We start from the raw sequence: 245,883 nt of genomic DNA on the forward strand, positions 1-245,883 counted from the left end.
TCCAGAGAAGCCCTTACCCACTCCTGCAAATGCCCTCTTGGGAAGCAGAGGGAGGCGTGCTTGGGTTTCATCCATATATGCATCATCTGGCTTAGCCACGGGAGGGCACTTACCAACTATGAATACATTACAATGTGGCAGCGTGGATCAAAACCAGACTTCCCTTTCAGAACCTTAAAAATGATCATAGGAAAACTAGCCCAGGAACTGCTGGTGGAAAATGGCATTTTAAAAACTCTACTACCAAGAATTTCAAACAAATGCCAACATAGAGAATCATATAATAACCCTCCACAAACTCACCTGGCTCAACTAGAACCACCATGCACATGTGGCCAGAATAAGCTGCCCCCAGATAATTCTGAAACAATTTCTAGATATCGCATCATTCATGTGGAAATTTTTTACTACGCATCGTTAAAAGATACAAGAGAAAATGGGGATTTGGATGCACCATTTAAAAGTACAAGAGAAAATGGGGATTTGGATGCACCATTTTGCAGTAAACAGACAATAAAACTAAGGCTACAGTGACCAGCAGCGAGTTATTTGGTTCAAAAGGAACACGGGATTTCTTCTCAGCTCCCTGGCTGATAATCCATTTAGCCTGGGAGCATGATAATTTACTGCAATGGTAACTTTTTGCCCAGCAAGCGCACTTCAGTTGTCATGCCTTCTGATACATAATTAATTCATGTGAATCTTTGCTGGAATAATAAAATGCTTACTAACATTTCAGACCCGGCTAATGCTTATGTGACCAACCTGCAAAGCTGTACAGCCAATGCTGAAATATGTTACTTAAAAACCTTGGCTGGCTGGGCACAGTGGCTCAGGCCTATAATCCCAGCACTTGGGGAGGCTGAGGTGGGTAGATCACCTGAGGTCAGGAGTTCAAGACCAGCCTGACCAACATGGAGAAACCCCATCTCAACTAAAAATACAAAATTAGCCGGGCATGGTTGCAGACGCCTGTAATCCCAGCTACTCGGGAGGCTGAGGCAGAAGAATCGCTTGAACCGGGTTGGTGGAGGTTGTGGTGAGCCAAGATTGCGCCGTTGCACTCCAGCCTGGGCAACAAGAGCAAAATTCCATCTCAAAAAAAAAAAAAAAACAGCCAGGCAAGGTGGTAGGTGCCTGTAATCCCAACTACTCAGGAGGCTGAGGCAGGAGAATGGCTTGAACCCAGGAGGCGGAGGTTGCAGTGAGCCGAGATTGCACCACTGCACTCCAACCTGGGCAACAAAGTGAGGCTGTCTCAAATAAATAAATAAATAAATAAACCAACCACTAAAAACCAGGTCTTTCCGGCCAGGCACAGTGGCTCACGTCTAATTCCAGCACTTTGAGAGGCCGAGGCGGGAGGATTATGAGGTCAGGAGACCGAGACCATCCTGGCTAACAAGGAAAAAACCCGTCTCTACTAAAAATACAAAAAAATTAGCTGAGCATGGTGGTGGGCACCTGTAGTCCCAGCTACTTGGGAGGCTGAGACAGAAGAAAGGCGTGAACGCAGGAGGCAGAGCTTGCAGTCAGCCGAGATCGCACCACTGCACTCTAGCCTGGGCAACAGATCGAGACTCCGTCCCAAAAAAAAAAAAACAGCTTTTTCCTGGAAGAAGTTCCAAAAGTTAAGAGAAAAAAAAACTGGCAGGCACAGTAGCTCACACCTGTAATCCCAGCAATTTGGGAGGCCAAGGAGGGCAGATCACGAGGTCAGGAGTTTGAGACCATTCTGGTCAAGGAGTTTGAGACCAGTCTGGACAACATGGTGAAACCCCGTCTCTACTAAAAATAAAAAAATTAGGCATGGTGACATGTGCCTGCAGTCCCAGCTACTCAGGAGGTTGAGGCAGGAGAATGGCGTGAACCCGGGAGGCAGAGGTTGCAGTGAGCCAAGGTCACATAATCGCACTCCAGACTGCACAACAAAGCAAGAGTCTGTCTCAAAAAAAAAAAAAAAAAAAGAAGAAAGAAAAAAAAAAAACTTGGCCTGGCGCAGTGGCTCACGACTGTAATCCCAATACTTTAGGAGGCCAAAGTGGGAGGATCACTTGAGCTCAGGAGTTGAAGAGCAGACTGGGCAACATATCAAGACCTCATTTCTACTAAAATTCAAAAATATCAGCCAGGCATGGTGGTGCACGCCTGTAGTCCCAGCTACTAGGGGGGCTGAGACAGGAGGATGGCTTGAGCCTTGGAACTTGAGGCGGCAGTGAGCCTTGATCATGCCACTGTACTCCAGTGTGGGTAACAGAGTGAGACCCTGTCTCAAAAAAAAAACAAAAACAAAAAACCAGGTTTCTGTGAAATATGTACAGTAGTTATTCCCAACAGCATTTTTCCATAATATTTATTAAAATATCTATAACATTTTTCCTCTTACTCAAATTTTCCTCAAGGATCTTTCTGCTTTATTTCTTCCTCAGTTGATGGGTTATATAGGGGAGTGATTACTTACAGGTGCACTGTGAGTTTTTTTTTCCTCAGTAAAAAAGCCAAACACCTACAGAATAAAATCCAAAATCAATGGCACTGCACTCAAGACCTCTGACCCTAGACCAGGCACGGTGGCTCACACCTATAATCCCAGCACTTTAGAAGGCTAAGATGGGAGGATCACTTGAGGTCAGGAGTTCAAGACCAGCCTGGCCAACATGGTGAAACCCCTATCTACTAAAAATACAAAAAATTAGCTGGCATGGTGGTGCACACCTGTAGTCCCAGCTACTTGAGAGGCTGAGGTAGGAGAATCACTTGAACCCAGGAGGCGAAGGTTGCAGTGAGCCGAGATCATGCCACTGCACTCCAGCCTGGGCAACAGAGTGAGACTCCCGTCTCAGAAGAAAAAAAAAATCTCTGACCCTCACTTAGCCTCTCACCATGTCCCATCATAAAACGTATTCTACGTTTTTCCTGATCCCTTCAACAGGAACAAAGCCTGTTTGTAAACTACCCAGGCTTGCTCCTCCTTCCTTGAATGTGCCCTGATTCCCCAGCCCCATGCCTTTCCCAGTACATTTTTTCTTTTTTTTTTTGGCCTAAACCGTTAGTGCAAACATCTCAGGATGATTTCCTCTCCTGGGAATATCCTCTCCCTGCCTCTCTCTTCCATATCCACTTGCAGGAATTCTCCTGGGCCTGTCAAGTCCAGCTTCAGCTCCCTCCATCATGAAGCAATTGTGTCTCTCCCACAGCTCACTGAACCTTCTAAAGTCCTGATCATGCTTTGCCCAACACACAGTAAACACTCTTCAGGCTGGTGGCTCCAGATCCTAGGATGCTTTCTGATAAATGCTGGGGAACTGAACCAACTCCAATCAAAAATCATAGAACTGGCCCAGCACAGTGGCTCACGCCTGTAATCCCAGCACTTTAGGAGGCCGAGGTGGGTGGATCACCAGACGTCAGGAGTTCGAGACCAGCCTGGTCAACATGGTGAAACTCCATCTCTACAAAAAATACAAAAATTAGCTGGGCAGTAGTGGCATGCACCTGTTATCCCAGCTACTCTGGAGGCTGAGGCATGAGGACTGCTTGAACCCGGGAGACGGAGGTTGTGGTGAACAGGGATGGTGCCACTGCACTCCAGCCTGGCAACAAAGCAAGACTCTCTCTAAAAAAAAAAAAAAAAATCATAGAACTGGCCCAGCGCGGTGGCTCTTGCCCGTAATCCCAGCACCTTGGGAGGCCAAGGCGGGCAGGATCACGAGGTCAGGAGCTCAAGACCAGCCTCAGCAACATAGCGAAACCCCATCTCTACTAAAACTACAAAAATTAGCTGGGTGTGGCGGCGGGTGCCTGTAATCCCAGCTACTTGGGAGGCTGAGGCAGGAGAATCACCTGAAACCCGGAGTCAGAGGTTGCAGCGAGCTGAGATTATGCCACTACACTCCAGCCTGGGCAACACAGCAATACTCCGTCTCAAAAAAAAAATCATAGAACTTTTTTTAGTCCAAATCAGGCAAACCTGATCTTTGAGAAATGAGAAGCAGGATAATGACACTGTTTACTGACCACATGGTAAAAGGAGGGCAATATGTCTGTCATCATCAAGAAGCAACTGTGCAGAGGCTGCCTCTCTGCTGTCAGTAAAAGAATGAAAAACAGATGGAGTGACAGAAGGAGCACAGGATGAGAGGGAGACAATTTCAGTCCTGGTCTGGGCTCTGGCTCTAACTCAATTTGTGTCTTCTCTCATGGCTGGAATTTCTCCATGTGAAAAAAAGAAGAGGCTGGGCGTGGTGGCTCATGCCTGTAGTCCCATCACTTTGGGAGGCCAAAACAGGAGGATCCCTTGAGCCCAGGAGTTCAAGACTAACCTGGGCAACATGGGAAACATGGTGAGACCCTGTCTCTATTTAAAAAAAAAAGGCCGGGTGCGGCAGCTCACACCTGTAATCCCAGCACTTGGGGAAGCAGAGGTGGTCAGACTGTCTGAGGTCGGGACTTCGAGACCCGCCTGACCAACATGGAGTAACCCCGTCTCTACTAAAAATACAAAATTAGCCAGGCATGGTGGTGCATGCCTGTAATCCCAGCTATTCGGGAGGGTGAGACAGGAGAATCGCTTGAATTTTTTTTTGAGACAGGGTCTTGCTGTTGCCCAGACTGGAGTACAGTGGCACAGTCATGGCTCACTGCAGCCTCAACCTCCTGGGCTCAAGCAATCTTCCCACCCCAGCCTCGTGAGTACCTGGAATTACTCACTATGCGCCACCATACCCAGCTAACTTTTTTTTTTTTTTAAGAGATGGGGTCTCACTATATTGCATAAGCTGGTCTTGAACTCCTGGGCTCAAGCTATCCTCCTGCCTCAGCCTCCCAAAGTGCTGGGATTACAGGTGTGAGCCGCCGAACCCAGCCTGTACTAACCTCTTAACTCCTCTCACTTCTCAACAATACCAGGACTAAGGTACTATATTATTATTGCCTTTTCAGATGTGAAAGGTCAGACACAAAAAGGCAATCTTTGCCCACAATCCTAAAGCTAAGAAGTAGCCCAGTGGAGGAGTTAGAACCATGGGCAGTGTGGACTCCAGAGCTAAAGCTCTCAATCAATTTCCTCTGATGCTTTTCATAAAATATAAGGTTTTGGAGATAAAAATGAGAAAAAGAAAACACACAAACCAGTATTCTGGGTGTCTGAGGCTGAGACCCATCCCTCCTCTCCTGAAGGAAAAGAACCCCTCCCCATTCAACCTTAAAAAGTCACAAGGGGGCTGGGCGCGGTGGCTCACGCCTGTAATCCCAGCACTTTGGGAGGCCGAGGTGGGTGGATCACGAGGGCAGGAGATCCAGACCATCCTGGCAAACACAGTGAAACCCCGTCTCTACTAAAAATACAAAAAAAAATTAGCCGGGTGTGGTGGCCGTTGCCCGTAGTCCCAGCTACTCAGGAGGCTGAGGCAGGAGAATGGCATGAATCCGGGAGGCGGAGCTTGCAGTGAGCTGAGATCGCACTACTGCACTCCAGCCTGGGTGACAGAGCCAGACTCCGTCTCAAAAAAAAAAAAAAAAAAAAAAAAAAAGTCACAAGGGGCCTGGTGTGATGGCTCACGCCAGTAATCCTAGCACTTTGGGAGGCCAAGATGGGTGGATCATTTGAAGTCAGGAGTCACAAAGATCTACCAAATAAAACTGATACTATTGTGCACAAAGCTCCTGTTCAAAGTTTTAAGACCTCTTCAAATTAACATGGAAGAGAATTACAAAGGGATAAGCATGGATTTTGTTCTCTCTCTCATCTGCATGCTTCTATAGATACTAATAGACGGCTTCACTGTTTCTCATTAATCTTTCTTGGTGCACTTCCTCCCGGGCAACATTAGGTTGAGATTTCCTACAACAGTCTCTTTCGATTTTTACATTCTCTTTTTTACTTTATTTATTTATTTATTTATTTAGAGACCAAGTCTCGCTCTGTCACCCAGGCTGGAGTGCAATGGCCAGTCTCGGCTCACTGCAACTTCTGCCTCCTGGGTTCAAGTGATTTTCCTGCCTCAGCCTCCCAAGTAGCTGGGATGACAGGTGCCCGCCACCACGCCCAGCTAATTTTTGTATTTTTAGTAGAGATAGGATTTCACCACGTTGGCCAGGCTGGTCTCCAACTCCTGACCTCAGATGACCGGCCTGCCTCAGCCTCCCAAAGTGCTGGGATTACAGGTGTGAAGCACCAAGCCCGACCTCACTCTCTCATTTTATTCATACAGGGGATGAGACCAGAAATGAATGGTGGGGGCCAGGTGCGGTGGCTCACGCCTGTAATCCCAACACTTTGGAAGGCTGAGATTGGTGGATCATTTGAGGTCAGTAAATTTTAAGTTTCAGGTTTCTTATTGTGAAATGTAGCTAAATGTCATTTCACTAGGTTTTTGTGAAGATTAGATCATATGGTGTCCACAAAAATGCTTTACAATTATAAATTATTATACAAATTTAGAAAAATTTTGGCCAGGCACGCCGTGGCTCAAGCCTGTAATACCAGCACTTTGAGAGGCCGAGGCTGGAGGATCGCTTGAGCCCAGAAATTCGAGACCAGTCTGGGCAACAAAGTGAGACTCCGTTTCCATCAGTCAATCAATCAATCAATTCTCCGGGCGTGGGGTCGTGCCTATCGTCCCAGATACTTGGAAGGCTGAGGCGGGAGGACCACTTGACCTGAGATGTTGCCGCTGCAGTGAGCCAAGATCGCGCCACCACTCTCCAGCCTGGACGACTCCCTGTCTCTGGGGAAAAACAAAAAAATAAATTAAGCCTCTTCCTGGGTCTTCGGGGTAAGACCCTGCCCCTCCTGGCCAGGCGCGGTGGTTCACGCCTATAATCCCAGCACTTAGGGAGGCCGAGGCGGGCGGATCACGAGGTCAGGAGATCGAGACCATCCTCCCCAACGTGGTAAAACCCCATCTCTACTAAAATACAAAAAAAATAGCCGGGCGTGGTGGTGCACGCTTGTAGTCCCAGCTACTCGGGAGGCTGAGGCAGTGGAATCGCTTGAACCCAGGAAGCGGAGGTTGCAGTGAGCCGAGATCGCGCCACTGCACTCCAGCCTGGGCGGCAGAGCACGACTCTGTCTCAAAAAAAAAAAAAAAAAACTTTGCCCCTCCTCTCCTTTTTGTGGAAAGCAAAACTGAAGGCGGGTCCCACAGAGCCCTCCAGGGCATGCGCAGTGGGCCTCGGAGGCAAACACGTGTTTCTGTGGAAAAGCCTATCCTTCCCATGCAGCCTCCAGCTTGGCCGCCGGCCCTGAGGCCGCTTCCCCACCCCTCTCCTTCTGTGGGGGTCGCAGGGAGTAAGGGGCCATCCTTCCAGCCCAGCTCTCGTGCCCACTCCCCGCAACGCAACCCAGAATGTCGTCCCCTTTGCCAGGTTCCAACATGGCGCCCCACACAAGCGCGGGCACAGCGTCTGGGCTACACTCCCTCTTCCTTCTCTCCAGCTTGGGGCCCGCTCCCTCCGAGCCGCTTCCACTCACCTCAGCAAAGCTCGGGCTCCCTTCCCGCGGAGACAGACGAGCGGCTGCAGGTGACGCCAGATTCCCCGCGCCGGCCTGGGCCCGACCTTTACATTGGTAACAGCAGATTCGCCGCCGACGCCCATTTCCTGTTTGTTTTGCCTTTAGAGTTTTACTCGCGTGCGTCGAGGGTGTTATCTCCGAAGACAATAAGCTTTATTTAAAATAAAAAAAAATTTAAGAGAAAAATTGTTAATTCAACAACTAAGTTGAAAGAAAGACTATCGAATATGCAGTTACCTGGGGCATTTTACTTTATTATTTATTTATTTTTATTTATTATTTTTTCTTGAGACGGAGACCCCCTTCTGTCGCCCAGGCTGGAGTGCAGTGGTGCGAACTCGGCTCCCTGCAACTTCCGCCTCCCGGGTTCAAGCGATTTTCCTGCCTCAGCCTCCCGAGTAGCTGGGATTACAGGCGCCCGCCACCATTCCCGGCTATTTTTTGTATTTTTAGTAGAGACGGGGGTTTCGCCATGTTGGCCAAACTGGTCTCGAACTCCTGACCTCAAGTGATCCACCTGCCTCAGCCTCCCAAAGTGCTGGAATTACAAGTGTGAGTCATCGCGCCCGGCCCCTATTTCTTTAAAAAAAAAAAAAGCCAGGCGCGGTGGCTCACGCCTATAATTCCAGCACTTTGGGAGGCCAAGACGGGCAGATCATGAGGTCAGGAGACCGAGACCATCCTGGCTAAAACGGTGAAACCCCGGCGTGGTGGCTGGCGCCTGTAGTCCCAGTTACTTGGGAGGCTGAGGCAGGAGAATGGCGTGAATCCGGGAGGCGGAGCTTGCAGTGAGCCCAGATCATGCCACTGCACTGCGCCCTGGGTGGCGGAGCGAGACTCCATCTCAAAAAAAAAAAGCAACATCTATACCTTAAAATTTCATGTTTGAAAATGTATGCTAGCCATTGTTGGTGGAGGCCATCTGCAGTTTCAGCCACTAGGGAGGCTGAGCCATGAGGCTTGAGTCCAGGAGTTCAAGTTCAGCCTGTCAGCCTGGGCAGCAGAGCAAGACCCCTATGTTTGTTTTTTTTTTGTTTGTTTGTGTTTTGTTTTGTTTTGTTTTAGTTTCACTCTTGTTGCCCAGACTGGAGTGCAATGGTGTGATCTTGGCTGACTGCAACCTCCACCTCCCAGGTTCAAGCGATTCTCCTGACTCAGCCTCACGAGTCGCTGGGATGACAGGCATGCGCCACCATGCCCGGCTAATTTTGTATTTTTAGTAGAGACGGGGTTTTTCCATGTTGGTCAGGCTGGTCTTGAACTTCCGACCTCAGGTGATCCACCTGCCTCGGCCTCCCAAAGTGCTGGGATTACCGGTGTGAGCCACCACGCCCTGCCAACTCCTATGCTTTTAAACACACAGACACACACACACACACACACACACGAGTTGTATGTACAGTACATGCAATGAAATACTATTTCTCCTTAAAAAGGAATGAAATTCTAATTGCTACAACATCATGGATGAACCTAGTTCATGGATGAGCCATGCTAAGTGAAAGAAACTTAAGGGCGAATACTGTATGGTTCCATTTATATGAGGGACCTAGGATAGTCAAATTCATGGTTGGAAAGTACAATGGTGGTTATCGGGGCTGCTGTGGGTGTTAGAATGGTGAGTTATTGTTTAACAGATACAGAGGTTCAATTTGAGATGCAGAAGAAGTTCTGGAAATAGATAGTACAGATGGTTTCATAACAATGTGAATCTACCTAATGTTATTTAATAGTTAAACCGGCCGGGCGAGGTGGCTAAGTCCTGTAATTGGGAGACCAAGTTGGGAGGATCACGAGGTCAGGAGATCAAGACCAGCCTGGCCAACATAGTGAAACCCCATCTCTACTAAAAATACAAAAATTAGCTGGGTGTGGTGGCAGGCGCCTGTAGTCCCAGCTACTTGGGAGGCTGAAGCAGGAGAATAGCTTGAACCTGCGAGTCAGAGGTTGCAGTGAGCCAAGACTGTGTCACTGCACTCCAGCCTAGGTGACACAGCAAAAATCTATCTCAAAAAAAAAAAAAAAAAGTGCCAGGCACAGTGTCTTACGCCTATAATCTCAGCACTTTGGGAGGCCAAGGAAGGCAGAGGCCTGAGGCCAGGAGTTCAAGACCAGCCATGCCAACATGGTGAAGCCCCGTCTCTACTAAAAATACAAAAATTAGCCAGGGGTTGTGGCGCACACCCTTAATCCTAGCTACTCGGGAGGCTGAGGCACAAGAATCCCTTGAACCTGGGAGGCAGAGGTTGCAGTCAGCCAAGATCAGGCCACCGCACTCCAGCCTGGGCAACAGAGTGAGAATATGACTCAAAAAAAAAAAAAATAGTGAAAACGAAGCCGAGTGCCATGGCTCACGCCTGTAATCCTAACACTTTGGGAGGCTCAGGTGGGTGGATCACTTGAGCCCGGGAGTTCGAGGCTGCAATGAGCTAAAAGCATACCACTTTACTCCAGCCCGACAGAGGGAGACCCGGTATTGGAGAAAAAAAAAAAAGGCTGGGCGTGGTGGCCCAAGCCTGTAATCCCAGCACTTTAGGAGGCCGAGGTGGCCAAAGTCAGGAGTTCAAGACTAGCCTCACCAACTTGGTGAAACCCTGTCTCTACTAAAAATACAAAAATTAGCCAGGTGTGGTGGTGTGTGCCTGTAATCCCAGCTCCTCAGGAGGCTGAGGCAGGAGAATCACTTGAACCCAGGAGGCGTTGCAGTGAGCCGAGATCGCACCACTGCCCTCCAGCCTGGGCGACAGAGCAAACTCCGTCTCAAAAAATAAATAAATAAATGAAAATGAAGTCAAAAAGGTAAATTTCATGTTACATATACATTAAAATGTCTGTGTACCCTGGTAGCAATGAGCATAACCTAGCTCCAAGATCTTGGTTTCTGGTATCATTCTCCAATGAAAGTAACCAGTGCTCCTTGGAGAAATAGCTGACTCTAGAACTGGGATAAAAAATACACAAGAAGGCCAGGTGCAGTGGCTCACGCCTATAATCCCAGCACTTTGGGAGGCTGAGGCGGGTGGATCACTGGAGCTCAGGAGTTCAAGACCAGCCTGGGCAACATGATGAAACCCCGTCTCTACAAAAAGTACAAAATTAGCCAGGCCTGTTGGTGCACGCCTGTACTCCCAGCATCTCAGGAGGCTAAGGTGGGAGGATCGCTTGAGCCGAGGAGCTTGAGGCTGCAGTGAGCAAAGAGAGTACCATTGCACTCCACCTGGAGTGAGACCCTGTCTCAAAAAAATAAAAAATAAAAAATTCGCCCAATCATGGTAGCTCACACCTGTAATCCCAGCACTTTGGGAGGCCGACGTGGGTGGATCACGAGGTCAGGAGATTGAGACCATCCTGGCTAACATGGTGGAACCCCATCTCTACTAAAAATACAAAAAATTAGCCGGGCATGGTGGCGGGCGCCTGTAGTCCCAGCTACTTGGGAGGCTGAGGCAGGAGAATGGCGTGAACCTGGGAGGCGCAGCTTGCAGTGAGCTGAGATTGTGCCACTGCACTCCAGCCTGGGAGACAGAGCGAGACTCCGTCTCAAAAAAAAACAAAAAAACAAAACTTAACTGGGCATGGTGGCAGTCACCTGTAATCCCAGCTACTCACGAGGCTGAGGCAGGAGAATCACTTGAACCTGGGAGGTAGAGGTTGCAGTGAGCAGAGTTTGCTCCACTGCACTCCAGCCTGGGCAACAGAGTGAGACTGTTTCTCAAAATATAATAATAATAAAATAAATATCAGACCAGGCACAGTGGCTCACACCTGTAATCCCTGCACTTTGGGAGGCCAAGGCGTGTGGATCACGTGAGGTCAGGAGTTCAAGACCAGCCTGGCCAACATGATGAAACCCTGTCTCTAATAAAAATACAAAAACTTAGCTGGGCGTGGTGGAGGCGCCTGTAATCCCAGCTACTCAGGAGGCTGAAGCAGGAGAATCGCTTGAACCCAGAAGGTGGAGGTTGCAGTGAGCTAAGATCACGCCATTGCACTCCAGCCTGGGTAACAAGCGTGAAACTCCGTCTCTAAATAAATAAATAAATGTCCACCAGTCCCTACTGATATAAATAAGTGATTGAATAAATAAAGTGGGGAGAAGAGGCAAATCTCCCACACAGAACTGCAAATAACTTATGGATATAACTCCACTCCCCAGAAAGTAGAGCATGCCTAGGCAACATAGTAAGAACCCATTTCTACAAAAAAAAAAAAAAAAATTAGACCAGGCACGGTGGCTCACGCCAAAGCAGGAGGATCACTTGAGTGCGGGCATTCGAGACCAGCCTGGGAAACTTAGCAAGATCCCGTGTCTACAAAAAAACTTAAAATTTTAAATAAATAAATACAAGCTTAGTTTCTCAGTTGTACCAGCCTCATTTCCAGCACTTAATAGCCTCATGTGGCTAGTGGCTACTATATATATATTTTGGAGACAGTCTCACTCACCCAGGCTGGAGTACAGTGACACGATCTTGGCTCACTACAACCTCTGCCTCCCATGTTCAAGCAATTCTCCTGCCTCAGCCTCTCACACTCAGCTAATTTTTGTATTTTTAGCAGAGACTGGGTTTCACCATGTTGGCCACACTGGTCTCAAACTCCTGACCTCAGGTGATCCACCCACCTCAGCCTCCCAAAGTGCTGGTATTACAGGCATGAGCCACCGTGCCCAGCTATCCTTTTTTTTGAGACAAGCTCTTTCTCTGTTATCCAGGCTGGAGTTCAGTGGCACAATCATGGCTCACTGCAGCCTCAACCTCCCAGACTCAAGTGACCCTCTTGCCTCAGTCTCCCAAGTAGCTGGGACTATAGGCTCATGCCACCACACCCAGTTAATTTTTTTTAGTAGAGGGAAGGTCTCACTATGTTGCCCAGCTGGTCCTCCAACTTCTGAGCTTAAGCCATTGTCCTACCTAGGTTCCCAAAGTGCTGGATTACAGGCATAAACCGCCTTTTTTTTTTTGAGACACGGTCTTGCTCAGTCACCCAAGCTGGAGTACAGCAGCATAGTGGCCAGATCTTAGCTCACTGTGACCTCTCACTCAACTATAGGCATGTGCCACCATACCTAGCTAATATTTGTCTTTTTTTTTTTTTTGAGACGGAGTCTCCTTCTGTCACCCAGGCTGGAGTACAGTGGCGCAATCTGGGCTCACTACAAGCTCCGCCTCCTGGGTTCATGCCATTCTCCTGCCTCAGCCTTCCGAGTAGCTGGGACTACAGACGCCCGCCACCACACCCAGCTAATTTTTCGCATTTTTAGTAGAGACGGGGTTTCACCATGTTAGCCAGGATGGTCTCGATCTCCTGACCTCGTGATCCGCCTGCCTCGGCCTCCCAAAGTCCTGGGATTACAGGCGTGAGCCACTGCGCCCGGCCTAATATTTGTCATTTTTGTAGAGATTGCATCTCACTATGTTGCCGAAGCTGGTCTTGAACTCCTGGCCTCAAGCAATTCTCTCGTCACAACATTGCCAAATGATGTATTGTAATAATCACAGGCCTGAACCACTGCAGGCCCTTGTAGTGGACAGTGCAGGTACAGAACATTTCATCATTGTAGTAAGTCCTGTCAGATGGCATGGTGTAGGACGGTGCTGTTCCATAGAAATCAAGTGTGAGCTTGGTCAGGCGTGGTGGCTCACGCCTGTAATCCCAGCACTTTGGGAGGCTAAGGCGGGCGGACCACATGAGGTCCGGAGTTTGAGACCAGCCTAGCCAACATGGAGAAACCCCGTCCCTACTAAAAATACAAAATTAGCCGGGCGTGGTGGCAAATGCCTGTAATCCCAGCTACTCAGGAGGCCGAGGCAGGAGAATCACTTGAACCCAGGAGGCAGATGTTGTGGTGAGTGGAGACTGTAACATTGCACTCCAGCCTAGGCAACAAGAGCGAAACTCCGTCTCAAAAAAAAAAAAAGAAAAGAAAAAGAAAAGAAATCAAGTGTGAGCCACATTTGGCATTGTATTTTCTAGTAGCCACATTGAAAAGGTAAAAAGAAACAAAGAAGCTAATTTCAACAAGTATTTTATTTATCCCAAAATATCCAAAGCATTGTTTCAACACGGCAGTCAGTAGAGCCATTATTAGTGAGATCTTTTTTTTTCTCTTTCTGGTGCTGTCTTAGAAATCCAGTACACGCACTTTGGGAGGCTGAGGTGGGATGATCACTTGAGTCCAGGAGTTCAAGACCAGCCTGGGCAACATGGTGAAACTCCCATTTCTATAAAAAATACAAAAAGGCCGGGCGCGGTGGCTCAAGCCTGTAATCCCAGCACTTTGGGAGGCCGAGACGGGCGGATCACGAGGTCAGGAGATCGAGACCATCCTGGCTAACACGGTGAAACCCCGTCTCTACTAAAAATACAAAAAAACTAGCCGGGCGAGGCGGCGGGCGCCTGTAGTCCCAGCTACTCCGGAGGCTGAGGCAGGAGAATGGCATAAACCCGGGAGGCGGAGCTTGCAGTGAGCTGAGATCCGGCCACTGCACTCCAGCCCGGGCGAGAGAGCAAGACTCCATCTCAAAAAAAAAAAAAAAATACAAAAAAATGGCCCGGCGCGGTGGCTCACGCCTGTAATCCCAGCACTTTGAGAGGCCAAGGTGGGCGGATCACGAGGTCAGGAGATCGAGACCATCCTGGCTAACACCGTGAAACCCCGTCTCTACTAAAAATACAAAAAATTAGCCGGGCGTGGTGGCGGGTGCCTGTAGTCCCAGCTACTTGGGAGGCTGAGGCAGGAGAATGATGTGAACTCATGAGACGGAGCTTGCAGTGAGCTGAGATCCGGCCACTGCACTCCAGCCTGGGCGGCAGAGCGAGACTCCGTCTCAAAAAAAAAAAAAAAAACACTTGGGTTACTTCCACCCCTTGGCTATTGTGAGTAGTGCTGTTATGAACATGGGTGCCCAAATATCTCTTTAAGATCCTGTTTTCAATTCTTCTGGGTACACACCCAGAAGGGGAATTTCTGGATCACATGGAATTCTACATTTATTTATTTGTTTGTTTGTTTATTTAGAGATGGAGTCTTGCTCTGTCATCTAAGCTGGAGTGCAGTGGTGCCATCTCAGCTCACTGCAACCTCTGCCTGCTGGGTTCAAGCAATTCTCCTCCCTCAGTCTCCCAAGTAGCTGGTGTGGGCACACACCACCACACCCGGCTAATTTTTGTATTTTTAGGAGAGATGGGGTTTCACCATTTTGGCCAGGCTGTTGTCGAACTCCCGACCTCAGGTGACCCACCTGCCTCAGCCTCCCACAGTGCTGGGATTACAGACGTGAGCCACCACGCCCGGCCCCTGTTAGTCTCTTGAAAGGCAATCAGATAGGTGCATCTCCAGGACTGCTAAGTCTATATAGCTAAACATTTATTATAAAACATTTTACAAACCAAGCAGGAGATCTGGAGGGCACTAGGGAAGGCAGATATTTCTACAGAAGTTTCACACTAATAGAATCTCAAAGGAACATTTAGCGTTCAGTGCCTGGCCCTGGGCCAAGCTAATTTCATTCCCTTAACTGCTCTGTAAGGAGGGGATTGTTGCATTCCAGTGGTACAGCAAGGGCCGACTTGGAGGGGAGAGCCGAGAACTTCAGTTATAATGCCCTCCCACCCACCACGCTGAATAAACAAATCACAATTGTTTTTTTTTTTTTTTTTTACTGTTGCCTTATGCAAACACAGACTCAAAACAGTGCCCTGGGCACCACCCTTCCTGCAGCTAGATTCCTTCCCCTAAACTGCTCCAGATAAAATCATTGACTGAGCATCCCAGGCATTTAAACTAGGCTGGGAAATCTCCAAAATCCTTGTTGTTTCCACGTATGATTTAAGAATAACAAGACCTGAAAATAACAGAGCGAACAGGAAGGAAGCCATCCTGAGTGTACCACTTGGGAAATAAATAAATGGCACTACTATATGCAAAAGACCTTAAGACTGATTCTGCTTGGTGCCGGGCGCGGTGGCTCACATCTGTAATCCCAGCACTTTGGGAGGCCGAGGCGGGCAGATCACCTGAGGTCGGGAGTTCGAGACCAGCCTGATCAACATGGAGAAACCCCATCTCTACTAAAAGTACAAAATTAGCCGGGCTTGGTGACGCATGCCTGTAATCCCACCTACTCAGGAGGCTGAGGCAGGAGAATCGCTTGAACCTGGCAGGCTGAAGTTGGAGTGAGCAGCAATCGTACCATTGCACTCCAGCCTGGGCGACAGAGCAAGACTCCGTCTCAAAAAGAAATAAATAAAAATAAAAAATCAAGAAAGGACAGTGTCCGGCACATAGTAAGTTGTCAATAAATGTTAGCTATTATTATTGCAAACTACATCTATTGCCAAAATAAAGCTCTTTAAAAATTCCAAATGATACATCATTACATAAAGTTTTAAAAAGAATTTCCAGAACACACTTCCCCTGAGATTTAAGACAGGTATGCCGCAGTATGTGACGGAACTCCCCTCGTCCCTTCCCTGCCCCACCTTTGAGCGGAAAACCAAAGAGGGACTAAAAAGGCAACAAGACAGAAGTTCATGCCGTATTTTTGGTTAAACAAAGGAAAAAGTGAAATGGAAAAAAAAAAAAAGCAGATGGGTGGGTCATGCAATACAAATGGAACAGTAAATGTTTTCGGGGCAAATGTCCACAAATAGGACGTTTCCAATGGCAAGTAGCTGGTGGTTGTGTTTGGTACACCAAGCAGAATAAGTCTTTTCTTTTTTTTCTTTTCTTTTCTTTTTTTTTTTTTTTTGAGACAGAGTTTTGCTGTTGTTGCCAGGCTGCAGTGCAGTGGTACGATCTCGGCTCACTGCAACCTCCGCCTCCTGGGTTCAAGCGATTCTCCTGCCTCAGCCTCCTGAGTAGCTGGGACTTCAGGCACCTGCCACCATGACCAGCCAATTTTTTTGTATTTTTAGTAGAGACGGGGTTCACCGTGTTAGCCAAGATGGTCTTGATCTCCTGGCCTCGTGATCTGCCCACCTCAACCTCCCGAAGTGCTGGGATTATGGATGTGAGCCACCGTACCTGACCAAATTTTTGTATTTTTAGTAGAGATGGGGTTTTGCCATGTTGGCCAGGCTGGTCTGGAACTTTTGACCTCAAGTGATCCATCTGCCTCAGCCTCCCAAAGTGCTGGGATTACAGATGTGAGCCACAACGCCCAGCCCCTTCTTTTTTTATATATATAAAATATATATATTTATTAAAATAGAAACAGGGACTCACTATGTTGCCCAGGCTGGTCTTGAACTCCTGGGTTCAAGCAGTCCTCCTGCCTTGGCCTCTGAAAGTTCTGGGATTATAAGATGTGAGCCACTGCACCTGCACCTGGCCCAGACACTGTTCTAAATGCTTACTTCGGCCGGGCGCGGTGGCTCAAGCCTGTAATCCCAGCACTTTGGGAGGCCGAGACGGGCGGATCACGAGGTCAGGAGATCGAGACCATCCTGGCTAACACGGTGAAACCTCGTCTCTACTAAAAAATACAAAAAACTAGCCGGGCGAGGTGGCGGGCGCCTGTAGCCCCAGCTACTCGGGAGGCTGAGGCAGGAGAATGGCTTAAACCTGGGAGGCGGAGCTTGCAGTGAGCTGAGATCCGGCCACTGCACTCCAGCCTGGGCAACAGAGCAAGACTCTGTCTCTAAATAAATAAATAAATAAATAAATAAATAAATAAATAAATGCTTACTTCACAACAATCTCAGGAAGTACAGACTGGGGGCAGTGGCCCATGCCTGTAATCACAGCACTTTGGGAGGCCAAGGCAAGCGAATCTCCTGAAGTCAGGAGTTCGAGACCAGCCTGGCCAACACTGTGAAACCCTCGTCTCTACTAAAAATACCAAAATTTGCCGGGCGTGGTGGCATGCACATGTAATCCCAGCTACTCAGGAGGCTGAGGCAGGAGAATCGCTTGAATTTCGGAGGTGGAGGTTGCAGTGAGCCGAGATTGTGCCACTGCTCTCCAGCCAGGGTGACAGAGGGAGACCCTGTCTCAAAAAACAAACAAACAAACAAAAAAACAAACAAAAAAACACTAAGAAGTATGTTCTATTCTTATCCTAATCTTATAGTTGGGAGACTTGAGCTCTGGAGCAGGGGATTAATTTGCTTGCAAGAAGGAGAGTTAAGATTTATGCTCTGGCTCTAGAAGCCAGACTCTTTTCTTTCTTTTTTTAAAATTTGAGACAGGGATTTTGGCTTTTGTTGCCATTGCTTTTGGTGTTTTAGCCATGAAGTCCTTGCCCATGCCTATGTCCTCAATGGTATTACCTAGAAACAACAGGTGCTGGAGAGGATGTGGAGACACAGGAACACTTTTACACTGTTGGTGGGACTACAAACCAGTTCAGCCATTGTGGAAAACAGTGTGGCGACTCCTCAAGGATCTAGAACTAGAAATACCATTTGACCCAGTCATCCCATTACTGGTATATATCCAAAGGATTATAAATCATGCTGCTATAAAGACATGCCCACGTATGTTTATTGTGGCACTATTCACAATAGCAAAGACTTGGAATCAACCCAATGTCCATCAATGACAGACTAGATTAAGAAAATGTGGCACATATACACCATGGAATACTAGGCAGCCATAAAAAAGGATGAGTTCGTGTCCTTTGTAGGGACATGGATGCAGCTGGAAACCATCATTCTCAGCAAACTATCGCAAGAACAGAAAACCAAACACCGCATGTTCTCACTCATAGGTGGGAATTGAACAATGAGAACACTTGGACACAGGGTGGGGAACATCACACACCGGGTCCTGTTGTGGGGTGCGGGGAGGGGGAGGGATAGCATTAGGAGATATAATTAATGTAAATGACGAGTTAATGGGTGCAGCACACCAACATGGCACAGGTATACATATGTAACAAACCTGCACGTTGTGCACATGTACCCTAGAACTTAAAGTATAATTTTAAAAATTTAAAAATAATAATAAAAAAATTTGAGGCAGGGTCTCGCTCTGTCACCCAGGCTGGAGTGCAGTGGCTCGATCTTGGCTCACTGAAGCCTTGACCTCCTGGGCTCCAGTGATCCAAGTGATCCTCCCACCTCAGCCTCCCAAGTAGCTGGGACCACAGCCACATGCCACCATGCCTGGCTAATTTTTTGTATTTTTTGTAGAGACGGTTTTTTGCCATGTTGCCAAGGCTGGTCTCGAACTACTATGCTCAAGTGATCTGCCTGCCTCGGTCTCCCAAAGTGCTTGGATTGCAGGCGTGAGCCATTGTACCCAGCCAAAGTCAGCCTCCTGAACACTCTGCTATCACTCACTGGTTTTCAAACTTGAGCACGCACTAGAATCATCTACAGGGCTTTAAAACACAGATGCTGGAGCCCTCCCTCAATGTTTCTGAATCAGTGGGTCGAGAATTTGCATTTCTAAAAAGTTTCCAAGTGATGCTCATGGGGCTGACCCTGGGACCACACTTTAAAACTTCTGCTATCGGCCAGACATAGCGGCTCACATCTGTAACCCTAGCACATTGGGAGGCTGAGGCAGGAGGATTACTTGGGGCCAGGAGTGGGAGACCAGCCTGGGCAACATAGGGAGACGCTGCCTCTACAAAAAAAATTTTTTTTTTTTTTTTGAGATGGAGTTTCAAAGGCTCTTGTTGCCCAGGATGGAGTGCAATGGCATGATCTTGGCTCACTGCAACCTCTGCCTCCCAGGTTCACGTGATTCTCCTGCCTCAGCCTCCCGAGTAGCTGGGGATACAGGCATGCACCACCACACCCAGCTGCTTTTGTATTTTTAGTAGAGACAGGATTTCACCATGTTGACCAGGCTGGTTTCGAACTCCCGACCTCAGGTGATCCACCTGCCTCGGCCTCCGAAAGTGCTGGGATTACAGGTGTGAGCCACCGTGCCCAGCTTACAAAAAATTTTTGAAAAATTAGCCAGGCGTGGTGGCAGGCACTCGTAGTCCCAGCTCCTCGGCAGTCTGAGGCAGGAGGAGCTCTTGAACCCTAGAGCTCAAGGCTGCAGTGAGCTATGTTCATGTCACTGCACTCCAACCTGAGTGACCGAGCAAGATCCTGTCTCTGGGGGAAATAAAAAAAGAACCTCCGCTATAACTTGTAATTGTTTCTATAATTTCCCAGTGGAGAGAGAAGGGTCATCATTACCTATCAACAGATTGTCCACTTCTATGAGGGATCTAAGAGTTAGGTTTCTTAACACTTTGTAATAGTAGCCAACATCCATTGATGCTTATAGTATCCTAGACACTGTTACGCATTGTATTATACAATCCTTACATCAGTCTTGGGAAACAGATATTTTTATTTTTCCCAGTGTACAGTGAGGAAACTGGGTTTGGAGAGATTAGGAAATTCGATCAAGTTTGTGAATCAGCAAGTATGTAGCAATTGGGAGGTTCAAAGCAAAGACTGCTTAACTCTACAGCCTTGTAGGACATTTCAGCCTTTGAACAATAATCTCAATAATCTCAATACAATAATCATTAATGAATAAACAGATTCTTTGTTTTTTGTTTGTTTGTTTTGTTTTGTTTTGAGACAGAGTCTTAATCTGTTGCCCAGGCTGGAGTGCAGTGGTGCAGTCAAGGCTCACTGCAGACTCGACCTCTTTGCCTCAAGAGATCCTCTGGCTTCAGCCTCCCAAGTAGCCAGGACTACAGGTGTGTGTCACCATGCCCGACTAATTTTCGTGGTTTTTTTGTTTTTGTTTTTGTTTTTGTAGAGATGGGGTTTCCCCATGTTGCCTAAGCTGGTCTCGAACTCCTGGACTCAAATGATCCTCCTGCCTTGGCTTCCTGCAGCACTGGGATTATAGATGTGAGCTACTGTGCCTGGCCCAGAAGGAACTTTTTTATTTTTGAGACAGAGTCCCGCTCTGTCACCCAGGCTGGAGTGCAATGGCACGATCTCGGCTCACTACAAACTCCACCTCCCAGGTTCAAGTGATTCTCCTGCCTCAGCCTCCTGAGTACCTGGGATTATAGGCGCATGCCACCACGCCTGGCTAATTTTTGTATTTTTAGTAGAGATGAGGGCTTCACCATGTTGGTCAGGCTGGTCTCAAACTCCTGAGCTTGTGATCCGCCTGCCTCAGCCTCCCAAAATGCTGGAATTACAGGCATGAGCCACCACACTGGGCCCAGAAGAAACTTTTGACGTGGACAATTCCAGCAGTGAAGAGTAGGAGCAGTGAAAGTTAAAGGAAACTTTTTTTTTTTGAGACAGATTCTAGCCCTGTCGCCCAGGCTGGAGTACAATGGTGCAATCTCAGCTCACTGTAACCTCTGCCTCCTAAATTCAAACGATTCTCCGGCCCCAACCTCCAGAGTAGCTGGGATTATAAGCACGCACCACCACCCCAGCTAATTTTTTGTATCTTTAGTAGAGACGGAGTTTCACCATGTTGGCCCAGCTGGTCTCAAACTCCTGACCTCGTGATCTGCCCAGCTCGGCCTCCCACAGTGCTGGGATTACAGGCATGTGCCCAGCTGAAACTCACTTTTAATTCTTCCTGATGGCATTGTTCTAGGAAGGCTAATTCCACTCAACAGAATTGAGCATTATTTACATATAAAATCAACCTGTTTAAAATACACAGTTCGGTGTTTTTAGTGTATTCAGAGTTGTGCAACCATCACCACAATCTAATTTTAGTACATTGTCATCACCCCCCAAAAGAAACCCCATATAGGCCGGGCGCGGTGGCTCAAGCCTGTAATCCCAGCACTCTGGGAGGCCGAGACGGGTGGATCATGAGGTCAGGAGATCAAGACCATCCTGGCTAACACGGTGAAACCCCGTCTCTACTAAAAATACAAAAAACTAGCCGGGCGAGGTGGCGGGCGCCTGTAGTCCTAGCTACTCAGGAGGCTGAGGCAGGAGAATGGCGTGAACCTGGGAAGCAGAGCTTGCAGTGAGCTGAGATCCGGCCACTGCACTCCAGCCTGGGCGACAGAGTGAGACTATGTCTCAAAAAAAAAAAAAAAAGAAACCCCATACACAGAAATAGTCACTTCCCATTTTTCCCAGCCCTAGAATGAGGCTAGACTGGGTACTAATCTACTCTGTGTCTATGGATTTAACCTATTCTGGATATTACATGTAAATAGAATCATACACTACGCAGACTTTTGTGTCTGGTTTCTTTCACTCAGCATGGTGTTTTCGAGGTTCATCCTTGGTGTAGCGTATGTCAGTGCTTCATTCCTTTCTCCCCAGCACTTTATCGAGACAGAATTTACCTGAAGGAAATGCACAGATAAGTGAATAGTTCCACAGTTTTTTGTTATTTATTTGTTTATTTATTTATTTATTTTAGAGACGGAGTCTCGCTCTGTCACCCAGGCTGGAGTGCAGTGGCGCCATCTCGGCTCACTGCAAGCTCCGCCTCCCAGGTTCACGCCATTCTGTCGCCTCAGCGCCCCCCCGTAGCTGGGACTACAGGCTCATACTGCTACGCCCGGCTAACTTTTTTTTTTTCTTTTTGTATTTTTAGTAGAGACGGGGTTTCACTGTGTTAGCCAGGATGGAGTCGATCTCCTGACCTCGTGATCCGCCCACCTGGGCCTCCCAAAGTGCTGGGATTACAGGCATGAGCCACTGTGCCCGGCTATTTGTTTAGAGATAGTCTCGCTCTGTCACCCAGGCTGGAGTGCGGTGGTTCCATCATGGCTCACTGCACCCTCGGCCTCCCAGGCTCAAGCAATTCTCCTACCTTGGCCTCCCAAATGGATGGAACCACCAGTGCACACCACCACGCCTGCCTAATTGTTTAATTATTTATACAGACAAGATCTCACTATGTTGCCCAAGCTGGTCTTGAACTCCTGGGTTGAAACGATTCTCCCACCTCAACTCCCCAAAATGCTGGGACAACAGGCGTAAGCCACCCTGCCCAACCTCAACTTTTTACCTTCGTGTATACTCATGTGACCTCCACCAAGAGCAAGATATAGTACATTCTTTGAGCTTCCGTACAGCTGAACATGGGGAGGTTCTTGGAGGGCGGTGCCCTGGGGAGGGCGTGGGAGCTCTGCCCCCTCCCCGCATTCCTCACTTTCATCTGTATCCTCTGAAACATCCTTTATCATAAACGGGCGAGCATATGATGCCTTGGAAGTCTTCATATTTCAAATCTTCTTTGAATTGCAAATTGCTTGAGTGTTTGTGGACTAAATCCTGGGCAAATACGCCGAGTTCCTCTAGCGGGCTTACCACTGCAGACTGTAGCACTGGTTGGGTCTTTGATTTGTCTGAAAAGTTAGGGCAGTGAGAAGCCCAGCTGCGGTGAGGGAGTTTCATGTTGAGTTTAGAAGCACATGACTGAAAGTCAGAAAACAAACTCACCAAAGCTGTGAGAGACAGCTATGAAACCATAGAAGCCATCTGTGGACTCATGTCTAGGTTATTGAAGATAAACTGTTTAATCAAATTCATACGTCTTTATGTTTTTTTTTTTTTTTTTTTTTTTTTTTGAGACGGAGTCTTACTCTGTCGCCGGGGCTGGAGTGCAGTGGCGGGATCTCAGCTCACTGCAAGCTCCGCCTCCCGGGTTCACGCCATTCTCCTGCCTCAGCCTCCCCAGTAGCTGGGACTACAGGCGCCCGCCACCTCGCCGGGCTAGTTTTTTGTATTTTTAGTAGAGACGGGGTTTCACCGGGTTAGCCAGGATGGTCTCAATCTCCTGACCTCGTGATCCGCCCGTCTCGGCCTCCCAAAGTGCTGGGATTACAGGCTTGAGCCACCGCGCCCGGCCTTTTGTTTTCGAGACTGAGTCTTGCTCTGTCAGCCAGGCTAGAGTGCAGTGGCATGATCTCGGCTCACTGCAACTTCCCCTTCCAGGTTCAAGTGATTCTTGCACCTCAGCTTCCCAAGTAACTGAGATTGCAGGTGCTTAGCACAAGCCCTGCTAATTCTTGTATTTTTGGTAAAGACAGAATTTCACCATGTTGGCCAGGCTGGTCTCAAACTCCTGGCCTCAAGCAATCCACCCACCTCGGCCTCCCAAAGTGCTGGGATTACACGTATTAACCACTACACCCAGCTTTATTTTACTTATTTATTTATTTATTTATTTATTTTAATTTTTTTTTTCTTGAGACTAAGTCTTGCTCTGCTGCTCATGCTAGAGTGCAGTGGCATGATCACGGCTCACTGCAGCCTAGAACTCAGGCTCAAGTGATTCTCCCACCCCAGCTTCCCAAGTAGCTGGGACCACAAGTATGCACTATCACACCCAGCTAATTTTTTTGTTTTTTTTTGGTAGAGATGGGATCTCACTTTGTTGCCTAGGCTGGTCTGGAACTCCTGGCCTCAAATAATCCTCCCAAAGTGCTATGGGATTACAGGCATGAGCCACCAGGCCGCTCAAAATTAACACCTCTTGGCCGGGCACAGTGGCTCACATGCAACCAATCTCCAGAACTTTCTGATTGCAAAACTGAAACTCTATTCCCATTAAACAACAACTCTCCATTCTCCGTCACCATGTTGGCCAGGCTGGTCTCGAACTCCTGACCTCAAATGATCTGCACACTTACATCTCCCAAAGTGTTGGGATTATAGGTATGAGCCACGGCGCCTGGCTCCTTTTTTATTTTTTGTAGAGAGGGTTCTCACTGTGTTGCCCAGACTGGTCTCCAACTCCTGGCCACTGTGATGGCCCTTTAGATGCACTTTGAGTTAATTTTTTGTATATGGTGAACTACATTGGTTGAAAAGACTGTCCTTGCCCCATTGAATGATCTTAGCTCCCTTATTGAAAATCATTTGCCAATATATGCAAGCATTTATTTATCAGCTCTCTATTTTATTTTCCATTCTTTGTTACGGTTGAATACTATTCTATTGGATAGACATACCCTCTTTTACGTATGGCAGGCCTAATGTTTCATCTCAGTATTTAACCACTGGATGTTGTCACTCTGTGATTTGTGGGCTTCTAGTCCCTTGCCCAGGAGCTTTGTTTTGATTATTACAACACTGGTGGCGGGGCACAGTGGCTCATTCCTGTAATCCTAGCACTTTGGGAGGCCGAAGTGGGAGGATTGCTTGAGGCCAGGATTTTGAGACCAGCCAGGGCAACAGAACGAGGCCTTGTCTCTTTAAAAAAAAAAAAAAAAAAAAAAAAAAAAAGCCAGGTATGGTGGCAAGCACCTGTAGTCCCAGCTATTCAGGAGGCTGAGGTGGGAGGATCACCTAAGCCCAGGAGTTCAAGGCTGCAGTGAACTGTGATCATGCCACTGCACTCCAGCTGGGGTGACAGAGCAAGGCCTCATCTCTTAAGAAAAAATGGGCTGGGCACGGTGGCTCACACCTGTAATCCCAGCACTTTGGGAGGGTGAGGGGGGCAGATCACCTGAGGTCAGGAGTTCAAGACCAGCCTGGCCAACATGGTGAAACCCTATCTCTACTAAAAATATAAAACTTAGTTGGGTGTGGTGGCTCATGTCTGTAATCCTAGCTACTTGCAAGGCTGAGGCAGGAGAATTGCTTGAACCCAGGAGGCAGAGGTTGCAATGAGCCAAGATCGTGCCACTGCACTCCAGCCTGGGCTACAAGAGCAAAACTCCGTCTCAAAAAAAGAAAAAAAAGAAGAAGAAGAAAGGCCAAGCACGGTGGCTTACACCTGTAATCCCAGCACTTTGGGGGGCCGAGGCTGGTGGATCACCCTGAGGTCCGGAGTTCAAGACCAGCCTGGGCAACATGATAAAATTCCATCTCTACTAAAAATACAAAAAATTAGCCATGCATGGTGGCGCACACCAGTAATCCCAGCACTTTGGGAGACCCAGGTGGGAGGATTGCCTGAGCTCAAGAGTTCACAACCAGTCTGGGCAACACGGTGAAACCCCATCTCTACTAAAATAGAAAATATTAGCTGGGCGTGGTGGCATGCGCCTGTAGTCCCAGCTACTCGGGAGGCTGAGGTAGGAGAATTGCTTGAACCTGGGAGGTGGAGGTTGCAGTGAGCCGAGATTGTGCCACTGCACTCCAGCCTGGGCAACAGAGCAAGACTCCGTCTCAAAAAAAATAAATAAATAAAACTAAAAATATATAAATAAGTAAATAAAATAAAAACGGGCCTCTGAAAATAGTATGTTTTGTTAATTTGCTTTGCTTTAGTTGGTTGGTTTAATCCGTGTACATTCTCCATTGAGATTCTAGTACCTCAGTGTGGAGAAAATGGACACACCTATCGCAAGGAAAGCTGCCAATACATTCCTAGGAAAGATAAGCTGAACTTTCTGCCTGAGACTGCCTGTTGCTGAGCTTTCTGCCTGAGACTATCACAGACCTCCAATGGAACCTAAAATAACTTGAGATTTGTTGTGCTTTTGTTTTGAAACATGGTCTCACTCTGTCACCATGGTCTCATTCCGTCACAGGCACCACTCTATGGTGCGATCTTGGCTCGCTGGAGCCTCAACATCCTGAGATCAAGCGATCCTCCCACCTCAGCCTCCCGAGTACCTGCCACTACAGGCATGAACCACCGTGTCCACCTAATTTTGTTTACTTTTTGTAGAGATAGGGTCTCACTATGATGCCCAGGCTAGTCTCGAATTTCTGGGCTCAAGCAATCCTCCTGCCACAGCCTCCTAAAGTGTAGAGATTAAGGCATGAGCCACAGCGAATAACTCAAGTTTCTAAGCCACACTGCTAATATTCTCAGTAATATGGATTCTGCATATGTGTCGAATGCTTCGTGATTTTCAGACAGGGGTTTCTCTCTTGTTAATTACGCCTCCTTCTCTCACGCAAGTAGCAAGGTGTCTCCAACACCAGCAATTCCTCCCTAGCGCTGTGGAAGAAAGAATGATCACAATCACATATGTAAGTGCTTCCTAAGTACGTGAGGTGTCACACACATGATCTCATAAGTTCATGTTCCTCGCAGCAACCCTGCCACCTGGGTCCCGCTATTGCCCCCATTTTACAGAAGAGGAGACTGAGGCTTGGAGACGTTAAGTAACTTGCCAAGGTGTCAGCGCTGGTTACGTGGAGGAGCCGAGGACCCAGCGAAGTGAGCAGGGTAGGAATTCTCCATTTTATTGAGAGTCACAGAAGTCAGATGCCCCAGACCCTAATGACAATTTGCTGGGAGTTTTCCAGATCCTCAAGCCTTGGGGACTCTGTCGCGCTGCCCACAACAGCTGCTTTCTGTTTGGCCGCAGGTTCCAGAAAACTCCCTCAAAGAGAGACCCGGATCTTCCATCACGTACGATGCAAATTCTACGGCTGGAAAGCACGAAGGTAGAAAGGAAAAAGTTGCGTTCTTTTTGCCCTGCTCTCGATTGCGCGGTGGAAAGTCCGTCTCCACGGGAACGCGCCTCCCGGCAGCGGTCGCCAGGGGCGGGGCTCAGGGCGGCTCTCCCCCCGGGCTGCAACTGTTCCCAGGCTGGGGCGATTGCCCTCACCCCTGAACTTTCCTCTTCTCGGCCGCCCTCCTTTTCCGTTGTCCCTTCGCGCCCCAAACCACATCCTGGAGCGCACTTGCCCGCGCGGCCTGCAGCGGAGACGGTGCGCCCGAGGCGTGGGCCTTACAGTCGCGTGCGCGGCCCCTTTTTCCATCCCCCGCCCGGGCCCACCCTCGGGCCGCGCTGATTGGGCAGGTAGGGACTCTGCCCAGCGGAAAGTTTTGGGTGCCGGGAGGAAGTTCAACCTTTGGGAGACTCCAAGACAGCAGCTCCGGGGTCGGCGGGGGTCTGGGTGGCCATGGAGGAGCCCCCTGTGCGAGAAGAGGAAGAAGAGGAGGGAGAGGAGGACGAGGAGAGGGACGAGGCTGAGGACGAGGAGAGGGACGAGGCTGGGCCCGAAGGGGCGCTGGGCAAGAGCCCCTTCCAGCTGACCGCCGAGGACGTGTATGACATCTCCTACCTGTTGGGCCGCGAACTTATGGCCCTGGGCAGCGACCCCCGGGTGACGCAGCTGCAGTTCAAAGTCGTCCGCGTCCTGGAGATGCTGGAGGCGCTGGTGAATGAGGGCAGCCTGGCGCTGGAGGAGCTGAAGATGGAGAGGGACAACCTCAGGAAGGAGGTGGAGGGGCTGCGGAGACAGGACCCTCCGACCAGCGGGGAGGTGAGTGTTGGGCCCATAGCGCAAGGGTGTTGGGCCCACAGCGCCTGCGGGGCGTAGGAGGGCGCCTACTAGCAGGAAGACACCTTCTTTTCTTTTCTTTTCTTTTTTTCTTTTCTTTTCCTTTCCTTTCCTTTCCTTTCTTTTCTTTTCTTTTTCTTTTTTTTTTTTTTTTTTAAAGAAATGGGATCTCTCTGTGTTGCCCAGGCTGGTCTCAAACTCCTGGCTTCAAGTGATCCTCCAGCCTCAGCCTCCTAAAGTACTGGGTTTACAGGTGTGAGCCACCCTGCCTGGCCAGAATCTGTATTTCTAACGAGTTCCCAGTTAATGCTGATGCTGTTGGCCCAGGGTCCACAGTTTGAGAACCTTTGACCTAGAGCAACAAACACAATTTTTTTTTTTTGACACAGGGTCTTGCTCTGTCGCCCAGGCTAGAGTACAGTGGTGCAAACACGGCTCACCTACAGCCTTGGCCTCTTAGGCTCAAGCAATTCTCCTGCCTCAGCCTTCCAAGTAGCTGGGAGTACAGGCATGTGCCACCATGCCTGGCTAACTGTTTTGATGTTTTGTAGAGATGGGGGGTCTCACCTTTACCCAGGCTGGTCTCAAACTCCTGAGCTCAAGGAATCCTCCTGCCTTGGCCTCCCAAAGTGCTGGGATTGTGGATGTGAGCCACCACACTTGGGCAAGAAACTCATTTTACCTAAAGAGAAATTAGTGCATATGACCACAAAAAGACATAGACAAGAAGATTCCGAGCAGCTTTAGTCTCAACTGCCAAACTGGAAACAATCTAAATGCAACCCAGTTTGAGTTTTGAAATTGTGATATATGGAATACTGTGCAACAGAAAAAGAACAGGGTGCTGATACACATAGCAGTGTGAATGAATCTCACAGATGTTACATTGAGAGAAAGAAGCCAGGCACAAAAGAGAAACTACTGTAGATTTTTTTTTTTTCGAGTCAGAGTCTTGCTCTGTTGCCCATGTGTAGTAGTTCAGTCGCGTGACCTCGACTCACTGCAACCTCCACCTCCTGGGTTCAAGCGATTCTCCTGCCTCAGCCTCCTGAGCAGCTGGGATTACAGGCGCTTGCCACCATGCCTGGCAAATTTTTTTTTTCGTTTTTAGTAGAGACGGGGTTTCGCCATGTTGGCCAGGCTGATCTCAAACTCCTGGCCTCAAGTTACCCACCCACCTCAGCCTTCCAAAGTGCTGGGATTACAGGCGTGAGCCACCTCACCTGGCCCTACTGTACATTTAAATAAAATTCAGGGACAGGCAAAATAATTTATAGTTGTAGAAGGCAAATTGGCGGTGGGGGGAATGGAAGGGAAATTGATAGAGAGCTAGAAGTGTCCTATATCCTAATCAGGGTATGGTTATAGGGATCTACACATATGTTAAAGATCATCTGGCTGGGCGCTGTGACTCATGCCTGTAATCTCAGGACTTTGGGAGGTTGAGGCGGGCAGATCGCGAGGTCAGGAGTTCGAGACCAGCCTGGCCAACATGGTGAAACCCAGTCTCTACTAAAACTACAAAAAAAATTAGTCGGCCATGGTGGCGGGTACCTGTAATCCCAGCTACTTGGGAGGCTGGGGCAGGAGAATCACTTGAAACCAGAAGACAGAGGTTGCACTGAGCCGAGATCGTACCACTGCACTCCAGCTTGGGTGACAGAGCGAGATTTCGTCTCAAAAAAAAATTCTTTTTTTAGGGTATAGGGTCTTTCTCTGTCATCCAGGCTGGAGTACAGTGGTGTGATCACAGCTCACTGAGGCCTCAAACTCCTGAGCTCAAGCAGTCCTCCCACCTCAGCCTCTCAAGTAGCTAGGACTATAGGCACACACCAACCGCCTGGCTAACTTTTGTATTTTTTGTAGAGACGGGGTATCACCATGTTGCCTAGGCTGGTCTCAAACTCTTAGGCTTAAGTGATATGCCTACCTCAGCCTTCCAAAGTGCTGGGATTACAGGTATGAGCCACCGTACTCGTCCTAGTTTTTTAAAATACTTGTCGAAACTCATTAATGTTATGACCTACTAGCATGTCTCCAGCCACAGTTAAAAAAAAAAAAAAAGCTGCTGGAAGTGGACGATGTCTTTTTTAATCTTCACACTATTATTGTTTTACAAAACTGAGGCACAGAACAATTAAGTAATTTGCCTAAGGACTTAACGGCAAGTAAGAGGTGAAGTCAGGATCTTCATTCAGAGATGCTAGTCCTAAATACTCCATCCTAAAATACAGACTTTTTTTTTTTTTTTTTTTTTTGAGACGGAGTCTCGCTCTGTCGCCCAGGCTGGAGTGCAGTGGCCGGATCTTAGCTCACTGCAAGCTCCGCCTCCCAGGTTCACACCATTCTCCTGCCTCAGCCTCCCGAGTAGCTGGGACTACAGGCACCCACCACCTCACCCGGCTAGTTTTTTGTATTTTTTAGGAGAGATGGGGTTTCACCATGTTAGCCAGGATGGTCTCGATCTCCTGACCTCGTGATCCACCCGTCTCAGCCTCCCAAAGTGCTAGGATTACAGGCTTGAGCCACCGCCCCCGGCAAATACAGACATTTGACCTTACTTGTTGTACTAACATTTGATGAGTGAGTGCAGTGACTGATGCTAGGCTCTGGGGCTATGGAGATAAAGTAGACAAGGTCCCTGCCCTCAAGAAGCTCACATCTAGTGGGAGAGGCCAGACACACAGTCCTAGAACCAGGACACAAGTATACAAACCGGGCCAGGCGCAGTGGCTCACACCTGTAATCCCAACACTTTGCGGGGCCGAGGTAGGCAGATCACTTGAGGCCAGGAGTTCAGGACCAGCCTGAGCAACATGGTGAAACCCTGCCTCTACTAAAAATACAAAATTAGCTGGACCTGGTGGCACACGCCTGTAATCCCAGCTACTCAGAGGCTGAGGCACAAGAATCACTTGAACCCGGGAGGCAGAGGTTGCAGTGAGCCGAGATTATGCCACTGGACTCCATCCGGGGCGACAGAGCAAGACTGTCTCAAAAACAAACAAACAAACAAAAACCAAGTATACAAACCAAGGCTGGGCGCGGTGGCTGACGCCTGTAATCCCAACACTTTGGGAGGCCGAGGCAGGCAGATCAGGAGGTCAAGAGATCGAGACCATCCTGGCCAACATACTCCACGTCTACTAAAAATACAAAAATTAGCTGGGCATGGTGGCACGCGCCCATATTCCCAGCTACTCGGGAGGCTGAGGCAAGAGAATCGCTTGAACCTGGGAGGGGGAGGTTGCATTGAGCTGAGATCATGCCACTGCATTCCAGCCTGGCAACCGAGCGAGACGATTTTGTCTTAAAAAAAAAAAAAAAAGTATACAAACCAAGAAGTAAGCCTAGAAAGAACAGGAACAGAGTCACTGAGATTCACAGGGAAGTGTGAAGTTTCCCAGTAGCTTCTCTGGTAACTTTTTTTTTTCCTTCTTCTTCTTCTTTTTAATTGTTATTATTATTTACCTCATACTTTCTCTGACCCCTGGTAGTTTATTTCACCTATTCCTAAGTGATGGTGACAATTGTATTTCTAGATAATATTCTACTTTAGTATCTGTCAAGTGACATGGTTAAGTGTGATGACTTGTATCCTGGCTTTTGAGAGTCAAGGAAAGTTGAATGACTTGCACAGGATTGCTCAGCCACATTCTGTGTTATTTTTGCCTCCATCTCCGGGCACAAGGATATGGAGGAAGTCCCATTATGAGCTGAGAACAGTGTGGTGTGCACAGGGGCTGGGTAGTTTCCCGTATGGGGCAAGGTGGACAAGTTTCATCAGGCGGCAGATGAGATGGCATATTTTCTTCCCAAACCGCAGCCTTAAGAACTGGGATAGGGAAAAATGCATGAATTAAGAAAATGAATGTTTAGTGCCACTAGACAGTTCACAAAAATATGCCTTGTTTTTTTCCTTTGTATGTTTTGAGACAGGGTCTCACTTTGTCACCCAGGCTGGCATGCAGTGGTTTGAACACTGCTCACTGCAGCTTCAACCTCCCTGGGCTCACGTCTCCCACCTCAGCCTCCCTAGTAGCTGAGACTATAAGCGTACGCCACTATGGCCACCTAATTTTTGTATTTTTTCTAGAGATGAGGTTTTCCCATGTTGTCCAGGCTGGTCTCAAACTCCTGTGCTCAAACGATCCACCCTCCCTAGCCTCCCAAAGTTCTGGGATTACAGGTATGAGCCACTATTCCTGACCTCTTTTTGGTTTTTTAAATTGTAGTAAAGCTGGGTGCGGTGGCTCATGCCTGTAATCCCAGCACTTTGGGAGGCCAAGATGGGCGCAGGTCACTTGAGGTCAGAGTTCAAGACCAACCTGGCCAACATGGTGAAATCCCATTTCTACTAAAAATACAAAAAATTTGCTGGGCGTGGTGGCAGGCATCTGTAATCCCAGCTACTAGGGAGGCTGAGGCAGAAGAATTGCTTAAATCTGGGAGACAGAGGTTGCAGTGAGCTAATGCCACTGCACTCCAACCTGGGCAACAGAGCAAGACTGTCTCAAAATAAAAAAATAAAATAAAATAAATTGTAGTAAAATACAAGTAACATAAAATTTACCATCTTAACTTTTTTTATTTTTGAGATGGAGTTTTGCTCTGTTGCCCAGGCTGCAGTGCGGTGGTGCGATCTCAGCTCACTGCAAGCTCCGCCTCCCAGGTTCACACCATTCTCCTGCCTCAGCCTCCTGAGTAGCTGGGACTACAGGCGCCCGCCACCACGCCCAGCTAACTTTTTGTATTTTTTTAGTAGAGACGGGGTTTCACCGTGTTAGCCAGGATGGTCTCGATCTCCTGACCTCGTCATCCGCCCGCCTCGGCCTCCCAAAGTGCTGGGATTACACAGGCGTGAGCCACTGCGCCCGGCGTATCTTAACTATTTTTAAGTGTACAGTTCAGCTGCATGAAGTCCATTCACACTGTTGTGCAGCCATCACTACCATCTGTCTCCAGAACTCTCTTCAGTTTGCAAAACTGAAACTCTAATGTGTTAAGTAACAACTTCTCCTTCCCCTCCCCCAGCCCCCAGTAACTACTTTTCTACTTTCTGTCCCTCTGAATCTACCTATTGTAGGTTGTTCATATCAGTGAAATCATGTATTTGTCTTAAGTGCCTGGCTTATTTCACTCAGCATAATGTCCTCAAGATTGATTCATGTTGTGGCACATGTTAGAACTTCCTTGCCTTTGAAGGCCAAATAATACTCTGTTGGAGGCATATACTATACTTTGTTTATTCATTTGTTGATGGACACTTGGGTTGCTACTACTACCCCTTGGCTGCTGTAAATAGTGCTGCTGTGGTGAGAGGCCAAGGCGGGCAGATCACATGAGGCCAGGAGTTTGAGACCAGCCTGGACAACATGGTGAAACCGTATCTCTACTAAAAATACAAAATTAGCCAGGCGTGGTGGCACACACTTGTAATCCCAGCTACTCGGGAGACTGAGGCAGGAGAATCGTTTGAACCCAGGAGGCGGAGGTTGCAGTGAGACAAGATCATGCCACTGCACTTCAGCCTGAGTGACAGAGCAAGACTCCATCTCAAAAATAAATAAATAAATAGTGCTGCTATGAACATGGGTGTGCAAATATCTCTTCAGGTCCTGCCTTCAGTGCTCCAGAAACATACACAGAAATGGAATTGCTGGATCAAATCGTAATTCTATTTTTAATTTTTAAAAGAATGGCCATGCTGCAGGCACGGTGGCTCACGCCTGTAATCCCAGCACTTTGGGAGGCCAAGGCGGGCAGATCACCTGAGGTCAGAAGTTTGAAACCAACCTCGCCAACAAGGAAAAACCATGTCTCTAATAAAAATACAAAAATTAGCCAGGCATGATGGTGGGCGCCTATAATCCCAGCGACTCAGGCAGGAGAATCGCTTGAACCTGGGAGGCAGAAGTTGCAGGGAGCCAAGATTGTGCCATTGCACTCCAGCCTGGGCAACAGAGACTCCGTCTAAAACATATATATATATATTAATAATAATAATTTAATTATATAGAGTTGCTTGCAAAGGTTGCATCTTTTCTTCCAGGTGAACCTGAGCCCAAACAAAATGGTGGTTGACTTGACAGATCCCAACCGACCCCGCTTCACTCTGCAGGAGCTAAGGGATGTGCTGCAGGAACGCAACAAACTCAAGTCGCAGCTGCTGGTGGTGCAGGAAGAGCTGCAGTGCTACAAGAGGTGGGCTCTACTGCCTGGAGGGTCCTGCACCCAGACCTGGCCCAGAATTCCTTGCTAGGTTACATATTTGTTTTTTGGGTTTTGTTCTTTGTGTTTTTTTGAGATGGAGTCTCACTCTGTCCCCCAGGCTGGAGTGCAGTGGTGCGATCTCGGCTCACTGCAACTTCTGCCTCCCAGGTTCAAGTGATTCTCCTGCCTCAGCCTCCCGAGTAGCTGTGACTACAGGCGCCCACCACCGTACCCGGCTAATTTTTTGTATTTTTAGTAGAGACGGGGTTTCACCATGGTCTCGATTTCCTGACCTCATGATCTGCCCGCCTCGGCCTCCCAAAGTGCTGGGATTACAGGCGGAGAGCCACCGCGCCCAGCCCGTGTTTGTTGTTATATGTTCATTCAACCAATTCATTGAAGATCTAATATGTGTCAGACACTGTGCCAGGCCCAGGGGCACTGCAGTGAACAAAACGAAGAGAGTGGAAATCCTTGCTAGTCCAGTGCCAGAGACAAGCAATCAACAAGGAAACCCAAAATAAACACGTGGGGATGGTGGCAGGTACTCTGAAGGAGGCACAAGACTATGTGGCCAGCAGTGACGTGGGAGGGGCAGGGCCTGTCTTAGAGGGGTGGTCAGGACAGACCTCTCTCAGGAAAGATGAAAAGGAGGCAACCCTGTAAAGATTTGATGGCGCAAAAATGGAGCGGGAAGTGCAAAGACCCTGCGGTGGGAACCAGCTTGGCTAATTTAAACTAAACGGGCCCAAGAAGGCGAAACCAGGAAAGCCAGGGGGAAGATGGTTGGAAAGAAACTAGGAGCGTACGCCTTTTTGGCTGCAGGAAGGAGCTTTCACTTTATTAATTAATTTATTTTATTATTATTATTATCTTTTTTTTTTGAGACAGAGTCTTGCTCTGTCGCCCAGGCTGGAGTGCAGTGGTACGATGTCGGCTCACTGCAACCTCCATCTCCCAGGTTCAAGCAATTCTCCTGCCTCAGCCTCCGGAGTAGCTGAGACTACAGACGCCCACCACCACACACGGCTAATTTTTTGTATTTTTAGTAGAGATGGGGTTTCACCATGTTGGCCAGACCGGTCTTGAACTCCTGGCCTCAAGTGATTCACCTGTCTTAGTCTCCCAAAGTGCTGGGATTACAGGCATGAGCCATCCCTCCTGGCCGAGCTTTCACTTTATTGTGAGTGTAATGAGAAGTCATTGGAAGGTTTTGGTTTGTTTTGTTTTGTTGAGACAGAATCTTGCTCTGTTGCCCAGGCTGGAATGCAGGGGTGCAATAACAGCTCACTGCAACCTCGACCTGCTGTGTTCAACCAATCCTCTCACCTTGGCATCCCGAGTAGCTGGGAACACAGGCATGTGCCACAATGCCCAGCTAATTAACCTTTTTTTTTTTTTTTCAGAGACGAGGTCTTGCTATGTTGCTCAGGCTGGTCTCAATCTCTTGAGCTCAAGTGATCCTCCCACCGTGGCCTCCCAAAGTGATGGGATTTCAGGTGTGATCCACTACACCTGGCCACTGGAAAGTGTTTATTTGTTTTGAGACAGTCTCACTCTGTCACTGAGGGTGGAGCACAGTAGCACAGTGACATGATCACGGCTCACCGTAGCCTTGACCTCCCCAAACTCAGGTGATCCTCCCACCTCAGCCACCCAAGTAGCTGGGACCACAGGTGCATGCCACCATGCCCAGCTAATTTTTGTATTTTTTGTAGAGACAGGGTCTCACCATGTTGCCCAGGCTAGTGTCAAACTCTTGGGCTCAAGTGATCTACCTGCCTCAGCCTCCCCAAAGTGCTGGGATTACAGGTGTGAACCACCGCACCTCGCCATTAGAAAGTTTTGATCAAGAGAATGACAAGAGGCCAGTTTCCATTAAAAATACAAAAATCAGCTGGGCGTGGTGGCACATGCCTGTAGTCCCAGCTACTCGGTAGGCTGAGGCAGGAGAATCACTTGAACCTGGGAGGCAGAAGTTGCAATGAGCCAAGATCGTGCCTCTGCACTCCAACCTAGGCGACAGAGCAAGACTCTGTCTCAAAAAAAAAAAAAAAAAAAAAAACACAGTTGGGTGCAGTGGCTCACCCTTGTAATCCCAGCACTTTGGGAGGCCGAGGCAGGCAGATCACAAGGTCAGGAGTTCGAGACCAGCCTGGCCAACATGGTGAAACCCCATCTCTACTAAAAAATACAAAACTTAGCCAGGCATGGTGGCGGACACCTGTAATCCCAGCTACTCGGGAAGCTGAGGCAGGAGAATCACTTGAAACCAGAAGGTGGAGGTTGCAGTGAGCCGAGATCGTGCCACTGCACTGCAGCCTGGGTGACAGAGCAAAAACTCTGTCTCAAAAACAAAATGAACAAAAACAAAAACAAAAAGCCTAGTGCAGTGTTACATCCCAGCTCTTAGGGAGCTTGAAGCGGGAGAATCACTTGAGCCCAGGGGTTGGAGGCCAGCCTGGGCAACACAGCAAGACCCTGTCTCTAAAGAGAAATTTAAAAAATAATAATAAGGAAAGTTAAAAAAGACTGCAGTAGGCCGGGCGCGGTGGCTCAAGCCTGTAATCCCAGCACTTTGGGAGGCCGAGACGGGCGGATCACGAGGTCAGGAGATCGAGACCATCCTGGCTAACACAGTGAAACCCCGTCTCTACTAAAAATACAAAAACTAGCCAGGCAAGGTGGCGGGCGCCTGTAGTCCCAGCTACTCGGGAGGCTGAGGCAGGAGAATGGCGTAAACCCAGGAGGCGGAGCTTGCAGTGAGCTGAGATCCGGCCACTGCACTCCAGTCTGGGCAACAGAGCGAGACTCCGCCTCAAAAAAAAAAAAAAAAAAAGACTGCAGTGGTACCGCATACAGATTAGATTGTAGGACAAGCAAGAGAGGCTGTAAAAAAGCTGTTGCCATAATCACATTGGGACTCGTAGCTGTTTCCATTTGTGTTATTTCCCAAAATGGTTTCCTTTACATAGGTATTTTTTGAAAAGGGGGCTCTATTGTCAAATAATTCTGGGAAACACCGAGTTAAACAAAGCATGTTTTCTTATAGGTAGAGGAAGGAAAAACCAGAGAAATACAAATGTCACGTTAGCTAGGGTTTATTGATACTCACCATGTGCCAGGCACTCTGCTAAATGTATCCCAAACATCATTTCAATTAGTTCTCACAGCAAGACTGTGAGTAGAGGTGATGTTATCACTATGGTGAGCTGAGGACCAGAGAGGTGGGCACCTGCTTAAACGGTGGTGGCAACAGCGGTGATGTGACCTCAGACAGTGTGACATCAGAGCCTGTGCTTTTAATTAGCATGCCGCATTTAGATCATGACAGCTTGGAATTAAGGATGTACCCTGATCAAAAATGAAACAAAGCCCAAGTGATATGATTCTTTAAATTCTTTAAATGTAGCACCTTTAAGAGAGCAGAGATACAGCAGAAGCATTGTAAGAAGCCAAATTTATTGTCTCTCTTTTGCTAAGGCTGGGACCGTGTTCATGGAAAGACCTTCGTCTCATTTAATAAGTAGTTCAGGCACAGGTAGTTTTTGTTTGTTTGTTTGTTTGTTTGTTTTTTTGAGACGGAGTCTTGCTCTGTCGCCCAGGCTGGAGTGCAGTGGCCGGATCTCAGCTCACTGCAAGCTCCGCCCCCCGGGTTCATGCCATTCTCCTGCCTCAGCCTCCTGAGTAGCTGGGACTACAGGCGCCCGCCACCTCGCCCGGCTAGTTTTTTTGTTTTTTTGTTTTTTTTTTTTTTTTTTGAGACGGAGTCTTGCTCTGTCGCCCGGGCTGGAGTGCAGTGGCCGGATCTCAGCTCACTGCAAGCTCCGCCTCCCGGGTTTATGCCATTCTCCTGCCTCAGCCTCCGGAGTAGCTGGGACTACAGGCGCCCGCCACCTCGCCCGGCTAGTTTTTTGTATTTTTAGTAGAGACGAGGTTTCACTGTGTTAGCCAGGATGGTCTCGATCTCCTGACCTCGTGATCCGCCCGTCTCGGCCTCCCAAAGTGCTGGGATTACAGGCTTGAGCCACCGCGCCCGGCCAGGCACAGGTAGTTAGAAAGAGAAACTGCCAAGCTGCTGGTGCCACGAGCAGCTTGTTAGTAGGCAAAACCACACACTTTCTAGTTTTGAATTCTCAGAGAACAAGAGACGTACACTTTCCATCTGGCACAGGCCAAGAGAGGCAGGATTCGGCTTTGTCTCTAGTGTTAGATATTCTAGAGAAGCCAGCATGCCAACTGAGATGTTCTCATGGCAACTGCATCCATTCGAAGGTACAAACTCATACAGATAATATACTGGTAATAAATCGTGATTACAGCTGGGCAAAGGTGGCTCACACCTGTAATCCCAGCACTTTGGGAGGCCGAGGTGGGCAGATTGCCTGAGGTCAGGAGTTCGTCATCAGCCTGGGCAACATGGTGAAACTCCGTCTTTACTAAAAATACAAAAATTATTAGCCAGGCATGGTGGCACACGCCTGTAGTCCCAGCTACAGAGGCAGGAGAACTGCTTGTACCCAGGAGGCTTAGGTTGCCTTGAGCCAAGATGTGTCACTGCACTCCAGCCTGGGCGACAGAGCGAGACTCTATCACAAAAAAAAAAATTGTAATTCCAGGGAAATATGGTAAGTTGCTTCCAAAGAGAGCCACAGCAGTATTTCCCACCCTGCGTACTTTGCAGTGAGACTTTGCCACTCCTTTCATCAAGAGGTGGATTCTGTGTTCCCTCTCTTTGCATGTAGGCTGGCTCTGTGACTTGCTTTGACTGCGAGAAGTGGAAGTGGAAGTGGCGCTGTTAGGCTTCTGGGGTTAAGGTGGTAAGAGGCCTTGCTTCTGTTTCTGTGCTCTTACAATGCTGCCTTGGGACCACCATTCTGTGAGGAAGCTCAAGGTGGAGTCCCATGGAGAGGTTATGGGAAGGAAAACCAGGGCGCAGCTGCCGACAGCCCCAGCTGTGCACAGCCCTCTGCCGATGCCCCACTGAACACAGCCAAGTGAGAAGTTCAGGCTAGCAGGAGCACAGAGCCAACCATAAGAAGCCAGGCACAGCAGTGTGCACCTATAGTCTCAGTGCATATAGTCTCAGCTACTTGGGAGGCTGAGGCAGGAGGATCCCATGAGACCAGGAAGTTGAGCCTTCAGTGGGCAATGATTGCACCTGTGAATAGCAGCTGTACTCCAGCCTGGGCAACACAGTAAGACCTGATCTAAAAAAAAAAAAAAAGCCAATTATAAGAAAGAGTCATCACGGCCGGGCGCGGTGGCTCAAGCCTGTAATCCCAGCACTTTGGGAGGCCGAGACGGGCAGATCACGAGGTCAGGAGATCGAGACCATCCTGGCTAACACTGTGAAACCCCGTCTCTACTAAAAAATACAAAAAAAACTAGCCGGGCGACGTGGCGGGCGCCTGTAGTCCCAGCTACTCGGGAGGCTGAGGCAGGAGAATGGCGTGAACCCGGGAGGCGGAGCTTGCAGTGAGCTGAGATCTGGCCACTGCACTCCAGCCTGGGTGACAGAGGGAGACTCCGTCTCAAAAAAAAAAAAAAAAAGAAAGAGTCATCACTGGAGATTATGTCACCGTTGTTTTTAGTCACCAAGTTTAATTTATGTAATAATAGATCATGGAAAAATGGAAATTTTAGATGATGCTTCTTGTTAAACCATTATTATAATAAGTATCTATAATAAAATATCAGCTGGGTGGGCGGCTCACACTTGTAATCCCAACACTTTGGGAGGCCAAAGAGGGTGGATCACCTAAGGTCAGGAGTTCAATCAACACCAGCCTGGCCAACATGGCAAAACTTTGTCAATACTAAAAATACAAAAATTAGCTGGGTGTGGTGGCGCACACCTGTAACCCCAGCTACTCAAAAGGCTGAGGCACAAGAATCACTTGAACCCAGGAGGTGGGGGTTGCAGTGAGCAGAGATTTTTGCCACTGCACTCCAGCTTGGGCGATAGAGTGAGACTCTGTCTCAAAAATAAAATAAAATTAGAATATAAATAATATAATATTTTATAATTACAAAAATTTAGGCTGGGTGCGGTGGCTCATGCCTGTAATCCCAACACTTTGGGAGTCTGAGGTAGGAGGAACACTTGAGCCCAGGAGTTTAAGACGAACCTGGGTGATGGATCAAGACCCTGTCTCAAAAAAATTTTTTTAAATTATTGATAATATTAAGTAATGAGTGGGCGCAGTGGCTCATACCTGTAATCCCAGCACTTTGGGAGGCCAAGGCAGGCAGATTGCCTGAGGTCAGGAGTTCAAGACCTGTCTGGCCAACATGGTGAAACCTCGTCGCTACTAAATATACAAAAAAATTAGCCAGGCATGGTGGTGTGTGCCTGTAATCCCAGCTACTCAGGAGGCTGAGGCAGGGAAATTGCTCGAACCAGGAAGGTGGAGGTTGCAGTGAGCTAAGGTCGCACCACTGCACTCCAGCCTGGATGACAGAGCAAGACGCCTTCTCAAAAACAAACAAACAAAAAAAGTAAATCATAAGAGCCCACTCTTTGCAAAACTCTTTTATGAAGAAGGAGGGTGAAGTATGAATCCTGCCCTTTCACACTCACACTGAAAGAGGTATCTTCGTCAGCTCAAGTTGCCACGAAATACACAGTGAGCCACTGAGCCCCGCCAGGAATTTTTATTGAAGACACATAATTCAGCCAGGCACGATGGCTCACACCTGTAATCCCAGCACTTTGGGAGGCCCAGGCGGGCAGATCACTCGAGGTCAGGAGTTCAAGACCAGCCTGGCCAACATGGTGAAACCCTGTCTCTACTAAAAATACAAAACATTAGCTGGGCGTGGTTGCCGATGCCTGTAGTCCCAGCTACTCGGGAGGCTGAGGCAGGAGAATGGCGTGAACCCGGGAGGCGGAGCTGCAGTGAGCAGAGATCGCGCCACTGCACTCCAGCCTGGGCAACAGAGCAAGACTCTGTCTCAAAAAAATAAATAAATAAAAATTAAAAAATAAAAATATACAATTCGGTCCACAGCAAGGGGACAACACCATGGGGATAAATTTACCAGTGGGCACTGCAACCAAACGCCTAAGTGGATGTGACGAGTTGTACTGTGCCATAATTGAAATGTTTCATTTTGGTCAGGCTTCTTATGGTTGCAAGTGACAGAAGTCCAATTTAAACTAGCTTAAACACAAAAGGAAATTTTTTGGTAACATAATTGGGAAGGGGTTGGGTGCAGTGACTGGCTCATGCCTGTAATCCCAGCACTTTGGGAGGCTGAGACAGATGGATCACTTGAGGTCAAGAGTTTGAGACCAGCCTGGGCAACATGGTGAAGCCCATCTCTACTAAAAATACAAAAATTAGCCAGGCATGGTGGTGGGCGCCTGTAGTCCTAGCTACTCAGGAGGCTGAAGCCAAAAGTTCGAGACCAACATAGGCAACACAGCGGGACTCCGTCTCTACAAAAAATTAAAAAATTAGCTGGGCATGGTGGCGCATGACTGTGATACCAGCTACTTGGGAGACTGAGGTGGGAGGATTACCGGAACTCAGGAATTCAAGGTTACAGTGGGCTGTGATCATGCCACTGCACTATAGCCTGAGTTACAGTGAGACTCTTATCTCAAAACAAAAGAAAAAAAAAAAAAAAAGGAAAGCCAGGCACAGTGCCTTATGCCTGAATCCCAGCACTTCGGGAGGCTGAGTCGAGCAGATCGCTTGAGGTGAGGAGTTCGAGACCAGCCCAACCAACATGGTGAAATCCCATCTCTACTAAAAATACAAAAATTAGCCAGACATGGTGGCATATGCCTGTAATCTCAGCTGCTCAGGAAGCTGAGGCACGAGAACGGCTTGAGCCTGGGAGGCAGAGGTTGCAGTGAGCCAAGATTGTACCACTGCACTCCAGCATGGGTGATGGAGCAAGATTCCATCTCAAAAAAACAAGAAAAGAAAAAAAAAAAAAGACACATTGCAGTGGTTGGAATCAGGGACTTGGTGCCTCTTTCTCTCCTCTTTGCCTTTCTTTGCTCGTAGCCTCATTATTTTGCGTTACAGACAAGCCTCCTCTGAATCTTAGGAAACAGACTTCTGGCAATCCCAGTGGAGTAAGAGAAAACGTCCTTCTTCTAAATTCTGTACATCGAGTCCAGGGAAATACTCTGGCCCTCTTCAGGCCAGATCTCAATATTCCCTGACTGCAGTATCAATCAATATAAATCTAGCTCTTGCCAGGCACGGTGGCTCACGCCTGTAATCCCAGCACTTTGGGAGGCCAAGGTGGGTGGATCACCTGAGGCTGGGAGTTTGAGACCAGCCTGACCAACATGAAGAAACCCCATCTCTACTAAAAATAAAAAATTAGGCAGGCATGGTGATGCACACCTGTAATCCCAGCTACTTGGGAGGCTGAGGCAGGAGAATCGTTTGAACCCAGGAGGAGGAGGTTATGGTGAGTCGAGATCACGCCACTGCACTCCAGCCTGGGCAACAAGAGTGAAACTGTCTCAAAAAAAAAAAAAAAAAAAAAAAAAATCTAACTCTTAACACCATCTGACTTACAATTTGTACTTTTATTTTACTTATTTCTTTATTGACTGTTTCCTTCTCCCACTGGAATATAGATTACTTGAGAGAAGATATTTTGTCTATTTTGTTCAGAGAAAAAACAGTTCAGAGACAAAATATGTATTAACCACAGTAGGTAGCTTAATAAATATTTGTTGAATGTTAATCACTATGTATTATCTTACATAGTCTCTCAATCCTTTGAGGTAGGTACTATTTTTTTTTTTTTTTTTTTTATTGAGACGGAGTCTCGCTCTGTCACCCAGGCTGGAGTGCAGTGGCCGGATCTCAGCTCACTGCAAGCTCCGCCTCCCGGGTTCACGCCATTCTCCTGCCTCAGCCTCCCGAGTAGCTGGGACTACAGGCGCCCGCCACCTCGCCCGGCTAGTTTTTTGTATTTTTAGTAGAGACGGGGTTTCACCATATTAGCCAGGATGGTCTCAATCTCCTGACCTTGTGATCCGCCCATCTTGGCCTCCCAAAGTTCTGGGATTACAGGCTTGAGCCACCGTGCCCAGCCTGAGGTAGGTACTATTATTAGACTCATTTTATAGGTTAGGAAACCAAGGCTTAAGTTAGAGAATTTATACACAATCATGTTCCTAGAAAACCAAGAAGCTTGAAGCAGTAGCCAATGCAATTAGGTAAGAGAAAGAAATAAGAGGCATCACATTGGAAAGGTAGAGGGAAGATTCTAATTTTAAACAGAATTTTGGCCAGGTGCGGTGGCTCAAGCCTGTAATCCCAGCACTTTGGGAGGCCAAGGCGGGTGGATCACGAGGTCAGGAGATCAAGACCATCCTGGCTAACATGGTAAAACCTCGTCTCTACTAAAAATACAAAAAAATTAGCCGGACATGGTGGCGGGCGCCTGTAGTCCCAGCTACTCGGAGGCTGAGGCAGGAGAATGGCGTGAACCCGGGAGGCGGGGCTTGCAGTGAGCTGAGATCCAGCCACTGCACTCCAGCCTGGGCGACACAGCGAGACTCCGTCTCAAAAAAATAAAATAAAATAAAATAAAATAAACAGGATTTCTCTGACTCTAGTTCTTTCAACCATAATATTACTATAATCATCATCATCATTAAGACCCTTTATTTTCAGAGCTGCACAGATAAGAGGTCTGTAATAAAAGCCAGGCTCAATGGTTCATGCCTATAATCCCAGCACTTTGGGTGGTTGAGACAGATGGATCACTTGAGGTCAAGAGTTTGAGACCAGCCTGGACAACATGGTGAAGCCCATCTCTACTAAAAATACAAAACTTAGCCAGGCATGGTGGTGGGCCCCTGTAGTCCTAGCTACTCAGGAGGCTGAAGCAGGAGAATTGCTTGAACGCGGGAGGTGGAGGTTGCAGTGAGCTGAGATGGTGCCACTGCCTTCCAGCCTGGGCAACAGAGCAAGACTCCAACTCAAAAAAAAAAGGTCTGTAATAAAAAATAATCCATTAATTTTTTGCCCCATTTTCCAGTGGCCTGATTCCACCAAGAGAAGGCCCAGGAGGAAGAAGAGAAAAAGATGCTGTGGTTACTAGGGCCAACAATGCTGGCAGGAACAAGGAGGAGAAGACAATCATAAAAAAGCTGTAAGTGTCACCTTGCTGCCCCCCAGTCCCGCTAAATAATAACTCAAGGAAGTAGTTGGGGGCAAGAAGAGGCTGGCCAGTTGCCCAGGGCAGGTGGGGAGCTGCCTCCACTCGCCCGGCTGTGGTGCTGCAGCTCATGGGATAACTCAGTGCCAGTGTATTATAATGATATCTGCCAGGCAGTAGCCTAGGCACTTGGCATATATTCATTGAATCATCACAGTGACCCTACAAGGTAGATACTATTTTACAGGTAGAGAAATAGCTACTGAGAGGTAAGGTAATTTGCCCAAGGTCGCACAGATGGTAAATAGTGAAGTCAGGAACCCAAGGAAATCTGGCTTCTACACTCTACTGCCTCCCTGTGATGTTTTTTTTCTTTTTTTTCTTTTTTTTTTGAGACGGAGTCTCGCTCTATCGCCCAGGCTGGAGTGCAGTGGCTGGATCTCAGCTCACTGCAAGCTCCGCCTCCCGGGTTTACGCCATTCTCCTGCCTCAGCCTCCAGAGTAGCTGGGACTACAGGCGCCCGCCACCTCGCCCGGCTAGTTTTTTGTATTTTTTAGTAGAGACGGGGTTTCACAGTGTTAGCCAGGATGGTCTCGATCTCCTGACCTTGTGATCCACCCGTCTCGGCCTCCCAAAGTGCTGGGATTACAGGCTTGAGCCACCGCGCCCGGCCTCCCTGCGATGTTTGACCAGGCTGGGTACATGGCTCACACCTGTAATCTCAACAGAGATTACAGGAGGCTGAGGCAAGAGGATCACTTGAAGCCAGGAGTTTGAGACTAGCCTGGACAACAAAGTGAGACCCCATGTCAACCAAAAAAAATTGTTTTTTTTTTTTTTTGAGATGGAGTCTTGCCCTGTCGCCCAGGCTGGAGTGCAGCGGCACAATCTCAGCTCACTGCAACCTCCACCTCCCGGGTTCAAGCAATTCTCCTGCCTCAGCCTACTGAGTAGCTAGGATTACAGGCATGCACCACCATGCCTGGCTAATTTTTGTATTTTTAGTAGAGATGGGGTTTCACCATGTTAGTCCAGCTGGTCTCGAACTCCTCATGACCAACCTGCCGCAGCCTCCCAAAGTGCTGGGATTACAGGCTTGAGCCACTGAGCCTAGCCAAATTTTTTTTTTTTTTTTTTTTTTTTTTTTTTTAATTAGCTGGTATCATTTGTCAGTCTTTTGGCTGAGATCAAGTGAAGTTAGCTGGGTGTAGTGTTGTGTCCTACACCTGTGGTCCCAGCTACTCAGGAGGATGAGACTGGAGGATTACTTAAGCCCAGGAGTTCGAGGCTACAGTAAGGTATTATCACTATTATCACACCACTGCACTCCAGCCTGGGTAGCAGAGCGTGCCCCTATCTCAAAGAAAAAAAAAAAAGAAAAAGAAAAAAAAAAGGAAGGAAGGAAAGAAAGAGAGAGAGAGACAGAAAAAGAAAGAAAGAAAGAAAAAGAAAGAGAAAGAGAGAGAGAGAAAAGAAAGAAAGGAAAGAAAGAAAAGAAACAAAAAAGAAAAGAAAGAAAACAAAAATGAGAATAGTGATGGCCGGGCGCTCTGGCTCACTCCTGTAATCAAAGCACTTTGGGAGGCTGAGGCGGGCAGATCACCTGAGGTCAGGAGTTTGAGACCAGCCTGGCCAACATGGCAAAACCTCATCTCTACTAAAAGTCCAAAAATTAGCCGGGCATGGTGGCAGATGCCTGTAATACCAGCTAATCAGGAGGCTGAGGCAGGAGAATCGCTCGAGCCCGGGAGGTAAAGGTTGCAGTGAGCCGAGATCGTGCCACTGCACTCCAGCCTGGGTGACAGAGCGAGACTCGAAAAAAAAAAAAAGGAATATCCCGGGCCTTCTTTCTCAGGGACAGGACCTTGAGGATCTTGGGAGGGAGCAGGGGGCAGAGGGCAAAGGGCAGGAGCACAGAGGAGAACACCTCTGGCCCAGCAGCAGCAGCAGCAGCAGCAGCAGCAGCAGCTCCGGAAAGAACCAAAGGAAGAGGCAGCCAGGCATGTAGCTTCCGGAGAGCAGAGTCATGGTTCTTCCTCTGGGGGCAGTGGTTCATGTGAGCTCAGTATGGTGGGCAAGGAAATAGCAGTTTTCTTCCCAGTATTACTCAGAGGCTGTTGGTTTAATTTGAGGAGATAAAGCAGGACTGAGGAAAGGAAAAGATAATTCCCTATACCTTAAGATTCACCATAGCTGAGCCAGGTGCAGTGGCTTACACCTGTAATCCCAGCACTTGAGAAGGCCGAGGTGGCTGGATCATTTAAGGTCAGGAGTTCGAGACCAGCCTGGCCACCATGGTGAAACCCTGACTCTACTTAAAAATATAGAAATTAGCGGGGTGGTAGTGGCATGCGCCTGTAATCCCAGCTACTCAGGAGGCTGAAGCAGGAGAATCACTTGAGCTTGGGAGGTGGAGGTTGAGGTGAGCAGAGATGGTGCCACTGCACTCCAGTCTGAGTGACAGAGTGACAGTGAGACCCTGTCTCAAAAAAAAGAAAAATGATTCACCATAGCTCCCACTTAGTGAGCATTTGCTATGTGCCAGACACTGAGCTGAGTCAACATCTAGTCAGGAGGTCCATTTTACAGATGGGCAAACTGAGAGTCAGAGAAGATCAGTGACTTGCAAAGGTTACACAGCGGGTTGGTGGTGGTGAAACTCAGACCTGAAGCCGCATCTATTTACCTCCTAAGTTCATTCGCCCTTAATCTTGGGCTACATAGAATCTACGGCAGGAAAAACCCCTTTCCAGAATGTTTCCTGCTGCACACGGTGATGCCCGGGAAATGGAATCAAGAGTCAAACTTGGCCGGGCACGGTAGCTCATGCCTGTAAACCCAGCACTTCGGGAGGCTGAGGTGGGAGGATCACCTGAGGTCAGGAGTTCGAGACCAGCCTGGCCAACGTGGTGAAGCCCCGTCTCTACTAAAAATACAAAAATTAGCTGGGTGTGGTGGCACATGCCTGTAGTCCCAGCTACACAGGAGGCTGAGGCAGGAGAATTGCTTGAACCTGGGAGGCAGAGGTTGCAGTGGGCCGAGATTGCACCACTGCACTCCAGCCTGGGCGACAGAGCAAGACTCTGTCTCAAAAAAATAAATAAATAGATAAAAATAAAATAAATAAATAAATAAAAATACAAAATTAGCCAGGTGTGGCGGTGGCCTCTGTAGTAATTTCTGTAGTAATTCCAGCTACTCAGAAGGCTGAAGTAGAATAATCACTTGAACCTGGGAGGAGGAGGTTGCAGTGAGCTGAGATCTCACCCCCGCACTCCAGCCTGGGGCAAGACTCCATTTCACAAAAAAAAGGGGGTGGGGAGTCAATGTCGTCTTGCTAACCAGAATAGAACAGGAGCAACAGGCAGTTTCAGCCTGGCTGTGGGGAATGCCCGAGGATCTCTCCCTGTCCCACTTGGGACCACTCCTTTTGAATGAGCCCATGTCCCAGCATTGGAGCATGCTATGCACTTTCCTCTGAACACTTCCCTCATGTCTGTGCACCGGGGTTGAGCCCATAGTTCTTCAGATGCTGCCTCTTATACCAAGAGTGAGGTGCTTGTGTGGAATTCAGATTCTCAGAAATCAAGTAATCCCAGCACTTTGGGAGGCCAAGGCGGGTGGATCACCTGAGGTCAAGAGTTCGAGACCAGCCTGGCCAACATGGAGAAACCCCGTCTCAACTAAAAATACAAAATTAACCAGGCGTGGTGGCAGGCGCCTGTAATCCCAGCTACTCAGGAGGCTGAGGCAGAAGAATTGCTTGAACCCCGGTAGGCGGAGGTTGCGGTGAGCCGAGATCTTGCTATTACACTTGAGCCTGGCAACCAGAGTGAAACTCTGTCTTAAAAAAAAAAAAGAAATTTTCAGAACAGAAGACCATGGTGACTGGAACAGGGAAGAGAATGAAGGCAAGATTGGAGAGGTGGGAGGGGCTGGGTCACCCAGGGCCACCTGGATTCTGGTGCTGACTGTGGATTTTATTCTAGGTGCATTGGGAAGAGACATTGGATGGTTTTAAGCTGGAGAGTAACATGACAGTATTTACATAGAAAAAGCTCACTCTGATTGCCTTGTGGAGAAGGGTTGGGAGACAGGGTCAAAGCAAAGCAAGGCCAAGGTGGGTGTTTCTCTTTCCTTTTTTTTTTTTTTTTTTTTTTTTTGAGATGGGGTCTCACTCTGTCACCCAGGCTGGCGTGTGGTGGCTCAATCTCAGCTCACTGCAACCTCCGCCTCCCGGGTTCAAGTGATCCTCCCACCTCAGCTTCCCAAGTAGCTGGGACCACAGATGTTCACCACCATGCCCAGCTAATTTTTGTATTTTTGGTAAAGATGGGGTTTCTCCATGTTTCTCAGGCTGGTCTGGAACTCCTGAGCTCAAGCGATCTGCCCGCCTCAGCCTCCCAAAGCGCTAGGATTATGGGCATAAGTCACTGCACCCAGCCTAATGGAAGTGTTTCTTCCACAAGGAAGGGTCTTCTGAGGTAAGATAATCAAAGAGCACCTCCACCCAGGTGTCAGACCTGAAGGTATTCATTTAGGACTTTCATTGGCTATCTTGTTGCAAATCAGGCTTCCAGAAGGCATAAACGACTGGTTTCTTTCAGCGTCCTTCTACGGGAGCTTAGGACACCTAAGTGGAGTTTGAGCCTGATAGGGCAAAAGTGAAGTGTGTGTTCTGTGCATGAGCTAGCCTGAGGACGTGTGGCCAGTGGCTAATGAACGTGAGGCCACCCTTTCAGGTTCAGATAAACTTAATGAGCTACTAGAATGAATGAGTGAATGAATGAATGAATGAATGAATGAGTGGTTTTTTTGTTTTGTTTTATTTTTTTGAGACAAAGTCTCACTCTGTCGCCCAGGCTGGAGTGCAGTGGTGCAATCTCAGCTCACTGCAAGCTCCGCCTCCCGGGTTTACGCCATTCTCCCGCCTCAGCCTCCTGAGGCAGCTAGGACTACAGGTGCCCGCCACCATGCCCGGCTAATTTTTTGTATTTTTAGTAGAGACGGGGTTTCACCGTGTGAGCCAGGATGGTCTCGATCTCCTGACCTTGTGATCCACCCGCCTCCACCTCCCAAAGTGCTGGGATTATAGGCGTGAGCCACCGCACCCGGTTTTTTTTTTTTTTTTTTTGAGATAGGGTCTTGCTCTGTTGCCCAGGCTGGAGTGCTGTGGTGCAATCTCAGCTCACTGCAACCTCTGCCTCCCAGGTTCAAGCAGTTCTCCTGCCTTAGCCTCCTGAGTAGCTGGGATTACAGGTGCGCACCACCGTGCCCGGCTAGTTTTTTTTTTTTTTTTTTTTAGAGATGGGGGTTTCACTATGCTGCCCAGGCATGTCTCAGACTCCTGGGATCAAGTGATTCTCATCCTCTTGCCTCAGCCTCCCAAAGTGATAGGATTACAGGCGTGAACCACAACACCTGGCCTAGACATATTTTTGAGTCAACAGTTGCAAGAGCTACTTAGAAATTTTACAGGGGTTCTGCACCCCTTGCTTTGTACCTTCTGCTTACCCTGACCTCTCTCTCTCTCCACACCAGGTTCTTTTTTCGATCAGGGAAACAGACCTAGATCCGAGGCCACAACTAAGGCTATGGCTCTGATTCTAGATGACAGCCTTCCAAGATGCCTGGCAAAGCCACCTCTCTGTGCCACACAGACACACTGGGCCTGTGTGTTCATTTCCCCTTCAAAGCAGACTGAGGAGGGAGGAGACAAAGTTCTCTTGGCATCACTTTCTCCCTGACTGCGGAACTAGACACCCTTGAAGACTTGGCCTGGGCCAGTGAAGCACAAATCAAGAAAAACAGAAGGGATGTGTGGGGGTTGGGGCCCACTTCCTGCTCCCCCGTCAACCCCCAGGGCCTCCAGCGTGCAGATGCATGTCCTATTCATCTGCTCCCAGGGATGACCCTGGTCTTCAATGTTTAGCAGAAAGGAGAAAAGAAAGCAGGAAAATGTGCTATTGATATTCCAGTGGTGACTTCACTGATATTTAGTGAATATTTGATTTAGCCAACATGCCTTTCTTTATGTGATTTTGTATTAAAGTAAAATGACTTTTATACTTTCTATAGCTTATCTAGAGTGGTCTCTTAGTTATGATGGTATACACGGTGATGTATATGTGTATATGTCACATATATACATTTCATTGTATAATGAATCAATTGCATTCATTGAATCTAAGCAATAAACCATTATTTGGTGTCACTATGAAGGGAAAGATTGCTGCAAACTAAAATGTTAAGAAGCTATTGATTTTAGGACTCATCCTGATTTCAGAGGTGTTAAGATGTGAACAAAATGCATTTAGGAATCAATGAAACAGAGTGGGTGTCTGCACTTTGCAAAGGAACTAATGAGGCTACCGCACCCATTCTGTGAGCCTGTCCTCTTAGTAAATAACAGGCTTACTCAGTGTGTTTCACCTGCTCTGTGGCTTATCTCATTTGTTCCTTATAACCTGGGTAGATGGGAACTGGTACTGGTGCACCAGTTTATATATATATATATATATATTTTTTTTTTTTGAGATGGAGTCTCTCTCTGTTGCCCAGGCTGGAGTGCAGTGGCGCGATCTCAGCTCACTGCAAGCTCCACCTCCCAGGTTCACGCCATTCTCCTGCCTCAGCCTCCCGAGTAGCTGGGACTACAGGCGCCCGACACCACACCCGGCTAATTTTTTCGTATTTTTAGTAGAGACGGGGTTTCACCGTGTTAGCCAGGATTGTCTCGATCTCCTGACCTCGTGATCCGCCCACCTCGGCCTCCCAAAGTGCTGGGATTACAGGCGTGAGCCACCGTTCCTGGCTTTTTTTTGAGGCAGGGGACAGAGTCTTGCCCAGACTGGAGTGCAGTGGCACCATCTGGGTTCACTTCAACCTCTGCCTCCCAGATTCAAGCGATTCTCCTGCCTCAGCCTCCCAAGTAGCTGGGACTACAGGCATGTGCCACCACACTGGGTTGATTTTTGTATTTTTAGTAGAGATGGGGTTTCACCATATTGGTCAGGCTGGTCTCAAACTCCTGACCTCATGATCTGCCCACCTCGGCCTCCTAAAATGCTGGGATTACAGGCGTGAGCCACCGTGCCCGGCCAGTTTATAGGTTTAGAAACTGAAACTCTGGCTGTGGAGCTAGGAAGCAGCTTGCCCAGGAGGCAAATGCAGGCCTGATTCCAAGGCCCAGGCTGGGAGCTGCCAAGCTCTATGGGTCCAGAGTCACTGGCAAGTCTAATATTAATAATTTAATATTAATAAGTTACTATATACCTTGCCTGCATCATTCTAAGTACCTTTCTGACGCTGTCTCACATGCCTTTGTGGGATGGGGATCACTATTGTCCTTGGGGTCCTCCCAAGGAGGTTAAGGCATAATGGGTGAAAAGACTTGTCCAAGGTCCTCAGCTAGAAAGTGGTAGAAGCAGGACTTCAGCCCAGATACAAAGTCTAGACCCAGGCTTCAGCCACTCTGCCTTCCAGGAAGAGTTGGCAGTGTTTAAGAGTCTAGTCCATAACACTGTTTCAACAGCATCGTTAGATCAGGGCTCCTGATCCCTAGAACCCTGTGTAACACTGCAACCCTGGCCAGGCATAGTGGTTCAAGCCCGTTATTCCAACACTTTGGGAGGCCAAGGTGAGAGAATTGCTTGAGCTCAGGAGTTCGAGACCAGCCTGGGCAACATAGTAAGACCCTGTCTTTACAAAAAAATAAAAAATTAGCCAGGCATGGTGGTGAGCACCTGTAGTCCCAGGTACTGGGGAGGCTGAGGCGGGAAGATGAATTGAGCCCGGGAGTTTAAGGCTGCAGTGAGTTATGATCACACCACTGCACTCCAGCCTGAGTGACAGAGTGAGACCCTGTCTCCAAATATATAAAAGCTCCCCTGCCTCCCTGTGGGGATAGATAGGGTGGGAGAACCCACTCCGAAAGAAATGCCAGGTTAAGATGGCACGGGTGGCTCTGGTACTAAAAAAAGACTAAAAAAAGTTATGGTGAGAAATGCCTGGAGTGCAACTCTTGGTAAAATCCGATGCTGGCAGGTGGGCATTCTGGAAAATAAGTCCTGGGGGGTGATTCTCCCAGAGACGGGCCTAGCTTGACCACAGATAACAGAGTTGTGACGTCAGTTGAGCTCTGGCGGTTCTCACACTGCAAGATTCCAACTACAAACCTAGCCTGTGGCGGGGAACAGGCTTAGAAGTAGGTTTTTGCTGGGTGCAGTGGCTCACGCTTGTAATCCTAGCACTTTGGGAGGCTGAGGTGGGTGGATCACAAGGTCAGGAATTCAAGACCAGCCTTGCCAAGATGGTGAAACCCTGTCTCTACTAAAAATACAAAAATTGGCTATTCGGGAGGCTAAGGCAGGAGAATTGCTTGAACCTGGATGGCAGAGGTTGCAGTGAACTGAGATCACACCACTGCACTCCAGCCTGGGCGACAGAGTGAGACTCCAGCTCAAAAAAAAAAAAAAAAAAAGTAGATTTTCAAGCCAAGCCTCAGAAGGCACAGGAAGTAGTTGCTGTAGCAATAATCTTTTATTTTATTTACTTATTTGAGATGGAGTCTCGCTCTGTCGCCCAGGCTGGAGTGCAGTGGCACGATATCAGCTCCTGACCTCATGATCCGCCTGCCTCGCCCTCCCAAAGTGGTGGGATTACAGGCGTGAGCCACCGTGCCCTGCCAGCAGTCATCTTTTATAATGAACAAATAAGGCCGGGCGCAGTGGCTCACATCTGTAATCCTAGCACTTTGGGAGATGGGCAGATCACGAGGTCAGGAGACGAGGCTGGCCAACATGGTGAAACCTCATCTCTACTAAAAGTACAAAAATTAGCTGAGTGTGGTGGCGCACACCTGTAATCCTAGCTACTCAGGAGGCTGAGGCAGGAGAATTGCTTGAACCCAGGAGGTGGAGGTTTCAGTGAGCTGAGATTGCGCCTCTGCACTCCAGCCTGGGCAACAGACAGACCAAGGCTCCATCTCAAAAAAAAAAAAAAAAGAAAAAAAAGAACAAATAGGTCAGGCACAGTGGCTCACGCATGCCTGTAATCACAGCCCTGTGGGAGGGTGAGACAGGAGAATCGCTTGAGGCCAGGAGTTTGAGACTAGCTTGGGCAACATAATGAGACCCTATCTCTACAAAAAATAAAATGAACAAATAAATATAGCAACTACATATCAGAACTTGGAGGCACTTATTAGCTATTAGTTCTGAGCACTTGTAAACACTGAATAGAAGCTAGCCAAATTTTTAATTTTAATAATAGCTAATACTGATTACTGAAGATTGTCTATGTGCAAGGCACTGTTCCAAGTGCTTTTTCTTGGTATTAACTCATTAAATCCTCATAATCACCCCATACAAGTATTATTTATTTATTTATTTATTTATTTATTGAGATGCAGTCTAGCTCTGTCACCCAGGCTGGAGTGCAGTGGCGCAATCTCAGCTCACTTCAAGCTCCACTTCCTGGGTTCACGCCATTCTCCTGCCTCAGCCTCCCGAGTAGCTGGGACTACAGGCACCCGCCACCACGCCCAGCTAATTTTTTTTTTTTTTTTTGTATTTTTGGTAGAGATGGGGTTTCACCGTGTTAGCCAGGATGGTCTCGATCTCCTGACCTCATGATCCGCCCACCTCAGCCTCCCAAAGTCCTGGGATTACAGGCATGAGCCACCGCGCCTGGCCCCGTACAAGTATTATTACCGTCTCCATGTTACAGGGAGGGAAACTGATGCACAAGGAGACTACGTACCTGCCCAAGTTACACAGCAGTGGATTGGAAGCAGAGGTTCTGTTCCAGCAGCCACACGCCCCCTCCAAGGTGAGGCTATAATACTGATGCCTGAATCATTGGGGGAGGAGGCAAGTCAAGTGGGCAGAGATTATCCCTATTTGACAGACAAGTTTCAGAGAGGGGAACTGACTTGACCAATGTCACACAGCTGACAAACACTTAAAACTAATGCTGGAACTGGATCTCTTGTATCTAAACCAAGGGCTCTACTCACCGTTCCAATCTGCCACCAGTGCCCAAGCATGGAGGGGACAGGGATCTGGGCTGGTAATAGGGACTTCCAACACAAGACAGGTGCAGTGATGATTCAGAGCGTCCTGAGAATCAAGTCTAGTAAATTATAAGTCACAATGACAATTACATCAGCTAAAATTTATGATGCTTACTATGTGCCAGGCACTGTTCTAAGGCTCAAAATGCATTAACTTTTAAGCTGGGCGTGGTGGTTCATGCCTGTAATCCCAGCATTTTGGGAGGCCGAGGCAGGTGGATCACTTAAGGTCAGGAGTTTGAGATCAGCCTGGCCAACATGGTGAAACCGTCTCTACTGTGGCCGGGTACGCTGGCTCACACCTGTAATCCTAGCAGGTTGGGAGGCCAAGGCGGGCAGATCACTTGAGGTCAGAAGTTCGAAACCAGCCTGGTCAACATGGTGAAAGACCGTCTCTACTAAAAATACAAAAAAATTAGCTGGGTATGGTGGTGGGCGCCTATAATCCCAGCTACTTGGGAGGCTGAGGCAGAATCGCTTGAACTTGGGAGGTGAAGGTTGCAGTGAGCCCAGATCGTGCCACTGCACTCCAGCCTGGGCGATACAGCGAAATTCCATCTCAAAAAAAAGAGAAAAAGCTGGGTGTGGTGGCGTATGCCTGTAATCCCAGATATTCAGGTGGCCGAGGCACGAGAATCGCTTGAACCTAGAAGGTTGCAGTGAGCTGAGATTGCCCCACTGAACTCCAGCCTAGGTAACAGAGTGAGACTGTCTCCAAAAAAAAAAGCATTACCTTTTAATCTTCACATACCCTATGGTCCCCAGTATACAGATAAGGAAACCAAAGAACTCAAGAGTTCTAGAAAACATGCTCAAAATCACATCAGTACGCTTTTCTGGTTCCCCAGGAGGACGCTTACCAAAGCTGAGACTCATGTTGGTGTGACACAGTCAAATTGTAAAAACAGAAAGACACACAGGTGGCCTTGCCTGGCAATAAATATTTTAATTTTTGTTTCATTTTTATGATGACAAATAATTTTCAAGTTTATTTCCTTGTTTAAATACAAAGCTAAACCACAAATAGGTATAATCGACATTGTGTCTCACATTTACACTCCTGTCGGATCCTCTCCCAATTTGCTGACCGCTGGCCAGGCTAGCGGGGGGTGGGGGGAAGACTTTCTTAGGTAGCACCGCCGTGAGGTCCAAGGTGGGGTTGGGGGGAATCAAAGACTAGGACGGGCTCTCATACCTGTCTCCATTCACATTTACCTGGGACCAGGGTAGGCAGGAGACACCAGGTCATGGATCCTGAGCCCTGGCCCCCTGGGCTGAAGGGACAGAGAGTGAGGATCAGTTCTGTGAAGGATGGGAGGAGGCAGCCACCTACTCCTCCTGCCTTCACAGTTAAGGTGAAAACCTTAGCCCTATCTGTGATTCCTGGGGGCCGCCAGGCCCTGTGTGCTCCCCTGCACACCTGGGTGCCTTTCTGAGGCTGGCAGCAGCGGCTGGGGTCAGGGGTCCTGGGCTCCTAGGCTCACACCTCAGCTCCCAGTTGCGTCCTTACAGAAGGATGCCGGGTGTCTGACAAACACAAGGCCTTGACAGCAGGTCTGGAACCTTCAACCCCAGCAGGATGAGGGGAAATGGGGGTGGATGTTAGGTAAGTAATTTCTGGTCCCACTACAAAACTTTATTTTTGATTAGAGTACCATTCTCAATCTCTTCTACAAAAAGCAAAAAAAAAAGCAAAAGCAAAAGAAAAGAAAAGCAGCCACTTCACTCACTTCAAGACCTATATACATGTAAGTTGTTTTCTGTGGTTTTTTTTTTTAATTTTTATTTTTTTTTTAATTTTTATAATTTTTTTTAAAATAAATTCAGTGTTCACATTTCTATAAAGAATTAACCCAGTTTCAGGAAACCCTGCCCCCGCAGGGCAGGTAAGCAACACTCTCCCTGCCCACATCTAATTCGATTTCGCGCCCTGATGCTTCAAGGTGCCCAGAAAAGCGGCAGCTTGTGGAAGAGGAAATCTATGCCCGGCCCAGGCTCGGGGCCCAGGGCTCAGTAAGCTTTCGAGAAAGCAGAGGGGAAGACTAGTTTACTGCAAAACCTTTTTAAAAAATATTCATACACTTCAGTGAGCGCCTGTCGAGACGTTAGGAGAACAAGAGCTTGGAAACATCCCGTCCAGGCCATTGGGAGGCAGCGTCTTCCTCACACCCCGTCCCTGGATGTCAGGGGTGCAGGGGGAAGGTCCCGGCTCTTCCACTGGAGAAAGGAGACTCACCTGGCTTCCTAGTTCATGTTTGACTCTTTCCTCTAAAACCTGTGCTGAGTCTTTGACTGCATGCACGGGAAGCACAAACGTTCGGCTTGTATGCAAAAAAAGTACAAAAACAACTAGAATATAAAAGTTTTGGTAATGTAAGGCCATCTGTTCAAGTCCACCTTGGAAACCTGTAACAGATATTTAAATACTACAGTGAAAAGGCATCTTAATATACTTTTTAAAAACATCTGAAGTAATCCGCTAAGATTAAGTAAGTGTGTAAAAAAAAAAAAATTCAATTCCCTTTGAGGGCACTTTGTCCTTTGCAGAAGGGAAGGTGGGGTGGGGAGGGTGTGGGGTCAGCCGGTTAATGCTTCAGCCACGGGTGAGCTTCAATGGAAGCCTTGCTGCGGTCCCCATAGTCATACAGGAGCTCCTCCCCAGCCGCGATGTCTCGGGAGGCGATGAGGATGAGGTGAGGTACGCCGTCAATGTCGTGCAGTTTGGTTTGGCAGTTCCCACATTTGCTATGATTGATCAGTCTTCCTAGGCGATTTGTCTCTCTAGTTGCATCCACGCTGGAGGGGAGGGAGGGCCAGAGAGGATTAAATTGATAAAGAGGCTTTTTAACCCGGAGAGAGTCACACTTGTGCTCAGCTCTGGTGGGATGTTGATTTAAAGCCACGTGTTTTGGAAAGATTCAATTCACAAAGCTATTTTCTTTTTCCTTTTTAGAGGGGGGCTTGCTGTGTCACCCAGGCTGGAGAGCAGTGGCGCGATCACAGCTCACTGCAGCCTCCTCCACCTCCCAGGCTCCAGTCATCTTCCTACCTCAGCCTCCCCAGTATCTTTGACCACAGGTACATGCCACAACATCAGGCTAATTTTTAATTGTTTTTGTAGAGACAAGGTCTCCCTACATTGCCCAGGCTGGTCTCCAACTCCTGGGCTCAAGTGATCCTCTGGCCTTGGCCTCCTGAGTTTTTGAGATTACAAGCATGAGCCACTAGGTCTGTTTTTTTTTTTGAGAGGGAGTCTCGTCGCTCTGTCGCCCAGGCTGGAGTGTAGTGGCGTGATCTCGGCTCACTGCAACCTCTGCCTCCCAGGTTCAAGTGTTTCTCCTGCCTCAGCCTCCCAAGTAGCTGGGACTACAGGCATGCGCCACCACACCCAGCTAATTTTTGTATTTTTAGTAGAGACGGGATTTCTTTTTTTTTTGAGACAGAGTCTCACTCTGTTGCCCAGGCTGGAGTGCAGTGGCACGATCTTGGCTCACTGCAACCTCCACCTCCCAGCTTCAAGAGATTCTCCTGTCAAGAGATTCTCCTGTCTCAGCCTCCCAAGTAGCTGGGACTATAGGTGCACAACAATATGCCCAGCTAATTTTTGTATTTTTAGCAGAAACATGGTTTTACCATGTTGGTCAGGCTGGTCTCGAACTCCTGACCTCAGGTAATCAGCCCGCCTTGGCCTCCCAAAGTGCTAGGATAACAGGTGTGAGGCACCACGCACGGCCAGCATTTTTTTTAAATGTATTTTTTGAGACAGGGTCTCACTCTGTCACCCAGGCTAGAGTGCAGTGGGACGATCATGGCTCATTGTAACCTCAACCTCCTAGGCTCAAGTGATCATCCTACCTCAGCCTCCTGAGTTGCTAGGACTACAGGTGTTCACCACCAAGGCTAGCTAATTTTTTAAAATTTTTTAAATTTTTGTAGAGGCAGGATATATCCCTGTGTTGCCCAAGTCTCCAACTCCTGGGTTCTCTCAATCTTCCCGCCTCAGCCTCCAAAAGTACTGGGATTACAGGCATCAGCCACTGCACCTGGCCCAATTGACAAAGCTATTTTTTTTTTCCTGAGACAGAGTCTTGCTCTGTCGCCTAAGCTGGAGTGCAGTGGCACGATCTCAGCTCACCGCAACCTCTGCCTCCCGGGTTAAGGCAATTCTCCTGCCTCAGCCTCCTGAGTCACTGGGATTAGAAGCGTGCACCACCACGCCAGGCTAATTTTTTTGTATTTTTAGTAGAGACGGAGTTTCGCCATGTTGGTCTCAAACTCCTGACCTCATGATGCATCCACCTCAGCCACCCAAAGGGCTGGGATCACAGGCATGAGCACCCACGCCTGGCCCACAAAGCTATTTTTGAGAGCCTGCACAGGACCTGGGTGGGGGGATGGGGTGGGACCCAAACAGCTCTTTATGGAGGCACAGGAGGAAACGGTAGAGTTTCCCAAAACAAATACATGGATTAAAAAAATCAACCCCGCCAGGTGTGGTGGCTCATGTCTGTAACCCCAGCACTTTGGGAGGCTGAGGCAGGTGGATTACCTGAGGTCTGGATTTCAAAACCAGCCTGGCCAGCATGGTGAAACCCTGTCTGTGTTAAAAATACAAAATTAGCTGGGCATGGTGGTGCTTGCCTGTAATCCCAGTTACTCAGGAGACTGAGGCAGGAGAATCGCTTGAACTTGGGAAGTGGAGGTTGCAGTGAGCCAAGATCGCGCCACTGCCCTCCAGCCTGGACAACAAAAGTGAAACTCCATCTCAAAAAAAAAAAAAAAAAAAAAAAAAGTCAACACCACTGGTCATAGCCAGGAAAAAGCAATTAGTGATTTCCAGAGCTGCTCTGGCCAAATGCCCTGAAGGAAAGCCAGGTGAGCTGCTTAACAGGTTTTCATGTGACTAGTCCACTTCTCCCCTTCGTTGGATGAGATAACATCCAGGACAGATCCAATTCCAAAGATTAAAAATGGGAAGCTGGTGGCCAGGCACAGTGGCTCATGCCTGTAATCCCAGCACTTTGGGAGACTAAGGCAGGTGGATCACAAGGTTGAGAGATCGAGACTATTCCGGCTAACACAATGAAACTTTATCTCTACTAAAAATACAAAAAATTAGCCAGGCATGGTGGCATGTGTGTGTAGTCCCAGCTACTCAAGAGGCTGAGGCAGGAGAATCACTTGAACCCGGGAGGCAGAGGCTGCAGTGAGCCAAGATTGTGCCACTGCACTCCAGCCTGGGCAACAGAGCAAGACTCCGTCTCGAGGGAAGCGGGGGCCAGGCACAGTGGCTCACACCTGTAATCCCAGCGCTTTGGGAGGCTGAGGCGGGCGGACCATCTGAGGTCAGACCAGCCTGGCCAACATAATGAAACCCCATCTCTACTAAAAAAAATACAAAAACTAGCTGGGCATGGTGACACATACCTGTAATCCCAGCTCTGTGGGAGGCTGAGGCAGGAGAATCCCTTGAACCCGGGAGGAGGAGGTTGCAGTGAGCCAAGATTGTGCCACTGCACTCCAGCTTGGGCGACAGATTGAGACTCAAAAAAAAGGGAAGCAGGGGATAGCTGCATCACAGCTTTGAAAAAAGGCAGTAACAGGCCAGGCACAGTGGCTCACGCCTGTAATCCTAGCACTTTGGAAGACCAAGGCAGGTGGATCGTCTGAGGTCGTTCAAGACCAGCTTGGCCAATGTGGCAAAAGTCCATCTCTACTAAAAATGCAAAAAAAAAAATTAGCCGGGCCACTCCAGAGGCTGAGGCAGGAGAATTCCTTGAGACCGAGAGGAGGTTGCAGCGAGCTGAGATCACGCCACTGCACTCCAGGCTAGGCAACAGAGCAAGACTCTGTCTCAAAAAAAAAAAAGTCAACAACAAGAAAACCAGAAGACTGGCCGCCAGACAGAACCAGGAGCTCCTGGCCCCGTGGCCTTTCCTCCCTGCCCAGAGGACAGAAAAGCCCCTCAAAGCAACAGTGGACTCACCAATAGGTTTTGCTCAGATACTGAAAATAGTACATGTAACAGCCCGTGGAAGGGTCCTGTGCATACAGAGCCTCCCGTTTCTTGGCGTCGGTGATCTCGATGAGGTCCCCGTGGTATTCCACCACAAAGTCACCTCGGGAGAACTGCTTGGTGGCAATCACACCCCTGCCTTTGCCATCGATGAGGTCAATCTGTCAGGAAGTGATAAGAGAGTGTGTTGGTTCATAATAGCAATGGATGCCACTGTCCACAGCAGGTCTCTGGGGAGCTGGGGGCTTACCCCAATCTTTAACAGCTGTACTGAGCTATGCCATAAAATTCACTTGCTTTACATGTACAGGTTGATGGGTTTTATGAAGTGTATACACGTGTGCAACCGTCACTACAGGCCAGCTCTAGAACATTTCCCTCACTCCACAAACGTGATTCCTTGGTGCTCATCTGCAAAGCAGTTATATCAGAGCTCGTGAGAGATCTGCTAGGTGGAGACTGCCCCATTTTGTAGATGAGGAAACTGAGGCTTAAAGAGGCACAGCCACGTGTCTGAGGCCACACAGCTAGGCAGTGACACAGCTCAAATCCACACACTTGGTTTCTCTGTCTAGGGGCTGTGCGCTATGCCTTCCTAGGGGAACAGCAGGCCCAGTGGTCTGGGTCTCTGACTCGTTCCACAGTTTCTCTCCTCTGTCTCCTCACTCTATTCTACATGGAGTTGGATGGGGTTGCTCTTAGGGGCCCAGGACTTAAGCTGGAATCTCCCTAGGTGGCGGTTGGAAGTGGAAGCTTTCTGAGCCCTGAGCCCTAATCTAGGCCCAATCTGAGCCCCCCTGTAGAGAGTTCTCCTCTTGCCCAAACTGCGTATGTTTGAAATACAGTAAGAGAAAAGCACATTTCTTGGGCATTGTCACTATCCGGGAAAACAGAGTTTAAAAATGTATTAGTTTCTCCTTTTACACTTTGGGAGGCCGAGATGGGCGGATCACGAGGTCAGGAGATCGAGACCATCCTGGCTAACACGGTGAAACCCCGTCTCTACTAAAAAAAAAAAATACAAAAAACTAGCCGGGCGAGGTGGCGGGCGCCTGTAGTCCCAGCTACTCCGGAGGCTGAGGCAGGAGAATGGCGTGAACCCGGGAGGCGGAGCTTGCAGTGAGCTGAGATCCGGCCACTGCACTCCAGCCCGGGAGACAGGGCGAGACTCTGTCTCAAAAAAAAAAAAAAAAAAGTTTTCCTGGGCATCAGCTATATATTGTATAATCCCATTTATATGAAGTGTACAGAAGATCAATTCCACTGAGACAGAAAGCAGCTGAGTGGCTGTCAGGGGCTGGGCAGGGGACAGGCAGGGATGGTGGGCAGTGCTAAGTAATGGGTAAGGGTTTCCGTTTGGGAGGATGAAAAAATTCTGAAATTAGACAGGGATGATGGTTGCATTGCATTGTGAATGTACAAAAAGTCACTGAATTTTTTAACCACAATTTCTAAGAAAAGTTTCCCCTGGATAGCATTTATATACAAAGTCCATTTATGTTTCCTTCATAAGACATTTCCTTAACAAGTTTTAGTATTTGGCTCTTTGACAACCTAAGAGAGTCTGCCTGGTCACCATGGCCATTAGAGGGTTAAAGCCACACGGTGGCCACTCTCAGCCACGGGACCAGGGAAGGTGAGATCTTCCAGCTTCAGCTACGATGCAGCAAGTAAGCAGCCCCTTACCTTCATCCCTTCTTCCTTTCCACTCTCAATCAATTCATCTATTCTTTTCCTTTCTTCAGACTGGGTGGAGAGAAAGAAAAGCAGCATCAGTATCCTCTCCCAGGCCCGCTGTGGGTAGCTTCATGGTCTTGAGCCCTGACTGCCCCAGGCCATGCCCACAGGGCCACAGTCGGCCTCATTTGGCATCACTGGGGATGATGGGTCCCCACTGATGGCAAAGCTCCCAAGTATCCCTCCTTTTCTCATCACCCATCTGTTGTGGAAGATCTGTCACCTGAGGTTCAACTGGATACGGGGGAAACAGTGAGGACCCAAGAACAGAATGGGGCTTGTAGATATGTTCTGTTGCCCATGCAGCATGTTAAAAAATGTCCAACTTGCCCACACCTGAAAATCAGGCCTCTGACTTCACAGAAAATCAGGTACAGCGGGCCAGGTGTGGTGGCTCATGCCTGTAATCCCAACACTTTGGGAGGCCAAGGCAGGCGGATTGTAAGGTCAGGAGTTCGAGACCAACCTGGCAAATATGGTAAAACCCTGTCTCTATTAAAGATACAAAAATTAGCCAGGTGTGGTGGCAGGAGCCTGTAGTCCCAGTTACTAGGGAGGCTGAGGCAGGAGAATCGCTTGAACCTGGGAGGTGGAGGTTGCAGTGAGCTGAGATTGTGCCACTGCACTCCAGCCTGGGTGACAGAGCAACACTCTGTCTCAAAAAAAAAAAAAGAAAATCGGGTACAGGAGATCAGAGGCTGTGCCCTTTGGATGGGACACACGTGGTCCACATCCCTCTGGTCTGATGGCGCGTACTGCTATCAAAATGTTTAGGATCTCTGAGGTTTACCTGTATGGAGGCCACCACCATGGATGGGAAGAGGGCCTCCAATCCCGAGGGTCAATACAGCCCTGAACAGAGAACAGGAAGGGGGCACCCAGGGATCCACCTCTCCTCTAAGGCCACCCCTCCTGCACCTACCTCCATCCCTATCTCTGGGTTCTACTGTTCTGCCATCGCACAGATACTACGGAGCAAAAGGGAACCAAATGAAGACAGACCAGAAGCTCCAAACCAGTGTGGTTCACCCCAAACCAGCATGTCTTGCTGGCACAGACTTTCACCAAACCAGATGGCACAGGTCAGGAGCCTGACACCAACTGCTGAGCTCAACCCACTCCCCCTACACAGAGGCCCAAACCAGCTTGCAGCTTTTCCAGGCACTCAGTCCACACCTGCAACGTGCCAGGCCCTGCAGTCTGTGCTGGGAACAATTGTGAATGAGTAACCTCAAGGACAGTCCCAAATCCTGCCACCTCCTCTCCATCTCCATTCCCACTGCTGCCCAGCAGCCCAGCCATGGCCCCGCCCCCTCGCTAGTCACCAGGCTACCACTCTGACCCCAGAGAACACTCAGTTCTCCACAGGGCAGCCAGAGGGGTCTTTTAAAATGTAAATGAGGCCGGGAGTGGTGGCTCAAGCCTGTAATCCCAGCACTTTGGGAGGCCGAGGCGGGCGGATCACGAGGTCAGGAGATCGAGACCATCCTGGCTAACATGGTGAAACCCCGTCTCTACTAAAAAAAAACTAGCCGGGCGAGGTGGCGGGCGCCTGTAGTCCCAGCTACTCGGGAGACTGAGGCAGGAGAATGGCGTAAACCCGGGAGGCGGAGCTTGCAGTGAGCTGAGATCTGGCCACTGCACTCCAGCCTGGGCGACAGAGCGAGACTCCGTCTCCAAAAAATAATAATAATAATAAAATAAAATAAAATGTAAATGAAGCCAGGTGCGATGGCTCTCTCCTATAATCCTAACATATCAGGAGGACCAGGAGGAAGGATCGCTCAAGGACAGGAGTTAGAGACCAGCCTAAGCAACAGATTCAAACCCTGTCCCTACAAAAAATAAATAAGCTGGGTGTGGTGGCACACACCTTTGGTCCCAGCTACTCTAGAGGGTGAGGAAGGAGGATTGCTGGAGCCCAGGGGGCTGAGGCTGCAGTGAGCCATGATTGCACCACTGCACTCCAGCCTGGGCAACAGAGTGAGACCCTGTCTTAAAAAAACAGAAAACGTGACCAGGCATGGTGGCTCACGTCTGCTATCCCAGCACTTTGGGAGGCTGAGGTGGGCAGATCACTTGAGGTTAGGAGTTTGAGACCAGCCTAGTGGCGAAACCCCGTCTCTACTAAAGACACAAAAATTAGTTGGGCATGGTGGTGCATGCCTGTAATCCCAGCTACTCAGGAGGCTGAGGCAGGAGAATCGTTTGAACCCAGGAGGTGGCGTTTGCAGTAGGCCAAGATCGCACTACTGCACTCCAGCCTGGGAGACAGAGCAAGACTCCGTCTCAAAAAGAAAGAAACAAACAAAAACCAAAAAGACCTTCCCATAAACTTACGTAATAGTAACATACCTAACAAAACCTCACATATCAATATTAACCTTTCACATAAATGGACGAAATTTTCCACTTAAAAGATATGGAAGATAAAGGTCAAGAAGGTTAAAAAAAAGAAAGATATACGTCTGTAATCCCAGCACTTTGAGAGGCCGAGCAGGCGGATCACAAAGTCAGGAGATCGAGACCATCCTGACTTAACATGGTGAAACCCCGTTTCTACTAAACATACAAAAAATTGGCCAGGCGTGGTGGCGGGCGCCTGGAGTCCCAGCTCCGCCTCCTGTGTTCACGCCATTCTCCTGCCTCAGCCTCCCAAGTAGCTGGGACCACAGGCGCCCATCACCATGCCCAGCTAATTTTTTGTATTTTTAGTAGAAATGGGGTTTCACCGTGTTAGCCAGGATGGTCTCCATTTCCTGACCTCATGATCCGCCCGCCTCAGCCTCCTAAAGTGCTGGGATTACAGGTGTGAGCCCTCACGCCTGGCCTTTTTAATTATTTTTTAAGATGGGGTCTCACAGCCAGGCTCAGTGGCTCACGCCTGTAATCCCAGCACTTTGGGAGGCCGAGGTGGGTGGATCACAAGGTCAGGTGTTTGAGACCAGCCTGGCCAACATAGTGAAACACCATCTCTACTGAAAATACAAAAAATTAGCTGGGCGTGGTGGTGCACGCCTGTAATCTCAGTACTTGGGAGACTGAGGCAGGAGAATCATTTGAACTCAGGAGGTGGAGGTTGCAGTGAGCCGAGATCGTGCCATTGCACTCCAGGCCAGGTGACAACGTGAAACGCTGTCTCAAAAACAAATAAACCAACCAACCAAAAAAGATGGGGGTCTCACGATGTTGCCCAGGTTGGTGCTGAACTCCTGCTTTCAAGTAATCCTCCCACGTCAACCTCCCAAGTAGCTGGTGTCTTTTTTGTTGTTAATTACTCCCCATTTGAAAATAAGCCCCATGAGTCCCAGGGGCTGGTCTAGTTTACTGTGGAATCTCCTGGTCTAGAACAGTGCACACAGCAGGCCCTCAAAGCAACACCACCGCCATCACACACACCACCGCCTTGCTGCGTGACCCATTCATTACAACTGTGCAGAGAGTGCTGAGCAGTACGGGGGCCCATGGAAATGGGAGTGATCATAGAAAGACCGCAGTAATGGAATGGGGGTTTTTCTGCTGGGACCGAACACGGCAGGTAGGAGATGCGCAGAGGGAAGCTGGGACGAGGCCAGATGCCCCAGCACAAAGCCAGGGAGGCCGAGTCTCCCAAAGGCCTGGAGTTTGGAGCCTGCAAACAACCAGCCCTGGGCTTCCTAAAGGGAATTCTGGCAGAAGCCCACAGATAGGCCTAGAGGCAGATGGAGTGGGAGCAATACAAGGTCGGAACTAGGGTTGGTGAGGAGCCCCTGTAACAAGGAAGGAGGGGACCTTCCCGAGTGGAATCAGCAGACTGCTTGCACATCTGGCCCTGGGGTCGAGCTGGGCATGAAGAAGCCCAGGCATTGCCAAGAGGCATGGTCCCTGCCCTGCTGCTGGCTGCCACCCCACCCGCAGCCAGGCTGGCCAGCCAAGGGGCCCCAGTAGTGAAGCACTCGGTGGGTAGGGCATCTCTCCAAGGCCCACCTTGTGTCCAAACCCAGCAGCCCTGATCCCACCCGGTTGCCCAGGACCCACGCCCTGGCGCTACGCCCGCCCTGGCTGCTGTCTTCAGCCTCAGTGGAGGTATACAAGAGGCTCTGAACTGCAATTTCGCCCCAGACCATCTGGCCAACAACAGGCTCTATTATGCCCCACCCTCCTGGACCCACAGCCTGGGCCCAACATGGCAGTCAGGTCAGGACTGACCCCATCCTTCCGATGAGCCCCAGCTGTCCCATTCTTGAGCTTTATCTGTGCAGTCAGAAAATACTCCACCCTAACCAGCTTCAGCCACGTCATCCCGGCCAGCTACGGCCTCCCTGCCCTGGCCAGCAATAACTTCCATGGCTGCACTCAGCAGAGCCAACACAAACAGTCGGGGGCACAGCACGGCTCCTGGTCCAGGAACAGGGCAAGCTTTCTTGTGTTTAGAGACCGTGCTTTAGGGAAGCAAGTGCATCCTTCCCTTCTGCTCATCTGCTGCAAGATTTAGCAGACCTGCATCCTGTCCCATCGCAGCCTGCACTCTGCCCAGCACAAACTCTTGCTTCTTATTAACAAGGCCAACTCAGCTCCCCCCACCCTAAAGTCCACAGCAGCCCTTGATGGGTGCTCAGTAGAGGCCCTCTGTGTGGGCACGCCACAGCTCCAACCCTGGCTGGGAGGTGTCTGGGATTCTGTGGCCTGGCACCACCTCACCCTTTGCAGTGCTGTCTTTTTTTTTCTTTTAAAGACAGAGCCTCGCTTAGCCACCCAGGCTGGAGTGCAGTGGCGTGATCTCAGCTCACTGCAACCACCGTCTCCAGGGTTCAAGTGATTCTCCTGTCTCAGCCTCCCGAGTAGCTGGGATTACAGGCACCTGCCATCAGGCCCGGCTAATTTTTGTATTTTAGTAGAGACAGGGTTTCACCATGTTGGCCAAGCTGGTCTCGAACTCCTGACCTCAGGTGATCTGCCCACCTGAGCCTCCCAAAGTGCTAGGATTACAGGCATGAGCCACCACACCTGGCCCAGTGCTGTCTTTAAGAGAGACCGAGGCCGGGCGCGGTGGCTCAAGCCTGTAATCCCAGCACTTTGGGAGGCCGAGACGGGCGGATCACGAGGTCAGGAGATCGAGACCATCCTGGCTAACACAGTGAAACCCCGTCTCTACTAAAAAAATACAAAAACTAGCCGGGCGAGGTGGCGGGCGCCTGTAGTCCCAGCTACTCGGGAGGCTGAGGCGGGAGAATGGCGCAAACCCGGGAGGCGGAGCTTGCAGTGAGCTGAGATCGGGCCACTGCACTCCAGTCCGGGCGACAGAGCGAGACTCCGCCTCAAAAAAAAAAAAAAAAAAAAAAAAAAAAAAAAAAAAAAAAAAAAAAAAAAAAAAAGAGACCGAGCAGGCCAGGCGTGGTGGCTCACGTCTGTGATCCCAGCACTTTGGGAGGCTCAGGTGGGCGGATCACCCTACGTCGGGAGTTCGAGACCAGCCTGACCAACATGGACAAACCCCGTCTCTACTAAAAGAAAAAAAATACAAAATTAGCCAGGTGTGGCAGCAAAAACCTGTAGTCCCAGCTACTCAGGAGGCTGAGACAGGAGAATCACGTGAACCCAACAGGTGGAGGTTGTGGTGAGTCGAGATCATGCCACTGCATTCCAGCCTGGGCAACAAGAGCAAAACACCATCTCAAAAAAAAAAAAAAAAAAAAGTGACCTAGCACAGTCTCCCACTGCCGCAAATGTTTTAAACAGCTCATTATTGGCTGAAAGACATTGCCTTTTTCAGGCAATAAAACCAAAGCTGCTCTCTGTGGGGAAGAAAATGGACTTTATTATTTTTTTTAATGAAGCTTCATCAATTAAAAGAAAAAGAGAAAGAATACTAGACCACTGTGTATCTGAACATTTAACATCAAGAACACTGAAGGAGTCTGCATGAGGGCTGAAATGCTGAAACTGCCAAAGCTGGGGTCCCCACCTCTGTGTAGAATGCAATCTTGAGTGCCTCTCCCAACCTGGTGGTCACTGTGGGGGTGAGGGAGAGCGGAGGGGCAGCCCCAGGTGTCCCTGAGGGGGAAGAGCAGAGGGACCTGCCACGCCCTGGGTTTCCTTCACAGAAAAGCAATAACCACACCTCACTGCAGCAAATATTGACTGCCTGCTGCATAGCTCAGCCCTCTGCAAACATGGGAGCAGAGGCCCGCACAGGCCAGCCGGCCTGCCAGCCGGTGCTGCTCACTGGTCTGCAGGCTCCTAGCATGGCAGCAGCATGGGAAAGAGCAGACAGGAGTGACAACGCTGAGGAAGCAGTGGTGGCGATAGTAACAGTTAGCTGGCACTTACTGAGTGTCAAGGATGGTTCTAAAGGTTCCTCTTGCACGAGCACACTTACTGAATGCTCACCACAGCCCTAGCAGGTACTACTTTATTGTACCATTTTACAGACTGGAGAGCCAAGGCATGGACAGGGTAAGTGACTGGCCTGAGGCTATGCAACCAGCAAGTGGCTCCAAGCCACTGCTCTTTTTTTTTTTTTTGAGACGGAGTCTCGCTCTGTCACCCAGGCTGGAGTGCTGTGGCCGGATCTCAGCTCACTGCAAGCTCCGCCTCCCGGGTTCACGCCATTCTCCTGTCTCAGCCTCCCGAGTAGCTGGGACTACAGGCGCCGCCACATCGCCCGGCTAGTTTTTTTTTGTAGTTTTTAGTAGAGACGGGGTTTCACCGTGTTAGCCAGGATGGTCTCGATCTCCTGACCTCCTGATCCGCCCGTCTCGGCCTCCCAAAGTGCTGGGATTACAGGCTTGAGCCACCGCGCCCGGCCCAAGCCACTGCTCTTTACCACCCTGGGCCACAACATGAAAACTTCCAGAAAACAGATAAGAAAAGCCTCTGAAAGAACAGGCAGCCTTTCCCACAGTCCCAGGCTCCCAATGGCTCTGCCAACAAGTCCTGGAAAATCCACCTTCACAGTTGTGCCGGGCTTTCCCTGCCATATGCCACAAGTCACAAGGTTCCTTCACACAAGTATCTTAACCAAGCCCTGCAGTGACCCCATCAGAAAGGCAGGACAAGCTTTGTGAGGATCCCCGATAGATCCAGGAGAAAACCAAGTCCAGAGGGGCCAAGAGACTTGACGAAAACAAGGCTCAGGACACACACACACCAAGCACTGCCCAGTGGGCCACCCTGCCCCTCCACGAACTGGAATTTAAAGCATGCGACTACCTGCAGCTCGGCTTTGCTCTTCCTGGAGCTCCTTCGGACAGGGTAGAAATCCGTAAGTTTGCGATTCTGTTGCGTTTTTCCTTGAGCTCTGGGTAAGAGGGGAAGAGGAGAAAATAAATATCAGGACTGAAAACCTAGAGGCACACAGCTCCTTAGGAGAAGGCACACACCAAGGAGGCACACAGCTCCTTGGAGATGATGTCACTTAAACTCCTTTGTCCACTGGAGCCTGCGGGTCACTCAGTTCAACTGCCCTTGAGGGCCTCAGAGGAGTTTCAAAGACAGGCTGCTGGCTGGGCGCAGTGGCTCATGCCTGTAAGCCCAACACTCTGGGAGGCTGAGGCGGGAGGATCACTTGAGCCCAGGAGTTCGAGACCAACCCAGGCAACACAGCAAAACCCCGTCTCTGAAAAAAGGAAAGAAATTAGCCAGGCATAGTGGTGCACACCTATGGTCCCAACTACTCGGAAGGCTGAAGTAGGAGGATCACTTGGTCCCAAGAGGTTGAGGCTGCAGTGAGCTACTGCACTCCAGCCTGGGTGACAGAATAAGACCCTGTCTCAAAAAACACAAGTCGGGTGTGGTGGCTCACACCTGTAATCCCAGCACTTTGGGAGGCTGAGGCGGGCAGATCACGAGGTCAGGAGTTTGAGACCAGCCTGACCAACATGGTGAAACCCTGTCTCTAACAAAAATACAAAAATAAGCAGGGCGTGGTGGTATGCACCTGTAATCTCCGCTACTCAGGAGGCTGAGGCAGGAGAATCGCTTGAACACAGGAGGTGGAGTTTGCAGTGAGCCGAGACTGCACTACTGCACTCCAACCTGGGCGACAGAGACTGTCTCAAAAAAAAACAAAACAACAAAAAAAACACCAACCACCAAAAAATCAAACAAAAAAATAAATTTGAAAAAGAAGGGCTGCTTATGCTGGGGTGGGTGAGGAGGGGAGGAAAGAGAGGCTCTTGAACTCTGGACCCATGCCAGATCCAGAAAGTGACAAACAGTGGCATCCCAGCTGATGACTCGGAGAATCTGAGTCTTTGACGTAAGAGAGGCTGAGAGGTGGCCACTGAACCCCCACGGGCACCTGAGCAGGCTTCCCTGGGGTCAGAGGAACCAAACTGCTCCACGTTAGGAAGAGGACTGAAGGGGGCACTTACTTTTTTCGGGGGGCCTGTTTGCCCTTGATGGGCTTTTTCAGGGCTTGCTTGGTGATGGCTGCATTGGTGGAATCACAAGATGAGGGTGGAGTTTTTGGAGGTTCTGCTGCTTCAGATTTTTGGTTTGGAAAAGGTGCCAGGGGACCTCTCCTGGCGTCTTTGATCTTCTGTTCCTCGGACTTCATGGCGCTCCGTACTGCATTCCCAGCATTTCTTTTCTCTGCAGGCAGAGGCGGGGGAAAGACAGGGGTTTATTCTGTACTCTGTCTCTCAATTTCTAGACCACCAGCTGCATTCTAAGACAGGCTTTGAGAAGAGAGGATCCTGGGTTTGTCAGGCAGGAGTGCCCTTGGCCTGCTAAGCCCGGTGTCCGCTATGGGCTATGACGGGAGGAGTGCCTAGCTCCAGCTCGATTTTTTGACCAAGACACTGGACAGAGGTTTTAGACTTCTGCGCCTTTTTTTTTTTTTTTTGAGACGGAGTCTTGCTCTGTCACCCGGGCTGGAGTGCAGTGGCCTGATCTCAGCTCACTGCAAGCTCCGCCTCCCGAGTTTACACCATTCTCCTGCCTCAGCCTCCGGAGTAGCTGGGACTACAGGCGCCCGCCACTTCGCCCAGCTAGTTTTTTGTATTTTTAGTAGAGACGGGGTTTCACCGTGTTAGCCAGGATGGTCTCGATCTCCTGACCTCGTGATCCGCCCGTCTCGGCCTCCCAAAGTGCTGGGATTACAGGCTTGAGCCACCACGCCCGGCACTTCTGCGTCTTGACATGGGAGATAGAGAGCCTGTGAGGCAGAGGCACCAGAGACAGAGATGCTGGCAAGGGCGCTTGATCATTAACTTTCAGGAATCAGGCTGCCGACTCAGATCAAAAGCTTCATTCCTGAAGGCTGGGACAGCATTAAGGGACAGGAGTAAGGTGACAAAGCAGAAACTCTTCCCCAAGAGCTGCCTGGCACCCTTCATTTCAGACTCTAAAGAAAAAGAAGGCCCCCTTCTAGTAGGGTTGAAGCCCCAGGTTCACAGCAGTTCTCAGCATGGTGCCCAGCAGACTGGCCTGGGTATCAGGAGACACACGGCAATGATCTGTCACTTAAAACACTTGTGGAGTGCCAGTGTTGGAAAACTGCTTACCTTTTTAAAAAATGTTTTCCTTTTAAAAAACTAAGTAAATAGGCTCAACACGGTGGCTCATGCCTGTAATCCCAGCACTTTGGGAGGCCAAGGTGGGTGGATCACCTGAGGTCGGGAGTTCGAGACCAGCCTGGCCAACATGGTAAAACCCCATCTCCACTAAAAATACAAAAATTAGCCAGGCGTACTGACAGGGACTTGTAATCTCAGCTACTCAGGAGGCTGAGGCAGGAGAACTGCTTGAACCTGGGAGGTGGACGTTACAGTGGGCCAAGCATATTGCACTCCAGCCTGGGCGACAGAGTGAGAGTCTGTCTCAAAAAAAAAAAAAAAAAAGAAAAAAAAATTAAGTAAATAGCACGCTGCTCACAGATGTAAAATGGTACAGCCGCTTTAGAAACAGTTGGGCATCTTGCCAAAAAGTTAAACATAGAGTTACCATATGACCCAGCAATTTCACTCCTAGGCATCTATTCCAGAGAATTAAAAACATATGTCCCCAAAAAAATCTATCCAGGAATATAACAGCTTATTTGGAACAGCCAAAAAGTGAAAACAACCCAAATGTCCATCAACAGATGAATAAACAAAATGTGGCCTATCCATACAAAGGAATATTATCCAGCCACAAAAAGGAATGAAGGGCTGGGCAGGGTGGCTCCCCGGAGGTCAGGAGTTCGAGACCAGCCTGGCCAACATGGTAAGACCCCCATCTCTACTAAAAATATAAAAATATGAGCCAGGCGTGGTGGTGCGCACCTATAATCCCAGCTACTTGGGAGGCTGAGGCAGGAGAACCACTTGAATCTGGGAGGCGGAGGTTGCAGTGAGCCAAGATTGCACTACTACCCTCCAGCCTGGGCAACAGAGAGAGACTCCTTCTCAAAAATAAAAAAAAGGATTGAAGCACTGAAACTTATTACACCATGGATGGACCTTGAAAATATGATGCTCAGTGAAAGAAGCCAGACACAAAGGGCCACGTATTTTGTGATTCTATCCATATGAAATGTCCAGAACAGGCAAATCCATAGAGACAGAAAGTACTTCAATGGTTGCCTTGGACTAGAGGGACAGGGGACTCAAAGGTGACACCTAATGGGTACCTTTCTGGGGTGATGGAAACGTTCTGGAAGTAGACCGTGGTAATGGTTGCACAACTCTGTGAATATACTAAAAACCACCGACTCATATGCTTTAAAATGAACATTATGATATATTAACTATATCTAGATTAACAAAACAGAAAAATAAATAAACACATTAGGCCGGGTGCAGTGACTCCCGCCTGTAATCCCAGCACTTTGGGAGGCCAACACGGGTAGGCCACCTGAGGTCAGGAGTTCAAGACCAGCCTGGCCGACATGGTGAAACCCCATCTCTACTAAAAATACAAAAAATTAGCCGAGCGTGGTGGCGGATGCCTGTAACCTCAGCTACTTGGGAGGCTGAGGCAGGATAATTGCTGGAACCCAGGACATGGAGGTTTGCAGTGAGCCAAGATCGCACCACTGCACTCTAGACTGTGCAACAGAGCGAGACTCTGTCTCAAACAAACAAAAAAACCCATTAAAACCATCCAGATCTTTCTTCCTCCTCTACATGCCTTCCTGGGTGAAATCAGAGAGAATTAAAGCCAGGACATCAGGCCCAGGAGTGTGTGGTGCCCGTGAACATCATCTGTCACTCAGTCTGTATCACAGCAGAATCATGGACAAGAAGAGCCTGGACCTTGGGGTCTCCAGAGTCCAGCTTACCTAAATTCTTTTTATTTTTAAATTAGAGATGGGGTTTCTCTCTGTTGCCCAGGCTGGAGTGCAGTGGCATGATCATAGCTCACTGCAGCTTTAAACTCCTGGGCTCTAGGAATTCTTGTGCCTTAGCCTCCCAAGCAGCTGGGACTATAGATGCATGCCACCATGCCAAGCAAATTTTTTTATTTTCATTTTTGTAGAGACGAGGCCTCACTATGTTGCCCAGGTTGGTCTCAAACTCCTGGGCTCAAGTGATCCTCCTGCCTTGGCCTACCAAAGTGCTGGAATTACAAGCCTGAGCCACCATGCCCAGACTCTGACCCAAGATTCTAATCATGGCCATTTAGTAAAACCATGAGCCAAATACACTAGCTTGTATACCAGGCCACCATTTGGCACAATGTATGGACTGCCATATATATACATATATATATATACACATATATATACATATATGTACACATATATACATATATATACATATATATATACACATATATATACATATATGTACACATATATACATATATATACATATACATACACATACATACATATACATATACATACATATACACATATATACATATACACATATATACATATATATATATATATATATATTTTTTTTTTTGAGACGGAGTCTTGGTCTGTCGCCCAGGCTGGAGTGCAGTGGCACGATCTCGGCTCACTGCAAGCTCTGCCTCCCGGGTTCATGCCGTTCTCCTCCCTCAGCCTCCCGAGTAGCTGGGACTACAGGCACCTGCCACCACACCCGGCTAATTTTTTGTATTTTTAGTAGAGACGGGGTTTCACCATGTTGTCCAGGATGGTCTCGATCTCCTGACCTCGTGATCTGCCTGCCTCGGCCTCCCAAAGTGCTGGGATTACAGGCGTGAGCCACCGCGCCCAGCCAAGACTGCCCTATTTTAAAGGACTAGAGTCTGGGCAACTACCATTTATAGATAGTGCCTCTCCCCAATCCTATGGGCAGGAATTCTAAGTGCCGCAGGTCCAGGGATGAGCTGGCAGTCCAGGGGTGAAGAGCTGGCACACGGAGCCCATCACAAAGCCCTTTGGCATCCATGCTGCAACCACCCTTCAAAACAGTCCTGTGTGTGTAAGGTCAGACTCCTCTCTCCCCATTTACAGATGAGAGAACGGAGGCTCAGAAGAGAGCAGCAACCTATCTAAGCCTCCTTCTTTCGGGTGGCAAACTTAAGATTGGAACCCAAGTCATTTGAAGAACAAATAAAACAATATTGCCCTGTGTACCAGGGGAAATCAAGCCCAGGGTGAGCTCCTGTCCCCAGTTCAGGGCTTTCCCAGCCCTGGTTCTCAGATCCGGCCCCAGAAGTCACGCCAAATCATCATTTATGACACTTTCTGTTAGCGAACACAAGGCTTTCTTGTATAGAGCTGCTGGCAGCCAGAGGCTTTGCTTCTTTCAGACAAGTTTTAATTAGAAGACAGCATGGTGAATTGGGGAAAGTTGACACTCCCCACTGCAGCTTTGAAAGGGAATATTTGGATTAGAGCAAGATGTCGAAGACGTTTCAGTTTGTTTTGTAAGACCAGACAGTCTTCATTAACCCTGTATTTTCTTGTTCAACATTTTAACTCCAAATCTCATTGCATAGGATACTGCTTCAGAGACTAACATGGAACGCCTGAGTGGCAAGAAACTATAGAAATGGGGTCAAGACAGCTAGGCGCGGTGGCTCATGCCTGTAATCTCAGCATTTTGGGAGGCCAAGGCGGGTGGATCAACTGAGGTCAGGAGTTCAAGACCAGTCTGGCCAACATGGTGAAATCCCATCTCTACCAAAAATACAAAAATTAGGTGGGAGTGGTGGTGGCCACTTGTAATCCCAGCTACTCAGGAGGCTGAGGCAGAAGAATCGCTTGAGCCCAGGAGGTGGAGGTTGCAGTGAGCTGAGATCGTGCCACTGCACTCCAGCCTGGCGGACAAGAGCAGAAATCCGTCTCAAAAAAAGAAAAAGAAATGGGGTCAAGGCCAGCTCATAAAAGGGAAGGAAGTCAGTTCCCTGCATGAACACATTAGTTAGGTCTGCAATGGCCTGGTCTGTACAACCTGAATTCATGACTTCTGCACTTTCAGCGCTTGTGAGCCTCTCTAATTGTGGGTCAGGTATGTTATTTTTGCAACTAGGCAAGACAATCAAGCTTGAAGGACATGCTAACTCTTGTGAAAGCAGGGAGAACCTGTCAGACCAACAGGGCACACACCCTGGGACAAGCCACTCTTTTAGCAGCAAGACAGAACATGGCTCAAACCTCTCGAACCTGAGACTGAAACGGCTGGATAAATATTTATATGCATTCTTGCAGAAGAGAGAGGCTTCTGCAACCCGACCAGCTGGGATCAGAACGAGGCCATTTCAAAAGCTTACCTTCTCGTTTCCTGTAGATTCCAGCTAATGGTTTCCCCTGGCATTTGACTTCGTGATGTGTAACTGAGTTCTCTTCCTGAAGGGGGAAACGCATTCCAGAGCATTTGTTCGGGCTCATGTAGGAATAGATCTTTGACTGCCCGGTAAACACATTCTCCTAAAAAGACAAAAGCATATTCTGAAAGAGGCTTGAAAAAGAAGATCCTAGAGCATTCACGAGGAGGAGGAATACAAAAGATGAAAATCAGACAACACCGTTTTTCAAAAACTGGGCTACCAGGGAGGGGATGCCAGCCCCAGTTGTCTCAGGAGAGCACTGGCAGGTTTAGAATCCCAGGTCCAGTGAAACGTTTCCTGAACGCGCTGGTCTCTAATTCACTAAGGGGACAGCTGCCCAGCAGGAGAGCCGGCTGCAACCAAGGTCTGTCTATATAGGAAGAAGACAGCCTACCCGCAACAGGGAGGTCAAAAGGACCTGGGCATGTGAAGAGCTAGGCTATCTTTAGGAGTTCACTCCCCTGGCAGGAGCCGCAGAGACTCAGCACAGAAACAGGCCCCGGGGAACCTGATTAACCACTTGGTGCTGAGGGCGGCTGGAGGGCCTGTCAGTACAGCCAGAGCCCCATGTGTGCCCGAGCCTGACCCCTCTCAAATCACTGCAGCCCCGCAGCCTCCCAGGGCTGCGACGGAAGAACTTCTCTCAGGGTGACTGGGGAAGCTGGGAAGAGCAGGAGCCACAACCAGCGCATTCGGGGCGGCCACTCTGTCGCAAGCCGCACCTGGGCGTAAGAGAGAGGACGGGGCGGTGGGGCGGTTCAGGTCACTGCGGGCGTCTCTGGGCGTGGGGCCGGCCCCTCCTCTGAGTAACCAGACGGAGGAGGGCGTCCCCAGAAGCAAAGCGGGGCCCTGGCCGCCTCGGGGACCATTCAACACCGAGGCGGCGAGACCCGTGACCTCTCCGAGGGGCCCGGGCAGGCCCCGCACAGCCTGGAACGGCGGCCACCTCCGGGGAAGTAGGGTCTCGGGCTGCGGAGACGCCATGAAGGCGCAGTCAAACTTTTCCGAGGTCAAACACCGCCAGGCTCATGGCGGAGCCGTGTGGGCGCCACTCCCAGCCAGGCGGCAGCAAAGGGAGCGGCCCGGCCGGGCGCCCCGGGGCGGCGCGGGCAGGGACCCGGGATCGCCCATGTGCTCGCGGCCCCGGCCCGGCGGGCGCGCCGCAGGGGTGCGGGGAGGGTGCCTGCTTACCCCGTCGGTGCGGGGCCTCCCCGGGCCCCTCCGCTCCACCATCTCCGGGCCCGGGGCCGTCGCTGCCACCGCCGCCGCCGCCGCCGCCGCCTCCACCGCGCGGGGCTTGGACATCTTCCTGCCTGGAGAGGGGGACCCGGGGGAAGCGGGGGAGGGGGCGCTCAGGGCGCGGCGGGGCGGGGAGCGGGGCCGCCCGGGCCGGGCGCCGCGACGGCGCCTCCCGCCGCAGCCATATTTCGAGGCCCCGGCGCTGGTGAGCCGCCGGCGCCGCCGGGAGGGCCGGGCCGGAGCCCGCGTCGCCCTCCCGCCGCCCGGCCCAGCCGGGCCCCGCGCGCCGCCCGCCCCCCGCGCGGCCGGGCCCGACACACCCACCTGCAGCCCGGCCAGGCCCATGGCGGCGCGCCCCGCGCCCTCGCCGCCGCCGCCGCCGCGGCCCGGCCACCACCGCTGCCGCTGCCGCTGCTGCTGTTGCTGCCGCCGCCACCAGCGCCGCCGCGGCGCCCCGGGGAAGGGCCGGCGGCGCCCCACGGCGCCCCCTTCCCCCATGGCCGGTGAGGCAGGGCCCGGCACCCGCGCACCGCGGCAGCCCCGGGCCGCCCGGGGAGAGGCACGCAGGGAAGGAGGCGCAGGCGGCGCGTCCTCCGCAGCCCGCCCGCCCGCTTGCAGCCGCCCACTGTCCGGCGCCCGGCCCGGGGAGGGGGCTGGCAGGGGCGGCGCCGCCAGGCCGCTCCGGAGGGCGGGCGGGCGGGCGGGCTCGGCGAATCCCGGCTCGGGCGCGCCCCCTCGCGCGCGGCCTCAGCCACTCGCGGAGGAAGGGGTGGGAAACACTGTCATGACAGCCCAGACTCCCGCCCGCCCGCCCGCCAGCCCGCCCGGCTCCTTTTTCCGCTGGCTCCGCGGATATTTTGGGAGCCCGGTCTGTGCCAGGCGAAATCAGCAGCGGTGAACGCGCCAGACCAGGCCCTCGGGTGTGCCCGGCGCTGTGCCCACCGAGAGTTTCACAGGCATTGAATCCTCCCCGCACGCCCGCGGGGGCAGGTCCTGTCGGCATCCCAGCTTATAATGGTGACACCGTGACTCAAGGGAAGTGCTGGGGTTTGTCCCAGGCCACAAAACTAGGAAGTGATGGGGCCAGGTGTCAAACCCAGAAGGGCTATACTTGACCGGTAGGAAGCCCTGGGGAGACATAGCCAGGGGTTATAATGATCGGTTTCCTGGGCGAGTCTTTTGCCGCTATCTCATTGAAACCTCACAGCAGCCCTGCAAAGGTAGACACCATTATTATCTCATTTCAACAGATGGAGAAAGTGAGGAGCTTGGCCAAGTTCTCAGAACTAGATGGGTTTCCAGCCCGGGCCAAATGACCCCAAGGCCTGCCCTCCCAGCCACTACCCTTCCTGGTTACCGAGGAGGAAATGGAGGTTGGGAGGAGCAAATGTCTTACAGAAGGGTTTAACAAGTCACCTTGTTCTCCTATCCCGCCGTGAGAAAATGTCCCATAGGCAGATGAGGTTCCTGTCACTCTGATGGCTGTTTCAGCATAGCTCACTGCCCTGCACCATTATGCTGTGGCCATTAAGGCTTGAGGGCCCACAGCCAGATTCACTGTATTTGTGCAAAGTCATAGATGCAAACAAGACACTTCAAGGCATCCAGCTTCTGCAGCCTGGGCCATGGCCTGGGAGTCAGGGGCTGGACTTATTTCCCTGCATCTGCCCAGAGGTGTTTTGTGACCATCGCCAAGTCACTTCCCCAGTCGGGGCCTCAGTGTCCTCATGGGTAAAAACCAAGAACCTTGAATTCCATAATCCACCGGAGCACCTTCCAACATCCACAGATATACAAATGGCTGTTTGTAGCCATCCCCCGACCTGGCCTCCCTCGCCTCCCATTAGAACGGATAAGACTGAGTAGGATTAGGTGGTGACAGGTCACTGCTCAGACAGTCCCTCCCAAATCAGCTCATGCTTTAGCATCCTTCAAGGCAGGGTCCCCCAGCCCAACCACTAACTCCAGTGGGCTAGGTACTCTGCCCATGTCCTCTGCAGAGCCTACTACAGTTGAATATCCAAAAGATTACCCAGAGGGTGAAAGAGAATTCGAAAGTGACACTCTGATAACCAGGTTGAGCCATTTGAAAGCGTCTTCCACTTCTGCAAGGCAGAGAAGTTTTGCAGCTTAATTACCATGAGAATCATGGTTTTGGAGCAGGAAGCACCCACATAGATCATCTTGTCCATTTCACATACTAGTATACCGAGCCGCACCCCACACCCTACTCATGGTCATAGCTTTCTCTGCATTTGAGCCCCCAATTGCAGGGGACACATTACAAGTCTAGCACCTATTCCTCTCAATTCTGCAGCTCCAGTACCTAGAAGATGTAAACACATATCATTCAATGTAAGTTTCAAAACAGTCCTTTCTCTGCAAGTTTATACGTATACAACAAATATACTGGCTGGGCGTTGTGGCTCACACCTGTAATCCCAGCACGTTGGGAGGCCAAGGTGGGCAAATCACCTGAGGTCGGGAGTTTGAGACCAGCCTGGCCAACATGGCGAAACCCCATTTCTACTAAAAATACAAAAATTAGCTTGGCATGGTTGTGCGTGCCTGTAATCCCAGCTACTTGGGAGGCTCAGGCAGGAGAATCACTTGAACCCGGGAGGCAGAGGTTGCAGTGAGCCAAGATCATGCCACTGCACTCTATCCTGGGTGACAGAGTGAGATTCTGTCTCCCCCCCCCAAAAAAAGTCTGTATTTTTGGAGACCCCCCCCCCACCAGGTGCTAAGGGATAATGAACTGGAGACGGCAAAATGAGGAGGTCTACCAACTAAGAGACCATTCAACAATGGCAGTAGAAATAGCGAAAGGTAGGTGGACTGACCCCGGAGACTAATATATTGGAATTGTAAATATTTGCATGATTATAAAACTTTAAAATGAGTGAGGCATTGCCTGGCATCTGAACAGTTTGTTTTTGTGAACCAGCAGGGCTCTCAAAGTGAATTGCAAGTTCAAAGCCCAATTTTCTAGAAGAAAAAGACTGTTCATTTGAAGTGCTATAAATGCGTTGGTATTTACAATCTAAATATTGGCCCGGCATGGTGGCTTATGCCTGTAATCCCAGCACTTTGGGAGGCCAAGGCTGGCGTATAACCTGAGGTCAGGAATTCAAGACTAGCCTGGCCAACATGGCGAAACTGCGTCTCTACTAAAAATACAAAAATTAGCTGGGTGTGGTGACAGATGCCTGTAATCCCAGCTACTTGGGAGGCTGAGGCACAAGAATCACTTGAACACAGGAGAGGGAGGGTGCAGTGAGCTGAAATCACTCCACTGCACTCCAGCCTGGGCAAGAGTGAGCCTCTGTCTCAAGAAAAAAAAAAATCTAGATCTAAATATCCAATGTAATAGCTTGCAAGGGCAATAAAGCCTAAGAAACAGGCAACTAATTTTGGGGTCAAGTGAGACAGTGAAAATCAATAACTAATAATTACATAGGTGATTTGTAAGCTGACCATGGGAGGAGCTGACAAACATTATCTTTGCTTTGGGTAAGTAAGGGAGGGTGCGTGGCACAAGCAAAGACCCAGCCAAGCTAGAGTCTGGACAGCAAGTTTGGACTTCAAGGCTTCCTCCTCTAAAAAATGAGAATAACAATTTGTAAAGATGAATTGAGTTAATAAAGTGCCTGGCCCTCAGTGGTAATTATTATTATTATTTGTTGTTGTTGTTTGTTTTTTTGAGATGGAGTCTCGCTCTGTTGCCCAGGCTGGAGTGCAGTGGCGCGATCTCGGCTCACTGCAAGCTCCGCCTCCCTGGTTCAAGCAATTCTCCCTGCCTCAGCCTCCCAAGTAGCTGGGATTACAGACATGCACTGCCATGCCCGGCTAATTTTGTATTTTTAGTAGAGATGGGGTTTCTCCATGTTGGTCAGGCTGGTCTCGAACTCCCGACCTCAGGTGATCCGACTGCCTCTGCCTCCCAAAGTGTTTGGATTACAGTTGTGAGCCATCGTGCCCGGCCATAATTATTAGTTAGCCATATTTTAAGTATTTCTATGATAGATGGTTAGTTTTCTTCATAGATTCATTAATGCACTACTTTTAAAACAAATAGTTCAAATGATTGTACTGTGATGAGAAAAATGAACCCAGGAAGCATAGTTTTATTAAAATTTGTGAGATAAATTAGTCGGATAATGTTAAATATACTTTTAGATGCTTAACACTTTTCTGAGGAAAACCTGAAGTTTACTATGCCTCATTTTTTCATCAGGCTCTGGGGAAGTCTTAATCCAAAAGACCCTCTAGGGATGCTGGGAGAATAAATGATGCAACTGATTTCAGGGCCTGAAAACAAAGGGACCCAATATATATTTGTTGAATGAATCATTATTTTATTCATTGTTATTGCTATAGGGAGCATACTGCACTAAAGCAAATTCCTACTAACACTTGATGCCTTGGAATTTTTAGAAAAATATAATACCCCAACTGATTTTTTTTTTTTTTTTTTTTTTTTTTTTTGAGACGGAGTCTCGCTCTGTCGCGGGGGCTGGAGTGCAGTGGCCGGATCTCAGCTCACTGCAAGCTCCGCCTCCCGGGTTTACGCCATTCTCCTGCCTCAGCCTCCGGAGTAGCTGGGACTACAGGCGCCCGCCACCTCACCTCGCCCGGCTAGATTTTTGTATTTTTTTAGTAGAGACGGGGTTTCACCGTGTTAGCCAGGATGGTCTCGATCTCCTGACCTCGTGATCCGCCCGTCTCGGCCTCCCAAAGTGCTGGGATTACAGGCTTGAGCCACCGTGCCCGGCCGATTTTTTTTAAAAACTAATTCTACTCAACTTTCACGCTCAAGTTTTTGGCCCTTTAGCGTGAAAGAGACGCAGTGGCTGGAAATGACCAAGCGGTTGGAGAGCTCTTTGCCGCATACCTGGGAGGCACTGGCCTGACAGCCAACTAAGTATGCAAAGGATTTCAGGCAGGACATCGCCTCCCAGGACTGTACGAGCCCACCCAAGCCATCTACCGAGGGGCGAAGTCCTGACCAGATGCGGGGCGAACGACCGCGCCCGCGAGGTACCATGAACCCGTTTCACCCCAAAGTGGGCCAGCAGGGCCCGGCCCTAGCTCCGGCGGCGCAGAGCTGACTCAGGACGTGGGGAAGGAGGAAAGGCGCCTGCCGCGGTGTCCACCCTGACGCGCACCCCAACATGCAGGTTATCGATCTGCGCCTTCGCCTTGGGATCACCTCCTTTCCCAAAAAGAGAGAGCCCCAAAGTGGGCGAAGCCTCACTCCCGCCCCCGCCCCACTTCTATCAATAACACCTATTCCCTGGAGGTGCCCTGCGCTTTAGTTTCCAAAGAGCTGTGACATATGGATCTGCTGCCGTGGAGAGGCAGGCCCGCAGGTGCTCACTTCATAGAGGGGAAACAAGCACGGCAGTGGGAGGGGTTTCTGGGGGCATCTGGAGCCTCAGGGGGGGCCGGCGGGTTCCGAAGCAGCACCCCTACACCCCTCATGCGGGTCCCCAAGCTCGCCCCGAGCCACCCGAGGAGGACGCCTCCCCGCAGCCGCTGCCGCCACCCCGGCTACCCCTCCAGCACGACCCCCGACCCAGCCGCCCCGGCGCCGGCCACTTGGGCAAATACCTCTAGCCATGACCCCACTCTGTCACCGCCTGGGATCTCCCGGGAAACCCAGCTTTCGAAAAAAGTTGCAACAACTGCAGCCAACTGCTCCGCAGGGCTCCAGCTGTTCGCCCCGATTGGCGCCGCCGCCCGCCTCTCCGCAGGTTGCCCGTCGTGATAGGCGAACTCGGAGGGAGACCACGCCCTTCTCCCGCCTCTTAGGCGGCGGGGCGGGTCCAGCCGTCGCACTAACTACAAACGCTTTCCCGACAGGTCCCGGGGGAGGGGTGGGGGGGGGGGTGGGGGGGGGGGGGGGGGGGGGGGGGGGGGTAAATTTGACCGTCGCCCGACGTTGATTGGCTGCGATGGAAGACACCCGAGCTGCCATTGGGAGGCCCTAGGCTCCTTCCCCTCCCTCTGCTGAAGCTCCGCCTCCGGAGCGTGAGTCGCCCATCAGGAGCCCCGGGCTCAGAGCCGACCGGATCCGGGACTTCCGGTTCTCCGCGGGCTTGACCGGAACCCGACCTTTGACCCCTGATACCTCCTAATGAGCTGGGAAACCTCAGTCTCCCAGCAGTTTAGCAGCTCCAGCACACCGACCCCTCCGGAAGTTTGATCCTTTCATTCTCAGGTTTGAAAGGTTTAGCCGGGCGAGGTGGTTCACGCCTGTAATCCCAGCACTTTTGGAGGCTGAGGTGGGCGGATCACCTGAGGTCCGTAGTTCGAGACCAGCCTGACCAACATGGAGAAACCCAGTCGCTACTAAAAATACAAAATTAGCTTGGCGTGGTGGCGCATGCATGTAATCCCTGCTACTCAGAAGGCTGAGGCAAGAGAGTAACTTGAAGCCAGGAGGCAGAGGTTACTGAGCCGAGATGGCGACATTGCACTCTAGCCTGGGCAACAAGAGCGAAACACTGTCTCAAAAAAAAAAAAAGGTTTATTGAATATTCCAGTATTCAAAACCCACAGGCACAACTCCTACCAACTAACTGGGTCAGTAGAGGTCCTTCCAGGACCGCAAAGATCCTAATGCTTCACACCCACCCACTTTACCGATGGGGCAATAGAGGAAGTGGGTCACCTATGCACTGCCCAAGGTCACCCAGCAATGTAATTGCAGGGCCTGGATCAGTCTCTCCACTGTTCAAACACTAAATGGCTACCTTAACCCCAGGGAAGCAAGTATTCGCTGTTCCCCTCTGAGAGAGGGGGCTCAGTCAGTATGTTCCCAGAGGATCAGGTGTCCTGGAGTGTCTTTGCTTTGGACTCAGGGAAGGTGTCCAGTTACTACTGCTCTTCCCTGGGGCCCCTCCGAGGCGTGTGGGATGAGGTCACTAATCCGTCCTGTCTCTTTGGTAGCTGAAAAGATTTTGGAGACCCAACCATTGCCCAAGGACCTTGCCAAAGCACCAGGAAAATAGGAAAGGAAAATAAAATGATATATGTGAAAGCACTGGGAAAGGTAGAAAAGGACACTTTTGTCACAAAGTCATTGTGTCACTTGGCACATCAGTTCAGCTCTCTGGCCTTCCATTTCCCTAGCTGTCAAATGGAGGAGCTGGTGCCACAATCTCCAACGTGCCTTACAGCTTCCATAAATATGTAGACGTGTGGAGGCTGAGGCAGGCGGATCACCAGGTCAGGAGATGGAGACCATCCTGACTAACACAGTGAAACCCTGTCTCTACTAAAAATACAAAAAAAAATTAGCCGGGCGTGGGTGGCAGGCATCTGTAGTCCCAGCTACTCGGGAGGCTGAGGCAGGAGAATGGCATGAACCTGGGAGGTGGAGCTTGCAGTGAGCCGAGATTGCACCACTGCACTCCAGCCTGGGCAACACAGCGAGACTCCATCTCAAAAAAAAAAAAAAAAGGATCATTTTATTTATTTATTTTTATTTTTCTTGAGATGAAGCCCCTCTCTGTTGTCCTAGGCTGGAGTACAGTGGTTTGATCTCGGCTCACTACAACATCTACCTCCTGGGCTCAAGCAATTCTCCTGCCTCAGCATCCTGAGTAGCTGGAATTATAGGCACCCACCACCATGCCTGGCTAATTTTTGTATTTTTAGTGGGGGTTTCACCATGTTGGCCAGGCTGGATTTGAACTCCTGACCTCAATTGATCTAATAGCCTCCGTCTCCCAGAGTGCTGGAATTAGAGGCATGACCCACTGTGCTCAGCCCAGTTTTTATTATTATTATTATTATTATTATTATTATTATTATACTTTAAGTTCTAGGGTACATGTGCACAAACGTGCAGGTTTGTTACATATGTATACATGTGCCATGTTGGTGTGCTGCACCCATTAACTCGTCATTTACATTAGGTATATCTCCTAATGTGCCATGTTGGTGTGCTGCACCCATTAACTTGTCATTTACATTAGGTATATCTCCTAATGCTATCCCTCCCCCCCCCAATTTTTTTATTTTTAATAGATATAGTGTTTCACCATGTTGGCCAGGCTAGTCTCAAACTCCTGGCATCATGTGATCTGCCCGCCTCAGTCTTCCAAAGTGCTAGTATTACAGGCGTGAGCCCACCACCCCCAGCCTAAAAGATTATTTTATTTTATTTTATTTTATTTATTTTTTGAGACAGAGTCTCATTCTGTCATCCAGGCTAGAGTACAGGGGCGCATTCTCGGCTCACTGCAACCTCCACCTCCTGGGCTCAAGCAATTCTCCTGCCTCCACCTCCCAAGTAGTTGGGATTACAAGAGTGTGCCAATCATGCCTACCTTTTTTTTTTTTTTTCTTTTTGAGATGGAGTCTTGCTCTGTCACCCATGTCACCCAGGCTGGAGTGCAATGGCATGATCTCGGCTCACTGCAACCTCTGCCTCCTAAATTCAAGCAATTCTCCTGCCTCAGCCTCCCGAGTAGCTGGGATTATAGGCATGTGCCAAAACACCCGGCTATTTTTTTGTATTTTTAGTAATAGATGGGGTTTCACCATGTTTCCCAGGCTAGTCTTGAACTCCTGACCTCAACTGATCTGCCCGCCTCAGCCTCCCAAAGTGCTTGGCTTACAGGTGTGAGCCACTGCACCCGGCCATATTTTTATATTTTTAGTAGAAAAGGGGTTTCACCACATTGGCCAGGCTGGTCTTGAATTCCTGACCTCAAATGATCTATCTGCCTTGGCTTCCCAAAGTGTTGGGATTACAGGCGTGAGCCACCACACCCATCCAAAAGATTATTTTATTTATGTATTTATTTATTTATTTTTTGAGACAGAGTTTCGCTCTTGTTGCCCAGGCTGGAGTGCAATGGTACAATCTCGGCTTACCGCGACCTCCACCTCTCAGGTTCAAGCGATTCTCCTGCCTCAACCTCCAGAGTAGCTGGGATTACAGGCATGTGTACCACGATGCCCGGCTAATTTTGTATTTTTAGTAGAGACAAGGTTTCTCCATGTTGGTCAGGCTGGCAGGCTGGTCTCAAACTCCTGACCTCAGGTGATCAGTCCGCCTTGGCCTCCCAAAGTGCTGGGATTACAGGCATGAGCTACTGCACCCGGCCTATTTATTTATTTTTTGAGACAGAGTCTCGCTCTGTCGCCCAGGCTGGGGTAAAGTGGCAGGATCTTGGCTTACCACAACCTATGCCTCCCGGGTTCAAGAGATTCTCCTGCCTTAGCCTCCCAGATAGCTGGGATTACAGGCGCCCGCCACCACACCCGGCTAATTTTTGTATTTTTAGCAGAGATGGGGTTTTGCCATGTTGGCCAGGCTGGTCTCAAACTCCTGACCTCAAGTGATCTGCCTACCTTGGCCTTCCAAATTGCTAGGATTACAGGCGTAAGCCACAACATCCAGCCCAAAAGATAATTTTAAATAGTGATTAATGCTATAAGGAAAAAAGGCGGGCCAGGCCCGGTGGCTCATGCCTGTAATCCCAGCACTTTGGGAGTCCATGGCAGGTGTATTGCTTGACCTCATGAGTTTGAGACCAGCCTGGGTAATATCCACTTTTCTACCCTGTTCTGTGATACAGGGCAGCAAACCATAATTCCCCGTTCTCAGTTAATGTTAGGTTCTTCCAATGAGAGCGGATACAAGAAGTCTGGGAGGCAGGAGGAAGAGAGGGGACTTTTCTTGCCTATTTGCTTGCTACTCCTAGCATGTTCCCTCAGTAATAACACTGCATCTGGCAGTAGCATTTGGTTCAGTCTCCAGATTATTTGCACACTCCCAGAAACAGTCTCCTTGTGCTCCCGTGGAGGCACCAACGGCAGACTCCTCCTCAGAGTTTTGAGTCCCAACTAGGCAGGGCTCTGGGAGGCCCAGCACCAATCTGGTCGTGCCTCTTTCTTTTTTTCTTTTTCTTTTCTTTTTTTTTTTTTTTTTTGTGAGACGGAGTCTCGCTCTGTCGCCCAGGCTGGAGTGCAGTGGCCAGATCTCAGCTCACTGCAAGCTCCGCCTCCCGGGTTTACGCCATTCTCCTGCCTCAGCCTCCTGAGTAGCTGGGACAGGCGCCCGCCACCTCACCCGGCTAGTTTTTTGTATTTTTAGTAGAGACGGGGTTTCACCATGTTAGCCAGGATGGTCTCGAACTCCTGACCTCGTGATCTGCCCGTCTCGGCCTCCCAAAGTGCTGGGATTACAGGCTTGAGCCACCGCGCCCGGCCTTCTTTTTTTCTTTCTGTCTTTGTTTTTTTGTTTGTTTGTTTTGAGACAGAGCCTCACTCTGTCACCTGTGCTGGAGTGCAGTAGCACAATCTCAGCTCACTGCAGCCTCTGCCTTCTGGGTTCAAACGATTCTCCTGCCTCAGCCTCCCACATAGCTGGAATGACCGGCATGCACCACCACACCAAGCTCATTTTTTGTATTTTTAGTAGAGACAGGGTTTTGCATGTTGGTCAGGCTGGTCTCAAACTCCTGACCTCAAGTGATACGCCCACCTCGGCCTTTGAAAGTGCTGGGATTACAGGCATGAACCACGGCGCCTGGCTATGTGTGTCTTTCTTAGAGGGGTGAGAACGAGCTCTCTGGGGCTCTTCCTCCAATTTTGCTAGCTCTGCTAACCCCAACTTGTTTTTTTGGGTTTTTTTTTTCATCTCCAGCTTTGGAGGTGGTAGCTATTTCCTCTGGTTGCTATTTACATTACCTCAGTGTTCCCTTTCTGTCTTCTCAGTCCTCTGTCGCCTGTTTAATGAATTTCCTATTTTAACTTCTCTCTGTTTTCCTAACTGGATGCCGACTTACAGAAAGGCCCTAGGAAGACTTAGATTTTTACTCCAGTCCAATGGGAAGCCACTAAATGGTTTTAAGCAAAGGGTAGATTGATAGATTGTAAATCTGAATAGTAATTTATTGCAAAGAGTACATTATAATTACTCTTAACAATTATCGACACTGGGCATGGTGGCTCATGCCTCTAACCCCAGCACTTTGGGAAGCCCAGGCAGGAATATGACTTGAGGTCGGGAGTTCAAGACCAGCGTGGCCAACATGGTGAAACCCAGTCTCTACGACAAACACAAAAAAATTAGCAGGGTATGGTGGCGCACACCTATAATCCCAGCTACTTAGGATGCTGAGGCAGGAGAATCGCTTGAACCTGGAAGGCAGAGGTTGCAGTGAGCTGAGATTACACCACTGCGCCCCAGCCTGAACAACAAAGTGAGACTCAAAAAATATATATGGCCAGGCATGGTGGCTCATGCCTATAATCCCAGCACTTTGGGAGGCAGAGGCAGGTGGATCACCTCAGGTCAGGAGTTCAAGACCAGCCTGACCAACATGGAGAAACCTTGTCTCTACCGAAAATACAAAATTAGCCAGGCGTGGTGGCACATGCATGTAATCTCAGCTACTCAAGACGCTGAGGCAGGAGAATTGCTTGAACCCGGGAGGCAGAGGTTGCAGTGAGGTGAGATCGTGCCATTGCACTCCAGCCTGGGCAACAAGAGCAAAACTCCATCTCAAAAAAAAGAAAAAAAAAAAAAAATATATATATATATATGATACAGGATGTGCAAGTATATATAAATATATGTAACTATCTTTCTTTTTTCCTTTCTTTTTTTTTTTTTTTTTTTTTTTTTTTTTTTTTGAGATAGAGTCTTGCTCTGTCGCCAGGCTGGAGGGCAATGGCACGATCTCAGCTCACATTGCAACCTCCATCTCTTGGGTTCAAGTGATTCTCCTGCCTCACCCTCCCGAGTAGCTGAGATGATAACTGCACTCCACCATGCCCAGCTAATTTTTGTATTTTTAGTAGAGATGAGGATTCACCATGTTGGCCAGGATGGTCTCTTACCTCTTGATCTCGTGATCCGCCCGCCTCAGCCTCCCAAAATGTTGGGATTACAGGCGTCAGGCACTGCGCCCGCCTCTTCTTTTTTTTTTTTTTTTTTGAGACAGAGTCTCACTCAGTTGCCCAGGCTGGAGTGCAGTGGCGTGATCTCAGCTCACTGCAAGCTCCGCTTCCCGGGTTCATGCCATTCTTCTGCCTCAGCCTCCCGAGTAGCTGGGACTACAGGCACCCGCCACTATGCTTGGCTAATTTTTTTGTGTTTTTTTTTTTTTTTTTTTTTTTTTGAGGCGGAGTCTCGCTCTGTCGCCCGGACTGGAGTGCAGTGGCCGGATCTCAGCTCACTGCAAGCTCCGCCTCTCGGGTTTACGCCATTCTCCTGCCTCAGCCTCCCGAGTAGCTGGGACTACAGGAGCCCGCCACCTCGCCCGGCTAGTTTTTGTATTTTTAGTAGAGACGGGGTTTCACTGTGTTAGCCAGGATGGTCTCGATCTCCTGACCTTGTGATCCGCCCGTCTCGGCCTCCCAAAGTGCTGGGATTACAGGCTTGAGCCACCGCGCCCGGCCTTTGTGTTTTTACTAGAGATGGGGTTTCACTGTGTTAGCCAGGATGGTCTCGATCTCCTGACCTCGTGATCCACCTCTCTCGGCCTCCCAAAGTGCTGGGAATACAGGCATGAGCCACCGCGCCCGGCTTTTTTTTTTTTTTTTTTTGTCTTAATAGAGACCAGGTTTCACTACGTTGCCAAAGTTGGTCTTGAACTGGCTTCAAGCGCTTCTCCAACCTCCTTTAGGCCCGAGCCACCATGCCTGGCCTAAAATTTCTTTTCTCTATATACACACATATATTAATATGTATAATGTATGTACAATATGCCAGGTGCTATGCCTCACGCCTGTAATTGCAGCACTTTGGGAGGCCGAGGCGGGCAGATCACCTGAGGTCAGGAATTCGAGACCAGCCTGGCCAACATGGTGAAACCCCCGTCTCTACTAAAAATACACAAATTAGCCAGGCATGGTGGCAGGCGCCCGTAATCCCAACTACTCGGGAGGCTGAGGCAGGAGAATCACTTGAACCCAGGAGGCAGAGGTTGCAGTGAGCCGAGATCACGCCATTGTACTCCAGCTTGGGCAACGGAGGGAGATTCTGTCTCAAAAAAAAAGACAAAAGACAGGGTCTCAGCCGGGTGCGGTAGCTCACGCCTATTATCCCAGCCCTTTGGGAGGCCGAGGTGGGCAGATCACTTGAGGTCAGGAGTTCAGGACTAGCCTGTCCAACATGGTGAAATCCTGTCTCTACTAAAAATACAAAAATGAGGGCTGGGCACGGTGGCTTACACCTGTAATCTCAGCACTTTGGGAGGGTGAGGCGGGTGGATCACCTCAGATCAGGAGTTCAAGATCACCCTGGTAAACATGGCGAAACCCTTTCTGTACTAAAAATACAAAAAAATTGGCTGGGCATGGTGGCTCATGCCTGTAATCCCAGCACTGAGGTGGGTGGATCATGAGGTCAGGAGACTGAGACCATCCTGGCTAACATGGTGAAACCCCGTCTCTACTAAAAAATACAAAAAAAAATAGCTAGGCGTGGTGGTGGGCACCTATAGTCCCAGCTACTCGGGAGGCTGAGGCAGGAGAATGGCGTGAACCCGGGAGGCGGAGCTTGCAGTGAGCCGAGATCGTGCCACTGCACTCCAGCCTAGGCAACAGAGTGAAGACTCCGTCTTAAAAAAAAAAAAAACAATTAGCCAGACATGGTGGCACTCGCTTGTAATATCAGCTACATGAGAGGCTGAGGCAGGATGATCACTTGAACCCCAGTGAGCTGACATCATGCCACTGCACTTCAGCCTGGGTGACAAAAGTTTGAGACTCCATCTCAAAAAAAAAAAAAAAAAAAAAGACAGGGTCATGTTATGTTGCTTGTCTTGAACTCTTGCATTCAAGCCGACTCCCACATTGGCCTCTCAAAGTGCTGCAATTACAAGTGTGAGCTACTGCATTCAACCCCAAATAGCTTTTATGCACAATGAGGCTTTTTGCTTCTCTGTCAAATGGATATAGCTACTTTTCTCCCCACATTTTATCTTAAAGGAAACGTATTATTAAACTAGTTGTACAACATATTGGGAATTCCCTACAGTTTTAAAAATTATCAGGCCAGGGCCAGGCACAGTAGCTCACGCCTGTAATCCCAGCACTTTGGGAGGCCGAGGAGGGCGGATCACCTGAGGTCTGGAGTTCAAGACCAGCCTGACCAACATGGAGAAACCCCGTCTCTACTAAAAAATACAAAAAAAATTAGCCGGGCGTGGTGGCAGGCGCCTGTAGTCCCAGCTACTCAGGAGGCTGAGGCAGGAGAATGGCGTGAACCCAGGAGGCGGAGGTTGCAGTGAGCCTAGATCTGCCACTGCACTCCAGTCTGGGCACAGACGGAGACTCTGTCTCAAAACAAACAACAAAAGAAAAAAAGAAAGAAAGAAAGAAAGAAAACAACTATCAGGCTGGGTGCCATAGCTCACACCTGTAATCTCAGCACTTTGGGAGGCCAAGGTGGGCAGATCAACTGAGTTAAGGAGTTTGAAACCAGCCTGACCAACATGGAGAAACCCTGTCTCTACTAAAAATACCAGCTACTCAGGAGGCTGAGGCAGGAGAATCACTTGAACCCGGGAAGAGGAGGTTGTGGTGAGCCAAGATCGCATCATTGCACTCGTCTGGGCAACAAGAGCGAAACTCTGTCTCTAAAAACAAAAATTATTTTATGTCTGTCTGTGGTGGCTCACGCTTATAATCCCACCATTTTGAGAGGCCAAGGCAGGTGGATCGTTTGAGGTCAGGAGTTCGAGACCAGCCCGGCTAACATGGTGAAACCCCGTCTCTACTAAAAATACAAAAATTAGCAGAGCATGGTGGCGCACACCTGTAGTCCCAGCTACTTGTGGGTCTGACACAGGAGAATCGCTTGAACCCGGAAGGCAGAGGTTGCAGTGAGCCGAGATCATGCCACTTCACTCTAGCCTGGGCAACAGAGAGAGATGCTGTCTCAAAATAAACACAAATAAATGAAATAAAAATTATCATTTTATTATAAAATCACATGGAAAATGTATTTATTGATGAGCAAGGGCAGTTTGTTTTTGTTTTTTTGTTTTTGAGACAGGGTCTCAAATGTTAACCAGGCTGTGGTGCAGGGATGCCATCACAGGTCACTGCAGCCTCAACCTCCCAAGCTCAAGCGATACTCCCACCTCAACGTCCCGAGTGGCTGGGGTGACAGGCGTACACCACCACACCTGGCTATTTTTTGCAGTTTTTGTAGAGACAGAGTCTTGCCATGTTGCCCAAGCTGGTCTCTAAGTCCTGGTCTCAAATGATCTGCCCGCCTCCACCTCCCAGCATTCTGGGATTACAGGTGTGAGCCATGGCACCCGGCCCAGAATGTGGTTTTCCTTAATTTTTTCCTCTGTGGGCTTTTTTCTCTTTTTTTAGTCTTCAATAGGTGAGTCTGAAGGAATGAATGAATATCATCATTTTGGTTCTGGGAGATGTTCTTAATAGATGTATGATTTGCTGGTTACTGTAACCAAGTACTGCAAAATAAGTGACTTAAGCCACAGAAATGTATTGTCATACAGTTCTGGGGGCCAGAAGTTCAAAATCAAAGTGTTGGCAGGTTGGTTCCTCCTGAATGCTGTGAGCAGTGGTCTCTCGCATGCCTCTCCCGTAGCTTCTGGTGGTGAGCAGACAATCGGACGTTCCCTGGCTTGTAGAAGGTAGAAGTATCACCCAGATCTGTGCCTGCATCTTCACAGAGTGTTCTCCCTCTACAAGGACACTGTTATGTTGGATTAAGGCCAATGACCTCATTTTAGCTTGACTAGATCTATAAAAACATCTCCAAATAAGGTCTCGTTCTGAGGTACTGGGGGTTAGAGCAGGACTTCAACATATGAAATTGTGGGGGACATAATGCAACCCACAGCAAGAGTGTTAGTAAAAAAAAAAAAAATTTTTTTTTTTTTTTTTTTTTTTTTGAGACAGAGTGTTGCTCTTGTTGCCCAGGCTGGAGTGCAGTGGCACGATCTCTGCTCACCGCAACCTCGCCTCCTGAGTTCAAGTGATTCTCCTGCCTCAGGCTCCTGAGTAGCTGGGATTACAGGCATGTGCCACCACGCCCAGGTAATTTTGTATTTTTAGTAGAGACAGGATTTCTCCACATTGGTCAGGCTGGTCTTGAACTCCGGACCTCAGGTGATCTGCCCGCCTCAGCCTCCCAAACTGCTGTGATTACAGGCGTGAGCCACTGTGCGCAGCCTAATTTAGGTATTTTAAGGCCAAATGTGGTGGTTCATACCTGTAATACCAGTGCTTTGGGAGGCTAAAGTGGGAGGATCACTTGAGGCCGGGAATTCAAGATCAGCCTGGGTAACATAGGGAGGCCTTGTCTCCACAAAAAAATTTACAAATTTGAACAGGCACAATCTCACGCCTGTAATCCCAAAGTTTTGGGAGGCCGAGGTGGGCAGATCACTTGACGTCAGAAGCTCGAGACCAGACTGGCCAACATGGTGAAAACCCACCTCTATTAAAAATACAAAAATTAGCCGGGTGGGGCTGCGCACGCCTGTAATTCCAGCTACTTGGGACACTGAGGCAGGAGAACTGCCTGAACCTGGGAGGCAGAGGTTGAAGTGAGCCAAGATCGCACCACTGCACTCCAGCCTGGGTGACAGAGTGAGACACTGTCAAAAAAAAGAAAAAAAAAATTAGCCAGGCATGGTGGCAGGCACCTGTAATCCCAGCTATTCAGGAGGCTGAGGCAGGAGAATCACTTGAGCCCAGGAGGCGGAGGTTGCAGTGTGCTGAGATCATGCCACTGCACTCCAGAATGGGTGACAGAGTGAGACTCAGTCTTAGAAAGAAAAAAAAAAAAAAGTTTACAAATTAGCCCGATATGGTGGCACATGCCTGTAGTCCCAGTTACTCGGGAAGCTGGGGTTGAAAGGATTGCTTGAGCCTCTGAGTTCAAGGCTGCAGTGAGCCATGATCTCACCACTTATTCCAGCCTGCGTGACAGAGCAAGATCCTGTCTCAAAAAAACAAAACAAAATGTTTAGATATTTTAAATGTGACTTAAGGGAAAGTTTACAAACATTAACAGCAATGTTTCCATTATAAAAACATAAAAATCGTCCCTGGGTTTTTTTTTTTTTTTTTTGAGACAGTCTCGCTTTGTTGCCTGGTGTCATGATCTCGGCCTATTGCAACCTCCGCCTCCCGGGTTCAAGCGATTTTGTGATCTCAGCTACTCTTGCCTCAGTCACCTGAGTAGCTGAGATCACATGTACATGCCACTACACCTGGCTAATATTTGTATTTTTAGTATGTACAGACGGGGTTTCACCATATTGGCCAGGCTGGTCTCTTTTTTTTTTTTTTTTTTTTGAGGCAGGGTGTCCAGTAGTTGGGACTACAGGTGCTATGATTGTGCCACTGCGCTCCAGCTCAGCCTGGGCAACAGACGACAGTGGGAATGCCTACTTTCTTGGGACAACTTGAGTTCATATCAGTCCATACTCAAAAAAACGTAGATAATCGGGGCCAGTAAAAACCTTTAAAGCTTAATTTAAATTGATAATTGAAGCTTTCAGCATTGTAATTCAGTTAGTATCTGTATTGTTCCGGATTGTTTTGAACTGTAAACAAGGGAAACTCAACTAAATCTGATTCAAGAAAATAAGGGAGGGTATTTATTTTTTATTTATTATTTTTTCAAGATTTCAGGATTTCACTCTGTCACCCAGGCTGGAGTTCACGCAGTGGCACAAAGATGGTTCACTGCAGCATCGACCTCCTGGACTCAAGGGATTCTGTGTCTCAGCCTCCCGAGTAGTTGGGACCATACATGTGTGCCACCATGCCCAGCCAATTTTCTTGATTTTATTTTTGTAGAGATGGGGTCTCACTATGTTGCCCAGGCTGGTCTCAAATTCCTGGCCTCAAGGAATCCTCCTGTCTTGGCCTCCCAAAGTGTTGGGATTACCAGCGTGAGTCACTGCACTCAGCCCCTGGCCTCTTTTTTTTTTTTTTTTTTGAGACTGAGTCTCCCTCTGTTGCCTAGGCTGGAGCGCAGTGGTGTGATCTCAGCTCACTGCAACTTCTGCCTCCGGGTTCAAGCAATTCTCCTGCCTCGGCCTCCCAAGCAGCTGGGATTACAGGAGCCTGCCACCATGCCCAGCTAATTTTTTTGTGTGGGTTTGTTAGTAGAGACGGAGTTTTGCCATGTTGGCCAGGGTGGTCTGGAACTCCTAACCTCAGGTGACCCACCTGCCTTGGCCTCCCAAAATAATGGGATTACAGGAGTGAGCCACTGTGCCTGGCCTGTATTGACTCTCTCTCTTTCTTCTTTTCTTGTCTTTTTTTTTTTTTTGAGACCGAGTCTCCCTCTGTAGCCCAGGCTAGAGTGCAGTGGCACGACCTCGACTCACAGCAGCTTCCGCCTCCTGGGTTCAAGTGATTCTCCTGCCTCACCCTCCCAAGTAGCTGGGATTACAGGTGCTTGCCACCACGCCCAGCTAATTTTTTTTTTTTTTTTTTCAAATGGCGTCTCACTATGTCACCCAGGCTGGAGTGCAGTGGCGCAATCTAGGTTCACTGCAACCTCCACCCCGCTGGGTTCAAGGGATTCTCCTGCCTTAGCCTCCCGAGTAGCTGGGATTACAGGTGCCTGCCATTGCGCCTGGTTAATTTTTGTATTTTTAGTAAGGACGGGGTTTCATCATCTTGGCCAAGTTAGGCTTGAACTTCTGACCTCGTGATCCACCCGCCTCAGCCTCCCAAAGCACTGGGATTACAGGCGTGAGCCACTGCGCCCAGCCAATTTTTTGTATTTTTAGTAGAGACGGGGTTTCACCATGTTGGCTAGGCTGGTCTTGAATTCCCGACCTCAGGTGATCCACCCACCTTGGCCTCCCAAAGTGCTGGGATTACAGGCATGAGCCACTGCACCCAGTCCAGACTGTATTGACTCGTTTTCTTTTTTCTTTCTTGTATTGACTTGTATATCAAAAAAGTTAAGGCTGAGCACGGTGTTCCCACCTGTAATCTTAGCACTTTTGGAGGCCAAAGCAGGAGGATCACTTGAGTTCAGGAGTTCGAGACCAGCCTGGGCAACATGGTGAGACTTTATCTCTATAAAAAGAAAACCAGGGCCAAGCACCGTGGCTCCCACCTGTAATCCTAGCACTTTGGGAGGCCGAGGCGGGTGGATCACCTGAGGTTAGGAGTTCGAGATCAGCCTGAACAACAAGGTAAAACCCCATCTCTACTAAAAACACAAAAATTAGCCAGGCATAATGGCAGGTGCCTGTAGTCCCAGCTACTTGGGAGGCTGAGACAGAGAATTGCTTAAACCCAGGAGGCGAAGGTTGCAGTGAGCTGAGATCATGCCACTGCACTTCAATCTGAGCAATGGAGTGAGACTCCGTCTCAAAAAAAAAAAAAAAAGAAAAGAAAAGAATAAAGAAAAAAAGAAAACCGAAAAACCAAAAAAGCTCAGGGCTAGAAATCGCTTCAGGTTTGACAGGGTCCCAGGACTCAGCAGATGCCATCAGATTCCAGTGCCTCCCCATCCTACCTAAGTCTTTGCCCTGCTGTTCTCGGGGTTGACCTCATTATCAGTGTGGCCTCCTGCTCCACAGGGCCTCTGCCCCAACTTCCCAACACTGTCTTAGCAACATCAGAGGCAAGTGAGTATCTTTTTCCCTGATATTTTCAATGCAAAGTACTAGAATTGTGACTCACTGGCCTGGCACTAAATCGATCACTATGGCTGTGGATCCAGTATTCTAATCAACTAGACCTGGCTTGCACACTCAATTCTGGAGTGATGTGTATGAGACATGGTTAGCGCTCTCCAAACCACATGGACTTTGAGAGAGGGAGATAAAACTAAGATGCGGCTCTCTGAAGAAAGAACCACAGATTCTGGGCAGTCAAAAACAGTAACTGTCTACCACAGTGTTTGCCATCTTGAATAATCCAATAGATGACTTCAGCCACACACTGGTGCTCTCTGCCTCATTAGACATTGCTGGTGCTAGTGTCTCTGAATTAGAGGGTGACCTTATGGGGGCTGTGATTGCTCCTGGTGTCTCAGGGAAGGATTTGGCATGATAAGGCTAGTTCAGTGAGTGTGCAGAAAACTGCAAACTGGGTATAGCTGATGCTATTGGACAGAAGTGCAGCTGCCAGGGTGAAGAATTGTTGCTGGGATGACTACTCCCTTGCATCCATGATATAATCTCTCCTTGATTCTGCTTTGACCTCTCTGATTGACCTTTCTCAGGCTCACTGGGTGCTCACTTTTTTTTGAGGAGTCTCACTCTGTCACCAGGCTGGAGTGCAGTGGTGTGATCTTGGCTAACTGCAATCTCCACCTCCTGGGTTGAAGTGATTATCCTACCTCAGCCTCCTGAGTAGATGGGATTACAGGCACATGCCACCACACCCAGCCGATTTTTGTTATTTTTAGTAAAGACGGGATTTCACCAGGTTGGACAGGATGTTTTCAATCTCTTGATCTCGTGATCCTGTCTTGGCCTCCCAAAGTGCTGGGATACAGGCGTGAGCCACTGCACCTGGCCTGGTGCTCACTTCTTTTTTGTTGTTGTTGAGACAGAGTCTTACTCTGTTGCCCAGGTTGGAGTGCAATGGTGCCATCTCCACTCACCGTAACTTCCGCCATCTGTGTTCAGGCGATTCTCTTGCCTCAGCCTCCCAAGTAGCTGGGATTACAGGCACGTGCCACCATGCCCGGCTAATTTTTTGTATTTTTTAGTACAGACAGGGTTTCACCATGTTGGCCAGGCTGGTCTCGAACTCTTGACCTTGTGATCCACCCACCTTGGCCTCCGAAAGTGCTGGGATTACAGATATGAGCCACCGCACTTGGCCTGGTTCTCACTTCTTAGACACAGAACCTCAGCTCTGCTTCTGGCTCTCCTCTCTGCATTCTCTTTTTTTTTTTTTTTTTTTTTTTTTGAGGCAGAGTCTCGCTCTGTCACCCGGACTGGAGTGCAGTGGCCAGATCTCAGCTCACTGCAAGCTCCGCCTCCCGGGTTCACGCCATTCTCCTGCCTCAGCCTCCCGAGTAGCTGGGACTACAGGCGCCCGCCACCTCGCCCAGCTAGTTTTTGTATTTTTAGTAGAGACGGGGTTTCACCGTGTTAGCCAGGATGGTCTCGATCTCCTGACCTCGTGATCTGCCCGTCTCGGCCTCCCAAAGTGCTGGGATTACAGGCTTGAGCCACCGCGCCCGGCCTCTCTGCATTCTCTCCTAGTTTTTTTTTTTTTTTTTTTTTTTTTTTTTTGAGACAAAGTCTCACTCTGTTGTCCAGGCTGGAGTGCAGTGGCATGATCTCGGCTCATTGCAATCTCCACCTCCTGGGTTCAAGTGTTTCTCCTACCGTAGCCTCCCAAGTAGTTGGGATTACAGGTGCGCACCACCACACCTGGCTAATTTTTGTATTTTCAGTAGAGACAGGGTTTCACCATGTTGGCAAGGCTGGTCTTGAACTCCTGACCTCAGGTGATCCACGCACCTTTGGCTCCCAAAGTGCCTGGATTACAGGTGTGAACCACCGTGCCCAGCCTCTCCTAGTATAATCTTATCTCACATTAATATCCATCTGGATCCCCAAGCTGTAGAATTCAATTGCTTCCTAAGTATCTCCACTTGGATGTCCCAAAGGTCCCTCACCCTCAAAATTCCTTATGATTTACTTTGGTGGCCTCCAGTGAACAACACTTCCCACTAGTCATACCCTTGTGTTGCCTTTCCCGAGTCAAATTTGGCTGCCTTGTTGACCAATAGAATGTGGTGTAACATCACTGTCAGTTGCAAGCCTAAGAATTTTTTTTTTTTTTTCAGACAGAGTTTTGCCAGGCGCAGTGGCTCATGCCTGTACTACCAGCACTTTGGGAGGCTGAGGCAGGTGGATTACCTGAGGTCAGGAGTTTGAGACCAGCCTGGCCAATATGGTGAAACCCCATCTCTACTACAAATACAAGACTAGCTGGGTGTGTTGGCACACGCCTGTAGTCCCAGCTACTCGGGAGGCTGAGACAGGAGAATTGCTTGAACCTGGGAAGCAGAGGCTGCAGTGAGCCGAGATCGTACCACTGCACTCCAGCCTGGGTGAGATAGAGTGAGACCCCGTCTCAATAAATAAATAAATAAATAAATAAGGCCTGGTGCAGTGGCTCACGCCTGTAATCCCAGCATTTTGGGAGGCTGAGGCGGGCAGATCACCTGAGGTCAGGAGTTTGAGACCAGTCTGGCTAACATGGTGAAACCCTGCTTCTACTAAATATACAATTAGCCGTGCGTCGTGGTGGGCACTCGTAATCCCAGCTACTCGGTAGGCTGAGGCAGGAGAATCGCTTGAATCCAGCAGGTGGAGGTTGCAGTGAGCTGAGATCATGCCATTGCAAACCGGCTTGGGCAACAAGAGCAAAACTCTGTCTCAAAAAAAAAAAAAAATTAAAAAAATAGAGTTTCACTTTGTTACCCAGGCTGGAGTGCAGTGGCACGATTATTGCTCACTGTAGCCTCAAACTTCTTGGCAATCAAGTGAGTCTCTTACCTCAGCCTCCTGAGTAGCTGGCACTAGGTATCACACTTGGCTAATTAAAAGTTTTTTGTCGAGGCTGGGCGTGGTGGTTCATGCCTGTAATCCCAGCACTTTGGGAGGCCGAGACAGGCGGATCACGAGGTAGATGGCAACCATCCTGGCTAACATGGTGAAACCCCGTCTTTACTAAAAATATAAAAAATTAGCCAGGCGTGGTGGTGGGCGCCTGTAGTCCCAGCTACTCGGGAGGCTGAGGGAGGAGAATGGCGTGAACCCGGGAGGTGGAGCTTGCAGTTAGCGGAGATTGTGCCACTGCACTCCAGCCTGGGCAACAGAGCGACACTCCGTCTCAAAACAAAAACAAAAATAAAATAAGTTTTTTGTCGGGACAAGGTTATACTTTGTTACCCAGTCTGGTCTCAAACTCCTGGCTGGCTGAGATCCCCGTTTCAGCCTCCTAAAGTGTTGGGATTAGAGGCGTGAGCCGCCACACCGGGCCTGTGCCTAAAGTTTTTTTTTGTCTGTTTGTTTTTTAGACGGATTCTCGCTCTGTCACCCAGGCTGGAGTGCAATGGCACGATCTCGGCTCACTGCAACTTTCGCCTCCTGGGTTCAAGCGATTCTCCTGCCTCAGCCTCCCGAGTAGCTGGGATTACAGGTGCCCGCCACCACGCCCGGCTACATTTTGTATTTTTAGCAGAGATGGGGTTTCACCATGTTGGCCAGGCTGGTCTCGAACTCCTGACCTCAGGTGGTCCGCCCACCTCGGCCTCCCAAAGTGCTGGGATTACAAGCGTGAGCCACTGCACCCGGTCTAAAATATTTTTGTCTTTATAGGTTTTTTCCTATGTGTGTGAGAGGATTAAATGAAATAATGTGATTAGTAAAGCGGTTTAAAAATATTTATAAACTTATACATAGATATATAATACATATTTATGTGTACATACACTAAAGTTTCCTGTTCTTTCTGTGTCTACTTTTTCCTTTCATTCCCCGAATACTGTCTCTGGAAGAGTTCACACTGTAACCTCCAACTGTTCGAGCTACTTGGTTTGCTTTCAGCACAAGGCTTGTAGGATGCGCAGCCAGTAGGGGGCAAGAATCACCCAGGCGTGCTTATTACCCAAGCAACGGAGTCAAACAGCACTTTCAGAATGACTTTACAAAAGGGTTACCAACAAGGTAATATGTTTATTGCGTTAGGTAGCTTAATAAAAACGGAAAGATGAAAACAAGGAAGTAAGAAGCAGTGGGGACAGCCCTACACTTCAGTATTCATTAACTGGGAGCCCCGGTGTGTTGGGCTTGCGGGTGAGAAGACAGGCGTGGGATGGCCGAGCTCACACGCCTTAGGCTCTGATTCTAGCCGTGGACATGCCGAGGGCTCCAGGTTACTTGCGGTTTTACTGCCAAAAAAGTGCTTTCAGCGAGCCTAACAAGCAATGAATATGTAAACATTTTGTTTCTAGGACTAACTAGGTAACGAAGAGATTTTCCAAGTGACAGAAACGCTGCTAGGTAACTTCCTGGGCCGTAGCTCCCCACCCTAGCAGGTTCTGAAAATAGTTCCAGGCCCTTCCTAGCCCGTTTGAAAGCAGGCGCGGGGCGCATGCGCGCGGCCCTCCGGCCGACCTCCCGTAGCCCTGGCACGCGGACCTTCTTCCCGACAGGCCGCGGGGAAAAAAGGGCGGAGAAACAGAATTACCGCGAGCTCTCCGAGAGCGCCGGCGGAAACAGTAGTCATGTGACTCTCCTAGGTGGCCTTCGCCTTCCCCCCTCCCCCTTCTCGGAAACCCGGCCCCCTCACCCCTCGCCCACCCCAGAGCCGCGGTAATGGACCGTTTGGGTTCCGGAATTCTCTTGGATCCAACAACTGGTACCGGGCCGAGGAGAGCCGGCGGAGTCTGTTTTTGGCGGCGAAAGCTGGGGGGTGGTCAAGATGGGGGGAATCATCTTCTTTCACCTAGGAGGGAGGCGGGGCGGAGAGAGGCGCAGAGAAGCGGGTGGGGGAGGAGGGAGGAAGTCACGTGAAGGCGTTGCGTGCGCGCGGCGCCTCATCCGTTGCCCCTCCCCCGCCCCTCCCGGCGGGGCGGGGGGGCTGGGGGAGGGGCGTCAAGATGGCGGCGGGGAGGTAGGCAGAGCCGGACGCCGCTGCTGCCGCCGCCACCGCCGCCTCCGCTCCAGTCGCCTCCGGTCCTTCAAACTCGCACCTCCCGGGAGGAGCTGTCCTGGCGCCGGGTCCCGCGGGGAAAGTAAGTCCTTCCCTTGGCCCTTTTCTCCTTCCACACTCCCCCTCCCGGACAGCCTCCCACTCCCACCCTCCTTGGGGGGCCGTGCGGGGCCAGGCTGGGGGGACAGACACCTCGCCCCGGCTTGGGGCCTCCCTCGCCGCTCGCCGCCCCCCGCTGCCGCGCGCTCCGGGGCCCTCGGGGCTTGGTCCCGGCGGCGGCGCCGTTGTACCCGCTTCCTCCGCTCGTCAGCGCAGGGCCCTGCTGTCGACGCTCATGGGGCTTTCGGGCTCCGGGGAGCCCCGCTGTCCCGGGCCGGAGGCATCCCCCTTGGACCGCGGGGCAGGGTCCGTGCACTCTGACTCCACTGGGTTCGCCCCTTTGGCTTCCGCCTCACAACCCGGGGGCTGCGGGTCCGGGACCCGCGAGGAAAGTAAGGTTCACATCCTTCCCAAGTCTTCTCTCCTGCCCCAGCGTTGCTCCCGGCTCTGGGCGAGGGAGGGAGGCAGGCGACAGGGTCGTCCTTCCTAAATCTGAACCCCACAGTGGCGGTCTCGTGCATGCCCCACTCTTGGGGCGGTAGGGAAGCCGCGGTGGACACGTGCAGGCTCCCTTCACGCCTCTCCCGGCGACTCGCGTAGTTCTGCCTCGGCGGGCGAACGCACCTCCCAGACCGTCTCTAAGAATACACACAGAGGGGAACGGCAGTTGGGAATTTGCTTACTTTGAGAGCGTTTGGCATAACGAGCATCCAGAGTTCCCCAAAGCAGTGGATACCGGTGGTTTCCCAGAAGTGGCTTGGGTTCGGTTTAACCGCTGAGGAGATTTGGATGTTCCTAAACCCTTCTGATTGTTTCTTTCCTTACCCTGGCATCTAGCTCCTCCCCTTCCCACCCTTGCTTTGTGCTTCTGTTTGGTTAATGTTTGCGGACCACTAACTTGATCCTCGCACAGAGAAGCTCTTTTCATGTGAGTGCTCCGTTTACTGTGGGAGGCTTTTGTTTTGGGGAGTCGCTGGTTGAGAAACGTGGGAAAAGAACGGGCCAGAAAATGAGAGACAAATAAAGCAACGTTTTTATCCATTGAATTGCGCAGCCAATTGTAAGTGCACCCGGAAGTTTGTACTGAACACGTGTTGAGAGAAGGTTATAAACTGGTCCCCTTTGACCTTTGAAAGTTGGCTATTATCATTTTATGTTGAGTTAAATGTTTCATATATTCCAGACAGCCAGAATTAGGCATGGAATATGGCTTCTAAAGAGTCAGTCAGCCAGGAGGGTACAGAGAGCTGTCAAATCCAGAGTGCCCCAGCAGGAATTGACTTAACACTTGCAGAAAATTCTGTGAGGTGACAGTACAGAGGGATTCTATTTTCCACCATATTTTCTAGCAATCAGAATTGGTTTTCGTAAGCGTGGGGAAAGCTATCATCGTTGAACAGAAAATAGCAGAATTTCCTACTGGTGACTTAAGTGGGACATTAATTTTGCAAGAAAGGGAACATTTTCTCTCATCTTTTAGAGAAGTTGTTTCCAAAATTTTTCCTGTGGGAGACTTTACTTTTTTTCTCTGGCTTCTGCATTTTATATTCCATTCCAAGTTTGTTCCATATAATTGGCTTTATAATATTTATGTTATTTTTTAATTTTTGAGACAGGGTTCCCTCTGTTGCTCAAGCTGGAGTGCAGTGACCTGGTCATAGCTCACTGCAGCTTGAACTCTTGGGCTCAAGCAGTCGTCCCACTTCAGCCTCCGGAGTAGCTGGGACTACAGATGTGCACCACTACAGCAGCTGATTTTTTAAATTTTTTTGTAGAGAGGCAGGGGTCTGACCATGTTGGGAGGCAGCTACTGGCCTCAAGCAATCCTCAGGCCTCCGCTTCCCGAAGTGGTGGGATTACAGTCATGAGCCATAGTGCCTGGCCCCTTCAGAATCTTTTTTTTTTTTTTTGAGACGGAGTCTCACTTTGTTACCCAGACAGGAAGGCAGTGGTACGAACTCGGCTCACCGCAACCTCTGCCTCCCGGGTTCAAACGATTTTCCTGCCTCAGTCTCCCTAGTAGCTGGGATTGCAGGCATGTACCACCACACCTGGCTAATTTTTTTTATATATTTGGCAGAAAGGAGTTTCACCCTGTTGGCCAGGCTGATCTCACACTAGTGACCTCAAGTGATCCTCTCACCTCTGTCTCCCAGAGTGCTGGGATTACAGCCGTGAGCCACCGCCCTTGGCCCCCCATCAGAATCTTTTTTTTTTTTTTGAGGTGGAGTCTCACTGTGTCGCCCAGGCTGGAGTGCAGTGTCACAGCCTTGGCTCACTGCAGCCTCCGCCTCCTGCATTTAAGCGATTCTCCTGCCTCAGCCTCCCCAGTAGCTGGGACTACAGGAGTGTGCCACCATGCCCAGCTAATTTTCGTATTTTTAGTAGAGACGGGGTTTCACCATATTCACCAGGCTGGTCTCAAACTCCTGACCTGGTGATCCACCTGCCGTGGCCTCCCAAAGTGCTGGGATTACAAGTGTGAGCCACCGCGCCCGGCCTCAGAATCTTAAATAAAACTTAACTTTAGTTGCTGAAGGGGAGAGACTGAGTTAGTGGCCTACTATTCACTCGTTCATTGAATGCGGTTATATGTCAGGCAGTTTTGTAATTTTTTTTTCCGACTGCGTCGCTCTGTCACCAGGGTGGAGTGCAGCGGTGTGATCTCGGCTCACCGCAACCTCCGCCTCCTGGGTTCAAGCGATTCTCCTGCCTCAGCCTCCTGAGTAGCTGGGATTATAGGCATGAGCCACCATGCCTGGCTAATTTCCTATTTTTAGTAGAGACGGGGTTTCTGCACGTTGGTCAAGCTGTTCTTGAATTCCCGACCTGAGGTGATCCACCCACCTCAGCCTCCCAAAATGGGATTACAGGCGTGAGCCACCGCGCCCAGCCTTTTTAAAAATTTTTCATTTTTTATTTTTTTGAGACAGAGTCTTGCTCTGTCGCCCAGGCTGGAGTGCAGTGGTGTGATCTCTGCTCACTGCAACCTCCGCCACCCAGGTTCAAGCTATTCTCCTGCCTTAGCCCCCCAAGTAGCTGGGATTACAGGCGTGCGCCACCACACCCGGCTAAGTTTTGTTTTTTGTTTTTTTGTTTTTTTTTTTTTAGATGGAGTCTCGCTCTGTTGCCCAGGTTGGAGTGCAGTGGCGCGATCTCCACTCACTGCAAGCTCTGCCGCCTCCCGGGTTCATGCCATTCTCCTGCCTCAGCCTCCCTAGAAGCTGGGACTACAGGCACCCGCCAACGCACCCAGCTAATTTTTTTGTATTTTTAGTAGAGACGGGGTTTCACCGTATTTGCCAGGATGGTCTCAATCTCCTAACCTCGTGATCCGCCTGCCTCAGCCTCCCAAAGTGCTGGGATTACAGGCGTGAGCCACCGCGCCCAGCTCTTTTTTGTTTTTGAGACAGAGTCTCACTCTGTTGTCCAGGCTGGAGTGCAGTGGCGCTATCTCAGCTCACTGCAAGCTCCGCCTCCTGGGTTCACACCATTCTCCCACCTCAACCTCCTGAGTAGCTGGGACTACAGGCGCCCGCCACCACGCCTGGCTAATTTTTTGTGCTTTTAGTAGAGACAGGGTTTCACAATGTTAGCCAGGATGGTCTCGATCTCCTGACCTCGTGATCCACCCGCCTTGGCCTCTCAAAGTGCTGGGATTACAGGTGTGAGCTACCGCGCCCGGCCTAATTTTTGTATTTTTGGTGGAGACGAAGTTTTCACATTTTGGCCAGGATGGTTTCAATCTCTTGACCTTGTGATCTGCCTGCCTCAGCCTCCCAAAGTGCTGGGATTATAGGCGTGAGTCTCTGCGCCTGGCCAATTTTTGTATTTTTAATAGGGACGGGACTTCACCATGATGGCCAGAATGGTCTCGATCTGATCTGGTGGTCTGTCCGCGTTGGCCTCCCAAAGTGCTGAGATTACAGGCGTGAGCCACTGTGCCCAGCCTGTATGTTTTAAGTGCCTTGCTGAAAGTACTATTTAAAAAGGGGCAGCGTGCAGATTCATTTTATGCTTTAAAAAGTGGTTTACCTCGACCGAGCGCAGTGGTGCATGCCTGTAATCCCGCTACTTTGGGGGGCTAAGACTGGTGGATCACGAGATCAGGAGATCCAGACCATCCTGGCTAACAACCCCTGTCTGTTAAAAATGCAAAAAGTTAGGTGGGTGTGGTGACCTGCACCTGTAATCCCAGCTACTCAGGAGGCTGAGGCAGGAGAATCACTTGAACCCGAGAGGCAGAGGTTGCAGTGAGCCGAGATTCGGCCACTGCACTCCAGCTTTGTTGACACAGTGAGACTGTCTCAAAAGAAAAAAAATAGTGGTTTATCTCAAAGAGTTTAGCTACAGATATGTTTGGGCATTTCTTAGCATCTAAATTGAGCTTTGATTTGTGACTTACCACCTGTGAAGATGGAGAACACTCAGGACTAGACTTACTGAGTAACCGCACATTCCATGAGGCTCTGTAGGTTCCCATGCTTTGCCTTTTTTTTTTTTTTCTTTTTTTGAGATGGTGTTTCTCTCTTGTCACCCAGGCTGGAGTGCAGTGGCGCAACCGTGGCTCACCTGCAAGCTCCGCATCCCAGGTTCAAGGAATTCTCCTGCCTCAGCCTCCCAAGTAGCTGGGATTAACAGGCGCCCACCACTACACCTGACTAATTTTTTTTGTATTTTCAGTAGAGATGGGGTTTCACCATGTTGGCCAGGCTGATGTCAAACTCCTGACCTCAGGTGACCAACTGGCTTGGCCTCCCAAACTGCTGGGATTACAGGATTGAGCCACCATGCCTGGCCAAAGATAATTTTTAAGAGTAATTACTTTTGCATTAAACACCAATTAATAACTGTCTAAAATGATGTAATCCTAAAGTTTTTGCAGTTGTCTTTGTTTTTATATGCTGATTGACAGATCCAATTTGTTGTGGCTTGAACTCACCAAGTAATAAGACAACCTTAGAGATTCCACTGAAATTTCCTTAAATGGAAAGGATGGGCTCTTGAAGATCAGGAATTCTCTTTTACAAATAAGATACGGTATGAAACATATCAAATTAACTTATTTATTGGGAGGCACTATATAGATTAGAGCCATGGTTTTCAAATGTTTTTATTGCATCCCGCAGTAAGAAATGTGGTTTACATTGTGACCTGGTGTATATATACACATATAAATATATATATGTTTTTTTGAGACGGAGTCTCGCTCTGTTGCCCAGTCTGGAGTGCAGGAGTGCAATCTTGGCTCACCGCAACCTCCGCCTCCTGGGTTCAAGTGATTCTCCCACCTCAGCATTTCAAGTAACTGGGATTACAGGTATGCCACCATGCCCAGCTAATTTTTTTGTGTATTTAGTAAAGACGTATATGTATACGTTGACCAGTGTATGTGTTGGCCAGGCTGGTCTTGAACTCCTGGCTTCAAATGACCTCGTCTTGGCCTCCCAAAGTGCTGGGATTACAGGAGTGAGCCACTGCACTCGGCCTATACTGAGATATTTTAAGATGCTGATACAGTAGACTGGGTGCAGTGGCTTATGCCTGTAATCCCGACACTTTGGGAGGCTGAGGCGGGCTGATCACGAGGTCGGGAGATCGAAACCATCCTGGCTAACCCAGTGAAACCCTGTCTCTACTAAAAATACAAAAAAATTAGCCGGGCATGGTGGTGGGTGCCTATAGTCTCAGCTACTTAGCAGACTAAAGCAGGAGACTCACTTGAACCCAGGAAGCAGAGCTTGCAGTGAGCCAAGATCTCGCTACTGCACTCCAGCCTGGGTGACAGAGCCAGACTCCGTCTCAAAAAAACAAAACAAAACACTAAATTGATTTGACAACCTGCTAATGTGTTGTGATCAGTAGTTTGCAAAGTACTGGAACAGGGTTGGGAGTACAGGATCTTGGAGTGACTGTGGTGTCAGACCTTCTGAATTTGTAGTTCTATTCCAAGCTCACTTTGTTGTTACTTTGTTGTATTTCATTTTTCTAAGCCTTAGTTTCTTAAATGTGATAAAGAGATAATGGGTTAGCATTTGATACTCATGGTTGTCTTGAGGGTTAAAAGAAAAAAGCCCAGCCACACATGGGTTGAGCATCCCTAATCTGAATATTCAAAATCTGAGATGTTCAAAATCTGAAACTTGCAGCACTGACATGATGCCACAAGTGGGAAATTCCGCTCTTGACCTCACATTAGTGATCACAGTCCAAATGCAGTCAACACTTTGTGTACGTTTTAAGGTATTGTTTAAAATTATCTTCGGGCTATGTCTGTCAGGTGTATATGAAGCATTAGTGTATTTTGTGTTTAGATTTGGGTTTCATCTCTAGGATACCTCATTATGTATGTGCAGGTATTCCAAAATACAAAAAACCCTGGGTCACTTCTGGTTCCAAGTTTCAGATACGGGAAGCTCAGCCTATAGTAAGAATCAAGACAATTGATCGTCTGAATTTGACTAGTGATAATCAAGAAAGTTGTTTAATTCCCCCAACTCAATTATTTGTGTATTGCTTTTGTAAGAGACTTTTGTGGCTTTGTATATAATTTGCACATTCCTTTGTAAGTATCTTCTTCCTGCAGGTTTTGCAGTGGGTTACTTGACCAAGCAAGGTCCTGTGAAGGGCCTGTTGAGAAGTATACGTTGCATTCTTTGTTGTTTTTATTTTGTTTGTTTTTTGAGATGGAGACTCGCTCTTTTGCCAGGTTGGAGTGCAGTGGCGCGACCTCAGCTCACTGTAACCTCCACCTTCCGGGTTCAGGCAATTCTCCTGCCTCAGCCTCCTGAGTAGCTGGGACTACAGGCACCCGCCACCATGCCCAGCTAGTTTTTGTATTTTTCGTAGAGATGGAGTTTCATCATGTTGGCCAGGATGGTCTCAATCTCTTGACCTCATGATCTGCCTGCCTCAGCCTCCCAAAGTGCTAGGATTACAGGTATGAGCCACCATGCCTGGCTGTTTGTTGTTTCGAGATGGAGTCCCACTCTGTCGCCCAGGCTGGCGTGCAATGGCGCAATCTCGGCTCACTGCAACCTTCACCCCGTGCGTTCTGGTGATTCTCCTGCCTCAGCCTCTTATTACAGGCGTGCGCCACCATGCCTGGCTACTTTTTGTATTTTTAGTAGAGATGGGGTTTCACCATGTTGACAGGCTGGTCAGGTCTTGAACTCCTGACCTCAGGTGATCTGCCCATCTTGCCCTCCCAAATTGCTGGGATTACAGGCATGAGCCACCGTGCCCAGAGCAGATTACATTCTTTTAGGTAAAGGAAATTCTTGTAAACTAACTTATTTGTAACAGCTGTTTCTTTCTCCTGATGGTCTTAAGAGTCTACTGCACACAGTAGACACTTAATATATATTGATGAACTGCATCTCTTAACTGGATCATCCTAAAATTCTTTTTTTTTTTTGGAAACAGAATTTCACTTTTGCTGCCCAGGCTGAAGTGCAGTGTCACGATCTCGGCTCACTGCAACCTCTGCCTCCCAGGTTTAAGTGATTCTCCTGCCTCAACCTCCCAAGTAGCTGCTATTACAGGCATCCACCACCACACCCGGCTAATTTTGTATTTCTAGTAGAGATGGGGTTTCTCCATTTGGTCAGGCTGGTCTCGAACTCCCGACCTCAGGTGATCTGCCCACCTCGGTCTCCAAAGTGCTGGGATTACAGGCGTGAGCCACCGTGCCCGACCCCATTATCTTAAAATTCTTAAATTAAATGTCAGTCATATCACAGCTGCATAAAAACACAGATAAAGCTGAATCTTGAATCAGACATGCTTAGCACTCTAAGGAGAAAAAAATTCTCTTTGTTATTAGCTAAGGTGAAGATATTTGCTAAGTGATACTATCTGTGCACATTTTAAAATGTCCACCAGTTTGTTCTAGATTTAATAACTGATTGGTCAAGTTGGATGTGTAGCAGTAACAGTTCTAGATAAAAAGGGACTAGTATTTTATATAATTAATATGAGCAGGGCACGGTGGCTCACGCTTGTAATCCCAGCACTGTGGGAGGCTGAGGCGGATGGATCACTTGAGGTCAGGAGTTTGAGACCAGCCTGGCCAACATGGTAAAACCCGTCTCTACTAAAAATACAAAAAAATTAGCTGGGCGTGGTGGCACGTGCCTGTAATACCAGCTATTCTGGAGTCTGAGGCAGGAGAATCGCTTGAACCCGGCCGGGCATATTCAAGGTTGCAGTGAGCCGAGATGGTGCCATTGCACTCTAGCTTGGGTGGCGGAACGAGACTCCATCTCAAAAAAACAAACAAAAAAACCCAAAGACTAGTATGAAAGTTAATTATTTAATGGATTGCTAACAAAGTTTGTATTCTGGGGAATAAAGTGCTGAATCAGTGATGTGGGAGTAAACATCTTTTTTGGATGAAATACTAATATATATAAAAATGATAGTAGCTAGCTAGTAGTTAATATTTACTTACTCCTGGTATTATTGCATTTACTTGACACAGCAATCCTATGAAGGAAGTTCTATTTGTATCATTTTAAGATGAGGAAACTGAGTCAGAGAGGTTCTCACTTGACCATATCATACTACTAGTGGGCAGTGCAGCCAGTATTTGAACCTAGGTATTTTGTCCAACTCCATAATCTCCTCAGCCACTGTGGTGTGCTACTGCTGTTGTGGACATATCCCTCATGTCTGCTCAGAGCTGTGGAGATTCGTTGTAGGTCTGAGCAAGAGGAACCTTGTCCCCCTTGGTAACTTTCTGTGTTGATATTCTGAATGGGAACTGTATCCTTTCATTCTTCTGGTTGGCTATTTTTTCTCAGTATTCTCTTCCTGCCAAAACTAGCACTTAAGTTTTTCTCTACTGCTGTAGCTTTGTGTCTTATTTATCATAGAAGTTTTCAGAGGTGTACTATTTTGAAATAGGTCATGTTTTCAAATGCATTTGTTTATTTTTCATTTTTGGGGCACAAGGTCTCACTCTGTCACCCAGCCTGGAATGCAGTGCCATGAACATGCCTCACTGCAGCTTCAGCCTACTAGGCTCAAGGGATCCTCTTGTCTCAGCCTTCCAAGTAGCTGGGGCCACAGCCACATGTCACTGCGCCCAGCTAATTTTTCGAGGTTTGTTTTTAGTTATTTTTTTGAGACGGAGTCTCGCTCTCTCACCCAGGCTGGAGTGCAGTGGTGTGATCTTGGCTCACTGCAACCTCCGCCTCCCGGGTTCAAGCGATTGTCCTGCCTCAGCCTCCTGAAATGCTGGGATTACAGGCGCCCACCACCACGCCTGGCTATTTTTTGTATTTTTAGAGGAGACGGAGTTTTACCACGTTGGCCAGGATAGTCTCAAACTCATGACCTCAGGTGAGCCACCGTGCCCAGCATTTTAAAATTTTTATTATTTTTTATTTATTTTTAAGAAACAGGGTCTCAGCTGGGCATGGTGGATTATGCTTGTAATCCCAGCACTTTGGGAGGCTGAGGCGGGCGGATCACGAGGTCAGTAGATCGAGACCATCCTGGCCAACACGGTGAAACCCTGTCTCTACTAGAAGTACAAAAATGAGCTGGGCGTGGTGGTGTGGGCCTGTAGTCCCAGCCACTTGGGAGGGTGAGGCAGGAGAATTGCTTGAACCTGGGAGGCAGAGGGTGCAGTGAACTGAGATCGCGCCACTGCACTCCAGCCTGGGCGACAGAGCAAGACTCCGTCTCAAAAAAAAAAAAGAAAAAGAAACAGGTTCTCCCTTTGTTGCCCAGACTGGCTTCAAACTTCTGGACTGAAGTGATCCTCCTTCCTTAGCCTCCCAAAGTGCTCGGATTATAGGTGTGAGTCACCACACCCAGCTTTCACATGTATTTATCATAAAAATTGAACTCTTTTTTTTGTCCATTGTTTGAGAGAGAGAGACCTTCTGTGGTTAGTAACTTGGGTTTGTTAGACTGCTCCATGGTAAATGTCATCTGAGGTCTATGAACTCCTTTGTAGACACACTAGCACAGTTCTCTTGTACCTCACAGTATTTGCATTTATATTGTGCTTTGTGGCTTCAGAGTGAAAATGTTTTTCCTCTTGTGAACAGGTCTTATTGGTAGAATGAGGAGGAGATTGGCTAATATGTTTTTAAGGGCTCTCAGCTTGAGCACCAAAATTCTGTGAGTCTGTAATAGTTTCAGAGTGGAAATATGATTAAATACTAAGGGTTTTTGCCTAATGGAGTTAGAGAATGGGATAGATGTTCTCTCTGTATCCCTTTTTCCTCCTTCACTCTGCAAAAAAAGAACAAATAGAGAATTTGTGCCTGTTTGGCTGAGAAATGATCCCTAGTATTCCATTTATGTATGAGATGTATATTAAGATTAAAATCTCTTTCATTAATAGCTTGTAAAAGACAGTGTCTTTTACAGACATTTCTATTCCCAGGTCATTCATCAGATTAGAGGGTCTTAAATTGTTATTTATTTTAATTGACCAGTAAAAATTATCTATATGGTGTACAACATATTTTCGTGTATATACATATACATTTTGGAATGGCTAAGTCAAATTGTGATTCCTACGAGTGAGTTCTAAGCTGGTCACTAATAGTTATTTGTAACCATTGCTATCTTTCGTACATGAACATCAAAAAGTTTCTCAGTAAAATTTTTTTGTACTTAAATGGTCATTGTTAAGAAAACATATTTCAGGCCGGGCGCGGTGGCTCAAGCCTGTAATCCCAGCATTTTGGGAGCCCGAGATGGGCGGATCACGAGGTCAGGAGATCGAGACGATCCTGGCTAACACGGTGAAACCCCGTCTCTACTAAAAATACAAAAAAAAAAAAAACTAGCTGGGCGAGGTGGCGGGCGCCTGTAGTCCCAGCTACTCCGCAGGCTGAGGCAGGAGAATGGCGTAAACCCGGGAGGCGGAGCTAGCAGTGAGCTGAGATCCGGCCACTGCACTCCAGTCTGGGCGACAAAGCGAGACTCCCGTCTCAAAAAAAAAAAAAAGAAAACACAATTCAGAAAGCTCTCATGAACTAATACTTTGCAGTGAATATGCATTTCATTCATGGCATCTCTACACTTTTGAATATTACTAGATAGGGCTTGTATAGTTCATGAACTGATGGATCCCGTGGCCTGCAGGGGCTCTATGTCTGTAGTTTTGGAAGTCACTGCATTAAAACAATGTACTTCTGTTTCAAATATAAATAAATCGTTTCCAGTTTTTATTTTAAAGAGATGACATTTTGATAGTCTCCAGAGTTCTATTAATCTGGGTCAAGATTATCTGTAGCCAGTGGGCCAAGACTGTATTTTGGTCTCAATGAAGTATTTTATGATTGAAAATGTTAAAAGCATTGATTTAGAGCTCTAGGTACTTGTTCATATTATGCAGTAGGATAATTTGTAAAAGTACGGTCAAATGCGTGTATATCAGAAAAATTAGTTAACTTGGTCTTTTTTGAATCATAAGGTCATCAGGCAAACAACTTTATTTGAAATCTATATTGGGACATTTCTCCTGTTTCCTCTGTCATTTAGTTCATGTTATTTATATCTTGCTGTCTAATACTTTATCCCCCCTCCAATTTTAATTTCAATCTGGCGTTTATTCTGAAATAATGAAATAGCGTAGTTTACCAACATCAACTTCATCCACTCATTGGAAGGAAAACTTCATGGACTTTGGGAGTTTGAACTATCTAGTTTCTAATCTTCTACCACTCCCTGCGTGAGTGAACTTCGGTAGATAATTTAAGTTTTCTGACCCTCAGTTTCAGCTCTTAAATTATATTACCGATCTCACTCAGGGTTGTTTTGGGCTTGAATATGATGTTTATGAAGAATTTAACACTGTGTTAGGCTTGTTTCCTTCCTTCCTCACTCCCTGCCCAAAATGGTTTTCTTCCTTAGGTTGCTTTTCCTTTTTCTGGAAAATTCTGGAGAAATCTCCTTTGGAAGGCTGGGCATGGTGGCGCACACCTGTGATCCTAGCACTTTGGAAGGCCGAGGTGGGCGGACTGCCTGAGCCCAGGAGTTTGAGACCAGCCTGGGCAACATGGTGAAACTCCGTCTCTACTAAAATACAAAAAATTAGCCAGGCATAGTGGCGGGCGGCTGTAGTCCAGTTACTCAAGAGGCTGAGGCAGGAGCATTGCTTGAACCTGGAAGGCGGAGTTTGCAATGAGCCGAGATCGCATCGCTGCGCTCCAGCCTGGGAGACAGAGGGAGACTCTGTCTCCAAAAAATCTCCTTTGGGGTATCTGCTCTTCCTCCCACCCTTTTACACAGTGGTCTGCCCTCAGTTTCATTCTGGATATCTGGTTTTCACCTTAAACTCACTCATGTTTCCATTAGAACATCTGTCTAAATGATACACAAACGTAGGTGACATAGACACAGTAGAGGATTTCTTTGTTAAATGCTTTCTCCTGAAGCAGTTATTACGTGCTAGAAGTCATGCTCGGGCCAGGCACAGTGGCTCACGGCCTGTAATCCCAGCACTTAGGGAGGCCAAGGTGGGTAGTTCACCTGCGGTCAGGAGTTCGAGACCAGCCTGGCCAACATCGTGAAACCCTGTCTTTACTAAAAAATACAAGAATTGCCGGGCGCAGTGGCTCACGCTGTAATCCCAGCACTTTGGGAGGCCGAGGTGGGCGGATCACGAGGTCAGGAGATGGAGACGATCCTGGCTAACACGGTGAAACCCTGTCTCTACTAAAAATACAAAAAATTAGCCGGGCGTGGTGGTGCGCACCCGTCGTCCCAGCTACTTGGAGGCTGAGGCAGGAGAATGGCATGAACCCGGGAGGTGGAGCTTGCAGTGAGCTGAGATGGTGCCACTGCACTCCAGTCTGGGCGACAAAGCGAGACTCCGTCTCAAAAAAAAAAAAAATACAAAAATTAACCAGGCGTGTTGGTGGGCACTACTTGGGAGGGTGAGGCAGGAGCATCAGCCTAGGAGGCAGAGGTTGCAGTGAGCGGAGACCGTGCCATTGTACTCCCCCTTGGGCAACAAGAGCGAAACTGCGTAGTCATGCTCATTGTGCTCTTGGTTAATGCCATTTTTGTAGAACATCACGAAACACTGACATTTAATTTTATCACAGTCAGAACAAATGGACTAGCTGAAAATCAGTATATTTATGTAATGTGAAATTAGTTTTCTGAGAAGAGTACAGATTTTTCATAAGTATGTTTGTATATGTAAATTGGTTATTTCAGAGAAATTAATGAGAAAAGTTAAAATTTAGAAAGCTCTTTTTTCCCCCTATAAAATGGGGAAAAATCCATGGCAGCAGAATACTTTAGTCTGGCCCCTGAGATTATAGTTGGAAAAACCTCCAAACTAAAATCTGTCTACTTCAAATTGGCTTTAGTCCCCCCCAACCCCCTGCCCCCCTCAAACTCCATAGAATTCATCCTTCAAGTCTTCTAGGCTCAACGTTTTTTTTTTCTTTTCTCTTGTCTTAGCTCTAACCATTCATCAGCTCATACTTTTTCTCTGGTGTGCTTCATATTCTCGCTTCCATTTTGAGTATTTAAGCTAAATCTGATGGATTTAGCTCCCTAAGTATCTTGGATTCCATTTCCGCTTCTCTCTGCCCCATATAGTTATAATACATCTCTCTCATGGTCAGCTGTGGCAGTTTCCCAAGATGTCTTTCTACTCCAGGTCTTGTTCTGCCCCCTCTTAGTTTGTTTCCACATTGCTGTTGACAAATCTTTCTATTTTTTTCTTTCTTTACTGAGTTGGGCGGGGGCGTCTTACTCTGTAGCCCAGGCTGGAGTGCAGTGGTGCCATCACAGCTCCCTGCAGTCTCCAACTCCTGGGCTCAGGTTCCTCCCAAGTGGCTGGAATTACAGGCCTGCACCACCACACTTGCCTAATTAAAAATTTTTTTTTTTTTTTTTTTTTTTTTTTTTTGAGACAGAGTCTCGCTCTGTCGCCCAGGCTGGAGTGCAGTGGCCGGATCTCAGCTCACTGCAAGCTCCGCCTCCCAGGTTCACGCTATTCTCCTGCCTCAGCCTCCGGAGTAGCTGGAACTACAGGCGCCCGCCACCTCGCCCGGCTAGTTTTTTTTGTATTTTTTAGTAGAGACGGGGTTTCACCGTGTTAGCCAGGATGGTCTCGATCTCCTGACCTCGTGATCCACCCGTCTCGGCCTCCCAAAGTGCTGGGATTACAGGCTTGAGCCACCGCGCCTGGCAAAAAAAATTTTTTAAATTAGATTTGGGGTCTCCAGGCAGGTCTTGATTGAACTCCTGGCCTCAAGCTAACCTCCTATACCTCCACTTTGGTGCTGGGATTACAGACTTGAGCCACAGTGCCCCGATGAGTAATCTTTCTAAGTCACAAATTTACTGTGTCAAGTAGTCTTCAATCAGAAAACTTGTTAGTAATCCCTGTTTCCCACAGGAGCAAGTGGACTCTCCACCGTGGTGTACAAAGCTGTAGGTGATACTTCATCTCTTGCCATTTCCTACCTGAGACCCATACTTCTGTTCTGAGCTTCCATACCGTAGCCATGTTGAATTAACTCCAGAGGTTTTCTCTTTTCTTTTCTTTTTTCTTTTTTTTTTTTTTTTGAGATGCAGTCTCGCTCTGTCACCCAGGCTGGAGTGCAGTGGCACAATCTTGGCTCACTGCAACCTCCACCTGTTGGTTCAAGCGATTTTTCCTGCCTCAGCCTCCGGAGAAGCTGGGATTACAACGTGTGGCTAATTTTTGTATTTTTGGTAGAGGCAAGGTTTCACCATTTTGGCCAGGCTGGTCTCAAACTTCTGAACTCAGGTGATCCACCTGGCTTGGCCTCCCAGTGTGCTGGGATGACAGGTGTGAGCCACTGCACCTGGCCTCCAGCCATAGTTTTTTTTTTTTTTTTTTTTTGAGACAGAGTCTGGTTCTGTCACCCAGGCCGGAGTGCAATGGCGCGATCTCGGCTCACTGCAAGCTCCACCTCCCAGGTTCACACCATTCTCCTGCCTCAGCCTCCCGAGTGCCTGGGACTACAGGCGCCTGCCATCACGCCTGGCTAATTTTTCTATTTTTAGTAGAGACAGGGTTTCACCATGTTAGCCAGGATGGTCTCGATCTCCTGACCTTGTGATCCACCTGCCTCAGCCTCCTGAAGTGCTGGGATTACAGGCGTGAGCCACGAGCCACGTGCCCTGCCGCCTCCAGCCATAGTTTTTAAAGCATGTCAAATTCTTTCATGCCTCTATGTTTTGAATGCATAGTCCAGAGGATCCTGGTCCACCTGATGATTCCCTGAGGCTCTGCTGCTTTGTCATCTTTATAACATCTCTGCTTCCACAAAGTTCATTATTTCCTTCTCTGTTCCCGTAGCCTTTTGTAGACATATACTCGTGCTGTTGTGATTTATGTACTTCTCTATCCTTTCTATTTTTGAATGAGCTTGGGATCCAAGACTATTTCTCTTTTATCCTCTTTGCCTGACACATGGCAGGTTCTTCATTAATATTGAATGAATGGGTCTAGTAGAGATTGTTGGATTGTTTATATTTAGAGGGGAGTTAATATTTGTCATTTTTGTTTTTTATGTTAATATTTAATATTTCATTTTAAAGATGGTGGAACCAGGGCAAGATTTACTGCTTGCTGCTTTGAGTGAGAGTGGAATTAGTCCGAATGACCTCTTTGATATTGATGGTGGAGATGCAGGGCTTGCAACTCCAATGCCTACCCCATCAGTTCAGCAGGTAAGAGTTTTCCAAAGCCTCTCTTTCTTGGCGATTTCTGCTTACAGTACTTTTTTTTTTTTTTTTTTTTTTGAGATAGTCTCACTCTGTGGCCCAGACTGGAGTGCAGTGGTGCAATCATGGCTCACTGAAGCCTCGACCTCCCAGGCCCAAGCAGTCCTTCTGCCTCAGCCCCTTAAGTAGCTGGGACTATAGGTACACGCCACCACGCCCAGCTAATTTTTTGTCTTTTTTGTAGAGACAGCATTTGCCATGTTGCCCCAGGCTGGTCTTGAACTCCTGAGCTCAAGCGATTGCCCACCTCAGCCTCCCAAAGTGTTGGGATTACAGGTGCGAGCCAAGCTCGGCCCAATTTTAAATATACTTGTGAAGCCTTAATTTTAGATACATGTGTTAATTTTTTTTTTTTTTTTGAGACAGAGTCTCACTCTGTTGCCCAGGCTGGAGTGCAGTGGTGGCATCTCGGCTCACTGCGACCTCTCCCTCCTGGGTTCAAAATTCTCTTGCCTCACTCAGCCTCCTGAGTAGTTGGGATTATAGGTGTGGGCCACCACGCCCGGCTAATTTTTGTATTTTCAGTAGAGATGGGGTTTCACCATGTTGTTCAAGCTGGTCTTGAACTCCTGACCTTGTGATCTGCCTGCCTCAGCCTCCCAAAGTGCTGGGATTACAGGTGTGAGCCACTGTGCCCGGCTGAATGTTATTTTTATGTTGATATTCACTTTGATTTATGAGGCAAAAAATAACACTTCTTCTGCTTTGATATTATAAATGTACAGACAGTGTAAGAGATGTTTAGTGTTCTTGTGGGAGTATCTTTAATTTCCTTAATAGTTGTTTAATTATTTAGGGATATTCTTCTGTGACTTCACCACATACATTCTCTGAAAGCAAAAATGTAAGATTCTGGCTGGGCACGGTATCTCATGCCAGTAATCCCAGCACTTAGGGAGGCTGAGACTGAAGGATTGCTTGAGCCCAGGAGTTTGAGACCAGCCTGGGCAACGTAGCGAGACCTTGTCTCTACAAAAAGTTAAATAAAATTAGCTGGCCGTAGTTGTGTGTGCTTGATGTCCCAGCTACCCAGGAGGCTAAGGTGGGAGGATCGCTTGAGGTCAGGAGTTTGAGGCTATTGTGAGTTGTTATCGTTCCACTGTACTTTAGCTTGGGTGACAGAGCAAGACCTTGTTTCTGAAAAATAAAAAAATAGACTGGTCCAAGTGCAGTGTTGTTTATAGCTAATTGATCACAGCCAGTTACAGATTTCTTCTCCTCTACTCCCACCTGACTAACCTTAAAAAAAAAAAAAAAAAAAAGACTAAAAAAATTTTTTTTTTTTTTTTTTGAGACGGAGTCTCGCTCTGTCGCCCAGGCTGGAGTGCAGTGGCCGGATCTCAGCTCACTGCAAGCTCCGCCTCCCGGGTTCACGCCATTCTCCTGCCTCAGCCTCCCGAGTAGCTGGGACTACAGGCGCCCGCCAGGTCGCCCGGCTAGTTTTTTGTATTTTTTTTAGTAGAGACGGGGTTTCAGCATGTTAGCCAGGATGGTCTTGATCTCCTGACCTCGTGATCCGCCTGTCTCGGCCTCCCAAAGTGCTGGGATTACAGGCTTGAGCCACCGCGCCCGGCCCTAAAAAAAATTTTTTTGTTTTTTGTTTTTGAGACAGAGTCTCACTCTGTCACCCAGGCTGGAGTGCAGTGGCACGATCTTGGCTTACTGCAACCTCCAACTCTCAGGTTCAAGCAGTTCTCCTGCCTCAGCCTCCCGAGTAGCTGGGATTACAGGTGCCTGCCTCCACGCCTGGCTAATGTTTTTATTTTTTTGTTTTATTTATATATTTATTTTTTTGAGACTGAGTCTCCCTCTGTCGCCTAGGCCGGAATGCAGTGGCGCGATCTCCACTCACTGCAAGCTCTGCCTCCCAGGTTCATGCCATTCTCCTGCTTCAGCCTCCTGAGTGGCCGGGACTACAGGTGCTCACCACTACACTTGGCTTATTTTTTTGTATTTTTAGTAGATACGGAGTTTCACCGTGTCAGCCAGGATGGTCTCAATCTCCTGACCTTGTGATCCACCTGCCTTGGCCTCCCAAAGTGTTGGGATTATAGGCATGAGCCACCACACCCGGCATACAAAAATGTTTTTAAAAAGGAATTGTTAGTATAGTTTTGTGGAGATCTTGTGCTTGCAGAGATTGTTACGTTATATCTACTGTTAGTGATTTCACCTCCGTTTGAATGTTAAGCTTGATATTTTTTAATAAACGCAAATCTTGTCCTTGAAACAGAATTTACTGCTGTCCTTTATATTTTTTCTGATGTTGTTTTCTCTCCAGTCAGTGCCACTTAGTGCATTAGAACTAGGTTTGGAGACCGAAGCAGCAGTTCCTGTTAAACAAGAACCAGAGACTGTACCTACTCCAGCACTATTAAATGTGAGGGTAAGAATTACTTAGATTTGTCCTTACTTCTAAAATAGTTTAGAATTGTAGTGAGAAAACATGGCCAGGTGTGGTGGTTCGCACCTGTATTCGCAGCACTTTGAGAGGCTGAGGTAGGAGGATTGCTTGAGCCGAAGAATTCAAGACCAGCTTGAGCAAAATGGCAAGACCCCATCTCTTTTTTTTATTTTGGAGACGGAGTCTCGCTCTGTCGCCCAGGCTGGAGTGCAGTGGCCGGATCTCAGCTCACTGCAAGCTCCGCCTCCCGGGTTTACGCCATTCTCCTGCCTCAGCCTCCCGAGTAGCTGGGACTACAGGCGCCCGCCACCTCGCCCGGCTAGTTTTTTGTATTTTTTAGTAGAGACGAGGTTTCACCGTGTTCGCCAGGATGGTCTCAATCTCCTGACCTCGTGATCCGCCCGTCTCGGCCTCCCAAAGTGCTGGGATTACAGGCTTGAGCCACCGTGCCCGGCCCGACCCCATCTCTATAAAAGAAGAAACGGGCTGTGCATGGTGGTTCATACCTATAATTCTGGCACTTTGGGAGGCCAAGGTGGATGAATCACTTGAGGTCAGGAGTTCAAGACCAGCCTGGCCAACATGGTGAAACCCCATCTCTATCTCTACTAAAAATACAAAAATTAGCTGGGTGTGGCGGTGCACGCCTATAGTTATAGCTACTTGGGAGGCTGAGGCAGGAGAGTCTCTTGAACCCAGGAAGTGGAGGTTGCAGTGAGCCGAGACCAAACCACTGCACTCTAGCCTGGGTGACAGAGCAAGACTTCATAGCAAAAAATGAAAAAAAGAGGTTGGGCGTAGTGGCTCATGCCTGTAATCCCAACACTTTTGGAGGCTGGAGCGGGTGGATCACAAGGTCAGGAGATCGAGACCATCCTGGCTAACATGGTGAAACTCCGTCTCTACTAAAAATACAAAAAATTAGCTGGGCGTGGTGGCGGGCGCCTGTAGTCCCAGCTACTCGGGAGGCTGAGGCAGGAGAATGGCGTGAACCTGGGAGGCGGAGCTTGCAGTGAGCTGAAATGGAACCACTGCACTCCAGGCTGGACGACAGAGCGAGACTGTCTCAAAAAGAAAAAAAAAAGCATAATTAATTTAAAAATAACCTCTCTCTCTCGTTCTGCTTTTTGCCACTCTCCCAATATCCTATTTTGTGACACATGTCTTTCATTCTTGTTTCATTTTTTTTTTGAGATGGAGTCTCACTTTGTTGCCCAGGCTGGAGTGCAGTGGCGCCATCTCGGCTCACTGCAACCTCTGCCTCCCAGGTTCAAGCAATTCTTCTGCTTCAGCCTCCTGAGTCGCTGGGACTGTAAGTGCCCACGACCATGCCCTGGCTAATTTTTGTATCTTTCATAGAGACAGGGTTTTACCATGTTGGCCAGGCTGCTCTTGAACTCCTGACCTCAGGTAATGTGCCTGCCTCAGTGTTCCAAAGTGCTGGGATTACAGGTGTGAGCCACCCCTCCCCGCCCCACAAAGATATTTTTAAAAACAGATTTGTATGTGAAGATATATAGCATGTTCGTTGATGACAAGTCAACATATTGAAAAAAAAAGTTGTAAATAGTAGACTCTTTATTAAAGACTCATTATTAAAGGAGTCATGGAGAAGCAGCAAATAGTGTTGAGGAGGAAAAAAGTGAAAATGTCGTCAATCAAGGCATTGGAAACTTTCTGTTACTAGTCTTTTGGGGAGACTGGGGTGGGAGGGCGTCTTGCTATTTTGCCAAGGCTGGTCTTAAAATCAAGTGAGCCTCCTGTGTCACCCTCCCAAGTAGCTGGAAATGCAGGTGCACACCACTGTGCCTGGCTTAGGCCTATTATTTTCGGTTTGTGTGGGATAGTTCCATTTTATGCTTGCCATCCCTGATAGTTTTAGAAAGGGTTATATTACTACTATATCTTCTTTTCATCAAAGTTGTGCATTTTAACTTGGTAATTTATAGCTAATCAAATCAGAAATGAAGTACCAATATTTAGGCAAGACTGGGCACAGTGGCTCATGCCTGTAATCCCAGCACTTTGGGAGGTTGAGGTAGGATAATGGCTTGAGCCCAGGAGTTTGAGACCAACCTGAGCAACACAGACTCTTATCTCTAAAAAAAGATTTGCCACGCATAGTGGCTTGCACCTGTAGTCCTAGCTACATGAGAGGTTGAGGTGCAAGAATCACTTGAACCTGGTTGGGCAAGGCTGCAGTGAGCTATGATCACTTCACCCTGGGTGACAGAATGAGACTATGTTTCAAAGAAAGAAAAAAGCAATGATAAAAGTACATTTTAGATTTTTAGTTGTTCTTCCAGGTTTATGGATATAAGCTTCGTTAGAGAATAAAGCATTTTTCAGTGGTGTATTGTTTTTTGTTTTCTGTCTAGCAGCAGCCTCCATCTACTACAACATTTGTGCTGAATCAAATAAATCATCTTCCACCCTTGGGATCTACAATTGTAATGACTAAAACACCACCTGTAACAACCAACAGGCAAACCATCACTTTAACTAAGTTTATCCAGACTACTGCAAGCACACGCCCGTCAGTCTCAGCACCAATAGTACGAAATGCCATGACTTGTGCACCTTCAAAAGACCAAGTTCAGCTGAAGGATCTACTGAAAAATAATAGTCTTAATGAACTCATGAAACTAAAGCCACCTGCTAATATTGCTCAGCCAGTAGCAACAGCAGCTAGTAAGTCTGTTTTCAATAGTATCAAATTTCTCCCTTTGGTAAGCTATGTCAGCGTGTTTTTTAAACCATTTGCTTGAGTTTTTAAAGAACTGGGCATTAAAGGGTGTTTATCTGCATTGTTTTGCATACTTACAGTCTTTAACACAATTCAAGGGAAGCAAAAGTTTAGATGCCTTGGGTAGAACGTTTAGCTTTGAAATGAAATTTCTGGGATTATCAGGTAGCTACATTAGCAACATGAAATCTTACCAATTTTATATATTATAGGTAGTCAGTTAACGTTTTTCTTAATCCTTTACAAATCAGTGCGTCTTACACTTTATTTACCTATGACTCATCTGTGGATCTTGTTTGAAAGCAGAATCTGATTCTCAGTAGAGCCCACAATTCTGCATTTCTTTTTTCTCTTTTTGAGACGGACTTTCAGTCTGTCACCCAGACTGGAGTGCAGTGGTGCAGTCTCCGCTCACTGCAACCTCCGTCTCATGGGTTCAGGCCATTCTCCTGCCTCCGCCTCCCGAGTAGCTGGGATTACAGGAGCGTGCCACCACGCCCAGCTAATTTTTGTATTTTTACTGGAGATGGGGTTTCACTGTGTTGGCCAGGTTGGTCTCGAACTCCTGAGCTCAGGCAGTCTGCCCATCTTTGCCTCCCAGAGTGGTGTTGGAATTACAAGCGTGAGCTACCACGCCCGGCCTGCTTGTGTTTTTCTGAAATAGAGGGCTAAGAGCATTCTAAAAGAATGGGTGATAAGTGTTGATAGGAAAATGTAGAACTTTGTCTTAGGTGACAGATGTAACAAAAATTTTCAGATCATCTGGTTTTTATGTTTGGGTCCATACCATTGTGTCCTTGTGGCTGTAGTTTTTTGTTTTTTGGTTTTTGTTTTTTTGTTTTCTTCTCAAGGTCATTGTCCTGAACTGACTGCAACCTGGCAGTGAGATGCAAGTTGGGAAATCATTTTAGCTGTCTTAGGACTGATTCCATTTTCTGCTGTGGAGTGCAGCGCTGTGACCTTGACCTGGCTGAGATGCAGGGCAGCTTCTGGAATCACTTGCAAGGGATTTTGGGATGGTCGACAGTTGGAGGAAGATGCTTCTTGTTAGGGTCTTTGGATTTAATGAGGAAGCCTGCTTCTTGTATGAGTGGCTTCCTCACATCAGCATATGCCATCTTAACTTAAAGGAGTGGATGTATGCTATTGTGAGGGAAGAATTTAGAGACCAAAACAGAAAACAGGATGGATTTGGAGCTGGCTGAACAAGATACCTAGTACAGTAAATTCTCCCATATTTAAGGTAGTGATTTTTAAAAGACAAAGGCAGGCATTTATAAGGCTGCACAGCAAGACTGTCCTTGTATAGAAGCCTGAGAAACTGTCAAGCTAGATCACAACTAAGAAACAAAGATGGGCTGGGCACGGTGGCTCATGCCTGTAATCCCAGCATGTTTGGAGCCCGAGGTGGGTGGATCATGAGGTCAGGAGTTCAAGACCAGCCTGGCCAAGACGGTGAAACCCCGTCTCTACTAAAAATACAAAAATTAGCTGGGCATGGTGACAGGCGTCTGTAATCTCAACTACTTGGAAGGCTGAGGCAGGGAATTGCTTGAACCCAGGAGGCAGAGGTTGCAGTGAGCTGAGATGGCGCCACTGTACTCCAGCCTGGGCAACAGAGGAAGACTGTCTCAAAAAAAAAAAAATAATATGGTAAGTGAATGCTGAAGATAAAGTTTTTTGTTGTAGGAGATGGTCCTCTTTTTACTGAAGGGGAAAAACATTGAAAATATGGAACTGCAGAAAGCAAGGGTGTTGCATGTTCTACCTCTTTTCTGTGTGGTTATTACCCCTTTGGATTTCTAACCTGTCATTTTCTCTGGTCTTAAAACTAGGAGCTGATCACTGGCTCTTTCACAATTATAATAAACAAATCATGCCTGCAGATATCATCTCTGTTCTAGTTGCCTTGTTTTGTTAATACTTTATTTTTATTTTTTATTTTTTTTGTAAGACGGAGTCTCATTCCATCGCCCAGGCTGTAGTGCAATGACGTGATCGGCTCACTGTAACCTCTGCCTCTTGAGTTAAAGTGATTCTCGGCCGGGCGCAGTGGCTCAAGCCTGTAATCCCAGCACTTTGGGAGGCCGAGATGGGTGGATCACGAGATCAGGAGATCGAGACCATCCTGGCTAATACGGTGAAACCCCGTCTCTACTAAAAAATACAAAAAAACTAGCCGGGCGAGGTGGCGGGCGCCTGTAGTCCCAGCTACTGGGGAGGCTGAGGCAGGAGAATGGCGTAAACCCGGGAGGCGGAGCTTGCAGTGAGCTGAGATCCGGCCCCTGCACTCCAGCCTGGGCGGCAGAGCGAGACTCCATCTCAAAAAAAAAAAAAAAAAGTGATTCTCCTGCTTCAGCCTCCCGAATAGCTGGGATTACAGGCATGAGCCACCAAGCCTGGCTATTTTTTTTTTTGAGACGGAGTCTCGCTCTGTCGCCGGGGCTGGAGTGCAGTGGCCGGATCTCAGCTCACTGCAAGCTCCGCCTCCCGGGTTTACGCCATTCTCCTGCCTCGGCCTCCCGAGTAGCTGGGACTACAGACACCCGCCACCTCGCCCGGCTAGTTTTTTGTATTTTTTAGTAGAGACGAGGTTTCACCGTGTTAGCCAGGATGGTCTCGATCTCCTGACCTCGTGATCCGCCCGTCTCGGCCTCCCAAAGTGCTGGGATTACAGGCTTGAGCCACCGCGCCCGGCCAAGCCTGGCTATTTTTAGTAGAGATGAGGTTCCACCATGTTGGCCATGCTGGTCTTGAACTCCTGACCTCAAGTGATCAGCCCACCTTGGCCTCCCAAAGTTCTGGGATTACAGGCGTGAGCCACCGCGCCTGTCCTGTGAATGCTTGAATTAGTTGTACTCGTTTTAGAGTCCAAGTGATAGTCCTCCCAAATACTCTTCATCTTTTGCTAGAATAGATGAAATGCTGATCAGCCCTCCTGGTGTTAGCACTCTCTTCCCTAAAGGCAGTGATTTCCACACCTCTATCTCAAGAATTCCAGGTACTGTGAGGACTTCAGGGATCCTTGGAGGCTGAAGGGTGGTTCCAGGGGTTCTGGACTGGATATCCCCACCCCTATTCAGTCAAGCAGCTCTGATGATTGATAAGTGGATTCTTAGATTTTATTGCTATATTTAAAAGAGTTTGAAAACCAGTGGTATAGAAGAAGAAAGTTCATTGTTTGGATCTTTACTCTGGGAGCACGAGGAAGTAAGGAGTTCCAAAATACATTTTTCTTCCTCTAGAAATAATTATTTTGCCTTGAAAATTAGCAAGTACCACCAGATCACATGAAATTGATTCCTTTTGGGTGATAACCCCAGGTTTTGGGTTTTTTTGGTTTTCTTTTCTTTCTTTTTTTGAGACGGAGTCTTGCTCTGTCGTCCAGCCTGGAGTGCCTGGAGTGGCGTGATCTTGGCTCAGTGCAGGCTCTGCCTCATGATTTCACGCCATTCTCCTGCCTCAGCCTCCCGAGTAGCTGGGACTACAGGCGCCTGCCACCACGCCCGGCTAATTTTTTTTGTATTTTTATTTTTTAATATTTATTTGTTTATTTATTTTTTGAGACAGAGTTTTGCTCTTGTTGCCCACACTGGAGTACAGTGACGCAATCTCCTGCCCACTGCAACCTCCGCCTCCCGGGTTCAAGCAGTTGTCTGTCTCAGCCTCCCGAGTAGCTGGGATTATGAGCATGTGCCACCATGCCTGGCTAATTTTGTATTTTTAGTAGAGATGGGGTTTCTCCATGTTGGTCAGGCTGGTCTTGAACTCCTAACCTCAGGTGATCCACCACCTCGGCCTCCCAAAGTGCTGGGATTACAGGCGTGAGCCACTTCTCCTAGCCCCCTTTTTTTTTTTTTTTTGAGACGGGGTCTCGCTTTGTCGCCCAGGCTGGAGTCTAGTGGCGCTGTCTCAGCTCACTGCAAGCTCTGCCTCCTGGGTTCACACCGTTCTCCTACTTCAGCCTCCTGAGTAGCTAGGACTACAGGCACCCCTCACGACACCCAGCTTGTTTCTGTATTTTTAGTAGAGAGTGGGTTTCACCATCTTGGCCAGGCTGGTCTTGAACTCTTGACCTTGTTATCCACCCGCCTCAGCGTCCCAAAGTGCTGGGATTACAGGCGTGAGCCACTGCACTGGCCTTAAACTTCTGGATTTTTAAATAATGGGAAAATAGCTTCAGAATTTTCTTCTAAATGTAAATTGACTTTTTCCTCCTCAGCTGATGTAAGCAATGGTACAGTAAAGAAAGAATCTTCTAATAAAGAAGGAGCTAGAATGTGGATAAACGACATGAAAATGAGGAGTTTTTCCCCAACCATGGTGAGTTTCAAATAGCTGTGTCTTTATTTTTGTGTAGTATGAGAGTGTACTCAACTAAAAGTGTTCTATACGGAACAACCCTCAGAAAGCTGTTTTTGGCTTGGGGAGAAGCTATACAGGCATGGAAACTAATGGCTGCACTTAAATCTTGCTGGAATAATACAGATACTAACCAGGGTGGTTAAAACTTGCAGATTTGATGGAGTGTGGCACTAACATGCAGTACTGATATCTTACTGTTAAAAATCTCATGTGAGCAGACAAAAAGACAATGTGGGGTTAACCAAAAGTATTTGATAACTGTTCATTTTAGGATCGAATTTGAATAGATAGCTCATAATGCACTGACAGATCATATAATGGTGTGGTATCAGTAATTTTTTTTTTTTTTTTTTTGAGACAGAATCTCATTCTTATTGCACAGGCTGGAGTGCAGTGGTGCTGTCTTGGCTCGCTGCAACCTCCGCCTCCCAGGTTCAAGCGATTCTCCCACCTCAGCCTTTCGAGTAGCTGGGATTACAGGCGTGTGCCACCATGCCTGGCTAATTTTTGTGTTTTTGGTAGAAATGGGGTTTCACCATGTTGGCCAGGTAGTCTCGCACTCCTGACCTCAGGTTATCCGCCCGCCTCAGCCTCCAAAAGTGCTGAGATTACAGGTGTGAGCCACTGCACTTGACCTGGTTATAATTCTTAACATTTTGAAAATGCTCGGCCGGGCGCGGTGGCTCACGCCTGTAATCCCAGCACTTTGGGAGGCTGAGGCGGGCGGATCATGAGGTCAGGAGATCAATACCATCCTGGCTAACATGGTGAAACCCCGTCTCTACCAAAAAATACAAAAAAAATTAGCCAGGCGTGGTGGTGGGTGCCTGTAGTCCCAGCTACTCGGGAGGCTGAGGCAGGAGAATGGTGTGAATCTGGAAGGCAGAGCATGCAGTGAGCCAAGACCAAGCCACTGCACTCCAGCCCGGGCGACGGAGCGAGACGCCGTCTCAAAAAAAAAAGAAAATGCTCTATGCTTTGTATCAGTTGATTCCATACGTTTATTTAATAAATTCTCTATGTATAACATTGTTAATATGTAGTAGGTTTCTATACGAAGTATATTACGTGATTCTACCTTCAATAAACAAAATTTGACAACCATCTGGATTAAGTAGTAATAATGAAAAGTACATCAAAAGATACAGTGTACTCACAATAAAGGTTAAGAATTTGGAGGAACAGGCCGGGCGCGGTGGCTCAAGCCTGTAATCCCAGCACTTTGGGAGGCCGAGACGGGCGGATCACGAGGTCAGGAGATCGAGACCATCCTGGCTAACCCGGTGAAACCCCATCTCTACTAAAAAAAATACAAAAACACTAGCCGGGCGAGGTGGCGGCGCCTGTAGTCCCAGCTACTCAGGAGGCTGAGGCAAAAGAATGGCGTGAACCCGGGAGGCGGAGCTTGCAGTGAGCCGAGATCCGGCCACTGCACTCCAGCCTGGGTGACAGAGCGAGACTCTGTCTCAAAAAAAAAAAAAAAAAAAAAAAAATTTGGAGGAACAGGTGACCTTCATGAACTCTAGTGGCCTGGTGGACTTTATGGAGCAGCAATGGAGCTTGGGTTTTGAGTATGATGAGTCTTTGAGGTGGGATTTTAGGAAGGGAGCTAAAGGATTAATAGGCACAGAGGAGGTAGTGACTATATGCTTTGGTGAAAATAAGCCAGAAAGCTTAGCTTGTAGAAAGAAATGGGAATAGTAGGTCTGGGCTCCATGGAGGGTCCTGAATTGAGGTTTTTTTTTTGTTGTTGTTTGTTTTTGTTGTTGTTGTTTGTTTTGATTTGTTTTGAGATGGAATCTTGCTCTGTTGCCCAGGCTGGAGTGTAGTGGTGTGATCTTGGCTCACTGCAACCTCTGCCTCCCAGGTTCAAGCCATTCGTCTGCCTCAGCCTCCTGAGTATCTGGGATTACAGGTGCCCGCCACCATGCCTGGCTAGTTTTTGTATTTTTAGTAGAGACGGGGTTTTACCACATTGGCCAGACTGGTCTTGAATGCCTGACCTCAAGTGATCCCTCCATCTCAGCCTCTCAAAGTGCTGGAAGGCCAAGGTGCCCTGTGCTGAATTGAGTTTGAAGGACTTTGGACTTAGTCTAGCACCACTGAGCCAGTAGAGATGTTAGTGATTGAGGAGAAGTTGGGGTGCAGACTCAGTAAGGGGATAGGGAAGACAGATCGGGATGAGTAGGAGAAGGCAAAAGAGATACGTTGGAAAGTTGGTTAATGTAAAGGGAAAGCAAGAAAGGGTATACTAGAGACCTCGCAGAGGGGATTGGAAAAGGGAGAGGGGAAAGGCAAAAAAGAGATAACTGTACATAACGATACCGAAATAATTTTGGGACTTGGTTCTAGAATATGGAATTGGAGACAATACAGCAAACTGTAGCTGAGGTTTTGAATGGGGACCGGGAAAACAATAGTGCCACTGGCAGTACCCAGTTTACTTAGTGATTTTCTACCAACAGCACTTGGAAGGTGATTTTTGGAAACTAAGAATGCATATTTTTTCAAGAAATGTTTTATGTGGTTCTCACCATTTCCATTTCAGTCCATTATATGCTGTAAGTTTTTTATTGGCCTAGCAGTTAAGTAACATCTCAGAGAGACTGCAGACTGATAGCCCATGAACCAAAGTAGTCGACAAATGTGTGTGTGTGTGTGTTTTAAGATGGTGTCTTGCTGTGTCACCCAGGCTGGAGGGCAGTGGCACGATCTCAGCTCACTGCAACCTCTGCCTCCCAGGTTCAAGTGGTTGTCCTGCCTCAGCCTCCTGAGGAGCTGGAATTACAGGCGGTCCCCCTACTTCTTCCCTGCCATACCCAGATAATTTTTGTATTTTTTATTTTATTTATTTATTTATTTTTAGATGGAGTCTCACTCTATCACACAGGCTGGAGTGCATTGGTGCAGTCTTGGCTCGCTGCATCCTCCCCTTCCTGGGTTCAAGCAGTTCTCTGCCTCAGCCTCCCAAGTACCTGGGATTACAGGCGCTTGCCACTACACCCTGCAATTTTTTTTTTTTTTTTTTTTTTTGGATTTTTTAGTAGAGACGGGGTTTCACCATCTTGGCCAGGCTGGTCTTAAATAACTCCTGACCTCGTGATTCACCCACCTCGGCCTCCTAAAGTGCTGGGATTTCAGGCGTGAGGCAACACCTGGCCTGTATGTTTTAGTAGAGATGGGGTTTTGCCATGTTGCCTAGGCTGGTCTTGAACTCCTGACCTCAGGTGATCTGCCAGCCCCTGCCGCCCAAGTGCTGGGATTACAGGCGTAAGCCACCACGCCCAGGCAAAGATTTCCCAGGTACCATGGTCTCCCTCACCTGAGTTATCTGTTTGACCTGAATTTGATGTCAGTTGCCATCTCACATGCATCTGGCTTCAAGGTGTTACTTGTTCGTTCCCTGGATATAGTGGTCCTTCAGTATTACCAACTTATCCTTCAGTTATTCAATTATCATCGATTTTATGATTTTTTTTTCTTTTCTTTTTTTTTTTTTTTTTTTTTTGAGACGGAGTCTCGCTCTGTCGCCTAGGCTGGAGTGCAGTGGCCGGATCTCAGCTCACTGCAAGCTCCGCCTCCCGGGTTTACGCCATTCTCCTGCCTCAGCCTCCCCAGTAGATGGGACTACAGGCGCCCGCCACCTCGCCCGGCTAGTTTTTTGTATTTTTTAGTAGAGACGGGGTTTCACTGTGTTAGCCAGGATGGTCTCGATCTCCTGACCTTGTGATCCGCCTGTCTCGGCCTCCCAAAGTGCTGGGATTACAGGCTTGAGCCACCGCGCCCGGCCGATTTTATGATGATTTTAAAAACTCTAGGTAGAAGAATAAAGGATGGAGGGAGAAAGGAGTCTGTTTATCTTAGCGTAGAATACATTTCTATTTTATAAGCGAGGACAGGGTTAGATGGTCGGGGTGGAGAGGACCCAGAATTTAGGTAATTTGCCTAAATTAAAAACAGACTACACAGTTAAATAACAGCAGAATTGAGATTCAAATCTATTCCTTTGGCCAGTCCTATTTTGCCTCAAATTTCTGAAATTGAGTTTTATTTTAGCATAATTTCTGAGAACATTCCAAGTTCTTAGATTTTATCTAAAGACTCCATGGGTTAATGTTGATTGGATGGTTATGTCTCACCTCTTTTCCATTTCACATTTATTATCTATTTGCAACCCATATTCTGCTCTAGATTCTGAGGTAAATGAAAAAAGAGCCTGTCCTTAACTTTTTTTTTTTTTTTTTTTTTTGAGACGGAGTCTCGCTTTGTCGCCCAGGCTGGAGTGCAGTGGCACCATCTTGGCTTACTGCAAGCTCTGCCTCCTGGGTTCATGCCATTCTCCTGCCTCAGCCTCCGAGTAGCTGGGACTACAGGCACGCACCCCCACGCCCGGCTAATTTTTTGTATTTTCAGTAGAGATGGGGTTTCACTGTGTTAGCCAGGATGAACTCGATCTCCTGACCTCGTGATCCGCCCGTCTTGGCCTCCCAAAGTGCTGGGATTACAGGCGTGAGCCACTGCGCCCGGCTGTCCTTAACTTTTAATGCTGTCTTGATCTTGCCTTAATTTGTCTTAACCTGTAGGTTTTTTTTTTTTTTTTTTTTTTTTTTTTTTTTTTTTGGCGGAGTCTCGCTCTGTCGCCCAGACTGGAGTGCAGTGGCGCAATCTCGGCTCACTGCAAGCTCCGCCTCCCGGGTTCACGCCATTCTCCTGCCTCAGCCTCCCGAGTAGCTGGGACTACAGGCGCCCGCCACCTCGCCCGGCTAGTTTTTTTTTTTTGTATTTTTTAGTAGAGACGGGGTTTCACCGTGTTAGCCAGGATGGTCTCGATCTCCTGACCTCGTGATCCGCCCGTCTCGGCCTCCCAAAGTGCTGGGATTACAGGCTTGAGCCACCGCGCCCGGCCAACCTGTAGGTTTTTGTTCTCCTCTTCCCTTGGCATACTGAGTTTCCCAACAGTTTCTTTATATTCTTCCCTGGACAAGTGCACACTGATAAACAGTTGCCTAAGGATTGTACTGGTAACGAAAAGTGGCTTGTTCCGGATCTTCCTTTATTCCTTTAGGATCCTGTAGAGGAAGAATCGGGAAGCATAACAGTGGTGACCATTCACTTGGTTTGCCGAGGACAGTCTGGGTTTCCTTCTGTTTTCTCAGTGTAATCCTCAGTAGCTCCCCAACTCAAATGTGCCAGGGTTTTGAGAATAAATTATATGGCCATCTTTTTTTTTTTTTTTTTGAGACGGAGTCTTGCTCTGTCGCCCAGGCTGGAGTGCTGTGGCCGGATCTCAGCTCACTGCAAGCTCCGCCTCCCGGGTTCACGCCATTCTCCTGCCTCAGCCTCCCGAGTAGCTGGGACTACAGGCGCCCACCACCTCGCCCGGCTTGTTTTTTGTATTTTTTTAGTAGAGACGGGGTTTCACCGTGTTAGCCAGGATGGTCTCGATCTCCTGACCTCGTGATCCACCCGTCTCGGTCTCCCAAAGTCCTGGGATTACAGGCTTGAGCCACCACGCCCGGCCCTATATGACCATCTTATATATGATCATGATTGCACCTGTGGAGACACAGCAGTCTGAGGTAAATTTTTCTGTTCTTCATAAGAGCCTTTAAAATAAACTCCAGTCTTCTGGGATTTTGGTTTTAGGATATGCGAGAAAGCAGACAAATAGAAGTGAACTGAGAAGAAGGTGGGATGTGAGACTGAGAGGTCCTGCTTGTGGTGATGCAGGGTCCTTTGGGGCCCATCCACCTTTGCTAGGGTTCACTCCAGTTCTGCACTAGGAAGAGCCAGGCACACTGCTTGCTCTTCCTCCTGGAACTAGAATGAAGGTAAAGTCTGAGTGCAGAGAGAGTTCTGGGCATCAAGGAGGGATGGTAGGCAGTATTGAAGGGGAAAGCAGCTTGACATGATGGTGGCCGGAAGGACATGGAGTCTTGTGGTGACCCATTTGTGGGTAAGAGACAGAGTAGGTCCTCATTGTCTGTGCTCATTATTGGAGAAGCAGGAAAGCCACGAAGTGTGGCCCAGATTTTAGGAGAGTATTAAGGTGGTGCCTTGTGTTTCCATGATGGAAAATCGTAGGTGTTCCTACAAGAGAGTTTTTCTGTGTGTTGGCTTGCCGTCTGGTCCCTGGATTTGGGATTAATTGTACTCTTTCTGTATTACAGAAGGTTCCTGTTGTAAAAGAAGATGATGAACCAGAGGAAGAAGATGAAGAAGAAATGGGTCATGCAGAAACCTATGCAGAATACATGCCAATAAAATGTATGTCTTCGGGATTTGTCAGTTACTTACATCAAAGTTTTACTATGGTTTCTTTGCTTCTTTTTGTTTTGTTTTCTTTTTTTCCATATAAATTTAGAATCTTTTTAGGTCAGAGTCTTTTAAAACCAAAACTAAAGAAGCTTGGATTTTATTTTAAGTTAATTTTGTTCGTAGGAGTAGTGATTATAAAAATCAAAGGTAATTGTAAAGATATATAAAGCTAAGATACATATTTAATACAACTTGTCTAAAATTGTTAAAACATTGAAATTATAAAAATAATTGTGCTATTTGAATTCCATAGTTTTTAATTAACTTTGTTTCTCCCTTTTGTATAACCATGATTCTTTTTTTTAGCAGCCACTGTATGAAGTTGAAAATTAGGTTTTTAGTATTTGCATAAAATTTTCACTTTTTCGTTATAGGAAACAAATCTGTTGTCTAGAATTTGTCTTTCGTGTAGTCTTGGTTTCTATAAAAAGCCACTAATAATACCATTTGAATTGAACTACAATTCTCTTTTTATGAACTACTCATAGAATCCAAAATTCCATCCTTTTCTGGTCACCTGTAATGAATTTTAGGGGTCCTATCTGAACTTCTGTTTTTTTTTTTTTTTTGAGACGGAGTCTCGCTCTGTCGCCCGGGCTGGAGTGCAGTGGCTGGATCTCAGCTCACTGCAAGCTCCGCCTACCGGGTTTACGCCATTCTCCTGCCTCAGCCTCCGAGTAGCTGGGACTACAGGCGCCCGCCACCTCGCCCGGCTAGTTTTTTGTATTTTTTAGTAGAGACGGGGTTTCACCATGTTAGCCAGGATGGTCTCGATCTCTTGACCTCGTGATCCGCCCGTCTCGGCCTCCCAAAGTGCTGGGATTACAGGCTTGAGCCACCGCGCCCGGCCTTGAACTTCTGTTTTTTTATTCCAATAATCATTTTGCAAAAGGATTGAAAGAGTTTATGGCCCTTTAAACCAGAGGGCAGCAAACTCAATCTGGACCACTCCCTCTTTTGTAGTAAATAAAGTTTTATTGTAACAGAGGCATGTTTATTGGTTTACATATTATCTATGGCTGCAGTGACACTACAACAGCAATGTTAAGTAGTTGTACAAGAGACAGGATGGCCTAAAATGGCAAAATCATTCTCAGACCCTTTACAGAAAAAGTTCCCTGATCATTATTTTAATGTATTCATATTGTACATTTTGGGGACTTGGTTGTTTAATTTTATAGCCAAGTTTGTCTTTCAAATACGTTTCAAAGTAAAATATATTATTATTTTTAAGACGGGGTCTGGTTCTTTTTTTTTTTTTTTTTTTTTTGAGACGGAGTCTGGCTCTGTCGCCCAGGCTGGAGTGCAGTGGCCGATCTCACCTCACTGCAAGCTCCGCCTCCCAGGTTCACGCCATTCTCCTGCCTCCGCCTCCCACGTAGCTGGGACTACAGGCGCCCGCCTCGTCGCCCGGCTAGTTTTTTGTATTCTTTAGTAGAGACGGGGTTTCACCGTATTAGCCAGGATGGTCTCGATCTCCTGACCTTGTGATCCGCCCGTCTCGGCCTCCCAAAGTGCTGGGATTACAGGCTTGAGCCACCGCGCCCGGCTAAGGGTCTGGTTCTTTACTCAGTCTGGAGTGCAGTGGCATGCTCTCGCCTTACTGCAACCTCCGCCTCCCAGGATCCCTCCTGGATTCAAGCAATTCTCGTGGCTCAGTCTCCTGAGTAGCTAGGATTACAGGTGTGCACCACCATACCTGGCTGATTTTGTATTTTTAGTAGAGATGGGGTTTCACCGTGTTGGCCAGGCTGGTCTTGAATGCCTGACCTCAGGAGATCCGCCCACCTTAGCCTCCCAAAGTCCTGGGATTACAGGCGTGAGCCACCACACTCAGCCAGGCAGTGGCGCAATCTTAGCTCACTGCAGCCTCAGCTTTCAAGGCTCAAGCAGTCCTCCCACCTCAGCCTCCTGAGTAGCTCAGACCACAAGTCCCACCACCATGCCCAGCTAATTTTTGGATTTTAATTGTAGAGATGAAGGTCTCACTATGTTGGGGAGGCTGGTCTTAAACTCTTGGCCTCAAATGATACTCCTGCTTTGGCCTCCCAAAGTGCTGAGATTATAAGCATGAGCCTTCATGCCTAGCCTCAAAGTATAATTATATTGCAAACTTTTGTTTCACTGAGTGAAGGATTGAAGTAACTGAACTCCTTAATCTGGCATGATGTTCTGTTACTACTAGAGAACCTGCTTGGTATGAACCAAGTTGGTGTTTTTTAAGATCTTTTTTTATCAGCAAATCTCTATTTTATTTTATTTATTATTTAAGTTTATTTATTTATTTTTTGAGACAGAGGCTCACTCCACTCAGGCTGGAGTGCAGTGGCGCAGTCTTGGCTCATTGCAACCTCCATCTCCTGGGTTCAAGCAATTCTTATTCCTCAGCCTCCTGAGTAGCTAGAATTACAGGCGTGTGCCAACATGCCCAGCTAATTTTTGTATTTTTAGTAGAGACAAGGTTTTGCTATGTTGGCCAGGCTGGTCTTGAATGCTTGACCTCAAGTGATCCCTCAGCCTCCCAAAGTGCTGGGATTACAGGCATGAGCCACCCACCTGGCCCATATCTCTGTTTTAACCATATGTAGTTGATAAATTATTTTAATCAAATATAGATACTACTTTATCATCAGTGACTTTTTATAGAAGCCCAGAGTGAATACTTTTTAATTATTTCCTTTGTCATACGAAAAACATTAAAATATCTTATAATGAAACTAGAAATGTTATTACTTAGAATAATTAAAATATTTTCTTTCTACATTTTTTGTTTAGTAAAAATTGGCCTGCGTCATCCGGATGCTGTAGTGGAAACCAGCTCTTTATCCAGTGTTACTCCACCTGATGTTTGGTACAAAACATCCATTTCTGAGGAAACCATTGATAATGGCTGGTTATCAGCATTGCAGCTTGAGGCAATTACATATGCAGCCCAGGTAAGCAATAATATTTCATAATTATTACAATAATTATTTTATCCTATTCCATATAACATAGTTGTTTCAATCTAAAGGTAACTTTTCCTTGTATGAAAACCCTGTAAGTGTGATTTTTATGAAAGTTGTGTGTTGGAAAATTAAATTTAGAAGTGTAGAAGAGATACAGGTAGTGCATTTCCAGTGGAAATGGCAAATGTTATAACTTTCTTGGAATTTACTGAGAGTATCTATTAAAATTAAAAACACGGTGGCTTACGCCTGTAATCCCAGCACTTTGTGAGGCCGAGACGGGCGGATCACGAGGTTAGGAGATCGAGACCATCCTGGCTAACACAGTGAAACCCCGTCTCTACTAAAAATACAAAAAAATTAGCAGGACGTGGTGGCAGGCGCCTGTATTCCCAGCTACTCGGAGGCTGAGGCAGGAGAATGGCTTGAACCTGGGAGGCGGAGCTTGCAGTGAGCCGAGATGGCGCCACAGCACTCCAGCCTGGGCAACAGAGCGAGACTCCATCTCAAAAAAAAAGAAAAAGGTATATCGACTGGGTGCAATGGCTCATTTCTGCAATCCCAGCACTTTGGGAGGCTGAGCTGGGTGCTTGAGCCCAGGAGTTCAGGACCAGTCTGGGTAACATGGTGAAACATCATGTCTACTAAAAATACAAAAAATTAGCTGAGTGTAGTGGCATGCGCCTATAGTCCCAGTTTCTCGGGAGGCTGAGGTAGGGGAATGACCTCAGCCAGGGAAGTCGAGGCTGCAATAAGCTGTGATCTTGTCACTCCAGCCTGGGTGATGGGAACAAGACCCTGTCTCAAAAAAAAAAAAAAAAAAAAAAAAAAAAAAAAAAAAAAATTATGTGTGTGTGTATATATACCCATTCCTAGGAGTGTGTTCCCTAGAACTGTAGATAAGAACATATGCAGAATGATATTTGTTGTACCTTTGGTCCCCCCAAGTGGAAAAAATTTGAGCATCCACGTTGTTGGGGGGTGATTGCATAAACTGTGATATTATTGGACTGTGGGGTGTTGTGTGGGCTTTTAAAATGATGTGAGGTAGAGTTAAACGGTTGTCTTGAAGTGATTTCAGTCATATTCCGTATCTGTAAAATAAGAAATGACCAAAATAGCCATTTATCCTCCATATTTTGTGTGATACAAAACTTATTAAGATGGAGTCTTGCTGTGTCACCCAGGCTGGAGTGCAGTGGTGCAATCTAGGCTCACTGGAGCCTCCGCCTCCCGAGGTTCACGCCATTCTCCTTCCTCAGCCTCCCGAGTAGCTGGGACTAGAGGTGCCCGCCACCACACCTGGCTAATTTTTTCTACTTTTAGTGGAGTTGGGGTTTCACCATGTTAGCCAGGATGGTCTCGATTTCCTGACCTCGTGATCCATCCACCTCAGCCTCCCAAAGTGCTGGGATTACAGGCGTGAGCCACCGTGCCCGGCCCAGTCCCAGCAGTTTGGGAGGCCGAGTCAGTTGGGTCATCCTGAGGTCAGGAGTTTGAGACCAACCTGGCCAACGTGGTGAAACTCTGTCTCTACCAAAAATACAAAAATTAGCCAGGCATGGTGGTGCACACCTGTAGTCCCAGCTACTCGGGAACCTAAGGAGAGTCGCTTAAATCCAGGATGTGGAGGTTGCAGTGAGCTGAGACTGTCTCAAAAAAAAAAAAAAAAAAACAGAAAACAAACCACTGGCTGGGTGTGGTGGCTCCCCCCTATAATCCCAGCACTTTGGAAGGCTGAGGCGGGCGGGTCGGGAGTTTGAGAACAGCCTGGCCAACATGGTGAAACCCCGTCTCTACTTAAAATACAAAACTAGCCATGCATGGTGGCACACACCTGTAATCCCAGCTACTTGGGAGGGTGAGGCAGGAGAATCGCTTGAACTCAGGAGGTGGAGGTTGCGGTAAGCCGAAATTGTGCCATTGCACTCCAGCCTGGGCAACAAGAGCGAAACTCTGTCTCCAAAAAAAAAAAAATCTATTTGATTCTGTAAGTGTTGATGAGGGGAGTAGGCGGGCTCACCAGTTGGTTAACTTTAGTTACCTGATGCATGGGAGAGTATCAGGAAATAATATACAGTAAATATGTAGAAAGTATCCACATTAATCTGAGCGCGGTGGCTCACGCCTGTAATTACAGCACTTTGGGAGGCCAAGGCATGCGCATCATGAGATCAGGAGATCGAGACCATCCTGGTCAACACGGTGAAACCCACCTACTAAAGATACAAAAAGTTAGCTGGACGTGGTGGCGCCTGCCTGTCATCCCAGATACTCAGGAGGCTGAGACAGGAAAATAGCTTCAGTAGGGAGTCGGAGGTTGCAGCGAGCCAAGATTGTGCCACTGCACTTCAGCCTGGTGACAGAGCAAGACTTCATCTCAGAAAAAGAAAAGAAAAAAGAAAGTATCTACATTAAAAGCCAAAACTTTGAAATTTGGCTGGGCTTGGTGGCTCATGCCTGTAATCTCAGCACTTTGGGAAGCTGAAGCAGGCGGATCACGAGGTCAGGAGATCGAGACCATCCTGGCTAATGTGGTGAAACCCCGTCTCTACAAAAATTTAGCCAGGTGTGGTGGCGGGTGCCTGTAGCCCCAGCTACTCAGGAGGCTGAGGCAGGAGAATGGCGTGAACCCGGGAGGCAGAGCTTGCAGTGAGCCGAGATTGCACCACTGCACTCCAGCCTGGGCGACAGAGCAAGACTCTGTCTCAAAAAAAAAAAATCCAAAACTGTATGAAATTTATGTAAAAACAAAGTCACAAAATATATATACAAAACAAAAAACAGATAACATCAATATACTTCTATTCCTAAAAACAGTGTATGAAAGATTGATCACCAAAATATCTGAAGGATTATATTAATTATCAGCTTTTTGTTTTTCAGCAACATGAAACTTTCCTACCTAATGGAGATCGTGCTGGCTTCTTAATAGGTGATGGTGCTGGTGTAGGAAAAGGAAGGACGATAGCAGGAATCATCTATGAAAATTATTTGTTGAGTAGAAAACGAGCATTGTGGTAAGTGTTTAAAAACTGGCTCTGGGCTGGGCGCAGCTGATCACGAGGTCAGGAGATCGAGACCATCCTGGCTAACAACAGTGAAACTCCATCTCTACTAAAAATAAAAAAAATTAGCCAGGCGTCGTGGTTGGTGCCTGTAGTCCCAGCTCCTCAGGAGGCTGAGGCAGGAGAATGGTGTGAATCCGGGAGGCAGAGTTTGCAGTGAGCCGAGATTGCCCCACTGCACTCCAGCCTGGGTGACAGAGTGAGACACCATCTCAAAGAAAAAAAAAAAAAAAAAAACTGGCTGTGGAAGCTTTTGTTAGTGAATAATTACTTTAGCATGTGGGGATGGGATCCCCCTTCCCCTCAAGACAGAGTCTTTGTCACCCAGGCTGGAGTGCTGTGGCACATTCCTGGCTCACTGCAGCCTCACCTCTGGGGCTCAAGCAATTCTCCTGCCTCAGTCTCCTGAGTAGCTGGGACTACAGGCGTACGCTACTACCATGCTTGGCTAATTTTTTGTAGATACGGGTTCTTGTTGTGTTGCCTAGGCTGGCCTTGAACTCCTGGGCTCAAGCAGTCCTCCTGCCTCAGGCTCCCAAAGTGCTGGGATTACGGTTGTGAGCCACTGCACTCAGTGGGATTGGTTTCAATAAGTGTATTTTTCTTTTTTTTTTTTGAAGTGTCACGACCTGGCTTTATTAATTCCTGAATTCCGGCCAGGCGCGGTGGCTCAAGCCTGTAGTCCCAGCACTTTGGGAGGCCGAGATGGGCGGATCATGAGGTCAGGAGATCGAGACCGTCCTGGCTAACACAGTGAAATCCCGTCTCTACTAAAAAATACAAAAACTAGCCGGGCGTGGTGGCGGGCGCCTGTAGTCCCAGCTACTCCGAAGGCTGAGGCAGGAGAATGGCGTAAACCCAGGAGGCAGAGCTTGCAGTGAGCTGAGATCGTGCCACTGCACTCCAGCCTGGGCGACAGAGTGAGACTCCATCTCAAAAAAAAAAAAAAAAAAATTCCTGAATTCCAGAATAATATAATTTGTATTTAATTTGTGCTTTTTAATATTTTGGCAGGTTTAGTGTTTCAAATGACTTAAAGTATGATGCTGAAAGAGATTTAAGGGATATTGGAGCAAAAAACATTTTGGTTCATTCATTAAATAAGGTATGAAATCTTTTTATTCAGTTGGTCATTCAATAAATATTGACTCGTCTGTGAGATAAGAATAATAGCTATCTATATAAGGGGAAACTTTTTTGAAAACTTTGATGTTACTCCACAAAAAGCATAGTGAGTGCTAGCCACTATTGTTGGTTTGTGGATTCCTGTGTGCTAAACGCTGACGCAGTAGCCACTCATCACATGTGGCTATTGAGCAATGTAAATGACCAGTCCGAATTGAGATGTGCTCTAAGTGTACAGTGCACACCAGTCGATTCTCTCAATTTTCAGTGTTACTTGTTTCTGTCTTTTATAGTTTATATGTTATAAGGCTGCAGTGTAGACAGTTGGGATACCTTGCACTATAGGTCATCAAATCCCACGTGATGTCGATAGTTATGGCTTGGGCAGACCAGTTGCAGTATTTTTACAGCTAATGGACTTGAGTTACCCATACCTCTGCTTATGTGAAAACAGTTCTGTAAGGTGAAAGACAACGTGTACCAGTGTGTTTTAGAATGTTGAGGTTCAGTTAGCAAATCTTTACTGACTTACTCTGCATACACCAGTTGTTGGTGTTATAAGGTTAAAATAGACTGATAGGGTTCCTGGAAGGGCCTCCCTAGTAGCCCTTTGAAAGTAAGTAACTGCACCTCTACTTGCCATGTGAGTCCTAAGTTCAATTTAGTGTTGCCCTAAACAGTGGTTTGTTAGGGTGGGTTTTACTGGGTGGATTTGTGGCTGTGAAATACTGTGTCATGAATGACTGTGTATAGTTCAGAACTAAAAGGATGTAACTGGCATCTAGAATTTTTTTTTTTTATTTCAGAGTAGTATTAGAAGGGCGCATTAACAACTACTCATAATTCTTATGTATCAGAAATTAATCACGGTGTTTTGCATATAGTAAGTGCACAATAAATGTAAGTTGTGACTTTTTTTTCTTATAGGGGAGTTTGGTTTTTAATGTTTTTTCATGGTAATAAAGTTTTTAAGACTGAAAACTGGATTTTTTTTTTTTTTTTTTTTTTTTTTTAAGATCTCAGCTCTGTCTTCCAGACTGAAGTGCAGTGGCGCAATCTCCGCTCACTGCAACCTCTGTCTCCCAGGCTCAAGCAATTCTCCCACCTCAGCCTCTGGTGTAGCTGGGACTACAGACATGCTCCATGATGCCTGGCTAATTTTTGTATTTTTTGCAGAGATGGGGTTTCACTATATTCGCCAGGCTGGTCTTGAACTCCTGAGCTCAAGCGATCCACCCACCTTGACCTCCCAAAGTGTTGGGATTACAGGCGTGAGCCACTGTGCTCTACCAAAAACTGGATTTTTGTTCTATAAAGTTGTGTGTTTGTGTTATGTACATCTATACAAAGAAATTTGTGTCTCCTTGTACTTTTGTTTTCTGAAGCCTGTCATGTGCCTAACAAGAGTTCCTCCTTGTGAATGTTTAGTTGGGATAAATGTTTCAGAGAGAAAGGTAGGCTAATTAACTAAATTCTTTTCTTTTGTTTTCTTTTTTAGTTTAAATATGGAAAAATTTCTTCCAAACATAATGGGAGTGTGAAAAAGGGTGTTATTTTTGCTACTTACTCTTCACTTATTGGTGAAAGCCAGTCTGGCGGCAAGTACAAAACTAGGTTAAAACAACTTCTGCACTGGTGTGGTGATGACTTCGATGGAGTGGTATCCTTTATGGCAAATATTTTTCTATTTTTAAATGATAACAACATTGTAAAAGGGTAGACTTTTGGGAAACAGGAATCTTGAGATTAAACGAACTGCTGGAGTGTAAACTTTAATGATTACCTAGAGTCCAAAGGGATTGGAAAGTTGATTCGGTTTTTTACCTGTCAGATAGGAAACTAACCTCCTGGTTTAGAAAAATGTTAATAGATGTGAGGAATACTGAATACTGTATTCCCCTTTTGAGGATTAACATTGCATATTTACATAGCAGAATACCTGAGAAGATTAAGAGAAAGAAAACTGTTAGAACTTAGTGGTCCCAAACTTTTTCATAGTATGTCTTTTAACTGTCCTGCATGAGGAACGTCACTTTTTGAAATGCTGATTAAGTTGGTTACCAGTCATGCTTCTGCTGATACAAGTTACCAAATAACAACTTCTTGCTGCAGTGGGTTCTTTTCTCTGTTTTAATTTAGGAGCAAATTGCTGGTTTAGATAAATTCCAAATTCAGTGAATGTCTTTGAGGCTAGAGAGGGAGGAGGATGTAACTGGGAAAAGGCCCATAGGACTTCCTTTGTATTTGTAGTCATGAAGTAGACAATCAGAAGACACCAGGGAAATAAAAGTTAACTCTTCTTGAAAGACTGGAGATACTTAATATTGTTGTCGTACATTCCTTAATTCATTCCATTTAGATAGTGTTTGATGAGTGTCATAAAGCCAAAAACTTATGTCCTGTTGGTTCTTCAAAGCCAACCAAGACAGGCTTAGCAGTTTTAGAGCTTCAGAACAAATTGCCAAAAGCCAGAGTTGTTTATGCTAGTGCAACTGGTGAGTAGTTATTTATTTAAATATATATATTGTAGGTTATTTTTTCAACTATAATATATTTCATTTGTGGGATTTTCAGGTGCTTCTGAACCACGCAACATGGCCTATATGAACCGTCTTGGCATATGGGGTGAGGGTACTCCATTTAGAGAATTCAGTGATTTTATTCAAGCAGTAGAACGGAGGTAATGCAGTTTACAGTATATACTGTTTTCACTAGCAGTCTTAAGAAATGTGTTATTCCTAAAGCCCGTTCTCTGTATGTTAAAATTCTACTTTATTGGTAGTTACTGTATGTTTTAATTTTATTCAGAGGAGTTGGTGCCATGGAAATAGTTGCTATGGATATGAAGCTTAGAGGAATGTACATTGCTCGACAGCTGAGCTTTACTGGAGTGACCTTCAAAATTGAGGAAGTTCTTCTTTCTCAGAGCTATGTTAAAATGTATAACAAAGCCGTCAAGCTGGTGAGGAATTTTTCTTCTTTCCTAGTGTTTATTTAATGTATCTGATAATGTTTCTGTTAGTTTTGGTGATTGTAATGCCTCCTGCCCGTGGGAATGTATTTCTGCTATAAAACAGCAGATGAAGCCAGGCGCGGTGGCTCATGCCTAATGCCAGCACTTGGGAGGCTGAGGCGAGCGGATCACCTGAGGTCAAGAGTTCAAGACCAGCCTGGCCTACATGTTGAAACCTCATCTCTACTAAAAGTACGAAAAAAAATTAACCAGGCATGGTGGCATGCGCCTGTAGTGCCAACTACTTGGGGAGGCTGAGGCAGGAGAATTGCTTGAACCCAGGAGGTGGAGGTTGCAGTGAACCAAGATTGTGCCACTGCACTCCAGCTTGGGTAACAGAGGGAGACTCCATCGCAAAACAAAAACGAAAACAAAACAAAACAAAAAAACCAGATGAGTTACCAGATGATAGGCTGTTTAACCAATGTGGTTTTTTTGTTTTTGTTTTTGTTTTTTGAGGCAGGGTCTTACTCTGTCGCCCAGACTGGAGTACAGTGGTGTGATCTTGGCTTACTGCAACCTCTACCAATCAGGTTCAAGGAGTCCTCCCAACTCTGCCTCCTGAGTAACAGGGACTGCAGGCACATGCCACCGTGCCTGGCTAATTTTTGTATTTTTTGGCAGAGGTGAGGTTTTACAGTGTTGCTCAGCCTGATCTGGGCTCAAGCGATTCACCTGCCTCAGCCTTCCAAAGTGCTGGGATTACAGGCCTCAGCCACTGCGCCTGGCCTAACCAATGTTCTTATATTTCAGATTTTCCATGTTTTCATTTTGCTAAGGTAATTCATAAGTTAGAGCCATTTATTTCAGTTGCATAGTTCTTAAAATCACATTATTTTGTAAAATAACTGCATTAGGTAATAAGAAACTTGAGACAACTGTGTGAGTATCCTGAGAAACAGATTCCCAAGTTACTAAAGATGATTTATTAAATTAATATTAAATGGTCTTGCACTTAACATTATTTTGATTTAATTGGTATTTTTAAATAACTAGATTCAAAGATGAAGTGTCTAAAATGTTGATTGTGTATCTTCAGTGGGTCATCGCCAGAGAGCGGTTTCAGCAAGCTGCAGATCTGATTGATGCCGAGCAACGAATGAAGAAGTCCATGTGGGGTCAGTTCTGGTCTGCTCACCAGAGGTTCTTCAAATACTTATGCATAGCATCCAAAGTTAAAAGGGTTGTACAACTAGCTCGAGAGGAAATCAAGAATGGAAAAGTAAGTAGAAGAACACATTAAGAGATTTATTGTTTTTGGGTTATGTTGTTTAGTCTTTGTGGGTGCTGAGGTTTTCTGCTTGTAAAATCGGGTTTTCCTAAAGGATAGTAGAACTTTTAAAAAACACATTTCCTAAAATTATAAAAGCAATGCCTGCTTAGAGAATTTAGAGAGTTCAGAAAAGTGTAACAAAGTAAACATCACTATAATTGGTCATCCATAGCTGGTAGCACTGGTAGCATATGGATGTGTATTGCATTAAGGTTTTTTCTTTTTGGTGAATGTTTATCTACTTAAAGGATAAGATACTAAAAACTCTACAAGGGCAGGTGCTTCACTCATGCTTACTACTGTCTGTAATCCTGTCTCCTGCCTAAATTTTTGACACATAACCTGTCTCAAATATATAGAAGAAATAAGTAAAACAAATGTGTGTTTTATAATAATGGGGACATTCTTGTTTGAAATCTTTGTTTAGCTAAATATTTAAAATATGTCTTGGTAAGTAACCACAAACATTATTTGTAATTAACATGTTTTCTTTTTTCTCCAGTGTGTTGTAATTGGTCTGCAGTCTACAGGAGAAGCTAGAACATTAGAAGCTTTGGAAGAGGGCGGGGGAGAATTGAATGATTTTGTTTCAACTGCCAAGTAATGTTTTTGTTTTTCTTTTTGAGTTCTTACTTAGATTAGTTCCAATGGTGGGCGTTGCCTGGAGACAAAACTTTTGATTCACCTGCATCATCTTTAAGTTTTCTTGATTTGAGTTTTCTACTTTTCTGTGATGGTGTATCTGTTGAAAAGGAATACCAGAAATCTTATAATCCTAAAATGTTAAGCGTTTTGCCAATATTACATAAGAGTATGTGAACTAACAGAAGGGCTTGGTTTTGTTTGTCTTGTACATCTTGGAAATCTGTGACAGCTTGGTTTAGTTTTAGTTTTAGTGTTCTGTATTTGAAATACCATTATCTACAGGAACAGTAACTATAGTTTGTCCTGATGTAACGAAGTCTACTTTATAAGTTGACTGAGCGTGGTGCCTCACACCTGTAAGCTCAGCACTTTAAGAGGCCGAGGTGGGCACATCATTTAAGGTCGGTAGTTGAAGACCAGCCTGGCCAAAATGGTGAAACCCCATCTCTAGTAAAAATACAAAAATTAGCTGGGCGTGGTGGTACACGCCTTGTAGTCCCACCTACCTGGGAGGCTGAGACAGGAGAATCCCTTGAACCCAACCCGGGAGGTGGAGGTTGCAGTGAGCACCACTCCACTGCACTCTGGGCAGCAGAGTGAGACCCTGTCTCAAAAAAAAAAAATGAAAGTCTACTATAAAGTTGAAAATAAGCATGAGATCTTCAGAAATAGATTTTAAAATGTTTTAGGCCTTGTTTTTAGTTTGCCTAACCTCCAGATTCAAACTCTGGTAGTAAATTGAGCAAAATAAACTTCCTGCTCTACTATTTTGTGCCTCGGGATGCATTCAAATGCTCCTTTTAAAAGCAATACATGGGGCTTATCCCTGTAATCCAAGTACTTTGGGAGGCTGAGTCGGGCGGATCACCAGACGTCAGGAGTTTGAGACCAGCTTGGCCAACATGGTGAAACCCCATCCTACTAAAAATACAGAAATTAGCCAGGCATGGTGGCGGGCACCTGAGAGGCTGAGGCAGGAGAACTGCTTGAACCCAGGAGGTAGAGGTTGCAGTGAGCCGAGATTGGACCATTGCACTCCAGCCGGGGGGTGACAAAGACTCTGTCTCAAAAAAAAAAAAAAAAAAGCAAGACACATGCCTGCTAATCTATATTTTTCTGTACATGATTACCTAGAACTATCGTGTCCAGAATGGCAGCCTCTCATCACATGTGGCTATTGAGCAGTTGAAAATGACCGGTCCATATTGAGATGTTTTTATATGTATGTACTGAGCCAGGTTTCAAAGACTCCTTAAGAAAAAAATAATGTAAAATATATGTGTTGACATGGTACATTGAGTTAAATAACATGTATTATTAAAGTTAGTTCCACCGGTTTTATTTATTTATTTTTACTTTTTTAATGTAAGCGATCAGAAAACGTAATAATTGTGTATGTGGTTTGGCTTGCATTCTTACTATTTAGTTGGACAGCCTTGGGCTAGAAAATTAAAATTTATTTAGCTTGTTTATCAGTATTTTGTAAAACTGAGCAACGTATATTTCAATATATTTAATAAGACTTTACATGTAATTACTTTGTCAACTGAAGCGGTAATTGTCACTGTTTCTCTCCTACAGAGGTGTGTTGCAGTCACTCATTGAAAAACATTTTCCTGCTCCAGACAGGAAAAAACTTTATAGTTTGCTAGGAATCGATTTGACAGCTCCAAGTAACAACAGTTCACCAAGAGATAGTCCTTGTAAAGAAAATAAAATAAAGAAGCGGAAAGGTGAGTACTTTAAAAAAGGAAAAATAGGCCGGGCGCGGTGGCTCACGCCTGTAATCCCAGCACTTTGGGAGGCTGAGGCGGGCAGATCACAAGGTCAGGAGACACAAGGTCAGGAGATTGAGACCATCCTGGCTAACACGGTGAAACCTTGTCTCTACTAAAAATACAAAAAAATAGCCGGGCATCATGGTGGGCGCCTGTAGTCCCAGCTACTCGAGAGGCTGAGGCAGGAGAATGGCGTGAACCCGGGAGGTAGAGTTTGCAGTGAACCGAGATTGCGCCACTGCACTCCAGCCTGGATGACAGAGCAAGACTCCATCTCAAAAAAAAAAAAAAAGAATAGTTGATGTCAAAAATACCACAAACATAAGTATTTTAAAGTGGCTATATTTTGGGAATGAACTGCCTTCCATGAATTCACAAATGATTCCAAATTTTCACTGTCACTTGTACAATTTTGAATGCACAAGTTATCCCCATTTTAAATTAGGAATTGAGCAATTCACTGGTGGTTGGCAGTGTGTTAAGCACTTGGCTATATACATTCCACCATATAACCTGGCAGAGGTCCATATGAAATTAGATCTTATTTTTCCAGTTTTATAGATAGAGGTCACTAAAGCACAGAAAGATTTAAAGGTTAAAGAGTTTTCCTAGGTTCACAGAGATAGTTAATGATGCATGGGAACTAAAACCTGTGTCTTTGTATATTGTGAAACCTGTTTTTTAATATATAGAGAGCTGGAGGCCGGGCACGGTGGCTCAAGCCTGTAATCCCAGCACTTTGGGAGGCCGAGACGGGCGGATCACGAGGTCAGGAGATCGAGACCATCCTGGCTAATACGGTGAAACCCCGTCTCTACTAAAAAATACAAAAAACTAGCCGGGTGAGGTGGCGGGCGCCTGTAATCCCAGCTACTTGGGAGACTGAGGCAGGAGAATGGCGTAAACCCGGGAGGCGGAGCTTGCAGTGAGCTGAGATCTGGCCACTGCACTCCAGCCTGGGCGACAGAGCCAGACTCTGTCTCAAAAAATATATATGTATATATATATATAGAGAGAGAGAGCTGGGTGTTTCAGTAGTCTTCTTTAAAAGAGCCTTTTTTTTTTTTTTTTTTTTTTTTTTGGTGACAGGGTCCCTGTCACCTGAGCTGGAGTATAGTGGCACCATCTTGGCTCACTGCAACTCTTGCCTCCTGGGTTCAAGGAGCTGGGATTACAGGGCTGCACCACCGTGCCCTGCTAATTTTTGTATTTTTAGTAGAGACGGGGTTTAGCCATGTTAGCCAGGCTGGTCTTGAACTCCTGAGCTTAAGCAGTGCGCCCACCTAGGCCTCCCAAAGTGCTGGGATTACAGGTGTGAGCCATCCCACCTAGCCTTGTTTGGGTTTTAGAAGTTGACTTTTTGCTGGGCACGGTGGCTCACGCCTGTAATTCCAGCTCTTTGGGAGGCTGAGGCAGGTGGATCACCTGAGGTCAGGAGTTCAAGACCAGCCTGGCCAATATGGCGAAACCCCATCTCTACTTAAGATACAAAACTTAGCCGGGCCTGGTGGCAGGGCACTTCATAATCCCAGCTACACGGGAGGCTGAGGTATTAGAATCACTTGAATTCGGGGGCCGGAGGCTGCAGTGAGCCAAGATTATGCCACTACACTTTAGCCTGGGAGACAGAGTGAGACACTGGGAAAAAAAAATATCTGGTCATGGTGGCATGTGCCTGTAGTCCCAGGTATTTGAGGGGCTGAGGTGGGAGGATCACATGAGCCAGGGAAGTTGAGGCTGCAGTGAGCTATGATTATGGCACTGCACTCCAGGCTGGGCAACAGAGTGAGGCCCTATCTCCAAAAATAAAAAGGTTTTATAAATTGATTTTCTGTTGATTTTCTAAGTATTCTGTGCCTGTAAACCTATAATTATTAGGTCTCTTCTCAAATCCGATACACAAATTGTGACTGTGCCAGAGTTTCTGCTTTTACTCTGTTGTCCTGAATTTGTTTTGAAAGTGGTACATCTTGAAGGCGGTCTTGACTTAGTACTTCTGTATCCAGTCTCTTCTTCAGAATAAATGTTTATAACCTTATTTTTTATGGGAGTCCAAAAGGTTAGCACTGGCTTGTGAATTCTGTTTGTTCTTTGACTTACATAAATACTTTTCCTCTGCACTTTTCATTTGAATTAATTCATGAACTAAATATGATGTACTGGATCTTAAGAAACATTGAATTTGGGCTGACCCTCTTGTTTGTGGCTGGGGGTAGGTGAAGAAATAACTCGAGAAGCCAAAAAAGCACGAAAAGTAGGTGGCCTTACTGGTAGCAGTTCTGATGACAGTGGAAGTGAATCTGATGCCTCTGATAATGAAGAAAGTGACTATGAGAGCTCTAAAAACATGAGTTCTGGAGATGATGACGATTTCAACCCATTTAGAGATGAGTCTAGTGAGGATGATGAAAATGGTAAGTTCAGTATATTAAATATGCACAAAGGCATAATTAATATTTCAGTGTATTTGAAAATGGGATATGAAACCTTTTCTTCTTCTTCTTTTTTTTTTTTTTTTTTTTTTTGAGACAGAGTCTTGCTCTGTCGCCCAGGCTGGAGTGCAGTGGCCGATCTCACCTCACTGCAAGCTCCGCCCCCTGGGTTTACGCCATTCTCCTGCCTCAGCCTCCCAAGTAGCTGGGACTACAGGCGCCCGCCACCTCGCCCGGCTAGTTTTTTGTATTTTTTAGTAGAGACGGGGTTTCACCGTATTAGCCAGGATGGTCTCGATCTCCTGACCTTGTGATCTGCCTGTCTCAGCCTCCCAAAGTGCTGGGATTACAGGCTTGAGCCACTGCGCCCGGCGAAACCTTTTCTTCTATACAGTACAAATGATTACACAGATTCTAATCTTTGCTTGGTGGAGAGCTCCAGGCTTATCTACCTTCTGGAGGTTTCAGCCTCATATATGTGAGAAGATAACCTCAATTTTGTGCAGTTATTTTTAACTTGAAAACATGGATTTGTACCCTGTGGTGTATGGATGACTAATGTAGGTGGTGATCAATTATCAGTTAACAATATAAAAAACTTCATCCAGGCGCGGTGGCTCATGCCTGTAATGCCAGCAATTTGGGAGGCTGAGGTGGGCGGATCACCTGAGGCTGGGAGTTCAAGACCAGCCTAACCAACGTGGAGAAACCCTGTCTCTACTAAAAATACAAAATTAGCCGGGTGTGGTGGCACATGCCTGTAATCCCAGCTACTCGGAGGCTGAGGCAGAAGAATCACTTGAACCTGGGATGTGGAGGTTGCAGTGAGCTGAGATTGCACTATTGCACTCCAGCCTGGGCAACAAGAGTGAAAGTCTGTCTCAAAAAAGAAAAAATTTCAAAGGCTGTTTCCTTTGAAGATCCTGTACTTGTTTTAACAAGTAATTTGACATATATCTTTCCTTAATACTCAGATCCCTGGTTAATCAGAAAAGACCACAAGAAAAACAAAGAGAAAAAAAAGAAGAAAAGTATAGATCCAGATTCTATTCAAAGTGCCTTATTAGCATCAGGTCTTGGATCAAAACGACCTAGTTTTTCATCTACACCAGTTATCTCACCTGCTCCTAACAGTACACCAGGTATCCATATAGAAACTTCCTTTTTGAAATACTCTTAAATAAAAATATTTAAACTTTGTACTAACTTTTAACAAATGTTCTTTACCTAGCTAACAGTAATACCAACAGTAACAATAGCCTTATAACAAGTCAGGATGCTGTGGAAAGGGCTCAGCAGATGAAGAAAGACCTGCTTGATAAGCTAGAAAAATTAGCTGAAGACCTCCCCCCTAATACCCTGGATGAACTTATCGATGAACTTGGTGGCCCTGAGAACGTTGCTGAGGTAAATAGGCCTGTATCTCTTGGTGACATTTTTGCCATTTGAACCCCTGTAAAATGAGTTGCATTTATAGTATCATCACATAATAATCTAAATTTCTTAGATCATAGAATTAGATCATAATCTAAATTTCTTAGATCATAGAATTAGATCATAGAATTTCTTAGATCATAGAATTGTTCTACTTTTGTTGCCATCCTGCACCCAATGAACTGCTGCCTCCAGTATCTGAGTGTCTGTCCCAAGCCACTGGTCCTAGTTACTGCACTTGTCACGCACCTTTTGTGATCGTGGCCATGTGTCAAGCTTTTTCCAGGGACTATGTTACAGTGTTCTGTATCCTCCAGTGCCTGGTGCAGCACAGCCTGTGCTCTTATCTCCCAAGTGTCTTTAAGGAAAGAGGCACTGAGTCCATCCACCGCAGTCAGATACCTTCATTGTAATGACATTGTTTGGCTTCTCAGATGACCGGCCGCAAGGGACGGGTTGTCAGCAATGATGATGGAAGCATATCTTACGAGTCAAGATCTGAACTTGATGTGCCTGTGGAAATACTAAACATCACAGAAAAACAGCGATTTATGGATGGAGATAAGGTATGTTTTACTGGGATGCTTCTCAGTGAAAAGAACAATGCCCGTATATTTAGATGAAGCTTCAGAAGAGTTTTTTCCTTTTAATATAAGTTATGTCCATTGAGTATTGTCATTCTGTATTTTTTAGTAATTGTACATACTGAATATTGTTTGTGTTTTTATTATTTTGTCATTAAATATAATAAGTATTGGCCAGGTGCAGTGGCTCAGGCCTGTAATCCCAGCATTTTGGGAGGCCAGGGCGGGTAGATCGTTTGAGCTGTGGAGTTTGAGACCAGTCTGGGTAGCATGGTGAAACCCCGTGTCTACTGAAAATACAAAAAATTAGCTGGGTGTGGTAGTGCATACCTGTAGTCCCAGCTACTCAGAAGGCAGAGGTGGGAGAATAGCTTAACCCTTGGTGGCACAGGTTGCAGTGAGCCGAGATCGCACCATTACACTCCAGCCTGGGTAACAGAGCTATTACACATATTTTTTTAGTAATTGCCCTTACTCACTGAATATTTTACATGTTTTTATTATTTTATCATTGAATATAATAAGTATTGTGTATAATGCATAGAATTAGATATGGCTCTTGAGTGCTTTGGAGGCTTTTGAAATATTTAATCATTATGTAAAACACTTCGTTCATGCCGGGCATGGTGGCTTACGCCTGTAATCCCAGCACTTTGGGAGGCCAAGACGAGCGGATCATGAGGTCAGGAGTTCAAGTCCAGCCTGGCAAACATAGTGAAACCCCACCTCTACTAAAATACAAAAATTGATCGGGCATGGTGGCAGGTGCCTGTAGTCCCAGCTACTCAGGAGGCTGAGGCAGCAGAATAGCTTGAACCTGGGAAGCGGAGGTTGCAGTGAGCCAAGACTGCACCATTGCACTCCAACCTGGGCAACTGTCTCAAAAAAAAAAAAAAATGTTCTCTTAGTTCGTCTTGGTATTGTGACATCTAATGTCATTGTAGTGTCATTCTGATTTTGAGTCTAAAATATTTATGTGTGTCCATATTACTAGTAACTTTGGTTTCACTGTGTATTTTATTGCTGTATCATGTTATATTAAGATGATTTACTGTAAATGGCTTATAGATTACATTCCCATATCCAACCATTGTAGAGATTTTGGGTGCCTCCAGAGACTCCTTTTTTTTTTTTTTTTTTTTTTTGAGACAGAGTCTCATTCGGTTGCCCAGGCTAGAGTGCAGTGCAGTGGCATGATCTTAACTCTGTTACCTCTGCCTCCTGGGTCAAAGTGATTCTCATGTCTCAGCCTCCCGAGTAGCTGGGACTACAGGCACGTGCCACCACGCCTGGCTAATTTTTGTATTTTTTGACAGAGACAGGTTTCACCATATTGACAAGGCTTGTCTTGAACTCCTGACCTCAAGTGATGTGCCCACCTCTGCCTCCCAAAATGCCGAGATTATAGGCGTGAGCTACTGTGCTGACCCAAAGACTCTTTCTGTAGACTTTTTGTTTGTTTGTTTGAGAAGGACCATCCCTTTGTCCCCCAGGCTGGAGTGCAGTGGTGCGATCTCAGCTCATTGCCACCTCCACCTCCCGGGTTCAAGCAGTTCTCTGCCTCAGCCTCCTAAGTAGCTGGGAATACAGACACAAACCACCACACCTGGCTAATTTTTGTATATTTAATAGAGACAGGGTTTTGCCATGTTGGCCAGGCTGGTCTTGAACTCCTGACCTCAAATGATCCATTCACCTCAACTTCTCAAAAGTGCTAGGATTACAAGAGTTTGAGACCAGCCTGGGCAACATAGTGGGACCCCCCTCCCCCCGTACAGGGAAAGTAGTCACGTGGTGGTACATGCCCACAGTCCCAGCTACTGGGAGGCTGAGGTGAAAGGATCGCTTGAGCTTGAGAGGTGAAAACTGTGGAGAGCTATGATTGCACCACTGCACTCCAGCTTGTGTGACACAGTGAGACCCTGTCTCAAAAAATATATATATACAAAAAGCTAATGATACATATTTTCAAGATTGTAGGTACAGGTATTAGTTATTTTATGTAATTGCTTCATTAATCTACACCCTTATGCATTAGGAATTACATTAGTTGGAATTAGTTTTGGTTGCTAAATAACAGAAAATACAAAGTCTGTGAAGTATTCGTTTCAATAAGAGGGAAGACTATTTCTCTGGTGGACACATTGGGCAGGTGGAGCAGGGCTTGCATGCCCCCGTGAAGCCCAGGCATCTTCCGTGCTGTCCATTAGATTACGTGGGCCTCCATTTCCAAGTGACCTTTGTATTCCAAGATACCTGCTTCAGACTCTGTCACTACCTCTACATTTTACCTAAAAGAGAGGAGACAAGGGGATGAGAAGGGCATGTCCCCTGCTTCTAAGGACATTTTCTGTACATCATACATTTTACCTACACCTTGCTGGCTGGAGAATGTTCACACTTAGCTGTAAGGGAGACTGGGAAATAAAATTGGGAGTCTTATTGTTGAGAAAGAAGGAGAGAGTAAGCAGTCTGCTGAAGGACTTCATTTAAGGCACTGGCCTGCTTGTTCTTATGCAAAGGTGACTTTATTTTTCTTATATTTAACACAGAATATTGCTATCATCTCAGAAGCTGCCAGCTCAGGTATTTCATTACAAGCAGATAGGAGAGCTAAAAATCAAAGACGAAGAGTTCATATGACTTTAGAATTACCCTGGAGTGCTGATAGAGCAATTCAACAATTCGGTAAGTTCCTACAACTGGATTTCACTTAATTATCCAGCTAGGAATCATTGGGTAAATTTGTGCATATCAAAACCTAGGTTTAGGCCAGGCACAGTGGCTAATGCCTGTAATCCCAATATTTTGGGAGGCCACGGTGGGAGGATAACTTGAGTCCAGGAGTTTGAGACCAGCCTGGGCAACATAGTGAGACCCTGTCTTTATCAAAAGAAAAGAAAAACTGAGCTGAGAGCAGTGACTTGTGCCTGTAACCCCAGCACTTTAGGAGGCCAAGGTGGGTGCATCACTTGAGGTAATAGTTTGAGACCAGCCTGGTCAACATGATGAAACCCAGCCTCTACTAAAAATACAAATACAAAAATTAACTGGGTGTGTTGGCACGCACCTGTACTCCCAGCTACTCAGGAGGCTGAGGCAGAGAATCGCTTGAATCTGGGAGGCACAGGCTGCAGTGAGCTGAGATGACGCCATTGCACTCCAGCCTGGGCAGCATAGGGAGATTGCATCTCAGAAAAAAAAAAAAAGAAGAGAAGAGAAGAAAAATTGGCTGGATGTGGTGGCATATGCCTGTAGTCCCAGCTACTCAGGAGGCTGAGGTGGGAGGATTACTTGAGTTCAAGGTTGCGGTGAGATATGATTTCACCACTGCACTCCAGCCTGAGTGACAAAGTGTGACTTTGTCTCCAAAAACAAAAACAGGCTGGGCGCAGTGACTCATGCCTGTAATCCCAGCACTTTGGCAGGCTGAGGTGGGCGGATCACCTGAGGTCAGGAGTTCGCGACCAGCCTGACCAACATGGAGAAACCCTGTCTCTACTAAAAATACAAAATTAGCCAGGTGTGGTGGCTTACGCCTGTAATCCCAGCTACTCGGGAGACTGAGGCAGGAGAATCGCTTAAACCCAGGAGGCAGAGGTTGCAGTGAGCTGAGATCGAGCCACTGCACTCCAGCCTCAGCAACAAGAGCGAAACTCTAACAACAACAACAACAAATCCTGTTTAATGTCTTTTTTTTTTTTTTTTTTTGAGACGGAGTCTCGCTCTGTCGCCCAGGCTGGAGTGCAGTGGCGCGATCTCGGCTCACTGCAAGCTCTGCCTCCTGGGTTCACGCCATTCTCCTGCCTCAGCCTCCTGAGCAGCTGGGACTACAGGCGCCCGCCGCCGCGCCCGGCTAATCTTTTGTATTTTTTTAGTAGAGACGGGGTTGGCCGGGCGCGGTGGCTCAAGCCTGTAATCCCAGCACTTTGGGAGGCCGAGACGGGTGGATCACGAGGTCAGGAGATCGAGACCATCCTGGCTAACATGGTGAAACCCCGTCTCTACTAAAAATACAAAAAACTAGCCGGGCGAGGTGGCGGGCGCCTGTAGTCCCAGCTACTTGGGAGGCTGAGGCAGGAGAATGGCGTGAACCCGGGAGGCGGAGCTTGCAGTGAGCTGAGGTCCGGCCACTGCACTCCAGCCCGGGCGACAGAGCAAGACTCCGTCTCAAAAAAAAAAAAAAAAAAAAAAAAAAAAAAAAAAAAAAAAGTAGAGACGGGGTTTCACCGTGCTGGCCAGGATGGTCTCGATCTCCTGACCTTGTGATCTGCCCACCTCCGCCTCCCAAAGTGCTGGGATTACAGGCTTGAGCCACTGTGCCCGGCCAGTGTCTTGCATCTTATAACTCGAAATCTCAGATCTTGCATTTAACGAGTGTTATATGTACCTTATAGTATATGGTGCATTATGAATTCATTTTTTGCCTGTTTACAAGTTGTAAAAAATATATATATGGTGGGAATTTGTGGGGTTCCAAGAACAGGGCTCCTCAAGGAGTGTCCTTATAAAACTTAAGGATGTATTAGGTCCATACCAGAAGCTGCTACTTCCATATGCTTTTCCAACCTCAGTAGCTTCACTGAAGGCACACAACTCCTCCCTCCATCTTCATATTCTTGTGACCAATGATTTGAAAAACAATTGTGGGAAAATCTAGAGTAACTGTGTATCAGTAACATGTAGTTAAACAAAATTGGGATAGCAACGCTAATACTTCTATCTTTGAGAAGTTTTATGTGTGTTTTGGTAATTTAACATTATCTGTAATTTTTATTGTTTAGTGGTTTCCCAATACCAGTTCAGTATTAAATGCTAGGAATACATTTCAGAATATTCTCTGTTCAGCAAACAAAATCAATGATCTTTAAAAAAAAATTTTGTTGCAGGACGAACTCATAGATCAAACCAAGTGACTGCTCCTGAATATGTCTTTCTGATTTCTGAACTGGCAGGAGAACAAAGATTTGCATCTATTGTTGCTAAAAGACTTGAGAGTTTGGTGAGTTTTGGAGTTGTGTGGCTGTGTGTAAAAGATGATCTGTTGTACCTGTTTTCTGGTAAAAGGTTACCTGTGCCTTGATTGAAATTTTTTTTTTAATAGGGGGCACTTACACATGGCGATAGAAGAGCGACAGAATCTAGGGATCTGAGCAGGTTCAACTTTGATAATAAGGTACATTTCAACTTTCAGTATCTCTGAAAACTTAGGATAGTGTATGGTAGCTGTAGGGAACATGAAAGAAAGGTAGTTACTGTCTAAAACAAAACTGCCTCTCATATGCATTTGCTTTAAAATCATGACTTCCTGTAAGACAGAATTTCACATGTACGTTAGATCACATGTTAAGTATCAGTACAGCAATGTGGTTGTCTTTATTCCTTTCGGAAAACAAGAACAAATGAGAATGAATTAACTGTGAGTTCTCAGAAGTAAAGGAAGTTAATTTTTCTCACGTTTGCTATGTGTAGAGACGTGAACTAGGCAGTATAAAATATATATAAAGGCCAGGCGCAATGGCTCATGCCTGTAATCCCAGCGCTTTGGGAGGCCCAGGGGGTGGATTACCTGAGGTCAGGCGTTCGAGACCAGCCTGGCCAACATGGTGCAACCACATCTGTACTAAAAAAAAAAAAAAAAATACAAAAATTAGGCCGGAATCGGTTGCTCACACCTGTAATCCGACCACTTTGGGAGGCCAAGGCAGGTGGATCACCTGAGGTCAGGAGTTCGAGACCAGCCTGACCAACATAGTGAAACCCTGTCTCTGTTAAAAATACAGCAAATTAGCTGGGCGTGGTGGCACGCACCTGCAGTCTCAGCTACTTAGGAGGCGGAGGTTGCAGTGAGCCGAGATCACGCCACTGCATTCCAGCCTGGGCAGTGGGGCAAAACCGTGTCTCAAAAAATCATATAAAAATTAGTTGGGTGTGGCTGGGCACAGTGGCTCACGCCTGTAATCCCAGCACTTTGGGAGACCAAGGTGGGTGGATCACGAGGTCAAGAGATCGAGACCATCCTGGCCAACGTGGTGAAACCCTGTCTCTACTAAAAATAGAAAAATTAGCTGGGCGTGGTGACTCAAGCCTGTAGTCCTACCTACTCAGGAGGCTGAGGCAGGAAAATCACTTCAACCTGGGATACAGAGGTTGCAGTGAGCCGAGTTTATACCACTGCACTCCAGCCTGTCGACAGAGCAAGACTCAGTCTCAAAGGAAAAAAAAAATTGGGCATGGTGGCCACAGGCACCTGTAGTCCCAGCTTCTTGGGAGGCTGAGGCAGAGAACCGCTTGAACCCGGGAGGCAGAGGTTGCAGTGAGTGGAGATCGTGACATTACACTCCAGCCTGGGTGATGAGCGAAACTCTTGTCTCCAAAAGAAGAAAAAAATAAATAAGTATAAAGATAATTGAGAATTGCTTTTTTGAATCTTTGGTACAATAATAGTTTGTGGTTTTTTGGGGGTTTTGTTGAGAGAGTTTTTTGCTCTTGTCGCGCAGGCTGGAGCACAATGACGCCATCTTGGCTCACTACAGCCTCTGCCTCCCAGGTTCAAGCAATTCTCCTGCCTCAGCCTTCCGAGTAGCTGGGATTACAGGTGTCTGCCACCACACCCAGCTGAATTTTTGTAGTAGAGATGGAGTTTTACCATGTTGGTCAGGTTGATCTTGAACTCCCAACCTCAAGGGATCCACCCGCCTCAACTTCCCAAAGTGCTGGGATTACAGGCGTGAGCCACTGTGCCCAGCCAATAGTTTTTATAGTATTTAGGTGGTAATGTGATTGAAGAGTATCCAAATGCTGAAAGTGGTTAAAGGTTTTGAATTTTTTTGCAGTATGGAAGAAATGCTTTAGAAATTGTCATGAAATCCATTGTAAACTTGGATTCTCCTATGGTGTCACCACCTCCAGACTATCCTGGAGAATTTTTTAAAGGTAACTTCTAAAAATATTCATAACAATGACAATGATTATTGACAAAGATGTACTCGAACCTGTTGTAACGTTTGCTGTTATATTAGTTTTTTTCTTTGGACATAAATTGTATAAAACTTTGAAATTAATGGTTACTAGGACACATAAGTATCTTGTATTAAACAGATTTATTAAAGCAAATTTTATTCAAATGAAGGTGCTCTTACTGTTGATATAGTGAAAGCATGTTTGTCGGCCGGGCGCGGTGGCTCAAGCCTGTAATCCCAGCACTTTGGGAGGCCGAGACGGGCGGATCACGAAGTCAGGAGTTCGAGACCATCCTGGCTAACACGGTGAAACCCTGTCTCTACTAAAAAATACAAAAAAAGCTAGCCGGGCGAGGTGGCTGGCGCCTGTAGTCCCAGCTACTTGGGAGGCTGAGGCAGGAGAATGGCATAAACCCGGGAGGCGGAGCTTGCAGTGAGCTGAGATCCGGCCACTGCACTCCAGCCCGGGCGACAGAGCGAGACTGCGTCTCAAAAAAAAAAAAAAAAAAAAAGAAAGAAAGCATGTTTGTCTAATAATAGATTTAACAGAGGAAAGTCATTTTAGTACATTAAGTAAAATCACTTTGCCAAATAGCCGTTTTTTTTTTTTTTTTTTTTAAGACCGAGTCTCACTCTGTCGCCAGGCTGGAGTGCAGTGGTGTGATCTCGGCTCACTGCAACCTCCAACTCCCTGGTTCAAGCCATTCTCCTGCCTCAACCTCCCGGTTAGCTAAGATTACAGGCACAAGCCACCATGCCCAGCTAATTTTTTTTTTTTTTTTTTTTTTTTTTTTTTTTTTTTTTTTTTTTTTGAGACGGAGTCTTGCTCTGCCGCCCAGGCTGGAGTGCAGTGGCCGGCTCTCAGCTCACTGCAAGCTCCGCCTCCCGGGTTCACACCATTCTCCTGTCTCAGCCTCCCGAGTAGCTGGGACTACAGGCGCCCGCCTCATCGCCCGGCTAGTTTTTTGTATTTTTTAGTAGAGACGGGGTTTCACCGTATTAGCCAGGATGGTCTCGATCTCCTGACCTCATGATCCTCCCGTCTCGGCCTCCCAAAGTGCTGGGATTACAGGCTTGAGCCACCGCGCCCGGCCTGCCCAGCTAATTTTTATATTTTTAGTAGAGAGGGTTGCACCATATTGGCCAGGATGGTCTCGATCTCCTGACCTTGTGATCTGTCCGCCTCAGCCTCCCAAAGTGCTGGGATTATAGGCATCAGCTACCATGCCCAGCCCCAAATAACTTTTAAAATTCAATTTAAAGTTGAAAAAGTACCTAGGTAAGTAATCTTTGAGGATTGATTGGTAGGGGTGGGAGGTTTGGATGAAACAAAATTGGCCATGAATTCACAGTTGTTTAAACTGGGTGATGGATACATGTGGCTCATAGCATAGCCTTTTTTCGTTCGTGTATTTGTAAATGTCTTTTTTTTTTTCTTTCTTTTTTTTTTTGAGACGAGGTCTCGCACTGTCACCTGGGCTGGAGTGCAATGGCATGATCTTGGCTCATACAGCCTCCACCACCAGGTTCAAAGGATTCTCCTGCCTGAACCTCCCGAGTAGCTGGGATTACAGGTGCCTGCCACTATACCTGGCTAATTTTTGTATTTTCAATAGAGATGGGGTTTTGCCATGTTGACTAGGCTGGTCTTGAAATCCTGGCCTCATGTGATCCTCCCACCTCAGCCTCTCACAGTGCTGGGATTACAGACGTGAGCCAATGCACCCAGAGGGAGTTAGCATTTTTCACTAGAAAGTCCTTTTAGTATATTAACACATACTGATATGTGTTCTTAACAGTTCCTATTGGCATACCAGTTAGGGGTGTCCATCAGTACTCTCGGCTTTCCACAAGAGCAGTTAAGTCTTAACCCTATACCTTCCCTCCTTTTGACATCAGCAGTGTCAGAAACAACTCCCTGGGCTGGGGGCAGTGATTCATGCCTGTAATCCCAGCACTTTGGGAGGCTGAGGTGTGAGGATTGCTTGAGCCTAGGAGGTGGAGGCTGTAGTGAGCTGTGATGGCACCATTGCATTCCAGCCTGGGTGACAGCGACCCTGTCTCAGGGGGAAAAAAAAAAGACTCCTTGATTTATTTCTAACTTCTTAAAATTACAGGTTATAGCTAGGCGCAGTGGCTCACCTGTAATCTCAGCACTTTGGGAGGCCAAGACAGGTGGATCATTTAAACTCAGGAGATCAAGACAAGCCTGAGCAACATGGAGAAACCCCCTCTCTAAAAAATTACAAAAAAATTAGCCAGGCACAGTGGTGCACGCTTGTAGTCCCAGCTACTCAGGAAGCTGAGGTGAGAGGATCCCTTGAGCCTGGGACGTAGAGGTTGCAGTAAGCCAAGACGATGCCATTGCACTCCAGCCTGGGCGACGTACTGAGACCCTGTCTCAAAAAATATATGGATGGATAGATAGATAGATAGGTAACTTGTTTATTATAAGTAATGACAATAATGTTGCAGCCTGGTACAGTGGCTCACATCTGTAATCTCAGCACTTTGGGAGGCCGAGCTGGGTGGATCTCCAGGTTAAGAGTTTGAGACCAGCCTGGCCAACATGGCAAAACCCTGTCTCTACTAAAAATACAAAAATTAGCCTGTAGTCCCAGCTACTCGGGAGGCTGAGGCAGGAGAATTGCTTGAACCCGTGAGGCAGAGGTTGCAGTGAGCTGTGATCGCATCCTGTGCTCCAGCCTGTGTGACAGAGTGAGACTCAAAGAAAAGAAAAGAATCTTAACATGTATAATGAAGAGAGAATGTGGTCCCCTTAACCCTCCTTCCATTCTCACCTTCTTAGGTCACAGATGACAGTGTGAACAGGGGCAGTTCTCTCTACATTTGCTCCATGTTTATATAAATATCAAGGTTTTTTTTAAATGGCATGATGTTACTTGCAACATACTTTTCTCACTTAGGGGTACATTGTAGACATCCCTTGTAATTTATGAGTCAGAGTTGATCCTGTTCTTACAGATGTTCGACAAGGACTGATAGGAGTTGGCCTGATAAATGTAGAAGATCGCTCGGGAATTCTTACTCTCGATAAAGGTAACTTTCTGTAGGCATGTAACTGTTGCTATAGTATTGAAGTCCATTATGATGTATGCTTTTGAGCCAAAGGGGAAGCTTCATGTTCTGAAAACATTCTGGGTGGTTTTGGCTGCTGTGGGGCTTGAACACGCGAGGCAGAGGGTGCAGTGAGCCAAGATTGCACCACTGCACTACAGCCTGGGCAACAGTAGAGCGAGACTCCGTCTAAAGAAAAAAAATTGGTTGGGCATGATGGCTCATGCCTGTAATACCATTACTTTGGGAGGCCAAGACAGGCAGATCACAAGGTCAGGAGTCCAAGACTATCCTGACGTAGATGGTGGAAACCCATCTCTACTAAAAATACAAAAATTAGCCAGGTGTGGTGGTGGACATCTGTAATCCCAGCTACTCGGGAGGCTGAGGCAGGAGAACTTGAATCTGGAGTAGGGAGGTTGCAGTGAGCCAAGATTGCGCCACTGCACTCCAGCCTGGGCAACAGCAGAGCAAGACTCTCTCTCAAAAAACAAAACAAAACAAAAAATTACTGAAGTCACGAGTGGAGCCTAGACATTTGTAGTTTCCCAAAGCTCCCAGACATTATAATTGTGCCGCTACAGTTGAGAAGTCAGTGTTGGAGAGCTTTCTTATGTACTGAATTGTGTTCATGCTTTCCATAAGTGAGGCTGAAGATGCAAAAATTTAATTTGACAAACCTCTTTTGAGCATATCCTGCAGTGGTGCTAATTCCTAGAGAGAGAAATGGGCAGATTACAGCCTTGTGGGGACAGTGTAAGAGTTAAGAAGGAAGACTTTTAGAAGAGAAAGTGGGACTCAAACTAAGCCTAGATGAATAAAAAATTTTTAATTATTTGAATGCATGAAAACATTCATCTTTTGTCTTTACAGATTATAACAACATAGGAAAATTCTTAAATAGAATTTTAGGCATGGAGGTACATCAGCAGAATGCATTATTTCAGTATTTTGCGGACACACTTACTGCAGTTGTTCAAAATGCCAAAAAAAATGGAAGATATGATATGGGAATCTTAGGTAAGTAGGGAAAATATCCCTCCTAACGTCGCCAGGGAAAATGTGGAGTAGAGAAATTCTTTAAATATGTGTCCCTGATAAAAATGTTCTTTTTACATTTATATGTTTCTTTCTCTTGTTCAAGATCTTGGTTCTGGAGATGAAAAGGTGAGGAAGAGTGATGTTAAAAAGTTTCTGACTCCAGGGTATTCAACCTCTGGCCACGTAGAATTATACACAGTAAGTTTAGAAAATGTTGTGCATGTGAAATTATCGTCTTCCCATGAGATGCAGTTACAGAAATGAGTTTAAATTTTGTTGTTTCTCTTACAGATTAGTGTAGAGAGGGGAATGTCATGGGAGGAAGCTACCAAGATTTGGGCTGAGCTGACAGGACCAGACGATGGCTTTTACTTGTCATTGCAAGTACGACTTTTCCTTGAAATGCTATTCAGATGTATAATACTTTTTAACGGCCGACATTGTAATTGTCTCTTCACTTTGTACCTGTTTCCCAGTTGTGTTTAGCTTTCTCTGTTTTGGTAATTTATCATTGTAATTGTGGATTTGTCCATTTGTATTACGTTTTTACTTAATGTATTTTAAAGGATGTTATTAGATGCGAGTTTAGAATTGTTACATTTTCTTTTTTTCTTTTTCTTTTTTTTTTTGAGACAGAGTTTCGCTCTTTGTTGCCCAGGCTGGAGTGCAATAGTGCAATCTCGGCTCACCGCATCCTCTGCCTCCCGAGTAGCTGAAATCAGAGGCATGTGCCACTAGGCCTGGCTGATTTTGTATTTTTAGTAGAGACAGGGTTTCTTCATGTTGGTCAAGCTGGTCTCGAACTCCCGACCTCAGGTGATCTGCCTGCCTCAGCCTTCCAAAGTGCTGGGATTACAGGTGTGAGCCACATCACCCTGCCAAATTTTTGTATTTTTAGTAGAGGCGAAGTTTCACCATATTGGCCAGGCTGGTCTCGATCTCCTGACCTCAGATCATCTGCCTGTCTTCGCCTCCCAAAGTGCTGGAATTATAGGTGTGAGCCACCACGCCCGGCTGAATTGTTAACATTTTCTTTATTGTTTTTATTTTTTTTATTTTTATTTTTTTAAGAAAAGACGGAGTCTCTCTCTGTCGCCCAGGCTGGAGTCCAGTGGTGCAGTCTCAGCTCACTGCTAGCTTCACCTCCCAGGTTCACGCCATTCTCCTGCCTCAGCCTCCCGAGTAGCTGGGACTATAGGTGCCTGCCACCACACCTGGCTAATTATTTTTTGCATTTTTAGTAGAGATGGGGTTTCACCGTGTTAGCCAAGATGGTCTCAATCTCCTTACCTCGTGATTTGCCCACCTCAGCCTCCCAAAGTGCTGGGATTACAGGCGTGAGCCACCACACCCGGCCAACGTTTTCTTAAATCAAGCATTTTTCATAAGACAGAGACTTGCTTTAGTCTTAATAATGCTTTATATCTTGAAGACTCATTTTTCAGTTAGTAAAACAGCTGCATTATTTCAGTTATGATTTGTTTCTGTGGACAGAACTAAGGGGTGTGTGTGTGCACACATAACTATACATGTATGTATAGATACTTAACAGTATTTTGAGTTTCATATTGACTTACTTTAGACAACATAATTTTTATTTCACCAGTTCTCTAAGATATTTGGGGTTGTTTTGTTTTTTGTGACAGTTTCAGTCTGTCACCCAGGCTGGAGTACAGTGGCGCGATCTTGGCTCACTGCAACCTCCACCTCCCACGTTAAAGCGATTCTTCTGCCACAGCCTCCTGAGTAGCTGAGACTACAGGGGTGTGCCACCACGCCCAGCTAAGTTTTTTAGTTTTAGTGGAGACAAGGTTTCACTATGTTAGCCAGGATGGCCTCGATCTCCTGACCTTATGATCCCCCCGCCTCCGCCTCCCAAAGTGCTGGGATTACAGGCGTGAGCCACCGCACCCGGCCCCTTCATTCCTTCTTAAAACTTACTTCAGTTTAGAAGCGCCAGGCTAGATTTATTCCACAGGCCTAAGCTGTTGATCCTTGATCTAGAGAAAAGCTCTCAAAGGATCTGGCTCCTAGTTGAGTTGGGGTTTTCTGGTTTGGTTTTGGTTTTTGTAATGGGATCTCGCTCGCACTGTCACCCAGGCTGATACGCAGTGGCATGTGTGATCACGGCTTACTGCAGCTTCAACTTCCTGGGCTCAGACAATCCTCCCACCTCATCTTCCTGAGTAGCTGGGACCACAGGTACACTCCACCACACTTGGCTAGTTTTTTTTTGTTGTTTTTTAATGCGGTTGATATCTCACGGTGTTGTCCATGCTGGTCTCAAACTCATAGGCTTAAATGCTCCCACCTCGGCCTCCCAAAGTGCTGGATTACAGTTGTGAGCTACTGTGCCTTGGTGGTTTTGGGGTTTTTGAAATACTGATTGAACTTTAGGTTGATTTGCATGTCATGATAAGAAATGATACAGATAAACATCTTGCATACTTTTACCAGTTCCCCCAGTGGTAATATTTTTCAAAACTGTAGTGTGATATCACAACCAAGATGTTGACACTGGTAGAATTCACGTATTTTACTCGGCTTTCCCCCATAGGTGCCATTTTGATTGGTCCACATAGGGTGTTGGTTATTGTTTTCAGGACAGTCTCAAACTCCTCCTGGGCTTGATCCATCCTCTCAACCTTGACCACCTGAATGTCTGGGATTACAGGCATGCACCGCTGCACCTGGCTCTTGGTTATTAGTTTTAATTTGAAAGTATTGCCAGAATATCGCTGTTGGTAGATTGTGATGAAAGTCCTGATCCCGTTTCCCTTAGGTTGAAGGATGTGGTAATACTGGTCCTTCATTCTCTGCGTGGCAACAGGTGGCTGGGCATGAGGAGTGGTGGCCCTAGAGACCTCATTCCCGGTCTTCGTTTGCCTTTGAACCTTCACAGCATTAGGCCACCATACTTTTCAGTGTGTGTAACCTGTGCTGCCATTAGGAAGTCAGTGTCAGAATTGCTTTCCACTGTTCTGTGGTGATGTATAATTAACCTGACACTGTCAAGACAGAGCCCATTCTTAAGTGTCTAAACACTATCCTGTAAGTATAGGTTTGGATGTTTCCTGTCAGCTGATAAATAATTTTAAATATGATCTTCACCTTAACCATTGTTTTATGACTTTACAATAATTATATAAACAATGTTTCAATTCGTTGGAAAAAGTAAGAGACCAAGGGTCTTTAATATTCATGAAGAAGAAAGTAAGTAAAAGATTATGTTTTTTATTATAAGAATTAATATAAAAAGTTAATAGTCCCGCAAACAATGATTTATTGTGTAGAGGGCTGGGAAAATGGTTTTACTTTGAAACTTTCCTTTTTCCTTCCGTGTTGCTCCAGAAATGATTGTTTAGAAGCTGTTCAGTCTTCATTATGGAAGAAATGAATTTTCCAGTTGTTTTTCCTTGAGTTAAATGGAGTTTTAAGAGTAACTCCTTTCTCTTAAAGTTTCTCTCATAAATCCAACTTTAAAAAGTTAAAAGTCGGCCAGGCGCGGTGGCTCAAGCCTGTAATCCCAGCACTTTGGGAGGCTGAGACGGGCGGATCACGAGGTCAGGAGTTCGAGACCATCCTGGCTAACACAGTGAAACCCCGTCTCTACTAAAAAATAAAAAAAAGCCGGGCGAGGTGGCGGGCACCTGTAGTCCCAGCTACTCGGGAGGCTGAGGCAGGAGAATGGCGTAAACCCGGGAGGCGGAGCTTGCAGTGATCTGAGATTCGGCCACTGCACTCCAGCCCGGGCGACAGAGCGAGACTTCCATCTCAAAAAAAAAAAAAAAAAGTTAAAAGTAGGCCAAGCATGGTGGCTCACGCCTATAATCTTAACACTTTGGGAGACTGAGACAGGCAGATCACCTGAGGTCGGGAGTTCGAGACCAGCCTGGCCAACATGGAGAACCCTTGTCTCTACTGAAAATACAAAATTAGCTGGGCATGGTGGTGGGTACCTGTAGTCCCAGCTACTTGGGAGGCTGAGGCAGGAGAATCGCCTTGAACCCGGGAGGCGGAGCTTGCAGTGAGCCAAGATCGTGCCACTATACTGCAGACTGGTGACAGGCGAGACTCTGTCTCAAAAAAAAAATAAATAAAAAAGTTAAAAATACATACCTGGATTCCAACATTTCTCTAATGCTTCCCTTTTTTCCATTTTTACCTCCATATATGTGGACGATTTGTTCAACATTTTTGCTTTCTGCTGCCATAGCTTTGCTGTTTACAGAACAATTTATCAGGTGATCTCTCACTTTGCCCTTCAAAACCCTGTGACATCAGGAAAGGCAGTACTGGCGGAGTAGACAAGCGCAGAGCACTGGGGCTATCCAAGGCCTTAGCTTAGAGAAACTTGAATTCTATTGTTAACCTGAAAGGAGAGTAACATTTCTTTTTCCATTTTACTGAGAAATGTTTAAAAACATACAGCAGAGCTAAAAGAACTTTCTCTGAAGACCCCTAATGCCTACTACCTGGATTCTACTGTTAACATTTTATTACACTTGGTTTTTCTTATCTCTCTGAGGCTGCTTGACTGGGATTCTAGGTACAGGAAATAAAAGAAGCAAAATGATCTGTATTGGACATTTGTGCATTAAAGCTAATTCCACATAGTTTTCTGAAGATAACTTTGGTCTTTAACCTTCGTTTTAGCCAGAATTAAGGTCCAATAACTGCGCTTTGGGTGTGGCCATGTTACAGTCTTTTAAACAAGCAGCTTTGGTGTTTTTTGAAGTTACGTATCTATGTATTTACTTAGTGTTACAGTCTCAAATGATTATATTTGCTGACATGATGATACAAAAACATGTCTTAAAGTGTGTGTTGTAAAATCTTTATATTTTGTCATTTTCTTTAAACAGATAAGGAACAACAAGAAAACTGCCATCTTAGTTAAAGAAGTGAATCCTAAAAAGAAACTTTTCTTAGTATATCGACCAAATACTGGGAAACAGCTCAAATTAGAAATTTATGCTGATCTAAAAAAGAAATATAAGAAGGTATTTTCTCATTTGTACTTTATATTATATAAGAACACTTATTTTGGGTGAGGCGCAGTGGCTCACACCTGTAATCCCAGCACTTTGGGAGGCCGAGGCAGGCGGATCATCTAAGGTTGGGAGTTTGAGACCAGCCTGACCAACATGGAGAAACCCCGTCTCTACTGAAAATGCAACAGGCCGGGCGCGATGGCTCAAGCCTGTAATCCCCAGCACTTTGGGAGGCCGAGACGGGCGGATCACGAGGTCAGGAGATCGAGACCATCCTGGCTAACACGGTGAAACCCCGTCTCTACTAAAAATACAAAAAACTAGCCGGGCGAGGTGGTGGCGCCTGTAGTCCCAGCTACTCGGGAGGCTGAGGCAGGAGAATGGCGTGAACCCGGGAGGCGGAGCTTGCAGTGATCTGAGATCTGGCTACTGCACTCCAGCCTGGGTGACAGAGCGAGACTCCGTCTCAAAAAAAAAAAAAAAAAATGCAACATATTAGCCCGGGATGGTGATGCATACCTGTAATCGCAGCTACTCAGGAGGCCGAAATAGGAGAATCGCTTGAACCCAGGAGGCAGAGGTTGCAGTGAGCCAAGGTGGAGCCATTGCACTCCAGCCTGAGCAACAAGAGTGAAACTTCATCTCAAAAAGAAAAAGAAGGCCGGGCGCGGTGGCTCAAGCCTGTAATCCCAGCACTTTGGGAGGCCGAGACGGGCGGATCACGAGGTCAGGAGATCGAGACCATCCTGGCTAACACGGTGAAACCCCGTCTCTACTAAAAATACAAAAAAAAACTAGCCGGGCGAGGTGGCGGGCACCTGTAGTCCCAGCTACTCGGGAGGCTGAGGCAGGAGAATGGCGTGAACCCGGGAGGCGGAGCTTGCAGTGAGCTGAGATCTGGCCACTGCACTCCAGTCCGGGCGACAGAGCGAGACTCCGTCTCAAAAAAAAAAAAAAAGAAAAAGAAAAAGAATACTTATTTTGGCTGGGCGTGGTGGCTCATGCCTGTAATCCTAGTACTTTGGGACGCCGAGGCAATTGGATCACTGGAGGTCAGGATTTCGAGACCAGCCTGGCCAACATGGTGAAACCTCGTCTTTACTAAAGATACAAAAGATAGTCAGGTGTGGTGGCGCACGCCTGTAGTCCCAGCTACTCAGGAGGCTGAGGCAGGAGAATAGCTTAAACCTGGGACGTGGAGGCTGCAGTAAGCCGAGATTGCTCCACTGCACTCCAGCCAGGGTGACAGAGCAAGACTCTGTCTGAAAAAACAAAAAACATGCTTATTTTATAATATATTGAAATTGTTTAAGATAACTTTTCTAGGTATGACGTTATATTTTCCTTTTTTTTTTTTGTTTATTAATGAGGTCTCACTATGTTGCACAGGCTGGACTGGTCTGGAACTCATGGGCTCAAGCAATTCTTCCACCTCTGCCCCCCAAAGTTCTAGAATTAACAGGTGTCAGCCACCACACCCAGCCTGGTTTAAGAAAAGTGTCAGCTTTTGGAATGCTGATATCACAGTCTTCATGCTACCAGCCTCAAGAAACTTCTAAGGTGCCTCCTGTTGCCCAGGCGGAGTGTAGTAGCGCGATCTCGGCTCACTGTAACCTTCGCCTCACGGGTTCAAGTGATTCTCGTGCCTCAGCTTCCCAAGTAGCTGGGATTACAGGCATGTGCCACACACCTGGCTCATTTTTTTTGTATGTTTAGTAGAGACAGAGTTTTGCCATGTTAGCCAGTCTGGTCTTGAACTCCTGGCCTTAAGTGATCACCCGCCTCAGTCTCCCAGAGTGCTGGGATTATAGGCATGAACCACCGTGCCCAGCCTAAAATGATTATTTGAAATAGCTTACCTCTTCAGTAAAGGAAGCTTCCAGTGCTAATCACAAAAGTTAGAATGTTTAAAGCCCTTCTCACTGCCTCTTAGTTTTATTGTGAGGATGCCTCTAGGCTTATATTTTGCGATGATTTATAGAAACAGTGAGCGACTATTTTTCCTAGCATTTACTATTAGGGTTTATTTTATGAATATTACCTATATTATTATTTGTAGCCATTCTGATTTGAAAACAAAGTTAAGTAGTTATTTGAAAAATGTATAAGAGGAACCAGCATGGCAGAACTTTTCAAATGGCATTCAGATTCAGTTAATGGCAACAGTAAGGCTTTTTGTGTAGAGATTATTTTAAATTGGTTGCCTCTTAGAATTATAGACGAGACTAGGTAACCAGTTGATTTAAAGCAGTACTGTTTTCAGTGAAATTTTTCTCATTTTTGCAGGTCGTCTCAGATGATGCCCTGATGCACTGGTTAGATCAGTATAATTCATCTGCAGATACTTGTACTCATGCTTATTGGTTAGTATTTTCATATTTCCTACCATATTTTCCAAATTTTAATTGAGATTTAAATACACCTTCACTCTTTACCAGTATGTCCTCATGAATTAACTAACAGATTAAGTATTGTCAGGCGTGGTGTGTTCCATCAGGGATATTCACTGGACGGTTGTAGTTTATGTACTGTTTATGAAACTGTTTAGTTTATGTACCTCCTTACTCTTCACTGATGCTTTCTTATTTCCAGCCAACTGTTGTCTGGCAGCATGACTTTAACAGTCATCCTTCATGTTAGAACTTGCTTTTTCATGGCCGGGCGTGGTGGCTCACGCCTGTAATCGCAGCACTTTGAGAGGCTGAGGTGGGCGGATCACCTGAGGTCAGGAGTTCAAGACCGTCCTGGCCAACATGGTGAAACCCCATCTTTACTAAAAATACAAAACAATTAGCCAGCGTGGTGGCAGGCGCCTGTAATCCAAGCTACTTAGGAGGCTGAGGCAGGAGAATTGCTTGAACCCAGAAGGTGGAAGTTGGCAGTGAGTCGAAATTGCGCCCTTGCCTCCAGCCAGGGTGACAGAGCGAGACTCCATTTTAAAAAGAAAGAAGGCCGGGCGCGGTGGTTCAAGCCTGTAATCCCAGCACTTTGGGAGGCCAAGACGGGCAGATCACGAGGTCAGGAGATCGAGACCATCCTGGCTAATACGGTGAAACCCCGTCTCTACTTAAAAATACAAAAAACTAGCCGGGCGACGAGGCGGGCGCCTGTAGTCCCAGCTACTCGGGAGGCTGAGGCAGGAGAATGAGCGTAAACCCGGGAGGCGGAGCTTGCAGTGAGCTGAGATCCGGCCACTGCACTCCAGCCTGGGTGGCAGAGCAAGACTCCGTCTCAAAAAATAAAAAAAAAATAAAATAAAATAAAAAGAAAGAAAAAAAAAGTCCGGCCTGGCACGGTGACTCATGCCTGTAATCCCAGCGCTTTCGGAGGCTGAGGCGGGCGGATCACCTAAGGTTGGGAGTTCGGGACCAGCCTGACCAACATGGAGAAACCCCGTCTCTACTTAAAAAAAACAATACAAAAAAAAATACAAAATTAGCTGGCTGTGGTGGCACATACCTGTAATCCGAGCTACTCAGGAGGCCGAGGCAGGAGAATTGCTTGAACCCAGGAGGCGGGGGTTGCGGTGAACTGAGATTGCACCATTGCACTGTAGCCTGGGCAACAAGAGCAAAACTCTGTCTCAAAAAAAAAAAAAAAAACACTTTTTCGCCCTCCTCGTGTCACTCTCCGTGTTTTTTTGTTGGTTGGTTATTTCAAAGGACAGTCTCACTATATCACCTAGGCTGGAGAACAGTGCAGCTCACTGCAGCCTCAAACCCCTCCCATCTCGGCCTCCTGAGTAGCTGGGCTCTTTTCTTTCTTCCTTTCTTTTTTAAAAACGCTTTACTGGTGTCCCAGATCTAGGGAATGTCTAAGAAACCAGGGAGATGCCCAAAGTTAACAGCACAGCACACGCAAACTTTTGTTGTTGAGTCTTGGAGCGCTTGCTGTGCCCCCTCACCCCTTAACTTGCAGTGTTCACTTTGTGACCTCGTATATTCTCATATCTGCAAATCATAGTTTTCTCCCTCATTAAGTAGTTAATGCTCTTGCAGTATCTGACCCACTTCATGAAAAAGGAATATAAGGTGTAAATGAATTTTGGCTTGAGGGGTTTTTTTGTTTGTTTTTTGATGGTTTGGGCTTCTTCTGTAGGTGCATAAGTTGGCTTTGATGTGAGTAGTGCTTTTGGTTTTCATTATGAGAGTAAATTAGTGCCACTGAAAATTAGAAAAAGTCTGTAAGATAAAATGTTTTAAAAGGTAGGCCGGCTAGGCGCCATTGGCTTGCCGGTAGTCCCGGCACCTTGAGAGGTCAAGATGGATCACATGAGGCCAGGAGTTTAAGACCAGCCCGGCCAACATGGTGAAACCACGTATCTACTAAAAATACAAAAATTAGCAGGGCATGGTAGCAGACGCCTGTAATCCCAGCTGCTTGGGAGGCTGAGGCACGAGGATCGCTTGATCCTGGGAGGCAGAAGTTGCAGTGAACTGAGATCGTGGCACTGCACCCCTGCCTGGGTGACAGCGAGACTCGATCTCAAAAAAAAAAAAAAAAAAAAAAAGTTTTAAAAGTTAACCTACAAACTTTTTTGGTTTTTTTTTTTTTTTTTGGAGATGGGGTCCTTGCTCTGTCTCCCAGGCTGGAGTGCAGTGGCACGATCTCGGCTCACTGCAACCTCTGCCTCCCAGGTTCAAGCAGTTCTCCTGCCTCAGCCTCCTGAGTAGCTGGGACTACAGGCACCCACCACCATGCCCAACTAATTTTTGTATTTTTAGTAGAGACAGGGTTTCTTTTTCTTTTTTTTTTTTTTTTAAGACGGAGTCTCGCTCTGTCGCCCAGGCTGGAGTGCAGTGGCCAATCTCAGCTCACTGCAAGCTCCGTCTCCCAGGTTTATGCCATTCTCCTGCCTCAGCCTCCTGAGTAGCTGGGACTACAAGCGCCCGCCACCTCGCCCGGCTAGTTTTTTGTATTTTTTATTAGAGACGGGGTTTCACCATGTTAGCCAGGATGGTCTCGATCTCCTGACCTCGTGATCCACCCGTCTCGGCCTCCCAAAGTGCCAGGATTACAGGCTTGAGCCACCACGCCCAGCCAGAGACAGGGTTTCATTTCATCATGTTGGCCAAGCTGGTCTCGAACTCCTGACTTTGTGATCTGCCCACCACGGCCTCCCAAAGTGCTGGGATTACAGGCATTAGCCACCGTGCCTTGCCCCTAACATTTTCTAAAACATTTCCTCTGGGGACAGTGCAGTGGCTCCTAGCAGTTTGGGAGATCATGATGAGAGGATTGCTTGAGGCCAGGAGTTTGAGACCAACCTCCTCAACACAGCGAGACTCCATCTCTACAAAAAAATTAACTTAAAAAACAACAAACATTTGCTTTGAGTTACAGTAAGAAAAGTGTCCTATACGTGTACGTTTAACACTGTGTATTAGATTCATCTTGAATTAGTACTAACCAGAAGGACATCTTTATTGATGAATTCTGAAAATAATTTTAACCATAAAACATTGGTGGTATTTCTCCCTTTTTCTCATTTCTTCTTAAACTTACATGTAACCTCTCCCTCCCCTCGCACCCCTTTCCGTCCCCCCTCTAGATTGCTGAGTCCTTCCCACTAATGTGATTTAGAACCAGTATATCAGTAGTTTCTTTTTTTTTTTTTTTTTTTTTTTTGAGACGGAGTCTCGCTCTGTCGCCCAGGCTGGAGTGCAGTGGCCGGATCTCAGCTCACTGCAAGCTCCACCTCCCGGGTTCACGCCATTCTCCTGCCTCAGCCTCCTGAGTAGCTGGGACTACAGGCGCCGCCACCTCGCCCGGCTAGTTTTTTTTTTGTATTTTTAGTAGAGACGGGGTTTCACCGTGTTAGCCAGGATGGTCTCGATCTCCTGACCTCGTGATCCGCCCGTCTCGGCCTCCCAAAGTGCTGGGATTACAGGCTTGAGCCACCGCGCCCGGCCAAGTAGTTTCATAATATAGAAATAACTGGCAGGATCTTCCCCCCCCGGCCCTTCTTTTGTTTTCATAGGTGTTGCTTGTTTTTTCATGGCAGGATGCCTCAAGATCTTTTTTTCTTTTTTAAACAGAGGACTTGAGTGCAATGGCATCATCTTGGCTCACTGCAACCTCCACCTCCCAGGTTCAAGCGATTCTCATGCCTCCACCACCTGAGTAGCTGGGATTACAGGCATGTGCCACCACACCCGGCTTTTTTTTTTTTTTTTTTTTTTTTTTTTGAGACAGAGTCTCTGTTGCCCAGGCTGGAGTGCAGTGGCACTATCTCGGCTCACTGCAAGCTTTGCCTCCCAGGTTCACGCCATTCTCCTGCCTCAGCCTCCCGAGTAGCTGGGACTACAGGTGCCTGCCACCAAGCCTGGCTAATGTTTTGGTGTTCTTAGTAGAGACCAGGTTTCACCATGTTAGCCAGGATGGTTTTGATCTCCTGACCTCGTGATCTGCCCACCTTGTCCTCCCAAAGTGCTGGGATTATAGGCATGAGCCACCGTGCCCAGCCCACACCTGGCTAGTTTTTGTATTTTCAGTAGAAATGTGGTTTCTCCATGTTGGCCAGGCTATTCTCAAACTCCTGGCCTCAAGCTGTCCGCAGGCCTCAGCTTCCCCAAGTGCTAGGGTTACTGGCATGAGCCACCATGCCTCATTATTTTAAACTTTTTGTAGAGATAGAGCCTGGCCATGTTGCACAGGCTGGTCTCAAACTCCTGAAGTCAAAGAATACTCCCCCCTCAACCTCCCAAAGAGCTGTGACTACAGGCATGAGCCACCATGCCCGGCTAGGCTAGCAAGATCATTTTATAAACTGTCAATACTACAGTAAAATAATGGATGTTAAAATAACTAAAATGCTTCAACAGATAGCAAACACAATAAATTCAACCCTTTTTATAGGGAGGCAGGCCCCTGAAAAAATTGTGGTTTTAACAATCAGCACTGATACCTTAAATTGGAAATGGTAACCCAGTAGGCCAACAGACTTATAATAATAAAGGCAAATACTGCTAAAACATTGTTTATTTGAAACTTGCGGCCAGGAGCGGTGGCTCACGCCTGTAATCCCAACCCTTTGGGAAGCCAAGGGCGGATCACCAGAGGTCAGGAGTTTGAGATCAGCCTGCCTAACATGGCAAAACCCCGTCTCTACTAAAAATACAAGAAAAAAAGAAATTCCCAACTACTCAGGAGGCTGAGGCAGGAGAATCACTTGAACCTGGGAGGCGGAGGTTGCAATGAACCAAGATCGTGCCACTGCACTCCAGTGTAGGCAACAAGAGTGAAACTCCATCTCAAAAAAAAAAAAGAAAAGAAATTTGAGTTGACCTTGTAAACCTTTCAGAAACATGTGTCTGTGTGCATATATAGACACTCACATATATGTATTTCTTTCCCATTTCTCTTAGGCGCGGCAATTGCAAAAAAGCAAGCTTGGGGTTAGTTTGTGAAATAGGTCTTCGTTGCCGTACATATTATGTATTATGTGGTTCAGTGCTGAGTGTCTGGACAAAAGTTGAGGGTGTTCTAGCATCTGTCAGTGGCACAAACGTGAAGATGCAGATTGTGCGGCTAAGAACGGAAGATGGGCAACGGATTGTAGGTGAGTCTAATTTTTGTTTTGGTTTGAGTTGCAGGAAAAAATCAGATCTGACTTTTTTCTCATTGCTAATATCTTAGCTCTGTTCTACATGCATCTAACATCTCCTCCAGTAGTGGGTATGGGACCCGTTTTATATTTCTTACAAGGTTGAACAGAAGTTAAGCCTTCAAACATTGTTGGTTCTGGTTGAAGTTATGATATGGTCATCTCTTTGATGCTGCTCTCAGCTGCTCTTGCTCTCCTTCTCTACTCTTGGTGGCTGTGCAGGCTCCCTGGTGTGAAGACAGTTCAGTCTCTTGCCCAGGAGTTCTCCATTGAGCTAGCTTAAGACTCTGGAACTCAAAAGCCACTGTGCACAGAGGATGGCTTGGTGTCCTGCAGGGAGCAAGGGCAGACTAGGCCAGCTGTTCCCACTGTGTGCTCAACTACAGGTATCCAGGAAGCAGGCCAGCAATTGAACTCTGTTTGTTTATCTTGGTTTCACTTACAGCAGCCTTCCTCTACCACGAGTTGCATATCGGCAGTTCATGGGCCAAAATCAGTCCATGGATTTTTTTTTTTTGGACACTTGAGTGTTTTGGGATGTTGTAGGTTTTCATTTGAATTAATTTTTTTTTTTTTTTTGAGACTGAGTCTGTGTTGCCCAGGCTGGAGTGCAGTGGCGTGCTCCTGGCTCACTGTATCCTCCACCTCCTTAGTAGCTGGGATTACAGGCATGCACCACCACGCCCTTTTGTATTTTTTTTAGTAGAGATGGGTTTTCACCATGTTGGCCAAGCTAGTCTCGAACTCCTGACCTCAAGTGATCTGCCCACCTTGGCTTCCCAAAGTGCTGGGATTACAGGTGTGAGCCACTGCGCCTGGCCTCATTTGAATTAATTGCCAACGTTTAAAAAAGAGGTTTGATTTTAAAGTCTAGATTTCCAGTTCCAAAAGCAGCCCATCAGCTGGACATGGTGGTTCATACTTGTAATCCCAGCACTTTGGGAGCCTGAGGCAGGAGGATTGCTTTAGCCCAGGAGTTTGAGACCAGCCTAGGCAACACAGTGAGACCTTGTCTCTATTAAAAAAAAATTAGGACTGGGCAAGGTGGTTTATGCCGATAATCCCAGCACTTCAGGAGGCCAAGGCGGGTGGATCACGAAGTCAAAGAGATCAAGACCAGCCTGGCCAGCATGTTGAAACCCTATCTCTACTAAAAATACAAAAATTAGCCAGGCATGGTGGCACGCACCTGTAGTCCCAGCTACTTGGGAGACTGAGGCAGGAGAATCACTTGAATTGGGAAGGTGGAGGTTGCAATGAGCCAAGATTGTGCCACAGCACTCCAGCCTGGAGACAGAGCGAGACTGTGTCTCAAAAAAATATATATATGCATGCAATTTTATCTGGAACATTGAGCCTTCAATCCCACATGCAGTACTTTTAAGTTCCCTTAACCAGCACCCAGAGAGTATCCTTTCCAGTTTGCTAGTATCTACTCTTCAAAATTTACCTATTTCAGTTAGCATTTGAATTTACAACTTTTTTTCTGTAGTCTTTTTGGTGCATTAGTACATGACAGAAGTGATATTTGCATGTTTGTGGAGCTTAAACAGATAATACATAGAATAATAGATATTCTTGACCTCCTATTAAAAAGAGAATAATAGCCGGGTGCGGTGGCTCAAGCCTGTAATCCCAGCACTTTGGGAGGCCGAGATGGGTGGATCGCGAGGTCAGGAGATCGAGACCAACCTAGCTAACACGGCGAAACCCCGTCTCTACTAAAAAATACAAAAAACTAGCCGGGTGAGTTGGCGGGCGCCTGTAGTCCCAGCTACTTGGGAGGCTGAGGCAGGAGAATGGCGTAAACCTGGGAGGCGGAGCTTGCAGTGAGCTGAGATCCGGCCACTGCACTCCAGCCTGGGCGACAGAGCAAGACTCTGTCTCAAAAAAAAAAAAAAAGAGAATAATAGATTTTGTGGGTTTTTTGTTTTTTTGTTTTTTTTTTTTTTTGAGGCGGAGTCTCGCTGTGTTGCCCAGGCTGGAGTGCAGTGGCACGATCTCGGCTCACTGCAACCTCCGCCTCCCGGGTTCACGCCATTCTCCTGCCTCAGCCTCCTGAGAATAATAGATATTCTTGACCTCCTATTCCTCTAACAAGATGGCATTACACTAAACACATGCATATGCTTGGGTATTTGTGGGAAATGCATTTGAAGAATCAGACTACATCTCAATGGCCATTTCATTTATTAGGTAGTTGTTTAATTTTTGTGTGAACTTCTTGTTCATTACGCTTAATATTATGCCTCATTTGGAATCTGCTGTGAAGCTATACAGCGTGGTTTCTTCTGGACACAACTTTATAAATTCTTGTTACGAATTACAGGTTTGATCATTCCGGCAAATTGTGTGTCTCCTCTTGTAAATCTCCTATCAACTTCAGACCAGTCTCAACAGCTTGCGGTCCAACAGAAACAGCTATGGCAACAGCATCACCCTCAGAGCATCACCAACTTGAGCAACGCATAAAGAACAGACAGGTTTCAACATGGATGGATCTGAAATGCTGTTGAAGCATATCATTTGCATAAAAATCAGGGACAGTTTCCAAAGAATTATATATTTTTTTCAGTTGTGCTCTCTCTAGTTAGTTTTTTTGGAAGTAAGGACAAACCTGGAATAGATAGCAAAACTGAAAATCAGCAGTGCTGATGGTGGTACATATGTCTTTCCTTTTGCTTCTCCCCGGTACTTCCCATCTGCTTTTACTTTGGGTGAGCAGAGCGGGATGTGTGTGTGCGTGTGTGTCAGTCTGTTTGTGAGTGTGTTAAAGGCTACAGACCACAGTTGGTTTAAAATGCTTGGAACTTCCCAAACTGGCTTTACTTTATGTTTATACAGTGCTCAGGGTTAACGCAGTACATCCATGCCATTGCTGTGGGAGGTATCCCCGGATGCATGTGTTTTGAGTCTATAAATATAGAAAATATATATTGGTTTCTTTTTCCAGCTTAATAGGTTTATTAAAGCATGAAATGAAAGGTTGCATATCATGCATTCAGGTTATTTTCTAATTTTTGTTCTGACAGTGCATGTCTTTGAAAGCATGCGTAAACAAGATTAACACAGAAGTCGAGTAACAGAGAGAAACATTTGTTAGATGTACAGCATTGGTTATTGCATTTTTATAGTGTTTATACCTGGGTATTGCTTCAAATCCTGCAGACCCCTCCTGCCCCTTCTCCCTGCCCTAGGTTTCTGGTCAAGGTAATGAGTACATACATTTTTCTGTGATAAAACTCTTAAAAGTTAATTTTAATGTATTAATAGTATTCCTAATGTGTGCTGCAGAAATGGCTATAAGCCTCTTAAATTTACATTTTCAACTTAAAGGTAGTTTTAGAAAGAAGTACAAATTGGCTTTCATCTTGCAAACAATCGTTTTTTACTTAATTAGCTTAATTTGCTTTATCACTCATGAAAAGGAAACCATACTTGAGTTGTAGACAATGAGGAAACACTTGAGGCTTCTGCTGTATGTTTTTTTATTACTGTTATTGTTGTTACTCAGTAACTTGAATATTGTTTAATGTGTTGTAAGACATTGTAGAGTTTATCTCAAGCTGTTAAAAATGGTAATGTACAAATGTGAATAGACACTTATCTATATAATATGGGTAAGTTTTGTTTCGCCTATAATAGATGTTTATAAAAACAAGTGAGGGGACAGTTGGTCTTTTTATTTCTTTTTCTTTCTTTTTCTTTTTTTTTTTCTTTTTTCTGTTTTTTTTTGTTTTTGTTTTTGTTTTTTTTTTTTTTTTTTTTTTTTTTTATTTTTTTTATTTTGCTTACACAGGTTGCACTATTGAAAAATCGAGATTGTATAAACCTGGTAAAAAGCTGCAAGATGCCAAAATCTTGTAGATGTCAAATAAAAAGTTATTATACTAACAAGAAGTGGACTCTTGTTTAGGCCCTCACTGGTGACCTTCAGAAGTAGTCTGTGACGGGGACTCAGCAGAACTTGTGTGTTGCCTCAGCATTCCAGGTAGCCTTATAGTTTGGCTTAAAACTTATCCCTAAAATTTGAGATGGCGTTGAGGGAAGGGGTATAATGATAGTACTTCCGAGTGTTTTTTAAGTTGAATTATTTGCTGTGTTAACTTTTTAAACTTCTTGCAGAATTGGGTGAGATGTGTGTTAAAACTGACAAACCTGGCTGAAAGCTGAGGGCATTCATCCTCTTGTGTCTCCTTTAGCCTGAGTTTGGTTATGTCAAGCTTACCGTAAGTTTTCTTAGGATTTATTTATTCTTGGTGCCTAAAAGAATAAATTGAAAGTACTTTCTGTTCTTTGGCACATTTTGCCCAGTGGATGCAACTTCTATCCTCAGTCCAGTTCATATATCTCAGGCAGTGATCCATTTTATATCAGCCAGTTTTCCTTGTTAGGGCCACTAGACCCGGCTGGCAGCCAAGAGCAGCACTGTCCCCACCTTCAGCAGAACTTCTCAGCTCATGTGTGTGTTTTTAAAGCAGTAGTCAGCTTCCATCAGCAATGGAAGTGTCCCCCACTCCAGCAGAGGTACAGTCGCTGGACCTGAGGAAGGGAAGCATTACAAACCCTGCAGTGAGACAGAGTGGCAGAGTTGGGAAGGATCTTCTCTCACAGGCTGTTGACCCAACTCCTCTTTCTGTGTGTGAGGACATCTTAGTTTTTTACGGCATTTTCAAAGCAGCATATGAGGGTTCTTAGCATGCAGCTAATAATTGACAACCCCCATGGCCCATGATGTAATGTTTGCTCTGGACTAGCCATCTTGATACATAGGAGTGTATGTATATTAGGTTCTTTGTAGAACAGCTTTTTTTTGTTGTTTTTTTCATTTAAAAGGCCTCTGAAAGCCCTCTCAGAACGGACCTCAAAAAGGCAACCAGTGTTGAATGGATGGGAGCTGCGGCGATGCATGCCCAGGCTGGCCATGGTGTGTGCAGCACCCAGAGAGTTGCACCCACCCCTTCTTCAGGTGGATATCCGACCTTTACACTGTGGTCTTACAAAACTCAGCAAGTTCAGTTTGGCTGCCCTGTGAAACTTGAGCATTCAAGGTCCTCTTCTGTTAAAACCCAACTCTTGGCTGGCCGCGGTGGCTCACGCCTGTAATCCCAGCACTTGGGGAGGCTGAGACTGGCGGATCACTTGAGGCTAGGAGTTCGAGACCAGCCTGGCCAACATGGCGAAACCCCATCTCTGTCAATAAATACAAAAAATTAGCCGCTAACTTCTGTAAAATAGGTCCATTCATTGCAGGATCTAAGTGTCACACCTGACTTCAGAGGCCTTGTTTAATTAACCCCATGTCCTCTTTGCCTCTGCAATGCCTTTTTCTTCTTTTTAGCAATATGGCTCTGAGCACAAAGATTTGATTGGAAATCATGTTCGGGTTTTCAGAGTTTACAGTGTCGGTTGTACTGAAAACCCCTTCCAGAGTCTAAAGCAGCTCAGATGTTATCTCGGGGGAATTAGTGTTCCCCTAATTTAGCAACCTCCGTACCACAAGGTCCTATCTGTAGTTACTGGGATTATCCAGAGACACTATCAGTGATACAAATTCATAGATGTATTAATGCATTTCTTTAAACATGACTTGATTAAGAAGCAGATATGTTAAGCAGTTTTCTTTTCCTGCTGCTAAATTGCAGTTAGACACTTCAGTATCTTCTCTTTACATGTGTATATAAATTAGTAAGAACCTGCATTCAAAGCAATGTAGTAGTGTGTGTGTGTATCTATACATATTTATTCTAACTCAGCACTTCAGAAGCCTTTTTGAGTTACACCAATATTTTAGTTTGCTTCATCTATAGAGGTAAAAGTTCTGTATTACCAAGCTCCAGAGGAATATGATATTTTACAGGCACAATTTTCTGGCTGTAGCCCCTGCGGCATTCATTTGCTGGCCTCCATGGGATGCTGTTAGAACAACTGTTAGCCAGCAAGAGAAGAAAGGGGTACCAGGACAGCATTTACCGTTGCTGAATGAGAGCCTTCTTCCCTCTCCCCTCCGCTTTCATTTTAGCATGAGAGAAAAAAAAGATTGGAAATGATTGTTGCATCTCACTTCATGAAAGTAGGGGCATAAGTTCCCTCTGGATCCTTTTCTTGACAAGCAGTCAAGAGGAAGGTCCCCATACACATGTCCCTGTGTGATACTTGGTAGTTTCTGAGAATGGTGCTACATAAGCGTTGCTATTAGGCTGGGATCCTATTAATGAACGTTTGGTTAGTTCAGGCTTCCCAGTGGCAAAGGCAGACACCGTGGAGATGGACATTTACTGACTCCCTCCTTTGTGGCTTCGGTCTCCCTGGCTAACACCACACCTGTGCGTACTGCGCTTGGCCCACTTTGCTGCAGAAACATAACGAGTGTTTCATGTCAGCTACAGCTGAGAGCAAAAACTGTAGAAAAAAAGTCTCATTGGATGCCAGTTGTCTGATACCAATGCAGTGTCTTTTAAGTGACAGAAACACACCTAAATACCTGCAACTCAAGCTCGCTAGCATTTTTTTTTTTTTGAGTACTTGAGATAAAATCCAAAACCCACCCTCTAATTTTATGCTGTATTTATATATATGTACATAAATGTATATATATAGAAATGTCGAGTTCTTCTGGATTCTGAATGTAAATAATTCTTGTAAATTGGGACTCCGCCCACCTGTTTCTCCCTTTTCCCTCTTCCCTTCAGCTCTATTTATTCTTTTCTTGACTTTCCCATATGGGGCATCTTACGATTTTTTTTGTTTTTTGTTTTTCATTTAGAAAAGTATGGAAAACTTTTCATTTAGAAAAGTATTTGTTCCTGTATTTTAGAATTCAGTTTTGCATCTTTGCTGTAGAATTCCTGTTTTGTGTTAATGTTTTTTACTATGTCTTACTGTGTTCTGCATTTTGATTGTGTGCAATGCATTGTACTGGGGGGATGTACTTGAGTGCCATTTCTGATACATTGTATGACTGCTCATGCTCATTTATGTTGTTCTTTGGAAGCTATAGTGAGCCTGATGTTTTCACATTTTAAAAAATGCTTCCTGAGACTTCTTTAAGCTCCTCTAACTTCTTCAGTGCATTTGGGATCAAACTTAGCTCTTAGATCAGCAAACCTGACTTGCTCCTACTTTTGCAGTTTTTCAGGCCTTACCATATTTCTTATCTCTGGCTTCCCACCTGATAGGAAAATCTAGCAGATTTGAAACAGTGGTTTCTGGCCTGCTGCTGCAGCAAATTCCCTATGTTTATTTAAGAAGTTGGGCCTATACTTTTAGCCTACAAATAATGAGTGATACTTGCAGTGAACACAGGTAGCCTGCTGCTGTTTATAACCGGTTGAGGATATTTATAGCAGGCAGGAGGCAGACCTAGTGTGTTATTGACAGGTGACTTTAGAGAATGTACATCGGCGGGGCGTGGTGGCTCACGCCTGTAATCCCAGCACTTTGGGAGGCTGACGAGGGCGAAGCACGAGGTCAGGAGATCAAGACCATCCTGGCTAACATGGTGAAACACCGTCTCTACTAAAAATACAAAAAAAAATTAGCCGGGCGTGGTGGCGGGCGCCTGTAGTCCCAGCTACTCGGGAGGCTGAGGCAGGAGAATGGCGTGAACCCAGGAGTCAGAGTTTGCAGTAAGCCGAGATGGCACCACTGCACTCTAGCCTGGGCAACAGAGCTAGACTCTGTCTCAAAAAAAAAAAAAAAAAGAATGTACATTAAGGAACAATTGTCCTCCAAAAGAGAGCCAAGCAACTGCTGTGGAGCCTCCTAGGCTGACTCTGCTGGAGGGTGAGAGAGGCAGGTGCCCATTGCAGCACTGGCCCCTAGGGTCCCCTGAGCGGTTGTGCTCTCCACCCTTGTATCGGTGAGTGGATCTTGACTGCATCAGCCACAAGCCTAGAAGCAGAGCTGGATCAAGGTGTTTTTAATAATTGGAGTTGGGAAGACCCGGATGGCTCATGAAAATGGTGGTGTTTGGCACCCGGGAGGCAGACATTGGGTATTTGTTCACAATTTTGCACCTGTAAGAGCATGTTCCTTTATAGCTTTCAGGAGGGATTGCCGTGAGCGTCTTCGGCGCCTTTCATTCATGTACAAGTTTCATTCATTACTATTCAACTTGGTAGACTTGGTGAAAATGTAAAAGCATTCCGTATTTGGATCAGTCTTGGGAACTAAATTTGTCGTGAATTGGGGCCTGTCACAGATTGCCTCCAGTGTGCATCCACCACTCAGACCCTCCTTGCTCATTCTCTGGAGCCCATGGAGAAGCTGTGCTGTGGTTGGCAGTGTGGCCATCTGGGCTGCAGCAACGTGGCAGTCCAGCAAGACTGCCCTTCAGTGCAGGGCTAAGCTAGGAAAAGAAGAAGCCCAAAAAAGCAGGTTCTTTTTGGTACTTGTAATTCAGGCGTCCTCCAGAGTGAAGGCCACTCTGCAGGCCCCTGGTGAGAACCTGCCTGGCTTTTCCACTGTGGGCCCCTAACCAGTACCCTGCCCTTGCGGCCCATTTGTGCCTGGGCAGATGTTTCTGGCCAGCAGACACTGAAGGCCTTTTTGCTCTGACAGTATTTATGGCACTGAAGAGGATAAAGAAGCTTGAGCCCTCTTTCTGACTCCTACTTTATGGGACAGAGAGAGCTTTTTTTCTCCATAGCACATCGCAGTCTCACCGCTATCGGAAAAATATCCTGTTCATGGTTTATACTGAATTTGCAAACTACTGATAGGAGTTTTCAATAACCACTTGTATCTTCCATCATCCATGAGAGGTGGGAAGAGGTACACTGTATCTCTGCAATAAAACTTTTGCCAGGTTCTACCTCCTCTGAGCAAAGGATACTTTTCTATGTAGGCATAGATCGTTCTCCTTTACTAATCTGACATGGTGCATCTGGAGACAACGTCTGGTGGAATCCAAAGACAACTTGAAACAAAGGCGGTTGTCAGCTCTTGGTTTGTTTTCATTTCGTTCTCTTTTTTAAATCTCCCTTTTGTTATCGCTTCTGTTGTAGCGTGTCCATCAGTGTGTGAAGGGTACGCCCTGTTCTAACGATACTGCATTGCTGCATCCAGCCTTTCGTGGGAGCGCAGTACCAAGTGTCCGGAATTGATTATCCTGACCACTTTTGATATGTAACTGAAAAATTTGGTCTCATGCAATAAAAATGTACTGGCTGCATTTTAGCAAGGTTTACTCTTGCAAGTAAAAACGATCAACCGTGAAGCGTAACAAATTCTGTATTTAGTTTCTTTTGTTGTTGTGGTTTTTGTTTTGTTTTTTGTTTTTGTAAGATTCTCAATAAATTAAATACGAGTCACTGGTTGTGCTTCCTTTGGGCGCTGTCTTCACAGATCTCATGAACATCTTCATAGTGTCTTTATAAAGTGTAAGTGCTGTGACCGTGCCTTTGCAGACGGCACAGGCACTGAGTCAGGGAGCCAACCAGGGTGGGGCGGTGCCCAGCCCAGGTGCAGTGTGTGGGCCCGGAGTGGGCTGCTGTCTCAAGAGTGGGCTGCTGTCTCGGACTGCTGCGGAAAGTGGTGGGAGGGAGAAAGGGCTGGGATGCCAGTGGGAATCTGAGCAGCGTTTAGTGCATGGCTTGTCTGGGAGTTTTTCTGTGATGTTTGAAATAATTGGGAGAAGGATATTCAGTTTTTAGCTTGAAATGCATAAGGGTATTCAATCAAATTTGTAAATAACGTTAATAGTTAGGGGGGATTTAACCTCCCGAATATATGAGGTAATTGAACATTACTTGAGGAACAAGTCAAAAGGAGGGAGTGTTTTAACTAAAATTTGACTCAGTATTTTTGAGTTTGAAAACTGAAACAGGCTTTTAAATGTATAACCTTAATAGATTGGGTATTGGCCAGGCACAGTGACTCACACGTGTAATCCCAGCACTTTGGGAGGCCGAGGCGAGCGGATCACCTGAGGTCAGGAGTTCGAGACCAGCCTGGCCAACATGGTGAAACCTCATCTCTTCTGAAAGTTAGCTGGCGAGGTGGCAGACGCCTGTAATCCCAGCTTACTTGGGAGGCTGAGGCAGGAGAAACTTGAACCTGGGAGGCAGAGGTGGCAGTGAGCCGAGATTGCGCCATTGCATTCCAGCCTGGGCAACGATAGCAAAACTCCATCTCAAAAAATAAAAAATAAATTGGGTATTGAATTTGTTTTGGGGGGAGGGTTTTTTTTGTTTTGTTTTTGTTTGTGTTTTGTTTTGAGAGAGTTCAAGCGATTCTCCTGCCTCAGCCTCCCGAGTAGCTGGGATTACAGGCACATGCCACCGTGCCTGGCTAATTTTTGTATTTTTAGTAGAAATGGGGTTTCACCATGTTGGCCAGGCTGGTCTCAAACTCCTGACCTCAGGTGATCCGCCTGCCTCGGCCTCCCAAAGTGCTGGGATTACAGGCGTGAGCCACCGCGCTTGGCTGTTTTTTGTTTTTGTTTTTGAGACAAGAGTCTCACTCTTGTTGCCCAGGCTGGAGTGCTATGGTGTGATCTCGGCTCACTGCAACCTCTGTTTCCCAAGTTCAAGGGATTCTCCTGCCTCAGCCTCTCAAGTATCTGGGATTACAGGTGCCCGCCACCATGCCCAGCTAATTTCTGTATTTTTAGTGGAGGTGGGGTTTCGCCATGTTGGCCAGGCTGATGTCGAACTGTTGGCCTCAAGTGATCCACCTGCCTTGGCCCTCCAAAGTGCTGGGATTACATGTGTGAGCCAGTGCACCCTGCTGGGTATTAATTTGAATAAGAAATAATGGCCGCTTGTGGTGTCTCATGCCTGTAATCCCAGCACTTTGGGAGGCCAAGGTGGGTGGATCACTTGAGGCCAGGAGTTTGAGACCAACCTGGCCAACACGGTGAAATCCTGCTTCTACAAAAAATATTAAAAAATCAGCTGGGCATGGTGCCATGTGCCTGTAGTCCCAGCTACTTGGGAAGCTGAGGGGCAGGATTGCCTGAGTCAGGGAGGTGGAGGCTACGGTGAGCCATGATTGCACCACTGCACTCCAGCCTGCGTGACAGTAAGACCCTGTCTTAGAGGGTAAAAGATGAAAGCGATCTTTGGATCGTGCCTCCGCCAGCCCACTTGTGTTTTTCTGTTAAAATTCCAGGCTGCTCTGACCTTCCTTCCCTCAGGGTTTTGTTCTCCCTCAATCTCGTTTTTGCTGCACCTTGGGTTGGCCTGGCCCTGTTGACATTTGAGCCGTCATTCTTTGCTGTGGAGGGATCCTGGGCACTGGTGCATGTTGAGCAGCATCCCTGGCCTCCAGCCGCAGATGCCAGGAGCACACATCCCCACATTTGTAACAAGCCAAAATCTCTCCAGACATTGGCAAATGTCCCCTGGGGGGCAAAATCAATCCTGGTTGAGAATCACTGCTGTAGGCAAATTAGTCATAGAGGAGAAAGCTGGTTGTGTGTGTGTGTACATGTGCATGCGTGCTTTTTACATAGAACAAGTCTTAACGAACAAAGGGCACCACCCCCGAGATACAGAAAATACAAATGTTAACTGGCTGGGGGTTTGGAGTATGTACAATACAATTTCCATAAGTATGAATATTTATCAGCTAGTCATTTGAGAGCATGATGTAAAGAAGCCATCTGTGGAGGCCTTTATGAGAGAGAAGAGGCTAAACGAAATGTGCAGAATGTTTATTTTTAGAGTCCAATTCTCAGTAAGTTGGCTCCGTCCTCTAAAGCTGCCCACTCTGGGTGGTAAGTGCCTTACTGGGTTGAGAGGGGCAAGGGACACACTATTGGGTCCGAATCATCTTTTTTTTTTTTTTTGAGACGGAGTTTCGCTCTTGTCACCCAGGCTGGAGTGCGGTGGCGCCATCTCGGCTCACTGCAACCTCCGCCTCCCAGGTTCAAGCGATTCTCCTGCCTCAGCATCCCGAGTACCTGGGACTACAGGTGCCCGCCACCACGCCTGGCTAATTTTTGTGTTTTTAGTAGAGACAGGGTTTCTCCATGTTGGCCAGGCTGGTCTTCAACTCCTGACCTCACAATCCTCCCACCTCAGCCTCCCAAAGTGCTGGGATTACAGGTGTGAGCCGCCGCGCCCACCACAGTGATATTTCCTAAGTAAAAGATGATGATGGCAGGGCAGGGTGGCTCATGCCTGTAATCCCAGCACTTTGAGAGGTCGAAGCAGGCGGATCACCTGAGGTCGAGTGTTCAAGACTAGCCTGCCCAACATGGCAAAACCCCATCTCTACTAAAAATACAAAAAATTAGCTGAGCGTGGTGGCAGGTACCTATAATCCCGGGTACTCAGGAGGCTGAGGCAGGAGAATTGATTGAACCCGGGAGGCAGAGGTTGCAGTGAGCTGAGAACACGCCACTGCACTCCAGCCTGGGTGACAAAGCAAGACTCCATCTCAAAAAAAAAAAAAAAATCACAGTGTCATGCAAAGGTAAGATGGGCTAGATGCCTGTTAAATACTTCATGTTACTTTTTTTTTTTTTTCTTTTTTTGAGACAGTCTCACTCTGTATTTTTAGTAAAGACGGGATTTCACCATCTTGGCCAGGTTGGCCTCGAACTCCTGATGTCGTGATCCGCCCACCTCGGCCTCCCAAAGAGCTGGGATTATAGGCGTGAGCCACTGTGCCCAGCCCAAACCATATTTATTGTAGGTAATTCAACAGCATGAACCTGTAAGTCATGTTTTGTGAAGATACCTACTGGTGGTAGGAACAAGAGGCCCTACAGTCTCTTCCACCTCTACTCCTGGATACAGGTAAATTATGCAAAGCTCTCAATTCCTGTACTGATGGCGGATTTCTGTTTAGCTTTCTGTTCCCACAGTTTGTACTTTCTGTGTGTGTCTTATTTGAACGTACTGATATGAAGATAGGTTTATTATGTCCTCAAATGTCCCATTTTTTTCCCCCCTGCCTATGGGGAAATAGACTTAAGAAACAAATTTGTGGCCAGGCACAGTGGCTCACGCCTGTAATCCCAACACTGGGAGACCGAGGCGGGCCTCAAGTGTGAGGTCAGGAGTTCGGGACCAGCCTGGCCAACATGGTGAAACCCTGTCTCTACTAAAAATACAAAAATTAGGCGTGGTGGTGGGCGCCTGTAAATTCCAGCTACTTGGGAGGCTGAGGCAGAAGAATCACTTGAACCCGGGAGGTGGAGGTTGCGATGAGGCAAGATAGCGCCCTTTTCAACCTGGGCAACAAGAGCAAAACTCCAGCTCAAAAAAAAAAAAAGTCTGGTGTGGTGGCTTACGTCTGTAATCCCAGCACTTTGGGAGGCCAAGGTGGGCGGATCACCTGAGGTCGGGAGTTTGAGACCAGCCTGACCAACATGGAGAAAACTGTCTCTACTAAAAATACAAAATTAGCCAGGCATGGTGGCGCATGCCTGTAATCCCAGCTACTCGCGAGGCTGAGGCAGGAGAATCACTTGAGCCCGGGAGGCAGAGGCTGTGGTGAGCTGAGATCGCACCATTGCACTCCAGCCTGGCAATAAGAGCAAAACTCCATCTCAAAAAAAAAGAAAAAAAGAAACTCGTGTGGACTAAAACAGGAACTGGCCAACTGTGGTCGGTCCGTGGGTCAAGTCCAGCCTGCCACCTGTTTTTCATTGGCCTTGTAAGCTGAGAATGGTTTTGAGAACATTTTTAAATGGTTGGAAAAAATAAAAAGAATATTTTCTAACGTGAGAAATATGTGAAATTCAAATTTCAGTGTCCATAAATAAAGTTTTATTGGAACACAGCCATGCCCATTCTCTTATGTATTGTCTCTGGCAGCGTTAGAGCTGCGACAGCACCGTTGCGTAGTTACAGAGCCTGTATGGCCTACAAAGCCTAAAGTATTAATATTTGCTATCCAACCCTTTATGTAAAAGGCTTGTCAGCTCCTGGTCTAAAAACAAGAATAATGGGCTGGGCATGGTGGCTCACGCCTGTAATCCTAGCATTTTGGGAGGGCAAGGCAGGTGGATTGAGCTCAGGAGTTTGATACCATCCTGGGCAACGCGGTGAAACCCTGTCTCTACTAAAATACAAAAAATTGACTGGGCATGGCAGCATGCACCCGTAATCCCAGCTACTTGGGAGGCTGAAACAGGAGAATCAGTTGAACCTGATAGGTGGAGATTGCAGTGAGCCGAAATCGTGCCACTACACTCCAGCCTGGGCGACAGAGCGAGACTCGATCTCAAAAACAACAAACAAAAAACAAGAATACATGGCAGAAACAAAACTGAAAATTAGGGCCGGAAGGGGTGGCTCCTGTCTGTTATCCCAGCACTGTGGGAGGGCAAGGTGGGTGAATTGCTTGAGACCAGGAGTTCGAGACCAGCCTGGGCAACATAGGAAGACCCCCATCTCTACAAAAAATAAAAATTAACGGGGCATGGTGGCTTACACTTGTGGTCCCAGCTACTCAGGAGGCTGAGGAGGGAGGATCTTGGGAGCTCAGGAAGTAAAATAATAAGTAAATTTGGGAGTAGACCCCTGGTCATAGCCCAGATTGATAGAAGGAATGGTTGTATGTCCCGAATGCACAGACCACGCTGGAATCAGCAACCGCGACGTCTTAGTCATGACGCCTCACCCACCTGTTTGTTAGGTTATCAAATAAGGGGTCTGGCCACCTACATAACTGGTTTCTTACATCAGTGGTCTTCAAGCCTTTTTGATCACATACTCCAGATTAAAACGATTTCTAGGCCGGGCACAGTGGCTCACGCCTGTAATCTCAGCACTTTGGGAGACTGAGCTGGGAAGATCTCGAGCCCAGGAGTTCAAGACCAGCCTAGGCAACATGGCAAGACCCCATCTCTACAAAAAAATGCAAAAATTAGTTGGGCGTGGTGGTGCACGCCTGTAGCCCCAGCTACCTGGGAGGCTGGGGTGGGAGGATTTCTTGAGCCTGGGAGGCTGGGGCTGCAGTGAGCCGAGATAGTGCCACTGCACTCCAGCCTGGGTGACAGTGAAGGACACTGTCTGGACCTCCACCTCTAGTATTGCTTACTAATTTACTTGTAAGCTATAGTGGCTGCTGTCCTGATATGTACACTGTATATCCCACATAAATAGGAGCTCTCATATTCCCTTCTATGGGTCACCATTCTCACCACCTGGGGTAGGCACAGTTCTCGATGGAGCTGATGGCTTGAGAATGTTTTTCAGTGTTGGAATCAGTTCCAGAATAAGGGCTTTCTCTATGGCCATATTTCCCTGAACGTCCTTGGTCTCAGCTGATCTTGGAAACTAAGCAAGGTGAGGCTTCTTTAGTACTTGGATGGCAGACCACCTCGGGATACTAGGTGCCGTAGGCTATACCTAAATCTTACAGTATTGGGGGAAAAAAAAAGATATTTTTTAAAAAATAAAGGTTGACCTGGCACGATAGCTCACGGCTGTAACCCCAGCACTTTGGAAGGCCGAGGCAGGCAGATCACTTGAGGTCAGGAGTTTGAGACCAGCTGGCCAACATGGTGAAACCCTGTCTCTACTAAAACTACAAAAAAAAAAAAAAAAAGCCAGGTGTGGTGGTGGGCAGCTTTAATCCCAGCTACTCAGGAGGCTGAAGCAGGAGAATTAGTTGAACCCGGGAGGCAGAGGTTGCAGTGAGCTGAGATCGCGCCATTGCACTCCAGCCTGGGTGACAAAGCCAAGACTCCATCTCAAAAAAATTAATAATAAAAATAAAAACCTCCTTTCTAGGCTAGTTGGTTGGTTGACATGGGGTCTCATGTGTTGCACAGGCTGGAGTGCAGTGGCGTGACCTTGCCACTTGCAGAGGTTGGCTCACTGCAACCTCTACCTCCCGGGTTCAAGCGATCCTCCTGCCTCACTCTCTCAAGTAGCTGTGATTACAGGCATGCGCCACCACACTCAGCTAATTTTTGTATTTTTGGTAGAGACGGGGTTTTGCTATGTTGCTCAGGCTGGTCTCAAACTCCTGACCTCAAGTGATTTGTGCGCCTTGGCCTCCCAAAGTGCTGAGATTATAGGCATGAGCCACTGTGCCTGGCCAAGTGCTGGTGTTTTGTGTTAGAAAATGGCGCACGTGTTACCTGTCTTTTTACTATGTGATGTGTTGAGAGAATCCTTAGTGATCCATCCATCAAACCTCCCTGATCTTACAGATGAAACTAAGGCCTAGGGATGTCAAGCAAGTTCTTTGAGACCTAGAGAAGGTTTTATGGCAGATCTGGAGCTAAAGCTTGTGTCTCCTGATGTTCCTCATGCTACACTCATTCCCTGGGCTTCCCCTCCTCTCTGCATTTACCTGCTTGCTCCCTGGAAAGCCACTCTGTGAAATATCCATTGAACCAGTAAAAAACCATTCTAGGCAAGTCACAATGGCTCACGTCTGTTATCCCAGCACTTTGGGAGGCAGAGGCCGAAGGATTGCTTGAGCCCAGGAGTTCAAGACCAGTTTGGGCAACATGGTGAAATTTCACCTCCACTAAAAATACAAAAAGGCGGGCGTGGTGGCTCACGCCAGCAGTTTCAGCACTTTGGGAAGCTGAAGCGGGCGGATCACTTGAGGTCAGGGGTTCGAGACCAGCCTGACCAACATGGAGAAATCCCGTCTCTACTAAAAATACAAAAATTATCTGAGCGTGGTGGCACGCGCCTGTAGTCCCAGCTACTCGGGAGACTGAGGCAGGAGAATCACTTGAACCCAGGAGGCAGAGGTTGCAGTGAGCCGAGATCGCACCACTGCTCTCCAGCCTGGCGACAGAGCAAGACTCTGTCTCAAAAAATAAATAAATAAAAATAAAAATAAAGACATTACGGCCGGGCGCGGTGGCTCAAGCCTGTAATCCCAGCACTTTGGGAGGCTGAGACGGGTGGATCACGAGGTCAGGAGATCGAGACCATCCTGGCTAGCATGGTGAAACCCCGTCTCTACTAAAAAATACAAAAAACTAGCCGGGCGAGGTGGCGGGCGCCTGTAGTCCCAGCTACTCGAGAGGCTGAGGCAGGAGAATGGCATAAACCCGGGAGGCGGAGCTTGCAGTGAGCTGCGATCCGGCCACTGCACTCCAGCCCGGGCAACAGAGCGAGACTCCGTCTCAAAAAAAAAATAAAATAAAATAAATAAATAAATATAAAGACATTACATTGAAAACTATAGAACATTGTTGAAGTTAAAAAAATTAAATAAGACCTAAAATATGGAAGGAGATCCTGTGTTCATGGATTGGAAGACAATATTGCAATTAAAATAGCAATACTCCTGAATAGATACACAGATTTAATACAAGCTCATCAAAATTCCAATTGTGTGTGTGTGTGTTTTGTTTTTTTTTCCCCAGAAAGGGACAAGCTGATCCTAAAACTCATATGGAAATAAATGCAAGTAACCCAAAATAGCCAAAAGCAGTCTTGAAAAAGAAGAACAAAGTTGGGAGAGTCATACTTCCCGATTTCAAAACTTACTATAAAACTACAGAAATTGGCCGGGCGCGGTGGCTCAAGCCTGTAATCCCAGCACTTTGGGAGGCTGAGACGGGCGGATCACGAGGTCAGGAGATCGAGACCATCCTGGCTAACATGGTGAAACCCCATCTCTACTAAAAAATACAAAAAACTAGCCGGGCGAGGTGGCGGGCGCCTGTAGTCCCAGCTACTCGGGAGGCTGAGGCAGGAGAATGGCGTGAACCCGGGAGGCGGAGCTTGCAGTGAGCTGAGATCCGGCCACTGCACTCCAGCCTGGGTGACAGAGCGAGACTCCGTCTCAAAAAAAAAAAAAAAAAAAAAAAAACAATACAGAAATCGAGGCAGCGTGGTACTAGAATAGGGATAAACAAGTTGAACAGTGGAATAGAATCGAGAGGCTGGAAATAAACCTTCACACTCATCATCAATTGATTTCCAACAATGGTATCAAGACAATTCTGTGAAGGAAAGGAATAGTTTTTTCAACAAAATTGCTGAGAGAAGTTCAAGACCAGCCTGGCCAAGATGGTGAAACCCTGTCTCTACTAAAAATACAAAAAATTAGCCGGGCGTGGTGGCAGACACCTGTAATCCCAGCTACTTGAGAGGCTGAGACAGATAATTGCTTGAACCCAGGAGGCAGAGGTTGCAGTGAGCTGAGATCGCGCCACTGCACTCCAGCCTGGGCGACAGAGTGAGACTCCATCTCAAAAAAAAAAAAAAAAGATGTGCTGATATCCACATGTAAAGAATGAATTTGGATCCATCTCACACCATATACAAAAAATAACTAAAAATGCTTTGGGAGGCTGAGGCAGGCCAATCACCTGAGGTCAGGCATTCAAGACCAGCCTGGCCAACATGGTGAAACCCCATCTCTACAAAAATACAAAAATTAGCCAGGCACAATTGCAGTGCCTCTAATCCCAGCTACTTGGGAGGCTGAGGTGGGAGAATCGCTTGAACCCAGAAGGCAGAGGCTGTAGTGAGCCAAGATCATGCCATTGCGCTCCAGCCTGGGCAACAGGGCAAGACTGTCTTAAAAACAAAACTAGAGGCCGGGCGTGTTGGCTCACGCTTGTAATCACAGCACTTTGGGAGGCCAGTCAGGAGGATCACGAGGTCAAGAGATGGAGACCATCCTGGCCAACACGGTGAAACCCCGTCTCTACTAAAAAAAATACAAAAAATTGGCCAGGTGTGGTGGCGGGCACCTGTAGTCCCAGCTACTTGGGAGGCTGAGGCAGGAGAGTGGTGTGAACCCGGGGGGCGGAGCTTGCAGTGAGCCAAGATCACGCCACTGCACTCCAGCCTGGGCGACAGAGCGAGACTCTGTCTCAAAAAAAAAAAAAAGAAAGAAAACAAAACTAGGGGCTGGGCATGGTGGCTTATGCCTGTAATCCCAGCACTTTGGGAGGCCAGGGTGGGTGGATAACCTGAGGTCGGGAGTTTGAGACCAGCCTGACCAACATGGAGAAACCCTGTCTCTACTAAAAGTACAAAATTAGCCGGGCATGGTGGCGTATGCCTGTAATCCCAGTTACTAGGGAAGCTGAGGCAGGAGAATCGCTTGAATGAACCTGGGAGGCAGAGGTTGGGGTGAGCTGAGACTGTGCCATTGCACTGCAGCCTAATCAACAAGAGTGAAACTCTCTCAAAAAAAAAAAAAACTAGGCTGGGCATGGTGGCACATGCCTGTAATACAGCACTTTGGGAGGCTGAGGTGGGCGGATCACGAGTCAGGTGATTGAGACCATCCTGGCTAACACGGTGAAACTCCATCTCTAGGCCGGGCGCGGTGGCTCAAGCCTGTAATCCCAGCACTTTGGGAGGCCGAGACGGGTGGATCACGAACTCAGGAGATCGAGACCATCCTCGCGAACACGGTGAAACCCCGTCTCTACTTAAAAAATACAAAAAACTAGCCGGGCGAGGTGGCGGGCGCCTGTAATCCCAGGTACTCGGGAGGCTGAGGCAGGAGAATGGCGTAAACCCGGGAGGCGGAGCTTGCAGTGAGCTGAGATCCTGCCACTGCACTCCAGCCTGGGCGACAGAGCGAGACTCCGTCTCAAAAAAAAAAAAAAAAAAAAAAAAAAAAAGAAACTCCATCTCTACTAAAAATTCAAAAAATTCACCGAGTGTGGTGGCGGGCGCCTGTAATCCCAGCTACTCAGGAGGCAGAGGCAGGAGAATGGCTTGAACCCTGGAGGCGGAGGTTGCAGTGAGCTGAGATTGCACCACTGCACTCCATCCTGGGCAACAGAGCAAGACTCCGTCTCAGAAAAAAAGAACAAAAACGATATAAAACTCTTCAAATAAAATGGGTGAGGCTGGGTGGGTGGCTTGTAATCCCAGCACTTTGGGAGCCTGAGGTGGGGGATCACCTGAGGTCAGGAGTTTGAGACCAGCCTGGCCAACATGGTGAAACCCCATCTCTACTAAAAATACAAAAATTAGCCAGGCGTGGTGGCGCACGCCTGTAATCCCAGCTACTTGGGATGCTGAAGCAGGAGAATCACTTGAACCTGGGAGGTGGGGGTTGCCGTGAGCCGAGATTGTACCACTGCACTCCAGCCTGGGCGACAGAGTGAGAGCTTGTCTCAAAAAAAAGAGTTCAAGACCAGCCTGGGCAACGGAAGGAGCCCCTGTTCCTACAAAAAAAAAAAAAAAAAAAAAAAAAAAAAGAAATAGGAAAGAAAAATATAAAAGTTAGCCAGTTGCGGTGGCCTATACCTGTAGTCCCAGCTACTTGAGAGACTGATGCAGGAGGATTGCTTCAGCCCAAGAGTTCCAGGTTGCAGGGAGCTAGGGTCATGCCATTGCACTCCCCTGGGTGACAGAGACCCTGTCTCTTAAAAAAATAAAATAAAATAAAATAGAGGTGCAGTGCAGTCACTATGGAAAGCAGTTTGGCAGTTCCTCAAAAAGTGAAACAGAGTTATCATTTGACCCACCAGCTCCATTTTTGAGTATAAACCCAAAGGAGCTGAAAACATGTTCTCACAAAAGCTTGTACACAAATGAGCACAGCAGCACTCTTTGTCATAGCTACCATAGCCAAAAAGTACAAATAACTCAAATGTCAATCAACTGATTAATGGATAAATAAAATGGGGTACATTCATACCATGGAATATTCAGCCCTGAAGAGGAAGGAAACGCTGGAATGCTACCTACTACAGCATGGATGAACCCTGAAACGTTATGTATGGCAAGTGGAAAAGGCCATATAACATACCATGCTATTTACATGAAATGTCCTGAATAGGAAATCCAAGTAAATTAGTCATTGCCTAAAGCTGGAGAGAATGAGGAATGAGAAGTGACTACTACTGGGTATGAAGTTCCTTTTTATTTTATTTAATTAATTTTTTTTGAGGCGGGGTCTTGCTCCATCACCCAGGCTGGAGTGCAGTGGCACGATCTTGGCTCACTGCAACCTCAGGAGGTTGAGGCAGGAGAATGGCGTGAACCCGGGAAGTGGAGCCTGCAGTGAGCTGAGATCCTGCCACTGTACTCCAGCCTGGGTGACAGATTGAGACTTTGTCTTTAAATAAATAAATAAATAAATAAATAAATAAATAAATAAATATCAAATGAGGTGGGCTGGGAGTGGTGGCTCACACCTGTAATTCCAGCATGGTGGGAGGCCAAGGCGGGCAGATCACCTGAGGTTAGCAGTTCGAGACCAGCCTGGTTAACATGGTGAAACCCCGTCTCTACCCAAAATATCAAAATTAGCCAGGCATGGTGGTGGGTGCTTGTAATCCCAGCTACTGGAGAGGCTGAGGCAGGCGAATCGCTTGAACCTGGGAGGTGGAGGTTGCAGTGAGCCAGGATTGTGCCATTGCACTCCAGTCTGGGCAACAAGAGTGAGTGAGACTCCATCTCAAAAAAATAAAAATAAAAATAAAAAAATAAAATAAAACAGGGTGATGATAATGTTCTGCCTTGGCCCCCCAAAGTGCTGGGATTACATGTGTGAGCCAATGCACCCTGCTGGGTATTAATTTGAATAAGAAATATTGGCCGCTTGTGGTGGCTCACGCCTGTAATCCCAGCACTTTGGGAGGCCAAGGCGAGCGGATCACGAGGTCAGGAGATCAAGACCATCCTGGCTAACATGGTGAAATCCCGTCTCCACAAAAAATACAAAAACAAAAAAATTAGCCGAGTGTGGTGGCAGGCGGGAGGAGGCTGAGGTGGGAGAATGGCATGAACCCGGGAGGCAGAGCTTGCAGTGAGCCAAAATTGCGCCCCTGCACTCCAGCCTGGGCAGCAGAGCAAGACTCCATCTCAAAAAAAAAAAAAAAGTTCTAGAATTAGATAGTGCATTAGAGTTGCACAACTCTGTGAATATGCTAAAAATCACTGAATTACATACTTTTTCAGGGGGTTAGGGGACAGAGTCTCACTGTCACCCAGGCTGGAGTGCAGTGCCCTGATCTTGGCTCACTGCAGCCTCGACCTCCCCAAAGTTAGGTGATCCTCCTACCTCAGCCTTCTGAGTAGCTGGGACTACAGGTTAGCCTCTACTCTCGGCTAATGTTTAGTAGAGATGTGGTCTTGTTATGTTTCCTAGGCTGGTCTCAGACTCTTGGGCTCAAGAGATCTGCCCACCTTAGCCTCACAAAGTGCTGGGATTACAGGCGCGCACCATCAGGCCCGGCTTTTTTTTTTTTTTGGTATTTTAGTAGAGACGGGGTTTCACCATGTTGGTCAGGATGGTCTTGATCTCCTGACCTTGTGATCCGCCCACCTCGGCCTCCCGAAGTGTTGGGATTACAGGTGTGAGCCACCGTGTCTGGCCGAGTTGTATATATATACATATATTTTGAGACGGAGTCTCGCTCTGTCTCCCAGGCTGGAGTGCAGTGGTGCTATCTCAGCTCACTGCAAGCTCCGCCTCCCAGGTTCAAGTGATTCTCCTGCCTCAGCCTCTCGAGTAGCTGGGACTACAGGCGCCTGCCACCACACCTGGCTTTTTTGTATTTTTAGTAGAGATGGGATTTCATCATGTTAGCCAGGATGGTCTCGATCTCCTGACCTTGTGATCCGCCCGCCTCTGTCTCCCAAAGTGCTGGGATTACAGGCTTGAGCCACCGCATCCGGCCTCTAAGTTGTATACTTTTAAAGGGTGAATTTTATGCTAAGCGAATAATATCTCAATTATAATAAAAAATGGAAACATTTTTAAATTTTCTTTCTTTTCTTTTTTTTTGAGACACAGTTTTGCTCAATCGCCCAGGCTGGAGCAGTGGTGCCATTACAGGTCAGTGAAACCTCCGCTTTCTGGGCTCCAGTGATCCTCCCACCACAGCACCTCAGCCTCCAGAGTAGCTGGGACCATGGGCGCATGTCACTATGCCCTAGCTAATTTTTGTATTTTTAGTAGAGATGGGTTCATTTCTATGTTGCCCATGCTGGTCTTGAACCCCTGGGCTCAACTAATCTGCCTGCCTTGAACTTCCATAGTGCTGGGATTACAGAAGTGAGCCATCTTGCCCAGCTGAAACATTTTGTTTTTCTTTGAGATGGAGTCTCTCTCTGTCACCCAGGTTTGAGTGCAGTGGCTTGATCTCGGCTCACTGCAACCTTCACCTCCTGGGTTCAAGCAATTCTACCTCAGCCTCCTGAATAGCTGGGACTAAAGCACGCGCCACCACACCCACCTAATTTTTGTATTTTTAGTTAAGATGGGGTTTCACCATGTTGGCCTGGCTAGTCTCAATCTCCTGACCTCAGGTGATCCGCCCGCCTCAGTCTCCCAAAGTGCTGGAATTACAGGAGTGAGCTGAAACTTTTTTTTTTTTTTTCCTGAGGCGGAATCTTGCTCTGTCACCCAGGCTGGAGCGCAAGTGGCAGGATCTCAGCTCACTGCAACCTCCTCCCGGGTTCAAGTGATTCTCTTGTCTCAGCCTCCCAAGTAGCCGGGATAACAGGTGCCCACAACCACGCCCGGCTAATTTTTTCTATTTTTATTATTTTTATATTTTTGAGATGGAATCTCGCTCTCTCACCCAGGCTGGAGTGCAGTGGCGCGATCTGGGCTCACTGCAAGCTCCGCCTCCCGGGTTCACACCATTCTCCTGCCGCAGCCTCCCGAGTAGCTGGGACCACAGGCACCCGCCACCATGCCCGGCTAATTTTGTTGTATTTTTAGTAGAGATGGGGTTTCATCGTGTTAGCCAGGATGGTCTTGATCTCCTGACCTCATGATCCACCCGCCTCGGCCTCTCAAAGTGCTGGGATTACAGGCGTGAGCCACCTTGCTCAGCCAACAGTTTTTTTTTTTTTTTTTTTTTTTTTTTTTGAGACGGAGTCTTGCTCTGTCGCCCAGGCTGGAGTGCAGTGGCCGGATCTCAGCTCACTGCAAGCTCCGCCTCCGGGTTCACGCTATTCTCCTGCCTCAGCCTGCAGAGTAGCTGGGACTACAGGCGCCCGCCACCTCGCCCGGCTAGTTTTTTTTTTTTTTTTTGGATTTTTTAGTAGAGACGGGGTTTCACCGTGTTAGCCAGGATGGTCTCGATCTCCTGACCTCGTGATTCGCCCGTCTCGGCCTCCCAAAGTGCTGGGATTACAGGCTTGAGCCACCGCGCCCGGCCAGGCCAACAGTTTTTAAATGATGTCATGGACTTAGAGTCAGGAGTGGGGACAATGGAAAAAACACAACACTATTGGCTGACACTTGTAATCCCAGTGCTTTGAGGTGGAGGTGGAGGCTGGAGGATCACTTGAGCCCAATAGTTCGAAGCTACAGTAAGCTGTGATCAAGCCACTGCACTCCAGCCTGGGTGACAGAGGGAGACAATGTGGAAATAGATCGGTTCAGAGCACTCATAGAAGGGACTGGGCCTGCCAGTGAGATCTGGATTCTTGCCCTGAGGAAATGGAGGCCTAGTCAAACAGTCACTGGGTGGTGGAGTCAGAGTCAGTACCCGGTGTGTCCGTCTCAGGAGCCCTCTGCTAGTATCTGCAGCCCTGCACTGTTCAATATGTTGACCCCTAGCTGTGGTGGCTACTGAGCGCTGAAACGTGGCTACTCTGAATTAAATGTGCTGTAAGTATAAAACACACACTGGATTGCGAAGACTTAGTATAAGAGAATGTAAAGTGTCTTATTAACAATTCTTTTTAATTCATTATATAGTGAAATCACGCTGTTCTGGAGCTATTGTTAAATAAAACATGTTAAAATCAATTTCACCAGTGTTTTTTTACTTTCTCAAATGTGACTACTGAAAAATTGAAAATTACTTATGTGGCTGGCATGTTATTTCCATTGGACAGTGCTGCTCTAGAGGACTGGGCGCCTGGGACCAGCCACATGGGTGGCATTAATTTATTCACGGAATAAGGTTTCACTGAGCATCCTTCGCTAGTGCTGGTCTACAGCTGATCTCAAGGGTGGGGGTTAAGCTGGGGAGGGGGTGTCGTCGCCTGCACCTTTGGTCCTAAAGGAAAAGGCAGGCCTGGGTGGGCATCCCTAGGTGGGTGCTTTTGTTACCAGATCCGGAGATGATGCTTGCACGCCTGTGTCTAATTAAATCTGCAAACCATGGCGATTAAAAACAACAGAAAAGGGTGGGCATCTTATGTATTTTAACGAGCTTTACTACTTCGGCAGAACTCCAAAATAAAAAAAAAAAAAAAATAGAAAAAGAAAAAAAAGAGAACCCACAACCTTCAGGTTATTCATCTAATCCAAATCCAAAATACACTCGATGATTACATTTCAATCAGATCCGAAGACAGGCTGGGGGTGGGGTCGAAGGAGGATCTAAAATTGCCCCGTAAACTCCAGGGGGTAGAAACTTTGCCAAGTTCAGTTCTTGTATCCTCAGCGCTTGGAACAGTGAGTGGCGCATAGTAGGTGCTTCCCTTAAATACTGGCGTGAGTCTACGCACGAAATTGTGCGATTCAGGGGTGAGTTTTCCGGGAAGGGGGATGAGGGGTGGAGAAGGCCTCTAGCTTTTGTCAGTCTCACAGGAGTCTTGGATCCCCAAAGGGTTAAAAACCACTTCATACAGACAGAGACATGAAATTTATTTGAAATCAATGTCAAGCATCAGTTATTCGAATCCTGGGGCTTGGCCAGACCTGGGCGTCTGGAATGATCTACGTGCTTAAAAACACCACTCGCCACCATTTTCTCCAGGTAATTTTCCATCCCTGCCCCCACCATCAAGGGGAAGAAAGTGCTCCTCGGATCCCGGCCGCCCTGGCCTCCTGCAGTTGCCGCGGGGGCGGCCCCCAGCGCACCCCTGGAGCGCCCGGCGCGGGGCAGCCGCCCGGACGCGCGCGGGCCTCAGGCGCCGCCTGGACCCCAGACCCCAAACTTTGGCAAGTTGCGGGCGCCGAGCGCACCCGGAGGCGCGGGGCGCGGCCGCAGGCGGAGCCGCCCCCTGACGCCGGGCCGCCCCCTCCCGGCCCCGGCCGCCCCGCCGGCTCCGCGGAAAGTTTGCGGCCGCCCCTGCGCCGCGCCCGGGGCCTGGGTGAGACTGCGGCGGCGGCAGGGCGCGGACGGCCATATTTGCCGGCGCGGCCCGAGCCGCCGACAACAAAAAGTGCGCGGGCGCTCGGCGGGCGCTCGGACGGGCGCGGGGCTGCCGCGCTGCCGCCCGGCCTCGCCGCCGCCGCCGCCGCCCTCGCGGCCTGGCCCCGCTGCGCCCGGCGCGCCCGCCGCCCGGGGGGATGTCTTACAAACCGAACTTGGCCGCGCACATGCCCGCCGCCGCCCTCAATGCTGGTGAGTGAGCCGCGTGCGACGCGCCCCGAGCGCCGCCAAGTTGGGGGTCCGCGCGCCCAGCCCCGGCCCGGGGATGCCGTGGGCGCCTGCTGAGGCCGGGGGCGTGGGGCTTAGGGTCCCGGCCCGGGGCAGCGCTGCCGCCGCCATGATTCCCGAGCCCGCGCCGCCAAAGTTCGCTGGTGCGCCCCGCACGCCGAGGGCCTCGGCTGGGGGTGCGGGGCGGGCGGCCTGGGGTGACCCCCGCGCCGGCGGCTGCGGATCGCAGGGAGCGCGGCGGGCGAGGGCGAGGGCGGGGGAGGCTTGTTCTCGTCTCCTTTTTCCTCCCGCTTCTGGGCGGCTCGGCGAGGGCCCCTGCCGGCGGGAGTCGGGAGCGGCCCGGGCCGCGCCGGGAGCGTGGAGCGGGTTGCGGGGCCCCGCCGCCCTGGGGAGCTGGGTCGTGGAGCGGCCCGGGCGGGGGACGCTGCGGGCAGGGCCCGGCCCCGCGCGGGCCGGCGCGGGAGGAGGGCTGCGGGGCTGCCGCGGGCCCTGAGGTCGCGGGGCCGCCGGGACTGGGACCTGGATGGGGTCGCCGGTGGGCAGCGGACTCGGAGGCCGGGGGGCCTCGGCCGGGCGCGTGGGAGCAGGGGCTGCCCCATGCGGTCACGCGGGGATCCCCGTAAGGTGTGCGCGTAGTGAACGAAGTTGTTGCAGCCCTGGGGCTGCTAGGGCCCGCGCGCGGGCGTGGGGGCAGCGGGTCACGCGGACGCCCCATCTGGGAGCCCCCAGGGCTGACCCGGGAAGGCCCTCGATGCAGAAGCCGGGAGGGGCTCCCCTCGACCTTCCTGGGGCTGCGGCGGCAGCCGGGCGCTCCCAGGAAACTCCTCCAGAAGTTGTCAGGTAGCTTCGGGCTGAGCCCAGGGGACCGAGGGAGCCATGGGGAGTGGGCGCAACGTTGAGGGATTGGTAGGTGCCGGGCTTTGTGACCTCACTGGGGCCCCTCTTTTCTGACACTTGGTCGGAAACAGACTTCCCAAAAGGCGGTTGTGTTGCGGGGCGTGGTGGGTGGAAGGACTCGGAGGGAAAGGAGTGGCCCCGTTGGTCATCGGTGCCATGCTGGCTCTCCTGCTCGAGTTTTGGGCCTTGTTTGCAAACGTTGACTTCATAAACCTCCCACATCCGAAGTAGGACCCATAAAAACGATACTTAAAAAAACCTTGGACACTGAGGTGTAGGGGCAGGAAAGGGTTAAGCGTCAGGGTGCTGAGGGAGAGTTGAATTGCTCACTTGTGGGCTCGGAGTCCCAAAGAGCAAACAGCCACTGTTTTCTTCTCAAACATTCTCACCTCCTCTGGGGTCCGCAGACCTTACAAAGACGGGCTTTGTTGCCAGGTAGGACTGCCAGCAGCGTTCTTCCTCTGGCCTGTGGGGAGGGCAGGGGCTGGTGTTGCCAGCCTGGGCAAGGCTGACAGCTCAGGCTTGCCCTGGTGTCATTGGGGCCGGGGCCCTAAACTGGGACCTTCGGGGTTTGGGGTCACAGGGACAGCGGCACTCACGAAGACCCCTGAAGTCCTGTTCTGAGCTGGCTGCACCTGTATTCAGCTTTTCTTCTCTTTCTCCTGTGGAGAATTTCAGAAGTGCCGAGATCCCCAGATCTGGGCTTTTTGGTGCCCCTCCCTCTCCCCTCTCTCCCATGGACCCTTTTGCAGAACCTCAGCTCCCCTCCTGCCATTTGCATCCAAGATGGACTCTCCGCTGCCGCCGCTGCTCCTCCGGCTTCCTTGTCATCATCCTTCACGCCCTGCAGCCCTGCCTCCTGCTCACGGGTTGCCAAGCCGCGGCCTGGCCGGTGGTGGCAGTGGCGGAGTTAGACAAAGCCCCCGCCTCCCCCGCCCCAGAGCCCCCCAGGCGCCCCAAGTGGCGGGAAGGCCGCCAGCTCCCCAGGCCCCGGCGCTCTTTGTCTGGCGTGGGGGCGGGGAGCCGCGCCTGGCCCCAGGAGCTTCCTGGCCTCTGCCAACCTCTCGCTCCTGCACACTGCGCTCATTGTCTGAGATGCGCCGAGACGGCCTGCGCTGACGTGGTCCCTGTGTCCCGGTCCCTGTGTCTGCAGGAAGGAGTGACCATGAGTGGAACTCGGGGCATTTCCGCCATCTCTCTCCAGGACTAGACACCCCCTACCCAACCCTGAACAAGGGACTGGCCTGGACAGAGCATTGGAGTCACCGAGCTATTGCTCCTCGTCCCCCCAGCCAAAATGGGACAATTTCTCATTCCTCCTTCCTCTCAGCCCCGCAAAACCTAACCCCAGTATCATCAAATAGTAGGGTCTGGAGCCCGTAGACTTTCTCTTGGGAAGCACTGCCTCTAACAAATGGAGAAACTGAGGACTGGAGGGCTGGGGGCCTGTCTGAGGTCACACAGCCAGGAGTGGCACAGCTGGGGCTGGCGCCAAGTCCAGTGGGGAGGACAGAAAATGAGGTGAGGAGCAGTGGGCAAAGCAGTTGGGGAAGAGGACGCGGGCACACCAAGTTGATTCGGGGGTGCGTGGGAAGTGGCTAGCGCCCCTCCTGCCAGGGTGCTGGGATCTTGCAAACGCCCAGGGTGCTGTGCTTGATGGTTCCTCCCAGAGACTGGCCCTCGAGGCCAGAGAGGTGTAGCTACCAGGATCGAAACCCAGGTCTCTGCCAGCAGAGCCTGTGTTCCCCATGCCACGCTTGCTGCCACATCGGAAGCTCAGGAAACTGGGGTTTGGCTGATGTGAGGGGGCGCTGGGGGACATCGCCCTGCCCAATTCCTGCAGTGGCCGTGGACGTGCCGGATATCGTGGGCGTAGTGCTTCCCCATCCCAAGCAGCCCGTCCCTGTAGCACACGTGTCTCGTCATCCCCGTGGGAGGCGTGGAAACTGAGGCTCGGAGTGGCACGGTGCTCTGCCCAGTTCAGGATCCAAGTCCACGTTTCCAGGTCCAGCCCAAGCTGGAGCATAACCCTGGGCTGCAGTGGCGGCATCCAGGGCTGGCCTGAGACTCAGGGAGACAACTCGGGACTGTCCCCGCTCCCAGACGCTCCCGGACGGAGGGGCAGGTGCTGAGGTAGCTGGCTCCCTGCATGGAGGGGCAGGTGCTATGCTGTGTGCCCTGGGGCAACTCCCTCAGGTCCATGTCTCTAAATAGAGGGGCCTGGAGCCAGGGTTCTCCAGGGCTCCTCCCGGCTCCCCCAGCCTGAGGCCCTGAACTTCCTTCCTCCTCTGCCCCTCCCCTCACCCACACCAAGCGAGCAGCTGGTGGGTTTGGCCAGCCTGGCACCAGCTGTCCGTCCCCGAGGCCAAGTCTGCAGCGCCCGCTGTGTGTGTGAGAGAGAGACCGTGTGGCTCTGGGGGCGGCAGGCGGGCAGCTGCCGAGGAGGACTAGGTAAATTCTCCATGGTTACCGCTGTTTGTCATTCTGCAGGATATCCTTTACCCGCTAATGGCCACTGGGACGCCATTGCGGGTCCGCGTGCTCCCAGCCACAGACTCCCCTCCCAGATCCAGGAGGCAGCGTTCTGGGCTGGGCCCTGCTTGGTCACTGACTGCAGCCGTGGACAGGCCCCAGTGTTGCATCTCATATGTGGGGCCTCAACCCTCCTCTCTTGGAATGCAGAGCCCTTGGGGCATAGACTGCCAAGAGTCTGGTCCCCTCTTTGGGGAGGGGGAGATAGGCACAGAGAGGTTGAGGGGCTTTATCTGGGGCACACAGAGGCCGTGGTGTTCTCTAGATTCCTAATTTTATGTCCAGCATGCCTGTCTCCAGCCAGGGTTGGGTCTCAAATGCTCTAAGGCCTTCCCATCTTCCCCGTCATTGAGCACAGCTGAGATTTGGGCACATAGGAGCAAAAAGGCTTGGAAGCTCAGCCTGGTTTGGACCAGCCTCCATGGCAGTGGGCTCTTGTGGTGTGATGTGGCCTCTAGGTTCTCAGCCTCTGGGGACTAGGACACAGGGAGAGGGGATGGGCAGGGATGAGGCCAGGAGTGGCAGTAATTTTATCTTTGGGAGCAGCCCTGCTGCTTGGATGGTTCTGGTTGGACGGGACGGAGCTGTGTGAGGACCAGCAGCTGCTGCAGAGCTGGGGATGGCCGAGTGCCTTGTAGCTACATTTCATTATCCGTCTTCTACGCTGGTCAAACTGGAGGTGGAGAGCAGGGTTCTCTATCCTGCTATAGTTGGTGGTGTGGGTCCTGGGCAAGGGCCATTGCAGGACCTGGAGTCCTTGCCTTGGTACAACTGGCTGAGCTGACTCCTGGCCTCTCTCTCCCCACCCCACAGCTGGGAGTGTCCACTCTCCTTCCACCAGCATGGCGTCTTCACAGTACCGCCAGCTGCTCAGTGACTACGGGCCACCATCCCTAGGCTACACCCAGGTATGGCAATGGGGGTGATGGCATGGTGGGAGGGCTGCGGGGGAGACATGCTCCCCACCATCAGAGGAGAGAAGCTGGTGGAAGAGACGAAGGAGCAGAAAGTATGGGACGGAGCTTTCTCAGCCCAAGGCCCTGACTGGGCTCCAGCTCAGAACACATCAGAATGGAGGGGGCCGGGCACGGTGGCTCAAGCCTGTAATCCCAGCACTTTGGGAGGCCGAGACGGGCGAATCACGAGGTCAGGAGATCGAGACCATCCTGGCTAACACGGTGAAACCCCGTCTCTACTAAAAAAATACAAAAAAACTAGCCGGGCGAGGTGGCGGGCGCCTGTAGTCCCAGCTACTCGGGAGGCTGAGGCAGGAGAATGGCGTAAACCTGGGAGGCGGAGCTTGCAGTGAGCTGAGATCTGGCCACTGCACTCCAGCCTGGGCGACAGAGCGAGACTCCGTCTCAAAAAAAAAAAAAAAAAAGAATGGAGGGCACTGGGGACTGTGCTTCCCGGGGACGTGTGAGGTGGAGCGGACAGGAGAGCACCAGGAAGGGGCTAAGCAGCCTGAGCTGTGCTGAGGCCCCCACCCCACGCGCTCCTCTGATGGGTCTCCTCACTCCTCTTTCCTGGGCAAGTGAGGCCTGACCTTGACCCTGGCTCTCCAAGCTGGGACAGAAGACGGCCGGTTCCCACTTGCTTTCCATGGGCGTGGGCCCAGCAGAGAGGAGGTGGCCTTGTCTCGAGAGCCAAGTTGCCTCTTGTCGAGGGCCAGTGTTTGAGAGTGTGGCCCAGGCGAGGCCGCTCCCTGGTTCCACCACTTTCCAGACTGTGACCTCCACTTGGTAACTGCCCAAGACCTGGCCTCCTCATCAGCCCAAGGGTGATCCTAGTACCCCCAGCCCAGGCTGGGGAACAGCAGGAATGGGGTAGCCACTATGTCAGCTGCACCCCACATCTCCAAGGGATGAGCCGTCCTGTCGAAGGTCCCAGTGGGAAGATGCTCTCCCTGGCTGGGCCCCAGTGCCAGTGTTCTGAGGTTGCCACGGAGCCTGTTCCTTGCTGAGTGGGCGGCTCCCTGGCCATGCCCCGCCAGGCCGTCCTGCCCCAGGAGGAGAAGCAGGTGCGGGCCCGTGAGCGGGACCAGCTGAAGAAGCGGTGGCTGCGGGAGGCCAGGCAGAGGCGCAGCCGGGAGTGGCAGTGCCACATTCTGGCCATGCGACGGCGGCGCCAGGACAGGCGGGAGGCCCGTGAGGCCTGGAGGCAGTGCCGTGGGGAGGCAGAGCAGCTGGACCAAGATGAGGACAGGAGGACAGAGTGCAAGCCCAGGGGACAGAGGCGGCGGTGGAGGAGGGAGGAGGCGAGGACCTTGCCCAGGGAGCTGGTGCAGCTCTGGGAGGAGGCAGCCAAGGGGAGGTGGTCTGGGCTTGCGGGCTTGCCAGGAGCCCAGCCTCGCTGATCGGGGTGCTTGCTGTGGGGCTCCCAGTGGTGGTGGGAGGAAAGGTTTTCTTGGGGGTGGGCCCTGTTGGTGGGAGGATGAGAGAAGGGAATGCATTTCAGGCTCTGGTGGGGCCATGGCTGATGGCTGTGGTCCTGGTGGCCCAGGTGTGGCCTCTGTCTCCCCACTGGCTTGGAGGCTCAGCACCTGGGATGTGCCCTCCTACTCATCTGCATCCTGGGAAATGCTGTTTGGACTCTTTTGTGCCAAGATGAGCTGGTTCCCCTGTTTTGTTCATTGGAGATGATACACTTGCTTCCTGGAGGCGACTGGGTGGTCTTCCTGAGTGTGTGAGGATAGGAGGGTGAGGACCATCCCCCTAACCTGTAGTTGTCCCCTAGAATGAATGGGACGTGCCTTGGCCCAGCTGAGGTGGCTACCCCAAGAGTCTAAGGCTGGACTGCGTTCCCTCCTCTGACCGGCCCAGGGACCTCTCCACCCACCTGCCTGTGGCCTTGGGGTCAGGCTGCTGAACCCTTTTTTTTTTTTTTTGAGATGTTGAGATGGAGTCTTGCTCTGTCGCCCAAGGCTGGAGTACAGTGGAGCGATCTTGGCTCACTGCAACCTCTGCCTCGTGGGTCCAGTCCAAGCAGTTCTCCTGTCTCAGCCTCCTGAGTAACTGGGACTACAGGCGCCCACCACCATGCCCAGCTAATTTTGTTGAACCAATTTCTTTCTGATTCTAGGGAACTGGGAACAGCCAAGTACCCCAAAGCAAATACGCGGAGCTACTGGCCATCATTGAAGAGCTGGGGAAGGAGATCAGACCCACGTATGCGGGGAGCAAGAGTGCCATGGAGAGACTGAAACGCGGTAAGCCGGGCCCCTCTGCCCTGCCGGTGACCACAGTGCTAGGCCTTTAACTCTGGAAAGACTTTTAGGGAAAACGTGGGAGGCCGGGCTGGGGATGGGGCTCATTCATCGGAGCTCCTGTCTTGCCACAGAGTTGCTGTCTGCTGTGGAGGCCTCAGGTGGGTGGTGGGTCTGGTGGCGAGGGGCCTGGGGACCGGATGCCTTCAGAGGGGTCTTCCGGGAAGGGCAGCCCAGCCAGGGAGCCCTTCTTGCCCTGTGTGCTGCCAGGGGGTCTGCTGGCTTTCAAGGGTGTGTTCAAACTACCCCCCTGCCCCCGCCCCCCCCGTCCTGGCTGCCACCGCTCTCCCTCCTGCCTCCTGCCTGGTCTGCTCCTGTTGGCAGACACTGGTCCTAGGGAAGCCAAGCTCAGGATTCTTTGGTGCCTGCACTGCCCTCTGCTGTCACCTCTTTGGAGCGAGACCCAAGGAAGTGTGTGGGTCTGGGCGGGGAGGCTGAGAGCACTTTGTTCTTTAATGACTGGAGAGGGAGGGCAGGCAGGAGATGACAGAGCACAAGGAAACTCATGTTAAGGTGTGACTGCCCGGCTGATTTTGAAAGGAGGTTAAATAGATTGCTATCTCCTGAAATAAAAAGGGAATGGAGGGAGAGCAGGATTTCTATTTTAGAAGGCAATAGTGCAGCGGAGCCATAGCCCATGAACTCATTCAAGATGAGGGGAGACTGGTGCTTTTTTTTTTTTTTTTTGGGAGACAGAGTTTTACTCTTGTTGCCCAGGCTGCAGTGCAATGGTGCAATCTTGGCTCACCACAACCTCTGCCCGGGTTCAAGCGATTCTCCTGCCTCAGCCTACTAAGTAGCTGGGATTACAGGCATGTGCCACCAGGCCCAGCTAATTTTTTGTATTTTCAGTAGAGACGGGGTTTCTCCATGTTGTCAGGCTGGTCTTGAACTCCCAACCTCAGGTGATCCACCTGCCTTGGCCACTCAAAGTGCTGGCATTACAGGCGTGAGCCACTGTGCCTGGCCCGGGACTTGGGGTTCTTTTTTTTTTTTTTTTTTTTTGAGACAGAGTCTTGTTCTGTCGCCCAGGCTGGAGTGCAGTGGCCGGATCTCAGCTCACTACAAGCTCCACCTCCCGGGTTCACGCCATTCTCCTGCCTCAGCCTCCCGAGTAGCTGGGACTACAGGCGTCCGCCACCTCGCCCGGCTAGATTTTTGTATTTTTTAGTAGAGACGGGGTTTCACCGTGTTAGCCAGGATGGTCTTGATCTCCTGACCTTGTGATCCACCCGTCTCGGCCTCCCAAAGTGCTGGGATTACAGGCTTGAGCCACCGTGCCCAGCCAACTTGGGGTTCTTAAAAAGGCTGGAGAAGCGACCTGGGAGGGGAACATTTTTTTCTTTTTTTTTTTTTTTGAGACGGAGTCTTGCTCTGTCACCCAGGCTGGAGTGCAGTGGCGCAATCTTGGCTCACTGCAACCTCCACCTCCCGGGTTCAAGCGATTCTCCTGCCTCAGCCTCCCAAGTAGCTGGGACTACAGACGTGCGCCACTATGCCCAGCTAGTTTTTGTATTTTTAGTAGAGACCAGGTTTCACCATGTTGGTTGGCCAGGATGGTCTCAATTTCTTGACCTTGTGATCTACCCACCTCGGCCTCCCAAAGTGCTGGAATTACAGGCGTGAGCCACCATGCCTGGCCTGGGAGAGGAACATTCTTTGGTTGTAAATCTGTAGGATAAATGGGGGCTGTAGTTGAAGTCATGACCCCAGTGACACGAGGGCCAGTTGAGGACAGGCTGCTGCCAGGAGCGGGGTTGCTCTGGAGTTCATGCAACCTTTGTGAAGAGGTTGACGGATCTCAAAGCTAGGTTGGGACCAGCAGGGTTAGAGGATGTGATTGAAGAGGGCCTAGGGAAGGGATGCAGAGCCCAACCCTGGTCTCGCCCAGAGAGTTGGGTGGTCCTAGGGCCGCTCTCTGGTAGCAGGGGTGCTGGTTACCCGAATGGAAATTCCTGGGAAGACGCTGGGTCCCAAAGTCCAACAGGGGATTTGCAGTTACCCATAAAAGGCACTGCTTCAGGTCAGCAAATGCGTACAAGCTGCCAGTCTTGCAGTAACAAGGAAGACCCAGTGCCACCCCTTGGCCAACAGCCAAGCCCCAGCTGACCAAGCTCATGTCACAGCAGGGTGAAAACATGTCATAGAGGGGCCAGGGAGTTAGGAGCATAGGAGCATTGTAGGTTCGTTGGCAACTGCAGCCCATGAGCCAAGAGCCAAGAATAGTGTTTTTTTCTTTTTTTTTTGAGACAGAGTCTCGCTCTGTCACCCAGGCTGGAATGCAGTGGTGCGATCTTGGCTCACTGCAACCCCTTTCTCCTGGGTTCAAGCAATTCTCCTGCCTCAGCGTCCTGAGTAGCTGGGATTATAGGTGCCCACAATCACGCCCAGCTAATTTTTGTATTTTCAGTAGAGATGGGGTTTTACCATGTTGGCCAGGCTGGTCTCAAAACTCCTGACCTCAAGTGGCTAACCCGCCCTTGCCTCTGAAAGTGCTGGGATTACAGGTGTGAGCCACCGTGACAGGCATTGTTCTTAACGGTTGAAAAAAAAAATGATTTTGGGACGTGTGAAAGTTATGTGAAATTCAGACTTCAGTGTTCTATATAAATAAAGGTTTGTGGGGCTAGGTGTGGTGGTGCACGCCTGTAATCCAGCAGTTTGGGAGGCTGAATCCAGGAGCTCGAGTTCAGCCTGAGCAACATAGTGAGACTCCCATCTCTACAAATAATAATAAAACAGCCAGGCATGGTGGTATGTGCCTATAGTCCCAGCTTCTCCAGAGGCTGAGGTGGGAGGTGATCAGGTGATCTGATCCTGGGAGGTTGAGGCTGCGGTGAACTGTGATTGTGGCCACTGCACTCCATCCTGGGTGACAGCAAGATGCTGTCTCAAAAAACATTTGAGTGTAGTAGTTGTGACAGAGACTGTGTAGCCTGCAGAGCCCAAAATATTTGCTGTCTGGTCCTCACAGAAAACATTCTTCAAGGCTCTGAGTTAGATTCTAAGATTTGTGGGGCAATGATGTGGGATGTCATTCCCAGTGGCCTCTGGGAGTCATGGATTAGAAGGAACAGAATCCTTAGTGTCTATTAAAAGATCGTATTTCATGAAGGTCAGTAGAGGCAGAAAAAAAAAGGTAACCACCAAACCATAGAGACAAAAGACTGGGGAAGATTCATGGGGCAGAACGTAGCTGCAGAGTCTTGTGGGGATGTCCCCGTGGACCCAGGGTCCTGCATGGGCAGCAGTCAGTCCTCTGCGCCCTCACGTGTGTAGCTGGAGCCATTCTCTTGCTTACCTACACTGGTCAAGCCCTTTCTAGAATTCAGACTGAAGAAGCCAGAGAAAAATCTCAACAGTGGGTCAAGCAAAAGAATTTGGGTGGAGACACGTCTTTCATCCAACAGTGTCATGGAAGGACAGCTTGCTGGTGCCACCTTGAATGCAGGAAAAAATGTTGAGAGAGATGTGAAGAGTTGTGGTGAGGAGGGAAGGGCTTTAGGGGGATGGGATTGTTAGCATCCTTCAGGGTTGCTTGGATATAGGTTCCCCCAGTTCCCTTTCTGTCTGAGGGTTTTGTGGACAGGCTGTGGAAGGATGGATCCTCTTCCTGTTCCTGAATGGGCTCTCCTGGCTGGTCCTGTGCACTGGCTGATCTCGGGTCTCTGCCTTTCTTTCAGGCATCATTCACGCTAGAGGACTGGTTCGGGAGTGCTTAGCAGAAACGGAACGGAATGCCAGATCCTAGCTGCCTTGTTGGTTTTGAAGGATTTCCATCTTTTTACAAGATGAGAAGTTACAGTTCATCTCCCTTGTTCAGATGAAACCCTTGTTTTCAAAATGGTTACAGTTTGTTTTTCCCTCCCATGGTTCACTTGGCTCTGAACCTACAGTCTCAAAGATTGAGAAAAGATTTTGCTGTTAATTAGGATTTGCATTTTAAGTAGTTAGGAACTGCCCAGGTTTTTTTTGTTTTTTTAGCATTGATTTAAAAGATGCACGTAAAGTTATCTTACAGCAAACTGTAGTTTGCCTCCAAGACACCATTGTCTCCCTTGAATCTTCTCTTTTGAATGCATTTGTTACCCACGGTGTTCTTTATTCCTTTTCATAAGCTAATACCACTCTAGAGATTTTGTTTTTAATGCACACTGACAGCACCCTTTACTTAGTAGCTGGTTCCCATTTGCCATACAGTGTAGGTTCTGCTTAATGTAACTTCTTTTTTGCTTAAGCATTTGCATGACTATTAGTGCTTCAAAGTCAATTTTTAAAAATGCACAAGTTATAAATACAGAAGAAAGAGCAACCCACCAAACCTAACAAGGACCCCCGAACATTTTCATACTAAGACTGTAAGTAGATCTCAGTTCCGCATTTATTGTAAGTTGATAAAAACATCTGGAAGAAAATGACTAAAACTGTTTGCATCTTTGTATGTATTTATTACTTGATGTAATAAAGCTTATTTTCATTAACAATTTGTATTAAAATGTGGGTTCCTTGAATTCTTACGTGGTTTTATTTTTTTGAGACAGGGTCTTGTTTTGTCACCCAGGCTGGAGTGCAGTAATGTAATCTTGGCTCACCATAACCTCAACCTCCTTCAAGCAATCCTCCCACCTCAGCCTCCCTAGTGGCTGGAACTACAGGCGTGTGCCACTACGCCTGAATAATTTTTAAAATACTTTTTGTATTGAATGAATGGGTGTGTGAAAAAAAAAAAACAAAAAACTTTTGTAGAGATGAGGTCTCACTATGTTGCCTAGGTTGGATCCTGGGCTCAAGTGATCCTTCCACCTTAGCCTCTCAGAGTACTAGGATTATAGGTGTGAGCCACCATGCCTCATCTAAAGAAGTGCTGTTTTAAATAATCTCTCATGAAAGTGTTTGAAATGCTTGTTCCCCGGTGCCGTAAAGAAATAGCACTTGAACATTCATTTACTTAGCAAGGCCAGTTTTACTTCTTGCGGAAAGGGTACGCTCGCCAGTTTGCCATGAGAGTACACCGAACAAAGAGACAGGGTCATTTATGACCTGATGCGTCCACCCTGCTGCTGTGTCTGGTTTCCACTGGCTGGAACGGGACCTCACTTTCTGTATTTGTCCTGATTGGCGAGCAACTTAGAACTTTTTAAAAGAGGGAAAGGCAGAGGAGAACAAAGGAAGGAGGAAGTAACTTATGGAATGGTGAGAAAGGTAAAAACATCTTTAAATAAGGAAGAGGAACAGGCTATGACCTAATGCTTGCTTGGACCAGTATAAGCATGCCAGGCAAATATTTAGGCTAAATTGTGGGAGCTAAGAACATAAAGTACATTGATTTCTTTACCACGGCTAGCAGATAATTAAGAATGTTAGCACAGGTCTTTGAATAAATTTTGCTTCTAAGAGAAGTTACTATTTATTCCAAATTAAATGGGGAAGAAAGTCTTTGGAGAGGAACTTCTACTTTACTTTTTACAAGAGGTAGGAGATACCTGTTCAAAGTATATTTTCCCACCTGACCCAGAAACATTTTGGTGATGACATCATTGGCACAGTTGGCTGGGGAAAAAATGTTTGCTAAGTCAGAGGTAGGGATAAAGTGAAGTTGCATTATCGGTATATTTTAAATGCAGCAGCAAATGTAAGTGTATGCTAGGAAAAAAAAATACCAGAAGCAGTTTTTTTAATTTGTTTTTTTTTAGATGGAGTCTCCCTCTGTTGCCTACGCTAGAGTGCAGTGGCTTGATGTTGGCTCACTGCAATCTCTGCCTCCCAGGTTCAAGCGATTCTCCCACCTTAGCCTCCGGAGTAGCTGGGATTATAGGAGCCTGCTACCACTCCCAGCTAATTTTTGTATTTTTAGTAGAGATGGGATTTTACCATGTTGGTCAGGCTGGTCTTGAACTCCTGACCTCAGGTGACCCACCCGCCTTGGCCTCCCAAAGTGCTGGGATTACAGGTGTGAGCCACCCTGCCCCGCCAGAAGTAGTATTATTGAGTTGGCCTATTGCCCCACGGTTAGGCCATTCTCAGTTCATAGGTGCTTATCCTGTGAGCTTTTGCTGGGTGCTAGAGGAATCTTTTTCATAAAGTGCGGCCCCTAAATTCAAGCTACTTCATAAGGTGCTCACTGGAAGAATCATCTGCTTTGGTGCCAGGGAAAAAAATGGGCTGCACTGGATGTGTTGAGAATCCACCTGGTGATCTCTGACAATGCCTCTCAAAGGGATTTTAATTCTTACTCTGTATCTTAGGCCCTAAATGCCTGTAATGAGAATTTGCTTTGCTGAGCAGTAGACAAAGACAAATGAGACTTGTCTTTGATGCAGGCATCAGGCAAATTCTCAGCTGTGACAAGGCAGAAGGCCAGCAGGAACAGGCTCTAGGGAAATGGGTGCTGTGTCCCCTCCTGCATGTGGCAGAAAGTTGCAAAGGTATGAGAGAGGAGACAAATGGGAACCACTGTCCCTCATCTCCAGCTCCAAATTTCCCTTCCCACTATTACTGGTTTCTTAGGTGTCATTCTAGAGACTTTATTTTTATTTATTTATTTTTTTGTTTTTTTTTTGAGACGGAGTCTGGCTCTGTGGCCCAGGCTGGAGTGCAGTGGCCGGATCTTGGCTCACTGCAAGCTCTGCCTCCCGGGTTTACGCCATTCTCCTGCCTCAGCCTCCCGAGTAGCTGGGACTACAGGCGCCTGCCACCTCGCCCAGCTAGTTTTTTGTATTTTTTAGTAGAGACGGGGTTTCACCATGTTAGCCAGGATGGTCTCGATCTTCTGACCTCGTGATCCGCCCGTCTCGGCCTCCCAAAGTGCTGGGATTACAGGCTTGAGCCACTGCGCCCAGCCCAAGACTTTATTTTCTAAAGGGAGTTTGGGCTGGGGAAGGGTCCTGTACACTCGCAACAGGAGGTGTGGAATGAGCCCTGCATTGAATGTGTAAGCATCCAAAGCTGTCACTGAGGTGAGAAGAGCCTTCATTGGCAGCCTCAAAGAGAAAGGTGGAATGTATGCACTGGACGTGCAGCCTAGGCTGCTGGACAGACTGCAGAACTGAAGCAGGCCCTGCAACTGGCAATCTCACAATGGCCTTCTCACCTCCCAGTATTTTTCCCTATTTGTTTTCTAGGTGGACTCCAGAAGAGTTCTAACAAGCCAAGTTATTAAGCATGGCTTTAAAAAAAAAAAAAAAAACAAAACTCTAAGGTCAAATCCAGCTTGAGTAATGTAAATTTATAAGCAATCAGATTCTGGAACCTCACCTTTACAAATCTTGCAAATCAACACGCAGGGAATGTATTTCTACATCAGAGGCACAACTGGGCATCATGTAGCCTAGAAGCTAATGGAGCACATGGATAAAGAATGGAGCCTTTAACTCTTCCAACCATCTTGTTCTTTTTTTTTTTTTTGGGACAAGAATCTTGCTCCGTCACTCATGCTGGAGTGCAGTGGCGCAATCTCAGCTCACTGCAACCTCCGCCTCCCGGATTCAAGCAATTCTCCTGCCTCAGCCTCCCGAGTAGCTGGGATTACAGGCGCGCGCCACCATGCCTGGCTAATTTTTGTATTTTTAGTAGAGACAGGGTTTCACCGTGTTGGTCAGGCTGGTCTCGAACTCCTGACCTCGTGATCCACCCCGCCTCGGCCTCCCAAAGTGCTGGGATTACAGGCATGAGCCACCGCGCCCCGCCCTTGTTTTCTCTTTTACTGTCTTGAGCTGACATCGGGATAACTTCCCAGCAGATGAGAAGTTGCCACCAAATGCTATTAATGTTTGACTCAATTCTCTAGTTCACCATAAAAATTGACTTTACTAATTTCAAAAAAAATTTATTACAAAACGGATACAATCACACAAAGATACAACTTGAAATATGGGTATACCCTTCTAACTACCACCCAGGTGAAGAAATAGAACTTTGTCAGGCACCCCAGAGCCCCTCCAAGTGCCTCATCACAATGACACCTCCTTTCTTCCCTCTAGAAGTAGCCATTATCCTTGTAGAGGACTGACTTTGTGTTTCTTTATGGTTTTGTTTTGTTTTTTTTTTGAGACGGAGTCTCGCTCTGCCACCCAGGCTGGAGTGCAGTGGCCGGATCTCAGCTCACTGCAAGCTCTGCCTCCCGGGTTCACGCCATTCTCCTGCCTCAGCCTCCCGAGTAGCTGGGACTACAGGCGCCCGCCACCTCGCCCAGCTAGTTTTTTTTGTATTTTTTAGTAGAGACGGGGTTTCACTGTGTTAGCCAGGATGGTCTCGATCTCCTGACCTCGTGATCCGCCCGTCTCGGCCTCCCAAAGTGCTGGGATTACAGGCTTGAGCCACCGCGCCCGGCCTTCTTTATGGTTTTATCTTATTTTTTAAGAGACAGGGTCTTGTTTTGTCACACAAGAACAAGTGGACAGGTGGAGTGCAGTGGTGTTCATAGCTCAGTGCAATCTTGAGCTCCTGGGCTCAGGTGATCTTCCTGCCTTAGCCTCCCAAAGTGCTGGGATTACATGCGTGTGTCATTGTGCTCAACCTAGTTTTATGTATTTATTTTTTTGAGATGGAGTCTTGCTCTATCACCCAGGTGTTGCCCAGGCTGGAGTGCAGTGGCGCAATCTCAGCTCACTGCAACCTCCGCCTCCCAGGTTCAAGCAATTCTCCTGCCTCAGCCTCCTAAGTAGCTGGGATTACAGGCGCCCACCACCATGCCTGGCTAAGTTTTTGTATTTTTAGTGGAGACGGGGTTTCACCATGTTGGCCAGACTGCTCTCAAACTGCTGACCTCAGGTGATCTGCCCGCCTCGGCCTCCCGAAGTGCTGGGATTACAGGTGTGAGGCACTGTCCACCGCGCCTGCCGAGTTTTATTCTTGAGTCATGCATGTCTCTGTTCACTATAGTTTAGTGCACCATTTAAATAACTTTATTGTCTTTTAAGTTCATCAAAAATACTTCTTTTGAAGCACTGTAATAATGCTGGTGATGGAACTCACCGCCATTATTCCCTGGGAGCTTCTGGCAGATTCTGTCAGTTGGAATCTGTAATTCTTTTCTCAGTGGACCTTTTTACTTGACTCCCACAGTTCTTTCAGTAGCTTCTTTTTTTCCAGGGTCTCCTTTGCTCTTTTTTTCCTTTCTTGTTTTTTCTTCGCTGCTTCTTGTTTTTCTTTGTGAACAGGACTGTTTTCACCATTGTAGAAAACATCTACTTTCTCTTGTAGGATTTTTCGAGCTAGCTTTCTGTTCTGATCAACTGATCTTGTCTGATGGCACTGTAAAAGATAATATTTTATAATGTGAAAACCACAGGATGTTACAAAACAGACAGGACCTCAGAAGTCATTAAATTCAACCTGTTCGCTTATTATTTATTTATTGAGACAGAGTTTTGTTCTTGTCACCCAGGCTAGAGTGCAATGGAGTGATCTTGGCTCACTGCAATCGCTGCCTCCTGGGTCCAAGTGATTCTCTTGCCTCAGCCTCTCAAGTAGCTGGGATTACAGGCGCATGCCACCATGCCCAGTTAATTTTTGTATTTTTAGTAGAGATGAGGTTTCACTATGTTGGTCAGGCTGGTCACGACAACCTGTTCACTTTATAGAGAGGGACAAACCTGGAAGGCAAAGCCCCTTATCAGGAGTCCCCATGAGTCAGTAACAGTGAAGACCAGCCCCTTTCCTGCCTCTGGCCCATGTCCCACACCCTTGTTGTATTATGTGGTTTTCACTGTGATTGTTTTAATCTTTTTTTTTTTTTTTTTTTTGAGACAGAGTCTTGCTCTGTCGCCCAGGCTGGAGTGCAGTGGCCAGATCTCAGCTCACTGCAAGCTCCGCCTCCTGGGTTTACGCTATTCTCCTGCCTCAGCCTCCCAAGTAGCTGGGACTACAGGTGCCCGCCACCTCGTCCGGCTATAGTTGTTTGTTTTTTAGTAGAGACGGGGTTTCACCGTGTTGGCCAAGATGGTCTCGATCTCCTGACCTTGTGATCCGCCTGTCTCGGCCTCCCAAAGTGCTGGGATTACAGGCTTGAGCCACCGCGCCCGGCCATTTGTTTTAATCTTAGGAGTGCTATTTTGTTTAGAAGCAACAGTGGCCTTCAAATAAAGTCCCAAAATAATTATAAAAATATCAACTATGGGCCGGGCGCGGTGGCTCAAGCCTGTAATCCCAGCACTTTGGGAGGCCGAGATGGGCGGATCACGAGGTCAGGAGATCGAGACCATCCTGGCTAACACTGTGAAACCCCGTCTCTACTAAAAAAAAATACAAAAAACTAGCCGGGCGAGGTGGCGGGCGCCTGTAGTCCCAGCTACTCCGGAGGCTGAGGCAGGAGAATGGCGTAAACCCGGGAGGCGGAGCTTGCAGTGAGCTGAGATCCGGCCACTGTACTCCAGCCCGAGCGACAGAGCGAGACTCCGTCTCAAAAAAAAAAAAAAAAAAAAAAAAAAAAAAAAAAAAAAAATATCAACTATGTATCTAGCTTGTGGCCAGTGAACAACCACTTTGTGTGCACCATTCATAAGCATAAAGTTCTGTCTGAAGGAAGAAAATAGCATCTTTATTATTAGTCAACCATAACTCATTCAATATGTAATGCTTTAGTTATTACAGGTGAGTGCCTTGCAAAGCTGTCTGATAAAAGATACATCCTAAGCCAGGCATAGTGGCTCACACCTATAATCCCAATGCTTTGGGGGCTGAAATGGGAGGATCACTTGAGGGCTGGAGTTTGAGACCAGCATGGGCAACATAGCAAGACCCCCCATCTCCACCAAAAATGTAAAAATTGGGTGACCGGACACAGTGGCTCATGCCTGTAATCCTAGCACTCTGGGAGGCCAAGATGGGCGGATCACTTGAGGTCAGGAGTTGGAAACCAGCCTGGCCAACATGGTGAAACCCCATCTCTAGTAAAAATACAAAAAAATTAGCTGGGCGTGGTGATGGGCACCTGTAATCCCATCTACTCGGGAGGCTGAGGCAGGAGAATTGCTTGAAGCCAGGAGGCGGAGGTTGCAGTGAGCTGAGATTGCACCACTACTGTACTCCAGACTCGGCAATAGAGCAAGACTGTCTCAAAAAAACAAAACAAAAAACAACTCAGTGTGGTGGTGCATGCCTTCAGTCCCAGCTACTCAGGAGGCTGAGGCGGGAGGATTGCTCGAGCCCAGGTGTCTGAGGCTACACTGAGGCATGATTGTACCACTGCACTCCAGCCTGGCTGACAAAGCAAGACCCTGTCTCTTAAAAAAAAAAAAAATTATATGAAATTACGGTGAAAGAATAATACTGAAAGCAAGTTTGGAATGAGTTATGTAAAACAGGTTAAACAAAACTTAACTCTCATGTTTCAGAATTTTGTTACTCATGAATGACACTTTTCAAGGAGGAAAAATGATTGAGGTTTTACATGATATGCTCGTGGCTCAAAAACCCAGCAGTGAAGTGCAGCTGTTAGGTACATGGACTTGGGGTATGGTTTGAACTACTAAGTGGCAGGACCTTGGGCAGGTCACTTAGCCTCTCTGTGTCCCAGATTCCACACCTGTACTGTGATGGAAATCATGAACATGGAGTTATGGGGACTGCAGAGTTAATGCTGCTTAGAACAGTTCCTCCCACACGTTTCCATGGTCTGTAAGTATCTGCTGCCAGTATCGTTATACATGAAACACCTGCCTTGGCTATCTCTTTTCTGTGCTGCTTCCAGTCCATGAGGCAGATGGACTGGGACCCCCTCTGATCAGGCTTGTCTTTTTTTTTTTTTGAGATGGAGTCTCGCTCTGTCGCCCAGGCTGGAGTGCAGCGGCCGGATCTCAGCTCACTACAAGCTCCGCCTCCCGGGTTTACGCCATTCTCCTGCCTCAGCCTCCCGAGTAGCTGGGACTACAAGCGCCAGCCACCTCGCCCGGCTAGTTTTTTGTATTTTTTAGTAGAGACAGGGTTTCACCGTGTTAGCCAGAATGGTCTCGATCTCCTGACCTCGTGATCCGCCCGTCTCGGCCTCCCAAAGTGCTGGGATTACAGGCTTGAGCCACCGCGCCCGGCCTTTTTTTTTTTTTTAAGAGGGAATCTTGTCTGTTGCCCAGGCTGGTGTGCAGTAGTATGATCTCGGCTCACTGCAATGTCTGCCTCCAGGGTTCAAGCGATTCTCCTGCATCAGCCTCCTGAGTAGCTGGGATTACAGGCATGCGCCACCACGCCTGGCTAATTTTTGTATTTTTAGTAGAGATGGGGTTTTGCCATGTTGACCAGACTGGTCTCGAACTCCTGACCTCAGGTAATCCACCCACCTCGGCCTCTCAAAGTGCTGGGTTTATGGGCGTGAGCCACTGTGCCTGGCCCGAGACTTGTTTTTTTATGTAAAGAAGGAAGACTCCCATAGGCAGCTATGCACAACATTTTTTCTTCTGAGGTTGGAAAATGCCTGGCCTCCATGATCCTCCATGATCTCACCCTCAGTCCTCTCTGTCCAGAAGGGGAGGTATCACTGACATTTACCAAAGGGGACAGAGAGGCATGGAGGACGTGGCCACGCTAACGTTAACCACAGCCAGGACAGCTAAGGGCTGGGACCCCTAGCCGACAACCCAGGCCTGCTTGCTGCCTCCTCAGGGACTTGGAGTCCACAGCAATGCTGGGGATCTCGGCAGCCTTCCTGAAGTGGGAATAGATTTGAAACAACCATGCTGCCCAGGCGCCTGCCTTTATCAGCCACTGCTTAGCTTTGTCAAGATGTTGCTTCCGGGGCAGCAGCCAAGCACCAGTGCTGCATGCCAAATTCAAGGATGGCAGCCATACCCTGGCTCCAAAAGATCCTGGAAGCAGGCTTCCCAGGCTGTTGTAGGTGGTTCTGCCTTAGGGAGGAATGGCTTAGGGATGGGACGAGATCTGCAGTGCCCTCTACTGCCTGGCTGGTAAAGGGTGGCCCGAGGCAGAAAAAGAATGCCCTTCAGCTGATCCCATTCATGCTTGGGAGAAATCTCTGGAGGCTGTGGGACCCTTGGGCGGGGCCTCTCCCCTCAGCGGCCTTCTGTTGTCTACCTTTACAACGATGCCCGAGGGGATGTGCTTCAGCACCACACAGTTGCTGGTTTTGTTAGTTGCCTGGCCCCCTGGACCGTGTCCTTTCACAAACTGCTCTTCGAGCTCATTCTCATCCAAGGAAAGCAGTGTAGGGTAGTCCTTCTTGCCTGCCATCTGGACCGGAGTGACAGCTGTTTCTGGGGATAACAACGTCAGCTTCTCCCAAAGCCGGAGTCCCCATGGCGGCCGGCATATTCGGGTCAGTGATGTAGGAAAATGAAATAAACCTGCGGTGCTCATGGGGCACATGGCTCTGCTGGCTGAGGACCTGGGTTAGATGAATAAGGAGGAGAGCTTTCAGAAAGAGGCATCTGCCCTCAAGACTGTGCTTCAGATTCGAAGACAGCTTTTTATAAAGCAATTCAAATGATGACCCATCTGTTACCAAGGGAATTTAGGAAATGAGTGGAGACACATTATTCAGCAAGACACCACTCTCCTCACCCTTGCACTGTCTGCCATGTTACCAGGACATGCCCTGCCAGCTAATACATATTTTCTTGCAACAGACCAAAAATATCTTCCAAGCACCCAGGGGTGCTGTTTTCTCAGGAAGGAGAGGTTTTGAGTGTGAAATTCAGGCCAGGCATGGTGGCTCAAGCCTGTAATCCAAGCACTTTGGGAGGCTGAGGCAGGTGGATCACAAGGTCAGGAGTTCAAGACCAGCCTGGCCAAGATGGTGACACTCTATCTCTACTAAAAGTACAAAAATTAGCCAGGCTTGGTGGTGGGTGCCTGTAATCTCAGCTGCTCGGGAGGCTGAGGCAGAGCCACTGCACTCCAGCCTGGGCAACAGACTGAGACAATGTCTCAAAAAAAAAAAAAAAAAAAAGAACTTCAAAGGAACAGGACTATAATTTGATACAGATAAATAGTGCATCAAGCAAGAATTAACATCTGGGTCAAGTGCCAGTATTTAAATGTTTGAGAATCTCTGAAATCAAAATGTAAAGATGACAGTATGAGAGTCTATTTTATTTTTTGAGATGGAATCTTGCTCTGTTGCCCAGGCTGGAGTGTGATGGCATGATCTTGGCTCACTGCAACCTCCGCCTCCCAGGTTCAAGTGATTCTCCTGCCTCAGCCTCCCGAGTAGCTGGGATTACAGGTGCGTGCCACCATGCCTGGCTAATTTTTGTATTTTTAGTAGAGGTGGGGATTCATTCACCATGTTGACCAGGCTGGTCTCAAATTCCTGACCTCAGGTGATCTGCCCGCCTTGGCCTCCCAAAGTGCTGGGATTACAAGCATGAGCCACCCCAACCCCGGCTGAGAGTCTATTTTATAGCTGAGCTTAAACAGTCTGACATAGTAAACATCACTATCAATCAATGTCATGATTGTTGTTTTTTGTTTCCAGTTTCATGGATTTGAATGTGAACATCTGTTCCCCTGGACGCACTGCCAATAATATGGTCCAACTGGTACTCGTTGTTGGAACTACCAAGTCAACTAATTTTTTTTTTTTTTTGAGACAGAGTCCCACTCTATCGCCCAGGCTGTACTGCAGTGGCGTGATCACAGCTTTCTGCAGCCTTGACCTCCCCAGGGTCAGGCGATTCTCTCATCTCAGGCTCCATAGTACGTGAGATTACAGGCACACCCCACCACAGCCGGGTAATTATTTTTTGTAGAGATGGGGTTTCGCCATGTTGCCCAGGCTGGTCTTGAACTCCCTAAGGTCAAGTAATCCACCTGCCTCAGCCTCCCCATATGCTGGGATTACAGGCATGAGCCACTGCACCCAGCCAGTCAACTCATTTTTAAATAAGGTCCTTGTTAGGTATAGTGAGGGACATGGGATGAAAAAGAGCTAGACTGTCTTCATGGAGTTTACAGGTTAGTTAGAAAAGATATTAAAAGACAGATGAGATGGGCCTAGACTCCCTGCCTACATCTTTCTCCCATGCTGGATGCTCCCTGCCCTCGAACATCGGACTCCACGTTCTTCAGTTTTGGGACTCGGACTGGCTCTCCTTGCTCCTCAGCTTGCAAACAGCCTATGCTGGGACCTTGTGATCATAATTTATTTGCAGGGGAACTCCTGGGATCATGGCGAACAGGAGGCAGGACTAGATTGCAGCTTCAGACAGAGCAGCATGCAGAGGCTTACATTGTGAATTTTAGCTCCAGATCAACTGCAAGAACAAGCCAGCAATCCTGAGAGGACCCACTGACCCTCTGAAGGAAGCAGATTGCTCCTGCAGGGCCCGGGAGACCCCCAAATACTGTGAGTGCCCCAACTGTGGAAGTGGGAAAGGGAGATCCTCCTCTCCAAAACACACCCCCCGCACTGGAGAGGCTGAAGGTCTGTTTGCAGGAGAAATTTCTGACTTTACCTGGAGCTAAGTCAGACTCAGGCCAGCAAAATACAGGGGTAGAGGAAGCAGCAGAAAGGCAGTGGGAGCTTGCTGGGTCCCCAGGCAGCCCATTCCTGCCTGACCCCACAGGGATCCAGAGGGAGGTTGGCCAGAGGAGCAGGGGGTAAAACTCCACAGGGAGAAGGAATTCAAAATTTCTAGTCGAACTCTGTAAAAATTTAAACAGGGCGAGAAGGCTCCTGGCCAGAACTCGGGGAAGGGCACGAATCCGGCATGCAGACTTCACAGGTGGGGGAAGAACTACAGCCCTTTTCTTTTGCAGCTGGAAGGCAGCCTCAGGCAAATTTTCAGGTCAGTCTCACCCTCTGCCTGGAAGCAGACTCAGGGCAGTTGTTGGGGTACACGGTGGGAGTAAGACTGGCCCTTCGGTTTGTGTGGGAGCTGGGTGAGGCCTGTGACTGCTGGCTTTCCCCTACTTCCCCCTGACAACCTGCATGACTCAGCAGAGGCAGCCATAACTCTACTAGGTACAGAACTCCAGTGACCTGGGAATCTCACCCCCATTCCCTACAGCAGCCGCAGCAAGACCTGCCCTAGGAGAGTCTGAGCTCAGACACGCCTAGCTCCACCGCCACCTGATTGTCCTTCCCTATCCACCCTGGCAGGAAGACAAAGGGCAAATAATCTTGGGAGTTCTAGGGCCCCGCCCACTGCTGGTTCCTCCCCTACCACAGCTGATGCTTTCTGAAAAGCACCACCTCCTGGCAGGAGGCCAACCAGAAAAAAAAATAGACCATTAAACCACCAAAGCTAAGGACCGTCATGGAGTCCATTGTACCCTCGGCCACATCCACCGAACAGGCACTGGTATCCATGGCTGAGAGACCCATAGATGGTTCACATCACCGGACTCTGCTGATAACCTCCAGTACCAGCCCGGAAGTGGGAAGACTCGCTGGGTGGCTAGACCCAGAAGAGAGACAACAATCACTGCAAATAAGTTGGCTCATAGGAAGCCACATCCATAGGAAAAGGGACAGAGTACTGCATGAAGAGAACAACCCATGGGACAAAAGAATTGGAACAGCCTTCAGCCCTAGACCTTCCCTCTGACAGAGCTTACCCAAATGAGAAGGATCCAGAAAAAAACCCCGGTAATACGACAAAACAAGACTCTTCAACACTCCCCAAAAAACGCACTAGTTCACCAGCAATGGATCCAAACCAAGAAGAAATCCCTGATTTACCTGAAAAAGAATTTAGGAGGTTAGTTATTAATCAGGGAAGGACCAGAGAAAGGTGAAGCCCAATGTAAGGAAATCCAAAAAATGATACAAGAAGTGAAGGGAGAAATCATTCAGGGGAATAGATAAAGAAAAAACAATAAAAAATTCAGGAAACTTTGGACACACCTTTAGAAATGCGAAATGCTCTGGAAAGTCTCAGCAATAGAATTCAACAAGTAGAAGAAAGAAATTCAGAGCTTGAAGACAAGGTCTTCAAATTAACCCAATCCAACAAAGACAAAGAAAAAAGAGTAAGAAAATATGAACAAAGGCTCCAAGAAGTCTGGGATTATGTTAAACGACCAAACCTAAGAATAACTGGTGTTCCTGAGGAAGAAGAAAATTCTAAAAGCTTGGAAAACATATTTGGGGGAATAATCAAGGAAAACTTCCCCGGCCTCACTAGAGACCTAGACAGCCAAATTCAAGCAGCACAAAGGACACCTGGGAAATTCATCGCCAAAAGATCTTTACCTAGACACATTGTCATCAGGTTATCCAAAGTTAAAATGAAGGAAAGAATTTTAAGAGCTGTGAGGCAGAAGCACGAGGTAACCTATAAAGGAAAACTTATCAGATTAACAGCAGATTTCTCAGAAGAAACCCTACAAGCTAGAAGGGATTGGGGCCCTATGTTCAGCCTCCTCAAACAAAACAACTATCAGCCAAGAATTTTGTATCCAGCGAAAAAGTAAGTATCACTTATGAAGAAAAGATAGTCATTTTCAGACAAACAAATGCTGAGAGAATTCACCATTTCCAAGCCACCACTACAAGAACTGCTAAAAGGAGCTCTAAATCTTGAAACAAATCCTGGAAACACATCAAAACAGAACCTCTTTAAAGCATAAATCACACAGGACCTATAAAACAAAAATACAAGTTAAAAAGCAAAACCAAAAAACCAAAAAACCCCTAAAGTACACAGGCAATAAAGAGCACGATGAATGCAATGGTACCTCACATTTCAATACTAACACTGAATGTGAATGGCCTAAACACTCCACTTAAAAGATACAGAACTGCAGAATGGATAAGAACTCACCAACCATCTGCTGCCCTCAGAAGACTCACCTAACACATAAGGACTCATAAACTTAAAGGGTTGGAAAAAGGCATTTTATGCAAATAGACACCAAAACCAAGCAGGGATAGCTATTCTTATATCAGACAAAACAAACTTTAAAGCAACAGCAGTTAAAAGAGACAAAGAGGAACATTATATATATAATGGTAATAAGGCCTTGTCACAGGAAGATATCACAATCCTAAACATATATAAACCTAACACTGGAGCTCCCAAATTTATAAAACAATTACCAACAGACCTAAGAAATGAGATAGACAGCAGCACAATAATAGTGCGGGACTTCAATACTCTACTGACAGCACTAGACAGGTCATCAAAACGAAAAGTCAACAAAGAATGGATTTAAACTATACCTTGGAACAAACGGACTTAATAGATATATATAGAACATTTCATTCAACAACCACAGAATATACATTCTATTCAACAGTACATGGAACTTTCTCCAAGACAGATCATATGACAGGCCGTAAAATGAGCCTCAATAAATTTAACAAAATTGAAATTATATCAAGCACTCTCTAAGAGCACAGTGGAATAAAACTGGAAATCAACTCCAAAAGGAACTTTCAAAACTATGCAAATAAATTAGCTGGGTGTAGTGGCAGGCACCTGTAATCCCAGCTACTTGGGAGACTGAGGCAGGAGAATTGCGTGAACCTGGGAGGCGGAGGTTGCAGTGAGCCGAGATTGTGCCATTGCACTCCAGCATGGGCGACAAGAGCAAGAGCAAAACTCCGTTTCAAAACAAACAAAGCACCAAAAAAACCCACAAACAAAAAATGCAAATACATGTAAATCAAATAACCTGCTCCTGAATGAGCATTAGGTCAAAAACGAAATCAAGATGGAAATTAAAAAATTTTTCAAATTGAGGCTGGGTGCAGTGGCTCAGCACTTTGGGAGGCTGAGGCGGGCAGATCACCTGAGGTCGGGAGTTCAAGACTAGCCTGACCAACAAGGTGAAACCTCGTCTCTACTGAAAATACAAAATTAGCCGGGCGTGGTGGCCCATGCCTGTAATCCCAGCTACTCGGGAGGCTGAGGCAGGAGAACCCCTTGAACCCGGGAGGTGGAGGTTGCAGTGAGCTGAGATCGCCCCACTGCACTCCAGCCTGGGTAACAGCGAGACTCCATCTCAAACAAAACAAAACAAAACAAGCAAAAAAACCCATCTATGACAAACCCACAGCCAACATAATACTCAATGGGGAAAAGTTGAAACTGTTCCCCCTGAGAATTGGAACAAGACAAGGATTCCCACTCTCATCACTTCTCTTCAACACAGTATGGAAGTCCTAGCTAGAGCAATCATACAAGAGAAAGAAAGAAAGGGCATCTACATCCATAAAGACGAAGTCAAACTGTCACTGTTTGCTAATGATATGATCGTTTACCTTGAAAACCCTAAGGACTCCTCCAGAAAGCTCCTAGAACTGATAAAAGAATTCAGCAAAGTTTCTGGATACAAGATTAACATACACAAATCAGTAGCTTTTCTATACACCAACAGCGACCAAGCGGAGAATCAAATCAAGAACAAGAACTCAACCACTTTTACAATAGCTGCAAAAAACAAACAAAACAAAACAAAACAAAACAAAACAAAAACTTAGGAATATACGTAACAAAGGAGTCGAAAGACCTCTACAAGGAAAACTACAAAACTGCCAAAAGGAATCATAGACAACACAAACAAATGGAAACACATCCCATGCTCATGGATGGGTGGAATCAATATTGTGAAAATGACCATACTGCCAAAAGCAGTCTACAAATTCAACACAATCCCCATCAAAATACCACCACCATTCTTCACAGAATTAGAAAAAAAAAATTCTAAAATTCATATGGAACCAAAAAACAGCCCACATAGCAATATGGAACCAAAAACAGCCCACATAGTCTTAGGCAAGACTAAGCAAAAAGTACAAATCTGGAGGTATCACATTACCTGATTTCAAACTATACTATAAGGCCATAGTCACCAAAACAGTGTGGTACTGGTATAAAAATAGGCACATAGACCAATAGAACAGAATAGAGAACCCAGAAATAAACCCAAATACTTACAGCCAACTGATCTTCAACAAAGCAAACAAAAACATAAGGTGCAGAAAGGACACCTTTTTCAATAAATGCTGGGATAATTGGCTAGCCACCTGTAGAGGAATGAAACTGGATCCTGATCTCTCACCTTATATAAAAATCAACTTGGGGCTGGGCGCGGTGGCTCAAGCCTGTAATCCCAGCACTTTGGGAGGCCGAGATGAGTGGATCACGAGGTCAGGAGATCGAGACCATCCTGGCTGACGCGGTGAAACCTCGTCTCTACTAAAAAATACAAAAAACTAGCCGGGCGAGGTGGCGGGCACCTGTAGTCCCAGCTACTCGGGAGGCTGAGGCAGGAGAATGGCGTGAACCCGGGAGGCAGAGCTTGCAGTGAGCTGAGATCCGGCCACTGCACTCCAGCCTGGGCGACAGAGCAAAACTCTGTCTCAAAAAAAAAAAAAAAAAAATTAACTTGGCCAGGCGCAGTGGCTCATGCCTGTAATCCCAGCACTTTGGGAGGTCGAGGCGGGCGGATCATGAGGTCAGGAGATCAAGACCATCCTGGCTAACACAGTGAAACCCCATCTCTACTGAAAATACAAAAAAATTAGCTGGGCGTAGTGGTGGGCACCTGTAGTCCCAGCTACTTGGGAGGCTGAGGCAGGAGAATGGTGTGAACCTGGGAGGCAGAGCTTGCAATGAGCCGAGATCACGCCACTGCACTCCAGCCTGGGCAACAAAGTGAGACTGTCTCAAAAAAAAAAAAAGAAAGAAAAAAATCCCATCACAAAGTGGGCTAAGGATATGAACAGACAATTCTCAAAAGAAGATCTACAAATGGTCAACAAACATATGAAAAAATGCTCCACATCACTAATGATCAGGGAAATGCAAGTCAAAACCACCATGCAATCCCACCTCACTCCTGCAAGAACTGCCATAATCAAAAAATCAAAAAACAGTAGATGTTGGCGTGGATGAGGTGAACAGGGAACACTTCTACACTGCTGGTGGGAATGTAAACTAGTACAGTCACTATGGAAAACAGTGTGGAGATTCCTTAAAGAACCAAAAGGAGAACTACCATTTGATCCATCAATCCCGGGTATCTACCCAGAGGGAAAGAAATCATTATTTGAAAAAGATACTTGCACAAGCATGTTTATAGCAGCACAATTCACAATTGCAAAATCGTGGAACCAACCCAAATGCCCATCAATCAACAAGTAAATAAACAAACTAGTATTATATTCAATGGAATACTATGCAGCCATAAAAAGGAATGAATGAACAGCATTTGCAGTGACCTGGATGAGACTGGAGACTATTATTCTAAGTGAAGTAACTCAGGAATGAAAAACCAAACATTGTATGTCCCCGCTGATATGTGGGAGCTAAGCTATGAGGATGCAAAGGCATAAAAATGATACAATGAGGCCAGGCACGGTGGCTCATACCTGTAATCCCAGCACTTTGGGAGGCCGAGGTGGGCAGATCACAAGGTCAGGAGTTCGAGACCAGCCTGACCAACATGGTGAAACCCTATCTCTACTAAAAAATACAAAAATTAGCTGGGTGTGGTGGCACGCACCTGTAATCCCAGCTACTTGGGAGGCTGAGGCAGGAGAATCGCTTGAATCCGTGAAGCAGAGGTTGCAGTGAGCTGAGATTGCACCATTGCACTCCAGCCTGGGTAACAGAGGGAGACTCTATCTCAAAAAAAAAAAAGAAAAAAAAATCACAGAAAACAGTATTCTAGAAAGGGCTTTGTTGATTCCTTTCAAGGCTTGAGACTGATTTGTAGTAAAATCTCTGTCACCCAGGTGGATTATGGGAACTGCAAAAGTACCACTTGGTTACAGCATCTTTATTGAAGATTACGTAGGCACCAAATACAGCTGTGCTTTTTTATTTTTTTATTTTTTTTTGAGATGGAGTTTCACTCTTGCTGCCCAGCCTGGAGTGCGATGGCGCGATCTTGGCTCACCGCAACCTCTGCCTCCTGGGTTCAAGTGATTCTCCTGCCTCAGCCTCCCGAGTAGCTAAGACTACAGGCATGTGCCACCACGCCTGGCTAATTTTATATTTTTAGTAGAGACAGGGGTTCTCCGTGTTGGTCAGACTGGTCTTGAACTCCTGACCTGAGGTGATCCACCCGCCTCGGCCTCCCAAAGTGCTGGGATTACAGGAGTGAGCCGCACCCCACCTGGCCTGTGCTGCTCTTATTAAACAACTGCCTCATATGAGGCTCTAAATAGCTTCTTTTACTATTTGAAACTTCATAAACTGTAGTCATTGCAATTGGTGTCCGACCTAGGTGGGAGCCAGCTTCTAAGGTAACGAGACATCCAGCAGATTACTCCTTAGGTTTGCTCCTAGCCCGTCCACCTCACCCTTGGTCAACTTCCCTGAGCCTGCTGCTGTCTCCTGAGCCCACTGTGAGATCTAGATAGATACCCACTGAGGAGGAAGCGGGGCGGAGACACGGGATCAGGCATTGCTTTCTTGTAAATATGTGCATTTCCTGTTACTTTACATGTAAGATTCTAGGTTAGTAACCAGTACAGTGATACTGAGATGACACTGGTCACACCTTTAGAATGACAGTATGATATCCTTCATCTCTACTTCTGCTATTTCTTTTTTATTTTTTATTTTGAGATGGAGTCTTGCTCTGTTGCCAGGCTGGAGTACAGTGGCATGATCTCGGCTCACTGCAACCTCCACCTCCCAGGTTCAAGCGATTCCCCTGCCTCACCCTCCCGTGTAGCTGGGACTGCAGGCACAAGCCACCACACCCAGATAATTTTTGTATTTTTAGTAGAGATGGGGTTTCACCATGTTGGCCAGGGTGGTCTCGTTCTCTTGACCTCATGATCTGCCCGCCTTGGCCTCCCAAAGTGCTGTGATTACAGATGGGAGCCACTGCGCCCAGCCTACTTCTGCTATTTCTATGGGAAATAAATATAATGCCAATGCTGGTTTTTAGTTCCATGACTAACATTATGATCTAAGTCAATGTGTTGTCAGTCCCAGCGAGTGATAATTAAGATGGTACTGCCTACATCTGTGTAGTGTAAAAAAAGAAAAGCACAGCCCGGGCAACATAGTGAGACCCCGCCTCTACAAAAAATAAAAAAATTACCTGGGTGTGGTGGTTTCAGCCTGTAGTCCCAAGTAGTGGGAGGGAGGTTGAGGCTGCAGTGAGCCGTGATAATGCCATTGCATTCAGCCTGAGTGACAGAGTGAGACCCTGTCTCAAAAACAAAACAAGCCGGGCATGGTGGCTCACGCCTGTAATCCCAGCACTTTGGGAAGCTGAGGCAGGCAGATTGTCTGAGCTCAGGAGTTTGTGATCAGCCTGGGCAATTCAGTGAAACCCTGTCTCTACTAAAATACAAAAAATTAGCCGGGCGTGGCAGCACACGCCTTCCAGCTACTCAGGAGGCTGAGGCAGGAGAACTGCTTGAACCTGGGAAGCAGTGGTTGCAGTGAGCCGAGATCACGCCACCGCACTACAGCCTGGGTGACAGAGTGAGACTCCATCTCAAAACAAACAACAATAAAAAAAACACAAAGAAAAGCAAAAAAAGCTTTTTGAGATGGAGTCTTGCTCTGTCACCAGGCTGGAGTGCAGTAGCACGATCTCAGCTCACTGCAACCTCCACCTCCCGGGTTCACCCCATTCTCCTGCCTCAGCCTCCCGAGTAGCTGGGCCTACAGGTGAGCACCACCACGCCAGGCTAATTTGTATTTTTTTTTTTTTAGTAGAGATGGGGTTTCACCGTGTTAGCCAGGATGGTGTTGATCTCCTGTCCTTGTGATCTGCCCACCTCGGCCTCCCAAAGTGCTGGGATTACAGGCATGAGCCACTGCGCCTAGCCAAAAAAGAAAAATTTGTTTTAAAAGATGATACTGGCAAGGTGCTCCATGACTATGAAGGGATATACTTTGAAATAGAGTGTGCCAAGGAAAGTGGTGCTTTAAAAACTGGTTTTGTTTAACGTGTGTGAAATGTGTATAAAATCAAATACCTTATAAAAAGATAAATGATAAACCCAGGCACTTTCTCTGAACTCTCTAGGACAAAGAATTGCCTTACCTACGAATGATTATGTAGACTAAGTCAATGTCCAAGACTTATCTTTCTTTATTCCTGTTTTCAATCCACAAAACAAAATTCATTTGTGTATCAGGCAGCCTGTAGTCCCGGATTAAATTCATTATGGAACATGAGCCCCGCATCTCTCTCATCCGCTAGCTGCTAAATCTGACCAGGCAGGACAGTACTGGCACATACCAGTGCAGTGAAAAAGAGAGGAAGTGATTCCAAGGCAAGGCAAGACTCCCAGACAAAGAATGGAAAGGAGAGTGCTTTTATCAGCTGCTTTGTCACCAGTCCACTGTTTGAATCTCTACCTCCTTTCTGTCCTAGTTCAGAGCTGCCAGACACACTGGAAGGTCTCCCACCCAACTGGAGTTCAAGAAGGTCCCCGGTGTTCAGTTACTGGCTGCTTTGTTTAACAGTTGATTCCAACAGCCAATCAGACAATTCTAGACACTTTTAGTATCTCCTGGAGCTTTGGCCCTACTCCCATGACTGCTAAAAATGACAAACACACCCATGGTTCCATTTCCCCAAAGGTCAAAAAAATACGAATTGGATTTCAGTTTTTGTGATACAGAGTAATCCAAAGTCTTTAGGGAACAATAAAAGCAGCTCAAATTATAGTTCATTGTGACATGAAAAAAGAGAAAAAGGAAAATGGTACAGAGAAGTGCTAGTAAGAGGAAACCAGCAGTCATGACAGCTCTGCCCCAGTTCCTTTCTTCAAATGTGAGCTTCAGTGTAGGGCTGGCGCTCTACCCTGACTCCCTAGGCTCTACTTTTCCTTTGATGATGGCTTCTGCACTAAATGGCTGATCCCAGTTAAGGTGAAAGCTCCTGTTGTTGCCTGAGTCCCTTCCAACTTGGTTAAGTTCAGAGATAACAGGTCTAAGGAATTTACAAAAGGGAACATTAATTTGTGCAAGAATATTTTAAACATCTATTGAGTGTCAGGCATGGGCTTCAGGGAGCCTGAAGAGTCTATAGCATAAAAGTGAAATGAAGACGTGCACAAACAGGGTATGTGCCATAGCTGAGGATGGATAACATACTACAGAGCAGTGGTTCTCAAACTTTCTATGCCCCTCTTCCTCTTGGAGAGCTTGCTGTCAGGATCTGAAACCTATGCGCTACTGAGTGGCCTTCCTCATGACTGGATCTGGTCAGCACACCCCTCCTCCAGCTTCCACATTCAACTCAAATCAAGACAGACTATCTGCAGGGATGGCACGTTCAACTCTACAACAAGGCCTGTGGCTGGAGCAAACAATTGCAGATGAAAACCAGAAGATAATAGCTTACAGTCCCAGCTACTTGGGAGGCTGAGGTGGGAGGATTGCTTGAGCCCAGAAGCTGTCTCCAGACTGTGCAACATGGGGAGACCTCATCTCTAAAAAACAAAATAGGCTGGGCATGGTGGTTTGTGCCTTGTAATCCCAGCACTTTGGGAGGCTGAAGCAGGTGGATCACCTGAGCTCAGGAGTTCGAGACCACCCTGGCCAACATGGTGAAATCCCGTCTCTACTAAAAATACAAAAAATTAGCTGGGGGTGGTAGTGGGCACTTGTAGTCCCAGCTACTTGGGAGGACTGAGGCAGGAGAACTGCTTGAACCCGGGAGGCAGAGGTTGTAGTGAGCCGAGATTGCGCCATTACACTCCAGCCTGGGCGAAGACTGAAGGAGCGAAACTCTGTCTCAAAAACAAACAAAAACAGTAAAATAAAAAATACAGTAAAAAAAATAATAATACAAAAAAAATAATGCTGGGTATGGTGGCTCATGCCTGATCCCAGCATATTGGGAGGCTGAGGTGGGATGATCCCATGAAGCTGGGAGTTCATGATCAGCTTGGGCAACATAGTGAGACTCCATATCTTTTATTTTATTTTATTTTATTTTATTTTATTTTATTTTATTTATTTATTTTTTTTGAGACGGAGTCTCGCTCTGTCGCCCAGGCTGGAGTGCAGTGGCCGGATCTCAGCTCACTGCAAGCTCCGCCTCCCGGGTTCACGCCATTCTCCTGCCTCAGCCTCCCGAGTAGCTGGGACTACAGGCGCCCGCCACCTCACCCGGCTAGTTTTTTGTGTATTTTTTAGTAGAGACGGGGTTTCACAGTGTTAGCCAGGATGGTCTCGATCTGCTGACCTCGTGATCCGCCCGTCTCGGCCTCCCAAAGTGCTGGGATTACAGGCTTGAGCCACCGTGCCCGGCTTTTTTTTTGTATTTTTAATAGAGGTGGGGTTTCACCATGTTGGTCAGGGTGGTCTCAAACTCCTGACCTCAGGTGATTCACAAGCCTCAGCCTCCCAAAGTGCTAGGATTACAGACGTGAGCCACCGTGCCCAGCGAGGCTCTGCATTTCTAACCAGCTCACAGATGAGGCTGTTGCTGCTGGTCCAGGCCCCACATCCCGTGGCAAGGCTAAGCGCTTTACACAAGGGTACTACTGCCTGTATTCTGGCACATACGACTGTCCACTGCTTGATGAGAGCCCTGGGATCATGATGGCAATGGTGAAGGCTGAAAAGGTGTAAAGGAGTGTTATGGGAGGGCAAGGAAATCATCCCAAGAAAAGGATTAAACAAATACTGATTTGAGCTAGCAGAGATGGTGACATGGAAACAAGGAGATTGGGAAACTGGGTCATATGGGGAAAAAAAAACATCAAAAATGTCACCTCTATTGTGTTAATGTTCTAGAACAGTGCTGTCCAATAGAAACTAATGCTACTGGGCTGGGCGCAGTAGCTCATGCCTGTAATCCCAGCACTTTGGGAGGCAGAGGCGGGCAGATCATGAGGTCAGGAGATAGAGACCATCCTGGCTAACACGGTGAAACCCCGTCTCTACCAAAAACACAAAAAATTAGCTAGGTGTGGTGGCACGTCGCTGTAGTCCCAGCTACTCGGGAGCTGAGGCAGGAGAATCTCTTGAACTTGGGAGGCGGAGGTTGCGGTGAGCTGAGATCGCGCCATTGCACTCTAGCCTAGTGACAGAGTAAGACTGTCTCCAAAAAAAAAAAAAAAACCAAAAAACAAAACTAATGCTACCCACATGTGAAATTCTAAATTTTCTAGCAGTTACATTAGAAAATAAGAAAGTGATGAAATTTATATTTTGTTTAACCCAATATATCAAAAACATTATTTCAACAAGTGATCAATATTTTATTATTATTCTGAGACAAGGTCTGGCTCCATCATCCAGGCTGGAGTATAGTGGTGCCATCTCAGCTCACTGCAATCTATGCCTTCCAGGCTCGCTACCTCAGCCTCCTGAGTAGCTGGAACTACAGGCATGTACCACCATGCCTGGCTAATTTTTCAATTTTTTGTAGAGACGAGATTTCACCATGTTGCTGGTCTGGAACTCAAGTTCAAGCGATCTGCCTACCTCAGTCTTCCAAAGTGTTGGGATTACAAGCGTGAGCCACTGCACCCAGCCAATATTTTTAAATTGAGATATTCTTTTCCCCCCCCCTAAATATGAAGGCTTCAAAATCTAGGGTATAGTCATACTTACAGAACATCTCAGTTTGAACCACATGTGCTCACTAGCCACATGTGCTGGTGGCTACTTTATGGGACAATGTAGCTCTAGAATCTTGCTACCCAAAGTGTGGTCCACAGAGTAGGGGCAAAAGCACCACGTGGAGGATGGTCAGGAATGAAGATTTCAGGCCCTGCTCTGACCTACCAAGTGAGAACCTGCAGCTTAACAAGATCCTCAGGTGATGCAGAGGCACATAAAATTTGACAAGCATTGTTCCAGAACACAGGAATCGGCAAGTTCTTCTGATTGCTAGGACAGACACTTTTAAAAGATTCTTTTTCTTTTCTAAAAAAGTAGAGATGGGGTTTCATCATGTTGCCCAGGCTGGTCTCAAACTCCTGAGCACAAGCAATCTGCTTGCCTCGGTCTCACAAAGTGCTGGGATTACAGTCGTGAGCCACCATGCCCAGCCTGTTTCTTATTTATATAACATTTAAGAAACTGAGACAAGAATTCAGGAGGGCTGATTACCTGCTTGTTCCACCTTGTTTCTTCCTTAAGAAGGAGATGAAACCGTAGGTCTCAAAACAATGACCTAACTAACAGTTAAGGGCCAAACAACATTGAGCTTAAACAGACCAACGTGCAATGTTGCCGCTTTGAAAAGACAAAGCAGCCAGCAGGTGGTGCCAGAAGCTAAGTGAGGGGAAAATGATTTTCTGAGAAATGCTTAATGACAATTCATGTTTCAAAAATGTGTTTTGGGGCTAGGTGTGGTGGCTCATGCCTGTAATCCTAACATTTTGGGAGGCTGAGGAGGGTGGACTGCTTGAGCTCAGGAGTTCCAGACTAGCCTGGGCAACACGGTGAAACACCCTCTACTAAAATACAAAAAATTAGCCAGGTGTGGTGGTGCACACCTGTAGTCCGCGCTACTCGGGAGGCTGCGGCAGAATAATGGATTGAACCCTGGAGGCGGAGGTTGCAGTGGGCTGAGGTCACTGCACTCCACCCTGGGTACAGGGTACAAAAAAAAGTGTTTTGGTGCTCTCTGTAAAATGGTAGTTAAAAAGAAAGTAGCCTTTCTCTGTCTTTCACATCCTCCTGTTAGCTCATCCTCCTGCTGTAGGTGCCTGAGATCCTTAAGGGCTGAAACCTCTCAAATGGAACTAGTGAGTATTGCTGGTCAGGTTTGAAACAGACCATGCCATTTCCTAGATATGGGGTTTTACACTGAAGGTAAAGCGCCCTTCACTCACAGTAAGTGCAGATAATTATGTTTCTTTTTTTTTTTTTTTTTTTGAGACGGAGTCTGGCTGTGTCTCCCAGGCTGGAGTGCAGTGGCCAGATCTCAGCTCACTGCAAGCTCCGCCTCCCGGGTTTACACCATTCTCCTGCCTCAGCCTCCGGAGTAGCTGGGACTACAGGCGCCCGCCACCTCGCCCGGCTAGTTTTTTTTATTTTTAGTAGAGACGGGGTTTCACCATGTTCGCCAGGATGGTCTCGATCTCCTGACCTCGTGATCCGCCCGTCTCGGCCTCCCAAAGTGCTGGGATTACAGGCTTGAGCCACCGCGCCCGGCGATAATTACGTTTCAAACAAGGAAAACATAATAGAGTGAGCAGGAAATGCAGAGCTGTTGTCTTTGATTTTGGGGGATGGGAGGAAAAGGAGACTACTCTAGGTCTGGCCTAAATTTAACAGGCTTAATGCTTGAATGCTTAATGCTGCAGAATTCTAGAGCTAGCTAAGGAAATAAAGAGGAAAACATTCCCTTCACATAATCCCAATATCTTGTTCATTTTTATTTTATTTTTGAGCTGGAGTTTCGCTCGTCACCCAGGCTAGAGTGCAATGGCGTGATCTTGGCTCACTGCAACCTCTGCCTCCCGGGTTCAAGTGATTCTCCTGTCTCAGCCTCCTGAGTATCTGGGATTACAGGCAGCTGCCATCACGCCCAGCTAATTTTGTCTTTTTAGTAGAGACGGGGTTTCACCATGTTGGCCAGGCTGGTCTCAAACTCCTGACATCAGGTGAAGTGCCTGCCTTGGCCTCCGGTAGTGCTGGGATTACAGGCGTGAGCCACAGTGCCTGGCCCTGTTTATTTTTTTTTAAGCAGAAAACTTCGAATCCACATAATTACACCTGTCCTATTTGTGTGTATCATATTTCTTCTATTTTTTTTTTTTTTTTTTGAGACGGAGTCCCACTCTGTCGCCCAGCCTGGAGTGCAGTGGCACAATCTCGGTTCACTGAAACCTCCACCTTCCAGATTCAAGCAATTCTCCTGCCTCAGCCTCCCAAGTAGCTGGGACTACAGGCGCACGCCGCCATGCTTAGCTAATTTTTTGTATTTTTAGTAGAAATGGGGATTCACCGTGTTGCCTAGGCTGGTGTTGAACTCCTGAACTCACGTGATCTGCCTGCCTCGGCCTCCCAAAGTGCTGGGAAGTGTGAGCCACTGCGCCCAGCCTCATATCTGTTCTATTTATGGCATCTAACAGGAACTTTATAATTTATCAACTATACTATTAAAACAGAAACACATTGAAAAAGCAGCAACAACACCACTGTATATTTTCTTCTAAAAGTCTCAAAGCCTGTATTTCTATTAATGATGCCTTGTGTTTGTTTAGCACTTAAAGATACCCAAACCAAAGCACTTTCTTCTTCTTTTTTTTTTTTTTTTTGAGACAGGGTCTCCCTCTGTCACCCAAGTGGAGTGCAGTGGCGTAAAAATGGCTCAGTGCAGCCTTGTCCTCCTGGGCTCAAGCAAGCTTCTTCACCTCAGCCTCCCCAGTAGCTGGGGCCACAGGTGTGTACCACCATACCTGGCTAGTTTTTAATTTTCTATAGAGATGGGGTCTTGCCATGTTGCCCAGGCAGGTCTCGAACTCATGGGCTCAAGCAATCCTCCTGCCTTAGCCTCCCAAAGTGATGGGATTACAGGTGTGAGCCACCACATCCAGCTGCAAAGTACTTTCAGATACATTATTGTATTTAATACAAATAAAGAAAATAAGAGATGCACACTTCCTGATTATCTCAGGAAGACCTATCTTGGAAGACCATTAGGTTTTCAATTTTTGAAACTAAATTATCCTTTCTACACCTTGTTTCGTTACCTTTCATAGTATCTCCAGATCTTTTTCCAGTTCCTTAGGCAATGTTAGATCTTTTTCCTTAACTTTTTCTGTTTTAAATTTTTATTTATTTATTTTTTTGAGACAGAGTCTCACTCTGTTGCCCAGGCTGGAGTGCAGTGGCATGATCCTGGGTCACTACAACCTATGCCTCCCAGGTTCCAGCGATTCTCCTGCCTCAGCCTCCCAAGTAGCTGGGATTATAGGCACCAGCCACCACGCCCAGCTACTTTTTGTATTTTTAGTAGAGATGGGATTTCACCATGTTGACCAGGCTGGTCTCCAACTCCTGACCTCAAGTGATCCGCCTGCCTTGGCCTCCCAAAGTGCTGGGAGTATAAGCATGAGCCACCACGCCCGGCCAACTTTCTCTTTTTGAAAAGACTAATCAAGTACAGTAGAGAAGAGGCAAAGAGTAGAACAAGAAGCTTGATCTGTGACTGTGAACAATTAAGATAACTCACTACTAGGCTGGGCGCAGTGGCTCACGCCTGTAATCCCAGCACTTTGGGAGGCTGAGGCAGGTGGATCACGAGGTCAGGAGATCGAGACCATCCTGGCTAACACGGTGAAACCCTGTCTTTACTAAAAATACAAAATAAGTAAATAAATAAATAAATAACTGGGCGTGGTAGTGGGCGCCTGTAGTCTCAGCTACTAGGGAGGCTGAGGCAGGAGAATGACGTGAACCTGGGGGGTGGAGCTTGCAGTGAGCCGAGAGAGCGCCACTGGACTCCAGCCTGGGCGAGAGAACGAGACACCGGCTCACCGAAAAAAAAAAAAAAAAGGTAACTCACATTCTGTATTTGACGACTCCTCTCATTTTTTCTTTTGTCCCAAAAAGGTCTTACTGCTGAGGAGTGCAAGCTCTGTGGCCAATAGACCTGCATTCAATGTCTCAATGCCACAATTTACTTACTGGGCAACTTTGGCTCTATTTCCTCATCTGTAAAATGGAGATACTACTACCTAGAGTGAGAACAAAATCATACATGTTGCCATAAATGTAAAGTACTTAGTGCTCACTAAATGGGAGCATGTCAGATCTCTCAACTACACGGCTGAGGAACTTCGGAATGACACACCACATACACTGTGATCTTATGACACAAACCCAGTCTGGGAACTGATTATTTCATGGGCCTTTGTTTTAGAGCTTAGGGTGAAAAGACATCTAGAACAGTGGCTTGTAAATTATTTTACTTGGTATGGTCCAATTTAAGAAGTACTTGAGGCTGGGCGCGGTGGCTCAAGCCTGTAATCCCAGCACTTTGGGAGGCCGAGACGGGCGGATCACGAGGTCAGGAGATCGAGACCATCCTGGCTAATACGGTGAAACCCCGTCTCTACTTAAAAATACAAAAAACTAGCCGGGCGACGAGGCGGGCGCCTGTAGTCCCAGCTACTCGGGAGGCTGAGGCAGGAGAATGGCGTGAACCCGGGAGGCGGAGCTTGCAGTGAGCTGAGATCCGGCCACTGCACTCCAGCCTGGGCGACAGAGCGAGACTCCGTCTCAAAAAAAAAAAAAAAAAAAAAAAAAAAAAAAAAAAAAAAAAAAAAAAAAGAAGTACTTGAGAAGCCATGACATTACTGAAAACATGTTATTTGGTGGGGTCATAATTCTGGTCTGTGAAATCAAGTACTAGGGAGATCACTGTGATGCCAAAAATATAGCCTGACTTCCCAGCAGGCTCGCACTGAAAGATAAAACCATCTTCAATGAAGCAAGTCCTGGTTTAAACAAAATATATTTTGGTATTATGTAATATGATTAAAAAAATCACGAAAAACAGGATAATATCAAATTTACCCTTTAAAAATTGCCAGGCGTGGTGGCTCATACCTATAATCCCAGCACTTTGGGTGGCCGAGGCAGGAGGATGACCTGAGGTCAGGTGCTTGAGACCAGCCTGGCCAATAGAGCAAAACCCCGTCTCTACTGAAAATACAAAAAATTAGCCGGATGTGGTGGCAGGCACCAGTATTCCCAGCTACTTGGGAGGCTGAAGCAGAAGAATCGCTTGAACCCGGGAGGCAGAGGTTAAAGTGAGCCGAGATCACGCCACTGCCCTCCAGTCTGGGTGACAGACTGAGACCCTGTCCCCACCCCCCCAAAAAAATAAAAAAAAGTAAAAAATAAAAATTGGTAGGTATACTTAGGAAGCTCCAATGAGATGGAAGGCCTCCTGGCAAATCTGTCATTCCAAGGGCAAATCCATCTCCTGGGTCGTGGAGGCCTAAGTGATAGTGCCAGGGAAGTCCCTTTACTGTGAGCCAGAACTCCTGGAGGGAAATCGAGGAGCTGGAAGGACCTTAAAGGTTAACTAGGCTGAAGAATGTGGCCTGCACAGTGCACATGAAATAGGCTGGGGACCCACGGGGAGGAGAGCGGGTTCCCTTAGGTCCTTCAAAAGTAGGGCGGGGTGGCTGGCGCCTGTGATCCCAGCACTTTGGGAGGCCGAGGAAGGAGGATTGCTTGAGGCCAGGAGTTCAAGACCAGCCTGGGCAACATGGTGAGACCCCCCCCCCCACGTCTATTTAAAAAAACAAATATCTCCGCAGAAGCCTAGCGAGGGCAGTGCTGACCCCTACTACGTGCCAGGCCTGAAACAGCACCTGATGCGTGCTCACAGCTCCCCTCAGCTAAGTACATGAGGATCCTTCCGTTTCGCCTTGGGCCTCCGTGGAACCGTTTTCTCCAGGACGGTAGTCTCTCCTCTCCCCTGCCCTAAGTGCTTGAACAGCCCCAGGGCCGACCCACAGCACCTAGCGTAAACCAGGTCTCGAGAAAACTGAGCTAGGGTGTCAGGGCCGGCCCCACCCCACCGCCAGCGCGGCCTCAGGTTAACTGGCTGCGCCACTCGGGGTCGCAAGACGGGAAAAACCCAGGCGTCCCGGCTCCCAGTCCTCTCTCCGGAGCCCTTGACAGTCGTCGGCAGCCGTACGGTTACCTGACTTCTCTGCAGACGCTTACCTGGTCTCAGGACCCGACTTGTGCCCTCAACGTTCTAGAGGAACCCGAATCACCGCAGCAGAGGACTCGCAATCGCGATCCCTGATCTGCGCACGCGCCGTACTCTGATCGCGGTTTCCCTCATCTACCAGAGGCTCATGTTTACTCACTGCGCATGCGACAAACTGAAGCTTCTTTCCCTCGTGGCAGCGGCTGGCTTCCAGAGAGCCAATCAGAGAAGAGGGTTTCATAGCACTCCCACTCCCTTGTCACACCCCCGGGGTTGGACATCTCTCTTTGGTTGGAGCTGCGCGAGGGGGAAGGGCGAGGTGGATGCGCGCACCACCTTTGGCTGTCTCCGCCTCCTTCCGGGCAGCCAATCACCGGCGAGACGCCGGGCGCGCGCGCGCGCTCGCTCGAGTAACGGTCGCGAGAGGCCGCTCTCCTGACCCTGACATCGGCAGTGGGAGCGGCGGCCAGGTAAGCGGCCGCCAGTCTGCAGGGAGCTGTAGGCCGCTGGGGACAGGGGACGAGACTTAGGAGACACCGTCTTAGCGGCCCCCTGAGTGTGGTGATGGGCTGGGGTGTGAGGAGACGGCGGCCGATGAACTTGACCCAACCGGAGCCCTTCGCGGTGTGGGAGCTTTGCCCTGCCGCGGTGCGCCTTTTCTAGACTCGGCGCCCTTGAGTGACACTCGCGCGGCCCAATAGCGGAGCGCCCTTCCCGAGGGGCGGGGGGTTTGTGGTTTTATTTATTTATTTATTTTTTTCCCCCCACTTTTTGCCAAGGTGTCCCGGCTTCCTTTTGGGATCGCGGTTGTAGTTGCAGGAGCGGTGGCTTTTCTCCGTCCCCCTTGCTTTCCGTAGCTTAGGCGACTGCATGGATTCTCCCTCTCCTTCCCACTTTGACCCCATGGCGGCCACCGGCCATTGCGGGCTGGCTGTGAGCCCCAGAATGTCAGGATCTGGTTTCATCCCTATCTGAAATCTCTTCCTCTCCCCCAAGCCTCCCGGCAAGGCGGAGCGCCCAGTTAACTTTCATGTTTCATAACCGCCAATCGTTCCTTTTGCCCAGCTCCCTTTTTTTGCTAGGGGGTGGGGACACCAAAAGCGTCATATCTTGTTGCTGAGAAATAGAAAAGCTCTGCTCTTATATTCATTCTGTATCAAAATAAAAAATTTTTTTTGCATTGTATATGTGGGTGTTTAAGGATTTTTCCCTCTTACTTCCCTGCCCTCCCCCCAGCACCCCCACTCCAGTGGAGAAGCATCCTTGAATTTGTAGTGGTTTTCCATCTGGATCTGCATCCGGATCCGGATTACCTCAGCAGGGGAAATAATAGATGGGGTTGCAGGTCCATCTCCCTGGAGAGCTTGTGTTTTCCTGGCATAACAGCACGGTGATTGGAATCCAGGTATTTCTGTTGCCAGTTGGAAGGGGCAGTCCTTGACTGTTTCAGTGCCCCATTTGTCGTGGGTGATGGGCTGAGCCACTGGGGAAAAGTCCATTTAGTTAGGTCCGGTTACCCTTTGCATTCACTCCTGTCCCTGAAGGAAATGGTCCCTGTTTTTGTGTAATGCTTTATAGAAGCAGGACCTAAAAGTGGGAATCTAGCGGAAGCGGAATACTAGACAGTATTCCTGTTGCACTCTCTAAGCTTTTCTGTTTGTAAGCAGCTGAAGTTTTTTTTTTCCTTTATTTCTCCTTTTTCTTCTTGCTCCCTTGCTCTTTTATAAATGCATGAATTCCCCAGGAAGGAGGCATCTTGTTTGACCTGTTACAGCCAATTTGCCATCGTATATACCCAGCTTCAGTGAAATTTTAGTTGGCCTGGCAAATAATTTTTTTATTTAGTATTTTTATTTTTATTTTTTAGGAGATGGGGTCTCGCTCTGTTGCCCAAGCTGGAGTGCAGTGGCAGGATCATAGCTCACTGCAGCCTTGAACTCCTGGGCTCAAGTGATCCTCCCACCTCAGCCTCCAGAGTAGCTGGGACATGCTCCCAGTAGCAGCAGGCAGGCTCCAGTGTGTCCAGTTGGTTTATTTTCTAAGAATAGCTGCACAGAGACAAAAGACCATATATATAGTTCAAAATGTACTTCCAGACAATGGGGAAGCTATGGTTGTTAACAGTTTAATTGGCTTTTTAAAACAAATTAAATATTAAGTTGTTCAGTTCTTCTAGTCTCTGTATAAGTCAACAAACATATGTACTTGGTAGAATTTATTAAACAAATGAACAAGGCATGCAAGTATTCCAATTGTTACATAATAGAATTGTATCTAGAACCTTCATTGTACAGCCTGGCAAAATGGTTTGCACTGTAATCCCCCCTGCTCGGAAGGCTGAGCACTTGAGGCCAGGAGTTGTTGACCAGCCTGGGCAATGTAGCAAGATGCTGTCTCTAAAAAAAAGAACATTGATTATTAAACATACAAAAATCTGAAATACTGCCTGAAAAAGGTGATGCTACTTTTGCAAATAATCCTTGATGTAGATTTTTGAGATACATAATTCATATACCATAAAATTCAGCCTTTTAAAAGTGTACAATTCAGTGGTTTTTAGTTCACAAGGTTGTCCAGCCATCATCACTAATTCCAGAATTTTTTTTATCACCCCAAAAGAAACTCCATACCAACTGCACTCACTCAGATTCTCTCCTTACTCTAGCTCCTGGCAGCCATTTGTCTATGAATTTGCCAGTGCAAGATATTTCTTTTTTTTTTTTTTTTTTTTGAGACGGAGTCTTGCTCTGCCGCCCAGGCTGGAGTGCAGTGGCTGGCTCTCAGCTCACTGCAAGCTCCGCCTCCCGGGTTCACGCCATTCTCCTGTCTCAGCCTCCCCAGTAGCTGGGACTACAGGCGCCCGCCTCGTCGCCCGGCTAGTTTTTTTGTATTTTTTAGTAGAGACGGGGTTTCACCGTGTTAGCCAGGATGGTCTCGATCTCCTGACCTCATGATCCGCCCGTCTCGGCCTCCCAAAGTGCTGGGATTACAGGCTTGAGCCACCGCGCCCGGCCGCAAGATATTTCATATCAATGAAATCATATAGTCTGTGGTCTTTTGTGACTGGCTTTTTTTACTTAGCATAGTATCTTCAGTGTTCTTCTGTGTTGTAGCATATGTCTTTTTATGGCTGAATCCTATCCTGTTCTATGGATATGCTTCATTCATTTATCCATTTAGCCACTGATGGACATTTGGGTGGTTTCTACATTTTGATTATTATGAATACTGTTGCTATGCTTAATGGAGATCTGCATGAAAGAAGTTAAGGTTTCCAAAGTTATGTAAAAACAGTTGCTAGGTTTAGTGGCTTTTTATAGTAGTTTCTTTTCCCCCATTCATTTTCAGACTCTCTTGGAAGTTTAGGATATTTCACAGTTCTGAATGTTAGCCACTGAAAATGCCAGTAGACGATGAAGCCTCTGAAGATGACACGGATTCACTTTCTTCAAACAGTCCAAGAACCTTTATTTTCAAATAAGAGAATATAACAATTTCTTTACACTATGGAAGAGTTTGACTTGGTGAAAACCTTACACAAAACTTCATCTTCTGTAGAATCTGATAAAAATTCTCTTCATTCTCTTGGACTGAACTTAAATACTGATAGGTAAGAATGGGATTTTAGAAAATGTAACAAATCAGAATAACCTTATTTGCATACGTTTACCAGTTTATCCAAATAGTGTCATAGTTACTGATTTGAATTATTATTACTATTATTTTTTAACCTATCAAGAATATTCAGGGAGGCTGGGCGCGGTAACTCATGCCTGTAATCCCAGCACCTTGGGAGGCTGAGGCGGGTGGATCACCTGAGACCAGGAGTTGGAGACGAGCCTGGCTAACATGGTGAAACCTGGTCTCTACTAAAAATACAAAAATTAGCCAGGTGTGGTGGTGTGCACCCGTAGTTCCAGCTACTCAGGAGGCTGAGGCAGGAGAATTGCTGGAACCTGGGAGGCAGAGGTTGCAATGAGCCAAGATTGCACCACTGCACTCCAACCTGGGCAACAGAGCAAGACTCTGTCTTAAAAATAAAAAAAAAAGAGGCTAGGTGCAGTGGCTCACGCCTATAGTCCCAGCACTTTGGGAGGCCAAGGCGGGCGGGTCACAAGGTCAGGAGAACGAGACCATCCTGGCTAACATGGTGAAACCCCATCTCTACTAAAAATACAGAAAAAAAGAAATTAGCTGGGCGTGGTGGTGGGAGCCTGTAGTCCCAGCTACTCGGGAGGCTGAGGCAGGAGGATGGCGTGATCCTGGGAGGCGGAGCTTGCAGTGAGCTGAGATGGCGCCACTGCACTCCAGCCTGGGCAACAGAGCGAGACTCCATCTCAAAAAAAAAAAGAAAAAAGAAAGAATGTTCAAGGACA

General features: G+C 47.7%; 7 protein-coding genes and 1 long non-coding RNA gene across 31 annotated transcripts in view; 4 read left to right on the top strand and 4 right to left on the bottom strand.

Moving 5' to 3' along the window:
• SNRNP35 (small nuclear ribonucleoprotein U11/U12 subunit 35) overlaps positions 1-8,053 on the bottom strand; it is a 9,091-nt gene extending 1,038 nt beyond the window's left edge. Inside the window, exons 1-3 of one of the 7 annotated variants that reach the window (XM_030939195.1) lie at positions 7,475-7,599; positions 6,661-6,728; positions 2,387-2,506 (exon numbers count right to left, since the gene is read on the bottom strand). Coding sequence is in view for 1 of the 7 variants with exons in the window: in XM_010368389.2 (XP_010366691.1) it covers positions 18-86 (69 nt within the window). In the remaining 6 variants the exon portion in view is untranslated. Of the gene's footprint in view, positions 1-17; positions 913-2,386; positions 2,507-6,660; positions 6,729-7,474 lie in introns of those variants that run through there. The other 6 variants (XM_030939196.1, XM_030939197.1, XM_010368390.2 and 3 more) reach the window with 6 other exon arrangements.
• Positions 8,054-26,891: 18,838 nt separating this feature from the next.
• On the top strand, positions 26,892-56,382 carry RILPL2 (Rab interacting lysosomal protein like 2). 3 transcript variants are annotated; one of them, XR_004059568.1, is made up of 5 exons: positions 26,892-27,595; positions 33,666-33,817; positions 43,850-43,963; positions 53,700-53,801; positions 54,811-56,382. XR_004059568.1 is itself a non-coding variant. In XM_010368388.2 (4 exons), the coding sequence occupies exons 1-4, from the start codon at positions 27,233-27,235 to the stop codon at positions 49,540-49,542; spliced, it is 660 nt and encodes a 219-aa protein (XP_010366690.1). In that variant the 5' UTR covers positions 26,896-27,232; the 3' UTR covers positions 49,543-50,391. The 3 variants fall into 3 exon arrangements, 1 of the variants encoding a protein (XP_010366690.1); XR_004059567.1 differs by having other exon boundaries at positions 54,894-56,382; XM_010368388.2 differs by lacking the exons at positions 53,700-53,801; positions 54,811-56,382 and adding an exon at positions 49,512-50,391 and having other exon boundaries at positions 26,896-27,595.
• On the bottom strand, positions 54,972-82,479 carry KMT5A (lysine methyltransferase 5A). 3 transcript variants are annotated; one of them, XM_030938877.1, is made up of 8 exons: positions 82,364-82,479; positions 76,703-76,824; positions 75,455-75,611; positions 70,153-70,372; positions 68,990-69,077; positions 61,748-61,807; positions 60,032-60,222; positions 54,972-56,841 (listed from the first exon to the last, which is right to left on the bottom strand). In XM_030938877.1, the coding sequence occupies exons 1-8, from the start codon at positions 82,371-82,373 to the stop codon at positions 56,631-56,633; spliced, it is 1,059 nt and encodes a 352-aa protein (XP_030794737.1). In that variant the 5' UTR covers positions 82,374-82,479; the 3' UTR covers positions 54,972-56,630. The 3 variants fall into 3 exon arrangements, with proteins under 3 accessions (XP_030794737.1, XP_030794734.1, XP_030794735.1); XM_030938874.1 differs by lacking the exon at positions 82,364-82,479 and adding an exon at positions 77,075-77,418; XM_030938875.1 differs by lacking the exons at positions 76,703-76,824; positions 82,364-82,479 and adding an exon at positions 77,075-77,373.
• A 17,947-nt stretch (positions 82,480-100,426) lies between these two features.
• LOC115899963 lies at positions 100,427-101,260 on the bottom strand. The gene is made up of 2 exons (XR_004059584.1): positions 101,074-101,260; positions 100,427-100,687 (listed from the first exon to the last, which is right to left on the bottom strand). It is a non-coding gene; the product is annotated as an uncharacterized LOC115899963 (long non-coding RNA).
• Positions 101,261-101,357: 97 nt separating this feature from the next.
• SBNO1 (strawberry notch homolog 1) lies at positions 101,358-184,396 on the top strand. Of its 6 annotated transcripts, none has more exons than XM_010368385.2 (32): positions 101,358-101,507; positions 117,083-117,214; positions 119,550-119,654; positions 122,051-122,363; positions 126,641-126,741; positions 132,954-133,050; positions 135,877-136,037; positions 138,936-139,069; positions 140,132-140,222; positions 141,741-141,902; positions 142,602-142,737; positions 142,817-142,922; positions 143,051-143,204; positions 144,295-144,477; positions 145,031-145,128; positions 146,755-146,906; positions 149,168-149,365; positions 150,358-150,525; positions 150,615-150,790; positions 151,252-151,383; positions 153,954-154,089; positions 156,291-156,403; positions 156,506-156,577; positions 158,238-158,337; positions 161,349-161,423; positions 162,315-162,461; positions 162,586-162,680; positions 162,774-162,866; positions 167,348-167,485; positions 169,763-169,839; positions 174,844-175,037; positions 177,412-184,396. In XM_010368385.2, the coding sequence occupies exons 2-32, from the start codon at positions 117,083-117,085 to the stop codon at positions 177,552-177,554; spliced, it is 4,182 nt and encodes a 1,393-aa protein (XP_010366687.1). In that variant the 5' UTR covers positions 101,358-101,507; the 3' UTR covers positions 177,555-184,396. The 6 variants fall into 6 exon arrangements, with proteins under 6 accessions (XP_010366687.1, XP_030794824.1, XP_010366688.1 ...); XM_010368386.2 differs by having other exon boundaries at positions 101,361-101,507; positions 122,054-122,363; XM_030938961.1 differs by having other exon boundaries at positions 101,369-101,507; positions 119,550-119,648.
• Positions 184,397-200,680: 16,284 nt separating this feature from the next.
• CDK2AP1 (cyclin dependent kinase 2 associated protein 1) lies at positions 200,681-212,496 on the top strand. 2 transcript variants are annotated; one of them, XM_030939029.1, is made up of 4 exons: positions 200,681-201,255; positions 205,534-205,628; positions 207,802-207,928; positions 211,669-212,494. In XM_030939029.1, the coding sequence occupies exons 1-4, from the start codon at positions 201,201-201,203 to the stop codon at positions 211,734-211,736; spliced, it is 345 nt and encodes a 114-aa protein (XP_030794889.1). In that variant the 5' UTR covers positions 200,681-201,200; the 3' UTR covers positions 211,737-212,494. The 2 variants fall into 2 exon arrangements, with proteins under 2 accessions (XP_030794889.1, XP_010366686.1); XM_010368384.2 differs by lacking the exon at positions 200,681-201,255 and adding an exon at positions 204,529-204,639 and having other exon boundaries at positions 211,669-212,496.
• A 4,002-nt stretch (positions 212,497-216,498) lies between these two features.
• C10H12orf65 (chromosome 10 C12orf65 homolog) lies at positions 216,499-241,766 on the bottom strand. Of its 3 annotated transcripts, XM_030939057.1 has the most exons (4): positions 241,519-241,640; positions 224,495-224,618; positions 221,009-221,318; positions 216,499-217,237 (listed from the first exon to the last, which is right to left on the bottom strand). In XM_030939057.1, the coding sequence occupies exons 3-4, from the start codon at positions 221,297-221,299 to the stop codon at positions 217,019-217,021; spliced, it is 510 nt and encodes a 169-aa protein (XP_030794917.1). In that variant the 5' UTR covers positions 221,300-221,318; positions 224,495-224,618; positions 241,519-241,640; the 3' UTR covers positions 216,499-217,018. The 3 variants fall into 3 exon arrangements, with proteins under 3 accessions (XP_030794917.1, XP_030794918.1, XP_010366684.2); XM_030939058.1 differs by lacking the exons at positions 224,495-224,618; positions 241,519-241,640 and adding an exon at positions 241,668-241,766; XM_010368382.2 differs by lacking the exon at positions 224,495-224,618 and having other exon boundaries at positions 241,519-241,753.
• Positions 241,767-241,811: 45 nt separating this feature from the next.
• The window catches only part of MPHOSPH9 (M-phase phosphoprotein 9), an 85,181-nt gene continuing 81,109 nt past the window's right edge, over positions 241,812-245,883 (top strand). For 3 of the 6 annotated variants that reach the window (XM_030939051.1, XM_030939052.1, XM_030939055.1), the window contains exons 1-2: positions 241,813-241,977; positions 244,856-245,117. In XM_030939051.1, the coding sequence (XP_030794911.1) occupies positions 245,014-245,117 (104 nt within the window). In that variant the 5' untranslated portion in view covers positions 241,813-241,977; positions 244,856-245,013. Of the gene's footprint in view, positions 241,978-242,672; positions 242,913-244,855; positions 245,118-245,883 lie in introns of those variants that run through there. The other 3 variants (XM_030939054.1, XM_030939053.1, XM_010368379.2) reach the window with 3 other exon arrangements.

The sequence above is a fragment of the Rhinopithecus roxellana genome, chromosome 10 (genome assembly GCF_007565055.1).
Source record: "Rhinopithecus roxellana isolate Shanxi Qingling chromosome 10, ASM756505v1, whole genome shotgun sequence".
NCBI lineage: Eukaryota > Metazoa > Chordata > Mammalia > Primates > Cercopithecidae > Rhinopithecus > Rhinopithecus roxellana.

What these genes read in the sequence shown, in the direction of transcription:
- CDK2AP1 (XM_030939029.1), top strand. Translation starts at nt 201,201, where the DNA reads ATGTCTTACAAACCGAACTTGGCCGCGCACATGCCCGCCGCCGCCCTC. An exon ending in CATCCCTAGGCTACACCCAG is followed by an intron (nt 205,629 to 207,801) that starts GTATGGCAATGG and finishes TTCTGATTCTAG; the next exon opens with GGAACTGGGAACAGCCAAGT. An exon ending in CATGGAGAGACTGAAACGCG is followed by an intron (nt 207,929 to 211,668) that starts GTAAGCCGGGCC and finishes CCTTTCTTTCAG; the next exon opens with GCATCATTCACGCTAGAGGA.
- RILPL2 (XM_010368388.2), top strand. Translation starts at nt 27,233, where the DNA reads ATGGAGGAGCCCCCTGTGCGAGAAGAGGAAGAAGAGGAGGGAGAGGAG. An exon ending in ACCCTCCGACCAGCGGGGAG is followed by an intron (nt 27,596 to 33,665) that starts GTGAGTGTTGGG and finishes CTTTTCTTCCAG; the next exon opens with GTGAACCTGAGCCCAAACAA. An exon ending in AAGACAATCATAAAAAAGCT is followed by an intron (nt 43,964 to 49,511) that starts GTAAGTGTCACC and finishes TCTCCACACCAG; the next exon opens with GTTCTTTTTTCGATCAGGGA.
- C10H12orf65 (XM_030939058.1), bottom strand. Translation starts at nt 221,299, where the DNA reads ATGTGCCCCATGAGCACCGCAGGTTTATTTCATTTTCCTACATCACTG. An exon ending in CCTCGGGCATCGTTGTAAAG is followed by an intron (nt 217,238 to 221,008) that starts GTAGACAACAGA and finishes TATCTTTTACAG; the next exon opens with TGCCATCAGACAAGATCAGT.
- KMT5A (XM_030938875.1), bottom strand. Translation starts at nt 77,248, where the DNA reads ATGGGGGAAGGGGGCGCCGTGGGGCGCCGCCGGCCCTTCCCCGGGGCG. An exon ending in TGGGCCTGGCCGGGCTGCAG is followed by an intron (nt 75,612 to 77,074) that starts GTGGGTGTGTCG and finishes TTGTCTTTTTAG; the next exon opens with GAGAATGTGTTTACCGGGCA. An exon ending in AATCTACAGGAAACGAGAAG is followed by an intron (nt 70,373 to 75,454) that starts GTAAGCTTTTGA and finishes CTCTGCCTGCAG; the next exon opens with AGAAAAGAAATGCTGGGAAT.
- SBNO1 (XM_010368385.2), top strand. Translation starts at nt 117,083, where the DNA reads ATGGTGGAACCAGGGCAAGATTTACTGCTTGCTGCTTTGAGTGAGAGT. An exon ending in AATTCTTACTCTCGATAAAG is followed by an intron (nt 161,424 to 162,314) that starts GTAACTTTCTGT and finishes TTGTCTTTACAG; the next exon opens with ATTATAACAACATAGGAAAA. An exon ending in TAAAAAAGAAATATAAGAAG is followed by an intron (nt 167,486 to 169,762) that starts GTATTTTCTCAT and finishes TCATTTTTGCAG; the next exon opens with GTCGTCTCAGATGATGCCCT.